Source organism: Gymnoscopelus braueri, assembly GCF_963280865.1.
Source record: "Gymnoscopelus braueri genome assembly, chromosome: 12".
Classification (NCBI taxonomy): Eukaryota; Metazoa; Chordata; class Actinopteri; order Myctophiformes; family Myctophidae; genus Gymnoscopelus; species Gymnoscopelus braueri.
In genome coordinates, this window is record NC_137614.1 from 19,087,009 (window position 1) to 19,375,366 (window position 288,358).

The 288,358-nt window shown below is 41.1% G+C and overlaps 14 protein-coding genes and 1 pseudogene across 32 annotated transcripts in view; 8 read left to right on the forward strand and 7 right to left on the reverse strand.

The window, feature by feature from the left end:
• acot7 (acyl-CoA thioesterase 7) overlaps positions 1-788 on the reverse strand; it is a 44,678-nt gene extending 43,890 nt beyond the window's left edge. The window contains exon 1 of the mRNA XM_080443832.1: positions 636-788. Within this exon, the coding sequence (XP_080299958.1) occupies positions 636-727 (92 nt within the window). The 5' untranslated portion in view covers positions 728-788. The remainder of the gene's footprint in view (positions 1-635) is intronic.
• A 5,208-nt stretch (positions 789-5,996) lies between these two features.
• Positions 5,997-6,937, reverse strand: LOC308096806 (transcription factor HES-2-like; the record flags this gene model as incomplete). Its single annotated transcript, XM_080444273.1, has 4 exons — positions 5,997-6,328; positions 6,422-6,509; positions 6,632-6,727; positions 6,848-6,937. The coding sequence occupies 4 exons, from the start codon at positions 6,935-6,937 to the stop codon at positions 5,997-5,999; spliced, it is 606 nt and encodes a 201-aa protein (XP_080300399.1).
• Positions 6,938-12,445: 5,508 nt separating this feature from the next.
• LOC308096936 (transcription factor HES-2-like) lies at positions 12,446-13,286 on the reverse strand (the record flags this gene model as incomplete). Its single annotated transcript, XM_080444461.1, has 3 exons — positions 12,446-12,777; positions 12,905-13,088; positions 13,197-13,286. 3 exons carry the CDS (start codon positions 13,284-13,286, stop codon positions 12,446-12,448), a joined length of 606 nt encoding a protein of 201 aa, XP_080300587.1.
• A 16,610-nt stretch (positions 13,287-29,896) lies between these two features.
• espn (espin) lies at positions 29,897-98,602 on the forward strand (the record flags this gene model as incomplete). Its single annotated transcript, XM_080443833.1, has 26 exons — positions 29,897-30,190; positions 33,588-33,781; positions 44,325-44,511; positions 45,086-45,268; positions 46,743-46,874; positions 49,371-49,623; positions 51,049-51,326; positions 56,143-56,160; positions 59,843-59,974; positions 62,200-62,428; positions 63,242-63,298; positions 71,087-71,223; positions 72,489-72,917; positions 74,651-76,077; positions 76,176-76,270; positions 76,464-76,592; positions 78,973-79,037; positions 85,541-85,732; positions 87,194-87,219; positions 87,632-87,733; positions 89,221-89,331; positions 90,435-90,529; positions 92,969-93,186; positions 94,991-95,070; positions 95,204-95,215; positions 95,956-98,602. The coding sequence occupies 26 exons, from the start codon at positions 29,897-29,899 to the stop codon at positions 96,101-96,103; spliced, it is 5,223 nt and encodes a 1,740-aa protein (XP_080299959.1). The 3' UTR covers positions 96,104-98,602.
• A 1,211-nt stretch (positions 98,603-99,813) lies between these two features.
• Positions 99,814-116,912, forward strand: arhgef16 (Rho guanine nucleotide exchange factor (GEF) 16). 2 transcript variants are annotated; one of them, XM_080444590.1, is made up of 15 exons: positions 99,814-99,953; positions 101,437-102,088; positions 103,531-103,582; positions 104,724-104,887; positions 106,488-106,538; positions 107,423-107,583; positions 108,671-108,823; positions 108,934-109,063; positions 109,807-109,881; positions 110,859-110,951; positions 111,689-111,844; positions 113,055-113,245; positions 114,675-114,742; positions 115,543-115,644; positions 116,078-116,909. In XM_080444590.1, exons 2-15 carry the CDS (start codon positions 101,489-101,491, stop codon positions 116,215-116,217), a joined length of 2,136 nt encoding a protein of 711 aa, XP_080300716.1. In that variant the 5' UTR covers positions 99,814-99,953; positions 101,437-101,488; the 3' UTR covers positions 116,218-116,909. The 2 variants fall into 2 exon arrangements, with proteins under 2 accessions (XP_080300716.1, XP_080300717.1); XM_080444591.1 differs by lacking the exon at positions 99,814-99,953 and adding an exon at positions 99,991-100,142 and having other exon boundaries at positions 116,078-116,912.
• Positions 116,913-116,998: 86 nt separating this feature from the next.
• Positions 116,999-125,298, reverse strand: ybx1 (Y box binding protein 1). Of its 6 annotated transcripts, none has more exons than XM_080444595.1 (9): positions 125,043-125,298; positions 123,003-123,066; positions 122,703-122,736; positions 122,513-122,602; positions 121,576-121,747; positions 121,331-121,530; positions 120,810-120,895; positions 118,263-118,558; positions 116,999-117,339 (listed from the first exon to the last, which is right to left on the reverse strand). In XM_080444595.1, the coding sequence occupies exons 1-8, from the start codon at positions 125,149-125,151 to the stop codon at positions 118,309-118,311; spliced, it is 1,005 nt and encodes a 334-aa protein (XP_080300721.1). In that variant the 5' UTR covers positions 125,152-125,298; the 3' UTR covers positions 116,999-117,339; positions 118,263-118,308. The 6 variants fall into 6 exon arrangements, with proteins under 6 accessions (XP_080300721.1, XP_080300720.1, XP_080300723.1 ...); XM_080444594.1 differs by having other exon boundaries at positions 121,567-121,747; XM_080444597.1 differs by having other exon boundaries at positions 118,263-118,555; positions 121,394-121,747.
• A 2,496-nt stretch (positions 125,299-127,794) lies between these two features.
• ppih (peptidylprolyl isomerase H (cyclophilin H)) lies at positions 127,795-153,705 on the reverse strand. The gene is made up of 9 exons (XM_080444637.1): positions 153,540-153,705; positions 139,107-139,171; positions 137,930-137,953; positions 135,546-135,590; positions 135,010-135,052; positions 130,186-130,278; positions 129,880-129,967; positions 129,746-129,786; positions 127,795-128,463 (listed from the first exon to the last, which is right to left on the reverse strand). Exons 1-9 carry the CDS (start codon positions 153,609-153,611, stop codon positions 128,395-128,397), a joined length of 540 nt encoding a protein of 179 aa, XP_080300763.1. The 5' UTR covers positions 153,612-153,705; the 3' UTR covers positions 127,795-128,394.
• On the forward strand, positions 140,376-146,622 carry LOC308097099 (uncharacterized protein). The gene is made up of 3 exons (XM_080444695.1): positions 140,376-140,663; positions 142,732-142,903; positions 144,606-146,622. The coding sequence occupies exon 3, from the start codon at positions 144,658-144,660 to the stop codon at positions 145,729-145,731; it is 1,074 nt and encodes a 357-aa protein (XP_080300821.1). The 5' UTR covers positions 140,376-140,663; positions 142,732-142,903; positions 144,606-144,657; the 3' UTR covers positions 145,732-146,622.
• A 388-nt stretch (positions 153,706-154,093) lies between the features above and the next one.
• Positions 154,094-157,843, reverse strand: taf10 (TAF10 RNA polymerase II, TATA box binding protein (TBP)-associated factor). The gene is made up of 5 exons (XM_080443523.1): positions 157,443-157,843; positions 156,810-156,967; positions 155,404-155,468; positions 154,827-154,941; positions 154,094-154,415 (listed from the first exon to the last, which is right to left on the reverse strand). The coding sequence occupies exons 1-5, from the start codon at positions 157,570-157,572 to the stop codon at positions 154,326-154,328; spliced, it is 558 nt and encodes a 185-aa protein (XP_080299649.1). The 5' UTR covers positions 157,573-157,843; the 3' UTR covers positions 154,094-154,325.
• Positions 157,844-158,701: 858 nt separating this feature from the next.
• On the forward strand, positions 158,702-169,391 carry LOC308096178 (putative oxidoreductase YteT). Of its 3 annotated transcripts, none has more exons than XM_080443506.1 (14): positions 158,702-158,809; positions 159,285-159,399; positions 159,855-159,939; positions 160,200-160,273; positions 160,398-160,457; positions 161,798-161,905; positions 162,319-162,375; positions 163,319-163,449; positions 164,159-164,213; positions 165,275-165,367; positions 165,626-165,760; positions 165,960-166,061; positions 167,704-167,865; positions 168,358-169,391. In XM_080443506.1, exons 2-14 carry the CDS (start codon positions 159,307-159,309, stop codon positions 168,484-168,486), a joined length of 1,284 nt encoding a protein of 427 aa, XP_080299632.1. In that variant the 5' UTR covers positions 158,702-158,809; positions 159,285-159,306; the 3' UTR covers positions 168,487-169,391. The 3 variants fall into 3 exon arrangements, with proteins under 3 accessions (XP_080299632.1, XP_080299630.1, XP_080299631.1); XM_080443504.1 differs by having other exon boundaries at positions 158,776-158,874; positions 159,283-159,399; XM_080443505.1 differs by having other exon boundaries at positions 158,804-158,880.
• Positions 169,392-185,437: 16,046 nt separating this feature from the next.
• On the forward strand, positions 185,438-189,010 carry errfi1b (ERBB receptor feedback inhibitor 1b). The gene is made up of 2 exons (XM_080443510.1): positions 185,438-185,514; positions 186,400-189,010. Exons 1-2 carry the CDS (start codon positions 185,460-185,462, stop codon positions 187,524-187,526), a joined length of 1,182 nt encoding a protein of 393 aa, XP_080299636.1. The 5' UTR covers positions 185,438-185,459; the 3' UTR covers positions 187,527-189,010.
• Positions 189,011-189,339: 329 nt separating this feature from the next.
• emc1 (ER membrane protein complex subunit 1) lies at positions 189,340-204,484 on the reverse strand. The gene is made up of 22 exons (XM_080443494.1): positions 204,359-204,484; positions 203,693-203,820; positions 203,476-203,541; positions 203,294-203,387; positions 203,078-203,206; positions 202,069-202,195; positions 201,454-201,603; positions 200,741-200,908; positions 200,348-200,419; positions 200,106-200,204; positions 199,877-199,973; positions 199,350-199,466; positions 197,808-198,007; positions 197,143-197,292; positions 196,712-196,873; positions 195,205-195,324; positions 194,410-194,547; positions 193,981-194,154; positions 192,670-192,880; positions 192,237-192,321; positions 191,389-191,518; positions 189,340-191,113 (listed from the first exon to the last, which is right to left on the reverse strand). The coding sequence occupies exons 1-22, from the start codon at positions 204,448-204,450 to the stop codon at positions 190,934-190,936; spliced, it is 2,889 nt and encodes a 962-aa protein (XP_080299620.1). The 5' UTR covers positions 204,451-204,484; the 3' UTR covers positions 189,340-190,933.
• Positions 204,485-205,926: 1,442 nt separating this feature from the next.
• ubr4 (ubiquitin protein ligase E3 component n-recognin 4) lies at positions 205,927-268,874 on the forward strand. 10 transcript variants are annotated; one of them, XM_080443472.1, is made up of 106 exons: positions 205,927-206,057; positions 208,813-208,910; positions 209,576-209,679; positions 210,339-210,468; positions 210,940-211,085; positions 211,262-211,364; positions 211,669-211,810; positions 212,291-212,415; positions 213,429-213,553; positions 213,725-213,784; positions 214,446-214,636; positions 215,161-215,275; positions 215,970-216,107; positions 216,871-216,988; positions 218,491-218,532; positions 220,289-220,476; positions 220,795-220,951; positions 221,058-221,143; positions 221,382-221,551; positions 222,642-222,921; positions 223,669-223,801; positions 224,043-224,122; positions 224,349-224,477; positions 224,811-224,993; positions 225,306-225,428; positions 225,767-225,996; positions 226,186-226,304; positions 226,623-226,720; positions 226,875-227,032; positions 227,310-227,516; positions 227,869-227,970; positions 228,160-228,260; positions 228,526-228,913; positions 229,240-229,303; positions 229,446-229,637; positions 229,880-229,950; positions 230,328-230,520; positions 231,262-231,495; positions 231,829-231,999; positions 232,941-233,123; positions 233,902-234,060; positions 234,171-234,323; positions 234,477-234,704; positions 235,270-235,427; positions 235,769-235,943; positions 236,249-236,450; positions 236,810-236,973; positions 237,270-237,486; positions 241,066-241,282; positions 241,716-241,748; positions 242,266-242,329; positions 242,511-242,645; positions 243,162-243,336; positions 243,450-243,578; positions 244,010-244,131; positions 244,407-244,518; positions 244,727-244,857; positions 245,158-245,335; positions 245,475-245,579; positions 245,979-246,116; positions 246,244-246,412; positions 246,702-246,906; positions 247,212-247,325; positions 247,674-247,883; positions 248,292-248,441; positions 248,833-249,060; positions 249,545-249,623; positions 250,166-250,399; positions 251,087-251,255; positions 251,679-251,823; positions 252,065-252,150; positions 252,238-252,325; positions 252,702-252,895; positions 253,139-253,378; positions 253,599-253,737; positions 254,077-254,202; positions 254,540-254,668; positions 254,761-255,110; positions 255,314-255,404; positions 255,531-255,615; positions 255,766-255,893; positions 256,043-256,172; positions 256,289-256,446; positions 256,553-256,662; positions 257,034-257,175; positions 257,361-257,442; positions 257,689-257,862; positions 258,291-258,412; positions 258,681-258,878; positions 259,630-259,710; positions 259,940-260,027; positions 260,785-260,912; positions 261,463-261,570; positions 261,851-261,970; positions 262,218-262,408; positions 262,565-262,738; positions 262,890-262,989; positions 263,217-263,435; positions 263,987-264,100; positions 264,666-264,808; positions 265,108-265,233; positions 265,415-265,609; positions 265,944-266,168; positions 266,610-266,700; positions 267,059-267,221; positions 267,471-268,874. In XM_080443472.1, exons 1-106 carry the CDS (start codon positions 205,933-205,935, stop codon positions 267,533-267,535), a joined length of 15,603 nt encoding a protein of 5,200 aa, XP_080299598.1. In that variant the 5' UTR covers positions 205,927-205,932; the 3' UTR covers positions 267,536-268,874. The 10 variants fall into 10 exon arrangements, with proteins under 10 accessions (XP_080299598.1, XP_080299605.1, XP_080299600.1 ...); XM_080443479.1 differs by having other exon boundaries at positions 230,328-230,475; XM_080443474.1 differs by having other exon boundaries at positions 218,494-218,532.
• A 5,898-nt stretch (positions 268,875-274,772) lies between these two features.
• On the forward strand, positions 274,773-275,791 carry LOC308096188 (transcription factor HES-5-like; annotated as a pseudogene). Its single transcript, XR_013935128.1, has 2 exons — positions 274,773-275,032; positions 275,156-275,791. The product of XR_013935128.1 is annotated as a transcription factor HES-5-like (transcript).
• Positions 275,792-284,993: 9,202 nt separating this feature from the next.
• her12 (hairy-related 12) lies at positions 284,994-287,015 on the forward strand. The gene is made up of 2 exons (XM_080443526.1): positions 284,994-285,233; positions 285,755-287,015. Exons 1-2 carry the CDS (start codon positions 285,168-285,170, stop codon positions 286,136-286,138), a joined length of 450 nt encoding a protein of 149 aa, XP_080299652.1. The 5' UTR covers positions 284,994-285,167; the 3' UTR covers positions 286,139-287,015.
• The last annotated feature ends 1,343 nt before the right edge of the window (positions 287,016-288,358 follow it).

Genomic DNA, 288,358 nt, shown 5'->3' on the forward strand with positions numbered 1-288,358 from the left:
TGTGTGTGTGTGTGTGATTGAGAGAAGCAAACTTATAGATACTGTATCTGTGGATATTCAGCATCATTTGAATCTAATATAGTAGACTGCACACACACACAAACATGTCACAAACACATGAACACTCTTTCCTGTTTAGTTCTGTAAACACATAACATTATTGGTCAACACATTTACTAATTCTTAACCTACATTAGGCCTATATTCATATACTATGGTTCCATCACACAATTATGTGTATTACCACAATAACCACAACAATCCTGTACATCAATCCGGATATTACATCAACAGAATGTAGTAATAATAACTAACTTCTCAATGATGCCACATGAAACAAACACCTACAAAATAAATATTTCCCCATTTACAGATGAGGGAGGGTTACCAGAAGTCCACAGTAGGATAGTCAAATAAAATGAAAAGGTTTGTTTCTATAGTTCAAAAGTATTTTCTGAGTTTGGGATACAATTATGAAAAGATTCAGGTTGAAGTTAGGTTAGGATTAGGCATTTAGGGGTTAGGTTTAGGATTAGGATTAAATTAGGGTGAGGGCTTGAGGTTAAGGTTAGTTTTAGTTTGTGTGTGTGTGTGTGTGTGTGTGTGTACGCGTGTATGTCAGAGAATATAAATACCTGCAGAGTTGGAGCCTCTCTTGGAGTCTCTCCACAACTGCCTTGTCCACCTCATCTACTTTCCTACTAACCCAAGGCTTAAAACAGTGCATTCTTTCACGCTCTGGTTGACTGATTCTCTCGTGGTCTTCCCCACCTCTCTTCTCTGTATAATGACAGCATCCTCACACTGAGATTTTATACCTAGACACTTCCAGGGTAAAATGACATCACACACTGACCCCGCCTCTGCCATCATCACTGGCCTAACTAGTTTTTGACACACCCACTGAAGCATAACTCCAAATGGACCGCTCAACCAATGAGCACACTGGCGTGTGCCAAACAGGGCAGCCAGGGGAGTCAGTTGGGATGATCATAAGGAAGTTTTTGTTACAGGTTTGTCTAGAATACAATTAAAACAGGATCGCTTAGTTTCAAACATGGAATTCCAGTGGCTATTTGGAGTTAGTGTCCAAGACTGACAGAGATACACAAAGGTCAGGATGGATCAAAAAATATCTGTCAGTCTTGGTCCAAGGCTAACTCTCCTACTTCCATGCTGTAATTGTTGTGTGTGCATGCGTAAACTTAAACCTTGGCAGAACCAAATGTTTACTTGAATTATCAGTTGAAATTGACACATTTTTGTTCATGGGGAAGAGGCCTTGGTTAAATTGACCTCTTTCTCTCTATCTCTCGCAAATTGGCTGAGGCAGATAGTAAGGAGAAGATATAAGAGGATTTATACATAGTGGCATTTCATCTGCATTTCATTGTGATACATATTATCAATATTTATAGACTTATTTCTGAACTGTAACGTCCTGCCTTTCAGCTTATTCATTAGCCTACATTTTGTCATGTAGCATTATGCGTTACAAATTGTTAAATAGACTCTCATTACTCGCAGAGACAGTAATAGAAATCTCAATATGAGTAATATTACTATCTACTAGAACTACAATAAAGCCAATGGTTCTCAAACATTTTCATGTCAAGAACACAAATTGATACGTATTAAGCCACGGACCCCCATCTAAGAGAAGATGTTATTTGCAATATTATATTAGATCAAGTACAGAATTCTACTGTCTATACTGTAGGTGAGGAGAAAGAAGCCTATCATCTGAATAGTCAGTCTTATACAGTATATTCTCTCATTGAATTATTCTCTAGCTGGTGAAATTATATAGTGAAATTAAACACTTTCCACCTGGCACCAACATTTTCAAAAATTGCAGCAGATCTACAAGATCACAACGGGTCACAAGCTTGGAGATTGGCTGTATTCGCTCATTTTGATTGTTTAAGTTGTCAAATTCTTCCTAATTTTGCCCCCCTGGAATCCTGGTGGGCCCCAAGCTTTGTCTGAACAGAGGCCCACTGGCTCAGAGTCGAAACTCTTTGGGTAGACTATAACTCCTATACAAGACACCAGCTGCAACATATCAATAAGATTATAACAGATGAATAATGATATCTCATCCCAGCCAGCCATTTCCGTCAGCTCATACTACCAGGCATGAAAGGTTACTACAAGGCAATGCAAGACCTCAAGTCATCTGCCTCATTGAGCTGATTTGTTTCTTTAGGACTGACTGCCCACACTGCTATTTGCAAGTGATCAGATTGGATTTGTGTATTCAGACATCGTCGACCTATCGACCCAGGGGTAGGCCGAGCGGTGGACATTGCTCTTGTCTTCATGTTTTTTATGTATGTAATTTATTTTGTTTTGTTTCTGTGTTATGTCAAATGTGTGTATTACAGTATGGGCCCTAATCTTGTGCGCCGCCATACCCCTTATCCCTAAACTTTTTTGCCATTTTTGCCAGACCCAAGGGGTCGGGCTTACATGAGGCTTTGTATCTGTTTCGTCCATACATGGGCAGGGGTCATTTGTCCTCCGGCCCCAGCCAAAAAAGTCTGTCCCCCTTTCGTCCATACATGGGTATACACAGGCTGACGCGTCATGTGAAGTCCGGCTTAGCCGCATGTTTTGTACCTGTTTCCTCCATGTATGGAGGCTTTGTACCATGAGGCTTTGTACCTGTTTCGTCCATACTTGGGCAGGGGCCATTTGTCCTCCGGCCCCAGCCAAACAAAAGTCTGTTTCGTCACGAACTATTCATGACATCATTATTATTTCAGTTATAAAGTGGTTTGTAGGTGTGTTACATACTAGGACTTCATTCTGGGTCTGGCAGAACCAGGTCTCCTGGTCTTGTTTACTTTGAATAACATTTTAAAGTATTTCAAATAGCCGATCTACAAGCTCACAACATGTCGATGTAGAACTATTTTAAAATGTTTTTCAAAATAGTCAAATATGGCTATAAGTTCAGGCATAAGGGGTAAGGCGGCGCGCAAGATAGGGCCCTATGTGTTGCATACATGGCTGCTGGGTCGGAAGACAAATTTCAGTGTGAGCTGATAATAAAGTAATAACGTATCGTATCTGCATTGGTTACAGTGATAATGACGTAATGACATAGGCGTGAGAAGGCCTAATGCTTAACTTATAATACTCTGTCATGTGGAGATAGACAAAAATAGCAGATCTGCAAGCTAGGCTATTTTCGACAAGCAACACCATCATACCTTAAAATCAGGCTTCAGTGTCCAAGAGTCCAGACTGAGACATCTTTAGAAATCAGATTTCAATCGCAAAAAAAACGCTTCCAGGTGTTTTTTTTTTCCTGTTCAGACTTGATTGTACATAGTCTACATGACCCTGATGAAGATAGATGCCCCAGGCATCGAAAAGTTAGTAATGATATTGCACCTGACCTTACAAATAAAAAAGGCATGTAACAGTCCTCAGCGCCTTGTTTCCTTTTGTGGACAGCTGTCATATCAGCCCTATGGCACATATGGCAGCTGACAAATCATCAGACAATCACCCTCTTGGTCCTTTTATTACTGGAGTTAAATGCTGTTATTCTTATTTACCCAGGGTAGTGGCTGGGCACAAGTTCTCATTTCAGCAACTCCCTGCACCTGCTGGGCATGCAGGAAGGCCTGGCTAAGATCCTTAACAAACCCATAAGCTTGATTATATTAATGCATATTATTACTCATTACCCAAACCAGGTAGAAGTGCTTAACGCAACTCTTTTCAGCAAAATAAAAATATTAATCATAATAAGAAAATGGAATGCTTTCTGGCAAGGGACATTTTCCCAGAAAGTACTCACTGACACAGTGCGTACACCAGACTGACACAGTTTTAACAGCTTCGTGTGTGACACTGAATGGCAATGGCTCCACCTACAGGCTGTGGGTTGAAGACGCTTGGGGTAGTCAGTGTGTCTACTTGTAGTAAATAAATAGGTTTAGCATTTACAGATATATATATCATTAGGCAAATTAACAACACACTTGCGTTGCGCCCTACAGTTGTCTGCTGTCCCTTTCTCGTTATGTCGCTAGTCCACATAATGTATATATAGCCTAATTAATGCATAATGACGTATAATGATGACGCATAATTAATGATGGCAGCCAGGTAGACTAAGTAAGGCTAATCTAGCTCATTAGGCATATAATATGTTGTTTTTGTGCAATAAGATGTATTACATTTCTCAGGATTGCGACCTTAAGTTATAGTAGGCTATATAGACTATACATGTCCTTGATGTCGTTGCGTGTTTAACTAGAGATGCATCACTGTTGATGTCATCAAATACGAGTGTCGTATGATACGACACGCAATGCCCTACTACAACACACTTCTGACCGCCAAAAAGGAAACAACGTTAAAAAAAACTATTTTATATTCCTGTCAGCCTAGGTAGCGTAATAATGTGTCGACAGATATATAGCCTACCGACAGAAAGTGGTATTATTTTGTAGCGATACACGGGGCAAAGGGCGCTAGCTGTTGGGGACGTAGATTACAGCTTTTGAGAAATGTTTACGTAGGCGAGCTTGTTTGAATGTCCCTGCTGAGAAAACGTGCGCATTTGAAATGTCGGTGTGTTGAGCAGCTGCTTCTTACCTGCATAAATGGACGGAGTTTTCAGCCCTTCTTGGCGATTCTAATACTGACATGAGGACAAGCTGTTACGGCTTTGCTGCTCTCGGCTCGGCTCAGCTCGGCTCACATGAAGGAAGACTGTCAGACGGGCTTCTGCGGTGAAATTGCTCGTGCTCTTGAGAAATAGGCTACAATGAGTCAGATGTAGGACAGCGTTCATTTAAGACCACACATGTCCAAGGGAACATTATGTGTAGGCTACTGTGTGTGCACGTAGCAGGCTTCTGAATTAGCTAATGTTATGTGTCGTTTTTATTTGACATCCTGGTCTTCGGTAATTAGTCTGCCTGCCCTGCCTGCCATCAAAATCGGCTAAAACTGGAAAGAAATATAGGATAATATAAGATATGATAATGTCCTTTTGTTTTATAACCAATGAAAGACATATTTTGTATAAAAATCAAGTTATCAAAGCGAAAATTACATAAATTCATTGATGATTTTATGACTACAACGATGGCCGCTAGAGGGCAGCATAGACCACGTGTTCTTAACAATGTTTTTTGGCGCCTGCAGAGGCGCACTTGACAACAATCGGGCAGTCCACTGGGTCTCCAAAATGATACGAGTAACCTATGAACCTATTGTTTTCTTTTTACAGTCTATGACCCTGCGGTCTGACAGCTGGCTCAACCAGACGTTTGTCCTTTGTTGTCTGCTCTAACCGAAAGATGCGTCCCTCTAGCCTAGGGTAGGCTATATTTGCGTACATGTCTGTGTGGTCTTTATGCGTAATTACGCACGTGCTTAAAAACCCCATACTGACTCATGTATTTTTGACAAAAATACATTACAAGAATTTCCTACGAATTCGTAGTTTTTATTTTTTATGTATATACACACACATGCACACAATGTTTGCAGTGAATAGCAAAGATGTTGAAAACACATCCCAACAGAGATACTTAATAACATAATATTATGTTTACAATGACCATCTACACAGACTCAGAATACTGAAGCCATATCGTGCAAATGCATATAAAATGACCCTTTGGGTCTTACTGGGCGTTTTCAATAGCCCTTCATCATTTAATCCTCAAAGAGGACTAAATTTAAGATACAATACATACATGCAGATTTCGGAAAACAACGCGACTGCCTAAACGTGTCAACTTATAGCCTACCATAAGGTCATACGGGACAACAGACTCGTGCGCTAAAATGGAGTATATGATACTCAACTTGGATAATTTAACCCAAAGCTCCCTTTTCATTACAGAAAAGACAATGAACCCATGGCTTAAGTTGATATGTAGGCCTACAAATGAAGCCATCTACATGTCAACTTCATTCACCGGATTTTGACTGAATCAGCCTCTTGAAAGTTCTACAGAAATCTACCAAGGTCTCCACATGCTGGCATTGACTGCTTGTGGCAGCGGTTGGGCTCTGCTAGGAGCGACACCGCTGCTGCCGCTGTGAGACTGCTTCTCAGTCTTGGAGCTGAGGCTGGATTTGAGGCTCAGGAGTCTTTGTTGGAGCTGAGGCAAGGCTCTGGAGCTCTGGGCGCAACAGTTCTGACAGGTCGGGGTGATGGTCGCAGACATGGACTGCTGGATGAAGTCGTTCACCCGCTGGCAAGCGTTTTGGTCCAGGTTCGTTTTGGGAAGCAGAGCGGAGACGCGCTGGAGGCACGCTTTGTAGCCGTCTTTGTAGCTGTCTGCAGAAACTGAAGGGGGGAAATAGTTGTTAGTTTTGTAATTCAAGAAGCAACACGATTAGGATTAAACTAAGTATAATTCGCAAAAAAATATATACATACCTTTGTTGTTAACAGGGGGTATGTCGCCGAGGAATGTCACTGTCATCTCCAGGATATCGGCTTTCTCGAGCTTGGAGTAGCGAGTCTTCTGGAGAAAATATTAAAGAAACGTTAAACAACAATGCCTTCTCATTAATTTTACTGCATTTATTCTTCTTTAATTGCGATACATAGGCTATTATTACACAAGTTCTTTTGTTTGGAACTTACATCTCTGCCAGTGAGAGGGAGTATGAGATTTTTCAGATGGTCGAGACTGTCGTTGATGCGGGCACGCCTTCTCTTTTCCATCAACGGTTTCATAGTCTGAAAAGAACACAGTTTAAAGAGTTAATCCACTGAATGAACACCTTTAGATACTCACAATTAATTCAAATGGGAAACGCACTGAAGGACTACTATGATGACACAAAAACTTTTCCTTACCTTTCTGATTTCAAGTGCCTCTTTTCTCCTCGCTACAGTTAGCCTCGGAGAAACAGACTGGGTGATTTCGCAGCTCATGTTAGGAGACATTTCAATCTATTTTTTGTATGTGTGTGTCTTGAACAGTGTTCTGTGGAAGTGTGTCTCCAATGGCCATGGACTGCGGTATTTATCTAGGTCCTTGGCGTCGGTTTACGCGCGTCACGGGTACGCCCCCAAGCCGCCACAATGTGACTCAGGACCTGATCCTCAGTCTGAAACACCACTAAAGAAGCATCACTTTTAGTATGATAACCATCTGTCTTCTCTAACCTCATCCAAGCCTAACAACTGAAGTGCGTGTTGAAAATAGGATCTATAGAAGCGTGCAAACAAAATATGCGTCAAGAAGCTTGACATGAGTGCGTAAAGACGCTTCTCAATTGATATTCGCATATTGTAAACGTAAAACCATATGATGCAGTCCATAAACTCTTCCAGAAGGTCATATAAATTGCTATATATTAGTTTGCACCATATCACGTAATTCAGAGTAACATGTTTTTAATTAAAAAGCGGTTGGTTAGCTGTGCGTAAATGCGCAGTATCCTACCCAAATGTTGCTCTGGACAATATCTTAAGTATATATATTGTAACAACAAAATGTGTATTGAAAACATGTGTTACTTTGAAGATATGATTCAATTGTCTTACAATTGATACATTTCTCGATTTCCATAATGGTCCAAGCATCAGGTCAGGTGGCCAGCTATATTGTTTAATTGTATCTAATTGGTTTAATTAACGCATTATTATTTACTGACCACGTGTAATGGCTATTCTAAAATAGACTGTGGTAGGCTACGTTTATAGTTATAAACTAAATTAGGCTATATAGTGTAATACGTCTAATAGTGAGTAGGGGTCATGCTTGGGTATTATGGTTAAAACTACTACGATCACAGATACCCAAGCCACGCTACTTTCAAATAACATCTGCTCGAAGACAACAAAGGTTGTGCATATGACGTTTTTATTCAATTTCAGATGGGGGGGTATAGCTTACCTACAGGCTAAGCCTTCCCCACTGCTGCTGATGTTTAGGGAGGGGTTTTGCATGAGCGAGGATTTGCGTGGCAACGAAGGGACATGTGTTGTTGTGTACTCAGAGGGCTGAACGAATGGCTTTCGAATCAAATGTATGATTACGCATAGAAGTTTAGTGTAGGCTACAAGTTAAGTTGGCATATCAACGTTATGTGCTTTACACGAACGGGAAATACATTATTTTCTGGAACCTTTTATTATATAAACCTTATTTTATCAAACATATTCAAGATTTCAAAAATCTGTGGAAAACCTCCAGAAAGCCTAACGACCTGTCAAATAGCATGTCACAGGGGAACCACGCGCAAAGCACGTGCCATGGAAACCAGATGGCAGTCTGTTACTGAGCCCTTACACCCCCACCACCCACCCAACCCCACCCCATTCTCTTTCTCAAACCTCAACATCACCCTTAACAGCCAATCACCTGTCCAACCCTCGCTACCATGTCCCAACAGCAACATATTGCAGCCCCCTCCACGCCACAAGCACATTTACGCACAACATTTACGCACGACTCATAGATGCCGCGCGCACACACACACACACACACACACACACACACACACACACACACACACACACACACACACACACACACACACACACACACACACACACACACACACACACACACACACTTTAGCTTTAAATGCACGTGCATTTTGGCGTGGGTGCCCATCTGCAATGTGCATGTTTCATGTCTGTCGACGGGGTCTGTCCAATAGAAACATACTATTCTCACCCCCCGGTTTACAACATTACCATATAGCCTATCAAGCTTGGCTTCTAGATATTATAGCGTCCCCGCTATCATGCAATGAATGCTTGTTTGTCTATATTAGACGATGACGAAATGCAATCCCCATGCAAGCTTCGATGGGGGTGCAAAGATATGGTTTTTGCTTTCCATTGGTTAATGTTGTTTCTTGTTTGGGTGCTTCTTTTTTGCTCTTCTAGAATAGCCAACAAGCTGTCTGGGGGTCCTTCACTTTGAAAATGCTGGCAAAGGATGAAGTATGACAATCAACAATCACACATGGCGCCAACTGTCTTCTTTTTTAAAGAACTAAAAAAAGAAAACATTATCAACAACAATTAAGGACAGTGTATGGACCGGTAACCTATTATTCGGAATATGTCAGTTCAGTAAGGTCCAGAGAAGCATTATAATATATTTGTAGCGGTTTGGCTGTTGCTCCAGTCCTGCCTGTCTACTGAGCCGGGGAACAAAGCGAAGCTCTGAAATTGATACGCACACTTGCTGCACGCGCCCGCCGCGCCCCCGCGGGGGCCTTCAATGAAACGGCGAGCAGGGAATCCAGAAGTATTCCATTCTGCGCTTACGGTTAGAGTCTCCCTTTGTCTCTTGGGCAAATTCGGCGTGGGTAACCCATCTGCGCTTGCTGGATGGACAGAGACCCATTGTCTGAGAATGTTCCGATACGTGGGAATTAAAAGTCAAAGCTGGAGGATGGTGGATCTATTGAAATAGGATGGGTAGATGTAAAGTGTGTGTGGCATGCAGACAGACTACATTTTCCCATGTGAGTTGGTGAAGATACCGAGTAGAGTATCCATGTTTTGTTTTCTTTTATCCCATGCAGCACTGGTTCTTCAGTCACTGCTCTTCAAATTCTAAGAAATAAACACAATCCATAGGCTATATTCTGACAGTAATCATGACATGAGTTGTGTGTTTTGACACGTGTTTGTTGTTCAGTAAGAGGGATCTCCCGGTCTCTCCAGCTCTTTAAGTACAGGGATGAGAACCCAATTATCAGATTACATTTGTGCATTTACAGTTCCAATTTTGTCTGTTCGTGTCTTCTTCTTTTTCCCCGTTTTTTTATCACTGTTTTTCCCTTCTGAAGTAAAGCATAACATGCCAAAAATGTATATTTAAACATGTACAATTCAATGTATTTTTCTGAATGAAATACACAATATTCACTCAATCCTAGAATGATAAAGATACGCAAAAAGAGGAGAGGAAATAATAACCTAGGCAGAAGGAAGCAGAAGTGCGGATTATTTGAAACTGCCTAAGTGGCACTTTATTATCAAGTTATTTTTTACAGTGGTGTAGACTAGAGGCACATTCAACTTGTGTATTATAAAACTATAATAACAAAGGGAACTATTGATTGAGCTTGTTTTTAACATGATTCTCCCGTATTACACTTATTTCAATGTTAATCTACTCACCCTTAATGCTGCTTTGACGCATGGCCATTTTGCCCTCCAATTTGTGTAACAAACACACAAGGTAACAAAACAAAACGTTATTCATCGCTGATGCCTGAAATGGACAATTAAAGCAACTAATAGCCTAATAATAATAATAATAATATAATAATGTAATTTTTTCCTCTCTCCTTGGGGTGTTTTTGTCACTGTATTGCACATACGTGAAATGTGTCCTCTTACCAATCCTTTACCAAAACTATTAGGAGCAGCAGTGAACAGAATGCCATTACTTTAACGTTAAAGAAGTTAATTATTAGGCTATATAGCATACTGTCAACCTTTTTCCAAAGCATAGTTTGTTTGATTTCTGAGGAAGCCATTGGATTCCATTAATTTAAATATGAAAATGTATGCAGAGAGGCAATCCAACATATTGATATTTATGGCGCCTATATGCTTGTTTTCAAAGTTATGTTAACAATACATAAATATTTTACGGCTGGTTTGAAAAGAATAGTCAGAAACATAGTCCCTGGAGCATTTATTTATTCACCAAATAAATTCAAACGTCCACCACGTGACCACGCAATGATGCTTTACCAACAGTGACCAACAAAACATTGAAAATAGGACACATAGCCATAGGAAAATGCATGTATGGTCTATAAGGTCGAAGCTGTGAATGACATGTAGGCTTGATGGTGGAATCTTGCTTATGGTGAATAGAGCTCTACATAGTCAAGAATCGATGATATCTTGAGGTACTTTGACTTTGTACACACATTCTAATGGCCATGTCAGAAATTCGCCCTGGACTCTTTCCAGCCCTCCATCACACGTCCAAGCAGAAATGAGACGGGAAACTAGACCTGGGATACACGTTTGAAGATTTGATAAGAGAGTGCACCCAGGAATGAAATTACAACTGTCAATTATAACGTCTAACATTTTACTGTTGGTTGGCTTTTTGTTGTGTTGTAGCCTATAGGGCCTACTGTATTCAGTGCTTTACAGCTATATCGGATAATCTAACGAAAGAATATTCACTGTAGGCTACTTTAAGCAATTTGAGAAGACATTGTTAAAACATGTTCTTTATTTTATCTCAGCCTTTAATATAATAATTTATATTTCTAATAAGGCCTAAGCTAATAGGAATGCCAATTAATGAATATTCGTTTATTTAAAAAATGCAATGTGGATACTGTTCTTGTGTCTCAATTGCATATGCCATTGCCTATATATGTTTTTAATCGTGTCTAGGCTTCTCTTCCATTCTATTATGTTGTTATATTTACAAATCAAGAGCCAAAGAATGATTTAGTAGCTATAGCTAATTAGGCTTCAAACGCGAACGGTGACATAGGCTATAGCTAAAGAATCCAACTTTTGGGGTGCTCTGCCTGTGGTTCTGCTTAATAGAACACTGACTTAAGGCCTGCGTGCTCCTCTACAGAGAGTGCGGATTGTATCTTCCCTTTTCTGCTTAATATATCTCATTAATAAATTGTTTACGATAGGCTACACGTATAACCAACGTGTCTTATTTTAAAGGCACCGTGGTGGACCCCATATCCCAAACGGTCCAATTCCCACGAATTTGGCGGCAAGGAGCTACAGAGAGGCGCCGTCATATAGCCAACAATGGGCCACCTGCGCTCTAACCAGCAACAGTCAGACGCGCGCCTTTATTTCATCAGGGACAGACAGGCCCCGCTCTATCATTGTGCATTTTGTTTACCAAGTCAGTTTCATATTCATCAGAAGTTAGCAGATACAAAAACATGCAATAAAGGTCAAAACAACAATGTACAAATTAATGATATTTTTATTTAAGATCGGAAGCGCCACAACCAGACTTTTTGTTTTTGTTCTCACAAATCGTCCACAAATACAAGTGTTGATATTTTTTTCCCATAAATAATACAAAACCCTACATAACACATAGTGTTTACAGACTATACTTTTGCACAGACCAAAATACTTTAAGTCCATCGTGCAAACCTCAAACAAAATAACCCTTGGGGTTTTACAAAAGTGTTGCTTTCAACCCATATCTTTGAAACCCCAAAGAGGATTGCATTTAACAAAGTTCATAGACTTTACGGTTTCTCTGAGATCTGTGCTCATCTGGACTGGCCAGTAAAACGCATTATGAGCCAAATCCTTAATTCATAACTTTTCATATACAGTATAACTCCAACATTTCTTCTTCTTTTTCATCTCTATGGCTAATACACGACTTATGAAAATAGAAAACAAATAAATATCTTATATAGCATAAATAAAAAAGACATAACACAGAGAAGACGCCCATCTGATCTACCAAGGTCTCCACATGCTGGCATTGACTGCTTGTGGCAGCGGTTGGGCTCTGCTAGGAGCGACACCGCTGCTGCCGCTGTGAGACTGCTTCTCAGTCTTGGAGCTGAGGCTGGATTTGAGGCTCAGGAGTCTTTGTTGGAGCTGAGGCAAGGCTCTGGAGCTCTGGGCGCAACAGTTCTGACAGGTCGGGGTGATGGTCGCAGACATGGACTGCTGGATGAAGTCGTTCACCCGCTGGCAAGCGTTTTGGTCCAGGTTCGTTTTGGGAAGCAGAGCGGAGACGCGCTGGAGGCACGCTTTGTAGCCGTCTTTGTAGCTGTCTGCAGAGCCTGGAGTTGGGGAAAGATGGATTTGGTTAATGTCTGTTCACAAGTGAATATCCCTCACTTTTTTACGTGTGAAATGCTGACATTATAAAGAGAGACGTTATCGTATATGAGAAATTAGGCTGCTCACTTTTGACTGGTGTTGAGGGGAGGTCTCTGAGGTATCGGACTGTCATCTCGAGAATGTCAGCTTTTTCCAGCTTCGAGTATCGTGCGTTGTCTTTGCCAACGAGAGGCAGAATCAGGGTCTTTAAGTGAGCCAGGCTGTCGTTGATGCGAGCGCGCCTTTTCTTTTCCAACAAGGGCTTGAGAGTCTGGAAACATATTTAAAAAAATCATTAGTCAGCTGTTGCAAGAATCAAATAAGAGTAAATGTAATACATGCCACAAGTTAAATTAACAAAGTTTGCCACTTTTCTTACCTTTCTCATCTCGTTAGCTTGCTTTCTCTGGGCCACAGTGGACCTTGCAGGGAAAGGCTGGTTTGCCTCTGGTGTGATGCTAGGAGTCATTTCGTTTGCTATTGTGCTTTTTAAGTTTAGTGTGTGTAGCTTAAGAGAGACTTGCTCTTGGAGAGATTGAGCTCAAGTGTGCCGTCGACCCGGCGAGCCTGCTATTTATGTGGGCACGGCGCGTCAGAGGGGAGGGACCACAAGCTATTGTGTTGTCGCCTTGACACGGGGGCCAATGCCTCTGGGACAGCTAACTGGCGCTCCACTCAAGACCATCTGGTCTTTGCTGTGTGCCCCTGCGTATAGCTCTGGTATGCACGGCCTCAGAGCCATGGGTTGATAGGCCTATTCTATTGCGTTTAATTTTAGAAACCTTCAGTGTTCCAAGACAGACTTAAAGACAATTTGTACATACACATATGACGTATAGGATATACTCCCGTTTGACACAACATTTAGCCTAATAGGCGACCACATTCTTTTGTATTAATGATTAAAGGGGGGGGGGGGGGGGCATTCATTTCACTTGCTTTTCGTTCATTTAATGATAAAAAATCATTTGTCTACAATATAGAATGTCATCTCTGAGTAAATGCATGGTAACCTCTATTGTGAATATCTTAATCATACAAAGAACAGATGATAATATGATCAGTAAATACATCTTATATAAATTATGCTTATTATGGCAAACGTGTTTTCCATAAAAACCGAACCGAATTGACACAGATGCCAAACACAGAACCACCAGCTGAATGTTACTGATAGCAGGCCTAATCTATTCAGAAATAATAAACCAGAAACCCAAGCCACGCCATGTATGGATGTATGGATTAACATCTGCTTGATGAGCCCCCATCAACATGTTTTCAATGTCTGGTATCTAAGGTTCACCTGCAGCAGCAGCCTGGAGGGCAGTGATAACCTGCACCGACAATAGGATGCTGTGTGTGTGACTGTCGTTAAAATGGACAAACTTCATTCAAATGAATTAGAAGGTTCAAATGGGATGCAAACAGCTAAATACACGGTGAATTTTCTAAATGTGTTAACATTTCTTATCCGCAAAATGAAATCCATTTTATATAAAAGTATTTTCCGTATGTGACCTTCGTTAATCTTTAAACAAAGACACCATATACTGTAGGCCTATATTATGTTCATTTATATGAATATAGCTATGTATATGGAATGAATATAGGTAACAATTCTGTCTTCGGTGAGCTGCAGTTGGATGGATTCACGCGTTCGGCACGCGCCACCATTGCGCAACAGATGGGCATCTGGCGCCCTTCCCCCCACTCACAAGTTCCCCTACAACTGCAGTACTACACTACACTGACTGGGTCCCACCGGCGGCAACCCAGCCCCTGCTCTTGTTTCGTGCCCCATGCATCACCAATGTGTTCTATAAACCACGCGGTTTTTTTCTTTTCTTCCCCCAAATAACCATAAGGCATTGTTTGGGCATTCAATCTGCATGGAGTTTGGAGAGAGAGGGGGAGGAGTGTGGCGTGGGTCAAGGCACATCTACACAATGCCGCTATTTTATAGATTGCTTTAAAGTCGTTTTGATGCAACCCTGAGGCTATAGAGTTGAAAAAATATGTTGAATTTTTAATTGACAGTGGAGATATAGACAAACATGTAACATTTAACAGTATACTTTCTCGAATTACGCGCGCTTTACGCGCAAGTTTTACGCACAGCATTGTCGAGGTTTACTGAACTTGCATCATTTGTTATTTGTTATAAAACTCATGCTATGCTTAAATGAAATGTATATTTGAACACATTATCATTTGAGAACAGATGAACATAGGCTACAGGTTGACACCAAGTTAAGACAAGGGGACGCTGTCCGGATTATAGCTGCCCTGTCTACAGCTTGAGTTATAACATTTTTAACTGGGATCTACCCCCATCCCCCGATATGGATACGCGGTTTTGCACGCGTCCGTTCCTGCCCCATGGGGCCCCAAATAACTGCCACGAAACCCAGTCTGGGAATGGGGCCCTTCAAAAATAAAGAAATCCAAGAGGCTTCTGTTGGGAGCCTATATTTGTCCACGTTGCAGCGTTACTTTCCATCTGTGCAGTGTGGCATGAGGACAATGATCCCTTGTTGCAGAAATGTGGAATACAAAGACTTGTGTCGGTAGTATGCATACAATATGTCGGGTAGTAAGGTACACTGAAATGTATTCAATAGTATACTATGCCTAATAGGTTTCACTTTTAGAATGTTCTCAATTATAGGAGCATTATTGGCTATAGGCCTTGAATGTAAGTGATGAAAAGTATAATGACACAAAATAGCCGCTAATGAGATATAGACTATACATGTGCCAGATTATCCGTTATAATGAACACTCCTAATATCCTATATGTAATTCTCATACAAATCCTGGGCTTTTCCGGTGAATATTCTTGCAGGAGACGTGTGTTCCATTGAACGTATATATGTATGGCAAGTGGCAACGCTTAATTGAATTCAGCTTGCCTTGATCGAAGCAACGATCAACGCATACGCATAAAGTTCTGGCATGAGACCGACACGAGCCAAAATGTTCAGCCAGATGGGGAATGCAAATGCAGTGAGGCGTGAAACCAAGCGTCCATCGAGTCGCATTTGTCTTGTTGGGGAGAGCACTCCTCTCTGTCATGAACGACATACCGGCCAATTTTCGCTCCAGACTCCGTGATGGTAGGTTCATGACGACATTGCACGTTTGGCATCCCAAGCCAAAATCTACGCCAAAATTGTCACCATAATAGCGTCTGTTACTGTTTGAGTCTTCTGAGGATTGGGTCTGATTTCTGAATCCAATAAACAAGTTGTGATGATTCCGAAGCCAAACATGCCAGTTTTGGCTTGCAAGGTGCAAGGTGTCCAGAAATATAGTTTAAAAATATTACCGAGGCAATAAGGCCATCAACATAGGCCAAACACACATACAAAGCATTATCCAGCTATTAACAACACAAAATGGTGTGCCCCCCCCCCCACACACACACACACACACACACACACACACACACACACACACACACACACACACACACACACACACACACACACTCACACACACATATAGTAATATAAGTGGTCTTGAGTTTTGGTGGAATGGAGCAGGTGTGGGCAGCTAAACCTTCAGCACCCTGGACAGTGAATCTTTTTTTTGTCTTTAAAAATATTCACTGTCCAGGGTGCTGAAGGCTGCCCACACCTGCTCCAGCAACTGAATATCAAAACATCTAGACCACTTATATTATGATCTCAACCAAGCCAAAGGCCCAGGGCTGGAGATTATATTTTCACCCCTGTGTGTGTGTGTGTGTGTGTGTGTGTGTGTGTGTGTGTGTGTGTGTGTGTGTGTGTGTGTGTGTGTGTGTGTGTGTGTGTGTGTGTGTGTGTGTGCTTGCTTGCCTGCGTGCGTGCGTGCGTGTGTGGAAGTGCACGTGCAAGTCCGCAGCTAATTCAATCAATAAATACCAAACCTTTTGTGCACCCTGCCACCTGTTTTAGGGACATGTCTTGACATGTCTTCCTGCAACCCTATCGCCAGAGGAAACGTTGTCATTGAACGTTTCTCCAATGTTTCTGGACCACAAAAATATTACATTTTACAAAATCTAAATCTAGTATTCCTTGGATCAAGAAGGCCACGCCCACTACTATAACTAGACTTTCAGCCATTTTGAACACACTTTTTGCTATACTCCTATAAAGTTTGTCCAAAACTCACACACATTTTCTGTTCTCTGGACTCATATCAGTCAGTAATATCAGTTGGTATGTAATATCACAAATTTGTATACATGCTTATCATATGATAATACAAATTTGTGATATTACATACCAACTGGCTACAACTGTCTCCCAAAGTGTATGGGAGAGGCATTTGACTACTGCAATGGTGTCTTCACAGGTCTCCTTAAAAAAATCAGATATCAGATGACTGCAGTTGATTCAGAACGCTGCTGCCCGAGTCCTTACTAATAAGAAAGTGGAGCCTATCACTCCAGTTCTGAAACTGGCTGTCAAAGACTCAATTTCAAAACACTACTATTGGTTTTTAAAGCATTGAAGATTTAAGGCCAAAATACATTTTTGATATACGATATTTTGAACCATCCAGACCTCTCAGGTCAAATAGGAAAGGTCTGCTTTCTGTCCCTGGCTGAATCAAAACTAAACGTAGAAGCAGCATTCAGTTACTTATAGACCAATGAGCTACTAGAAAACTGCCGAGTATGGTTTGCTCCACTGTCTGTGTGGAAATGTGTGTGGGAATGGGTGAATGTAATGCGCTTTGGATAAAGGCGCTATAAATGCACCTTTTACCATTTTACATTGGAAGGTGTTATTCATAATTTAGTTTGTCTATGCTACCTCCACCAAGGAGATGCTACCTCCCCAATCTGTTGCCTGTCTGTCTGAATTTGGACAAAACTTAAAAGGTTTTGGGCCAAGGACTGACTGGTCCAAAGGGGGCATGCATGGCCTATATAACTTCTGAATGGATATGTGTAATACCACAACATTTTGAACAAAGTGTTGTCATGGGCAAGGTTAAACTATTGCGCCATGCCACTTTTAACACAGATTGGCCAAAAAGTGCCATGGTGTTGTCACTTCCGAATGGATTCATGTAACACAATAAAACTTTCATGGAGGGTTTGCTGTGGGGCAAGAAATAGCTGATTAACTTTTCATACCAGTTGGACTACCCCAGGTCATTGCCATTTCCGTTTTTCAAATGTCTCCAAAGGCATTGCCTTATCTCATCTCATCAGACTCAGCTTGGAACCACCAACCGCCATCCCCCAAGGCCATGCCACTTCTTTAGTTCTTTAGTTTCTAATGATAATTATGCTAGTTTATGCCTTTAATATATAGTAAATTAATAGTACAACTTAGTATAAATAATGATGAAATCTTGTTTAATTGCAAAAACATGACATTTTTCATTTTCTCAAAATGAGACCAGGCAATGTGCATGGCAGTGGCACCACAGCTGTTTATGGAATTGGCTCTGTTGCAAATGTCTGGGCTCTACTGTGCTAACTTTTTAGTTTTGTCTTATACTAGAGAGATTTTCTCCTTGTCTCCGCCAGACCGAAGGCATGGCAGAGACTATGTTTTGCACCCTGTCCGTCCGTGTGTGTGTGTGTGTGTGTGTGTGTGTGTGTCCTTCTGTCTGCGAACAGCTAGTCTCCGGCACCGTTGGCCCGATCACAGCTAATCTGTGCACACACACTCCCTGGATGTCAGAGCAGAACCTCTGCCCCAGCATTTTCAGATCGGCCTGTTATAGCGCCACCAGGAGGCCGATTTCTGCACCAAAAATATATATATTATTCCTACAGATTTTGTCCAAACATCACGCAACACAGTACACAGTATCTCTATAGTCATTAAACCAATAACCAATAACCATAATCTTTCAGATTATTCATATACCATCCTGATTGGCTAAGATTGGCTTCCAAAGTTTACAGGAGTGGTTCGTTCTGAACAAAATGCCTCAAATCATGAACACAGCGTGCGATTTCCGTGAAACCTTGCAAGCACATTGCCACCAGGCCAAGGAAGAGATGCAACTCTACATTTTTCTAATTGGCCTTATGGTGGCGTTATAACAGGCCGATTCGCGTTTTTACCTATAACTGGACTGATCTGTGTGAAACTTTGCACGCACACTCCCTAGAGGCCAAGAAAAAAACTCTACCCTGCATTTTTCACATCTGCCTTTTATAGCGCCACCAGGAGGCCAATTTTTGCAAAACACATTTATTGATATTACTCCTACAGATTTTATCCAAACATCACGCAAATCGGTACACATTATCTTTATAGTCATGTGATTAACACAGATCTGTCCGATTTTTCATAATCCATCCTGATTAGCTATAGATTGGCATCTGAAGTTTGCAGGAGTGCCTTGTTTTGAACAAAATGCCTTATAAACGCAGGGTCCGATTGCCGTGAAACTTTGCACTCACATTCCACCCTTTTCACATTGTCCTGTTATAGCCCCACCAGGATATATACTCCTATACATTTTGTCCAAACATCACGCAAATCGGTGCACATTATCTCTATAGTCAAGACAGATCTGTCCATGTATCATATTCCATCCAGATTGGCAAATTTCAAACATTACTGCCCCACAATAACCTATACTCCGAGGAGCACTTTTTCTGGTTGTATAATGAATTGCTTTCTAGTGGTATTATAGTGTTGTTGTAGAATTCAGTTAGACTGAGTCATTTGATATTTGAGTTGACTATATCTTGGCAGCATTAATAACATGCAGCATTAATAATGTTCATCCGTCTTCACACAAACACACACTCACTCAAAACAAATATACTAGGACCTATACAAAGCTAACATGACTGGTCAAGCTAGCATTACAAACATGACAAGCTCTGACAGTGCTGTGCCTTGCTCAAAAACAAAACCAGGCTGGACTGGGGGATATGCACAACTTCTTAGATTTTTGTTTCAATACTTGGAAAGTATACTAATACTCTCCAGAAGGAGCACTCAATTTGTCTGGCAATCTGCTCCATGCATGTTCACAAAAAGTTGCACCATCATATAAATACTATTTCCCCCCTTCCCAGCTTATTCAACCCTGGCTAGGCATCCTGGCGGAGATATGAGCTCAGCAGAGCCCCCTTTCTAGTGAATCTGTATCACTTTGTTCCACCATTAAACTGAGCACAATTAATTGCCCCTGACTGACAATGAGGAGATTTTAATGCTTTATATGCATTGCTTGCAATAATATAAATGAAATTCAGAGATTCAGAGGTGCTAACATTTGTGCTAACATGAAAGATAACCCAAAAATGGTTCAGCATCGGGTGTTACTGAAATCAAGCTTCTATAGCCTATTCCTTCAACATAGCACCCATACAACCACTTTGTTATGTTTGTGGTATGGGTGTGTCTGGCATGACAATCTGGGTTGTGCCACTGCAGTGGGTATGTGGCGCTTGAGGCAAAAGTAGACCTATCAAAATTGGCTAAGAAGCTATCCCACGCCTAAAACAACGCTATTTTCAGAAGGCATCTGCTACACGATTGACAGAAATAACAAGGAGTCAATATTACTTAATGATATAAGAATAAGGATGCCAAGACAAATTTCAGTGTTTTAAACCTGAATGTATAGGCTACGGATAATTTAGGTGTAATTCTTTATTTCATTTTTCTTATTTGCCTTTCTAAAAAGAACAATAACTCCAGAATCTGCGTAAAAGTGTCTAGTTTGTAGGATGTCACGATGTATTTTATGTTAATAAGAAATACATTGGTTATTTTATTAATCTTAACTGATGATACTACTACTGATACATATACAGCACAAAGGCTACTATAATGGTAAAACATGGTAAATTGCTTGCAAATGTGAAAGAGAATGTGTATTGTATAAGTATAAGTATTGTATAAGTATAAGCAATAGCCTAATAGACTGTCTGCCTAGCCTATAATATAAACTAAAACATATCAAATTAAGTGTCCCTCTAGCTGTATTTTTAAGGAGAGAAGAAGTCTGTCACGTTTGATAGCGTTTGTCTTAGCAGGCATAGGGGCATAGAGGTGGAAACATGTTTGGCGAAAAAAATCAGAATGAAATTATACTCCTCCAGACAGGATTTTAATATCTAAAGAGCCTACCCAAGCCAAAACCCAAGCTAAAGGTATATAGCGTTCACATCTGGTGGCATACGCCTATATATTTCTTTGTGTTCAAAGTTGGCGACGGTAAAGCGTCACACAAGCAATCGTCCAATTGCCTATCTGTCGTTTACAGCTCAGATAAAGCACACTCAGCAGCACACACGCACATCAACTTATTCCACTTTTGACAAAAGCTATTTAATTTTCATAAACGATTTTTGGAGAAGACGTTGATTGGTCAGTTGATATGTTTTTTTGCAAAATATACATATATTGTAGTTTTTGCCTTCTCCCGTTTTTTTGCCACCCTGTTTTTTCTAATAAATAGGCTGGAAGGTCCCTAGCCGAGGTATTGGACATACGGCTTATTGGCGCGGTTTTTGAACATTGGTTTTCTCTTGGGCATTGGGGGGCGGAGGGGGCTCCAATGTGCAGCTCTATCAGGGGCACGAGAACAGCACGAGCCAGGGGAACAAAGGCACCAGATGGCTATGCTGTTCCGATGAATTATCTTGAAGTTGAGGAGAAATTGGGACCATTAAGTGGTTCTTGACAGGTGAGAGGAGCTATCTATCTATCACAGACATTTTAAGTATAGCCTGTTTCCTTAAGTTATGATAACTCAAATGATAAAAGTGTCTTGATGGTATAGTTATATGATTATGATCCTGATTGCTCATCTAAGATATGTTTCAAGGAGCTGAAATGGCAATGCTTTTTTTGCATGGAAAATTACAACAAACAATTGGGCAACACGATCTATTAAAAAAAACATTAGGATATGCTTGCATTAATTTTCAGGCCTTGGGAAATCAGATACTACAGGCTTATACTGTAGCCTAAATACAAATATCGTTCGTGTATTTTTGTGTATTCAATGTTAGGTTATAATAATAACTAAAACGCCCATATTCTGTATTTGCAATTAAACAAACCCATGCTGCTGACTGAGCCAGGCCATATGTGGGCGTGGACAATGACACTGTGTCCGCCCACATAGGGAACGCCGTGTGCTCATTTGAGCACGAGCCTCGTGTTCTAAAAGGGCGCTCAGTATGATTCCAGCCCTCATGCACCCACAGCCGTCCACGCGCTGCAACACGCTCCTGAGTCCTGCTGCTCCCATACCACGCTCACAGCCACAGGACAGGAGGACCGAAGCAACACATAGGTAGGCCTGTTATTTTATCACCTTTAAATGTTAAACAAAGCTATATCTATAGCCTATATTTGAAGTGTTTTATTTGGAGTGGACACACTAAATTGAATAATAGCCTGATGTCTGCTTTGACAGGCTATCCGTTGACACAATTAGACCACAGTCTGTTACTTCAATGTGTAGGCTACAATAAAACAAACATTATATGCAATAACGAAAACCCTCCTAAAGCGTATAATAATGTCAGCCTTTTTGTGGCTACTGCTGCTAGTGCTATGTCAATACAATGGAAATATGTTCTCCAACATGATAAGCTATTAAGCCTATAGGCTACTATTATACTGTACTATAGCCTATTTTGTACCTATAGGCTACTGAATTATTTCTTCAAACTCCAAGACACGCATGTCAAGATCGCAAAATATAGACTATGTTACATTTACATTTATGCCTGTTGGATTGTCATAGGCCTACTCTAAATCAAAGCTATAAGTTTTGTCACACACACTGAATTGCTTTATAAATAGGTTACCATAATAAACAGACTTTATCGGCATAACATTTTTAAAGGTGTAAATGTCAAGTTGATTGTGCACAAGGTCTCAACCGCAAACGATATGCCTTTTGACTCTTTAGTCTTTACTGAAAACGACGCTCATCTGTAGGCGTGTTCCCTCAGTGTCGTGCATGTCTGTCACTAATGAGATCGAGTGTGAGAAAGTTTGACCGTGTACATTCTCACTGCAGCTCACGGATGACTGCGTCGCCCTGGGAGGACGTCATGTCAGCATGGTGAGTTGGAAATGACAGTGAGGTGGTCACTCTGAAAAGAAGACTGTCTTTCAATATTGCCTGAATGGATTGGCCAGACTTGAAAGTTGAAAGCTCACAGTTTGCTTAACTAACTTAATTGCTCGAAGCCTCAGTCTTGTTACCTGATATTGGATTTCTTAAGTCAGGGGTGTGATTGATATTTGACAATAATTTGGCAATAATTTGGTAAATGATTCCAGGGATGTGTTATTTAAAAAATGTTTAAACTTAAAGTAGTATAAGAACCATTATAAAATAGAGGTATGAGGTTTTAGGTCAGCAATATATGGTTTGGCTAGAGTAAAATACATTTTACAAAGACAAAACATTTTAAAAGTCAAGTAAATGTATAAAACATACAAATTCTTATACACCCAAAAATAATAATATCACATTTTATAGTTTACTGTGGACCTTATAAGTCAAGTGACCTGAATGAAGAAAATGGTGCATAGTTATAGGAAATGCCAAGGTACTGTAAGTGACATTTCTTCCCATAATCATTGCTATAGAGCAGGGGTCAACATTTTTCAGGCCAAGGGCCCTTGCAGAGAGAGAGAGAGAGAGAGAGAGAGAGAGAGAGAGAGAGAGAGAGAGAGAGAGAGAGAGAGAGAGATGAAGCAGGGACACTATGTCAATTGTGTTGCATATTGAACTTTTTCATAGATTTCATAGACTTGTTTAACAGTAGCCTACTATTATCAGCATTGTGCAAATTAATGTTTATTTACACATGATCTTTTATATTAATGTGTCGGAAATGTATTTGGTCTGCTCTTTTTCCCCCTCAACACCAAACAACCTCTTTGCCAAAAGAACTTGTAAATCTGCTATTTTCGGCGAATTCTCCTATAGAATACACAATACAGATGCTTTGGTCACCCCCCTGTTAACTCTGAGGACCCCTAGGGGTACCGGACCCCCTGTTGAAGACCCATGCTAGTGTTTGTTTATTAACAAGGGTCTCCCCATCAGCTCTTAAGTAAACATCTAAAATGCATTTTCAGGTCGAGATATGCCACAACTGAAATTGGAATTAATTGAAGCTGATAAATGGGTTCTCTCTCCTGATTGGGTGAAATTGGTGACCCACCTGAAATGTGTATTTTGTGATTACTAAAGAGCTGGAGAGACAGGAAGACCCACAAACACCACATATAGCTCTGATTAGTATCAAAATAAAGAGATTTAACTTTTATTTGAAAAAAATCTAAATGTGTTCAAGCCCAAAATGACTTTTTGAACATGTACATTTTATGTATTCACATTTGAACAGTCTGGCTTGTTATGATGTAAGCTCACCTTTGAGGAATGTCTTAACCCTTGGGCTTTTTTAACAATTACAGTATAATTCTTCATTAATTATATCGTTTTGTATTTTACAGGTTTGATAGAAATCACATGTACAGCTGTTGTCTGCACTTCACATCTATATCCCAAGCTCTGGAAAATCCTTTTTGTAAACATCGCTGATGCCTTTTGATTGTTTTCTGTGGTCACATTTTATTATATAGAAAGAAAGAAAGATAGATAGCTAGATAGATAGATAGATAGATAGATAGATAGATAGATAGATAGATAGATAGATAGATAGATAGATAGATAGATAGATAGATAGATAGATAGATAGATAGATAGATAGATAGATAGATAGATAGATAGATGATAGAGCAGCTTATAACAGATTTTCATGAGGGGTGGCTGACGTGGGACATAAAATAAAACAATTTTCTCTCTTGTGTGGTGGTGTTCTTTTCAGTCCACAGCCAAATATTCTGGTAAATAAAAAATATTTTTATCTCGTTGGTGTCATTACTCATGAATAAAGCATTATTGCATTGTTATTAATTGTCAAAATATGGGTTTTGTTGAGAATGTATAATGCATACAATGAACAATTAAATTGTTTAACCTATATGGCTGAGCCTGAAAATCATCACTTTAATAGCATTATTGTCAAAAAAACAAAAACAATGTGTCCAGATCATAGCCTCACATTAGGCCATACATTATACACAGAGATACACAGGTCTACTAACATGGCTTGTAGACAAACATTGTTCAAAAAAAGATTCATTGTCTCCTCATTGCACGCGTCTTGGTTCCCTGCGAGGCAATTATGGCACGAGCCAACCAGCAAGCCGCTGGACAGACAGATGGGCGCGAGCTATGGCTAGGCCACTGCAAAGCAGCATGAATTTTAACATTTGCCTATGGATAGACTTTTAAACATAAATAAAAAGGTTATGTTAAACGTTAAAGAATATACATTTTAAATGGAAAACACATTTAAACAATGTTTTTTTATTTTTATAAAATATATAGCCTATATATATATGGGTTTGTTAAATACAGGCGAATATTACTAATATTTTATATTGCTTTTATATTGCTTATTTAATTTCTTGTTTCACTTTTTAATGCGGCTATAGGCCTAGGCCTGCTATTATTTGCTTGTATTAAATAAAAGGGGCCTGTTTGAACATTGTCAGGCTGCGGCAACTAAACTTAAGCCGCCGCGTCTGCATCAGGCACTTGTCCTATTTTGAATGTTCCCGCTTGGTGACAGATGCGATCACAATAGGTCCATGCCTCTGAATAATTGCAACGAATTTGAATAACTGCCGCACGTCTGACGCGTGCAAGGAATATCCCAGGCTTTCGCCCAGGCTTTGTCTTCAACGTTTAAGGAAAAACCGTTGGCATGGGCCGCCTGCCCGCCTCCTATTCAAAGGGGATTTTCACATTACTTGAAGTTATGGGAGCGTCCATAATTGACCCTGGGAAAAGACTCCAGATAGCCTGCCCTGTGCCCAACACATGATTAGGCTGCATTAGGCTGCATCCTACATGGGGTAAACATTCATATTCGCTGCATGCAGTGCAATGGCTGTGGCTAACTTGATAATTGTGGTGCCAAATAGTGAAAAGTAAAGCAGGGGCTCTAAAAGACATGTATGTGAATTATTTTATTTATTAAATCTGAAATCAGCTCCAAGCAGCACCCTTAAATAACAATGTAATGATAATAGCTAATCATAATAATAATAATAATAATAATAATAGGCCTACTTTATTTATTTGGTGATGTACTGGTTGGTAGCCATTGGACAGATCATATATTATTTGATGACTTTTAATTTGTTTTATTTTAAAAGATAGGGGAGGTATAAAAGGATTTAGCTTCTTCCTGCTCCTTTTCATTTGTGGAATATGTCAAAGAAAAGAGAAAATAAAGTAAATTAATGTAATCATGTAAAACCATAAATGGAATAAATAAAGATGAAATGAAATGTAGGCCTATAAGAATGCAGTGAAAAATGTCACCTTTGCGTATAGCGTAGCCTAATGGGAGTAGACAGGTCTGTAAAGCTTAAATCTATTACATTAAAATGAATCAATTATGGGCTAGGGTACTCGTGGGAATCCCCCGCCCCTTCCTCAAATTTAACCTTGCGCGCGGTGTCCAATGACTGACAGTTGGACCGTGCAACAGATGGGCCAGGCAGGCACGCGTCAGGCACGAGACTCACTCGACCCCCCTGGGAGCTGCTCACCGGAACAGAAGGCGCTCATGTGGATAGTGATGAACTGCAAAATCATATAGTGTCATGCATGCGCCGGGATCCGATGTCATATACATTTTGGTTGCTGTCCTGCTACAGGCTAAACGTTGTTGATGATGCCGAATGGTAGCAATGCATGAGTGGACTTTTCGGTAACACTTGCTATGCATACCATTATAATTTATAATGGTATGCATTTATAATTGATAAACATACTTATAATGCATTATAATCTGTTATAACATAACACTCTATAATAAGAAGTCATACATATTCATAATGATTTATAACAATACCCATAATAGTGAAACACACTATAAAGCATTCTATAATTACTTCTATAATCAACTATTATAATTGTCTCATAATCTTTTAAAGCAACACATGACCATATAGTGACTATAATGACAGTATAATGCATTATAATCTGTTATAACATAACACAATTATAGTTATAAGAGGTCAAAAATATTCATAATGATTTATAACAATAATCATAACACATTATAAAGCATTCTATAATGACATATAAGGTCAAGTATAAATGCATTTGGATATGCATATAACACTATAATTACAGTTAAGCACTCTTAAGTACTCATAATGCAATCATAATACATTATAAACCATTTTATAATGACAATTCCCATGTTAATTTAGTTGTATATAATCATGTTATAATGCTTTATAATCACCCATATAACGTATTTAATCACTGTTAAAATGCATTATACCGTCATTATAAGTCACTATAAGTGGTCATTTGTTGCTTTAAAATATTATAGAGACAATTACAATAGTTGACCTTATAAGTAATTATAGAATGCTTTATAATGTGTTATGATTATTGTTAGAAATCATTATGAGCATTAATGAGTTCTTATAACTATTATACAGTGTTATAAGCAGATTATAATACATTATAAGTTTATAATGCATCATAGACATGGGATGCATAGCTTGTTGTTGATCATTGTTACCCAATTGTCTATCAATGATCAAATTTAAACTATGGCCTATATGGTTTTTCAAATGCTGATTATAATTATGCAGATTTAAAAGGGCAATTGCCTTCAAAGTGATGAAACTAGCCCATCCCATCCAAAACTAAAATTGTCTTAAGGGAGGACCAGCTGGCAGGCCATGATTCATAACAGCCATAACCATATAAGGAGTTCCCAATGCAGCTACGCCCAAATATGGAATGTGTTGTCTAACCTGAATGTTTTGTCATGGCATCAGCAAACAAATCAGTCAGCTCCATATATGGGCACAAAATGGGGCATGCCCATATGTGGGAATATACTGATTACTCTTATACAAGTCCGACTCTGGAACAATTCATATTTCTTTCAAACGGGGGATATTCACTTTCTGTTGAATGTTGGCTGCCAACATTGGACTGTCAGAATCCAGGAGAACTTTTATTTCTTCTTTTTTTGCCAGACCCAGGGGGTCGGCCTACAGGAGGCTTTGTCAGTCGGTCTGTCGGTCGGTCGGTCGGTCTGTCCCTCTTTTCCTACCCAGCCATTCAGATTTCAACCACTAGGGTTCTGGCAGAACCAGGTCTCCTGGTCTTGTTGTTGTTATTTTTTTTGGGGGGGGGGGGGGGCACTAGGCACACCCCCAGCACCCTCACACAAATATATATGTAACATTGCGTTGTCAGCATTGCAAAATAAACATTATATACACTTTCACTGGAAAGGGGTTACAACAAAGCTTATACAGTGTTTGTTATTAATTGTTCCGCAGAAGTAACAAACTCTGACTGCATTACAATGATCAAAAACAACAGTAACAAAATAAACATTACAATATTTGTAATGTGAGAATCAAGGAATGATGGTACAATTTCATCCATTAAAACTCTAATAGTAGGTCTACAGAAATTGTTTTGATGACTGTAGCAATGTAAGACCCATCTAATAACCATTCATTACTTAAAGGTATCTAATTGCATGCACTGACCACACCATCCAAGTGGGGGGTCTGGGGGTCAAACATAGTAGATGTAATTTCCTGTGTTCTGGTGAATTTTGGGAGTTTCTCCAGAGAAATGACAATCCAGGAGATTGTCAGGAGACACGGTTGAAATCCAGGAGACTCCTGCAGGATCCAGGAGTGTTGCCAGCCCTGCCTAACTCTATATTAATATATTAATAAATAAATAGATAAATAAACTAACAAACAAACAAACAAACACATAAATGAATGAATGAATGAATGAATGAATGAATGAATGAATGAATGAATGAATGAATGAATAAATAAATAAATAAATAAATAAATAAATAAATAAATAAATAAATAAATAAATAAATAAATAAATAAATAAACAAACAAACAAACAATACATATTATGAACGAGGGAACCAGGTGCTATTCTATAAACATTGTGGCATTGAGGCATACTGAAAAAAAAAGATCCAAAGAGGGGGGCTCATTAAGCTAATAGCCGTTTATCAAATCAGTGTTTGTGCATAAGCCCCACTTTTTCCCAAAGCCACCAGATGGACCCATAGAAGCTGTGCATTCAACTCTAATGTCCTCGCGATATCTAAACCTGATGCCAGTGAACCTGCATGCATGCAAATAAGACTGGGCGTTCGTCCAAGAGGTCCATCTATGGATCACTATTTGTCCCATAAATTAGGCTACTTCACTCCATCCACTTATACGCACCCCTTATCTACGGCTCTCTCCTTACCCAGAGACTTTAGAGTAGCAAGCCTACTGTCTCTTTAACTTCTGAGCCGCTTTCTAGAGACCAACAACATGTAACAAGCTAGAGTGATCCTCCCCCTGATGGATTATTTAACAAGTGGTGAGTCCCATGTCGCCATCTGTGATAGGATGGAAGAAAAAAAACACCACGGAATAATTCTCTGCAAACGCACGATAATGTAGCCTATAGATGCTCGGTTAGTTGGGATAAACGTAAGCTAGTAGGCTATCAGATAAACACAATGTCGGGGTTTTTGCTATAAAGTGAAAACTTGGAACACTTTAGCAACAGGTGTTCAGCATCCATACGCGTATCGGCGAGAGGAAAGTAGCGTTCAGGTGAGCTGAGCTCCATAGTCTACGTACAAAACGGTAGGTTGGCGTTTGCTTTCGGGGGTAGAAAAAACAAATTTGTCGAGTAAGCTATGCCTGTGTTACAATATGAAGAAAATTATATATTTTGTACGAATCACTTAAAACGACGGTCTAGTACGTAGTAGATCGCCTAAGCGTAGTAGCCATACAGCGGATCAGCTTATTATAGGACCCCCCCTCCCGGTAATTAATAAGCTGTTTTAGCTGCGGTTCTCCCCCAGTTGAGATGCGGGCTCCACAACGTCACTGCACTGCCTAACGGTTAACCCGGTCTACATGGTGAACTCAGTTTAACACAGGCTTCTCATCAAGGAGTTGTCAAAGCGCAGCTATGGTGGTGGAAAGGACGCTTCTGGCGGCAAGGCAAGGCGACGTGCAGGCTCTGAAGGTGCAGCTAGAAGCAAAGGTACTAAACGACGATGTGAAAGATGCTCTCGGGGCTTCACCTGTCCACCATGCCGCTCGGGCTGGGAGGCTGACCTGCCTTCGTTTCCTGGTGGAAGAGGCAGGTTTGCCGGGGAACAGCCTGGCAAACAATGGCGCAAGCCCCGCGCACGACGCAGCAGCTACGGGCAACCTGGCATGTTTACAGTGGCTGCTGACCCAAGGAGGATGTCGTACAGCGGTAAGTGAAGTTGTGTTACATCTGTTAATAATTGAAAATGCACAGCAGTTTTCAGTAATTATATTAGTCGACAAGCAGTGAAGCCCATGATGTGCCATGGCTGCATTTCCTACCTGGTCTATAATAATAACGGCCAATTTCTTAAACTGTAACAGGCGCACACCAGTGTGATGATCAGCAAAGCTCCAAAAGTTGCAGCCAGTCTAATAGGCATAGTATAATCTCACACACAGTCACAGACATTATGATGAGGGCAGCAACCTGTCTGCACAACAATCCAGCCTACAAGAGGATGTGCTTATCAGACCTCTGTTAGGACTTGGCAATAACCATGTAAATATGCCTCTATTGACACAATCTATAGCCTGTCTAGGAGCAGGTAGAGGTCTCATTCAGTCATTATGTCTATTTGACATTTTATCTATAGAACTTGAAAGTAAACAAACTGACTGATTAGTCACATTTTACACCTGGGCTGTTTTCAAGACATGGTAACTATGTACAGTACAAAGCATCAGATGCTGAGTTACCATGTCTTGTAACAAGCTAGTTACCAACCATGTCATCACTACACCATCTACTTTGTAGATGGTGTAGTGATTAAAACCCACTTCTTGAGGCGCACATTCCCCTGCTAGGACTGAATTGTGCCAGAGCCCTTCTCCTATGTCTCCACTATACAGTGGATGAATGCATGCATGCTTGCATTCATTCATTCATATGACGATCCTCTTCCCAAGGAAATGATACATGCATAGGCACAAAGTGTAATGTGTATACTGGTAAAATACAATAATATGCACTGTTGAGCTATTTTTCATTGTGGTTAAACTGTCTGTTAGACAAACAACAATAATAAGTAGAAAAAGTGCTCCTTGGAGCACCAGTCTGCGCCAGGTCAGGTAGGTTATTGTGGCCTCCCTGTGGCGCTATAATAGGCTAATGTGAAAAGGATGCCATTTCTTCCTCTGCCTTTCATGGCAATTTGAGGCCTTTTGTTCAAAATAATGTTTAGCTAAATTAGCCTGCTGGTGGCACTATAACAGGACAATGTGAAAAGGGTGTCATTTTTTCCTCTGCCTAGTGGCAATGTGCGTGCAAAGTTTCACGGCAATCACACACTACGTTCATGATTTGAGGAATTTTGTTCAAAACGGACCACTCCTGCAAACTTTGGAAGCCAATGTTAGCCAATCAGGATGGAATATGAAAATTCCGACAGATCAGTTCGGTTTAATGACTATAGCGATACTGTGTACCGATTTGCGTGATGTTTGGACAAAATCTGTAGGAGTAATGTAAAAAAACACACAATATGTTTTGCACAAATCGGCCTCCTGGTGGCGCTAAAACAGTCCGATCTGAAAAATGTGCGATCGGCCAATGGTGCCGGAGATTACCTGTTCGGACATACACAAACGGACGGACAGACAGGGTGCAAAACATAGTCTCGGCCATGCCTTCGGCCTGGCTGAGACAATATTTAATAATAATAATAATAATACCTCAGATGTTAGGCTTTATAGCGCTTTTCTAAGTACTCAAAGTCGCTTAACATAGGGGGAAGAAAACATTATTAGAAAAAACTAAAACTCTAAAATTGTGGCTCAGGAAAGTAGCTGTACTATGAGATGTTTTTATCTGCAGTTTGAATCCTGAAATGTGTCACTGCCTGATAGTATTCACTGAAATACACAGTAACATCCAGTGTTAATTTATACATTTGTAACTGAGAGTGTACAAATGAGAGTGTACAAATGTAATGGACCTGTAAGGGTATACTCTATGATTTAACACTGACAAGTTTACTGTGCACAAAGGAATTTGTAAAGACCAAAACGTTATGGGTCATTTAAATAGGATTAGAAATACACTATAGAAGTTAAGTTCAACCTTATGTTGGGAAAACAGTCTTTCGTCATGAGAACTGAAAGAATGCAGTCAAGCACTGTGAGAAAGCGCTAAAAGCGTTACAAAGCAAAAGTGCATCACAGTTTCCTTAGACAGACACCAAATTACTATTAGGCCTACTGCCTGGCACAAATACATTACATGCCTCACTATTATCATATCACAGAGAACCACAAAATTGGCCAAAAAGCACCACAATTGACCCTCAGAATGCAGGGCTTCTTTTAATTACTAGCATGTGAGAATTGTATGACCAGGTGTAGCTGACAGACAGACAGACAGACAGACAGACAGACAGACAGACAGACAGACAGACAGACAGACAGACAGACAGACAGACAGACAGACAGACAGACAGACAGACAGACAGACAGACAGACAGACAGACAGACAGACAGACAGACAGACAGGTATGTAGGTAGGTATGTAGGTAGGTAGGTAGGTAGGTAGGTAGGTAGGTAGGTAGGTAGGTACAGTAGGTAGGTAGGTAGGTAGGTAGGTAGGTAGGTAGGTAGGTAGGTAGGTAGGTAGGTAGGTAGGTAGGTTGGTAGGTAGAAGGAAATTCGAGTGTTCAGGTAACTCACAGCATGCATGGTTACAGTGAGTTCTGTAGGTGCAACAATGCTAAATAGCATGTTAGCAATAGCAATACACATGTTAGCAGAAAAAAGTAAAGACACATTCACATAGATGTATATCAGACACACAATGCAGGCACACACAGATACATGTATTGTTATGCTTAAAACATGGCTATGAGCAAATCCCGTACCAGCCTAGGATCATGCATGCACTGTATCTGGCTTCTTGCTCTCTGGAATTACAAATTAGAAACAATGAGTAATAAGAGCTCTTTCAACTACTTGCTGTCCCCGATCACAGGCAAGGTTTGAATGCTTGATAGACCAAAGAAGAACAACAAAGCGAACCTTGTGCCATCAGTTAACTGATAAGTACTTGGCTGACATTTAGCAAAACATCTCAATTACCTGTAGCAATGCATTTTAGATGGCCTATGAGAAGTATGTTTTAGTTTCCCATCTAATTGACTCTTTTATAGTGTATTAGCCTGTGTGTTAATTAAATGGAAAGTCTTGACACATGAACAATGCGCCTGAGAATTCATCTTTGCAGCCCTAATTCACTGACCAAACTATTGTAATAAAGGAATTTAGGAGCTGTAACTTGTCTATCTTGCGGGAAAAACAACAAGAAATGTACAATAAAACGTGTCTCTGTTCTTCTTCTGATCAAATAATTTGTATGTTTATATTTAATAACTCATATATTTTTTAAAAGGAGTCAGGCTTTACCCTCCAGAAGTGCATTCCATGTGAACTCAATCACCATGGATGTCTATTATAAAAGATATATAGTACACAGTAATAGTAGCTTACTTGGTCTTGTGTGTTTGTGGACCCTTTCTTACACATCCTGTACTCTAAGTAACAAGTGTTTTTCCACTCATCCTCTCTCTGATTTGCAGGACCGGGACAGTTCCGGTGCTACTGTTCTCCACCTAGCATCCCGCTTCAGTCACCACGAGATCACATCTTGGCTCCTGAAGGGTGGGGAGGCAGAGACCAACGCTAGCACAGACACCGGGGCCCTTCCTGTTCACTATGCTGCTGCCAAGGGAGACCTACCCTCTCTCCGACTGCTGTTGGGACACAGTCCAAAGTAAGAGCGCACCATAATCGATGTTTTTTTCTTACTCTCACTTTAACCACTGTCAACCTGGCGTCGCTATTTTGGGCATGTCATTACAGGTTAAAACCTTTTCGAAAATAGTCGATTTACAAGTTCACAATGTGATGCACCGCAACGTGTTGTGAACTTGTAGATTGGCTATTTTTCGGCATGCAACACCATCATACGATGAAGTATAAAATAAGGCTTAAGTATAGGTTGCGAGCACCACTGGATTTTAGTGGAACTGTAGCAGTGGTGGTACACATGTACAAATTCTTATGGCTAAAATGTATAAGCAAGGGAATGTGATTGTTGGATTTGTCTGTACCATACAGCACTGTGAGTATAACAAACAACAATTAGGCAAGCTTGACTACTGCTTGGCTACTATCAAACAACCTTTCCTATTTTTCATCAGTGTATAATGTCTTCTTCTGTTGTGAGCTGAACATAAAACTCAAAAAATGTTTGCGAAATCTAAACACAAAAAAAATGCATTTGTTCCACTTTCTTGGAGCTGCTGCTGTTGGATAGTAATCCTCTAAGAAGTCTTGTGACGACACTTGGCTAACATTGATAACAAAACAAATTTAGGTCATGTCTGTGACTACTTTAGCTTAGCACCAGTTACAGCCATAGACTGTATAAATGAGAGGTTACAGCTCGTCACTTATTTACAACTGAAAACACTACACTGCATGGAGAAGTGGACATGGGAGGTTCATCTCAGATTGTTGCCACTTTAGAAGTCTGACTTTGTCCATCACATTTTAGAAGGTCAAGTCAGGCATCTGATTGACCATTTAAGATGTCTCACATTGAAAAAAAAAGAGGGAAAAGATCATGGCCATTACAGGAATACGACAGGCAGTGCTGTGCTCTAATACTTGGCTTATGTCTACTCAAATGTATTAGGTAGGATTTTCTACTTAGATTTGCTGATCTCATACCAAGGACCTTTTGTTTTTAGTTGCTGCAGAGAAACTTAGCTCAAACCCCATTTTGGAATAACCTCAGCCAGTTTCTTTTTCTCAAAATGACATTTAGGCAACGTTTTATCTGGTTGCAATACAACTTGCATAATTCCTCTTAGGACCTGGGATATAGTTATGTGTGAGTGCACCTTGTGTTTCCCCTCAGATAAACTGGTGTATGTAGTGTATTGGTGCATGGTGTATGTGTGTGTATGTGTGCATGCGTGTGTGTCTGTGTGCATGTGCACATGCAGGTGTCATTGTGTGTGAGAGTGATTACACTCGGATGAATGTCGCTGCTAATCAGTGCTGTGTCAGAACAGACCCGTGCCCACAGAGATAACATTGGGCCATATGGCCGTAGTGACCACCATTCACACTGTAGACCTCTGTCAGAGGCAGAATCTCTGTCAGTTTGCACTTTATACACAATGCAGAGAGAACACTGTAAGGGCAGGGGAAAGGACACAGATCCATTTGCAGGCATCGTGCAGGTAAATGTAAAACAGTGTTGGGGTCAGCTCACTTTAATCTCACTCAAACCAGGTTCAGGGTCAGTGTCTTGTTCAAGAATCCATAGGGCTGTTAATGGAGGCCTCTCCTTGGAAGTGAGAAACATGCTTGTTTCATTGTCATATTATTTCATTAATTAGCAACATTGACATGATCCTACTACTGAAACACAGTGGTCAACTTGGGTCCCACTGTGCCATGTGACAATTGAAAACCCACATATCGTTTTTGAGCTTTTTTTGTGTCCACCACCAACCAATCAGTGATGATCACTGATAACAGCCATAAAGTATTGGAAAATATATAATAAATCTATACTGTACTATTGTATATATTTTCAAGCAATTTGTAGTGAGTGAGTGGGCAGGTACTGTAGGGTGTTTAGTGTTTTAATACTTCTACAAGACACATACAAATAAAATACTCTGGTCTAGGGCTTAAACTGTCACCTATTGGTTATGAATCAACCTTGCAGGTTGTACAGTGGCGCCGGAAGGATTCTATTTCATAGTATGCATAAGAACCGCCATCATAACTCTGATTAGCCTACCGCATGCATTTCAGAGACAGGTCTGGAAAACAACAGCCAGCTACAACATAGTGCAGAGAAATGTGCAATTCAAGACAGCATTATTATAATGCTCATGTTGCTCATTTAGCAATTAGCAGCATGCTTCAGAGGCATCAGCCTCCAGTTCACTTCCACTCTATGGGAGCAAGGGGGGTGGAGCGCCAGTGCGTCTGAACAATGGTGAATTTTGACCCGGCGTCAACCAATAGGAAAGAAGCGCTGTGGTTGACCCCACTTGGCAGGCATTTTGCTTGTAGTTTTCTTTGAATGAGCCAGCCCCTCCAACATTAGTCAAATGAACTACATACCAGAAAACTGGCACTGCCCGCAAGACAAATGGGAAATTGACATGTCTGACACCTTGGCTATGTTGGCTACAACACTTCTGATGCAGATTTGTGAATCATGACCGTACTCTAAGATAGTACCAATCTGCCACAATAGCAACACCAAACCAAGCTGCTATAATAAACAATCCGGAAATCCAGAGGAGATTTTGCATCTCCTGTTAAGAAAAAACTCTTTCAAAATGGCCTGCTGGATGTTCATCAGTGTCATTTGTCATCATATTCCTGAGATACATTCCTTCAAGCACCGTAAACAGCTGAAAAGAGCACTCAGCACTGGCAGTGGATACAGGCATCGTGAGGAGAATCTTCATGACAGTGTTTATGTTCAGGTAGACCTCAGTTATCTCAAAACCTTGCACATGTCACTAATGGCAGGTATCCCTATTCTGCTGCCTCAATAGTGTTCAGGCTCCAGATCTGCATTGTCAACATTGGGCTTCAAAGCACCATACTCCTCCTTTATCTCCAGCCTGCCAAACATGTAGCTTGGCTGCTTGGTTTTGTCGTGATGGCAATGCTGTTCGCGCTGCTCTCGGCAGAATCACCACTGCTTCATATAGATCGCTTTCTATTTTCAAAAGCCAGACTGAGACAGAGAGAGGGATAGTCAGAGGGGGAGAGGGATAGAGAGAGTGAGGGGGAGGGAGAGAGGGAGAAAGGGAGAGGGCCTATTTCAACCATGTAATAACCCGGCCATTTGGGTACCGAAGCCTGAACACACTGATCGTCAGCGCTATGACACGGGCAATAACAGGCAAGCTGATAACGCAACGCTCCAAACCACTTCTGCTTGTATACTGTATGTATATACTCACTGTAAATTGTTTTTAAATCTTTTTTTTATGTACGCATGGTGGATTAGGATTTGCTGGTGCCAATTATCAGTGGCGGAAAGTAACGAAGTACATTTACTCAAGAACTGTACTTGAGTAAAATTTCTATATACTTTTACTTTACTTGAATTTTCTATCTATCTATATATTTTCGAAAGATTTTGACAAACTATGAGACATTTTGAAACGGGGCATTCTGCATAATGAGTTATTTTACTTTAGTTTTGTAAGTATATTTTGATGCCAATACATTTATTTACATAATTCTTTTCAAAATGTTTGTACTTTTACAAAAGTAAAAAATCTGAGTACTTCTTCCACCACTGCAAATGAGGCTATGGACAAGATGCTGAGTGGAATTCTAACCTTGAGTCCTGGAACTCCAGTATGGTCCAGATGCACCACAGACAGGTGCATGGCAGCTGAATATTTAATGAGCTCTACAGACACACCAGTTCCCTGATAGCTGGGCTCCATTCACCCTTCTCTGATGCCCCCCCATCCCTGCTGTTTACCATCGTCTCCACGGCGACACACAGTAGCGCCAACCCCGATAAGATAATGGAGGAAACAAATACGTTTGAATAGAGGGGGCTGCTTTCTAGTACTAGTAAGGCCTGGGCGATTGTTTAGAATGGAGCTTTGCAGTGGAGAGATAGCATTCTTGTGTCAGGGTTTATTACGTGGTGCAAATGACGCGGTATCAATTAGTTTTCAAAGATAATTGGATGGTTTGGTAATTGTTGTGCTTTAGAAATGACAAGACATGACCCAGTATCCTCTCTAGCATTACATTACATTACAGTCATTTAGCAGACGCTTTTATCCAAAGCGACTTACAATAAGTGCATTCAACATAGGTAGGGAACGAAACTACTAATCACCAGAAGTCTTAAGTGCATTTCCTGCAAAAACAAGCAACCAAGTGTATACCTAGCGCTAAGGTAAAAGTGCAATATATCAGCTACCTACTTTCTTAAACAGATGAGACAAAATAGCAAAATCAAATGAGCACGAGCTAAAACAAATAAGTGTATCGACTAAACAAGATCCAATAAAACAATACAAAAATAAAACAAGAGTTCATACAACTAGTTAACAACAAGTAGGCCAGGCAAAGAGGAAGGGTAGTGTTTCCTGAAGAGGTGGGTTTTCAGCCTGCGGCGAAAGATGGGCAGTGACTCTGCTGTCCTGACATCAGTGGGAAGTTCATTCCACCACTGTGGGGCCAGAACAGAAAAAAGTCGTGACCGTGTCGATCGACCAGAAGGACCCTTGAGTGACGAGGCAATCAGTCGCCCCGAGGTGGCAGACCGAAGTGGTCGGGCAGGGGTGTAGGCATCGACCATAGCCCGGAGGTAAGAAGGAGCTGTTCCTTTCACTGCCCTATAGGCTAGCACCAGGGTTTTAAACTGAATGCGAGCCGCTACAGGGAGCCAGTGCAGAGAACGGAGAAGGATAGTTGTGTGGGAGAACTTGGGGCGGTTGAACACCAGACGAGCTGCAGCTTTCTGAACAAGCTCCAGAGGTCTGATGGCTGATGCCAGAGCACCAGCAAGGAGGGAGTTGCAGTAGTCCAGGCGGGAGATGACAAGAGCCTGGATGAGCACCTGGGCTGCCTTCTCCGTGAGGAAGGGGCGAATCCTCCTGATGTTGTAGAGGAGGAATCTGCAGGACCGTGTCACTGATGCGATGTTAGCCGAGAACGACAGTTGATCGTCCAAGGTCACACCCAGATTCTTCGCAGTCCGAGTTGACGTCACCACAGCATTATCAATGGTGATGGCCATGTCTCAGTGCGGGCAGCCCTTCCCCGGGAGGAACATCAGCTCGGTCTTGTCCAGGTTGAGCTTCAGGTGGTACGTCGACATCCACTCCGAGATGTCAGCCAGACAAGCAGCAATGCGTGCCTCCACTTGTGTGTCAGAGGGGGGGAATGAGAGGATCAGCTGGGTGTCATCGGCATAGCAGTGGTAGGAAAAGCCATGGGAATGGATGACAGCACCAAGAGATGTAGTGTAGAGAGAGAAAAGAAGAGGACCCAGAACCGAGCCTTGGGGAACCCCAGTAGTGAGCCTGTGTGGTTCTGACACAGACCCTCTCAGCATCACCTGGTAGGAGCGACCTGTCAGGTAGGATGCAAACAGGGAGAGTGCAGAGCCTGAGACACCCATCCCCTCGAGGGTGGAGAGGAGGATCTGATGGTTCACCGTGTCGAACGCTGCAGACAGGTCCAGGAGTATCAGGACGGAGGAGAGAGAGTTCGCTCTAGCGGCATGGAGCGACTCCATCACTGCCAGGAGGGCAGTCTCTGTCGAGTGACCCACTTTGAACCCAGACTGGTTGGAGTCCAGGAGGTTGTTCTGGTGGAGGTAGGAGGACAGTTGTTTAAAGACAGCACGTTCGAGAGTTTTAGATAGGAAGGATAGAAGGGAAACCGGTCTGTAGTTCTTGATCTCAGAGGGGTCAAGTGTCGGTTTCTTCAGGAGGGGGGTGACTCTGGCAGTCTTGAAAGCAGAGGGAAAGTAGCCAGACGTCAGAGAGGTGTTAAGAAGGTGGGTTAAGAAGGGAAGAAGTTCAGGTGCAATAGACTGCAGCAGAGTGGATGGGACCGGGTCCAGAGAGCATGAGGTGGGGCGACTAGAGGTAACAAGGAGAAGGACCTCGTTAGGGGAGAGGGGAGAAAAGTGGGATAGAGAGGGGGAGGGGGGGGGGAAGAGGAGTAGATGAAGGTAGAGAGGAGGGAGTGGCAGGCAGACGGGTGTGGGTAGTGCGCAGGGCACCAGCCAGGGGAGGAGGGAAGGAGGATCGGATATCGTTCACCTTCTTGTCAAAGAAGTTGGCGAAATTGTCAGGGAGGAGGGACGAGGAGGGAGGAGGGGGTGGTAGCATGACGTTGATGAGTGATGGCTTAATAATAGCACATTAGGCCTTATCTCCACCAGGAGATCATGTTTTACAGGCCCAGAACACTCATACAGGTGTTTTCAGTTACTCCGGCTGATTACACCTCTTCTCAGGGTTATGTGGACTAGGTTTGATTGACAGCTCCCTCCGACTTGTTAGTTTTGTTGCACCTATAACAGCAGCCAACATTATCAATCGTATTGGCCACAGGTTTTTGTGACATCATAAAATTCTTGAATATTAGATTATATATTATATAATGAGAATGTGTGTATGCTATCGGTATGTCACTCTGTCTGCAATAGCTAATACACTGCATCATCATCTAATCCCAACACAAGGCGATGAAACTTCATATGAGTTCTCTGACTCAATATCTGACATATTGGTGCAATTTAGTGTTCAAAGATCAAGGTCGACTATGCACTAACTATGCACACCTCTAGGTTACCCTTGCTTGAAAATCTTTTTACTTTTTCTTGCGAATGACACATGCAGAGATGTCTCTCCTGGTGTAATGGTCTTTGAAATGAAGCCATGGGAACTGAGGAGCATGCCACTATAAACATGCCAGAGTAGGCATTCATCTGTCTGCAGTGCAGTGTGCTCCTCATTTGGCAATCCCTTGTCTTTTGTGGTCCAACTGGCACACGGCGCAGATGGAGGATTCACTTCTAGATAGTGTCTGTCAGATTTATGGACCACTTCAGAATTGGGAGGTTTGTTCTCTCCTTTCATCCTAGTGACCCAGAATGACCACAGGCTTATGTCTGCTGTTTCCATCGATAGCCTTGGTTGGTACACACAAAGGACGGAATGAATGAATGAGGGAGAGAGAGGGGGGAGGGAGAAAGGGAGGCACAAGCTGAGAAACAGACAGTCTATGTAATTAATTAGTGTAGATTAAGATCTTTGGCTTCGTCTTAATACCAGTGAGGTTGAGAGTCGTTATGTGGGTAGACTGGTGGTGATGGTGGGGAGTATTCTAGAGAGTGCTACAAAATCTTAACTGTGTTGTTGTTGGACACAGTTTAGGGTTTGGATTAGCCTGACTTTCCCTGATTCCCTTTGCTGTGTTCATGTTCACAAACAGTTGCTGAGACTGTGTACAGTATGTAGAGCAGCAAATGATGGCTACGGTCACCATGTAGACAAATTATAGACAGGAGGCACTCAAAGACACTCAATCTGATATCAAAGCACTCTCCATTGAGAGTGTCACTTTGCATTTCACTGCCTGTACCTGTTTGACTAGTGACAAATAAACCCTCTTCTTGATCCTTGATTAGTAAATTAGTAAATTACATAGATAGATAATAAATGATTAGTAAATTACGTAGATAGATAATAAATTGGACAATAGCAACACTCAGGTTAATGAATAAAGTATAATACTAAACACTGTGACTACTGGAACCCTCAGGGGGATTTAGTGGACAAGATTTTGTTATTTATTTCTTTGCTCCATATGTTTTTTTTTTTTAGGTATCTTTGCTTTATTTTAGATACGATAAAGAGACAGGAAACCAAGGACAGAGATGGGATGATGACATCATCATACACATAGGTCCCCAGCCAGATTCAAAGCGAGGACAATGGTGACCATGGTTAACCCAGCCAGCTACCGTACCAATATGCCACTATGAATGATTGAATGAGGGATGTTATGCTATGTCACCAAAATATCAAGTCTTGTTTGTCAGATTTTCAGCATTGTTCAAGTTTACAAATGTTGACTCTGCCATCCAAAGCAGTGTGAAGTATAAGTTAAGTGGCGTATTTCATACCGCTGTTGGTATGAAATACGCCACTTATAATCTTCTTAATAGCTTTGTGGTACAAGTTGAACAAATCCTGCTCTCCTTCACACCCAGAATTCTAAACTCACCAAAACTAAGCAAATGCTGTTTGCAGGATGTTTTTATCCAAAGCATCTTACAGCCCCTGAGTACATTTTTTGAAAGGGTGACCTCAATTGAAAACAAACCCCTAATGCCAGCAGTGTTTAGTATACTTTATCCATTAACCTACAGTACACAGTGAATGGGAGTCTAATCGATTGCAATGTTGCTTGTATGCTTTAATTACCTGCCTAGCAATGCAGGGCCACATGATGACACGCTATACACTATAATTTACGTCAGCATGTCTACGTTTATTGTTAGTTTGCAAGTCCAATCAAGTAAGATACGGTATAATAATGTAGCTTAGTTGTAAAATGTGAACCAGTAAAAGTACGGGGAAAAGTATGATTTGGATCTGTGAAGTCACACACACAAATAACACATTATGATCAAACTTTTACAGACTGAGGTTAAAGCATATAATTTATTCTGCTGCATTCTTAATTATTTAGACCGGAACAGCCTTGTCAATGAGACTTTATTATGCAAGGAGCCCATTAGTGTGACATCAATTACCTTGCTAGTGATAATAACATTACATAACAAAATGACACGCTATTACCGAGCCAAATTACTAATTTCAGTTGAAGTGGAAATGTATCTATTACTTATGAGTGCATACTTTGTATTTTCTTCTTGGAGTAACAAAGTGATTGACATGGTATCATCCGCTGTTGTACTTTGTAGTCGTGCCAACACACAAGGCTAACAGCTTTGTTAAACCCTACACCTGCACTCCAAAAGCACTTCTTTGGTGAAGAGTGGCATTTCATCTGGGCATAATTTTGACTATATTAAGTAATCACTTTGGTCCTTGTTTTATAAGATGCAACACTCTACCTATGAAAACATAATATTATTTCACTTTGTGTTCATCTTTCTAAGAGTATGTTCCTCACTTGCATCACAAATAATCAAACCCTAGTGTACAGGTGAACTCTGGCCCACTTTGGTTACACTCATGAATACTTCATCTCGTCTGCCCACGTCCTGATGACAGAATCGTACATTACTTCTCCTTCTTATTTTGAAATATTTAAGATGCACTTGTTTCTACCAGGAACCCTTGCCTCAATCAGACAATCATGACTCCATATTTTACCAGTGCCCATCCCCCCATCTCCAATAGGGCTGTCCATGCCCTAACTGAACATTTTATTCAGCTTAGTTTGTATGCCAAAGAATTGCCAAAGTTACTGTACTCCCGTCTAAATGATGTCCAGCCCATTGCAACCAGTAATTGTCCAAGACAAACGCTGCATTACCTTAAATAACCTGAGTCAGCTTAAAGGGCTGTATTTGGACCAGCACATAAGTAACCCTAACCACATTTAGTGTTAATATGATGCCTTTAGTCTGTGTCGTTTCCTGCGCTGAGCCATACATAACCTTTACAGGAGAAAGGCTGAGAGGTTCATGTTTGTGTCTACACTCACTCACACACACACAACACACACACACGCACGCACGCACGCACGCACGCACTCACACACGCATGCACGCGCACGCACGCACGCACGCACGCACGCACGCACGCACGCACGCACGCACGCACGCACGCACGCACGCACGCACGCACGCACGCACACACACACACACACACACGCACGCACGCACACACGCACGCACGCACACACACCTACTCAGTGTGTCTGGGTCACCAGTGTCACCTCGTTAAGCACAGAACACGACGGACAGAAGAGCCACACTGGGACGCTAATCTGCTTTTCACTACTCACTTGTCAGTGTCCAAATAAAGCAAAGCCTTATGGGATTTAGAGAGGGAAATGCTTGTTTGCTCCCTGACCTCCCACTGTGACCGGGAGGATCTGGGACAAGGGGAGAATTGTCATTGGACAAGGAGACCAAGCAAGGTGGGGCTAAGCGGCCTATTGGAGGTGAAGTGGAACTGGGTTAGGCTTGTTGTCTGCTGCCTCTCGAAATAGCTCCCCTTTGGATAGTTGTTTTATTGTCATTTTGTTGTCTTAAAGGACCGCTCCACCCATCTTCAGCCTATCTTCATATAATGGGTCACTAATGCTCATTATAAAATGGCACCATTTCTGTCTACTCACTCTGTGTCTCAGAGGAGGGCTGTGGATAGGTCAGAAACATGCCTACAAGTGACATCATCAATGGGGATTCCAAGCTAATAAAAAGTACAGCATTTATCTTCCTGGAAAGGTAGCATGCTGAAATAGCAGCCATGCATTGTTCTTGCAATTGCTGCTGCAAAACATGCTTCAATGAGTTTTGCGTTGGCTTTTCTCATGTCCTCTTCACACTAGAATGATCAGATTCACGTTAAATATTGACAGAGTTGACCTTTAATAACTGTAGACATAGTGGTTGGAAGATCAATGCTTGTTCCATACATAGGGTGTGTTTACCAACATAAATATTGGACAATAAAAGAGACCAACCACCTGTTGCTAAGCCTCCAATCTTATTAGAAAAAATCTTTCTGCCTTTCCTACAGTGTTGTCAATTGTCAAACAAAGAATGGTGCCACACCCCTCTACCTGGCCTGCCAGGAGGGTCATCTGGAGGTCGTCCAGTACCTGGTCAAAGATTGTGGGTCGGAGCCATGCATCAGAGCCAATGATGGGATGACACCTCTGCATGCTGCTGCCCAGATGGGCCACAACACTGTAATCGTCTGGCTGGTATGTTGGAATAAATGGGAACTATTGTTAATTTCAACAACTGAAATAGTCTAATAAACTACTTAAATTACTCTACCCGGTCCATTGGTAGTCATGTGTTAGTGTCTGTCTGCAGTAACCTTGTTCCCATCTCCCATCTCACGAGGAGATAAAGCCTGGAAAAGAACTACTGCCAAAAGTGCCTAACCGGATGTTGTCCAACGCGCCAACCCACCAGACCTTCCTTTACTTTCGGTTAGACACTTTCAGCAGTAGCCCTTGTCCAGTAGTTGTTTGACAACAAGTTAGCCAATTACAACATGGCCATCCCTCCGGGTTATGGGATCAATATAGCCGGTGTGACCATAACTCTGGGTTATGGGAACCAGTCGAGAGAAGGAGACGCTTGTAAACACAATTCTCAGCAATGCCTAGTAATAGCCTGGTACTAATCTCTCAGATTCTGCAAACAGCAGAATCTTTTAGCACCATTGCCTTTAACATGTAATGTTGTTGTTAGTAGAGTATCTGGTCAAGCATGGTTTTTAAGACGAGTGGTTATTTTGTTCTCATTTTGTTGTCCTGTCTTTTACAGATGAGTTACACAGAAGTCAGTCTGGCTGACAGGGATGGTGATGGGGCCACACCCATGCACTTTGCAGCCAGTCGAGGCCATGCCAAGGTGCTGAGCTGGCTTTTGCTGCATGGTGGGGACATTGTCACAGACAACTGGGGTGGGACCCCGTTACATGATGCTGCAGAGAATGGCGAATTGGAGGTATTTGTGTGTTTGGTGTCATATTTAAGTGATATTAACCACTTGAACCCTAGCCTCCCTATTCTGGGGGGAACATTTAAGCTTTTAGATTTACAATTTTTGGCGAAGATATTTAATATAGAGCCAAAACAGGAGGGTCCCTAGTATAGAGCCCTGAGGGAATCCCGGTCAACTAAATATAGGGTTTAAGTGGTTAACTTTGGTAGGACCTTGAGTTGTGTATGGTGTATCTGGCCATCATTTAAGTCCAAAAACATCTTTATCTGTTTCTCTTTGTGCATCAGGAACAGCAATTATGCATTTTTGGAACACAGAAAACAGGAGCACCATAGCAATAGGATTTTGTAGGACTGGACATTCAATAATGATGAATGAAAATGTTTAGGATCTTTTAAATTTTTTTGACTGCAGACAGCATTATCACACTCTGTGCGATGCAAAATATACTTTTTCTTGCCACAGTACAGTTAGCCTAATGATTGCGGGTATCCAGTTATATTCAGTTTTGCATGACCGTCGTCTATTTTGAATAAATAGCCACCAGTGGTTTGTATTGCCCCTGTTAAAACCCACCGCTTTTACTTTTTGTCTCCGCCCGGCCGAATGTCTGAGACTATGTTTTCGCCTACATCCGTCCGTCCGTCTGTCCGTGTCACGTGTGTCAGTCCGTGAGCAGCTAATCTCCGGCACCGTTTGACTGATAGGCTTGAAACTTTGCACACACACTCCCAGTAGGCCACATTTTTTGCATGGGCCTAATGGGGGCGCTATAATCGGCCACTTCACGTTGTGGCCTATAACTCTTGAACCGTAGGTTGTACAGTAAAAAAAATGCAGATTGAGTTATGTCTGTTCAGAGAGCATTTCCAATTGATTGCTATAGCGCCCCACTTTAGCTAATTGGAGTAAAATATTTTTTTTGCCTCTTTGGCATAACCCTCTAACATTCTGTAAAGCGACTGGTTGGTTATGCCAGAATTGCGAAAAGTGGCGGAAGGAAGAATAAAATGACCAGATACAATATGGTACCTACACACTTTGTGCTTGGCCCCATAACAATAAGCTTAGTCGAGCTACCTCCTGACACTCCATAGATGCTGCCAAAACAAATTTAAAGTTCAAGATAATTTTCTTTGCCACACTAGAGAAATAGTTTTTAGTATATTGACAGGATTTCTCTATCATTTACATGCTTTCAAGTACACTTAAATTACAGTAAAATGAACACTCCAGATTTTACTGTGCAGTATCAAGCAGAAATAGCAATCTGGCTGACCTGTTCTCTCCATGTAGGCCTACTGTACTCTATTTTCAAACGTATGAAGCTGATTCCAAAATCCAGAAGGTGAAATCGATTCTCACAGTCATCCACACGTTTTTCCTTTATATCTTTTTCCCTACTCTTTCCCCCCCTATTTTCCACCTCTCCTCTCTCTCCCATATGCCTGTCACCTTCTTTCTCTCATCTCTCCAGTGTTGTCAGATTCTCGTGGTCAACGGCGTGGACCTGGCCATCAAAGACCAGGATGGCTTCTCTGCAGCGGACTTGGCAGTGTATAACGGCCATTCCCAGTGTGCCAAGTACCTGCACACGGTGGAGAATATGGTGAGATATAACGCCATGCCCAACACAGTAAAGTGTTAATTTAACTCAGAGAGCGTACAAATGTAACCAAATGGACCCATGATTCCATTTGGTTGTTAGTGGAGCCCACCGTCAAGCCCGCCGTCAAGTCGTTAGGATATGCGGTTGTCCAGAACCGCCGATCCGACCAATATGCCCGTGTATGGGCTTGCCAATATACATGGTATGGCCATACACTAATGACATCAGAGATCTCCATATATGGGCACAAAAGGGACATAGACAGACGGGTACAACGGGTACTCTGACAAAGCCCCCGACACTATGACTAAGACATGATATCGGTCTGATCGGTGGTGCGACGTAGGTGTGAGGGCCGCACAACGGCCTTGAAAATTTGCTTTACCATCTAGATGAAGCAGAAATTATCATGGTACTCTCCATATTAACTTTTTCAGAGTGTGGAAACAATTGTGGAAACAATTTCTTAAATGTTTCATGTATAAACACAATGGCTCAATTCACCAGTGGATTGACAATAGCGAATGCAATGATTAATTACTCTAATGCCAAAGACTTGGGGCGAGATGAGGAGAATTGGTCCTGCTGTTAGGGATTGGTTGGTTGGTTACATTTATATATGACTTTCACAGCAAGTGAAAGGCATATATTTCACTTGCTGTGGATTTCATCTTTGAAAGTAGACAAATGTTGTTGTTACAAATGCTTTATCACACCTGGAAAAAGCCAACCCCAACATCCCCCTTTTCTACAAAAATTACAAATAAAATGTGTATATACTGTATATATAAAAGGCAGGATAAAGATCTGTGGCTTTTTATTCTGCTTTTGAATTGCATCCAAAATCCTGAGCAAAGTGATCAAGATCATGTCAGCCTTTTTGACATGTGGGTCCTTTGTCACTTTTACTGTGATAGGATTTAATTCCTCAAGGCCTCAAACCTTAAAACTGCTTTGTGATATATTTTTCTGATGAGTGACAAAGGACCCACATGTCAGAAAGACTGTTATTGTCCTTTAACTGTATTTGAGTATATTAGCTATATACACCAAACTGAACAACTATTCACCCTTGGCCCTAGTCTCACAGCTCAAATGAAACTTTCTCTCTTTAATTATATGAACAGTGCAGCAAACAATACACCAATGACTGAACCAACACGTCTCCCAGTTGACACCAGTTTCTGCCTGCTAATGACAAGTGCTGTTGACACTCGCCATACTGTGACTCTCACGGCTCCAGTCCACCACAGGGGCCATGGTGCACTAGACAATGTACTGACAAATAACACGTATGCACTTCACTCCCTTGGGTGTGTGGGAAACATGTTTCCCCCATTTGCCTTAGCTCCACTGGGGCAAGTCGGCAGGTTGGGTTGCGTGCTGTGGAGGAAAAGCAAGAGGGCCCTAGAGCCTCATGTCATTAAAGCATATGGTAATTAAAACCCACAACGCAACTGTTCTCTTTGGGTGTATCATGTGGGATGGAGACAGAACAGAATGTCCATGCTCATGCTCTTGACACCTCTTCTGACACCTTTGTTAATGTACTAATATGGCAAATTGTGTACAAATTGACCTATAATGATACAGTTTACACTGTTTGTTAGCCACTTAAGTCCTATTCAAAAATAGCTTGTATCTGCTATAAATGAAGAAAAATAACTAAACGTTTGGAGAATGACAGTATGCCATGCCCAAAATAGGGACGTAAGTGGTTAATATGCATGGGATAATGAATGGTGAGCAGGTCATTGTTGAGAAATAAACCCTTTCAGGTTGATAAAGACTTTGTGTCAGGATCTAAACACAGGGTTTATATCTCAAGAATGACCTGTGCACCATTCATTATCCCGCTTATTACACAGAAATGTAAAGAAGCAATTCATAAATTGACACAAAATGTAACAACAAAATTATTTAATTGATTTGATTGATTGATTGATTGATTGATTGATTGATTGATTGATTGATTGATTGATTGATTAATTAATTAATTAATTGATTAATTGATTGGTAGGTTGATTCAGGTGCGTTGTCTCCGTCGGTATGTTAGCGTTCTCGGTCCAGGCACCCTAGGCTGCAATGCCAGCCTGACAGTGCGCCGCGGGTTCGACTCCCGTTCCCGACGACCTTTGCTGCGTGTCACCCCCCCATCTCTCTCCCCATTTCATGTCAGCCTACTTTCCCTATCCCTCTCTAAACAAAGGCATAAAAAGCCTCCAAAAAAATTATCTTTCATTAGTAGCGTTCTGTATTGAGGAAATAACAGACCACTCAATATTGTGATTGACCAATCAGTATTGAGCATTCAACCAAGCCGTGTAATAAAATGAAAGAACTGCAACACTCAAAGAGTTAAACTAATACTGATGGCTTTGTTATGCAACTGTTCATCACAAACAACCAATATTAAGGCTATTGCTTATATTCTGCATCTGTTCTAATCTGTACTCTTACTGTACATCTTTAATCATAATATCCATTTTCCGGCAGAGTGTGGAGCACCGCTTACTGTCCAGGGACGTTTCCACTGACCTGGAGTACAAGCAGCCCGACTCGGGGCTCTCGTCCCCGAACACCACCATGCCCCCAGCGAACCAGCCAGCCACTTTCATGCCCATTTGTTCGCCATCTGGCAACCTATCCGACTACGACTCAGCCAACTCCAGCCAGACCAGCACCGGAGAGAAGAAGTGCATCGCTCCAACCTCCCAGGCCCCTCCTACTCATACAGTCGCACATTCAGGTCAGGGTTTCACTAGTATAAGCCTGAATGAACAGCATGATTAGTGTATGTATGTATATATATATATTTGGGCATGTCATTATAGGCGAAAAGGTATAAAAAAGGCAATTCAACGTGCTGTGTGTGTGTGTGTGTGTGTGTGTGTGTGTGTGTGTGTGTGTGTGTGTGTGTGTGTGTGTGTGTGTGTGTGTGTGTGTGTGTGTGTGTGTGTGTGTGTGTGTGTGTGTGTGTGTGTGTGCGCGCGCGTGTGTGCGTGCGTGCGCGCGCGTGTGTGTGTGTACTATGTGCCCATGAGGATAGTAAAAGTGGGGGAAAAAATTAGTATGCAATAAGAAAAAGGGTACATTTCATGGTTAAAAAAGTGTGTCAGAGTTGGGGGTAAAGATTCAGCTTTGGGGTCTGTTTGTCCTTCTGTCCGTCTGTCAGTCCATCTATGAGCAACTACGGTAATCTCCGGCACCCATGGACTGAACGGCATGAAACTTTGCACCCAGTAGGCCGTGGAAGGACCTCTGTCCCAAAAAAATTTAAATCGCCCCCATGGTGACGCTATAACAGCCCGATTAATTTTCATTCCTATTTGCTATCATTGACTTCTAAAGTTTGTAGGCCCTGGGTAGCCAACCCAACCTGGCAGGGATATGCACTCTGAGGAGCGCACTTTTTAGCTAAAAATGTTTTTGTGTTGTTCTGTTTTTTATGAAAAATTGGATGTCCCCAGTCCCACATAGTAAGACAAATGTGTGTGTATGCGTGCACATCTATGTGTGCTGTATGTCTCTGTGTGCCATACTAATAACACCCTCTGTCATAAGAAGTCCTGTAATGCTGTCATTTGCATGGCACTGTTGGGGTATGTAGATAGATTAACCCACAATGGTGGGAACCTCTACTATTTATTGAAGTGGAGCAAATACCATGGGTGTAGTCGGCATTCTTTTCTACTGTGTGTACAGTTGCGTGCCTTTCTAGTGCTGCTCCCTAGTGGTCCATAGGCAGATGGTCTCCGTTTTGATGCAGAATAGGAACTTCATTGCAATTAACTGGCACATAACCTCACTAATACTTGAATAGTGAATTGTGTTAACTGAAATGAAGGTTAACTTTTCAATTATTTGGCTTACAGATTTAAGCTGAAATCCCCATGCTTTTGTCTAATACTATAGTATTAGTTTTGCACCTTTTTTTTATTGAATGACATACAGTTAAGTGTGTACAGTAGACTAAATTACATTGTAAATAGTTTCTGTTGTTGTTAAATTTCTGTTGTGTCCAACCAGCTATTTCCCAGATTACATCTTACCAACTAATGGTTTGAATTAAAAAAATCAACAATAACAATGGTCAAAATTAATTAATTAACATGCAACTACAAACATTATTTATCTACTATGCTGAGTGATGTCTACCTGGATGCTTTTCCAGGTGCATCGGATTCGGCCATTACAGACATGCAGGCCTACATGGACATGCTCAACCCAGACATCAATCCCAAGAAGGAGGAGTCTCCCTCAGCTGGTGACTCCAAGCTGCCCCCGCCACCGCCATTCCCACCCCCGCCTCCCCCAGAATCAATCCAGCCGCTCCCTCCACCTCCCTGCTACCCAGCACCACAGCCACCTCCTCCGGAGCAGGTTACAGATGAGTACCTGAAGGTCAAGAACAGCTTGCGACATGTGGACAACACCGGCAACAAGAAGGAGGTAAGAATAAGCAACACATAGAAGCAACACATCTGCATTGCAATGCCGTTTTCCTCATATAGAAGGAGATCTAGAAGAGGCAAAGAACATAATTACTGGATAGTTTTGTTCTTGTGTCATTTTACGGTATAAACACAATATGAAGACTTTTTGCTATAGTGAGTTTAGTCTCAAACAAAAGGCTGGTTCATGGCCCAGACCGCTGGCCTGGTGGTCCGGGCACCTAGGCTCCATTGCAGCCTGACAGCGTGTCACGGGTTTGAGTCCCTATCCCGACGACCTTTGCTGCGTGTCACTCCCTGTATCTCTCTCCCCATTTCCTGTCTATGTACTGTATAATAAAGTATAATCTTGAAAAAAGTCTGGTTCATTTGCATACTAAGTACAGATTAAGTTAAGAACATTTTGCCTAAAAATATTCATGCAACATTTTTCTGCTCACAACAATGCGCGAAGTCAAGGCATGTAAATGTTGATTCTCTTGCTGTCCACATTTTTTAATTGTCTCAAAGTGCCAAATTTTCACTGCAAATTATGTAATATAGTCCACTCCTAAAAACTCCTACGAACAAGGCTGTTTGGGTCCAGAGGGATTACAATTACAATTTAGGCATTTAGGAAATGCTCTTATGCAGAACAACTTACAAAGTCCAAGTAAACATCATGAACTCTAATAGTCAGCCAACAACAGGTAAATATTGTGCCAAGAAAACAAAAGCTACAAAGTAACTAGGATAGCAGGTAGACATCAAAACTAATATCTTGGCCTGGACCGCTGGCGTAGCGGTCCAGGCACCCAGGCTTCTATGTACAGTAGCCTGACAGCGTGTCGCGGGTTCGAGTCCCGATCTCGACGGCCTTTGCTGCGTGTCACTCCCCATCTCTCTCCCCATTTCCTGTCAGCCTACTGTTCTATCCAGAAGAAAGGTATAAAAAGCCCAAAATGTATTAACAATAACTAGCATCTGTCTAAATGAAGTACTGTGGGTGGTTCATAGCTGAATGGGTAGAGAGGCTGTCTGGGAAACAGAAGGTCTCTGGTTTGCTGCCGGTCCTGGCCGTGTGTTGAAGTGTCCCGAGCAAGACAGTTAACCCCTAACTGCTCCCCCCGAGCGCTCATCATAACCATCTGAGCAGCCATCAGCTGGGTGAAGCTGAAATTTAATTTCCCCCGCAGGACTAACAAAGGTCTCCCTCCCACTCTATTTAAATAACATAATATATTTGGACAAGCAAAAAGGATACAGTAAATCTATCTAAATAATGTACCTATAGCATTAGCCCTGGTTCAGAGCGTTAGTGACTTCGCTCTAACGCCCTGGAAGACCCCTCGCTCTGCGCATGTACAAGGAATTCCACTGCCCTGCCAGCGCTCAAGAGTAGTGAAAATAAACAAAACCATTTCGCTACTCACCGAAGCAAAGGCTGTTTTGTGTTGTTGAAAGTCTATTCTCCGCACTGGGGAGCCTCTCAGCACCCCACCTACTCTGTAAAATACACTTTTTGGGCAGAAGATAAAATATGTCAGCGAGATTTTTTTGGTTAATGGTAAGTTCAAATCCTCCAGATCTGTAGAGGGCACTGTGGAGTAAATACAATTTATTTCCATCTCGCTGACATATTTTATTTTTTGCCCAAAAAGTGTATTTTACAGAGTAGGTGGGGTGCTGAGAGGCTCCCCAGTGCGGAGAATAGACTTTCAACAACACAAAACAACCTTTGCTTCGGTGAGTAGCGAAATGGTTTTGTTTATTTTCACTACTCTTGAGCGCTGGTAGGGCAGTGGAATTCCTTGTACATGCGCAGAGCGAGGGGTCTTCCAGGGCGTTAGAGCGAAGTCACTAACGCTCTGAACCAGGGCTACTATAGCATACACTATGTGACCAAGACTGATACAAAGAATTTTCCTGACACAGCACTAACCCGTTTGGTTGATGTTGCCATCTACCAATGACCCTTGCCTCTCAGCATGGTGGTGGATGAGAAGAAAACTGCTCACAATGGAGTTATTGTCCTAGCACGTTTAATGAGGACAGCGGAGACACTCATTACAAAGACAGGCCTCTGAGTTGGCCTAAACAATGAGTGTTGTGATGGGCCTGTTGCTAATTTCACTAATTACTGAGGGCTCAGATTAGTTTTGAAGTATGTTTCGGGATCCCACTGGAACTCTCAATTTAACAAGAGCCCTAGCATTGAGCCCTAGCATCCCTATTATGGGGGAACATTTGTTTAAAATAGCAGATCTACAAGCTCGCAATGTGACACGTTGTGAGCTTGTATATCGATTGGTTATTTTCAGTGAAGAGATTTGGTGTAGAAGGAAACAAGAGCAGACCAAGTACAGAGCTAACTCAGTTCCGTTTTTACTAAGTATAGAGAAGTATTAAGTGGTTATCCATCCCAGGTGAGAAGCTGCACAGAGAGCTGCTTTGTTCAGGATCAAAACAATCATAAGAGGATAGCTTTGCTTGCTCCCTGCTTTACATTGATACTGTTCAATGTAAGTAACTGCTGCAACTGTGCAGTGCCCCTCTGTTGCCATGGTGTGTCTCCAAGCTGAGGTTGAGTTGTAACGTTGTGTTGCAACGTTGTGTGTGTGTGTGTGTGTGTGTGTGTGTGTGTGTGTGTGTGTGTGTGTGTGTGTGTGTGTGTGTGTGTGTGTGTGTGTGTGTGTGTGTGTGTGTGTGTGTGTGTGTGTGAGACTTGTGCGTGCGTGCGTGCATGCGCTCGTGTGTGGGGTAGGGGTTTTAATAAGAGACCCTCGGCCCACACACATACTGCTTTTCCAATGCATTGAACTGTCCTGAACCACCTTGATTAGCTTCATTTTCCACTGTAGATAGAAACTATCTCTATTTTACCAATATATTCTAACAACTACAAAAGTGTGCTCTTCAGAGCACTGATCTCCGTCAGGCCATGTTGCCAAGGCTGTGTGACTCCCCCACCCTGTCTTTTTTTCTGCACCCAGGTTACTAGCTCAGGGCGCGCCCTCATTAACAATTTAACAAATTGCTGCCTCCCCTTGGGACACACACACACACACAGACACACACACACACACACACACACACACACACACACACACACACACACACACACACACACACACACACACACACACACACACACACACACACACACACACACACACACACGCAATCACACAGAATAAAGATCTGCTGTGCACTATATACGTAGGGAAAAGCAATCTGCCTTGGTTGCCATAGTAACAGTGGCAACGTAACCCCATCCTGAGATCCAACTGATCAGATCTAACCAGACCAATCTCACCTCCTGCTTAATAGAGCCTGGTGTGAAATGGTTATTTAAAAAAAAACAACTTATTTTTCATCATAAGGGTGTTTTGGTTCAAATAAGTGTTAAATTGCTCTACTACATTACGATAGCAATAATTGCTATTGAGTGTTTGTGCAATAACAGGGGTCTCCATGTCTCTTCAGCTGTTTACATTTTCAGGTTGGGATACCAAATTTATCCAATCATGAGCGAGAACTCATAAAGAAGACAGGATAAACATGTGAAATTGGAAGTGATGACCCAAAATAAATGAACAGACTAAATATGAACTGGAACACTAGATGATAAATGATTTTTGTGGGGTTCTCTCTCCTGATTGAATGACATTTGTTGTAACCCACCTGCATTTATTTTCTGTTTACTAAAGAGCTGGAGAGACAGGGAGAACCCTGTTACTGAACAAACACGCTATAGCAATGATTACTATCTGAATGTAGAGCTTTAACTTTTTAACAAAACCCTTTTTCAATGTATACAGTGATATATAGTACTAAACTCTGATGAATGAGGGTGTGATTGGGTAAAAAGCTGGGAGGCTTGGTCATGTTTTGTAGTGGCTCTGTATACTTGTACCTGTCACCATCACCATGTGCGCGTGCTTGCACACACACACACACATACACATACACATACACATACACATACACATACACATACACATACACATACACATGCACATGCACGCACACGCACGCCTTGGGAACACACATACAGAGTAAATGTACACATACATGCACTCATTTGTCTTTTTGCCTTGTGGCTGGTCAACCAGCGTGTGTGTGGGCAGACCATGCAAAGAACTGCACAGTAAAAGTCTATTTGGTTACAGTTGTACATCATGCCCAATTTATGTAATTTATAGAAATCACAATGCCTTGCTTCCGCAACATGAGCTTCCAGACCTGCTATTTTCGGTACATGACACCATCGTACGATGAAGTATAAATCGGGCTTCAGAGTTACAAAAGAATAAATTAACACTGAGGATTTAACTGTGTAGACTCTGAACTTTTAAACCCCAAAAACGTAAATACTTATACCACTATATGCCGTGTATGATGTAACAGCCAAATGCCCTGTGAATATGGTCAATTCACAGGTTCACAAGTTCACGATGCTGTATTCGCAAATGGGAATCTTTACACAAGTAATCCACTGAGTTTGGGTCAGCTGTTGGGTGATGGCATACTTTGCATAAGAAGCCACTGGGCGGGGTTTGCCAGTAGTTGGTTGGTTGGTCAGCCAGCGGGGCCGACCATGATGTCATCATCACCGCGGCGACTGGCCAATAGGTTATTGATGAGGTCCTGTGGGTAAAGTGAGAGGACAGGTATAGAATGACAGGTGTAGTGCTGCTGAGCCAGAGAGGGGGAGGTGACTGTTTTAGGATCTGGTGACAGACAGACCGCCCTCTCTCTCTCTTTCTGTGCGTGTGCAACCTCTGAGCTTTTCGCTGAAGATCTGTGAAGGCCAGAGGAGTGCAGCGTAAGAGGGATGTGTTAACATTAAGGTAAGGTGCTAACGGGAGCGTGAGGACTTTTCTGTTGGGAGATCTGTAGTTATGGCTGGGATGTAACATAGCACTTTGGGCTGTACGAGCCGGTCCAAGGCGGTTTGGAGGCTTTGAGTTGCGTTTTCTGCAGCTTAACTTTAATGGTAGCTCTACGCACTGTACTCACTGACAACAACATGTTAGCAACATTGTAAGAAATTACCATAAATGTACGTACTCTTTACGTAATCTTTATGGTTGTATCATTTCTTGCAATGTTGTTAACTTTTTGGGTAGGAGGCTAGGTAGTTGTGCCGTAGATATTATTCAGTGGACACCTTCTCTTTTACAACAGATCTTTTGACAGGTAAACACAGCTGAAGGTAATAACATTAGCTGTATGTGTTCATGCTGGCACATAGAAACAAAATGAAAACACACTTACAACTAGAAAATGTGCTCCTCGGAGCACAGGTCTCCGCCAGGTCAGGAAGTTGTAATAGAGGTTGTGTTGTCACAGTACGTCCTGCGAAGCTTAGCCAATGGTGCCGGAGATTAGGTGTTCACAGACGGACGGACGGACACACACACGGACAGACGGAGGGTAAAACATACTCTCCACCATGCCTTCGGCCTGGCGGAGACAATTAACATTATTACAGTACCTTCGGCTGCTTTTCGCCATCAAAATGTCTTCTATGAGAAGGGATGTTGCCGTTGCAACGGAATTTGCAACTTAGAATGTTAATGTGTTGTCGGGAGTTGTGTTTTCCTTAGTATATATATATTATATATGCTTTTAGATGTATGTAAAGTTTCATTTTGTACAAACTAACGTGCTGTATATGCCTTATGTTACTTTTGAGGCGTACGCTGCAAGTCACATGCAAATGCACAGAATTTGAATCATTGATATACTCCAGTGAAGCAGCCGCACCCTAGCTAGACAGAATTTGTTCCTCTTGTAAAAGCCCCATTCTGCAAGAAACTAACAATCACATTATGCTGACTATATATGCTGCTATAATGTGTGTGTGTGTGTGTGTGTGTGTGTGTGTGTGTGAGTGTGAGTGTGAGTGTGAGTGTGAGTGTGAGTGTGAGTGTGTGTGTGTGTGTGTGTGTGTGTGTGTGTGTGTGTGTGTGTGTGTGTGTGTGTGTGTGTGTGTGTGTGTGTGTGTGTGTGTGTGTGTGTGTGTGTGTGTGTGTGTGTGTGTGCATGAATGTGTCTGTCTGTCTGTCTGTCTGTGTGTTTGTGAGCTAAAAGTGCTTTCATACACTAGCTATTGTTGGCCCACCTCCCTTGAGGATGACAATCCAACCATCTGTAGCGCTTGCCTACTCGCATTACCTTTTAGTCTCCTGCACACTCATGAGGGACTATTCTCTTTGACAGCTGACATGAGTCAACAAAACAGATAAAGGTTCATAAGAGAGCTAAGAACATGATGCTACAAAAGGAAGGGAGGGGTCAGGGGTGAGCTGTCAATTATTTCCGCTCATGGTGACATTATATCTCAGACCTCTGACAACTGCTCTGATGTCTGAAGCGCTTGTCTGCCTCTCAACAGAAGCCATGCACAGGGCTTAACAAATTTAAATTACTGCATTTGCCAAGGACGATGCTAATCTGTGCCTTTGAAAGGCAAAGTAATTATTATTATTATTAAGATAACCTAGGCTGCTGGGCAATATACGGTATTTCGCTCTGCTTAAAAATAACAAAATAAAAAATATTTAATATGCATACTTCATGTTTACATTTAAGATATTTTGGTGACGGGCATCTGTGAAAACAATACCTGTGAAGAAAAGTGGGCGCAAGCCAACCATCCTTGAGCCGAGTCCATGCAAATGTCTTTTTGCTTAGGAAAATGTATCCACAGATTGTGTGCTCACAAGTTCAACAGAGCACACACAATTCTTACCCTTATTTTACATTTTTGGTCAAATCTCTTCCACATCTAGCATTTTTTTGCAATATGTATACTTTTGGCTGCCCTGCTGCAGCATTAGTGTATATTTTGTATATTCCGGTTGCTAATATATTCATATATTTTGTATATCCTTGTATATTTTTGGTATACTATTATATATACAGTACATATATTTCTGGTTTCAACATATAATTTTAATATGTATAGTTATATACACTGTTTTGCACCCATAGTTATTTTTGAATTCTTCTACACTTACTGTACAGTACACACTGTACACAATTTAGGTAGGGACAAGTAGGACGGTATTAATCCTCGAGGAGAAATGAAGATGTTATATTAGCTCACATTAACAAAACAAGAAGGAAATAGATGTTTAAAAACACAAAATAATACAGTACAAAAAACAGTCCGAACAGTACTAAAACAGTCCCCAGCTTGATCGAGCCAGCCGGAGGAGAATTTGTACACTCTTAGATCTTTTTTAGCAGTAACTTTATTACTATTGCTGCAAACGTTTTATACTTATTATAATTATTATAATTTGTTTTACTATATCTTGTTTTGTTTTATATACATTGTTAGGTTGGCACAGTCTGCTACAGAGAATGTCACACCAACATTTCACTTCACATACTTGTATGAATGAGTGACAAATAAACGTTCTTGAATCATGAGATGGGAGAAAGTCGTGTGATGCTGGTTTGATGTAAATATATATGAAACATTTCAATGAATCTCAGCCATTGTGTCCTTAAGGGTATATCACGTGTCCTTGTAGACCTTGTAAGGCAAGGTCTCTCGACTGAATCTGCAACACAACCCGAACTTTGCATTGAACAAGAAGTTTGGTTCTCAGCCACCGCTCTAAAAGAACTACGGTCAAGACAAGACCAATCTCAGGTCTCTTGTTCTTTTAAACAACAGAGGATCAAGATACAGTAGTGCTCAGAGCAGGAAAGTGAGAGCGCTCAATGTGAGAGGGCAAGTTACTGATCTCCGACTCCTAGTGTGAGGTTATAAGGGTCTCTCTTACACTGGATTAAAAGCCACATGTGGATTCTTACTTTCTGCTTAACCATGCAATATTAATTCCAATGTGTTCATACAGCTGAATAAAAGGTTATCCTCAGGTCAGTCTAATAAAGCTGATTTGTGGTCACATGAGATGGCTGATCTTAGCTACATAAGCTACTAAGTATAAACCCTTATACAATGTTTCCAACAGTAAACTATGAATGCTACAGTATATCTCTGAGCAACAACGTAATAGATAGTTGGAATTGTGAATGGTGACACTTTTTGTTTCGCCTTGGGGGGTATGGTGTGTGTGGGGGTGGGTATGGGACCCCCATCTTCCATACCAGTGGTTCCCAAAACTTTTAGCACAGGACTCAAATTTGATGTCTCCCAAAGTAGTGAAAATAGCAGTGAAAATAGTGAATATAGATAGGAATCTGTCTGAAATTCAGCCATAACCTTATATTTAGGACCACATATTGAAGTGGCCCAATTTGGAATTTAAAATATCAGATTCCAGTGTCGTTTCTGCTTTTCACACAGACCTGAATCTATAAAAGGGATTTTGGCCACCTTCCATGACAACAGTGTAAACATAACCTAACTTATATTGCCTTCCTCTGTCTTTCTTCGTAGTTCGTACGCTCTCTTTTTTGTCTCTCTCCAGTGAACTGGAGAATTTTTTATCAAATAAAGCAAAATTGTAAAGAATCTTTCTTGTTTTAATTTTTTCATCTCTTGTGCAGCTGCGTCGTGTGGACTCCAACAGGAAGTCAAGAAGCTTCAGTAAGCAGCCCAGCACTGGGGATTACTACAAGACACTGGGCAGTGACACGGCTGAACCGGGCGGGTGCAAGAGCATGGCGCCCAACGAGGAGGTAGATCATGACCCTATTGTTTTATCACACACAAGAGGACACTATCGGCCTGGACCGCTGGCGTAGCGGTCCAGGCACCTAGGCTCTTTGTAGCCTGACAGCATGTCGCGGGTTTGACTCCCGATCCCGACGGCCTTTGCTGCATGTCACTCCCCTTCTCTCTCCCCCATTTCCTGTCAGCCTACTGTCCTGTCATATAAAGGCATAAAAGCCCCAAAAACAAATCTTTAAAACAAAGAGGACACTATCACTGAAAGAAAAAAGCCAAATTCCCTATTTTCTTACTTTTGATACATTTTGGACATTTTAGAGGTGTGTGTGTGTGTGTGTGTGTGTGTGTGTGTGTGTGTGTGTGTGTGTGTGTGTGTGTGTGTGTGTGTGTGTGTGTGTGTGTGTGTGTGTGTGCGCGCGCGTGTGTGTGTGTGTGTCACAGAGAGCCACAAAAAATAGCACTGCTTTACTGCATTACTTATTCAACTTTTTAAGCTGTGTGTTTTAGTATGATACGCTAGCTTGCTTGTACTACACATAAAGCCTCAGGGAGTTACATCACCTTGCATCCTCTTGTGCTTTTTGTGTACCGCACCTGATGCAAACTGCAGCCTCATTTCCATGGACTCCATGGAGACTTGAGTCTCCAAACCATTGTACAAACACATGCTACTTAGGACAAAAGGAAAGGAAATGGACAATGACAAGTCCTAAAATGACAACTGACACGGAATCTGAACATTAGATATATGCACTATACTGGAAGACTTAAGTCTGTTAACAGTGAGTTAAAGCACTGTGATAGGTTTGGCATATTGGTTGTAGTTACCATGCCATGATATATTTCTCCTCATTAACTTATATTGCGCAACAAAACAGGCCTTGTGCAAAAACTTAAATACATTTTCAAATGTAACATAAATAGATGATAAACTAACAATATTGGTGCATTACAGAAGTCAAAATTGTCACCAAATTAAAATAATATATATCCTTTTGCTATTTTCCCCCCTGGAACCTTTTGGAATTCCACCTGTTTGCTGGTACATACCAGTACACAGTGTTGCACAAATCAAAAACACCCCAGTGCTCCAGAGTCCCTCGGGGGGTGTTCTTATAATCTCATGGGTATCAGTGGCAGGGGTTAGGGGCTTGTTCTATGGCCACGCTGGGGTGTAATCTATATTGATCCAATTAAAGGCGGTGGCAGGGGCCCCTCCCGGTCTCAGAGGAACACTACCAGATGGTCCCAGCTAATCAAACGGCAGCACGGGCCGGCACGTGCCCCGCCCCGCCCCACCCCACCCCTACAACTCACTGGGGGATTGAGCAAGGGAAGTGAGATCCACAATGACGAGCACGCGTCTGAAGAATAAAAGGAGAGGGCGGAGCGGGATGGGGAGGGACTGGGGGGAAGGGGGTTAAATGTCACGGCCCATTAATTCACTACCAGCTGTGTTACAGCACACTTGGAAAGTGTGTCAGACGCGTGTGTATGTGTGGGGCACTATCAATTGCAGGGCAGATGGCTGCGGTTCCATTATTTCCCCCTAGAGATCCAGATTATGCCGTATTAGCTCCATTATTAAGGATGGGGCTGTTATGTCTTTGTGGGTTGATAAAGGACAGCAGGGAACAGAGGGAGGACCGCTCTAATAGGCCTATCGTTATAGTGTCACAATACATCTGTCACCCACACTACCAGCTTCAGTACAACAATGTTAGACCATTAACAGCTCAGCTTGACTATGACTTTTGACTGGACGATGCAGGCAGGCATGCTCAAATCAAATCTGTCAAGGAATGTGAACAAAAGAGATGTCTTGACACTTGGCATAAGGGCGGTTTATCTTTGAATGTTTAACATAAGAAATACAGTGGAGGTTTTCCTGTTGTGAGTTGTACATTTCAAATGAATTTAAACTGTTATTTGATTTATTAATTTGAAAGTCGTCAACTCCAGCTCCCTCTAGTTTATGTGAAAAAGATGATTTTGTCAAATGATGTAAGGTAATATATTTGAATAGTATGAGTGCATCTGATTCTGAGCCAAATAAATGTACATGATTTTACATCCATCTCATCGTAAGCAATACAAACACCTACTTGTCATAATAAACACACCAGGCAAGTCAGACAGTTGTCCGGTTTGGTTCGCCTGTGTTTTGGCTCTTGGTTTATTTTGTGAAGGATGTCATATTAACTGTAAGGTTTTTCCACTCTTGCTCGACCAGGGCTCTGTCCTAGCGGAGGAACCTAATGGCAGTGCCGCTCCCAGCGCTGAGAACGGCACCATGGATGAACTGGCCCCGCCGCCACCACCACCTCCTCCTCCCCCGCTCCCTCCCAGCAATCCTACGCCAACTCCGCCCCCTCCCCCTCCGTTGCCCCCGGAGACACCCGCTACAACCTCTCAACAGCCCGCTTTCAGCAACGAACGACGCCTGTCTGCCTCTTCAGGAAGTGAGTGTGTCCTTGGTAGCTGTAACTGCTTTCCAGTCCTTACGATTCTCAGTCCTCTCTCTTTTTTCATCCTTTCCACTTTTTCCATTTTCGTCTAAGAGTCTACTTTCATTCCAGTGTGTGAAAGAAAACGCTGGACTGTTTTGAACCACAAAGTACACTCATGATTTTACTCTAAGAGTACACTCTGCCCCACACAATTAATAGTGCAATATGCTATGTGACACATATTTCTATGCAATAATTCCTGGAAAGCCAAGTTCCTGCTATGAATCGGAAACTGTGTTATCTCACTGAGAACAGAGGAGATGAGTCTAGGCCTAGCGTCCCAAATAAGTGATTATAAATTAATGCCATGAAGGCTACCGTTACCCTGAGAACTGGTTTAGTGTTCATCCATTTCCTTAAGTGCCCCTCTGACCCAGCCGACACTACACGTGGTTTATACAGTAGACTGTCCCAGTTTACAAAAGAAAGTACTTTTTTAGGTGGAAAACATTCAGTATGAAGATATACAGTACCATATTTCATATGGCTGTGAGAATAGACTTTATCTAAGTGCTTTTGAATTGCCAATGGAAGAAAAACAGACACATTCTCCTATACAGGTATGTCCTGTTGCTTACATCATTGGCAATATGACACTCACCTGCATGACTTGTACGTACAGTACTAGCACACATTAATCTTGCTTGTCTTTCACACTTCACTGGTGCTAATCTTCTATTCCCTGCTCCGTCTCTACACCTCCACCTCCATCTCTCTGTGTCTTTTTTACCACCGTCTGTCTCTCCCTGCTGCGGCTCTGTGAAGGCGGAGGTCTTCTCTCCGCCTCTCAGGCAGAGGGAGGTTCACAAAGACAGACGAATAGTAAGTACTTATCTACTCTAAAAGTATTCCGTCCAGTCAGCTTAACAAACCTAATATAACGAGGGAAGGATTCCTTTATCCTGCCCTGTAGTTCCGTGAGCTGATCCTATCATATATTAAAATTGCCTAATGGGCCGGCGGGCCCGCAATGTGTCCAAGAAATGTGGTGCTGATAGGTCCCGCAGTTTGCAAGATTACCTCCACACCGAAAGACACACCGACTGACTGCTTGGAGACAGCTAGACCCCAACAAATCCATGGTGTATAATGTATATTACGTCAGATATTATATACATACTGTATACATTTCAAGATCATTTGTAAGATATATCAGCAATTTAGTAGTTCTATCAGAAGTTTATTTTTCAAAGTGCTTCTCACTCTTCATCCATTTGACTGTGTTTTGGACGCACCTGTTGCCTTATGATAGAGAAGTGATAAAACACTAAACAACAACAACAAAACAGGGGTATACGCAGCTAATTTCCTGGTTGATGTAACAGTAGTAACCCGGCAATAAACGGTCAGTACTCATAAAATAGCTGATGGTTGATAATGATTTACAACTCAAATAGCTATTGAGGATCGCCAGACACACCAGGTGCTTCATTGAAAGCAGTGCAGTAATAATTTAGCTAACAGCAATTCAACAACAAAGAAGTGCATGATTACACTTCCTCATTAAGCATCTCTATCCTAAAGGAAGAATACTGTATTGGATTTGTATATCCTTTCAGTGCAGTTCCTAACAGATGCAGGGTTTTAACTGCTTCAAGCTTTGGATCCTAAAGGTTTTGTGGTGCGAATGTGGCCTCATCACGAAGGGCTATTTGTCAAATGTTCTCCACCTGTCACAGCTCAGCCACCACCCTACTATGTACAGTAACTGCTCTTCTGGCAGCTTGCTCAGTCCACACCCTTATCCCAAACAGAATGAGGTTCATACACACTTACTTTGCATGCACTCTCATTATACACACACACACATCAACCTTGTATATGCAGACAAACGTATTATTAAAATGTATACGCACAAAGGGTGTACAAATGTCAAAATTATACTTTCTCCGTATTCCAAACACATCTAGAGATTGATTTGGGAAGTCAAGCGGTGCTGTTACTCTGAAAAGAAGATTTGCCAGGGAAAAACGGGTAGGCTATAACATTGTAATAATACTGTAGATTTATATTTTAGTAATGTGTGTAATATTGTGCATCTGTATGTGATCCCTTTATTATTGTGATGGGCAAATGGGCAATATTGGCATCTATTGGAAATATTTTAGACAAAGACAATTTAGACAAAAAACTACAAATGTACTGTATATTGACCATGGAAATACAAACAAATACAAAAAACATTGTGTAGTTTAAAATATAAACAGTGAGCAAAGTGCATGTTCTACTACTTTAAGTAAAACATGTGTAAAGTTAAGTAGCTGTGATAAGCTGTGGATATAACTGAGGATATTTATAGCACTGTCACTGTTCAGTGTCTGGTACAACCGGCAGAGTGTGTGTGTGTGTGTGTGTGTGTGTGTGTGTGTGTGTGTGTGTGTGTGTGTGTGTGTGTGTGTGTGTGTGTGTGTGTGTGTGTGTGTGTGTGTGTGTGTGTGTGTGTGTGTGTGTGTGTGTGTGTGTGTGTTTCTGGTGGGGGGTCGTCGATCATTAGGCTATTAGCCTCCCTCGCTGACTGAGGACTCTCTTGTGTTAATCTGCTGATTGTGGGGCAAGAGGTTGAGAGGAGGAGGCGGGGTGAGATGAGGTGCAAAAGGAGGGGATGAGCCGTGTGTGTGTGTGTGTGTGTGTGTGTGTGTGTGTGTGTGTGTGTGTGTGTGTGTGTGTGTGTGTGTGTGTGTGTGTGTGTGTGTGTGTGTGTGTGTGTGTGTGTGTGTGTGTGAGTGTGTGTGCACTTGCATGAGTGTCAGATTAATGAGCGTTGCATAGGCGACAAAAGCAGGGAAGTGTGTGTGTAAGGTTACAGAAAAGACAGGGATTGGAGGATGAACGTTTGTGTCTTAACGGGTCTACACCATGCATTTAAAAAATATATTTCATATTTCATATCATATTGTTTATGTCCTTCAAACGTTTTTCAAAAGGTTTGAGCCTAAATCAAGCCTCAGATATACTCATTCCAACCAACTTCTCTCTGGCTTATAAAGCACTTTCCCCTGCAATACCACATTGTCCTTATTTGCCACGTGGCGCTATTGAGCCAGTTTGTATGCATGTTATCTCCTGGTTCTGTGTGGAAAAAGTAAAAAAAAAAAAACGCATGTCGCATGTGACATCACAGGCGGGGGCAAATCAGTTGGCCTGTTTTGAGACCAATTTATATAGATATGCTGTGAAAGCCTGAGTGCTCAAACTTGGGTATTTTTGGGGATAGAAGAGAGGTAGGGGAGATCAAAAACACAAAAAAGAAGGAAAAGTTAAAATTCATGGTGTAGCTCCTTTAATACATCCATGCTTGCGTGTGTGTCTCAGGTATGTATACTGCATGGCTTGCAACTATGAGCGTGTGTGTGTGTGTGTGTGTGTGTGTGTGTGTGTGTGTGTGTGTGTGTGTGTGTGTGTGTGTGTGTGTGTGTGTGTGTGTGTGTGTGTGTGTGTGTGTGTGTGTGTGTGTGTGTGTGTGTGTGTGTGTGTGTGTGTGTGTGTGTGCGCGTGCGCGCAGGCGTGCACAGTGCGTGTTTGAATGAGTTAATTCCACCCGGCTAGCCAATTGTCCACTGTCACTACCACTTACCAGTGATTCCTTTAGACTTCCCCCAACTGTGCTAATGGAAAGCTGTTCTCTATGTCTTCACTAGAGTCCCAGCCGGGTAGAACCAGGCAGGACACGCACAGCTAGAAAGACACACAGAGGGGGGAATAGAGAGAGAGAAAAAGAGAGAGAGTGTGTGTGTGTGTGTGTGTGTGTGTGTGTGTGTGTGTGTGAGAGAGAGTGTGAGTGTGTGTGGTGGGGGGGGGGCTGGCGGGCAGTGAGGCTTTGTCCAACTACTGCACACCACTGTGGTCCCCTGATGGTGAACGTTTGTTCGGGAGCCTCTTTTGTCCTTCTGAATTCACCACGTAGAAAATGAGCCACCGATAGCAGGAGACTGAGGCAGTTTTGTCCACCGGAGTTTTACAGCGTATTAAAGCAGGTGAGGTAGCCTCTGGCACATTGGTTTGTTGGGAATACACCGGTGCGAAGCTTTGTTGAGAAATTGAGCTCTACTTCGTGCAGTAGTACTTTACATAGTTGCCGTTTGGAATTCCTTTCAAATGTCAGTATTTGAAATTATGATATTATTGGATACCGTTTTGTATTTTGGTGTTAAATATTGATAGAGAAATGCCGTCCTGTGTAAGATTCTTTCTGAGTGTATTCATATTTAAAGAATCCAATGCTAATTTCATTGAAGAGTGTAATATGATCAATGGGTACCTCTGTTGTTTTGAAACATGTTACCTTTGTAATAGAACACATTTGGTGCATACTGATACACCAGTGAGCAATGTGTCCCAGGCGGTTCAAGTGTGGAGGGCCAAGCAAGGACCCTACCTGTTGGTTTTTGGTACCCAATTGCTACTCCCTGTACGTTACTATTTCTTATTCTTAGTTGTATCTCTTTTTGTCCAATATTTTATACTGTGGTAATACCATGACAACTGAATTTACCTCATTCGATTAATGTGTCTGTCTGTCTGTCTGTCTGTCTGTCTGTCTGTCTGTCTGTCTGTCTGTCTGTCTGTCTACTGTAATGCATGCAAACCCATGAGATCTCATGAATGTTGGTGCCATGTGTTTGATGCATCCCTAAATGGAGGCTCCTGTATGATTTTGGCAACCCTATACACAAAGTGCCTTTTGTTATGGCATTAACAAAAGAGCCACAGTGGAAATCAGCCTGATTCTAAAGATTTATTCTGTAAGCAGATTAGGAACGGTGGTTGATATTAAATATCAGATTTTACATCAGGTTTTGTGCTAAAAGCTGGGCAAGGTTTGGTTACATGTATCTATTGTGAGTTTTGGAAGAATTGTGCCCTTTGTTTGGGGTCACTGTTGTGTATTAATTTAGATTTGGCACCTCGACCATTTTGTTTATCCAATACATTGCAACTGTTGTTTCAATAGTTAATTTATGATACAGTCACTGGTCAGTTTAACCACACTGTTTGGTACAGGGCTGAGCAGGGACAATTAGAGGGGCAGGTGCTCAAAGTTCAAAGGGGGCACATGGAGCAATATTTTAAAATATCATACACCAACATAATCTACATCGTAACTTGTGTAATTATACTTACTTTGGCTACAGATGCTGAAGTTTCCAGGTCTGGTTTTGTGCCAGGTGATTCAGTTTAAATAGGTTTGAATCATAATTTGATATTCCATGTTTTTAGATACTTCTAGGCCTAATATTTCTGTCCAATATAAATAAGGCTGTCTATAGTATTAAGACTAGTGCGATGGCCCGGGACTGTGGAGGACACACCGAAACTCCATGTGTTTGGGGGGAGTGTATGCATCGACCCGTCGGCTTCACGGATTTGTGAAGCTTCAAGTCACGTTTGTGCCGCTTAGCCAATATAAGTCCTGATTGGCCAACCCGAACCGTATGCTTAACTGATTGGCCGAACTTCGCATCACATCTGGGCCTCGCTGCCAATGTCAGCGTGTGCAATGGAACAGAAAGTACGGAAGCTCCGGTCATGGCAATAGGAAGCGAACAAAAGCTGCGGCGCAAAGCAAAATGCAATGTGCATGGAGCTAACAACGGGTATAACGAATATTTCAGATAACAGGGGTATTGCACAATGCGTGGGGCGTGTATTCCCGACTTGCATCGTTCCCGACTTGCATGGCCCCGATTAGGGTCCCTAAGGGTCTAATATTCATAATAAAGAAACAGAAAGATTATATATTATACATTCAAATTTAAAAAAGAAATACATAACAATACATAACATAATTTATCTTAGATATCAGTATGTAGCTACAGCTAGGAGTCATCTCGTCGATTTGAAATAGGGGGAAACATTTAGTCTCTGTACAAAGCTAATTGTACAAATTCAGAGGTATAGTTTGTTTTGTTAGTAAATGTAAAAGCTATAAGCTATGGAATTGGGAGGGAGTATCAATCACCCAAATTAAACTCAGAACCCACCATCTAAAAGCTGAGTGCCTGTCTCCCCGGTGATTGCAGCTGCAAAGTATAATGGAGGTTGAGGGCAAGTGATATCACTGCATCAAGTGAAACTACCTTAAGTAAGTGAAACTGCTGATGGCATCCAGCTCATTTAATTTATAGCAATATTATCATTTCCCTAATACTCTTCTTTATAAGGCTTACTGGTGTTGGGCAGGCCTGCAGATTTGTTTTTAAATATTTTTGGACAAAGGGCACTTTGGAAATCAAGGGCAAAAGGGTAGATGCTCCAGCCCCCTCATGCCCCCTGCATGTGACTGGTTTAATACAACCTGCAGCAGTCCAGTTTGTTCTGTAATTTTGATCACTTTATTTGTTAACCATATAATCCCTAAATACTTCGTTGACTGGGGTACCCCAGGGGTATGTGCTTGCCCCGTCCCTCTACCAAATCTCTGTTGAAAACTGCCGTTCTACAAGCTCACAACAGGGTGAACACAAGTGTGAGCTTGTAGATGTACTATTTTCACTGAATGTTAACCTATTTTCGTAGAATGTTCGCCTACTATGACATGACCAGAACCGTGCTTATAGGGGTTCATGATGTGGTTAAAGTGGCATACAATGTCAGGTTGCTATGTCTTACAGGTCAATTCAGAACTCCAGCTTGTTTGTTGGCTGTCGCTGTCTAGGGCTTCTGGTGAATTCTGACTTGACTGTAATCTTGCCTGTGCTACCACCCAGTGCATCTGGTTCCTGATTCTACCATTGTACGCAAACGTCATTCACTTGGTATGGCTTAACTTGGCATTTTGGCTTCTCAAAATACAGGTGTAATGCCGGTAACTGTGGCTGATCTGGTTCTCAGGACGATGCATGCATTGACATCTCAATGACATGTCAGTGTCAAAAGATTATAACACCAGCAGCCCAAGCTGGTTTGACATACTACCCTAAACAGGATTTTCCTAATTAAGCTGCAACCTAAATATATCAAATATAATTAAGTACAGTTATGTGGAGGATCTATGGATCAGCACATAACACTATGCCTTTTGTCAGGTTTTACAATAGTTGTCTTTTTTAAATTGTCTACTAAAAAATGTCTCTCCTATGTCTTATTTTTATTAGCTGTAGTGGGTAAATGCAGACACACTCTATGTATACATTTCAGCGTAGCTCCACATCTTGTTGGCAGCTTCAATAAAATAAATACAGAATTCATGGGAAACAATCCTTCCTTCTTAAATGGATTGTTTTGCATTCGTAGGGCTCTCTGCAAAAATTATACATCCGTTACAGAAAAAGGTATGGCCAATGTAGAATTCTGTGACAGCCAAGAAAGGCCCATATTTGATTGTTTTAATGGAGGCAGCAGGATAGATTGTGGGTTGAGAGACTTTCCCCTAACCGTAAGGTCACAGCATTGATCTCATTAGCCAACCCGTGCCTCGTTGATCAAGACATTGAACTCTTACCTGCTCCATCAGACACCAATCACACTCATCCAATGTCACTTTGACTATGCATGCACCTCATGGTACCATAGCACCACTAAGGCATTAAAAACAAGGCTTCAGACATCCCAAAACAAACTGGTCAGGTTACTACTTGGCCTCACACCTAGAACTCACCTAACCCCTGCTCATTATGCTAGGGTGGGATGGCTCAGGGTAGAGCACAGAGTACAGCAACTTGCAATGGGCCTGGTCTTCAAGATACGCAATACTACAGAGACACGACATGTACCTGTCAAACTACTTCAATAACATTAAAGACACACACAAGCACAACACCAGAGGGAGCTCCACTGATCTTGTTCAATCCAGATTCGGGACAAACCAGGGGTTACATTTGTTCTACTGCTATGCCACCAAAATGTGGAATGCCCGGTCATCAAAAAGTCTGACTCCTTATACCCTCCCTCAAAACCGCTATAAAAGAGCACTTATCTGCAACGTGTAACTGGTCCCTGTAAAAAGTCTAAGCTGAACACTAGAAATGAACCCCCCCCACCCCCCAACTGTTTACTGTGCATATTGTTCTCATTTTTGTATTACTACAAGTATAGATGATGTTTTCCATATTATTGAATATTATTGTTTGTCTTTAAATGTCTCAATGAATTGAATGCACAGGATCACAATGGAAAAAAGCCCTCAGGGCTTGTTGTGTTATCCTTTTAGCACCATCAATCAATCAATCATCAATGGCTTCCTGGGTGCCTTGGCCCGATGACATGTGTATGGTGTCCTACAGGGCTGGGCGAAGAAATAAATATGCATGGCAATTGAAGTGCCATGCATATTTGATTAATAAAAATAATAGCAATTTAATCCTTTACAGATTTCTCTCCTCACTGACCCCCCCAGCCCCCACTGTCCATGAACCTTCCCAGCATTGTTGCCTGCCGCACGAGATGAAATATTTAACACTGAAACACCACCCCTCTCTCTCTCTCTCTCTCTCTCTCTCTCTCTCTCTCTCTCTCTCTCTCTCTCTCTCTCTCTCTCTCACTCTCACACTCTCACACTCTCACACTCTCTCTCTCTCTCTCTCTCTCTCTCTCTCTCTCTCTCTCTCTCTCTCTCTCTCTCTCTCTCTACCCTGATCTCACTTTTCCTCTCTATCCTTTTTTTGTCTGCAGGCACAAAATCTTTCAATATGATGTCCCCCACTGGCGACAACTCGGAGCTGCTGGCAGAGATCAAAGCCGGGAAGAGCCTGAAGCCTACGCCTCACACTAAAGGCTACACCACTGTTTACTCCAACAGCGGGCCCAATGTATGTATACCACCCACTGCCACTGCTTGCCATACTTATAACTATAGACATACACATACACAGTACAGCCATCATATGTACGCAAGTGTCTTTACGTAGTATTTTATGGAATGGACTGTGTTATTCAGTGGTAATTTGAGAAAGTCCAGTTTGACATTCGCATTGGGTCATGGTCATGGATGGAGTGTCACTCTAGCCCCTTTCCCATTGGCACGTAAAGCTGTTAATCCCTTGGTAATGTTCCATGTTGGCGTTGTGTGGGAACAGGAGCTGGTGTCGATTGCCGTTTTATTTTGCTCTGTCTATTCACTCTCGACCATATACCATTTACATAACAATTCCTTCGCAGCTGGAGTGGGAATGAAAGGGTCAGATTTCTGTAGCGTATGATTTTTTAACGTTGGTGTAACTATATAAATAAATATTATACATAGATGATCAATTACAAAGCATTTAGAGTAGGGAGGATTTCCCAAATACATATTTTATTATTCCCATATGGCTTTTAGACACCTCTTGCACAGTCATATACAGTGTGTATATATATATATAAAAAATATGCCATTGTGGCTTTGAGGCCAACAAGCAACGTTCCATGACCTCAGTCAATTAAAAACATGTCACCATTTTAGAGCAAATGAGTCAGATGAATCAAGATGCCACTTGATTGTCAACTATACTATATATGCTACTGAATGCACTGTCTGTCAGAGGTTAAGGCTAATTGACAGCTGGGCCGACTGTTGGAAAATAACTAACATGAGTCATTGCCCTCCATAGTCAGTCATAGATGTTGCTGGCCTCCACAGAGTCTTTCGTAACCCTGACTCAGCACCAAATGACAAAATGCTGGATTTACATGAGCTGTAATGAAATGTTTCGGTGGCGGTGCTGCCTGCCCTTCTAGTGGTGGAAAAATACACTGACCGCAGTGACAGAAAATCCAGTATTGAAGCATTTTCCTTCATGACATACAGAGGCATGAGGGAGAATGCACATTTAAAGCACCGAATAACAATCACTCTGACAAAACACTGACTGACTCTTAGAAAAACAACACACATCTGCAGATATAGAAACAAATGAAAGAACAGGGAGACAGCTTAAAAAGCACAGATTTGGGAGATATTTAACCAGCTTTGTATTTATTCATAAGGAAAGACAGTAAAGATGAGACTAACGAACCTGACACTACAGTATGTAGCATATCGGTTTTGACCACAACCTCTCCTCTCCCACCCCTTCACATCTTTGTTCCTCTCCAGGGAAGCACCACATCTCCACCTCAGACCCGCCCAGCTACCCCACCGGCCAAGCCCTCATCTACACCATCCTCCAACATCGCTGTCACCTCACCGCCCGCCACACGAAGTCCCGCCCCCAGCCCCAGCCCTGCACCAAGTCCTGCTCCCAGCCCTGTCCTCAATGCCCCCAGTCCTGTGGGCTCCAGCGGCTCGGGCAAGACTATGTCGAACTCCACGAGCTGTGACAAGCTGGCCTCCAGCACCGTGGTCAATGGAAATAGCACCAGTGTCAGCACATCAGGGCCAGGACGAAAGACGAGCCTCACCGCTGTGGAAGCTCTTGTGCCCACTCATGACGAACAGGGCAAAGCCATCCCTGAGTGGAAGAGGCAAGTGATGGTGCGTAAGCTTCAGGCGAGGATGCAAGAGGAAGAAGACCACAAGCGCAAGGTCAGTGTGATGGTTGTGGGGTGCAATGTGTGCACTTCTAAGTCCTGAGTGTTATATTAACACTCAGGATTTAACAATGTGTGAGGTGTTTTGCAGTGTTTCAGTTATCCCTCCTGTGCCTCTGTAAATTGGACTTACCCTAAAATGGGACACATTTTTATTTAAAAGCATTGACATCACAGAGGATGCAGGAGTTGCAGTGTGGAGTTAGTGGTTCACTTTGAGTATTAATGCATGTCTAAATAATGCATGTCCAAATATTTCTTTTTTGATTGAGCTTTTGCTGTCATCAGCTATTGAAATTATATTATATGTGGTGACAGGGTGGCCTAGGGGTTAGAAAGACCGTCCCATAATCAAAAGGATGTGGGTTTGATCATGTGAAGGGCATTATGTCCATCAATAGCCATGTGTCCTGTCAAATTGAACCTCTGGTGATACAGGGTGAGAGTGTCAGCTAAATGCCTAACTGTTAGTTGCACATAGAACACAAGGTCACTAACATCCGCAAGCACTAAGTAGACATTAGTGTCAAATATTCTGCCTTAGTATTTTGCTTTCATTCATTTAAATATCTAAGCCTGCCTGGTGCTAATAGAACAGTAGATAATGAACTTCATGAGTTTGTTTTAGAACAGAGCTACAGTATTTCTACTTATCAGTTTATTTTACAAAGTGTAGCCATGATATGTATAATTGTGCATTTAGTCAATTTGACTTGTCTTGATCATTTGAGGCAATTAACAGTAAATCTCCTGAAATTATTATTATTAATTATAGGTATAATATAAGCCGCACACACAGTTTCCCATACATTCACTACAGTTACTTACACAGATTAGTTTATTTTCCCACAAATAATCCAAATAGTGATTCTCTTAAAAATTATGATTGATCTCATAAAGTAGCATCCATTTGCGCCGCAAGAATTCTCTTCTATGCATGTTTTCTTTTCTTTCATATTTTCATAGCCTGTGCCTGGCTAGAGACCCTGTGAAGTGCAGTGAATTGGACACTTGGCTACAATGCCCATCACAGCATTGGCACACTTGGCTAACAGCCTCACAGTGTTGACCAGTGTTTGGTGATGGACTATGCAGCTCTAAGTTGTTACATGCTGGTTCAGTGGTGTGATGCCGGGCCTATTCACACTACAGGTCAATCACTATTTGATACTACCCTGTATTTGAGTAGCACTTTATTTAGAAAACTCACAAAGTCTTGCAAGATGAAATGTCCATGTGGCGTCCTTGAAGTTCCAATGCTATCTCTTTCAAAGAGAATTTCCTTGCAAGCTTTTTACCACTCATGGAAAGTAACCTAGAAATGTAACCTGCCTCTACCTTTTTGTCAAAATGTTAGAGGCAAATCAGAGTAGGATTAAAGAGCTAGGACAGCAGATGTACTGTGTCTGCAATGTAAAAATGTAGACATACTGTAAATCAGTAATACTATGATTCAGAGGCTGCTTGATCATTTAAAATATTATGATATGATTTCCACCTAACGTTTGAGAAGGACAAAGCCCTCTTTACCTTTGATTCTGAACTCATGTATGGGGCATTATGTGTATAATCAGGCAGTGCCATTGCACCACTAAATCCATGTAAATCCTGTGTGCTGAGGAAGATTTGCACTGAAGCGTGTGTGTTCACACCAGGAACCCCCGGCTGAAGGAACCCCCCCCCTTCCTTCCCTTCTTGTTTTTTGGTCTCCCTTGACCTCTGATTTAGTTTGCGGCCAGTGGGCACTACGAGCCATATGAATGGCACTACTCCCACGCCCACAATGCCATCTTGGGCCCATTTGGGGAGCTGATGACAGAAGCCGATCTCATCCGCATCGAGAAGCAAATCGAGAACATTCAGGTTATGCACAAGGTCACTGCGGTGGAGAAGGAGCTGGCGGAACTAGAGCGAGAGCTTCATCAACTCTTACCTGCTCTCAACCATGAGAACTTCTCAGTCCATCCAAAGCAAGTACATGGCCAGGCTGAAGACCTGCCAGCCTGGTGCAGCAGGATTTCCACCTTGCTCAAGAACATGGCCATTCTCCTCGCCACCCTCGGAGGCAAGCCAAAAGACATCTTGGATCTGATAAACAATGGATTCTCTCAGGGAGAAGCAAAGAACCATCCAGGACAATCAAGCCCAGCAGGATCAGGTGCCACTGGCTTTAAAGGACGATCGCAGTCCTTCTCCAGGGAAGAGGTGGAGATGGAGATAAAGCAGTGTGGAGTTTCTGTGAAGAACCTCAAGGCCAACTATGAAATCCAGAATCAGTCACAGGCTCCAAATGACCAAGCAAACAGGGTGTACAAACGCAAAAGGTCACTGCCTGTGGTCAGTGAGTCAACCAACCATCATCCTGATCCGATTCTCAAGAACGAGAATACTAATGGACATTTGCCTCCAGTGGAGGAATCAGTCTTGCCTCTTGTCGAGGAACCTATAATCACTGCATCCCATGCTCCTAAGACATATGTGTCCTCTAAGGTAATAGCTCCGACTAACATGGAACAGTTCAACCAGGTTCTGTCATCAGACCCCGTTCTAAGTGAGAATCAGCTGACTAGAACATTGGAGGTACAAACAGATCTAAGCTATGTCCAAGAATGCATTGAAATGAGGAAGGAGAGGATTGTTTTCCTGTTTCTTGAACACTGGCGGAAGTACACCCTCTCTGATTCTTACAGGCCCAAACATAGCGGCAGGAGAGGGAATTATCTAGATGTTAGGGAGGATGATTACAATCAATTCAGTGCACAGATAAGTGGGACGCAGAGTGAGGACCACAAGCTCCTCCTCTTCATGAAGTCAGAGCAGGTCGTGGGGAACCTTCTTGGCCACTGGAGGACAATCATGAGCCAAGTGCCCACACGCCAGATCCGCAGGCTCAGCCGTGCGCAGATGATCTACTGGCCCGAGCACTTCTTGCCACACATCAACGAAGTGCCTGTCAGCTACGAGAGCTTGACTCTTGACCTCTTCATGCTTGGTTACTTCCAGCTTCTGGAAATGAGCATGACCCGCAAAGAGCGCAAGTTCCGTCACCTCCTGTGTTATGAGATGTTTGACCGCCTCGGCAGCCAAACGTGGGAGGTCATTCGGCAGTTCTACAAAGAGGTCATGGAGGAGATTGAGAAAGGGAAGCGAGACTGGTCAGATGGCTTTGAAGACATAAAGCTTAAGTACTTTGGAAACTCCCCTGATGGGGGAGGTATGATGACTGCTTCTCTACATTCTGTTTCTCCTGAAGTGCCCATTATGCAAGAACCACCACCACCTCCACCACCAACACATCCCCCACCTCCTCCGCCATCTACAGCTCCACCTGCCCCACCTGCACCAGAGGTTTCCCAATCAGTGCAACCTATTGATGCACAGAGTAGCGTAAAACCCACAACTCATGACACTGCTAAGAAGGTGGAGAAGACTCAAAAAGATGTAAAATTCGCTGATCAAATGTCAGTAAAGGAACCTGTGCATTCTGATGTGACAAGTGAAGTGCAGAACAGTAATCTTGCTCATACGTCTACTGTGTCAGCTGTGCAAATGGAGAATTCAGAGCTGGCCCCAGTAAAGGATGTTCCTCCCGTTACTGATAAACCTCCACCCAGAGAGGAGCCGAATGAAGACTCAATCAAAGTCATCTATGAGCTGAAAGAGTTCAGTAGTGAGGAGATCATCAGATATATTGAGCGAAGCTTCACTTTCTGGAAAGAAAAAGAAAAGGAGCTTTTCGATATTTGACAATTGTGTGAACACGCCATGTGAAAAAACACCAAATGCCCAAATAGCTTGGAAAGAGCAGAGAGTGAAGCCATGAAAGGCAGGCTCATCGATGCCACAGGGGGATAGGCTGGAAGAGAAACCTAATCTGGCGTGTTAGCGTCAAGGCTTCATGTAACAGTAAGGGACTTAAAGTAAAGCAAATAGGATCCACTTAGGTGTGGGGTGACTGTTAATGCTTCCCATTCACATACTGTATACAGTACAGCATGTAATAATGGATGGAGAATGCAATCTAAAATGTCAGGTGACATGTTAAATTGCTGCAACCATCAATTGTTTGATTGTGTATGGAACAAAATATTTTTGATTTTTGCCACAACACTGCTTTTAATAGAATTATGTTTTTAGTAAACAATTTGCCATAACGTGCTGATCATGTTTGATATGTTCAGAATATGTTTCAATGAAATGGAGAGAGAACTTGGAAATATTTAAAACTACATTTAATGGTGAAATCTAAGACCATGGAAATGTTAGTTTTGGGTGACCTCAGTGACTCAGAATTTGACTCAGAAAGGCATGGCTTTCATCAAAATGTCATATTCCAGAGACAGAAAAGCTAATAAAATGAAATAATAAATAATATACCTGATGACTTAATACACTTGAATCTTTTCTTCTCAGTAGCCAGTCAGTTGAGAAAGAGTTAATGCTTCAAGTGCTGTTTGTTGCATGAAAGTAGGTCTTCAGTGTTGAGTTCGCTAGAGTCTAAGATTACTCAAAGGCTTATATGCTGTCCTTAGTCCCAGGTCTGTGACCTTAGATTCATGTAGATACAATGTGTGCCTTTCAGTATAGATTAACAAGATTATTGAATGTAAACATACTGTATGTTCCTTCGAAAAAGATAGGATTTTGTAGCAGCATTCTTTCATTAGAAATTGAGAACATGCTGTCTTGACATACAAAATATTGGATTATACCAAAATGAAGCATTTTATGAGTCCTCTTTTTATGAGACAAGGATTAAAGCTAATGTCTGTATTACAAACTACAGTGTATATATACATACAGTATAAATATACAGTATATACAGTATATATACTGTACATCACATTTTTTGTTACTTTGTATTATTATGTTATAATTTGATATAGATGTTAGTAAGAATGTATCAAAGTGTCCTTTTTTTGAATTTGTGTTGCTTATTTTCCTGGTTTTTAAATTGTTTGTTAGAAATAAAGCTTGTGAATGTTTTCATGATATGTTTTCACTTATTCTAACCTAAAATAACTAAAACAACGAGTCATGTTATGGCTGTTTGCTCTTTACGGACACCACCATGTTCAACACAACATCTTACAATAAGCTGAACAGCAATCAGACTTCATCACTAAACATTCTTCCATTTTGTTTAGATTGCGAAACCACAGTTACGCAGATACACTAGCAAGTCAGTGAGTGTGAAACATTACAACTCTTTGATGTGTAATCCTACACTGTGAAAGTCATACGTGTGCAGAGCCATCGTACTCTCATTGTGACTTCATTCCAACCTTAAGATTACAGTCAAATAACCCTCTTAAGTACTACCAACTGTCATGCTACACAGAGCTTACAGGAGCTATAAGCAGGTTCTGGTGACTCTTGATCTACTCTGTGGTCCAGAATTGGAGGCAATTACATGGTAACCATACATACAGACATACATTACAGTACACATAAATGAGAATGCTGGAGTTAGAGTCAAATTTGACTACATTAGCCACACAGTATAGAGGGTGCAGTCTTTTTACTAAGTACAAACAATGTCTTAATTAATCTTTCCACTCAATCAGAGAGCCGTCCCCTTTTGGAACCCAAACTTTTCTAATCAACAGGAGTGGCCCAATTCTCTCCCAACTTGATACAAAAATCGCTCATGCAAAACTATATAATCTCCTACATTTCATTTTCCACCTTCACATGTGTCTCCTTCTCTAATAATCATAAAGTGCTATATATTTCATCTCGCCATTTACTTCGGGATGGTTCGTTACACCAGCCAATCATCATCTGCGCCACACTGAGAACCTTTTGCCCCGTTGCCACATCCGTCAAACGGGAAAGAAACAAGCGCTGCCGTGGTCTATGCAAACGAGCCCAAATGTGCCAAAAGCCCAAAGCCCAAAATCGCTTATACAAAAGGCAGACCTGGCAACGCAGGCTACGCCAATCATGTGACAGAGATCCACAAGCTATGGGCCACAGCCGCTATGTGCCATACACCGTATCTTAGCAACAACGAAAGCGCTCACTCTCATTGGTCGTGTCATCCTGAGGCCAGTTTCCAGACAGCAGCATCGCAGAGAGCTCGCTGTCGCCATCAGAGCAACAACAGGGTTCCGTGAGAGTTGTGCGCGCTGAGCTGGACAGCACAATCACCCTCATTTCTCTAATAAATCGCCCTGTCATTCATATTGTCAACACTTTGACGTCACTGCAGCCTGCTACTAATGTAACCAATGTTTATGTCCACTACTGTGATAGCGTTCGTTGTATTTGAATGATTACTGCCCATGGGTGCTTAAGATGAGCCCTTAGCATGCGGCTAACGCTAACGCACTTTCAACGTTAGCATGTAGCTAACGCTAACGTGGTTGTCATGGCTGAAGCGGCTGTGCAATCACTTTGTCAACAATGAACGTTAGTGTGCTGAATGTTAATATTCCTGCTCAGTTAGTCCATTATAGATAGTGCGCCCACACAAGCCCTAAATCGCTCATACGACAAACACACCTGCCAACCCTCATCGTACACAGCATTAGCTGCTAAGGTGGCCTGCTACTTGGATTCTGTTTATGTCCATTACTGTGTTGCCGTTAGTTGGGTTAAATGCCTATTAGCCAAGAGCTGCCTATAATGAGCCGTTAGCGTGTAGCTAAGCTAACGAACGAGTAGCGTTACCGTGCGGCTAATGTTGTCGTGCCTCAAACGGCTATGTTACACATCTTACCAACAACCTGTATGAACGTTAGTCTGGTAAATCTCATCAATGCTACCTAATTAGCCCGTTGAAGAGTTTCATTTTAGTGTATTTTGTGGGTTTTTGTGACACAATGTAAGTAACGTATTGGCAGCGACGCGTTGCTGCACCATTCAGAGGGCATCATGGGAAATGTAGTCATTTCTGCTAATTTCGGTTCTACTGTGTTAAGCTTGTGTTACATTACTGCTGCTTAAGGCCCCTGCATGCTACCAAATGAGGTGGTCACCCTAGCACCGTTTGTGACCACCGAAACGGGTCTTAGGTGGGCCCCACCTAGGCAATTCTATGTGGGCCCGAGGTGGGTCTTAACTGCGATGCCCATGCGCAGGGGCGGACTTAAGGATCTGGAGCCCCCAGGCGAACGGTAGTATGAGACCCCCTCCACAGATTATTTTTTAACAGAATAGATGTAATTTCCAGTATTCTGGTGCATTTTGGGAGTTTGATACTTTTATCAGACTTTACTAACATGGGATCCATTAAAAAGCTAAAAGTAGGGCTACAGAAATGTATTATTTTTTTTTTCATGAGGCCCCCTAACTCTTGAGGCCCCAGGCGGTCGCCTAACCTTGCCTACAGTTAAGTCCGCCACATGCGGGCTATAAGTAGCTTCTACCTGGCCCTTAGGTGGGCCCCAACTAGCCACGTTTATGTGGGACCAAGGCGGGTCCTAACTGGGTTTGCCCATGCAGGCTTTAAGTGGGTTCTACCTGGGCCCTAGGCGTACCCTAACCAACCAGAGTGCAGTGGCCATCGCTCCAAATGTTGTGACGTCTGGGCTCTCAATACTGCACATTGGTGGAGGAGGAGGGGCCGCAGGGCGACCGCACACATCGCTGAACCAATTGTAGCCCACGGATGTTTCCTCTGGAGATTTAAAATCCGCCCCTCTATGCCACATATCAGACGTGCTACAGGGTCTTCACTGACCGAGCCACGGCCCCACTGGCCCTCATGACGCTACGCCACTTATATGCGCTGCCAAGTGGCCGCGGGCGCTACGTGGGCGCGGGCGCTAGACGCTCGAGTTTCTAGTTGATACAACTCTCAGCATTTTTCTTTTCACAGCACTTAGAGGTTCAGCCCACGCCCCATTGATAAAATAAAACATTAATATGAATAAAAACAGCCTACGTAACGGCGAAGCAAACGTACCGAGTGAGCAAATATCCAATGAGTTGTGCCAAATATTTATTTTTAACGCAGGAACAAGAAAACCACAGATTCAACTCCTAAAAATAGCGGCAAGATACCAATGCACAAAACTATGAAGAAATTGTCTTATATGATTGTTTTATATCACAAACAACTAATTTATATCTGTTAACATCTCAAATAAAGTTGTTTTGAGGTCATACTAAAGCCTATATTATTCTGTAGACCCAGGTAGCCCAGAGATCTAGGGCTTTTACTTGACAAGTAATTGTCATACAAGTAATTGTGATTAACGATTTAATTGTGTGGCTTTTAGGCCTTGTAAACAAAAGTTGCACGGGGCAGATACGACAAAAACTTAGATACACAAAGAAATGACTGACAATGACCCACACCAATAATCAAAATAAAAAAATTATTATGACCAAAATTCACAGAGAAGAAAATGTGTTACAGTGGAAATAGCCGATCTACAAGATCGCGTTAGTGAGCTTGTAGATCTGCTATTTCCACTATTTTTGAGAATGTTTCAAAATGTATGAACCTTTCTCAACATGGAAACGATTATGACGATTATACAAAATAACGGCAATTATGTCAAATAATTGCGATTCGGCGATTATGTAATAATTGTGACAGGCCTTCAGAGGTCCCCTATACACCAAAATCTCTCAGCTGAAAATAGCTGATCTACAAGATCACAGTGCGTCACAACCAGGCGGCAAGGATCCGGTTTTGAAGATGAAGCTAATAGGAATCGCTGCAGTTCTCATGAATGGCCCAGAGCATACATGGGCAAAAGGCGCCCCGGGGGGCACATGCGGCCCCCGCCTTCACTTAATGCGGCCCGCAGGTTAATATCAGAACACTGATATATTATTGTTTTCAGCTGTTACAATTCCAAACATGCAAACATGACCCGCTTTAATTACTTCAGTCTATATTAGTAGCTTAAAGTCTTTTTTATGTCCAATGTATTTGTATTTAAGTTCATAAAGTTAACATAAGTATAACTTAATGCATTTCAAATTAAATAAAACAGCTACTTTTCAGCATTCCAATTCAAAAATAGAAAAACAAATTTGGATTACGATTAAAAAATAGAAAAAATAGCAGATCTACAAGCTCAAAACGCTGAGCTTATAGATCGGCTATTTTTTTACACTTGATTTAATTAACTTAGTAAACATTGTCATAATGTCTACTTTGCTTTTTCAATCGCTAGTTTAAAGTCTTTTCAATTATCACGATATGCGTTTTGTTAATTATTGTCCCATTAATTTTAAAATTGGTGATAAAGGTATGCCTCTAATGAAGACCCACCCTCGCTGCCTGTCCACCCAATAGACCATATTCACACGGCGGCCATGTTGCTATTAAGTCAATGAAGTGCCACCCCGTTTCCACGGCAACGGGGTGGCACTTTCAATGTTAAATTACAATATGGCCGCCGTGTGAATATGGTCTATAGCATTCCTTTCCGGTTGCTTTTCGAGACATTAAAAAAAAAAAAATCCAAGATGGTGGATTTGAATTTGCTGAAATAGTTACTTCAAAACGGGTCTGTAGAAACCAATGGGTGACGTCCCCATTCCCTGTGTCGATATTTTTGTAGATAGAATGTTTGCCTATTTTCAACTAATATTAGCCGATTATGACATGCTCAGAATAGGGACAATAGGGTTAATTTGGTTAAAGGTCCTTACACACCGGGAGCGTTTATTTCATGTGATCAATTCACATAAACTGCTGTGTGTCTTGAGTACATCCACACAGAACGCAAATATGTTTATTTTATTGCTTATTTTTGTTTATTTAATTTTTTTATTTATATGTTGTTTCATTGGCAACAAAGCAACATATTTTCTTTCAAACCGAGGTTGATTATTAATAAAAGCCTCAACCTGTAGAAGTGAGGTATCAATAAATAGTTGTTAGATTTTTGGATCGTTTATTCGTCACGTCACGCTCCTGGTTTAAACATTTTAGCTAACTATATATATATATTGATTTTAATGAGAATTGCTAACAATGCTAACAAGCTACTTTGGGGGTAAATGACCAACATAAAACATACCAAGGAATGTCTTTAACAGTTAAAGGAAAATTTTGGACTAAAGTTTTCTTACCTTTTCTATGACGTTATGATATCTTAGGATGAATGGTACAGTAGAAACATTTCATAACTCCACCCCTGAGCCGCCACAGCTTAAAAGGTGCGCGGATAGGCCTTAGGTTAGATCACATATTTTAATAGCTTTTTTTTTTTTTTTTTTTTTGAGATCTGACGTTCATAGTGACAGAACACTATGCAACCAAAAAAAACAAAAAAACAGAAGTCTCGCTAGACGAGATTGAAATCTCGAGATTTCAATCTTGTCTAGCGAGACTTCTGTTTTTTTGTTTTTTTTGGTTGCATAGTGTTCTGTCACTATGAACGTCAGATCTCACCAATTTTTTTTTAAAAAGCTATTAAAATATGTGATCTAACCTAAGGCCTATCCGCGCACCTTTTAAGCTGTGGCGGCTCAGGGGTGGAGTTATGACATTTTTCTACTGTACCATTCAAGATATCATAACGTCATAGAAAAGGTAAGAAAACTTTAGTCCAAAATTCTCCTTTAAGCCTGATTTATACTTTGTCATACAACAGTGAATGATGCATGTCAAAAATAGCAGATCTACAAAGAGCTTAGTTTGCATACTATTATGGGGTATGAATTAAGCAATAGTTGCACACATTGTCACATTGCTGCCTATTTTCAATAAATGCTCTTAGACATTGTATGTGTGATGGGCCCTACACTACATCATACCCAAGCAGCCATGGGTACCTCAATTATGAGGGGAGGGACAGACGGAAATCCTTGGCTTGTTCCCAAATGTAATTTAACTGGTGTGTGAACAGGAATGGTGAGGCAACCCCATTGCTATGTCACACACATCTGACCAAAGCAACTGAAACAATTGACCATTTAAAGAAATCCATCCATCAGTGTTTTTCTTTTTCTTTTTTCCCCTTTTTTTTTTTACATTCTGTAATTCCCAAGGGAATCATTAAAAATGCAATGGGCAGCAGCTAGCTTACCTGGATACTGTTGGCAAAGTGAAATGCTTGGCGAAAAAGATGCAAAGTGGTAATGTATATCTAGTTAGTGGAAGATGAGAAATGCAAGATGGCTCCCTCACCCCCTCTCTCTCTCGTTCTCTCTCGTTCTCTCTCTCATTCCACCTATAATTACATCCTGAAAAAGAGAAAACGATCCAGTTACAGTGCAGTACAGTGTGTGTGTGTGTGTGTGTGTGTGTGTGTGTGTGTGTGTGTGTGTGTGTGTGTGTGTGTGTGTGTGTGTGTGTGTGTGTGTGTGTGTGTGTGGGATACGTCCTGTTAGAGTTAGACTGTCATGTGTGGCTAAATGGCATTATGTCATTTTGATGAATGGTAGAGAACTAGAGGTTACGTAGGTAACCCTGGTTCTTTTAGTTCTGGAGTGAGACACTCACTATGGGAAACAGCGCCATCTGGCGATGCGACAGAGCTACACAATACGCTCTTGGGGCCCAGTATTGGGCAAGAGGGTACGTCACGTGACCGGCCGTTCTTCCCCTTTCCGGAAGGCCATTTAAGGCCCGGTCATGACGTATTAACATTAACATTCCTCTTAACACAGTTCCTCTGTTTGCAGTGGCGAAACAAAAGGGGTGTTTGGTGAGTGTCTCACTCCAGAACTAAAAGAACCGGGGTTACCTACGTAACCTCTAGTTCTTTTTCGTTCTTCCGTGAGACACTCACTATGGGATCTATAAACCCCCTGGAAGCGTTAAAAACGTTCAATCCCTGAAAGAAAACCGCACATGCCCCCTCCGGCCCTGGGGCCCGCACACGGCGGGCCCTGACCTCTGGGGCGCCCAGACCCATCGGGCCCGGACGCGGCATAAGGGATAAAATAAAGGAGGCTCTGACAGACCGAAGTCTGCCCTATTCAGCCAATAGACAACAAGGTCCGTCACCTACCAACCCTTCAACAAGGGAACAGGGCCCCCTGCTCCCGAGACCGACAGATTGTCAGCCCCCAGGAGCACATCAGGAGGAGAAGGCACCTCAAGTAGATGAGGCTGCCACGCCCAGGACTGCGTGCGCCACTGAGGAGGCCGCCACGTCCAGGCTGTAAAAGGCCGCAAAGGTCGAAGGTGACGACCAGTTAGCGGCCGTGCAAATCTCCTGGACCGAAACCCCCCTAGAGAGGGCCTAGGATGCAGCCACCCCCCTAGTCGAGTGAGCCCTCAGTCCATCAGGTACTGGGGTCCCACCACTAGTATAGGCAAGCCCTATAGCCTCAACTATCCACCTGGAAAGCGTTGGCTTGGTCACCGCGGCCATAGGAGACAAACAGCTGCGTAGACGACCTGCTGGCCGCCGTCTCCCGACAGTAGAGCCTCAGGGCCCTTACTGGACAAAGACAAAGAAACCGCTCATCCTCCGCCGAAGCGAAAGGAGGTGGATGAAAAGCTACCAACTCGACCAGAGCCGGTGCTACCACCCCGGTCTTGGTAACAAATGCCAGGTCTGGTTTCAACAGAACCCTCCTGTCATCACCAGAGAACCTTAAGCACTCCGAACTTACCGAGAGTGCATGCAGGTCACTAACCCTCTCGGCCGTAGACAGGGCCAAGAGAAGGATCGTCTTAAGACTCACTATTTTCAGGCTCGCAGTCTCGAGAGGCTCAAAAGGAGAGAGGCAAAGTGCATTCAGCACCACCGCCAAATCCCAGGCCGGAAACAGAGGCCTGTTAGTCGGCCTGGCCCGTCTGGCGCCGCCCATGAAACGTCGCACCATGGGATGTTTGCCAACCGTCCCGACATCGAAACCTTCGTGGCAGGCGGAAATGGCCCCCAGGTACACCTTGACCGTCGAGAAAGCCAAACCCTGATTTAACCTGCTTTGCAGGAAAATAAGAATGCTGCGCACCGGAGCCCGAAAAGCCACCACCAACGGTGACTGTTCCCGGCACCATGACACAAAAATATTCCATTTAATGTCATAGGCAGCCCTCGTAGATCCGGCCCTGGCCCCCTGAATGGTAGCTACCAGGTCAGGGGGCAAGCCACACGAGTCTAAGTTGGCCCTCTCACGGGCCAGACCCACAGGTCCAGGTCCCGGGGGTGCTTGATCTCGTTCCCTGCTTGTCGCAGCAGGTCCTTGATCGGAGGGAGGCGCCACGGCTCTGCGTAAAGGAGAGGAGTTATCTCTGATCTCCAAACGCCCCATGCTGGAGCCACCAGCAGCACAGACAGACCCTGAAGTCTGACCCTCTCTAACGTTGGGCGGATCAGCTCCAGCGGCGGGAATGCATACAGCAGTCCCCTCGGCCAGCTGTGAGCCAACGCATCCAGCCCCAACGAGAGGTCCGTCGCCTTCACTGAGAAAAAGTGAGAGCACTTCGCGTTCTCTGCTGAGGCAAACAAATCGACCTGTGGCCGGCCGAACCTGGTCCAAAACATGCCCCCACTTTCGGATTGAGTGACCAATCCGTGTACCAATATCTGCCCCTGGACAGCAGATCTGCCCCGCTGTTCAGGAGGCCTGGGACATGGACCGCCCGGATCGACAGCAGGCGCGAGTCGCACCACATTGTCAGCTCGTGCGCCAAGTTGTCCAACACTCGGGAGCCTGAGCCTCCCTGCTTGTTGATGTAGCACATGGTCGTCGTGTTGTCCGTCCTGACCAGGACATGACAACCGTTGATGCGCGCCTCGAACCACTTGAGAGCGAGAAGCACCGCCATCAGCTCCAGGTAGTTGATGTGGGCCAGTTGTAGACTGGAGTCCCACACTCCCCTGGCTGCATGGCCCTCGTGAAACGGCGCCCCAGCCTGTTAGACTGGCGTCCGTCGTGACAACCTTCCGTGAAATCACCGCACCCACACTGACACCCTCTGACAGAAAAAGTGCGTGTGACCATGGTTCGAGTGCCTCCATGCAACGTGGAGACACCACGACCCCTCGAGACCCCATGGTGGGCGGGATGTTGAGATCCCGCACCCACCTCTGAAAAGGTCTCATAAGGAGCCTGCCTAGGCGGACCAGGTGTATGGCCGAAGCCATGAGACCCGCTGCCTGCATGCACAGCCTGTACGTGACTTTCTTTCCTACTCGAAAAGACCTCACACAGGCTAGGAAACTGTCTATCCTCTCCTTGGATAGGCGTGCCACCAGCGTAGTTGAATCCAGTGAAATCCCTATGAAAGAGGTTTGTTGACATGGAATCAGCACGCTCTTCTGAAAATTGACGGTGAAACCCAACGACGTCAGATGCGAGATAGCTATCTCCGTGTGTCTCGCCACCTCTTGACTGGAGACTCCTGCCAAGAGCCAGTCGTCGATGTAAGTCGACAGACGTATCCCCTGTCTCCTTAACGGAGCTATAGCCGCCTGTGTGCATTTCACGAACACACAGGGGCTCAGGGACATTCCAAACGGGAGGACCGTGTATTCGTACACTCGTCCCTCGAACCTGAAGAGCAGAAACTTTCTGTGCGGTGGGTAGATAGGAATGTGGAAATAAGCATCCTTCAGGTCTATACTGGTCCACCAGTCGCCCTGACGCACCGTGCGTAAAAACGTCGCGGTCGTCAGCATGCGAAACTTGAATTTCGTTAGAAATTTGTTGAGACCCCTCATATCCAGGATGGGTCGTACACCCCCCACCCCCCTTTTTCTTGACCAGAAAATATTTCGAGTAGAAACCCAGTCGTTTCTGATCTGGAGATAATTCTCTGATTGTTCCTTTTCTTAGGTGGGAGAGAACCTCCTCTCGTAAGGTTATCGCCGCTCCGCCCTTCGCCTGTGAAAACAACACCTTGTCTGACATAGGAGGTTTCGCGGAGAATTGTATCTTGTAACCCTTCTGTATGGTGCGAAGCACCCAAGGCGACGGGTGACAAGCTTTCCATTGCGCCAAGCAGCGAGCTAGAGGGTGGGGGAGGAGTGCTGCTGTCACTTCTCCCCCAGACCGGCCGGTCGTTGTTATGGAAACTAGCGACGTGGCCGATCGCTCCGGTGGGACCATACGTGAGGTGCCCACTAGAGACGGTATAGGCGTTAAATGACTGACTGGGAGATTCAAGGAAGTCACGTAACCCCGCACGCGATGCCTCCCTGACGTCAACATCCGGTCTGGACGGGTTGTAGTTATTGTTGTCATTCTGCCTACCTTCCGTGCGGCCATCTTGTGGAAACCTCTCACTAAAGTGGCCCTCTGGCGGACAGGGGTGATACTGAATTTATTACCTGCATTAGTGATTTTATTTTCTGCATTGGTGTAGATACATTCAGTAGGTTTGTCCCACAAGTGTTCGGAAAACTGATAAACGGGTTTACCGAGCACTGTGGGCTCATAGGGGGACCACCGAGAACGGGAGGCCGCCATGTAGGTGGCTCCCGTTCTCCCTGGTCTACATGCAGGGTTGGAATAAGACAAGGTTTGTCTGGACAGGTTGTAATCATCTTGCCTACCTGCCGTGCGGCCATCTTGTGGAAACCTCTCACTAAAGTGGCGTTTTGGCGCCCTCTCGGATGGGAGAATTGGGAGACAAAACCGGCGTGACCCTTGTGCCAAGGTGCAAAGGCGCCCTCTGGCGGACAGGGGTGATACTGATTGTATTACCTGCATTGGTGTTATTAAATTCAGTGCAGCAACCACATTGGCATAATGGCGAGCATTATGTAACAATCTATTGATACAAAGATAGGCATTAATTTGGTATCCCAGCAGCGTTTGGGAAGCCGAGAAACCGGCTCTTTACCAAGCACTGTGGGCTTATTTAGACAGGGTTTGAAAATTGCAAAGTGTGGTAAAAGTAATGACATAATGGCACAATGACAAGCACTATAACAATATATTGACATAGTGACAGGCATTATATGTTGTATACCAACAGTATATGGAAAGCCGAGAGCCGGTTTTCCAAATACTTTTGGGCTTATTTACGTGTAAAAGACATATTGGTACAATGACAAGCAGTATATAACAATATATTGACACAGTGATGGCATAAGTAGTATTCAGCAGTGTTTGGAAGGCCTAGCACCGGCCCTTTTCCTAGCATGTGGACTTATTTCGACAAGGTTTGAAAAATGCAAGGTTTGGTTCTTTGTAACAAATGTATTGGCACAAAAAACAGGCATTATATATTGTACCGACCACAAGAATGTGCAAAAATACCCTCATTTTCCTTGGTTGCAGAGGAGTGGTCCCTGACCCTATCCTCTGAGTCTAGTGAGGGTCCCTGCCTTTTCCCCAACGTCAACGGGGGGATCCGCTCCCACCCACTCTGACCTAGCAGACCTGGGTGGGACGGTTGGCAATGCTGTGTCTCCTTCTAGGCCTGGGACATGGACCGCCCGGATCGACAGCAGGCGCGAGTCGCACCACATTGTCAGCTCGCGCGCCAAGTTGTCCAACACTCGGGAGCCTGAGCCTCCCTGCTTGTTGATGTAGCACATGGTCGTCGTGTTGTCCGTCCTGACCAGGACATGACAACCGTTGATGCGCGCCTCGAACCACTTGAGAGCGAGAAGCACCGCCATCAGCTCCAGGTAGTTGATGTGGGCCAGTTGTAGACTGGAGTCCCACACTCCCCTGGCTGCATGGCCCTCGTGAAACGGCGCCCCAGCCTGTTAGACTGGCGTCCGTCGTGACAACCTTCCGTGAAATCACCGCACCCACACTGACACCCTCTGACAGAAAAAGTGCGTGTGACCATGGTTCGAGTGCCTCCATGCAACGTGGAGACACCACGACCCCTCGAGACCCCATGGTGGGCGGGATGTTGAGATCCCGCACCCACCTCTGAAAAGGTCTCATAAGGAGCCTGCCTAGGCGGACCAGGTGTATGGCCGAAGCCATGAGACCCGCTGCCTGCATGCACAGCCTGTACGTGACTTTCTTTCCTACTCGAAAAGACCTCACACAGGCTAGGAAACTGTCTATCCGCTCCTTGGATAGGCGTGCCACCAGCGTAGTTGAATCCAGTGAAATCCCTATGAAAGAGGTTTGTTGACATGGAATCAGCACGCTCTTCTGAAAATTGACGGTGAAACCCAACGACGTCAGATGCGAGATAGCTATCTCCGTGTGTCTCGCCACCTCTTGACTGGAGACTCCTGCCAAGAGCCAGTCGTCGATGTAAGTCGACAGACGTATCCCCTGTCTCCTTAACGGAGCTATAGCCGCCTGTGTGCATTTCACGAACACACAGGGGCTCAGGGACATTCCAAACGGGAGGACCGTGTATTCGTACACTCGTCCCTCGAACCTGAAGAGCAGAAACTTTCTGTGCGGTGGGTAGATAGGAATGTGGAAATAAGCATCCTTCAGGTCTATACTGGTCCACCAGTCGCCCTGACGCACCGTGCGTAAAAACGTCGCGGTCGTCAGCATGCGAAACTTGAATTTCGTTAGAAATTTGTTGAGACCCCTCATATCCAGGATGGGTCGTACACCCCCCACCCCCCTTTTTCTTGACCAGAAAATATTTCGAGTAGAAACCCAGTCGTTTCTGATCTGGAGATAATTCTCTGATTGTTCCTTTTCTTAGGAGGGAGAGAACCTCCTCTCGTAAGGTTATCGCCGCTCCGCCCTTCGCCTGTGAAAACAACACCTTGTCTGACATAGGAGGTTTCGCGGAGAATTGTATCTTGTAACCCTTCTGTATGGTGCGAAGCACCCAAGGCGACGGGTGACAAGCTTTCCATTGCGCCAAGCAGCGAGCTAGAGGGTGGGGGAGGAGTGCTGCTGTCACTTCTCCCCCAGACCGGCCGGTCGTTGTCATGGAAACTAGCGACGTGGCCGATCGCTCCGGTGGGACCATACGTGAGGTGCCCACTAGAGACGGTATAGGCGTTAAATGACTGACTGGGAGATTCAAGGAAGTCACGTAACCCCGCACGCGATGCCTCCCTGACGTCAACATCCGGTCTGGACGGGTTGTAGTTATTGTTGTCATTCTGCCTACCTTCCGTGCGGCCATCTTGTGGAAACCTCTCACTAAAGTGGCCCTCTGGCGGACAGGGGTGATACTGAATTTATTACCTGCATTAGTGATTTTATTTTCTGCATTGGTGTAGATACATTCAGTAGGTTTGTCCCACAAGTGTTCGGAAAACTGATAAACGGGTTTACCGAGCACTGTGGGCTCATAGGGGGACCACCGAGAACGGGAGGCCGCCATGTAGGTGGCTCCCGTTCTCCCTGGTCTACATGCAGGGTTGGAATAAGACAAGGTTTTGTAACTTGCGGTCTGGACAGGTTGTAATCATCTTGCCTACCTGCCGTGCGGCCATCTTGTGGAAACCTCTCACTAAAGTGGCGTTTTAGCGCCCTCTCGGATGGGAGAATTGGGAGACAAAACCGGCGTGACCCTTGTGCCAAGGTGCAAAGGCGCCCTCTGGCGGACAGGGGTGATACTGATTGTATTACCTGCATTGGTGTTATTAAATTCAGTGCAGCAACCACATTGGCATAATGGCGAGCATTATGTAACAAAGATAGGCATTAATTTGGTATCCCAGCAGCGTTTGGGAAGCCGAGAAACCGGCTCTTTACCAAGCACTGTGGGCTTATTTAGACAGGGTTTGAAAATTGCAAAGTGTGGTAAAAGTAATGACATAATGGCACAATGACAAGCACTATAACAATATATTGACATAGTGACAGGCATTATATGTTGTATACCAACAGTATATGGAAAGCCGAGAGCCGGTTTTCCAAATACTTTTGGGCTTATTTACGTGTAAAAGACATATTGGTACAATGACAAGCAGTATATAACAATATATTGACACAGTGATGGCATAAGTAGTATTCAGCAGTGTTTGGAAGGCCTAGCACCGGCCCTTTTCCTAGCATGTGGACTTATTTCGACAAGGTTTGAAAAATGCAAGGTTTGGTTCTTTGTAACAAATTTATTGGCACAAAAAACAGGCATTATATATTGTACCGACCACAAGAATGTGCAAAAATACCCTCATTTTCCTTGGTTGCAGAGGAGTGGTCCCTGACCCTATCCTCTGAGTCTAGTGAGGGTCCCTGCCTTTTCCCCAACGTCAACGGGGGGATCCGCTCCCACCCACTCTGACCTAGCAGACCTGGGTGGGACGGTTGGCAATGCTGTGTCTCCTTCTAGGTCTGTAGACACTTGGAGGAACAGGGTGGTCAATGTCACCCACGAGGGGGTCGGGTGGCGTCACGACCCTTTTGAATAATGCAAGGTGTGGCAGGTGTAACAAACATGTTGGCACAATGACAAGCATTATATAACAACATATCAACACGGTGATAGGCGTTATATGTTGTATTCCAACAGTATTTGGAAAACCGAGTACCGGTCCTTCTCCAAGTACCTTTGGGCTTACCTTAACAGGGCTTGAATAATGCAAGGTGTGACAAGTGTAACAACCATATTGGCACAATGACCAGCATTATATAGCAACATATCAACACGGTGAAAGGCGTTATATGTTGTATTCCAACAGTATTTGGAAAACCGAGTACCGGTCCTTCTCCAAGTACCTTTGGGCTTACCTTAACAGGGCTTGAATAATGCAAGGTGTGACAAGTGTAACAACCATATTGGCACAATGACCAGCATTATATAACAATATATTGACACAGTGTTGTGCCGGTGGAAGCAGCCCATCCCGGGCTAAGCATGGCGACGTCCGAGGAGTCCTGAGCAGATGGGAGCTCCTCATCGTCGTATTCCTCCTCGTAGTAATCGCCCTCCTCGTTGTAGTCCCCCTCCATGGAGTAGTGGTCGTCCTCCAGCTGGAGGTTGCCGCTGGAGAGGAACGGTTGGGGTGGGGGGGAGAGGGGGAGAGAGCCTGGTGCTGTGGGGGCTGAGGTCCAGTCCCCATGGCGGCAATGGCTGCTTGTTGTTTTCCGCGGCCCTGTGAGAAGCTAGCTCCGCTCTCCGCAGGGCCCGAGGCGGTAGGAGGTGGCATGCTAGTATCAGCGGAGCGCCGTGAGCGTTGAGGTCCACCGCTCGCGGCAGCTGAGGTTGGGGTGGGGGTGTGTGAGGGTTGCTGCGGGGCTAACAGAACAACGCTAGTCCCGCCAGCATTCCCTGTACAGGCCCTGGCCTGGCCGTATCGAGCTCTCAGGAATCTCTCCGAGTAGCGAGAGCAGGCTCCGCAGAAAGAAGCCGGGTCGGAGAGCGCGTTAAACGCGTGAGCTATACCGAGACAGCCGAAGCATATACGGTGTGGGTCATCCCCGGCAATGGTGGCGGAGCAGTCGGGGAGTCCGCACTGTCTCGCTGGCAGAGGGCCCTCGTAGTGAGAGACGCCCTTGTAAGAGGCCATTGTGTGGTGGTGGAGGCTAAGCTAACAGCTCTATTCGGGGAGTTAGCTTAGGGAGGGGTGCTAGTAGCTGTGGCTGTAGCCGAACAGCTAAGCTAGTAGCAGCTAGCGGCTAGAAAGGGGCTAAGTAGCAGCTAATGCCGGTTAAGCTAACAGCTCTATTCGGGGAGTTAGCTTAGGGAGGGGTGCTAGTGGCTGTAGCCGAACAGCTAAGCTAGTAGCAGCTAGCGGCAAGAAGGGGCTAAGTAGCAGCTTATGCCGGCTAGCAGGCCAACTCACCACGAGGCAAGAAGAAGTTGATTAAAGTTGTTTTTCCGACGCGAGAGAAAACCTGTGGGTGATTAATCCGAATCGCCGCTTTGAGGGTTATAGCTGGTTTCTCTCGTGGTCCAAAGAAATCGAAGATGAGTTCAATAATTGTTCTTTTCAGTTTTTATAAGCGTGTAGCCTTGTGCATCTGTCAAACAGAGGAACTGAAGAGGAAGTATTACGTCACGACCGGGCCTTATATGGCCTTCCGGAAAGGGGAAGGACCGCCGGTCACGTGACATACCCTCTTGCCCAATACTGGGCCCCGGGAGCGTATTGTGTAGCTCTGTCGCATCGCCAGATGGCGCTGTTTCCCATAGTGAGTGTCTCACGGAAGAACGAAAAAGAACAGTATACTACTGTGACCTGTGTTTGCTGTAAATGTAGAGTAAATGCATATTTTGAATGCCCTGTAGCTCATATGTAGAGTTTGTCTTTTACGTTTTCCATTAGGTCTATAGTCATTTGTAAAAATGGGCCAATGCAGGGGTCCTGAATGCAACTTATGTTAACTTAAAGGACAGCACCAGCATCATCGGCTTCGGACATATATTGTTTATTAACATAGACCGTTTTCCCATTAATTCCTTTCTTTCACAGTTTGCTAAAAACCTGCACACACAGTAAAATCCTCATTATCAGTTTAACTTTGAGTATAGAAATTGACCCTTAAGGCCTTAATGGTCAATTTTTACACTCTCAGAATTAAACTAACTGTGAGGATTTAGCTAGTTTGATTGATTGATTGATTGATTGAATACTTTATTAACAGTTTGCAAAGACAAGCACGGGGAAGTACAGTTCAATACAAGGTCTAATGGGTTTCCAATGGGTTGTAGTGAATGAGCAGGCAGAGGTTCAATGACTCAAGTACACTTGAAGACACATGGCTGTTGATGGTCACACATTGGATGTTGCGAGGATTGAACCATTGTGCAATGAATGCAGCCTCGTGGAACATAGACATTGTGAGCTGGTTGTGGTAGGGGGGACAGTCAATCAATCAAGCCAACAAATTTAAACAATTTGTTGGCTTTCCACTCTTTTTTGTGACTGTTTCAATTATAAATGAAATCACTGATTTAAGAATTGCACTTTATATATACTTTGTTGGCAGGGGTCCCCCATGGGTCTATGATGAGCCCCCTCCTTTTTTCTTTCTTCGCCAAATCTCTTCGCCAAAAACAGCCGATCTATAAGCTCACAACATGTCGTATTAGTACACGTAGTGAGCTTGTAGATCTGCTATTTTCAGAGAACGTTTGCCTATTTTTGCTTAAACCTTCGCCTATGACACATCCAGAGTAGGGACACTACTGTAGAGTTCATGTGGTTATTTGAAATAATATGCAGATTTAAGGATGGTCTTTAAGTGACTATCAACAAGTGAGACAGAGGGGTTGGCATTGTGACAGTGATTCTTTACTGACTGCTATGGGCTCCTGTCTGTCACATACATCTGCACCTGCTCTGCCCACTCTTCTAGGTTGAAGAGGAGGCAGCACGCCTGGCGTCGATGCCAGCCTGGAGGAGGGACATTATGAAGAAGAAGATAGATGAGGAGAGGTTTGTGACTAACTAAAGATAATTTGGTAGATAGATTGTTTATTGTTCTCAGAGAGGAAATTATTTATATTATTTATATTATTTTGGTGACAGAAATAATATTTTTTGTTTTCTTTTTTTCTTGGTTGGACAGGGAACAGAAAAGGTAAGAATTTTTTTTTTTATTACTGTTTATTTTATGTTAAAAACTATAATGTTTACATTTTATTCTGTTAGGGCACAGTTAAAGGAGTAGTTCAACCAAAAAAATACTTATTTTCTATCAATTCTACATACCCCATGAAGTCTTGAATAGGAATGCGACAAAAATAAATACATCTCTATGAATTCAAGGCTTCATGGGGTGTGTAATTGATAGAAAATAAGTAATTTTTTGGATGAACTACTCCTTTAACCCATTTAGACCTTCTAATTCCTGAACTAAGTTTTCTGAAAAACTTTCAAATATTTATTCAAAAATTACAAAAGAAATGTTGCTATATACTGTACTACATAGCAACAACAACACCAAAAAGTGTTCCCGTCTTGAAAGGTATAGTTACAAATAGGGGTTCCCGCCCTAATGTAAACCAATATAAATCACAAAATGACAAAAATATCTCAGTCGGTAGAGAATGGCATCTGAACTAGAGACTAAGGGTTCCATCTGCTGGCCAGTATTTGTCATTTGCATTCCATGCACATGAATCAGTGCAATCAGATAACAACCATTAATGAAAGTATCTAGAACAGTAAGTGGATTTCAGAATAAATTATCCATTGTATTCACATTAAAGATTCTACACTCAAGAGTAAGCTATAGGGTAAATTAACTATGTAAAAAATACGTGTGCACCATTGTAGGACTACTAACTCAATGACACGTCCTCTCATGGTTGTATTCAGAAAAGACGAGGAGCAGACCAAACTGGCCAAGGAGACGGAGGAGAAGACCGAACTGGATCGACTACGGACCCTGGGCTATGATGAGACCAAGCTAGCACCCTGGCAGCGGCAGATGATCCTGAAGAAAGGAGACATAGCCAAACCGTGAGGTCAACCTTCTCCCTCCAAACCACACCCACACCCTCCCTGTTCGACAGCCCTACACCTCCCATACCTCTTTCCCGTCACTGAACACCATCCACCTCTGTCCTTTGAACCAACCACCCTGTAACACATACTGGACCAGAGGGGAAGTGTTTCTCCTTTCTGAACCAGGTCTCTAGGGTCGCCACAAGAACATACTGGCTTTGGCTTTGACAGTTCAACTAGCCTGAAAAATAAACTGGTGCAACCAACAAGCTTCTCCTTCGAAGTCTCATCATCGATGGACGCAAGCAGAATCCCCCCCCCCCCCCCCATTAACATTAGCGGTATCGCATTCAATGGACTATGTTAGCGAATTGAATAGATGTGTTCCATCCTTTTCTGTCCAAGACATTGGCTGAACCTGGATGTATCTGAATTATATGAAGGTGATCGTTAGTATCAGATATGGTAATGACACTGTTTGATTTATTGTAATTTTTAGAAGCTAATCAATTGGAAGCTTGTAGCATATGTACTGTTCTCGCATGCTTCTGGTATTATCAAAGTTGTCACTTTTGCCATTGGGAAAATGTAATTGCATTTGCATTTGCATTATTTTCCATCACCAGCCACAGTTACCCATATACAGAGAATGGAAGTCTAAATCTACAGCAATTATAGATACTGTAGCTTTTTATTCAAAGGTGGCATACTGGTTGACATATTAAGCATCAGCTTACCACTTGAATCAACTAAAGCATACGGTATATAGACAACATCCCAATGTCCAGTGATAGAATTTACTTAGTAATGAGATTTTTGTACTAAGCTTATAGCAGAAAATTCTAAATTGTTTCATGTTACTGCCAGAAATGTAAACCTTGTAAGAAAATAGATCCTGATACTGAATTATGAATTAATTTGTATATTTCTGGCCCATCTATTATCATTCTTTCAAGGTGCTGAACATATCAATATCTTATTTGAAATCCTGCACAGATCATGTAGTAATGCAACTTTAAATTGAGTCATTGTTTAATTACCAGTGGGCAAAACATTTCCACTGTTATAATTGCATATTTTTCTATGTATGTCCTAAATGTCCCAAATTATATTATATCATATTATTATGTCATTGCCATCGTGATTATTGTGAATGTTGTGAGCTTGCGTAACGGGTCTCATGGGTGTTGAGATCTATTCACTTGGGGCCCTGAGAATGAGAGAGGAATTACATAATACTATATGAACTCAATATGAACATGCAAGGTTTCTATTTTTAACATATAGTTGATTTTATTTAATAAAGCAAGTGTACAGAAAAACACCATCTAGTAGAGACTTCTCATCTGCACACTGAATACTGTAAAGGTATAGAAACGACATCCGTTTGGACTGTGTCCTACTTCGGGTCTTGTCCTACTAACCTAGGGGCTAAATGTTTGATGAGCAGATTTCCTTACGGACTGAAGAGAGTGAGTGAGTCTCTCACATATAAATGATGTCTGTGTGTATTTACAGTGGAGAGAATTCCAGAATGAGACATTCACAATGACACAGACCACTGTACTTTTACAATGTGTTGCCGTCCTGAAAACCATACACATTATGGGTTGTTGTTTAAGAAGTGCTTTATCGAAGACTTTTGCTTTACAAAATACCCAAAATCATCTTTGTCTTTGGGATATTGACCGAAAATAAGTTCAGGTGGAAACGTATATCACAGATTGGATAAAACAGCATTTTAGAATGAAACCTGAGTATCAAACGGTCATTTTTGGAATTCATGAATTCAACGGCTATATAAACTTAAACCACGATGAAAGAAAGTGTGTGCTGTATACCTAACTGTCCTTCAGTGGTAGAACATGTGTTTGTGACAAAACCCACATATGCACTAAGATAAAAACAGCTACTTTTATTAACTGTTTTGCTGTGTGATTTCCCTCCAAATGCAGATTTTCAACAATGCCTTGGTTTCCAATACATTTTTTTCATTTTCATCTATCTGCATGTAATTGCTGGGGATGTGTATGGACATTATTTTTCAGATGTTGCATAGAAATAAGGTGACACACATTAGGGTCTTTGTAGAGCAATGTCTATTATCCCTAGACTTATTGGACCTCAGGATTGTGCCGGATGTGTCTTTCTGAATGTGTATATAAATGCATGTTGGAAGATAATTGTCAAAATGTACAATTATTTGTTTACTTCATTTATGTTGGATGTATGTATGTATATGTACAGTAGCCGTGGTGTACACATCCTACTGTCATCTTGAAAACGGCATGGCCCTTGTTGAGCAATCATTTGGAAATATTCTGATTCACTTTCATTGGATGCCATATTGATGCTTGAAATTGAGAACAATGTAAACATAATTTGCCATTTGATTTTCTATAAACTCTGTATATAGTAACCCTCAATACTTGACATTGTTTCAAAACATGTAACTGATTTCACCCTTGCTTAAATAGAATAAGAATGTTGGTTTATTAGCCTAATGTATAAAGCTATATTTTCAGGATGTCAAAGGTTAAATAAATAAATAAATCTTTAATCATAAAACATGTTTGAACTGCTTTTAATTCGTACCCTCTACCACTAATCTACTAATACTGCTGCATAATGTAAATGTACGGGGTATGATTATGAACCAAATTGCAGTGTGTCATTCTGGACACCAGAGGGCGTCATTGGGTTGTCAGGTAATTAAATGACAACGTCTGAAGGTCAGTCAGAAAATTAATGTGATGTAAGAAACTCAGTCCATGTTCATGCATTACTAGAAGTTGACGATATAACGATTTTAGGCCAAAGATACAGCTTGGATATAATCCTACGTGTTTACGACACCTGAGAGAAAACAATATAGGCCATAGTAAGTAGTACGTGTGTTGTCCTACGGCCGGTGTACCAGACATTTGAGACAAAACATAACAAAGAAAGAAAGACAAAGAAAGAGAGATATACTAGTCTAATATGCAAACAACTTCTCCACAGTGGTGGAAGAAGTACTCACATTTATAACTTAAGTACAAGTATCAATACTGCAATGTAGAAATACTCTGTTACAAGTAAAAAGACTGGTATTACAATTGTACTTGAGTAAAGTATAAAAGTATTGGCATCAAAATAGTACCAAATAGTAAAAAGTACCAAAAGTAAAAGTACTCATTATGCAGAATGTCACATTTCACACGTTTTAAAATATATAAAAATCTTTTGAAAATAGCAGATCTACAAGCTCACAATGCCATTGCTTTGAGGGGTGTTGTGAGCTTGTAGATTGGCTATTTTAAAACAGCCAAAGTATAGGGCTGAAGTGGTTAATGTAGGCTATGTTTTGTAATAATAATCAAAATCTACAAAGTAACTAAAGTTTTCAAATAATTGTAGTTGAGTAAAAGTATATTTACCTTTGAGATGTAGGCTATATATAGGCCTATAGCCTGGAGTATTTCCATTTTTAGTACTTTAGTATTTTTACTCCACTATGAGTAAAAATACTAAAGTACTAAAAATGGAAAAAAGTGGAAAAAAATACCTCAACATTGTACTTAAGCACAGTACTCGAGTAAATGTACTTAGTTACTTTCCACCACTGCACTGCTACTGAGGTGGGCTGCATCTACATTTGACTTGTAGACTTGTTGATGGTCTCTCCTCACCTGTAGTGACGTAGCACAGAGATTAGGGGGCCCTGCCTGCAGAGTGAGGAGGAAGTGAATGAGTTAGAGAATAATATGACACAGCGGAGTGAACGAGTCCCTCTAAGAATATAACAACAACCATTTATCAGGACAATAACCTCACTGACCTGGCGTTTCAACAAGCGTTCTTCCTGGAACAGCGTCGTGGACAGACAGGTAGGACAGTCCACTGTTACTATGAACATGTAAAAAAAGAAAGAAAAAAGGGTGTCACTTCGTTGTTGTGAACCATGGGAATGCAAGGCAGACATTTTTCCTTTCCTTTCCTAATCCGTCTTCAATCTGAGACACATTGTTGAAAGACTTTTAGGAGCGCTGCTGCTGCTGTGGCAGAAATCTGACCAGGTATGAAGGAACTTGAATAACTATTTACTTGAAATGAATACTATGTCAGTATTAGTTAAAGGTGCGCTGTACTAGTACTGTATGTCACATGTATATGGGAGGGAGCTTGTAAATTGTAAAGCATAGTTGTCATTTATATGACAATAACAAGGTTACTTGTCCGTCTTGTCGTTGTCGCCCACTTTCGATGCCATGCATAATAGTTTAAAGTTAGACATGTAGGTGTAGGATGGAATGTAAATGAGTTTGGATTGATTGTGTACAGAGCACAGGTTAGGGCTGGAACAGCAGGTCTCTCTCTCTGGTGTGTGTGTGTGTGTGTGGGTACAAGTACTGTGTAGGAGTGAGTGGTGAGTCACGGGTTGATTGCCATGTTAAGTATGGAGGGCTATAAGCGTTTGGGAACGAACACGACTGACTGGTTGGACTCACTGCGTTGGAAACAGGATCACTAGATATCCCAAATAATAAAAAGGTATACAGGGTTCCGAAAGGGGCTTTGATATCATACAGCCATAGGATGAGAAGATACATGGGCCACATATCATGCTGAGCCTGAGCCCACCCGTTCCCCTCTGCCGTTTGCTCCTTTATGTCATTCGAGATTGAGGACAGCCTTTGGAAACATGATGAGGTTTAGATTATGACATGTTTCCTCTAAATTCCAGACACCTATGAGTGTGTGTCCATGTACACTGTTGAATGCCAGACTCTTCTCTTCTGTCATGTATTTTTGCTCATTTGTAGAAACTGCTATTAAATGTACAGAGATAACAAGCGTACTTTATGTACAAATGAATATACCCTCTGTCATTTCTCTATACCGTATATAAATAAGTGCACTGACATATTAAGAGATTACTTACTAAATACAAATCTGATACTAATCCTCCCCCTTGCACATCCCTCATTGCTGCTAAGGTTTTTCCTTACAGAAGGGTAGAATGTTTGTCTTGCCTAAATTATTATAACTTTTAAAAAATCTATCCGTGTCATGTATTTCTTGTTCTGTATATTTTTACTGCAGTCCAGTATTAGCTCTATTGTTGTCTTGCGTGTGTTCAGTGTATTGATATTATTGTTGGCACAGTTTTACGGAACATGTCACCCTAACATTCACTGCTTGTCCTTGTACAAATAAACCCTCTTGATTCTTGATTCTCAAAGTCAATCAATGCACACAGATGCGATGCTATAGTCGTCATAGGGTACTAAGAGTGATCAGAAGATGCTTACAAAGAGAAAGCAATAAATGTGTACTGTACTAATTTTAACCCCTACCCCCATTCTACAGATGCTAAGGAGCTGAGTGGATCAGGCAGAGGAGACAGGTGGGCGGCAGCACCATGTCCCACGCACAGTCAGACGGTTCCCCGGGCGACCAGGAGCCTCTCATCCTGGAGCGCCGCTTCCACTCTGAAGTCCAGATAACCGTAACGGACAATCACTGCAGCCCGCCAGAAGATTCCCCCGTGTCCCAAACGGATACCTCACTGGCCCAGCAGGACGTGGAGGGCGAGGTGTTGGCAGCGCCCACACAGGTGGTCCTGAGCACCAAGAGCCCTGCGGCGCTGAAGCTGGGCACGCAGCAGCTCATCCCCAAGAGCCTGGCGGCGGCGAGCAGACCCAGGAACAACAGGCACCACACCACGGTGGTGACCTTCCCCGTGGGACTGGAGGACTCTGGCGGCGGCTCCGCTAGCAGACCCAGGAACCGTCACTCGACCCAGGGGCCCGACGTGTCCTGGGAGGATTATGACAGCGATGGGGACGGCTTTGCCTTGAGGAGGAACCGCAGGAACAAGTCCTACAGGAACGCTGTGACCAGCCTCAACATAGAGGCTATGGTGGCGAGGGGGCAAGGGGGGGGCGAGAAAGCTCAGCTCAAGCCTGTCAGAGAGGGCAGGGCGGTAAGCCCTGGACCAGCACGCAGCCCCGGACGTAAGGTAGGAAGGAGGGAAGGAAGTGCTGGGAAGTCACTATAAAAATGTAATATGTTGCATTATATTACTTGCTACTTTCAAATAAAAGTAGTGTTACATTACAATATTACTTTTATGTGCCAAGTAATGCGTTATATTACTTATGATGGTAGCCTGAAAAACTATGAATAAAAGAAATATGCAATATTTTATTTATGCTTTACCTGCAACATTGCTCACTATGTATATAAACTCCAACACTGCCCACCCAGCCCTTGAGTACTTTCAGATTAAGAGTCTAAATCAGTTAATTCCCCAAGTAGAATACATTCACAGGAATTTTCCTCCTGATGCAAGATCCACTATGGAAACAGGAAAGGAGTTAATTTAAACACAAGAGCAAGGTCAACACGAGGTAATACAGCAAATGCATAGAAATAGTAATCTAGGATCATAGGTAAACCAAGAACCAAGTACGGAAAAATAATTGAAAAGGGAGTCCATCAGACACTGGAGATTTACCTATTTAGTACTTTAAGGGAAATAATACGTTTTTTTGTTGAACGTGGTGAAGGGAACGCTCAAATAGAGTCATGAGTGAGAGTACATATACTATGACAGAGGACAACAGGACCTCGCATTCATCCCGCAAATGGACAATGCAGCACATAGACTCTAGATTTCTGCATTCCTTCAGAATCACAATGTGCAACCAGGCAGTGTGGCATTCAGACATACTATTGTTTTGAGGTTCAACTTAACGGTGGATGGACGCTACTATATCATATAATGGATGTATAACTTTTATCCCAAAAAGCTGTATTCAAGCAATGGATTTTTATGTATCTCTTAACGTTGTATCTATGGTAAGTCGTATTGATTTGCATTTTTTGTATCTATGGTAAGTCCTATCGATTTGCATTATTTGTTTCCACAAGAGAATGTTGGCAACTGTGCTTGTTTTCAGACATGTATATGTTAAGCGGGTATATGTATGTTATGGGGAGTTATGGACAGATACTAGTTATGCTCTTCAAATGAAAACCCACATCACACAGTTGTCTCTCACATAGCTTCATAGCACTGAGTCATGGTGCTGACCATAGCCAAATTATTCTTTGGTAACAGTGACAATGGTATATTTCCAAGATGGATTCCTATCTCACACGCCGATGCCAGAACTGTTAAATGTGAAAATGATTTGAGAGAGAGTTTATCGAGTCAGACACTTATACAGTATATCTATCTTGTACAGTAAAACATGCAATGACCACTTTAAGCAAAACCAATTGACTAAGTGCACAAAAAGACCGAAACGTGGGACAGAGATACACAGAGATTCTGGTGGAGAGAAGTTGACTGAGGGAGAGATAGGGATCATATAATGACAGAGTATCTGTCTTGTCATAGAGGCCTGATACATTCCAAACAGTTCCCCTCATGCTGTGCTCCTGTCTTCTTTCCAGCGTACCCTAGGCAGAAAGAGGAACCAAAAACATGGGGGATCCTTCAAAGACGGTAGGCTATATATTCTCTATGAGTCATTACTTCCACTTCCCCATTTAACATTAATTCCACAATTTAGATGTCTAGTAACACAAAACATTATTCCTATAAAAAAAGAAAACAAATTATGCTGTTTTTTTAAAGGATGGTGTGAGAGGAGACCACCTCCACTTCCTGAACTGTATCAATGGCACTATGTTCAATTATCTCCATTTCGTCAGTCAGTGATGAAAACTCTCAGATGGTCCCTGTTGCGAGTCTTAAAAAATATGCCTTGAGGGAAGCATCAGAGGACATAGCAGGAAATCATTCACTGAATTCCATCAGCAGGTTTAATGTCCCATTACTGCACCCTGCATTCTGATGTATTGTCGTCTTGTATATTTACAAGTCAACTTTATGTCTAGTGTGACACACGCTCGTTTAACGGCTTGTCAGAGTCACTGCTGATTTACAATCACATGATGATTAGTTTTCAGAGCAACATTAAACAGGTCACTACTTCAGAAGCATGGATGTTATGGACACATGTACACATTATCGGCTCACACTTGTTGACTTTTCAGTTATAGTGCACAGCATCTTTCACTACTAGACCACATGGATAATGATAATGCTTCAATGAGAGCCATACTTTTAAACCCAAATGAATCTCAGCAGCTGACTCTGTTTCAAATAATCTGATCTCCCACGCTTTAATTTCCAACACATGTGACCCATGTAAGGATCCTGACAAAATTCACAATGCTTCTGTCCTGACATTGGTTATGCTAGCAACATGCCCATATGTGACCTCTCTCTCACCTTTTTAAGAAACTAGCTTTGAAAGAGCCTCACATTGTAAGAATAACAGAATCACTCATATGCCCTGTAGCAAAACAAATGGCTCTGGTATGAGTCCTGTATCATTCTGTACCCTGTGTGAATCCAAAAACTAAACAGAAACAGATTTTAAGGGGGAAAACTCCCAGTGACACACATGCTTTTGTGTGTCAAATTGCAACACATTTTCACAAAACTCGTGTTTGTATCCAAGGTCAGCTGAAGATGTAAATGTGTATAGATGTATAGATCAACGATGAGGGTTGTAATGTATCTACCGTATGTATAAATCAATCACATTTTGATGTTTGTCTATGTCAATGTGTCTCAGCTACACCACTTCTCTACCAGGAGATCCGTGAGCGAGGGCTGCAAAACCAAGACGAGCTGCTAGAAGACTTTGTAGTGATAGATCAACAACCTCCTGAGGAGGACCAGGGCATTGTGGTAAAGAGCTACAGGCCAGCCCAGCTGACCTGGAGCCAGCTTCCACAGGTACAAGTGGAGTGACAGCGTTGTTATTCTTATACATCATGTCGTGTTTTAAGAATGTGAGACATGGAAGTTAAAGGATGACTTCAGCCATTTTCAACCTATCTTGATATAATTGGTCCTCACTAATGCTCATGATAATATGGTACCATTTTTGTCTACTAACTCTGTGTCTCAGAGGAGGGCTCTGGACAGTTCAGAAACCCGCCTACCAGTGACATCATCGATGGGGAATACAAGCGAATAGAAACTGCAGGCTTTCTATTCCTGGAAAGTTAGCTTTCTATAATGGAAGCCATTGTTCTCGCGTTCGAAAAAAACAAAATAAAAAAAGATAGATAGATAGATAGATACTTTTTTGTCCTCGTGGAAATTCATTTTGTGCCAAGCAGCCATCAGGATACAAAACATCACAAAACACAACATAAATACACAATACATAGACAGATCACACAATACATTGACAGTGCTACACAGCTCCTCTCTTACAGTTACAGAGTGAGAACTAGAAAAGGCTACCAGTCATGATTCAAGAGGCATCACATTACATTTTATGCACAGAACTGAGAAGGGGCCTGTTTGTTCAGGAGTCCTATACTTGTAGGGACAAATGATCTTGAAGCGCTAGCCTGCAACATTGGCACTGTGTACCGTCGCCCTGATGGTAAAAGGTGGTATTGACTGTATAACGGGTGCGTTCTATCCCTAGCAATAGCTTTCCCCTTCCTAAGCACCCGGGTCTCATACATTGCTGCCATACTCTCAAGTCATACCCCAGCTATCTTGCTGTATACATTTATGATTTTATGGAGTTTGTTCTTATTAACCAATGATAATGAGTCATACCAGGAAACAAAACAGAAAGTCAATGCACTCTCCACGAAAGATCGATGGAAGAGTACCATTAAACTTTTTTCCACGTTATACTGTCTCAGTCTGCGCATAAAATGCAGCCTCTGCTGACCTTTTAATGAGTTACAGGCACCCGTCGCCACAGTGCAAAAGGGAAATCTTGTTTGAAAAAAAAACCAAACTAACGATGATGTCACTGGTAGGCGGGTTACTGAAGTGTCCACACAGGCCTCCTATGAGACACAGACCGAGTAGACAAAGATGGTACCATATTATCATTAGCATTAGTGAGGACCAATTATATGAAGATGTTGAAAATGGGTGAAGTCATCCTTTAAGTAACTCTACCAAGATGATTGTATAGTCATACTCTGGATAAGAGCATCCATGACTCTTTCTAAATATGAAATGGTGAAATGAATTTGGTGATGAACTGAACAAAAGGAGATATTCACTTAAACTTGGACGAGTAACGGAGAAAACATCAATTGTAAAATAAACCATGCATAGTTTTTGTAACATTTTTGTCTTTACTGGCATATTACTGTAGCTGTAGCAGAATTTCCTTCATTTTGATATCATGTGAATTAAGAAAGACCATTGTCACAAGTGCTTTGACATGTTCAGATAGTGCACATCTGGTAGCAATCAATTTACCTTATTTGTATTGGATGATGACCAAACAATGACCAGAATGTGATAGGTGGACCTTTGGTTTGTAATTTGGTTTGTAATCTTATGTTTTGCATAGGTAAAGGACATAGCACAACTGATCACACCAGAGGAAAGGAAGAGACAAGAGGTAAGTGTGTGTGTGTGTGTGTGTGTGTGTGTGTGTGTGTGTGTGTGTGTGTGTGTGTGTGTGTGTGTGTGTGTGTGTGTGTGTGTGTGTGTGTGTGTGTGTGTGTGTGTGTGTGTGTGTGTGTGTGTGTGTGTGTGTGTGTGTGTGTGTGTGTGTGTGCTGGGAAAGACAATCTGAAATGTCTTTACAAGCAGTCTGACAGGAGTTCCTGTGTAAATATCAAAGGTCCACTTTGTATGCTCTCTACAAGCCTGAATACAACCGCACCCTGCCAGTGTAATCAACCTCAGTCCCTCTCCTAAAGTTTGTGCTTGTCTAACTATTTGTGTCAAAAGCTGGATCATAGGTCTAATGCTCTAGTGTTTATTAACCAATGCTGTCTTTCAAGAATCAATGATTTTAAAAGGGGGGAGTTCAGATTTGGTGCAACAGCAGTCCATAGGAGTTAAAGGGACAGTACACTCTATTTATGTTATCTCTATATATTTGTTGTAGGGCTACTGTAAAATCAGTTAATGTGAAATATACAACCCTTACATGGTTTTAGCTGCTACCCTTGGTTGCTATGACATTGTCCTTGTTCGCTGTGTTTATGAGAAGAAAATAGTGATCATCGTGACTTATCAGGTTGATGTAATAATGGCCACAGATCTTATGGGCGTGCCGGGCCGATGCTTGCCCGCATGCATTATGGGAATTGTAGGAACAAAATAAACGTAAAGTGGGACTTTCTGTCAGTAAAGGTTATATCAGAAATACTGTTGTTTCTGTACACTATAATAACCATCACAAATGTAATGTAATACACAAACAGCATGATAGTGTCGCTTTAAACTGAAACATACTGATCCTGTCATGTAAGTTGGGTTTTTTATGTTCATCAGTCCATCTTTGAGATCATCACATCAGAACATTCGTACCTGCACAGTCTGCGCATCCTGGTGAATCACTTCAAGAGCAGTGACGCTCTGAAGAGAACCATGACGGCCACAGAACACCACCATCTCTTCTCCAACATTGCTGTCATCCACGATGTTAGTAAAAGGTAGTTCACACTGATACCGCACTTGACACTCCTTTAGTATGAATGAGCAATAGAGATACCGAGAGAGACGTCAAAATAAAGTAAAAAAAAAAGTAGTACAAAGGATTATTTCATTTTGTACTCGTCAACTTCAACTTTATCAACTAGGAATCAATGTTGGAAGTGAAATTGGACGGCAATACTCATGCCAGCGTGGGGCAGAATTAATCTTATTTTGGCTAAATACAAATATTTTTCATTCCTTTAGTGGCTGTGGGAGAAGGGAGTGGCCTGAAGTGGGAATGGGTTTCTAGGTTTCAGAGACCATACCGTATGGGGTGTCTTGTGGGCTCCCTGAACGTGTTAAAACATGCTAGCCAAACTGGTTCTACTGCCTTGTTGCTGTTAATGGAATCCACTACCTTTGAAATGGTAATACTCCTGAGAACATGACTACATTACTAGCTGTTGTGCTGTTTTGAATGGCATGGGCCAGCAATTGCAGAGGTGTCCATACATCTGGTGTCTACATTAATTTATTGGTAAAGGTGTGTGTGTGTGTGTGTGTGTGTGTGTGTGTGTGTGTGTGTGTGTGTGTGTGTGTGTGTGTGTGTGTGTGTGTGTGTGTGTGTGTGTGTGTGTGTGTGTGTGTGTGTGTGTGTGTGTGTGTGTGTGTGTGTGTGTGTGTGTGTGTGTGTGTGTGTGTGTGTGTGTGTGTGAGCCATCATCACGCCCTGAGTTGTATTGTCAGCTGGGTGTCCTTTTACTGTTTGGTTGTTTGGGGAGTTGTTAAACTTGTTTATATTGACAATTACACTGTAAATTGCCCCGGTTTAAAAAAAATGCTTGAGAGAAGTGACTGGTCGAGTAAAAATATACTATATGTAGTATATATTTATGTGCGATGCATAGATCAGTTTATTGTGGTTTTAGTGGCATGGTCCTCTTTGTTCTAACAAACTTCAAAAGGTTGAGTGGCTCATCCCACGCATAAAATCTGCCGCAGTGTGCCTTTTGTATCAACTGTGTTCTCCAATCTAGCTCAGGTAGCTTCTCTGTGGGAAGTAAGAGAATCAGCTCTCTCTCTCCCTGCCTACTGTACCTCCAGGTTTTTCGAAGACCTTGAGCGGCGTCACCAAGAGAACCCGTTGATCCGGGACATCAGTGACATTGTGCAGAACCATTCTGCCCACCACTTTGAACCCTACATCGTCTACTGCTCCAACGAGACTTTCCAGCAGAGGACACTACAGAAGCTGTTGTACGTTCCCTCTCGTTTGTGTTATTGTTTATTAATAATTGCAGTTTTTAATGCAACAATCTATGTTATACTTAGTATTTGTTTGTTTCCTTCTTCTTTCCTTGCTTCAGGATCAGTAACACTGCCTTCAAGGAGGCTCTGAAGCAGATTGAAGGGAGCAGTGAATGTGGAGGCCTCCCCATGATATCATTCCTCATTCTTCCCATGCAGAGAGTCACCAGACTACCGCTGCTACTGGATGTCAGTATCAACTTTATTCCACCCATTTCGGATGCTGTCAATGCACTGAATGGGACATTATCATGCTTAATCAGACTATTGATTGGTCTAAGTAGGTGAAATACTGACCTACCCACGTTTAATCAGACAATTGATTGGTCTAAGTAGGTGAAATACTGACCTACCCACGTTTAATCAGACTATTGATTGGTGAGATACTGACCTACAGACGGGGCTCTGTAGGTGTTTTGTATAAAGTATAATTTTGGACCGCGTCGGAGGCGCGCCGTCTCAAGTGAACTTGAGCCACGAGAGGCACCATCAAGTGTGCTAAAGCGAGCGAGTTGCTGTGTGGAACGTTGCGAAGATCGCTTGAAATATAATCCCCAAATTTTAAGCATATATATAGCTTGCTGCTTATTAGAAATGGAAATTCTAAAATAAAATGTAAAGATATTTTCAAAGATATTTTCGTTAACGGATTTCGGGAGGTGTAGTTCCAGACTATATAGTATTCGGAGATTGTGGAATAGTTTTCTGGTTACGCAAGACTAATTGCATTGGATCTCCAGAATGTCTCAATGCCACCAACTTAGTTCAGACCAATCATTAATGAACAGTAGACACTACAGTCCAGTTTGTTTGGTCAATTCAGATGGAAGTTCTTTAAAGTTGACACCTGGGCAGGGAAAGGATTTCTCTTCAAGTGAATAAAAAGTTGAAATAAATTGAAAGCCTCATCCCTTTTTATTTGCTCCTCACAGACTATCAGCCAGAAAACACCAGATAAGACCGCTGAATACTTTGCTGCAGTCTGGGCGCTACATGCCATTAGCAAGGTAGGCATACATACACAAGCAACACAACCCTCTGCTATTAATTGGATCAAACACGCTCAATGACTCAATGAAGGCCAAAATGAAAAGTCTGTTCTGATCTATGTGATATTGGTGCACCAACATTGATACTGTTTGATTGATCCCAAGCCATTACCAGCCTAAAACAGATTTTATTATAATTAATCAGATTGATTTTTATTATATCAATCCAAAGTGGAGAGTCATGTGTGATAGATTGAAAGTCATGGAAAAGCATAGTCCAGTGAATTTGTGTTGGCAGTGTCACAGCCAAATCAACCTAGTGCATGCTGCAGTGTTATCTATTTAATCAGTACTCGTTGTGCAGGCCCTCAGCTAATGCACTTGGTTGTAACACTTCAAAACTCCCTTAGCTTATCATGGTCAGTATAGTGTGTGTGTGTGGGCCTCGCCTGTTTCATAGCGTCTCTAGCACATACAGTATGCTCTGACGTTTGTCTCCTTTGGCAGCGTCTCTGCTCCTTCTTGGCCACTGGCCAGCCCAGTCCTCTGGCTATGACGCTCTGCTATCTTTGCTTTCAGTAGCAGTTCAGTTTATTGGTTAACAGTGAAAATGCAGTACAAACTCAAACATGAATCCATGGAACAAGAGGAAAGAGGTCATAAAAGCCTTTGTTTTGTCATGGACGCATCCCAAACGTCCTCCCTTCTCATCCTCCTCTAAGCTTTTTCAATTGTCATTTAATCCATCATTCTCATCTCGCCACTCAGGTAGTCCACTTTACCCGGTCTGGTACACAAATCTATCCTGCCAATGGAGAATTCGAGTAATAGCTTTTTTCCCTGCAGCCATGAATATTTTCATAAGTTATCTGTCACTTCCTGTAATTTCATCTGATAAATCTCCCAGATACAGCAATAAACAGGACGTTGATATTTGTATACCTAGAATCCCCTGTGTTTTCTCCAAGCGAACCTCTTTGTTATTACTTCAATAGTTGGTGAATAGCTGCAACGATGGAGCGAGGCGAATGGAGAGGACAGAGCAGATGTACACCATTCAAAAGCAGATGGACTTTGGTAAAATCAAGGTAAGAGATGGTCACATGTGGCTTAAACTGGCTATACACAAAAGCATTTTTACATCATGAAATGAAACTCACCGCTCCACGTTTGGTGGCCAAGCCTAGCCTTTTCAGGTGCACAGGAAACTCAAAAACGAACTCCCTATAGTTCTAGAAGAAAAGAAAACCGTATCACTGCTTGACAGATGTTTCCTCAAGGATCACAACTGATGCGCTGCATGTTTTATTCTGTGTTGTAACATACTCACATATTTTGACAACATTGTGTACTATTTACTATTTTGTGTTATTTTCCAGGCATTGATATTTATTCAATACTACTAATTGATTCATGTGAACAAAGTTTAGTTTGAACTGAGATTAAATTAAATGTTACAATAATGGAAGGGTCCCAGGTACATCTTTGGACAGGAAGATTTGCTGTATTTTGGAGTTAGTTGATCTTGTATCTTATATCCTTAAATAGCTGACAGTGTGGAGGTTATAGCTGACAGTGTGGAGGTTTCCCAGCATCTGCTATACATTATATACTTTCCACATTATTATAACCCAGGTCATGGAGTGGGGTAAGTAAGCCTTGCCGAGGCATGAGGTCCATACTTAGGGCCTATCTGTTTCTGTAGCATGAGGCAGCTTGTTGTACAAGAACCCCCTGGACATGACGTTGGTATGCCCCATGGAGTGGGGCACTGTATTGTATGTAATATTAGTTTGACTTCATTGCAAACACTCATATCCCTTAGCCATTCCCTTTGGTGTCCTCATCGCGGTGGCTGAGGAAGCGTGGAGAGCTGGCTGTATCCACTGAAGAGCTCAGTATCTGGAGGGCTTTCAGCACCAGGAGCTACTACCTGTTCCTCTTCAACGACGTCCTCATTGTCACCAAGAAAAAGAGGCAAGTGGCACTCTACTCTGTACTGATACATGGAACAGGAATGCACAAAGCTGCTGCTTGAATTCTGTATCCAATCTTAAACACTTAAACCCGATATACTTTGTTGTGTATTGTTATGGCAATATTGGACTGTCAAATACTGATTTATCTGTAACCCTTTAGAAGGAGTTCCTTTTGTTAAAGGGCTCATAAACGCCTTGCCCTGAAGGCCTGCCTTTGATTGAATCAACCCTTTTGTTCAAGCTATATGTAAAAGGCCATGCCACACCTATTGTTTCTTGGTCATGGGACCCCTGGGCCTGGCTTGGGAGAGGTATAAAGATACTTATTTTAAGAGAGCTTGGAGGGGACACCACAATGAGAGAGGAGCATTAGAATGAGCTCAGGATACAGGCCCTCTTGGGCTTTTGGGGACTGGACATTCAAGAGAAACAAGCTTGTTTTTGATGCTGTTGGATTCCACAAATAAACATAGTTCTTATCAGCTTCACCTCGACTGGATATACGCATATAATCTTTCCATAACAGCATCACATAGTGAAAATACACAATCTACAAACTCACAATGCACTAAGTCCCTATGTGTGGGGACTTGAGCAGGGCCAGGTGGTGACTGTCAGGGAACATGTGAACCGGAGGTTGGGAGGAAAGAGGGAGGTGGGAGAGGGGGAGTTGTATGGAGCATACTTGAGATTCTTCAATCTCTCATTCAACATGTCAACTCAGCAGAGTGGAGCTTGTGTGTGTGTTTGTGCATGTGGGTGTGGGTGCATGTTTGGTTTGAATTAGAGCGAAAGTAAGCTTTCATATTGTCCTGATGACCAACCTCTCTTTGTGCAGTAACTGGTGGTAGGTTTAGACTGTTATCAGATGCTCAATTAATGTGAATCGATTATAGTCAGTATACGGTATATGAAAACTTTCTGACTGAACTGCAGTTGTACCCTGTGTTGCTACATTTTAACAAGAATGTGTCACTCATTTTCCGCATCATGATTTCGGCTGTTTTGTTGTAAACAGAGACAATTCGTTAGTGTGACTTTTGGTGTTCTTGGATTACTAGTTAACTATTTAATTTTCACTTAGACCTGGGGACCCCAATCAGCATTAGGGCTAAGTTATAATTTGTGTCATGTGAGGAAAATGGCTTTAGAAACTCCTTTAATGTGTCTGTCTGCCTGTCTTTCTGTCTGCCTGTCTGTCTGTCCAGTGAGGAGAGCTTTGTGGTGATGGATTACGCCACTCTGGAGAACATGGAGGTTGAGTTTGCAGAGGATGCAGAGGGAGGGGCGGGAGGGGCGTCTCCACCCAAGGGCAACTCTAGCAATCCCCTCTCTCTTAGACTGCTAATGAGCAAGAACAGTGATGGGAGAGCGGAACAGATCTCCCTGGTGGCTGAGTCCAGGTACTGCAGTGGTACACGCACACGCACACGCACACACGCACACACGCACACGCACACGCACACGCACACGCACACACACTCTCACTGTGGGCTGACATTGTGAAGAGCTAGGTGTTATGAATTTTGTGTCAGATTGCAGAAAAGCAATTGGAGCGTTTGAATGTATTACTTAAAGGAATACTTTACTACCCAATTCATGGACGTTTTGTCCTAAAACTAAGAAAATGAATGATGAATTGAAGAAAATAGTACTCACAGTATAATCCACGAGTCCTAGTATTAAGTCATATCCTCCCATACATCCAGAACAACACATGTTCACTCAAACTTGACTATTTCAAGAGAATTGAGAGGATCAAGAGGGGTTTATTTTACTCTTACAGCTACAGCAACCAGAAGTTGATGTGACATGGGCCACAAGACTGAGCAACAAAAGCAATACAATATGCACAAGATAATATTAAGAAGTACTGGACTGTGGATAAGATAATAAAACAAGATACATTCAAAATATGGATAAAAAATAGGTTAAGACACACTAACCCTCTATAAAACACTGTTCAACACTATTTAAAATGCTTTTGGAAATGGTCTCATGCACGAATGTGGGGCGTGCCTGGGCATGCACATGGAGTTCAACATGAACTGAGGTAACATGCGTGTACTTGTTCAGCACACTCATCGTTCGTGCGTGACACTGTTTATCCAGGAAGTGTTTTAAATAGTAAAGTTTGAGCAGAAATGTGGTGTTTTGTAAGTACTGAGGATATGCCTGAATACAGGACTCTTGCATTGCAGGCTACTGTAAGAGTTGTGTCGGAGTTTATAATTCATCAAGTATTTTTGGGGATTCTTCATTCATTCATCATTTGGTTTGAACTATGTCACAGATATACTGTATTATATTCATGCATAGTAATTGTAGTGAGGATCTTAGACTTAGTGCCATTGGGCATACATAGATCGTCTGAATGTTATCTTTTTAAAACAATAATAAAATTATACACAACCCACTATAACAAATTTTATGTTGTCTAGTGCCCCCTACTGACAGAATTGAAACGCTTCATGTATCATGTAGTCGGTCAATCTGAGCTAAAGAAATGGTCCAACCCAGGAGAAACCCTCCTACATCATATATTAAACGTTTACCTTCATGGATTTAGTGGAACCTACTTTTTTCTGTGGTGCAGTCTGGGTAGAGCACTTCTGTGTTATGCTTTATTATTTATAATAAACTTTTAATATGTTAAAGGGATCACATAAAATCTTGAATTATTGCTATTGCAATTTTCCCTGGGTCAAACCATACATTGACTGGACTAATGTTGCATAGCATTGTTTGGGATATAAGTTGTGTTATCCAATGTCATGTAGAGATGATCCTGGGGTTATGCTCACATCTAAGTGTTTTCTGCTAATTATCCAGGGTTGACCGTGCCCGTTGGGTAAGTGCTCTTAGAGAGCACAAGCGGACCGGCAACGCTAGTAAAGAAGGTAAGGAAACCTACTAAAACACATTCATTCTCCCTTCATGCAAATTTAAAGAATGTCAAAGTCCAAATATCAATATTTACTCAGGCCTAATATTGTAAATCGCTACTGAGCATTGCATTTTGTGTGATTCTTTTGGATTGTGTTAAAGGAGAATTCCGGACAAATTAAGTGTTATCTTTGATGTCTCGTTACTCACCTACCGATGTGAAAAGTAGCGTTCTTTTTTTTCATATATTCCCCTGTCGTCATTTTTTAAACACCCTCCGTTGTTATAATGGGAGCGTGAGGGTTAGTGAAGTTCGTCTATTATAACCGACGCAATGTTATTTTTTTCTCTACTACGATTCATTGTAGAGTCTCATGATAGTCAAACATGCGCTGAAAATTCCTGCGAGCCTGCCGTTAATGGCGAACGATTTAACACTGGTTGCTTGTTTCCAGAATCTGGCAACACGAGTTGCCAGGTTCTGGAAGAAACAAGCAACCAGTGTTAAATCGTTCGCCATTGACGGCAGCCTCGCAGATAGTTTCAACGCATGTTTGACTATCATGAGACTCTACTATGAATACTAGTAGTGAAAAAAACAACTTTGCGTCGGTTATAATAGACGAATTTCACTAACCCTCACGCTCCCATTATAACAACGGAGGGTGTTTAAAAAATGACGACAGGGGAATATATGAAAAAAAAGAACGCTACTTTTCACATCGGTAGGTGAGTAACGAGACATCAAAGATAACACTTAATTTGTCCGGAATTCTCCTTTAACACCATCGGGTATTGTGCAAATGTGTTTAAGGTCTACCACAATATGAGGCTACCAAGGCTTACATGCCCAAGGAGACTGATGATTTGGGGCTGCAAATGGCTGAGGTTGTCATTGTCCTACAAAAAGAAGATGGTAAGCCTCCTTATAGACCAATTATTTGTTTACCAACATTGAGACTGGATGCACAGGTGATTGTTTCATGCAATCAATTCTCAACCTGTTTTGGGGTGCGCTGGTTTCAGCACACCCCAAACCCCTCTTGTGTTGGCTAGTGAGGCGCGTCCTAGCGAGATCTGACAGAATGGGTTTAATTGCGCGCATACTGGTTCTTATCAGTGTGACGTCACGTAGTCTGTTAAGGGGTCTATGCATGATTTTAATAATATATACATTTGAGTGGCTGGCTGGGCCATAAAACTGTCAACTACTAGGCCATATCGGTGCGTACACACACTTTATATCAAAACCTGGAATTGACCACACCCAGTTTACACACTTTGCAGGAATGCTGTATATTCCTCTGAAATTATGCAAAGCTTTTTAAAATGAATCTGCTCTCCCCAAGACTGGTGCCATGGAGAAAGAATGCGTGATGGAGAGAGGGGTTGGTTCCCTGCCAGCTGTGCCACAGAGATCACCAACCCTACCACCATGGAAAACAATGTGCAACGCATGAAGCGTCTACGCAAAGAAACCAATGTTTGAGTAATATGGCTGACATACATTGGTTGATGCATGTGCAATCAAAAGTCAATCCCATGGATGTTGGTTGATACATGTGCAACCAAAAGTCAAAAAGGATTGTACTGTTGAAATGTCTGATAATGGTGATGTTGGAATTTCCCACTTGCACAGCTTTGTTCTATAGTTTGTTTGATAAATTGGTATTAGCTATAATGACAATGGAGGGTTTACCCGCCAAGTGATATTTAATGTCCCCATATGGAGTATATGACTAGTTATGCCATTATGTTTTCTATATCCAGTGGTCTACGCTCTCTTGAACTCCTTACACTGAGGTACTTGATTAGGGAAACATAGCCAACTGTTTACATCCAATTGCGAGGACTTGCAAGTAAGCTCGCCAGTAGTCATATTTTAACTCAATTGATTGAGGCAGTAGTCTCATTTAAAGTTGAATGTCTGCAAGATGGTTAAAATAATGTACTAGTCTGGTGCCAAAATAATTTGAACATGTATTTTAAAAAAAAAGTATCTAATTTCAATAATGGACAAATTGCCTACCTTGTGAGTTTTGTTTCTCAAGATTGCAAGATGGACAACCTCCATGGGCTCATTTTAAATTACTACTATAGCAAGGGTCACATTTTAGTGATCTACTGGAAATAAAAAGTATTAAAGACTCAGAATATATTTTCCCCCTTACAATGTTGATAGTTGTAATGGACACCCTCTTTGGGACAACAAATCAACATTTCTATAAATATGTACATTTTATTACAGCAAAATAAAAGCAAACACTCGGGACAGTTCTCCTTTGACTTTTATTTGAGCTTGCATTTTGTTAAAATGTTTGAATACATAAAAAGTTATTTAAAAATGTCAAACTGACCAGATATCAAATTTCATTTCTTCTTTAAAAACCATTTGGTGTAAAAACTTAGGACCGATTTAGAAAAACATCTGCTGTTTCCCCAAAACTTTTTGTAAGCTGTCACATAAAAATAATGGAAAAAAACAGGTCTGCATAGATTCTGCAGGCAATCGGTGGTAATCTGGTCAAATGCATGGTGCAAGCTTGTGACGATCGTCAAGTCAATTCTGTTTCTTATTGCTCAGATCTTTGATGTTTCTTGTTGACAAAAACTGGAAGACAAGAAAAAATGAAAATTATGAATAAAATGTAGCACAATCAGCTCGTTTCATGACATGAGTGCATCTTAAAGAGTGTCATATGCGATAGCTGAGAGTAAGCCTAACACCAACAGCCACAGCACGTATGGTGGTGAAACAATGGCTGGATGGCTGCAGGCTGCCAGACAGTTTGCTTTATCAAATCCATTAGCTCATGCTTTGGATTATCCATCATGGCCAATAGGGGAAAAGCAAATTGCAGCCTAAGCAGACACTTTGCCCAAAGAATCTCCATTATAAAAGCCATGGTTGTTCCAATCAAATTACTTCTCGGTCAGCATCCAATGGCAGCCATTAGCTATGAATTTACAGTGGATGTCAAGTCCAACTAAAGTGCTACATAATGATCATAATTGACCCCACTCCTTTGGGGGTATTCTTTTTGACACTGTACATTTGCACATACGTAAAATCTGTCCTCTGCATTTAACCCATCCTAGCCATTTAGGAGCAGCGAACACTACGGGGGCGGCACCCGGGGAGCAGTTAGGGCTTAAATGTCTTGCTCAGCAACACGTCGACACAGACCGCAGTTGGGGAGTGTACCGGGAACCTTAGGTTTCCCCGATACTGACAGTCTACCCGTTGAGCTATGGCCGCCCATGTTACGAGTTAAGCCAATGGTAACGTCTATACTGCTGACAAGGTTCACAGCCCAAGGCCCAATTTAATTGGGTGATATCAGAGAGCAACAATACTGAAAAGAAAGCTGAAACATTATTTCAACTAATGACCCAATATATAAACTATACTCTGGTAACATCAAGATATTTAGAGGGCAAAAATACAGACAGTTTTTTTGACACATGAGCCACCTATAAAATAAAGAAGCTGCGATTACTTGGACCCAACAGGCCACATATCTGAGCACTCACCCGGACGATGGTAAGAGATGGTGGGTGCCGGTGGGCGGGTTCTTTCCTACTCAGCCCCGCCCTGCTGGGCCTCGGGAGCGGACGTTTTCTCAACGGATGGGTCGCCTCCTTTCTTGGCCTCCTTTCCCTCCTCGCCAGGCTTTCCGCCAGCCTGTGGGCGTCTGCGGCGGTAGTTGAAGTTGCGGCGGTAGCGGCGCTGGGGGCGCTCTTGGTTCGGGCCACCCTCGCCGCCCTGGTTCTGGTTCTCTTTGTCCTCCTCTCCGTCCCGCACCGGTCTGGGACGGGGTGGACCTCTGGATCGACACAAAAGGAATGGGGTTGTGACGAGTCATTCAAAAACTTTTTGTTAGCGCTTTAAAAAAGGTTGGGTCTATACTGCATTATAATCGCATTTATAATACTCATTATAAATGTTTATAGCCATGTATGTCAAATTATGTATTATAAGTTTTGGTCATAGCACATTATAACTACCTTAACTTAGTTATAAAGTGACGTTGTTATAATGCACAAGAAATGTGATTATAATGCATTATAGACCCGACCTTTAAGTAAAGTGTTAGTTATGCTGTTCCACTGAGCTTATGCATTATGACCAGCACTTATAAATGATGTACTTCATAAACCTTGTTATAAGTTGTTATGCATAATTATAAACATTTATAACAAGCATCATGCCTTATAAATGTGGTTATAAACACATTATAGACACTATCTTAATATACCTCAATATAAAGTCTTACTGCCTTTTTTTGTCACAAGACAAAAACATTCCAGTGAGCACACCTTGGGCCTACTTTCTCCCCATATATACATAAAACACAACCAACGACAATGAGGCAAACTGGCAATTACCACAAAGTTGTTTTAAAATGCCAACCCACACATTGAAAATGAATCTACAAGGACAGCCTGGAGTGCATAGTTGAGCCGTGTGACTCACTGCCAGAGGTACATGACAATCAAAAGCTTGCACAAGTTGCTCTGGATAAGAGCTTATACTAAATACCTAAAGTTAAGACTCCCAATATTTTTTGTTTCATGGCCTTCCTGTTGCATTTGATTAGGATACAGTGTATATATGCATAGAGTACCAAAGTCCTGATGTCAAAAATGCCACTTTAAAACCATGCAAGAAAGGTTCTTTTTTGTTATGCTTATTAAGTAATTTAGACCTGGAACACCTAAATGTAACGATACCTTTCAATCTGGGAACCCCTTTTGGTGTAGTTGGTTGCTGTATACAGTATATAGCAACATACATTTGTTATTTATTTGAATACATTTTTTTTTTATTCTGAAAACTTAGGTCAGGATTTAGATGTTTTTAGAATCGGCCTCAGGTTTAAATGGGTTAAGCATCAACTGACACTGGAAAAGTACCAATTTATCCAAAGAAAATAAAGTCTGCCTACAATAGGAACTGCAGTTCCAGTTTTTCAGAAAGTGGCATACCATTTCCTGTTCCAGTTAATTTTCCCAGAGATTTGTTCGATTGGCTCAACAGCCGATTTGAGCTGGAAACACTTATAGGTGTCATCCATGTTTCCGGTTCAAACCTATGGGAAAATGACCTGAACAGGAAATGGGTATGCCATCTTGCCCTGCCACTACAGTTATTTATGTACTTATTCTCAGGATTAGGAATGACCTAACAACTGCATATACCACTATACATGTAGCAGTCGCCCTGCGCACACACACAGCGTCATGTCACTTTGCATTGACTTTCTTCTTTTTGTAGGAGTCGATCAGTTCCTTCATCAAACAAACTAGACTAAAACTGTACAAACTTTATGGAATCTCAGTTATGTTTTATAGAACATGACATGCTTCAGTGGAGACAGCGATTTCCTGCCGGGTGGCATAGTTTTCCAACACTACTTCCAGGTACCACCGCAGAATTAATTATATTTTTTTCCAAATAAACTATCAAATATAACCAAATATCATCAGAGCGACCTCCCTGAAAGGCGTTATATTTGGAACAGTTTTTAAATTACATTTAAAAAAATATATTTTTTATGGGAAAAATATCTTCATTACCCAGGGGGCGTGGTTTTAACATCAGACTTTGGTACTCTATTGAGCAACTGCCGCCAAAGCGACATGCATATAAACAGACAGGCTCTTTACAAATTTTGCAATCGCTTCACGGCTCAACTTATTATCTCATAACTTTTTTTCATAGGACCCAATATAAGACCCAGTATTTACTCAGTAACTGATTTATAATTATACACGGGTCATCCACTGGAACAAATTACAATTTCAAAGACTGAAGATTATTGACAGAGTGCCCACAGAAGAACCACATACAACACAAAAACAGTTTTACAAGTAGCTGCCATTTCAGTTTAGGCTGCAATAAAAGGAGACTACAGCGTCCCTGGACGAATTGAGCAATTTAAAATCAGTTTCAATATCACTGACTATCCGGCAAATGTCCAATTAATGTATAGATAAGAATTCAGATTGCTTTCATACTGTTCTCCGATTGTTGCAGCCTTACGTCAATGAAGCCAACATGCAAACCTTGGTATGAACCTTGGTCGGAAGCCTCTGTAGTAGTTCTGCCTCATTGGTTTGTTGCCCTGGTCTGGACCTCCCTGATTCTCATCACCTTCACCTCCCTGAAAGCAAACAGATGAGTCAAAGAACAACTGGCACGAGAGCTCCCTAAGTTATGTTCAGTAGGCAGAGAGTCTTTCCAATCAGCTTCTAAAGGAATCAAAACTCTTATGATTTGAATGGACATAGGTTTGTCCATCATAACTAGATTTGTCTTGCTGTGCCATATGAACATAACCTTTCATTGTAGGGTTTTGGTGTGAGCCTACAAATGCCAGCACACCATGATGCTCCCAAAAAAATGGGGCAAAAAAGCTGGGGTCAATTTGCAGTATATCGGCCGGACCCCCGATACACCAAGATTTGCCCAAACCACGTGATTGTTGTCAGAGGAGAGGGTTGAGAGTTGCGTATGACTTCACTGGAACGGGGGAGCCCAACTTTGATGTGGGCAGCCCCCAGGTGCCTGCTTCAGGAGAGTTAGCCCTGTGGCGTACCTCAGTCATCTCTCCCCGTGGTGCGTTGGTGTACGGGGGCCGGCGGCCATAGCGTCTACGTACAAAGTATGGCGGGTAGCGTCGTCTGCCGGGGTAGGTGGGCCTGCGCTGTTGTTGCTGCATCTCTCCCTCAGGGGCACTCTCTGCACCCTCACGGCTGCTCTTGTCACGACCTTCACGACCTTCACGGGGTTCACGACCTTCGCGGGGTTGACGTCTTTCACGTCCTTCACGACCTTCTGGACCGCCACTGCCGGATTCGCCCTCACCGTCGCTCTGGTAGTTATCGGGATATTCTCCGTCGCGAGGTGGGCCCCTCCTGCGGGGGTAGCGTCTGTAGCGATTCCTATCAGCGGCATACTTACTGCCTTGGACTGGAACTCCTCCTGGGCCGGTGACATTGGCTGCCTCTGCTCCCTGTGCAATTAACATTTTTAGGATTTGAACAACATTATTAGCCTATTTGTCCGAATTCACTAGACACCCATTGTGATATTTGAATAACCGCAAACCTTCCTATTGATGGGTACATGATTAAATCACAACTCAACTTTTCTCAAGTTGAGCATCACAGTCTCAAGTTGGGGTGTCGTGAGGTCTATCAAAATCGGGGTGAAACTTGAAACACGATGATCAGTAATCAAATTGGGATCTTAATTTGAAGTCAAATTGCTTTCATGGCACTTGCTGTTTGACGTGAAGCATGCACACTGCATATGGCTGAAGTGTACTACAACAGCTTGAGTCTCACCTGCAAAAATTCTGAATTGTCTTTATTTTTTTGACAATTTAAGTGCAACCTTAAAGGAGAATTTTGGACTAAGGTTTTCTTACCTTTTCTATGATGTTATGATATCTTAGGATGAAGGTACAGTAGAAAACTTTCATAACTCCATCCCGAGTCCGCCACAGTTTAAGTTTTTTTTTGTTGTTGTGAGATCAGACGTTCATAGTGACTATGCAACCAAAAAAAAAAAACTAAGTCTCGCTAGACGAGATTGTCGTCTAGCGAGCCTTTTTTTTCTTTGACAGTGTTCTGTCAGATCTCACAAAAAAGTATTAAAATACTCGATCTAACGCAAGGCCTATCCGCGCACGTTTTAAGCTGTGGCGGACCCGGGATGGAGTTATGAATTTTTTCTACTGTGACACCCCTATTCTTAAGGCCCTTCTGTGACTTACCTTCTCCCCTTCAACCACATCAAATTCCACAGTTTCTCCATCTCCAACACTGCGAAGGTATTTCCTTGGGTTGTTCTTTTTTATGGCGGTCTAAAACAAAATTTAAATAATAAAAATTACATTTCATAACCTAGTTTTCACACAACTGTCAATGTTTAAAGTACAAACTTCCTATGGACATGTTGTTTACCTGGTGTACAAAAACATCCTCTTTTGTATCGTTCCTAGCAAAGGGGGGGAAACAAAAGGTGTCAGTCACAGTAATAGAGTAGTATGGAGTACTATCAGATCCCAACACTGTATTTACAGATAGATTGGGACCAGCAAGTGTATGGATTAATGAAGCACTGGCAGCAGGCCGATAAATCGTCTGGCCAGCTTTGTAAGCAAATCAAAGCCATAATAGGATTGGGAATGTTCTCCCTCACTCACACACTCAAAGGATCATATTAGTGTCTTTAAGAGACAGATGGGGGTGGGGTTTACTCACCTGTTGATGAAACCGTATCCATTCCTGACATTAAACCATTTCACTGTACCCAAGACTTTTGTTGCTGTAATGACAAAAAAAACTTCAGTTATAGCTTCACACATAAAAAAAAACAACACTTACAACACCCCCTTTAATGAAACATAGAAAATGTAATCTTAATGGTAGGACAGATGGTAAAAAACAACTAGTCATGGCCAGAGATTATTTTTGAAGTTATATTTAAGCTCCAACTGTCACGTCTTTTAATAGATACTGATGCTCATGAGATTTCTCCACCAGCTGCACTAAGCGCCAAAGCATGATCCAAATGAATTATTATTAGCTACTCATTACTACACTGTGTCCTGTATGGTGTGTAAACAAATATTAAGCTGGTCAGCTCCAATTCAGTTGGGTCAGATATAGAGGCAGCAATAATGTGGGGCTATTTCGGGCAACAACAGCTACATAAATGTATGTCAACAACGTAACGTTATACATTTGTAGATGGATACAAGTCCCGGAGACCTACTGGCCCATTTTACGCCGCACTACTTAAGTACACGAGCGTTTACACGTGGTGCTGTCGCGCCCTAAGATGCTAGCGAGGCGGAAGCCTTAGCCAACCTATTAGCATAGCCAAGTGGCTAACTGGGTCTCTACCATGTGGTTGGATTAGAGCCAAGGCGAGGAAACATGAATACGTGAAACACCAACACTTGAACCCAACAACATTCCAACGTCAGATACTGCGGGGTAGACCAGTAACCACCACGGTGCTCGATTTCAATACAGCGAAGGGACAAAAGAAACCCTTAAGAATACCCCGGCGGACATTTTGGGTGCCCCGTTAGCCACAGAAACGGCAAGCTAGCTAGGCTAGTGCGGTAAGCTAGCCAACGGGCTAACATTGCTGTCTAGTCAGCCATGATAGCTGACGCTAGTTGGCTTTTTCAACTTAAACAAAAAATCGATTTGTTGACAGTCGCGTGTTTGCCATTCTGATGACATAACGTGAACGTTTTAGCAAAGGGCTCTGGCTCTATTGCGGTTTTTTATTTGTTTATCCAAAATCGTTGGAACTCTAAACCAAACACAATCCCGTGAACAAAGAGATGTCTGGAGGCTAACGGCTACGTTGTAATGCGTTTAGTCGCACGAGTCATTCGCTCGACAAGAATGCGATTTTTTTTTTAACCGAGAAGGTGCCTGTGCTACTTTCAGTTTAAATCAAGACATACAAATAATATATATATATACACGTCATCTTTGTCGAAAGAAAGGCTCGCCCGAAAAAAATAAATAAATGTGCTTTTAATGATAGCTGGCTACCGACGCGGGTCGAGTATACCCATTTAAAATGAAAGTTACATTAAATTGTTTTAATTACGATGTAACCGATAGTAATCAACATTGACACTGATAAGCCGGCCGGTTGGCATCATGTGTCTCAGTGGTTGTCTGAAGGAAGGAAGGCCCGCAATGAACCGGCTAAATAAAACAATAGATATTGAGCAGTCACTAGTATCTTCAGAAATTAATCCCAATACACATTGTATTCATTAGGCTAGCTATATCATGGTCACTGCACTCAACCGCTAAAACTAGAAGTGTATGCGGTGCTAACGTCTGCAGTCTTATTTCCTACGGGCAAATAAGAAATATGCATGTGGCAAACCGGCTCGACGTAAAATCAAGTTCAACGGCATTTGTACGGAAGACATTAATTTAACGTTGCCGTGGACTGCCGCCATTGCGAAAAATTTGGTCCGAAAAAATCATCAAGGCGTATATATCCTTTATATAGCTTAATAGCTACGTTATAACATCAGGTTTGCCAACGATATAGAGGCAGTCCGTTTTGTATTCCGCCTCGCATGCGAGTTACCAAGGTTACCAGGGAAGATGTTAACGTTAGTTAGCATAACCGTCCCGACGATTAACGCCAGGCTAGTTCATGTTAGCCAACGAGCTAACAGCCGCATCGCTTCGACCGGCGCTGTCTGGAGCCCACATTAGCATGAACGCTAGCCATCTAGCTAGTTGCAGCAATCTTACCGATGACCTTCTTATCCGCCGCAGCTGCGGCTGCCGGGCTGGATGGGCGCTCCGCATCGGCAGCGGGCGGCGGTGATGGTGGTGGTTGCGTGTCGGCCTCGCTGCTCATGCTTACTGGTTGGTAATGGCTTGCCTTGTGCCGGCGGTGGCTCTCTAGTATGTTTCCCGGTGCTAGATGGTAACCTGGGCCGGCGGTGGTGGGGGCTGCTGCCTTCGGGCTCTCTGCTTTCCTCTATCCGCTCCCGTTGCCGATCGAACTGGGCAGAATTAGAAATTGTGCCAGAGACTATTCCCGAGCACGCGCCCGCCCAGCCTGGTTCTGATTGGCTCGAATCGCCAGCGCAACCAATAACGGGTTGCTATTGGTCAAAGACGCGGCCATTTTTTGTGTGAGGGGAATTAGCTAAAGGTGATTGGCTGAAACCGATAATGTACCTGCACACAGTCCACGCCCATAGCGATGCGAAAGCCAGACGAGACAGATCCACAACCGCGACACTTTTAATGGGACACATACCGACACATACCTACAGATTTATGGGACAGATACGAGATACCGATGCTATGCTTGCATGCATGTTCTTTCATGGGTCTCATGTGGCAATATTGTCTGAGATCAAGTAAAGTGAAGAAAGCCTACAAGAAGCAGCATAGCGATCCTCAACATAGACTTTAGTGTGTTTTCAATGGTATTATTTTATGGTATATGAAATGATTTAAAAAAGTAGCCTAAACAGAAGATAATTAAACTAGTTTTACCTTTAACTTCACAGTGGACAGTAAGCAATTTTAGAAATTTCGGTGACAAATCAGATGTGATTATAATTTGTTTTATTTTTTACTGCAGAGCTCCAGACACAGGAGCTCTACAGTATGTCATTCAAAGTGCTGGGCTGAATTTATCAGATACAGATTAGCCCTGCCCATCTGTTAAGTGTGAAACCATGCATGTGGAAATCTACAACGGGATAAATGACCTATATTGGGGGGTGGTTACAGCCTCTGTCTTTCGTTTACACTAGTGACGCTACGTAGACCATGATAGTTATTACTGTTGTAATGCCTCCAAAGATCGATTTGGAGTGTAGGCTAGTTGCTGCAGTTCACCCGCAGCCGGTGGAAGAAAGCAAATATAGTCTGGTGTGGCGCTTTGCTCACGAGACGTGTGTAGGCTATAGCCTGTACGTATATATATAATATATATATATGCTATATATGTTATTATTATTATTTTTGTCGATCTTCCTTATCATAGAAAGACACTATATTTTGGATGCATTTGATGCAGTCCTATATGCGCCAGGGAAATTGGTTTTCATGAAGACTGCAACCCAATCACTGGAACTCTAGCCTATATTGACAGTATATTTTATATGTCTCAGTTTGTTCCTTCCTCACATGATGATGATGATCCATACATTATAGGCGAATTGGAGTACAAGACATACTTGCTGTCATTATCATTTGGCTTTTATTTAAACGGGTGAATTTTGAGTTTGCCCCTCTCCCGAGCCAGACAGAGGGTAGACCACCCCCACCCCCACCCATTGTCATGTTAATGCCCAGATTGCCCACTAGCAGTGGCACTGTTTATGAGCGCTGGTTGATGTGTGAAGAGCTCGTTGTTTACGGACGAGCCCCGCTCTCTCGCACAAAGATGGACTTTAGCATTGACCCCAGAAAGCCTTCACCACGAAGTAAAACACCCCCCCCCCCCGACAACCCTTCCTAAAAGAACTCTTCCTGCTTCCATAAGAGAGCCTCCATCTGAAAGGATTCTTTTGTGTCGGGGGAACGGGGTCCAAGCAGACTAGAGAGGGAGAGCGCAGGCTGGGGGAGGGGGTTTTGGTAGGTTGGATCTGTATGTGGGGCTGGGATAAGAGGTAGCCCATAAGTTCAACAGAGGACTTCTTTGGCAAACCTGTGCCTCGGAGGACTCTTGTGCCTTTCAACTCCTCTCACAGACATTGTGAGACTTTATTATGCTCTGTTAATGACGTCTAGGCCAAGTCACTGTAGTCACTTACTAAATGCAATCTTGCAGTTTGAAATTGGAAGACCTTTTTTCTGGATATTGAAACCTCAGAAAATAGAGATTAAGTAGGCTATTATACACACGGTTGTAATAATATATACAGTTGACATTCTTTTAAAACCAGTTTACACTCATGTCACAGCATCATGAATGTAATCTTCACATGGAGATTGTGGAGCAGGAGAGGAAATGATAGATTCACCTACCCCAAGGGGATAAGATACTTATAGACTGTCATTCATAATGAGGGACACAATGGTCGATTGGCTTGTTCCAATTACCTCTGAAGTAACAACAGCTTATTACAGTAAGAATCTGACATAGTTATCGTTGTGTACGATATTGTATATTTGGTCATTATTGATGGTGCCTCTTTTTGTGCGATGTTTTTACACTGCTGTATGTACAGTAGGCCTACTTTGTCTTGCCCTTTAACTGTATGCTGTACTGCCTTTGGTAACTGAATTTCCCTCGCATGATCAATAATGGTCTTATCTTATATACTTTAAAAAAATGAAATGTAAGCATTTATTAAATTTAACTTGATATAAATGTTGCTACCGTTCTAATTACTTTACATATAATCTCGCAATATATTTTTAAGTTTCACCTCTTTGATGACACTCAAATACCATCCATATCCACCCTAATCACAGGCGAACAATTGTTATTGAACAATTCATTTTCATAAACAAGTGAGAATTCATGCAGTTTTATAAAAAAAATGTAAAAGAATTTATTAGTCACACAGTTGGTTCAAAGAGTGTTTGAATTACAAATGTTTACAAACCAACTATCCTTCCAGCTGTAATTTCTTTTTTTTTCTCGCAATTGCATTTTTGTGAGAGAACAAACAGGCTTAAATCTGGACATCGCTCATAGATTTGAACAGCTTCCATTACCTCGTTTACAACCCAGTAATAACTCGCCCCAACTGTTAATAGGCCAGACATAAGGCACAAAAATAGGCCTGTGAATCATGTACTGTACATTAGGTTTTAGGTGCATCAAATCAGATTTGGCTTATCTATCAATGCATGAAGCCTTTCAGTTCAAGGTGTTCTTTATCTAACCAACATGTCCTACTGGGTATGTATTGTTACTTTAAGTCAATTCTGATTGTACATTAATGCCAGCAAAAAAGATAAACTTAATCCCTATAGCCTTAATTTACACAAGAGCTGGTTGAGTTTTGCTGAGAGAAAGAGTACAAATTGGCTCATGTATTAAAACAAAGAGGTTGTATGGTTGGTTCATTGGTTCCCTGCAGAAAACGAATGGTCATGTCGTTCTGCGGTTCTTGCGAGTAGAGCCACATCACATCTCTCCACATTGGGCAATGACGATAGGGAGCTTGGGTTTGTTGTTGGGACCAGTAGGAACATTCTGTTGGGATTTGGGAGAACATTTATGTTAGAAACTTCTCAAATGTCATTGCAAATTATCTAAAGCTTGGTTTCCTTCATTGGTCTGTTGCTGCCCATCAATTGTGAAAGCACTTAGTAATTAGCTTCCTTTCAAATTAGCCAAATTAAAGCACAATGGTTTAGTAGTTACATTTAGGTTTCGATTATGTATAACTAGCTGTGATGTAACTCCAAATATTGGCGAGATATCTTGCTCAGTTGCTCTATTGATTAGAAATGTATAATCCAAAATAGTCTCCTTACATTGCACGGTGAAACAGGTGACCTAACCCACTATGGCGTTAAATAAAAGTAAACTCCATGTTGATTTTGCCATTTGTATTAGGAAGAAGATCCGGACTGGACCCACAGATACAGATCTTCAAAGCGTAAAATCAACAGCAAGTTGAAACATTTCTTTGAAAGAAATCTGTACTGGGTTTTGTCATGTTATATATTGAAATAATCTGTTTTGTTTGTGTTTCTTTATGTGCTAAGAGAGCACTTTGAGAGCCATTTAACTGTGCAATGTAAGTCAATGAGGACACAATTTTTTTTTTGGAATATCAATTTCTAAGGATCAGAGCAAGATATCGTCAATATTTGGAGTTTCATCATCACGGCAAGTTAACTACACAACCGAATCCTCTACAAAAGTATTATTGCGCATTAACATGATCCCTGAAAGTAATACAAAATGACAATCCCTGCTTTCAATCCGAAGTTAAATGTGTTCCATGATCGTTAATAGTTGTGGGAGCACATGCTGGAAAAAGGTAGATAAATAGCTTTTCTTGGCCAGCAGAGGGGAGAAACAGGCAATGGAAAGCGGGTCATGTAGGGATACTGTCGCAGTGGTGACCACATTTCTTTTTACAGTAATAAGTGTACACAATACTACCATATAAGTTACTCATGTTTTTTTCCTTACATCAGAAACAGTAGCTGCTTTTACATGAAAAATATTCCTTCTATCAAATTGAAATCATTCTTATCAGAGATTCCAACGTGTTTACATGGATGCTAAATAAAGTGATCAGCTTTACACGCCCCAAAGCATTTAATAGTAGTTAAATGAAATATTAGGAATATTAGTGGAATATTAAGGTCCATGTTGAATTAGGTGTGAGCTCAAAAAGGGTAAAACAAAGAGAGGGGGGGCTAGCTACTAGAACGCTGGAACATTTTGTACTCATCAAATATTCAGGTAATTGAATACATTAAAACTTCAAAATCAATATGACATTAGACTTTTTCATTACCTCAATTTTCCTCATGACCAGCAAGCCATCAACAATTTTTCCTAAAATCACACGTTATGAAAAAAGACAAAATCAGTCAATCAAAATTGAACTCAGACCTGAATAAATTCCAATTGATTGATAAAACACCATACCAAAAACGACATGCTTCCCATCTAACCAGTCACACTTGGTACATGTGATGAAAAACTGACATCCATTTGTTCCAGGACCACTATTTGCCTGAGGAATAATATGGAGAATATTAATTAGTGTGCAGAAGATCTACAGTATATTATTGTAAAGGACTATATATATATAGTAGGAGATATATGGGATATATTTGCTTACCACGGTTGGGATTATTTACCTTTTGATTTAATCCATGCAATATTTAAAATGTAACTACTATTGTTTTTTTAAAAATATATAGTGGATGGGGAGAGTAATCTTTTACACACCATGGACAGAAGACCAGGGGCAGAATGCTTCATTCGGAAGTTTTCATCCGAAAATGGACCTCTGTAGATGCTGCAAATGCCAGTTCCATCGCCCTGCACAAAAGTACAAAAGGCACATCAGGATAGCATAGGACGTCTAGGACACAAGCTCAAGTGTAATGCAAAACATGTCCACTAGAGGGTGAGAGATGGCTAACCCTTTCCACCTCTAACTATTATTCATTTTATATTTTATATTGATCTATATTCATGACCAATGTTGGAAAGTAACTAAAGTAATATGTAACTTAAAGTAATATTATTACTTTTTTCCAGTAACTAGTAAAGTAACTAATTACTTTCACGTTTTGAGTAATAATATTACTTTTACTTTTTACCAAAAGTAAGTTATTACTTTTTTTCACGAGTCTTGGTGGTACTCTGGGCTTGAGTGTTTATTTGATCCTGTGTTATTTTTGGTCCATTGCAGGGCCGTGCAGAGAGTGCTGAAGGGGCAGGTGCTCAAAATGTCCACGAAAGGGCACATATGCGCACGCCGATTTTTGTGGTGGTCTTTTTGTGGGTGTCCCTCATGCTATTTCACACCAGAAATGTAGTATGTTGGATGTCTTATGCTAATGGAGCAAGATGTTCCACAATAACATGGCCCATGTCATTACTGCCATTACCCTCTCCTCAGCCTCCTGCATTGGATGCAGGATAGGTGGGCACTAGGGACATACTGTATGGGCACCTCCATGTAAAATTGGCTATTTTGTCCAAAATTAAAAATATATACATATTTGAAAAATGGTCTTAAGTAATGTACAGTATACATGATGTGAACATGCATGGTACATCATAATCAGACTTAAGTTGTCTGGATACAGGTTTTGTAGCAATTGTAGAAATATTAGACCTTAATTGCCGAATGTTTAAGCATATTCTAATCATGTACACTTTACTTTAAACATTTTCCAAATATTTTATTTTTTATGTTGGACAAAATAACCAATTATACATCAAGGTGCCCAGATGTCCCTAGTGCCCAGCTATCCTGTTAACCTTGCATCATACCACAAACAGCCTAACACGTTCACTTTAAGATGAGGGCAAAGTAACTCATTTCATTTGACAGTCCATGTGGGACTCTCATTACCATGTACACATTTAAATAATTAACATTTCTCTATGTAGCGGCAGCCTATTCGCCATCATTCCCATTTTCATTCTTCAATACTAATGATCAAATAAAACAGATAAGGCGGGTGAAGATCAAAATGTACTAAAATATGTACCTGAAAACATTTGAGGTGAGAAATAGCTAATGCAGTAACATGCATGCTTCAGCAGTAGCAGACCAGGGAGAAATAGGGGGTGGGGTGCGTATTATACATCATATAGCTAATATAGAGATTGCTGGCTTTTCAAAAGACAGTGTTACTTGAGGACAGAAGGAAATCAAGTTCTACCAGCTTTGGTTTGGCAAGGTATGTGGTAGCTAGTGGATTCCATTAAGGTGATCAGGTATTCTCTGTTGAAAGGAATGTCCAAGTCATGCACATGTACAATGGAAAAAGACACACCCTACAAGCTACACTTGATTGGTTTTTGATTTACTAGACATAATAATTACATGTTAAATGCTTCTCACGGAAACATCAAGGATAAAATGCCAACAAGGAAACTTGAGACAAAAAAGATATGTAGGCCTACATGATGAGTGATTAATGAAGGGCATGCCAGGATTGTAATTGAATGCAGTGTCACAATAGTTTAATGCGAAGGCACCTAACTTTGATCAGACGTGAGCTAACTTTTAGGTTGGAGGAGATCCTAGGCTGTGGATGGAGGGTTACCATAGACTATGATTGTGGAGTGTTATCGTCTCCGCCAGGCCGAAAAGCATGGCGAGAGAGTATGTTTTACCCCCTGTCCGTCCTTCCGTCCGTGTGTGTGTCCTGTCCGTGTGACCGTTGGCCCGCTCGCTGCAAAACTGTGCACACACAGTCCCTCGATGCCAATTCAGAACCTCTGCCCCAAATTTTTCACATGGGCCTGTTATAGCGCCACCAGGAAGCCGATTTGTGCAAAACCCACATTACTCCTACAGATTTAATCCAAACGTCATGCAAATCTGTACACAGTATCTCTATAGTCATGTGATCAACACTGATCTGTCCGATTTCCCATATTCCACCCTGATTGGCTAAGGTTGGCTTCCAAAGTTTGCAGGATCATCAACATATCCGTACATAGACAAACATGTGCGTGGCAAGACTTGTCTATGTCCGTGGCACTCTTTTTCTCCTTTTGTTTTTAAAGAAAAATATATATAGCCTACATATGTTTCATTATAATGTAAAAACGTATTCTAAAATACACAAATTAATCTTTAAAAAAAAGTTTGAATAATGTTGGTGACTCATAAAGTGTCGGGATGACATTCTCATTAATATGTTGCAGGAGACTTGTGGTATTGTATGTTGTACCCGTACATGATTGCATCATATGAGGACAACAAGATTCGCTGAAAATGTCAAAACATCCGTTCAATCCTTGTGGGATACTAGTATTTATATTTTTTAAGACAATGGATTAATAGAGTATGTGAGGAGTGCCAGACAATGAAACAATAAAAGTCAACGGTAATGTGAGGGACCACATGTGAAAAACTGTGCAGGAAAAGAGCAAAAACAGAAGGCATGTCATTTGTTGAGAAGGAGCACAGAGGCAAAGGAGGGCAGAACTGGACAAGTAAAGTTAATTTATGTCAGTTGAGAGAAAGCGTTTCAAAGTGTCCAATAATGCTAATAATAACCGTAGTAACGCTCCACAATCATAATCCATGGAAACCCTTGATCCAGAGCCTCACCATCAGACCTCCTCACCTCTGATCAAAGTTAGGCACCTTTGCATCAAACTATTATGACACTGCATTCCTTTCAATCCTGCCATGCCCTTCATGACTTTGTCATCAAGATAGCTAGTACAGTACCTGTTCAACCTAAATGGAAACCACAACTCTTAAAGTTGACACACCAAAAACTAGTTTAGCTGGAAGAACTTGATCTCTTCCTTTCCTCAAGTATGGCCCTTTTGCTCCTGCGATGTAAGATGAAAGCACTGTACTGTGCTAAAGCTCTGTACAGATAAGACCCAATTATTGAAATGGAATATACTTGGACCATGCCACATTTAATGCCTGTCTCAGGAATGCCACCTGCCAGTATACAGTGGATAACTTCCCAGTCTCCAGGTTTTTGAAAGTATAGCTACCACTTTAACCCTGACATCCCAATTTCGGGCATGTCATTATAGGCTAAAAAGATAAGAAAATTACTGATCTACAAGCTCACAACATGCTGTGAGCGGTTGTGCAATAGGCCTACTAAAAATCTCCTGCAACTCATGTCAGTGGCGTCCCCAGGATTTACATTTAGGGCAGGCGAGATCTTTCGCCCCCACCCCCCCTCTATTACCCCCAGAAAAGAAATTTCAACTCAATCGATCGAAAACCGGCGAAAGTGGACGCTTTCAAGATGTTTTGGCCATTATCTCTGGAACGGAAGGTCTAATCTGCTCAGTTCAAAGCTTGTTGGATGCGTGACTTTGAGGACATTAAGCAAGCAATAACACTCTTTCGGATTATTTGGGTTTTTAGGGACTCTTTGAGTTTTTAGCCACTGACTCATGTAATGAGCATGTTACTTTACAAGTCACCAAAGTTATTCAAACGCATTTTTATGTTTCTAAATTATAATGAAAAAAATATATAGGCTATATCTAGAAATTTATTTTCAAAATAAAAAATGTGCCTCGGACATAGACATGTCTGGCCACGGACATGTTTGTCCGTGTACGGACATGTTGATGACCCCTGGGAGGGCACTTGACATCACTGCATCAGGTGAAAAGTGAGACTAAAACTGACTGATGGCAGCTAGCTCATTTAAATTATAATTATAAATAATAATTATGATAGTGAAATTATAATTATTTGTCAAATGTTCGTCTTGATAAGGGCCACGGATGTTGGGTAGGCCATAAAAAAATTACGAAATATATATATATTTTTTTTAAATGTGTCTTTTGGGAAAAGGGCAATTTGAGGCAAAAGGGCAGGCGCTCAAGCACCAAAAGCCCCCCCCCCCCCTCTGCACGTGCCTGGTCTATTGATATAGTTAGTTTGGTTTTTACAATGATTTTAGATTTTACAATGTACGCTGCAGAAAAGAGAAAAAAACAACTGTTAATGTTGAAAATGCAAAGTCAGACTTTTAGGGAGAAAGGATGCAATTACTGGGGGCGAGAAAAAAAAAGTAAAGTAATAAGTAACTAGTTACTTTTGGCAGGGAGTATTACTTTTGGCAGGGAGTAATATGTAAAGTAAAGACATTACTTTTTAAACAAGTAATATGTAGTAAGTAATATATTACTGGTTTTGAGTAACTTTTCCAACACTGTTCATGACATTCAATGCTCAAATCAAGTGCACGGACAAAGTAAAAACAAAATCATTATAAGAATTAAATCACAACAAAAGGTTACACAGTACACATTTTTCCTAACATCCAACCTTCTTCTGTGCTTTGATGCACTAGTGCAAACAAAGTATTCTCAGTGAATGTCTCAGCGAAATATATATCAATCATGTGCAATATGAATATCACATTTAAGAACTCTGAAACTGGTAAAAAAAAAGAAAAAGAGGTTTAAACTACTAGAGCATTACTCTGAAACAGAGTAATGTAGTGGAAAAACATCCCATATACTGACTGCGCTTGCAATGTGTCATCAGAGAACAATCATTAACTAAAATGCAGTTGAAGTGTGTGTACTCACATTTACAAAGTCCCCACCCTGGATCATGAAGTCTTTGATTACCCTACCAATGAGCAAATAAAAAATATTAGGGCAGTCAACCTTGTTAAAGTGGCATGTATGTCACTGGTTTCATTAGGAAAAACAAGTATTGTATGACTTTGTAAAAAAATTGGCATTTTTCCACACTACTGTAATTTCCCTAATTGTATTTTGTTTTTTATCATTTGTATTATATAATTCTGTTTCTAAAGGCTTCACATTTAAACCTGCTTTATTACTGTACAAATAAATGAACGAAGAAGCAAATCTACGGGTTGTTTTATTTTATTCTGCCTTCGAAAATATGCTTTTCGGTAATGTGAATGCCACAGCACATACTAACAGAGTATTAGGGAAATCTCTAATATCAGTGGTGATAATGGTTTATCTAAGTGAATGACAACTTCAAGCAGACAAGATTGGTTAGTTTGGAATCAAAGTTTTTCCTTTTTTAGGGGGGGGGGGGACCAATTCACTTCATCAATCCCGTTTCCTTCCAGTGCAAGTGCGCCTACCTGTGGAATGTGCAGCCTTTAAACCCAATAGGGACTCCATCTTTTCTGAGGGTGAGAAGTTTCAAACAGGAGATGAAGACAAACACATGACTTGTCTGCAAATTGTGCAATACATCACTGCATATACAGTATATGCCAGAATATTACATATATTGTGAATATTACACATATTACAACTGTCTGCGATAGCTGTCCGTAACTGGTACGTTTGACTACCTTTCGGACTACTTTGGCAGGTAAACAACTATTTAGAGGTTGTTCCGTTCCGGTGAATTAGTTAACACAGTAGGATTTACCAGTCATTGTGACCTAATCTTCCTACTTTATACTGTATACTCTTACCAAATCTGTATAAATATGACACAAATGTGAGTACAATTACCACCCCCATGACAAATATTACAATAGCAGTTAGGCTACTATTCAGTTATGTGGTATGGGCCAAAAAATAAACCTGAGAAAGATAAATTGGATCCGTCTCTGAACCAACCCTTCATCACATGGAAACAGTCTGCACTATTTTGCATCCTGCTATCTACATTAGACAGACAGATAGATAGCTGGATGGATAGATTTATGAACACTTTTGGACTGGCTCATGTTTGTTATGCTTTGCATTTGTTTCATAAATGGACAACAAAAGGAAGAACGTGTCCAACTATATAAACAGAGATAAAACAAGGCATTGCTGCAAAGAACATCAGTGTACATAACATTTCCCCGGAAAATGATTACAAAACATATGTCGACAGATGATGTGCAAATACGAACACATCCAGCGGGGGACTTGGAACAAAAAATAGCCCTGTAATTGTCCAAAATAATACAGTATATTTATGACTCCATAAAGTAGTGTATTGCGCAGGCTTATAAAACAATCTCATATTTTCAATGTCAAGGTTGTATTTAATTGTTACACCTTGTGCACAAGGTACATAAGAGTAAAACTTATTTTAGTTTGGCTTCATTCAGACAATGCAGCAGCATAGGTAATAATAATAGTCATAATAATAATTAAAAGAGAAAAACAAGAGCATAAAAGAGTCAGTAGTTTTATACTAATAGGATAATAAATAAATATATAAAGTATTTAAATATACAATGTGCATATAACCTTCCCTCATTACATATATCAACAGCAATTATCAGTTACTGCCACAGTACCTTACATAAACAACTTTTTATCAACCATATCTTCTACAGTTTAGGTAGGAACCAGCATATTAAAGAGCAAGAAATTTGACAGTACTTGTGGTTTTACACTATGGGAGGAGGGAAACCGTTTACAACTGCCGCCACTAAGGCATATCACTTAGTACACATTACTATGTCTGCACTCTGTTGCGGCAAAAACACTATCAGCGGCAAAAACACTATCAGTTATGTATATTGATATCAGTCACCAGATGGTGACTCAATACTCGCTGCTATGGTAACCATGTCACTTTAACCAATGAAATCATGATTTCATACCCGCTTCTATTTGATGTGTTTTACCTTATGCTCTATTTTTAACATGTCACTTTAACCATGCACATGACACTGATTTGATATACCTGCTGCTTTTTATATGGTGGACATGTTTTCCACCTGCACAAGAAGCATTTCTGCCTACCATGGTGCCATTTATCCATTGCTAAATGTAATCAAGCACCTTATGTACACTGGACTTTGTATATTTAATTTGCCTTGCTGCCTTCCTGTTATTTCTGTTCCGTGTTCTGTTCTCCTTTTTCTTGTTGATCTTTTATTATGTAAAGCACTTTGGGCTGCATTTGATGTCATGAAAGGTGCTATGCAAATACAGTTTGATATTATTAATATTATTATTATTATTATCATCTCTTCCCTATTGTAACTCTTCCCGTAACTGCAATGTTGAGAACTTGCACAAAAATAATTTCAACCACACTTTTAGGATAGAATTTATATTTAAAACAATATTACCATTACACCTGTAATAATTGTGTGACGTGATAATAAACTTGATTCTGATTGTGAGTGTGATCATGTTGACACACTGGTCCAGCAGTCCATATCAAAAAGGATAGAAAAGTGGCAAAATAATCATCCAGAGTAATTGTGCAAAGGAATACATCTATGTCACTAAAGGGGACCATGCAAAGACCAATTTAGTGTGTAATAGAAGTGTATTAATCCATGAAGTGCCACTTGGGCAAATTATTGGCAATGTCTAATGCATGTTTTAGAACAGGGGTCGGCACGTCAGTTTGTTACCTAAGCCATTATTGATGGGCCAGAACACAATCAATGCCTAATTTAGGACCTGGACCTTATAACACATTCACACACATGATTGAGGAAGAATGTATACCATGTTGCATGTTTCTACCAGCATCACATTCAGCACTTCACTTGCTTACCTGAACTCTCCAGTGCAAAACTGCCTGCAAGAGAGGAACAAGACAGTTAACATCCTTCACATTCAGAAATTATCCACAGTAAAAATAGTCAATGGGTAAGTAAAATGTATTTGTAGAGCACCTTTCACAGACATAGAACAATCGCCACACAATAAATCAACAAATAAAATAGAACATGGCACACATCAATCCCATTGTGGTGTGCGTAGTGTGGAGTCAAACTAATTAGACTCTGGGCTAGGTGTGAGTACACACCTGTTGTGCAACTTGGCCTGAGTCAAACTAATTAGACACGGCTGGGTGTGACTATTTAAGACCATACCAGCCTTTTCGATACGTGGGTCCTTTGTCACTCTTACTTTGATTGGATTTCATTCCTGAGGCCTGATGCCTCTCAAAACATATCTTAAAAACCTCGAAATCACATGATACTTGACACACTTAGCAAGTTGGTGCACTCACTTAGATTTCATCATTTAGGTACATTGTGCCAGAATCCATATTTAAGTCCCATATGCATATACAGTACGTGCATGGCGGGGGTTAGCCTATGTTTGTTTTTCAAATATGAATACGACTGTCCCTACTGTTATTTGCAAATGATCAAGTTGGATTTGTGTATTCAGACATGGTCAACCTATTTGCATTGGTGTGTCCTACAGTATGTGTGTAAACATGGCGAGCGCAACAGCTGTCACTTTGTGAGGGGAGTTAAATATACAGTCCACTGCCCTACCCCCCCCCCCCCCAAAAAAAAAGAACAGCTTGTATGTCTGTTTTTTTGGGTAAGCGTCGCACGTTAAGTACCAATAGCAGCAATATCAGCAGCATTAGAGGCTGATATATACAACGTTCCATGCTGCAGTCAAGATAGGCATTTATCCCATTTCTTCCATAATGCTAACATTAACGCTTGCATCTTAACTGCTTACACTTAGATAAAAATCCTTCTCGTTCCCACACTCTGGGTTTGACATCATCACTATGTGGCACACTGCGAATGATGTAAAAGGAAAGCGATACATGGATGGAGTGATGTGATATAATAATGCTTTATGTTATGTGTGTGCTTGGGGGATGGTATCCTGTACTTAGTAACATATCTGTATGAAATGCGCTACAGCACACATTCACCTTACGGTGACAGTGTGGCGTATTCTGCAGGCCCGTTCCCTACCTGAAATTCTCTGCCGTCTTCGGAACCACATCAGCAAACAGTTCAACCTTCATACGTCCAACTTCCTGAAAAACAGTTGAGCACGTTTTGTCACAGCAGCGGCTGACCACAAACAACCAGAGAATAACAAATTTTTAGGAATATAGGTCAACCTGCTCCGCCTTGGGCAAACGGGTTATGTCACTTGAATATATTAACATACACCATTGTGTTCCTAAGGCAGTGATATACAAGATTTGACAGCGTTATCTTGACAGACCAGTTCCTATACCTGAATTTAGCTTAAGGACATTCTTTGGTGGAGTATCACGTGTAACACTAAACATGAAGTACTGTATACCATTACTTTGTCCCAAGGCGTGTGATTTTTTTCTCCCTCTCCCGGTGACAGTATGTAACTAATGACAAATCATACACAGATAGATCAGATGCCTCTAATCATTAATTATGCCTTTTAGTTCACAATTGAGGAGGAGGCCAAGTAAGCAAGTAAACTACTTTGCATCTACCAGCTTTAACAAGTACCCTGGACGGTCATGTTGGGGAACGTCATTTCACTCCATTTCTTGTGACAGCAATCGTCACTGCCGGCTAGCATATTGGGTTGTAAAATTTACCCATTCAATCCGGGAAGGCATACTACTGTATGTCATTTTACATTTTAGCTATAACCATTATTTTATACTTTGGCTATTCAAAAATAGCAGATATACAAGCTCATAGCGCGGCACTTTCTGATCTGCAGATGTACAGATCTTGTAGATCTGTATGAGCTTGTAGATCTGCTATTTTTGAATAGCCAAAGTATAAAATAATGGTTATAGCTAAAAATAAAAATAAAATCTTTGAATATACATTTTTAAAGCGAACATTTGTAACTCAAATCTTTGCTTCTGAGGGTCCCTGGAACTAAATATTGTGAGATGGGGGTTCAGCGGCCAAATACAAATCATTTTGGGAGTCCTTGACATGAAAAGGTTTGAGCACCACTGATATACCACTGATAACATACGTTTTTCAGAAACCAGTTAGGATTTAAAAGACATTTGTAGAGGCGTTCCCAGATTGAACGGGTTAAGAGTTTTCCAATAAATGTATGCAACACATGAATGTTTCCAAGCATCCTCTGTGTGTAGGCTACTCTGTGTTGAGCCCTGCTCATCTACGCATTATTCCATGGATTGTGAGTGAGTGTGGGGGGGACGCCGGAGCATCAGCCAACACAGGCCTCCCACAAACTACTGGGGGAACTGGAGGACAGTAGAGGAGATTGAAGCACACACACTGTGTGGTGTGTGTGCGCGTGTGCGCATATGTGAAAGGAAACAATTTATGAAAAGAGTGGTTTGTCCCCGCCATACAACCACACAGCTTTCCCCACACTCCTCGGCGACAGCTCACAGTGAAAACAGACCGTCAGTGGAATTCTGTTATGTTCTGCTGTGTAGATTACATTCTCTAGGGTAGTAACAAATGTAACTTGGTGGTAAAATGTCATGTCATCATAGGAAAAGGAAACTGTGGTCATAAGAGCGTAAGTCCATCTATGCTTGATAGGTAAGCTAAAGCTACATTATTAATCATGCTTCAACAGTTTGTGTGTCTTAAAAGCATATTAATATCCAGATAATATTTTTGTTCACCATGTCTGCCCACAATTTTATGTCATTTTGAACTCGTTTCGTTTTTATAACTAACTGCACTTTGTAACTAACTTGCCTGTTATACTCCGGTTTTGAACCTGGGTCTCCAGCACAAGTGCTGACATTTTTACCACTGAGATAATAGATTCTGCCGGCTTGCTCTGGGAAGAATTTGAATTTTGAATTTGAAAAGGTCGTCTATCTAAATGTCTCAATACTAATAGAAGAGCAGATACCGAATACAATCACCCCAATTGTATATGTTATATTGTATTAATATACTTTACCATACAGATTGAACAAAATAACATTTTATTCAGTAAAATAAAAAATACATAATAGAACTTTAACCAATTAACATTTTGTAGCCTTATGTTAAAAGCATATTTAAAAGGATCAGCTTCAAGTGACTTGAGACCAACACAAAAACTAGAGTACCTGAAAAGTATTGATTAGGCCTACAGTGTTTAACTTTTGAATACAGGGGCATGACATCACACTTTCAACAGCAGGTTTTCAAAAACCTTTAAGGCTGTAGTCCGGTCCGGTCTCAAGACCACAATATGATGGTCCCACTCTCGTCTCTGTCTCACTTGAAATCTAACTCGGACCAGAGAACTCTGGTCACGGCTCGTGGTCACCAAACACCACCTACTAAGACACTGTTGATTTATCCTTTAATTTGACACCAGTCTGTATGTAGTAGTAAACCTCATTTTCTCATTAGTACGAGCAGTGGTGTTTGATACAGTTCCGTCTTATTATATCCATTCCTGATCTTTTCCAAAGTCAGTCAAATACAATTGCATTTTGCGATCAAAAGATTGCCTTCTGTAGAATAGAATTACGTGGGTCATTTGGTCTCAATTAGGATAAAACATGTTCTGGTCTTGATTGATTGATTGATTGATTGAATACTTTATTAGTCAGACTCAGACATGTACAGTATGTAAGACATTAAGGCTAAATAAGGCTCTGTCTAAGGCCAGACCGCACCAATGCAACTCCTAACAACATGCAACTACGTGCAACCATTATCCCCAATGGCAGTTGCAAGGAGTTGCATTGGTGTGGACTGGCCTTCAGTCTTGACTCTCAAGCCCTCTTTGGTCTCTGTACTGACATCGCTGTAGTTTAGGTGGTCTTGAATACAGCGCTACAAACCATCAGTCAAATCTTCAGTAGAATGAGGGGAACTAACAACTGAAACATGGCTGCATTCGCCACACCTGGCCTTTGTGTCCCTTTTCAGACCACTACCTGAGGCCAAACTGCTCCGGTCATAGAAACCGTAACATTTACACTGATAACAAAGCAAACACATGAAACTCCACCCACAGCCATAATTGAGGTTATGAATCAGTGTGATTTTGCGTACAGAGAGACAGACAAACATATTTCTGCAAATTCGCCAAACAGAAAAAACAAGCACTACATCTGTTGTAGGCATATCATCTAACAATATAGGGTATATTGTGTTATGTAAGAGTAAACAGGTGTACAAATAGTAAGAAGTAGATTATAACAAGTGCTTTCACAACTTTTTGCCATTTGGCAGTAAGATGGCTATACTGTTATAAAAATGATGAATAATTTGGTCATGATGTCAAAAGGCATTTTTATCAAAAAACAAGTTTCATTTTTACAAACCTAAACTACGTTTACTATTGGCTGTCCCTGACTCCCTGCCAGTTCAAATCGATCTCAATTTGAGGTGTCAATGCCTAAGGGCAATCTGTGCCAACATCCTTGACACCTACCATTTTAAGACAGGTTTCACTGGGTTTCTAGTACAGTGAAACATCATAAGGACAAAGAGCTTAGCTAGACAGATACATCTATTGTAAAAGGGTGGGTCCATCATCCAGCCAGTTTAACCAACATGCAAATCAGCATGAGAGTCACCTGTCACCTGTGGGGGAGGTACCCAGGGGAGGGGCAAAACAGACCGGTCTATCTAAAGACAGAGTGTTTGCTACAAGATGTTCACAGCAGTCAGCAGGGAGACGGAGTAGGAAGAAGCTGGATGTAGATGTACTATCTCATGTGACCCTTGACTGGAGAGTGAGCAGCTTCTGCTTCTTCCACTGGAAAGAGGACTTGATGCAGGCAGCAGCTGGCTCTTGACAGAAACACATGCGACTAGGACAACAGGTAAAGGCACACTTGTCATTCTCTGTGGAATCAACTAAATCTACTTTTCTTTCTCTACTCTTGCAAAAGATAACATTTTAGTGTTTGACCACATACACACTAACAATTTTGTGTTGAAAGAATTTACAGTTACATTTTCCAGAATGCACTGCACTTAATGATCATGCCTTCTCAAAGCTAAAAGACATGGTATTTAAATATAATAATACTAGTGTTACCAATATTTAATACTTTAATGAAAATGTATTTTATTTTATATTTTAAAAAGTTAAATGGACAGTTTGGTTAGTTGCACTTGTCTTTTGGTTCGTTGCACTTAGTTGTAAGGCCAAACTACACCAATGCAACTCCTTGCAACTACTTGCAACCATTATACCCAATGGCAGTTGCAAGGAGTTGGGAAACATCAATTGGCTTAACGACTCAATTAACAACAGGGTAAGCGGTTAAAGTTTAACCGCTTACCCTGTTGTTAATTGAGTAAATTGAAAAAAAAAGTCTTTTTGGGGGTGAACTATCCCTTTAAAAGGAGAATTTTGGACTAAAGTTTTCTTACCTTTTCTATGACGTTATGATATCTTAGGATGAATGGTACAGTAGAAAATCTTCATAACTCCACCCCTGAGCCGCCACAGCTTAAAAGGTGCGCGGATAGGCCTTAGGTTAGATCACATATTTTAATAGCTTTAAAAAAAAAAAATGGTGAGATCTGACGTTCATAGTGACAGAACACTATGCAACCAAAAAAAATAAAAAATAAAAAAAACAGAAGTCTCGCTAGACGAGATTGAAATCTCGAGATTTCAATCTCGTCTAGCGAGACTTCTGTTTTTTTTTTGGTTGCATAGTGTTCTGTCACTATGAACGTCAGATCTCACCAAAGAAATAATAAAAAAAAGCTATTAAAATATGTGATCTAACCTAAGGCCTATCCGCGCACCTTTTAAGCTGTGGCGGCTCAGGGGTGGAGTTATGAACATTTTCTACTGTACCATTCATCCTAAGATATCATAACGTCATAGAAAAGGTAAGAAAACTTTTGTCCAAAATTCTCCTTTAACCGTTAAAGGGATAGTTCACCCCCAAAATGACTTTTTTTCAATCAATTACGCACCCCATGGAGTTTTTTGTTTTTGTCACATTCCTAAGCCAATAATTTGATGACCGGCGGCAGAGCGGTAGGAGACTCAAAGTGTAAACTTTGAGTCTCCTACCGGAGGCATAAGCATCTTTCTGCCGGTCATCAAATTATTGGCTTAGAAATGCGACAAAAACTAAAAATCTCCATGAATTCAAGGTTTCATGGGGTGTATAATTGATAGCTACTTTTAAAATGCCCACATTTCCCCTAACACAAAATTACTTCCTGTGTCACACACTCAATCACATGTCTGTCTGCCTAGCTGCAGTGCATTGTGACTTACGGCTCAGCCGGGCACAGGCAGTAATCATTGCTGGCTGAATGCAGGAGCAACATAGCATGTGTTTGTTTGATGAGACAAACGTAAATGTTTTCAAATATAATATATATGAAGTGAATAATAACATTCACTTCAAAGTACAAGGAAGACAAGACAAGGTTCTAATAACAGTGAGGCTTCCATGTGGATCTCGAATGTTGTGTGGGCAGGATATGGGCAGATAACCGTACAGGTACAGGAAGTACACCTGTTCTAACCACTATTATTCTTGTCTTCAACAGCTTTTTCTGAAGCACCCAGGCTGGAGTGAGCTGTGCTAATGCATTAGCCAAAATGTCACCCAACATGCCGACATTTCTGGTTAACAGCACGGTCAAAATGCTCGCAATTATAGAGTACTGGGAGCAGAATGATGGTTGTCCTATAAACAACACTGGACTGTACACGTTCCTCTTCTTGTGCAAGTTGGGCCTGGGCATGGTTGTCTTGCACCTATGCCAGCAGAAATGGCGTAGCTCCTTTCTAAGCATATGTGCACTGTCCTTCATTGTGGCTGATGCCGTCCTGGCATGCACCATGGTGACTGTGTGGTTTCTTGGGCCTATAAGATCTCCTGTGTCTGTTTGCTTCATCTTAGCACATGCCTCTGCAGTATATGCAGCATTACCAGTTCCTACAATAGGCCTGGGCCTGCTGGACTATGCATCAGGGGATATGCTCACAAGCAGGTTGAGCCCCCTCTACAAATCCCTATGTAACGTAGTCTTAGTCTTACTGATGTGGACAATGGCTGTTGTCCACAACATCGGATCAGTGACAACAGACATGATGGAAATCGAGGACTTGGGAGGAGCTATGGCACTGGTGTGTGAAGTACATGAGTCAAGAATGGTCAGCTACTTTGTTTTCGGGCTTTTCATCTACGTCCTTTTAACTTTGCTGCCCCACTACCCAAGGCTATACAAGTGGTTTGAAGAAGCCGAAAAGTTGAATCAACAGAGGAATGAACCTCGCCCGAAGCTGAGGAGTGATTTACAGTTCAGATCTGTGGCGAATCTGGCGATGAAAGACACCAAGAGTGGTGAGAATAATATCCTGACAGAACCTCAAGTCATGCATCGTCCATCTCTGTGCGTCAGTTTAACTCTGGGCTTCGCTTCAGTATGGATGCCTTATCTGATGATAACTGTGATGTGTCTGTGGATGGGCATTGGATTACCTTCTTATGTTATTGTCAACCATCTTTGGCTGGAATGCATGAACAGTGTATTGACAGGTGTGGTGTTCTGGTTAAAGAGCGACAATGTAGGGCCATACAATAAACTGCCGGATGACATGTGTTTATGCCGTGGGTACTGGCAGCTGAGCAAAGGAACCCATCAGCACACACTTCCTACAACTGTCTGAACAGAATGGATGGCGTTTTCTATTACTGCATTCCATGTGAAAGCAAATCAAGAAGTTGCTCGATAGATACAGTACAGTATGCACTGTAGGAAATCTTATCAGTAGCTGGAGAGCTACACTGACAATATACAAATTGCATCATCATTTTTCTTCTAGACTGATGATTAGCACCTTTTTCGGGATCAAAAACAGCAGTCAGCTCTGCAAAACTCTGCAAAGTTTTCCCAAAGTAATGTAAAGTGGGGAAGATATCCTATCATAGATAGCATTAGAAAGGTGCATAGTGCACCAGTTAAAAAACAAAATCTGGACTGGGAAATTATAGAGTGACCCTTGAGCAATGATTTATGCAAAAATTACTCTGGTGGTGTTGATTAGAGTTCAAACATCTGCTGTGCTAATTCCCAGGATGTATGTTATATATATAGTTCATAAAACATCATTAATAATCTATGGTCAAATGCAAGTACAATGATTCACATCCTGCAACTCTGTTTTTCTGTCTCTGAAGTTCTTTACTTTGAGAATGGTATGTCATGTAATTACTGTAAATGGTCTGCATTTCTATAGCTGGTCTTAGGAAGAGCCTGTGTTGCTCCAATGTCACTTCATTTAATAAAATCCTCTTAATGGGAATTATGTGTGCAGTTCTTTCTGCTCTATTATACATGGTATTTTTTTATCCAGCACCCATTGTATTGGACATTGGGATGCGTCATGTGTCTTTTTATATATTTTTGCATTTCTATAGCGCCTTTATCCAAAGCGCTTTAAAGTTGGTGCACTACACACAAACAATAAAAACAATAGACTTGTTGCTCGTCAGAAACAGTAAGGGGATCAGTGTCTTGTTCAAGGACACTCCAGCACGATGCCAGGGATCAAACCAGTGAACCATAGGGGTGTGCCGATATATCGTCCCACGATATATTTCTTGTGACGATATGTATCGTTTTGGGGGGGGGGAAATATCGTTTAGATTTTTTTTTTACAATAATAATAATCAGGCATGCAAACAGCCCCGAGGTGAAAAGGGTGACAACATGTTTTTTTTCCGGTCAGGTGTCACACTATTGCCCTATTTGGATTCAAAACGGCTATTGTAGCTGAAAAGCTACAAGTTTGCATGTCTGAACAATGCAAAACAGAAATATGTTTGCTTTTGCTTCCCCCCCCCCATATATTTTCATAATGAGAAAGTGCCATATATCGTATCGTATCGATATCGTATCGATGTCGTGAGCCCAATATCATATCGTATTGTTTCATGAAATTAGTGTATCGGCACACCCCTAGTGAAGCAGGAACCTTCAGTTTCCCAGATGACCTCTACCTCCCGAGACAGTACTGCTGCAGTGCCCAGAGAATACTGTGTATGATGCATTTTGTTTATTTTAACGTTGAAAAAATATAACTGAATGAACCTTGTCTGTGTGTTTCAGCCATTAGACAACCTGATGAAGGTCTCAACTGAAACGTTGCATTCGAATTAAAAATAAATAAATTGCATTCGAAGACAATGTGCAGGAGTGTTTTCTGTTACTTCCCAAGCATTTTAACAATAGTATGGTAAGTGGCAACTCCATCTAGTGGTCAAATTAAACTCTAAATTCTCATGATTCCCAAGTTGTAAATTGTTATAGCTTCATAACAGATCTGGTCTGGTCTAAAACTGTACACCACTTACTTCTGTGTATTAATTGCCTGTCTACTTCAGGTCCAATTTAGCAGAACTTTTCTCCCACCACCCAACAATTATAAAGTGAAACCACATTAATTTATCAAACTTTCAATAAAACATAACATTACATTAGCCCGATTTAAGACTGAATTCCAAAATCTGATCAAATTCTTCCTCTAGTAATTGTGACAAAAGTCACAGTATTTTACATGTAACTAAAGACAACTGAATTCTGTCCAATGCACAACCAAACAGCCATCCACCAAAAATACTTATTATACCAGACAGAGAGAGAGAGAGAGAGAGACCTACAAGCTTACAGCGCGTCTTCATCGGTCTAACAAGTCGCTTATAATAAGCAGACATGGCAACACTGTTTGATCCGGTTTAAGGCCCGCCCTTCCGCAGCCGATAATTCACACAGACAAGTGCAACTTAGACCGGATCAGCAGCCTGCAAAGCAACTTGATCCCATTCCCAACCAGTCTACCATTATATCAATGGACCAGGCACGTGCAGAGGGGGGGCTTTTGGTGCTTGAGCGCCTGCCCTTTTGCCTCAAATTGCCCTTTTCCCAAAAGACACATTTAAAATATATATATATATATATTTTGTAATTTTTTTATGGCCTGCCCAACATCCGTGGCCCTTATCAAGACGAACATTTGACAAATAATTATAATTTCACTATCATAATTATTATTTATAATTATAATTTAAATGAGCTAGCTGCCATCAGTCAGTTTTAGTCTCACTTTTCACCCGATACAGTGATGTCAAGTGCCCTCCCAGGGGCCAGACATGTCTATGTCCGAGGCACATTTTTTATTTTGAAAATAAATTTCTAGATATAGCCTATATATTTTTTTCATTATAATGTAGAAACATAAAAATGAGTTTGAATAACTTTGGTGACTTGTAAAGTAGTGCTGCACGATTCTTGCTCAAATGTGAATCACGATTTTCCTTCATAAGAATTGAGATCACGATTCTCACACGATTCTCACACAATTCTCTTGTAAATATAAAAATAAAAAGCAAAAAAAAAAAATTTGAAAAAAAAATCGTCATAATTTAAAATCGAGATTGCATAGGTGTCTGAATCGAGATCACAATCTTTTTTTTCGATTAATTGTGCAGCACTATTGTAAAGTAACATGCTCATTACATGAGTCAGTGGCTAAAAACTCAAAGAGTCCCTAAAACCCCAAATAACCCGAAAAGGTGTTTGCTTAGTGTCCTCAAAGTCACGCATCCAACAAGCTTTGAACTGAGCAGATTGGACCTTCCGTTCCAGAGATAATGGCCAAAACGTCTTGAAAACGGCCACTTTCGCCGGTTTTCGATCGCCGATTGAGTTGAAATTTCTTTTTTGGGGGTAATAGAGGGGGGTGGGGGGCGAAAAATCTCGCCTGCCCTAATTGTAAATCCTGGGGACGCCACTGTTGCAGGAGATTTTTAGTAGGCCTATTGCACAACCGCTCACAGCATGTTGTGAGCTTGTAGATCAGTAATTTTCTTATCTTTTTAGCCTACCTTAAAGTGGTAGCTATACTTTCAAAAACCTGGAGACTGGGAATTTATCCACTGTATACTGGCAGGTGGCATTCCTGAGACAGGCATTAAATGTGGCATGGTCCAAGTATATTCCATGTTTGGGATTTCAATAATTGGGTCTTATCAGTACAGAGCTTTAGCACAGTACAGTGCTTTCATCTTACATCGCAGGAGCAAAAGGGCCATACTTGAGGACAGGAAGAGATTAAGTTCTTCCAGCTAAACTATTTTTTTGTGTGTCAACTTTAAGAGTTGTGGTTTCCATTTATGTGAACAGGTACTGTACTAGCTATCTTGATGACAAAGTCATGAAGGGCATGGCAGGATTGAAAGGAATACAGTGTCATAATAGTTTGATGCAAAGGTGCCTAACTTTGATCAGAGGTGAGGAGGTCTGATGGTGAGGCTCTGGATCAAGGGTTTCCATGGATTATGACTGTGGAGCGTTACTACGGTTATTATTAGCATTATTGGACACTTTGAAACGCTTTCTCTCAACTGACATAAATTAACTTTACTTGTCCAGTTCTGCCCTCCTTTGCCTCGGTGCTCCTTCTCAACAGATGACATGCCTTCTGTTTTTGCTCTTTTCCGGCACAGTTTTTCACATGTGGTCACTCACATTACCGTTGACTTTTATTGTTTCATTGTCTGGCACACCTCACACACTATTAATCCATTGTCTTAAGAAATATAAATACTAGTATCCCACAAGGATTGAACGGATGTTTTGACATTTTCAGGGAATCTTGTTGTCTTGTGTCCTCAATCATGTACGGGTACAACATACAATACCACAAGTCTCCTGCAACATATTAATGAGAATGTCATCCCGACACTTTATGAGTCACCAACATTATTCAAACTTTTTTTTAAAGATTCATTTGTGTATTTTAGAATATGTTTTTACATTATAATGAAACATATGTAGGCTATATATATTTTTCTTTAAAAACAAAAAGGAAAAAAAAGAGTGCCACGGACATAGACAAGTCTTGCCACGCACATGTTTGTCTATGTACGGATATGTTGACGATCAAGCAAACTTTGGATGCCAACCTTAGCCTATCAGGATGGAATATGGGAAATCGGACAGATCCGTGTTGATCACATGACTATAGAGATACTGTGTACAGATTTGCATGACGTTTGGATTAAATCTGTAGGAGTAATGTGGGTTTTGCACAAATAGGCTTCCTGGTGGCGCTATAACAGGCCCATGTGAAAATTTTGGGGCAGAGGTTCTGAATTGGCATCGAGGGACTGTGTGTGCACAGTTTTGCAGCGAGCGGGCCAACGGTCACACGGACAGGACACTCACATGGACGGACACACGGACGGAAGGACGGACAGGGGGTAAAAGATACTCTCTCGCCATGCCTTTCGGCCTGGCGGAGACGATAACACTCCACAATCATAATCCATGGTAACCCTCCATCCACAGCCTAGGATCTCCTCCAACCTAAAAGTTAGCTCACGTCTGATCAAAGTTAGGTGCCTTCGCATTAAACTATTGTGACACTGCATTCAATTACAATCCTGGCATGCCCTTCATTAATCAATCATGTAGGCCTACATATCTTTTTTGTCTCTCAAGTTTCCTTGTTCCTTGTTGGCATTTTATCCTTGATGTTTCCGTGAGAAGCATTTAACATGTAATTATTATGTCTAATAAATCAAAAACCAATCAAGTGTAGCTTGTAGGGTGTCTTTTTCCATTGTACATGTGCATGCCTTGGACATTCTCTTCAACAGAGAATACCTGATCACCTTAATGGAATCCACTAGCTACCATACCTTGCCAAACCAAAGCTGGTAGAACTTGATCTCCTTCTGTCTTCAAGTAACACTGTCTTTTGAAAAGCCAGCAATCTCTATATTAGCTATATGATGTATAATACGCACCCCACCCCCTATTTCTCCCTGGTCTGCTACTGCTGAAGCATGCATGTTACTGCATTAGCTGTTTCTCACCTCAAATGTTTTCAGGTACATATTTTAGTACATTTTGATCTTCACCTGCCTTATGTTTTATTTGATCATTAGTATTGAAGAATGAAAATGGGAATGATGGCGAATAGGCTACATAGAGAAATGTTAATTATTTAAATTTGTACATGGTAATGAGAATGAGAATGTATTGCTTATTTTATTGCAATTTGCACTGATGAAAGTCCCACATGGACTGTCAAATGAAATTAGTTACTTTGCCCTCATCTTAAAGTTAACGTGTTAGGCTGTTTGTGGTATGATGCAAGGTTAACAGGATAGCTGGGCACTAGGGACATCTGGGCACCTTGATGTATAATTGGTTATTTTGTCCAACATGTTAAAAAATAAAATATTTGGGAAATGTTTTAAAGTAAAGTGTACATGATTAGAATATGCTTAAATATTCTGCAAATAAGGTCTAATATTTCTACAATTGCTATAAATTGCTACAAAACCTGTATCCATTCATTTTGGGGCATAAACAAGAAGTTAAAATTAAAATTAAGTCTGATAATGATGTACCATGCATGTTCACATCATGTATACTGTACATTACTTAAGACCATTTTTCAAATATGTATATATTTTGAATTGGACAAAATAGCCAATTTTACATCGAGGTGCCCATACAGTATGTCCCTAGTGCCCACCTATCCTGCATCCAATGCAGGAGGCAGAGGAGAGGGTAATGGCAGTAATGACATGGGCCATGTTATTGTGGAACATCTTGCCCTATTAGCATAAGACATCCAACATACTACATTTCTGGTGTGAAATAGCATGTGGGACACCCACAAAAAGACCACCCCAAAAATCGGCGTGCATATGTGCCCTTTCGTGGACATTTTGAGCACCTGCCCCTTCAGCACTCTCTGCACGGCCCTGCAATGGACCAAAAATAACACAGGATCAAATAAACACTCAAGCCCAGAGTACCACCAAGGCTCGTGAAAAAAAGTAATAACTTACTTTTGGAAAAAAGTAAAAGTAATATTATTACTCAAAACGTGAAAGTAATTAGTTACTTTACTAGTTACTGGAAAAAATTACTTTAAGTTACATATTACTTTAGTTAATTTCCAACACTGAAAACAAGATATCTACATACATATGCATTGCATAATCCACTTTAGGTTAGACTTAAAGTGCATGAACATAGCAGCAGGTATGTGTACATACATATTAGACATTAAGGTGTGACAGAGTATCAGCGCATTGTAAATGAAATTATTTAATTTAACCTCACAAAGCTAAATCTCAATTCAAGCTGACTCGTTCAAGTTGGCTTCCTTGACTTGACACCCTAACAAACATATTATATCTATGCTTACGTGAAATATTTTTTAATTTGACAATATCAATGTATTAATGTTGAATTGTATTCCAATTTCCTACTGTTCGATAATACCTCTATGTAAGGATGATAAAAGAAGCGGTTTACTGTAATGTGTTTTACAAACAGACACATTAACAGAAAGTTCAACAATGAGCTAAACTGATTAGGCTAGACTACATATATCAATGCCAGTCAATTTTACTTTTAAATAAATATTCTAAAAAATACATTTTTGTCAGACAACGGTCGCCAGACAGGACGGCCCAACGCATCGTCTCGCCACCTAAAATAGCAGATCTGCAAGCTCACAAAGCTTAGCAGTGCGAGTATGCCGCTTATAGATCGTCTATTTTCGGTGCGAGACAGTTTATCCTGGAGAAACGAACGGCTTAACATGTTTGTTTAATCTGTAAAATGCAGCAGAATGCAGATGACCAGAAATGAAAAGAGACTGTCATAGATGTATTTTATCGAGTCTGATTTTTGTATAGATTAGATACGAAAGCCAAAGTCAGACTCGATTAAATATTAGCAATAAGGATACAGGATAGGTAGGCACTGGGCACTATGGACATATCTGTGCACCTCGATGTAAAATTGACTATTTTGTCCAAAATGTAAATATATATATATATATATATATATATATATATATATATATATATATATATTTGAAAAATGGTCTTAAGTAATGTACAGTATACATGATGTGAACATGTATGGTAAATCATTATCTGACTTAATTTGATCCTTCAACTTCTTGTTTATGCCCTGAAATGACTAGATATACAGGTTTTGTAGCAATTGTAGAAATATTAGACCTTCATTGTCGAATGTTTAACTATGTTGTAATCATGTATACTTTACTTAAACATTTTATTACATTACATTTTGGGGGAAATAGACAATTTCACACGGAGGTGCCCACTCTTCCTTGGTCCCCAGTCTGCCCAACTATCCTGTTACCATAGGATAGTTTTGATCCAAGGCTAGCCGAATTATAATGAAACCACAATAGCCACTATCTAATGCAGTTTAAATGAATAAAAACGCTATGCAGGTACTAAATCAATTAGAATTATAAACCAAATCAACTTTAAGAGTGATATTATGATACAACAACTCACGCAATCCCTAGTGTTTGAGTAAATGCTAAAGTATGCTAGTTAGGTTAGCTGGGAGCTGCATGCGACTCTCGGGCTTTCACACCAGTCAGTGTTGTTTAGTTCTTTCTTTACTCACCTGTCCTCCGATGGTGACATCGAAGAAAACAATCGGATTGTTGAGATTTGATGGCTGCACCTGTACATTCATTTTTTTCCTTCCTGACCAATTATTAGAGACTAATATTGACGTTGCTCAAACAACTAAACATGCGACCGGTTTGAAAACCTGTGTATTTCGCATACGGTGGCCCTCATTGGACATTCTACGGCTCAGGCTGACGGACATTATACCAATAGCACCAAAACGCGAAACTGTGTAGCGCATATCCAGCAACGTCTTGTCAAGGACCCCCAAATGACATATTGCCACGGACCCCCATCTGAAAAGATTTGGTGCCAGGGACCCCATACAAGATTTCTGTTGCTAAAATGTGGCAAACATATTCAAAGATTTTTGGAAAATAGCAGATCTACAAGCTCATTGGCTATATTTTCAGAGAGCCAAAGTATATAGTGGTTAAACTGATGTTGATGTTATTAATAACTTAATGTAGACTTTGAGAATCACTGCTTTAATGGACCATGCATAAAACCACTATATCGAATGAAAATGGACAAACATATTCAGCCTTTACTTTAAGGATTTATTCTTCACAATAAACAATGTAATTACACAAACCACACAATGCAAATTAAGTTCTACAAAAAAAAAAAAAGGCAAAATGACTGAGCACTTCAAAGGCTGTACTAAAGCACCATGCTGAAAAATGTTCTTGCAAAAGGTGTCAACAAGCTCTACTGGGTCACAAAGGACATAGAAATAAGAGAAGCTGAAAAAACCTCTTGGACAGAAAAGACATGACTATGTGAAGTAATAAGGTTTCTTCACATTGACACCATATTCTGCGAGGGCGGGTTGTAGATCCTCCATGGTCAAGGTGTACTTCTTATCCTGTAGTTTAGAGACAACAGAAAACAGAACTATAACCAACACACCACACTATCAAACGCGACCTGCCTTTCTACCCCGGCTCTCAGTAGCGGGGGGGGCGGGGTGCGGGGAGAGCCTGGTGAGTTGAGGCAAACGAGTTGGGGCAAACGCGCTCCCCACAACATGATTTACGATTCTGTGCCTATCGGTACATAACTCGGACGGGGCTGAGTAGGCACAAGCAAACTTCGCAACATTCGGCACGGCGGTTGTGCCTTACGTGGCTCAAGTTCGTTTGAGACTACGCCCCTCCGTCGCGGTCCAAAACTATACTTTATCGGGCGAGGCTACTGAGAGCCGGGGTAGAAAGGCTGCACGCCTAGCAAACAACTTCAACATCAGCTCATGCAGTACATACGTATAAATACATACCTTTGTCTTGCCCCTAGAGCTACCCGAGGCAGTGCCCTTCATTTTACAATACTGCAGTGCGTCGTTGGCAATATCTGAAATGAACTTCTGAGAGGCGAGGGAGATCAGACGGATTCTACAAAAATATAAAGAGCATGTAATTAGTTTTGTTGCTTTGCATGGCTGCCCTCTGCTGGAAAGAAATCACCTGGCTGCCGTTAAACAATAGAAATAATTGGATGCAGTAGGCCACTGCAGTGGTTCTCAAACAAGTTTGAGAACCACGGCAAAATATAGTTACACATAGATCAATGCTATTTCTTAAAAGTTTGTTGTTTTGTGTGTACATACACACACACACACGCACACACACGTGTGCTAGCATAATACAACTATAATGTTCCTCTACTCGTCTACTGACTCTAATGCCTCTAAATCACACTACTAGGAGTGAGACAACATTGATTTTCTATAGTATTCATGTGGGCGATTTGTATGACAATATTATGTTATCTCTCAAATTGGTCTCAGGCATGCACACTCTGGAATAGCTGACCTTACTATTGCACGGAATGAAGCTGCTTTTATTTACACTTACATTCTTGGGTCAGCCGCCTCAAAGCCAGCCCGGTTGAGGTAGTAGCCTGTCACTGCATCAGGGATCTGAAGAACAAACAAAGCAATCAAAAAAATGTATTTGCTTTCCAGACCGGCGGGCGGAAGTATCGCGAGACGAGATTTCAAATGTGATTTCAGTAAAAACAGATTTGTAAACCGTAATGGCGGCGCCCGTGTAGCAATAACACTGCACCGACATCAGACGGTCCACACACCACAGATATATACAAGGAAAAAATATTTTTGAGCGACAGAAATAAGCGGATTTAGCCAAGCACCAATGACTCACGTTCTGAGCTGCGGTGGGGGGGCCCCCGAATGGAGCTTGTTATGAACTGGGGGTCCTGGACCACTCTTATGATGAGTTAAAAACCTCAAGAAAACGCCTAGGGCGAAATTCTCCTTTAAGTCAAATTAGTCCTAGTTTAACTGCTATTGTGGCTTGTTATTGGTGAAGTGGCCTGTAAATCAAGTGTTAGGTAGGTAAATCACAAAACTCACAAACCACCTTCAACAATTAACACGCTAACTAGATGTGTTTCCTAAAGTGTCAGGCGCAAAGGTACACAAAGGCGCAGGCGAGGTGAGCTGAGGTGATATACTGTATATATATAAATCCTGTCAAAGAGTTTAGGAACCACTGATATTAGATATTAATATCATATTAGATATTAAGAACAGATTGTGTAAACATCTTGCGTTGCTCAGTGTGACAGGGACTGCCGTCTATGAGCAGATCCACAGCATCGTAGGCTCCCATGGAGGTCTGCCAGTGTCGGAAAGTTTGGGCCATGTTCATTTAGTACAACTGGTGTTATGATAATAATAAATGCAAGACCATAACCATTACACGACCATTATATCATTCATTCATTCATTCATATAACAGCTTCCACGTTAAAAGAAGGTCAAGTGTTTGAGTTAACAGAAACTGTGACCTTTACTGGATTTAAAAAAAAAAGTTTTATATGTTAAAGTTCTGGGAATCAGTTACTATTTGCTAGTCTCGCATTAAGTTTGGTGAAAAACGGCTGGAAATATTACCAACTCCCTATGGAGAATCGCTAACCTATGTTGTCCTCTTTTGCCGGGTCAAACTGGGTCCAAATTCTCCACATTTCCTTTTCTTGAGTAGTTTTATTTTTGGAGGCAAAACACTGACCTGGCATATATCTGCTAATCATAGTCATAGTCTTGTTGCACAAGGTAGATTCAAATCGCAGTGTGACAAGGGTGGATAATCATGAATGTATCTTTCCACCCTTCTCAGTGACATGTATAATGTATGATGGCAAATAGTGTGCAGTCTGCAAGAACATTTCATGGTGATTATTAATCTACATGACAGTTAATTTTGAATAAGATGACAGATATAACAACACTTACTGTGGGAGTGTAATCTTCCAGCTGCATGAGAAAATCTGCCAGGGGTGTTGTGTTGACAACTGGCTTCATATCTCCATTGGCGATGCCACCAGGTACATACACGCCATTGGATACAGATGTGTCTGTTGAAGGGGTCACTGTGGCAGCGGAGGTTGAGGCTGTAAAAGTAGTTTATTTTTTACAATAATTTGAAGAAGATAATACTGGCTGCAATACCTAAACTACAAAATAAGGCTTTAAAAGATGTGTATAACCATAAGCTATGCGTTTCAGAACGTTTGACTATCAAAATAAGCCATTGGCTTCAGCCTACACCTTTTTGGTCTAAACCATATGATATGACATGATATGTCCTGTTAAGACCAAAATAAATGACTACTACGAGTAACATGCTTTGGTGTGCTGGTGGCTGAGCCTTGTAAACAACATACAATGCATTAAAAAAGCTACCTTACAGTTAAGGATGACCATCCTGCTAACTGAGTATAAGTTAGCAGGATGCACTATACACATTGCTGGCCCACCTATGCTCGCCCTATGATCCAGTAAAAAATAACTTATTTGCCAAATAGTTTCCATGTACGGCTAACGGCTAACTTACGTAGTTATTCATGTTACAAGTTACATACATACCATTTGTCGTGACCGCAGGGATACTGCTGACATTGGCCGCCGTGCTATTGTTTGCGATACAGTTGCTGGACGTTAAAGAGGTGGTCGAGGTGACTCCTGTGGTTACAGACTGATTATTATCCATGTTCATGTTTCTCTTCCTTGAGCTTTAGCTATGCGTTAGCTAGCGCGCCAATGAACAAGCTAGCACAGAGAAGTATTAACAGGCTAGTTGACTTTACACGTTACTTGTTTTAAGTGAAAACGATAAACAACAATGTGTTGTGCCGATCTTCTGAAACAAATGTGTTGTTGGCGTAACTTTAGATTCAGTATAATTGTACAATCAGTAGCGTGTTTAGCTAGTGTTTGCAGTGTTTAAGGGTCCACTCTGCTGCTAGCTACTGCTGCTCATGGTGTCATGTGACCCAACCACTGTTGCCAGATTGTGCGAGAGAAATAAGCAAGCAGGTCTAGGAAAAGAAGCCCACATGGCAGGCGTTGTGACGCGTTGTGAGCTTGTAGGTCTGCTATTTTAACAACATAAATCTTATACGGGGGTCCCTCTTCGCAGACCTTGTATTGAACTGTACTTTTTTTTTGCAAACTGCTAATAAAGTATTCAATCAATCAATCAAAGATGGGGGTCCACCGTCCACGGACATTGATACATATTAATTTGGGGGTCATTGACATGAAAATGTTTGAAAACCACTGGTTTCAATTAGAAGCCCAAACAAGCAAATATACGCTGTTTAGAAACATGCCCAAAAACCCGCAACCCTCAACTACCAATATTTATAAGCAATTTTACAGAAAAACAAGCCAAAAGTTGCTATAATAAGCAGACATGGCAACACTGGACCCAACCAACGGAACCGAAAACTACGAATGTAGCCGAAGTCATGCCTAAGGGGGGGGGGGGTATGGTAATTAATCTAATTATACCCAGAGTATCGCTACATTCGTCGGCATCCATTTTTATATATTTTATACATCTGAAAACTTTGTGAAATGGGACATTCTGCATAATGAGCACTTTTACTTTTGTTTTACCTGAAGTATATTTTGATGCCAATACTTTTGTACTTTTACTCAAGTACATTTTGAATACCGGACTTTTACTTGTAACAGAGTATTTCTACATTGCAGTATCGATACTTTTACTTAAGTAAAGATTGTGTGAGTACTTTTTCAATGACTGAAGGTAAATTGATTGGTTTGATTGAATACTTTATTTAGAAAGACATGGTAACAGCACATGGAAGTACAATACTAATAATAAACAGTAGATGGCGATGTGCTGCTTGATGTTGGTTTGCCATCGACCATTATGCTCGACTCCAACTGCAGAGGAAGTCTTCTGCTGCTGTGCTTTGTGCAGTCAGGTGAGCTGTGTGTGCCGACTGACAACATCCGAGTGGGATCAGGGATACTTTTTATGGGGCAAAACAAACAGGTACTCATTTGAACATAAGCCAACTTATTTGACTTTATATTATCATTTAAAAGAACAAAATAAACGAGTCGTTGGTGGCTTTATTCGTCTGGCGGCTTTATTCTCTCTCTTCTGTTTATAGAACGTTATTACAACATTTGTATTCTAAGTTCAAGCTCCTTCTCTCTTGAGTCTTGAGAGAAAGGTGATTGACATCTATTGGTCAGTGGCCAGTATGAAAAAAACAACAACATTAAAATGGAGGATAAGATATTCAAATGGTTTATAAACACAGCACGTTTTGCTATTTTGTTTGTTTGAATTTGGACAGGTAGAAACACGTTACTTTGGAGGACTTGGAATGATTGTATACCAAATTTAAACTCAACCCATGTTTTATTAAGCCTGGTTTTGTGTGATCATAGTTCTCGGGGTACAACGTTAACCATGCCGTCCCCTGTCCATGTCATTGTGGTGGGAGCTGGCAGTCGTGGAGAGATCTACTCACATTTTGCATCCATCCATCCTCAACGAGTAAAGGTCGGAATTCAACCTCACAGATGTATATATGGTCACCATGTTGCATAAGAATTGGAAAACAGATTTGTCTGCAATCCTTCTCATGACTTGATTTCGTAAAAAAAAAAAAAAAAAAGTCTGAGATGATCAGAGAAAACTTGCAATGGCAGTCCAGCATAAAAAAACACTTAAAGGAGAACTTCACCCATTTTCATTATCTTTGTATAATTGGTCCTCACACAAATGCTGGGGGATTCCAAGCTAATAGAAACATGATGGATATTTGACAAACTGTATTTCTATTATATTTCTCCAGTTAGAAGTTGAATGATATGGTTACTAATTATAGCTTACGCTGAGAGTGAAACATTGTCCAACAGACACACACTCTTTGCCCTAACCTAAAACTGAAACCATAATTTTTCTTGGATGCGTTTTTTAGATGTATTGTCAAATTATTTTCGTGCTCATTTCAGGTTGTTGGGGTTGCTGACCCCAGGGAGTTTGCTCGTAATCAACTTAAGCAGCTGCACAAAATACCAGATGACAATATATTCGAAGGTGGGCTTTTTAAGATAAATGGTTTGTCATTCTCAATGTATAAGTATTGTTTTTAGGGAAAAACAAAACACTGCCTCAAGGTCAGTGTTAAATATTTATCAATATTTACTATTGTCAGTCTTTTATGAGACAGGATTTGTTTTACATAATATTGTACAAGAGTAGGAGACACTTTTGTTTCAATGGTGGATATCCGCCAAAAGATATGCTTCAAATCTTTTCTATTCCCTGTTGAATTCCCAATATTTTTTCTTAATTAGATTGGCACTGTTTAGTAGAGAGGGAAAAGTTTGCAGATGCTGTGTTGATTTGCACTCCTGACCGTCTCCACAAGGTATTTAATATTTTTTCTTTCTCAATTAATTTCAAGTAGTTCTACTCTCTTTAGAATTCTGAGCAATTGTCATTGTTGTATAGTTTATCTACAGTCCAATATTAATCTAAATATTCTTACCCAGGAGCCTGCAGTGGCATTTGCAAAGAAGGGGTACAATGTTCTACTGGAAAAACCTATGGCAGTGAGTATTTTGCAAGCATGAATTATTCTGAAAGTCAGCATTTCACCCATAACGTATATCTGAACTAGTTTTTACCTCTACCGTGGGTGTAATTTCGCCACATTAATTTCACAATTGTATTGAGATAGATATTCGGTTGTAGTGCTTTTATTGTACTTCATATAAACTAGAAAGGTTCATGCTCTCATACTTCCTGGTGGAGATACTGTATCTCAGTGGAGCGCATATCTCCATCAGGAACTGTGGCCAGTCATCTGACATCATATGCTGTTATCTATGACCTCATAGGCAGGTAATACTGCCCCCCACGACGTGGGGGGATATTAACGGTGGGCGCGGCCAGACGATGACGTCGCGAAGTTCATCGTCAAGTCCATTTGGTTACATTTGTACACTTTTTTTCACATGGGCCTGTTATAGCGCCACCAGGAGGCCGATTTGTGCAAAACCCATTTACTCCTACAGATTGTATCCAAACGTCATGCAAATCGGTACACAGTATCTCTATAGTCATGTGATCAACACGGATCTGTTCGATTTTCCATATTCCATCCTCATTGGCTAAAGTTGGCTTCCAAAATGTGCAGGATTGGTCCGTTTTGAACAAAATGCCTCAAATCATGAACGCAGCTTGCGCTTACCGTGAAATTTCACACGCACATTCCCACTAGGACGAGGAAGAAACGCCACACTTTTCACATTGGCCTGTTATAGCGCCACCAGCAGGTATAATTTAACAAAACACATTTTTGGAACAAAATTTCTCAAATCATGAATGCAAGGCACGATTGCCATGAAAGGCCCAAGAAGAAATGGCACCCTTTTCACATTGGCCTATTATAGCGCCACCAGGAGGCCACAATAACCTACCTAACCTGGCGGAGACCTGTGCTCCGAGGAGCACTTTTTCTAGTTAGTTGTAAGTTGCTCTGATGAAGACCAAGAATGGCTAGATTGTAAATGTAATTTATGTCTATTTAAGAACTTCCTCCATGAAACATTGCATTTGTTTATAAAACAGAGCTTGAGAGATAAGCTACTTCAGGAGTGCGGAGTTAAAAAGAGATGGAGATTTTGCTAGTGTGGAGTTATAAACATAGATATACATGATGTATTTGCTGTTGAAGAGCTAGGAAGCACTCCTTTCTAGTCTAAACAACAACACTGTCGCGGAAAAAGTAATGTCGTCACTTTGCAATGGTGCGGGTAAAATATACATGGGCGCCTATGCATGACATACATATGTGAATAAAATACTTAATATCTGAAACACCAATGTTTTCAACTGTGGGATGTGAGTTGTCAGGAAAACCATGCACATATATTTAACATAATTTCAGACAACTGCCAAGGATTGTACTGAGATTGTGGAGGCTTGCACTCAGAGTGGTGTGATGCTAACCGTATGTCATGTGCTCCGATATGACCCGGTCATTCACAAGATAAAAGTAAGTGTCAATATGTGCCTTGCATCACTTAAAGGAGTAGTTCACCCAAAAAAGGTCTTATTTTCTATCAATTACACACCCCACGAAGCGTTGAATTCATGGAGATTTTTATTTATTTTCCTGAGACAATAATTTGATGACCGTGTCATCGGTCAATAGGAGACTCAGTAGAAGACTCCTCCGGTCATCAAATTATTGGCTTAGGAATGCGATAAAAACCAAATATTTACTTCATGGGGTGTGTAATTGATAGAAAATAAGCATTCTTTTGGGTGAACTACTCCTTTAATTTATTATTTACAGCTTTTATGCATCTTTCATTAATAAGTTAAATTATGTTTTTCTTCACCATCATTACATAAAATAAAAACATTGTAAAAATTGAATTAAAGTGAACTTACAGTATCTCTTAGGTGTTGATAGATGCTGGAGCCATAGGAGATGTGATCCATATTCAGCACCTAGAGCCGGTAAGAAGGCACTTATTGGAAATTAAGGAAATCATAATATTGTACATTTCAAGTTCTCTTTATTTCAAATATATAAATATGTCATATGTGTCTGTGTATATAGGCATGCATTCATGTATAGCCTAACTGATAATATGTGGTTACAGCATTGATAATAGCAATAATTGGCAAGGACACTTAACAATATCCATTATCTCCAAATTAAGATTCTATCCTATTGAGGGATCACTTGATAAACAGACTTCTCCTACTCAAATGTGCTTTGTGCATAAAACAATAGAAAATTGAAATACTGTATACACACTGCCATACAAATTATGTAGTCATATTAATTTCAAGCACACACACTGACACATACTTTATACTGTGGACCCGCCAATGCGTTGATACTTTTTGTTTTGCACCTTATGTCTAATTTCACGTACCTGCTGCTATGTGGACCTACCATTGTGTTACCACTTTTAACCTCATGTACATACTGTACCTGCTGGTTTTATGCCATGTACTTGTAGATATATTAGATTGTTTTTTTCTCTTTGACATGTTTCTCTAATGTTAGATTTTTCTCCTTGCCCTCCTTCTCCCTGCACCCCCCTTTCTCTTCTTCTCCATTTCTAAAAACAACGAAAATTATGTAGTTTAGTGTGGTGCACTCACACACACATATTGGAATTTAACTAATTTGATTGTGAATCTCACTCAAAGTTATTGTGCCAAAGTACAAAAATGTCTTCAAATATCTATTAATGCCATCTTGACTAATTACATGCCAATACTGACGCTATACTGCATAAGCCACCATAACCTGATAATGTACAGTAAGTACAGCAACAATATTTTGGTTGGATCTGCACTAATGTATTACTTACACCTTCTACCGTGTTGTTGAAGTTTCTATAATATTTCACTTTTCAACTGATCAGTTAAATAATTCTCCCTCCAGGTTGGATTCTACCATTTTGCCCACTCCTTTGTTCGTGGGAATTGGAGGAACGAAGCAGAGAGCTCTTTTGCTCTCTTGGCCAAATCCTGCCATGACATTGACCTGATACACCACTGGGCTGGCGGACGCAGGTAAACAACATAGTCAATGATCGACTCATAGCTCATCTGATGTGCTTAGATAGGACATGGTTAATGGTAGAATAAGGTGTCCAAACACTTGTTATGTGACCGTGGCTGGTCAGCACTGTTTGTTCCTTTGTTCAAATCAATTACAAGAACTGTGAATACAAGGGTTAGAAGTCTGACCTTTGTGTAGCCTGAACAAGACTACAAGAAACATTACATACACTAGAAACAACAAAGAAAACAAAAGATAACAGTAGTCCCAGTCCTATTATGTACCTGTAATGCAATTAGTGCCAGGTAATACATTTACTTTTCCAATACGATAAATGCATAACAAATATTAGGTTCATTGTATCTTTCAGAAATGTATGTAGTAATATAATCAGTGTTAATTGAACTCGGGGTGTACAAATGTAACCAAATGGACCTGTATTAACACTGAGGATTTTACAGTGTAAGGAAAAATTATTTACTAAAAAGAATCTTGATCATCTCCATCTCACTGTTACCAACCAGAGGTACACTAGTGTATGTGGGGGCATTTAGAGGAATATTTACATTTGTTCCACAAATACTATATACTATACAGTTATTAGTTTATACAGTTAATAGTTTCAAGACATATTGCCCAGTACTAAAGCAATTTTGAAGGCATAAGGCTGTTGTTGCATTCGTGTTCTTAATTAATGATTAACCGTGTGTGTGTGTGCAGGTGTGTCAAAGTATCATCATTTGGAGCTCTTAGTCACTTCCAAAAAGAAAACAAGGTGAGTAGGCCATCCATGCTAGCCTGGTAAACCCCCCTCCCTCCGGAAATCAAAATGTGTGTCGCAAGCTTCTTCCATTTGACGGAGTCAGGTTACATCCATGCTGTCCCCATAGAAAGAAATTATCTCCCCATTACAAAGTAGATGTATGATTACATCTAGTTTAATAAATTATGACCTTTTGCAAACTCAGCTGTGGCTTGCTTTTGTTTAACTGACTGGCAGGTCTCACTTCACACCACCTGATGCCATCCTTACTCTCCTGTGGAGGAAGTGGTTATTATTATTTTTTAAATCTAATGCACAGATCACAGTCACAAAGACAGTTTTATGGAAACCAGTGAGTCTTCTTCAAGAGATGACCTAAAAATGTGCTAGCTAGCTCCTTGTCCTTGTACTTTCCTTCCGTTTTGAAATTATGGTTAACCCAGTTAATCACTACTACTGTATGTTCCTGTTCATAAAATACAGTGTTGTTGCTCCTCTGGTTCCATCTAGTGGACATTGTGTAAACAATATATAATACTTTGAAGCTTGAATGAATAATACATTTGAAAACAAATGCGCCAAAAGTCAGACATTGATCTAAAAATGAATGGATCATGATTAGGGTAGCATTTAGACAGAAGACACAAAACAGGAGATGAGACAACAGAGACAACCGTTACCATAGTAAGAGAGCCAATACGTATGCTATTACCTTGTGTGTAATAATACAACTAGTGGAATAATTCGTATTTAAATTAATTCACCCATATTATACATATTAGCTTCTATATTGTAAAGTCTTTATTGTATATATAATCTATAATTATATTTTGAGAACATAGCCTATACATAAATATATTTTAATATTGGTGTTATTCAGTATAGTGTACTAACTGAAACAAATTCCTCATCTGTACAAACATACCTGGGAATTTTTTTTATTAGTTTTCTGTAAAAGTTGATGAATGGATTGGACAGTGGCTCAAAGTGCATGGTTTAAATCCTGACTTTGTCCCCATTGAAATTCCGCTATGGGCCAAACAACAGATATAACATCACTCATCTTATGTCAGCCAACAGGTGCAGGAGACCGCTGTTTGGAGTGTGCCGTAGAAAGAGACTGTCCATACTCTGCCCGCAAAATCTACTTAGACAGAGTGAAAAAGGTTATTATCACTTGCTTTCTATTGTCAACAATTACGTTTAGTTTAAATCATCATTTTGGTGGCAAAAAATGTACTTGGCTAAAGTGTGTGTGTGTGTGTGTGTGTGTGTGTGTGTGTGCGTGTGCGTGTGCGCGTGCGCGTGTGCGTGCGTGCGTGCGTGCGTGCGTGCGTGCGTGCGTGCGTGCGTGCGTGCGTGCGTGCGTGTGTGTGTGCGTGTATGAATGATGATGTGTGTTTGGGTCTGTCTGTCTGTATAAGGGTCATGCTGGTTGGCCAGTGTCAGTTATATGTCCCAGCTCAGTCCCAGACATCGAGTCGGTTACAGAGGCACTGAAAACTGGACCCTACGGCCGCTGTGTGTACGAGTGTGACAACGATGTTTGCACTAACCAGGTCTGACAATATCAAGTGGAAATCAGTCAAGTGTCAGTTGATGCATAAAGTATATGCTGTGTGTATATACAGAACTTAATAACTCAGTGGGTTACTGTTTTACACTGTGTAGCATTAGAGCCTGTTTCATAGTAATGTATTGCACTCATCCATCAGTATGGACACCAGGCATGTTTTCGTTTATGTTCTACTTGTCCAGGTTGTTAACATGGAGTTTGAAGGAGGCCTCACAGCTGCCTTTTCCATGGTGGCATTTACTGAGCAGATGTGCAAGCGAAGGACAGTCATCAGTGGCAGCAAGGTAAGGCTTTTGCTGGCTGCAACGGAACAAAAAGGTGACAAGCCCAAAACACGATGACGAGGGTACGGGTAGGCGATGCAAAGAGCAGAAGAAGTGAAAAGTGAGGCTTTTCCGGTTCCGGTGTCATGGAATGAATGAGATTGCGGAATGAATCTGAATGAAGCCAAATGAAGCCAAACTCCGTCCTCCAGCGTGACCCGGAAATCATTCGCATCCCAAATGTTAATTTGCTTGTGGAGGAGCTGAGAGTGAGTCGAAAGGAGGCTCCCCATGCCGCTTGGAGCGAGGATCAGCGAGTGTACATCATGTGTAGAAGGGGCGGCCATAGCTGAGTGGTTAGAGCCCGCCTGCGGAGCTGGAGGCCCCGGTTGTCCCAGGTTCAATTTCAGGCCAGGCCAGCAATGTGTCGATGTGTCCCTGAGCAAGACACTTAACCCCTAATTGCTCCCTGTTACTAATTGCCCACTACTCCTGTTACTTAGGATGGGTTAAATGCAGATACCGATACCTCATTTCACTGGTATGCAAATATACAGTGACAAATACCACAAAGGAGTGTGGACTATATTATTATTATTATTAGTGCAGTCTCCTCTGGCGAGGGGATGGAAACTACGCTGTCTGAGAGATGGAGTCCAAAGAGATGATTTAGAGCTGACAAAATGTTTGGTCTGCTCATATCCTAATAATGTAAACATAACGCAGTGTGTGCGACTAGCGTGCGTGGTGTGTGTACGGTCTGAGAGTGAAAGTGTCCCACTAGATTAAATTGGAAGAGATACTTAAGTGTATTTATATATATTTGAATAACAGTGATCAAAGCTACTGAAGCAACAAATTAAATAATGGTTTGATCTTTATTTACACAAGCATGCTGTTTGTTGTGCATGGGTTTGGGAGAATGCATGTCAAACAGCTCAATTGCTAAGTGTATTAGAGAGAAATACAACAATACAACATGTGTGTCCAATACAACATGACATCTGGAGGACAGAGGAGATGAGCAGGCAGAAATCTTAGTATTGGAATTAGGCAATTCATCCCAGCCTGCTCGATTCCTCCGGACTCGCATCCAATCCTCGCCTCCTCGCTCGGAGGCGGGACTAAGGTGGGAGTGGAGGGCGCGAGTATGGAAATTAGAGTATTGGAATTTGGCTTATGTATGAGCTACAGTAATTGCAAGTAAAGTCAAAAGTGTCAGTCATTCATGATGTCAGTACTGTGAAGTCGGTCATCTCCATATTTGAGTAAGGCTCCAGCCCGATCCGACCACCATTGACTTCCATTATATAAAATTACATATTTCCAAAAATATAAAGCGTGGCAGATAATGCGTGGTAGCATGCACAAGATATTTGGTGCTGATCTGTGCATTGGCTTGCACAATTAGCCACAGACTCACAGACCTAGATGGCTCATAATTGTGCACAAAAAAGACGTGAGATCTGCTGATCATATTCACACAGTAACCATTTTGCTGTTACGTCATAGTCATGGGGTCCCCACCACCGAGTATGACGTAACAGCAACATGGCCAACGTGTGAATATGCTCAATTGTTTCAGATGCTCAGTATTTAACAGACAAATGGCTGCTTGCAAAACCTTCTGATGACATAACAAACTAATACTGGGTTGTCTTAGGGGGAGCTGTCATATGATGGCGATGAGATTCGCGTGTTTGACTTCCTGACCCAAAAAAACACCAAGCACACAGCGCCAAGCAATTCCCCTGCACACTTCAGCATGGGCGGGCATGGTGGTGCTGACTACCACCTTATGGATGCCTTCATTTCTGCAGTGGCGGTGAGATCTTGTATTTTACTTACCAAAATCTTTACACATTTAAGTATGTAATCTGATCTTTATATTGGGATTGGTGGTATTTCTTCATTAAACTTAATCGTAAATGTGATTCTGGATTTATGGGGTCCAGGGGTGTAGTGGGCGTTGCACCCACAGTTTTGTCGTTAAACTGCTGCCAACTGCCCTACATGTGTGAGTGGGAGTGTGTGCGTCCCCCATAAAATTGTATTCAAGGTCCACATTTCTCTCATTCACTTCACATGTTAAATGTTGTTGTGTAGGGTACTTAAGAGAGAGCAGCCTAGACTAGAACCATTGGCCACTGTACAGTAGATTGTTGTTGTGGGTTTGTGTGTAGGGTTGGGTGAATTAGTTGTTGTTAAATCAAGCAATGCTGTACACATTAATGTTGATAATATCGTTTTTTACACTGTACCCAAAGTAAACACAAGCTATCTGGTAATTATTTTACATCTACTTGTGTGTGTGCAGAATAATGATCCATCCTTGATCCGTTCGGGCCCTGAAGAGACTCTGCTGAGCCACAAACTGGTGTTTGAAGCAGAGCAATCACGACTGGAGGGCAGGGTGGTGTACTGTGGTGCCACTGACCAGAGCTAGATGACAGACAACACTCTGACAATTTAAAAGAAAGAATGCAGACAATAACTGGATAACTGCAGGTGTAACAAATAATAATAATAACTCAGAAATAACTGTAAGCAAGTTGTTGATTTAGCTCATTTTGCTCAGGGATGTTAATGTTCTGTATGAGAGAGCATTCATTACATTTTAATGAGATTGTAAATGTTATTTAAAATTTAAACTTTTTAAAATGTAAAACAAAATGAAAATAGTAAGTGGTTAAAATGGAGATTGACGTTGAATGGGCGTATGTTTGAGCTACTGAAAGTAATCTAAATTCTAAACTGTTTACACCACATAACCTTATTTCCACAGTAATATTGCACTTCTGTCAGTTCCACCAACAGCATCACAGTGCAGTCCATGTGGTCTTATGAACTCCTGGTCCTGAGATGTTTGTATGTTTTAAATTTGTGATCCACCTAGTTTTTGTAATTACAGATATTGACCACAAGGTGGCAGACATACAAAAAAGAAAACGATGTGAAAATAATTTTTTTATTTTATTTTGAAGAGTGACTGAGTATTGAATACAAATAAAAATGGCCTAAATTGAAGCAATGGATATTTATAATCGATAGGAGAGGTGCCTGGGGCAAAAAAATATTAATAATTATCTATTCAGCCAAAACAGTAAAGGAGTTTTCTTATTTTTTTATGAACAGTGTGAATGACCCAAAGACTACAATAGAAACATCTGAAATAACTTGAAGAACTATTATTATGTTCTGAAATAATTATATGACGTTGAGTTGATCCAAAATCCAATTAGGTTTTCTTTTAGATTTCTCTTGTCAATATTTATATTTTTGTTGGTTATTTTTATTCCAAAATGTTACGTGCCATCTTGTCTCTCTCTCACTGTGACTATCAGAAATAAAGCCAAAATTCAAAAACAAAAACAAGGGGTCATATTATCTCTGTAAGAGAAGGTAGAGAAAGTGATGTCTCTTAAGAGACATTGAGTTACCTATAATCAAACTTGAGACTTTCATCTGGCCTCAGCGATCATCACTGAAAAGAAAAACCTTGGAATTGCATTAAGTGTTTTGTGGACATGTATCTTGAAAATAGTGATTGCACACTTAAGATAATTTAAGATGTTATGTTAAAAATGTTAAAAATTGTTTAATCTAAGCCAACTAAAATGAACAACGTGTGTGTGTGTGTGTGTGTGTGTGTGTGTGTGTGTGTGTGTGTGTGTGTGTGTGTGTGTGTGTGTGTGTGTGTGTGTGTGTGTGTGTGTGTGTGTGTGTGTGTGTGTGTGTGTTCTGTGTGACATGGACATGGCCTTGAAATCTGCCCACGCCATTCCCAGCCCCTGCGTAATGTCATTATCTGTGTGTGTTTAGTTTGTACAGGGCACAAGTGATCCCCTCTGTGCCAACAGTAAATTTTTGGAGAGCTTGTTCCACTAAATACACCATACAGTCTAGACTAATCTTACATCTCATGTCATGAATTATTGCATAAGCAGACCAATACACACTTTCAGTTATAAATCCTCTGTGTGTGTGTGTATGGTGGGGGGTGGGAGGGGGTTCTCATCCCTATCAGTGTCACTCTAAGTATGTAAGTAGAACTGATAAACTTAGTGCCACAGGAGATTACGTTAAATAAATGTTACATAAATATTAGCTAAATATGGAAATAACCAAAGCCAAAAGAAGGAACATGGAGTGTGACCCCAACTAGCCAATGGAAAACGGTGACCTGTAAAATGTTTTACTTGTTATGATTATTCTATGATGCTTCCCAAGTGAATTTGAGCTGGTATGGCTTACAACTCCAATGTAATTTTGACATAGCGTTACTTTAGAGGCTTATTAATGTATTTATACTACAATTTTTTCTTATAAATGATTAGAAACGATTGGGATATACATATAACAAAATCATAAAGGCTCAATTTAAAGCATATTGTAAGTAATGAACCATCCCAGCCCTCTATATACCTCATCATCATTAGGATCATTAGTCACAGTTTCATACTCAACCAGATAAGAGGGCACAGTTACTGTATACCCAAGAGTCGATATTCACATCCTACTCGTCGGTGAACTGCTCTTGCCCAATATTCACTATTATTATCAGTAGTGGCTCACCAGTCAAGGCACTTGCAACACATTCAACATGACTAACCCTGGAGTATGTCCCAGAGTCCATCACACCACATGGACCGCATTATGATGATCTTGGAACTGACATAATTACAATATAACTGTGGAAATAAGGGTGCGTAGTGTAAATAGATTACATTACTTTGAGGTGATGGAATCGAAAGTGCAATGTTGACCTGGCATCACTTACCGTTACCGGGATTACATCAGTTGTATGATTTGGCACGCCTTTTTGGCAAAGCTGCTTTTTCCCATAGTTTATTTGGTACTAGTCTAGGGAATTCTTGAATTTAAAAATTTCAGTTCAAACCGGGACCAATCACTAGCCTTTTAGGCCTAATAAAAATGGAATTCTAAACTTAAACACAATAGGTGTCCCCTTTTGAAAATGAGATCGCAACAAATCATTTGAGTAGATTTTCCTTCATTGCTCTATTCTTTAAGTTTGGTACACTTAAGAATAAAATCACAGGGACAAGCACATACACATACACACACACACACACACACACACACACACACACACACACACACACACACACACACACACACACACACACACACACACACACACACACACACACACACACACACACACACACACACACACATATATATAGGCTGGGCAACTGCTGGAAGGCGAGCTTGTTAACTGAGTCAGCTGAGCTCTAAAATGAGTCAACCAATCTGCTACCGGGCTCCTTTCCTTTCTCAAAGCCCTGCCTCATTTCTCCCTCCCTCCCTCCCTCACATACAGGCACGTATCTTTTCATTGACATGGTGCCTCACCTCATCATAGCGTCACTTCCTCTCTCTGCCAGTTTAATCAGCAACTATCATTATGTCAACATTTTCCCAACAGCAATACATTTGTGTGAGAGAAAATCTATTATTAAATCATTATTATTGTTCATGTGATATCAGATCAGGAAACATGCCTTCAGCTACAATGAGGTTTGGTGAGGTGTTTTGGGGTCAAATGTGTTTTCGTTTATCTGCAAGGCTTGCATTTGTGTTTACTGTCTCCCATTTCAGTTATTGAAACCTCAAACAAAACCTTTTTTTTGTTCTGAAAATGTTGCTTTTATTACACAGTGAAGCACCTTAAGCTACCTCACAAGGTGCTCTATCAATTTTTTCAAGATTATTATTGTTAGGTTTATCATTGATGTACGGTGATGACAGGTTATGGATAGCAACATGCTTTATAATCTTCTGCAAAGCTAATAATAATACAGTGATCACACAAGTCTTGTATAAATGATGATTCCACATTGCTTGGGAGAGATGCCATAGTGCTTTCTCACATCTGCTTTGAGTTTCCAGGACTCTATACCTGATTTCATGTAGTCCCCTGGAGTCCCCTGGAAGACGGCGGTAATGTCACACATAATGATTCTCTCCCGTATGAGACTAGGGCGTACGTGCATGAGGACGTAGAAGTAGAGAGAGGGGTACAAAGAGGGAAGCAGTAGAACTGTAAAACACGGCCCTCTCCCAGTCCGTCACCGTGACTCAACAGGAAATGATGGAGCACGAGTTGGGTGAGGGAAAGAGAGTAGTGATGGAAAGGAGGGAGGACTGTGGGAGCGGGGGGGGGGGGGGAGGACGAAGAAATGAAGGCTTTGACTTTGTCATGCCTCAGGATTCCAAAACATGTCCCTAGCCCAGAGAGGGAGAGGGAGAGGGAGGGGGGGGGGGTGTCCAGACAGCAGTAGTTTTCTGGGGAAAACTGTGGGCCGTGAAACACACACATATGGCCTAGTCATTTTTTCCTCCTTCAACTTTGCAAGCTGGAATCATCACACGCACACGCACACGCACACGCACACACACACATGGTGAAAAGTATGTAAAGTACATTTACTCAAGTACTGTACTTAAGTACAATTTTGAGGTACTTTTACTTTACTTGAGTATTTCCATTTTTCAATACTTTATACTTCTCGACGTCAATACTTCTCGCGGCAAATGTACTTTTTACTCTTACTTTGCAGATTCATGTTATTATTGCAAGACCTACATTAACCAATTAAGCCCTATACTTGGCTATTCAGAAATAGCTGTAATAAGCTCACATTGTAGATCTGTTGTAGATTTTCAAAACATTTTGAGAAATGGGACATTCTGGATAAGTATATTTGGATGTGAATACTTTTGTACTTTTACTCAAATAACATTTTACCATCACATACTACCAAATTCCTAAGTTTTTGCTCAGGCTTGACTGATTTCCTATTATTGAATCAACCGTCATTACGCATAATAATACATATGGAATCAATAAAGCATGTGACCCTATGAATGCGCGTGCGGTGACTCAAATGTCTTTGAACCCGACAAAGCCGAATAGGCACATGCAGAAAAAAGCAAATATTTGTGTCTGTCCTGTCGATTTCCCAAAAATGATGTATTATTCTTTTCAGCATGTCTGTGGCAGGATGTGTGGAGGTTGCCCGTAGTTCTGTTGCAAACAAGCCTTATGAATTAGAGGAAGTCTTATTATTGAAATAAATATGAAATATTATTTCATTATGAAGTTATGGTGCTTTTTGAAGTGACATCATTCAAACTACCAAATTAAATACATTTGGAAAAAAGAAATCTGAAAATTAATCAAAATCCTCCAATACTGTTAACATAGACTGTAATGCTGCAGACTATAAACTCACTGTTAAATGAACTGCAGCATGCCCCACAATCCCCCCCTTCCTATTTCAACTGCAACTAACTTTAATGAATTGGCTCTCATCTTGATGTGGCTGCGGAAGGCCTCCTGCTGGGCCCCTCAAGCCTTGCTGCTCTAGCTGAGGACAGGAGCACGGGTAGGGAAGCTGGCCATTCCTCCGATGCTGCATCCTGGGCAAATAAAGAATCACTCCTTTCATGATGGAACCCATGTCATTGTTTCTGTCACCATGAAATCAGTTATCACACTGGCTTTAAATCACTTTAATCCCTGCCATTTCCTCACTCCCTGGCTCTTTAACCCACTTGGCATCCTGGGGTAAAAAAACATTTGGCTCTGTTTTCTGTAAGGGCCTCAGTAGACTACTGCACATAATTAGCTCTGTGTGTGCAGATGCTCGTGTACATCTCTATGCATTTTGCCTGAAACTTTGTTCACTACATCTGCAATTTGATTTACAAAACCAAGCCAACATGCCAATGTCAGTGCAAGTTTCACAAAACTACTACCTATAACGGCCTACTAACTTTCTAATCTATGTCTATGTTTATTTAATTATTTTTTGTTCTTAATAAGAGTTCCATGTGCGGGCTAACAAGCAAGGGCAAAATAAATCTCTTCCTCCCATCCTCCTCTTCCTCCCAGTGGATTATGGGTCTTTGATAACAGAGCTATTTTTTTCTCCCTGGACGAGGTCAAAGGCTGTGGTGGGTAGCCCACTCAGATATTTGAGGAGTCCACTTCCTTCCTTACGCCTCCATCTTGTCAGGCTCAACCAGAGACCCACAGTTAATAAATTGAAAGACTGATTCTTCAGGTGGTGTGTTTTTCAAATCACACTTCTATCTTGTGCGGACTGTATTTCAAAGTAGAACCAAAATAACGGTATTTTCTCAGATAACAATGTTACATTACATAATGATTTGTATTATGTATTTTTGCTTAATTAAAGACCACATATAAGCCAGAACATGTATGTACAGTACATTTGGCAGCCTTCAGAGGATGAATCTGTTGGAAACATAAATGTTTCATGTCAAGTATACTGTCAAACCTAAACAAGGAAATGGTGGGTGGAAAAGCTGAGGTGAATTGAGCTAGATATGTATTCCTAAACCTACATGGTTAACTCTATATTGTATTGACTTGGCACAATAAAAAACACGGAAGCAGTGTGCATTCTACCTACATTTAGTGTTTACTGTTTAGTGACAGGTTATTCTGGAAAGAGCTTTTGAATAGGCAACCATGAGCATCAAAGCAAATTCATTGAAAAAGTAATTGAAATATAATATAAACAGATTCTCAAGTCATTTAGTTCACTCTATAATCATCTGTTGACAAATTGCATAATACATGAAACTCATTTTCCTTAAACACATCTTTGCATTCATTTTTTTATTTGAAAGCAGAAAATAGTAGGCAAACAGGATGGCCAGCATTTTGAATATGACAGCTGGCCTGAATTTAATATGCATGGATCTAATTGCTATTTCATATACACAGCTGGTTACTCTATAAGGGTATTCCCCCTGACACAATGTCATCAGCTGAAGCCTACACAAATGTATTTACCATACAACTTGTATGTTATCACCTACTGACTGGGGCTACTTCATCCCTATGGCAATAGAGGCAGGTGATCTATGAGTGATTGCTTTTCAACAAGGAATTAATATAATTCACAGATCTCGACAAATGTGAAGAATCCATAAGATTCCTGACATGGGTTTTATAAAACAAAAACAAAACACTGAATCCCCCAAATGCTAAGGATAATCATTCCCCATGAACATAATCCAAGAACTTGTCTGAATCTTTCATGTTGTACTAAGAGTGAGAAATGTAATTATCTATATCAATTGCATTTTCTGTCCCAAGCTAAATTGAAGAATTACTATAATTAAACAATTTATTAGTTCCACAATCTCAATTTACAAAAGGCAAAATAAAATCTCAATCTTGTTTTTTTTGTGAAATTAAAAGAAATCAAGTGTTGATTTTTAAAATGCAATGCTAATTAACATGGATGGTCCTAGTTTGATTCTCAAACAACATGAAAGATTCAGCTCCACCACAATACAAAGAGTGTGACCGAGCCTTTGCCATCAAGGCCCCCTACACTCTGGAGTTAGTTGAGAAACCACTTTTAAATCTATTTAGAAAAAGTCTGTTTAATCCCCTAAGCCTAAGCCTTAAGGCAGCAGCTAGAACATTTGTATGTGCTTGTTTTATTTGCTTTGTTGTTGTTTTAATTTAACTTTTTATTGGTTGCATAATTAATTGTATTTATTTAATTGTATTGAAAAGCACTTTCTAACATTGTTAATAAAGGTGCTATAGCCTATACATAATGTGTATTATTACTATTACATCTCTTCTTGAGAAAGAAAGAAAGAAAGAAAGGGGTACAGATGTGGGAGGGAAGGTTTCTGACTGCCATGACAGCTGTGAGGGACAGAGGTCTCAAAGCAGGAAATGACTCGACCTCCCCTGTGGGAGACTGGCCCACCCCGGCAACAACCCCCATAGCTCCTAGCACCATGGGTCACTGTTTAGCGCCTACAGAGGCCCACAGAGCAACAACAGCAGAGCAGAAAACCTGCCAGCACAGGTGGTAAAAAGACTTGATCTATCTATTGGGTTCTAACTGAAAAACTGAAGACCCTGAAACTAGTAATAATTTTATTGGGGCACTAGGAATTCATTAATACACACTTAGAACACGTAGAACACAGATGATTTTATGTTCAGAATATGCTTATACTATATTATGGTTGCACTTGTGCATAATAACATTCAATACCTAGGCTAGCTACTATTTCTCAAGTGAGACTGGACATATAGGGGAAACTGCAACCAATATTTTCATTGTACAATGGTAGGATGACAAGACAGAAACAGAATACGCCTAAAACTGTGCATGGGTTTCTTTTGAGCAATTACTTGACTCAATGGAAAAAGGTTATTATCTAGGATGGTTGATGTGATGTGCTAGAACATGTCTTGTCGTTCTATGACAAAGTTGTCAAAATGTACACAGATAGATTGATTGAATACTTTATTAGTCAGAAATTTAAACAGCACGGAGGTACAGTAAGACATTTAGGCAAAAAGGATAACACAAAAAGGTCCTGGGGACTTGTTTCCATTGTGGTCCTATGTATTCAATTCATCTACATAGAGTATTAACACATTAATATTTCATTAAAAAATACAAGACCATACCAGTGTTTTGCAAATTTAGCCCATTGATGGGCTAAACAAAGTATATGCTACTTTACATTACTGCTGACAAATTTCCAAAGCATATATATATATATATATATATATATATATATATATATATATATATATATATATATATATATATTTTTTTTTTTTTTTTTTTTTTTTTTTTTATTATAATTTTACGATTTCCCTTTTTCTTTTTTATATATATACATTTTCTCCTCAATACAGTCTTTACCTATTCCCACAAAACTACAAACCCTGTCACCCCTGGGGAGGGTGTAGACAACCACTTGTCCCCTTTGATACACATGGAGTCACCAGCTGCTTCTTTTCACCTGACAATGAGCAGTTTCACCGGGAGGGTGTAGCACATGAGAAGGAACACGCTATCCCTCCCAGTTCCGTTCCCTGTTGAACACACACCTCAACTTAACTGTTAAAAGGATCCCTGGCTAATAAGCCAAATATCATATGCCTTAATTCATTATAATTGCCCTCTGTAACTAAAATAAAAGATGTAAAACACCTTAAATATTGTTAAATATGAACTGTTTATTTCAGAAACAGTTCATATTTTACTCAAGAGGGGCAATGCCCGTCGCAAGTTGATGATGTCATTTGTCCATGTGTGGTGTGGTCTAGCCCTATGGAATTTATGGAATGCATGTGCAAAAAAAACATATTTAAAATATTGATTTGATGCTCATATTAACCTTAGGAAGTATTAAGTTGTTTTTTATTTTCACATGTATCCCATAAATTCCATAGGGCTAGACCACACATGGACAAATGACATCATCAACTTGCGACGGGCATTGCCCCTATGGATTGAAAGATGGACTATTTCTAAAATAAATTAAATATTTAAGCGTTTTTCAATTTTACATTTTAGTTATAGAGGACAATTATAATCTATAATTAAGCCATATATGGCTTATTAGCCAGTGATCCTTTTAAGAGCCACTATGCACCGAGAGAGAACACCCTCCTCTGCTGGCTTCACAACCACATACAGGGCCAATTGCGTTCATTTGAGCACCCAGCCAAGCTGGAGGCACCATGGAGGAATCAAACCACATTCAAGCTTTAACCACCCAAACCAAAATGTGTTGAATGGGGTCCCCCAGGGGTCTATCCTCAGCCCACTCCTTTTTTCCTTCTACATCTCATCTAAATCTCTTCGCCGGAAATAGATCTACAACTAGAAAAAGTGCTCCACAGGTCTCCGCCAGGTCAGGTACGTTATTCTGGCCTCCTGGTGGCGCTATAATAGGCCAATGTGAAAACGGTGCCAACCGTGCCATTTATTCTTAGGCCTTTCACGGCAATCAGACACTGCATTCATGATTTGAGGCATTTTGTTCCAAAAACAGGCCAATGTGAAAAGGGTGGCATTTCTTCCTCGGCCTAGTGGGAATGTGCGTGTGAAATTTCATGGATATCGCAAGCTGCATGCATAGTTTGAGGCTTTTTGTTCAAAACGGACCAATCCTGCAAACTTTGGAAGCCAACCTGGATGGAATGGAATGGAAATGGAATATGGGAAATCGGACAGATCCGTGTTGATCACATGACTGTAGAGATACTGTGTACCGATTTGCATGACGTTTGGATAAAATCTGTAGGAGTAATATAAAAAAATGGGTTTCGCACAAATCGGCCTCCTGGTGGCGCTATAACAGGCCCATGTGAGGCAGAGGTTCTGAATTGGCATCCAGGGAGTGTGTGCACAGTTTCGGAGCAACCGGGCCAACGGTGGCGGATATGAGCTGCTAACACACGGACAGAACGGACGGACGGACGGACAGGGGGTAAAACATATTCTCTCGCCAGGCCTTTCGGCCTGGCGGAGACAACAAGCTCACATCATGTTGTGTTGCAACGCATTGTGAGCTTGTAGATCTGATATTTCCCCAAAAGTTTGCCTATTATGACATGCCCAGAATAGGTACGCCAAAGTCACTGTAAGTAGAAGCAGTTTAAAAAAAAATACTTTTCAAATCTCAAACCTCACTTTCAACTGTATTAGGCTATCATGCAAAAAATAATGTAACTGACAAAAAATAAAGGCATCACAGAGTTCACTGTGTTGGATTTCTAAAGCAATAAGTTTCAAGTTTCTGCAAGTTGATTTTCAGACAATACTGAAATGAATCATGCAGTGGCTTCCTGGAAGGTACCAAAACAAAAAAGATGGTATGCTTAATGCTTTAAAAAATTGTTCGCAGCAATGTAAAGTTTTGGGCTAAATCACTAAAACATGCAAAAACACTGGTATGATCTTTGACACATATATTATTTGTGCCATTTTGGAAGATTCAATATAGGCTATTTCGGGGAGGGGTACACAATCATATTGTTGTTTTTCAGAAAGGGAGAAGATGAAAAAGGAGTGTGTGTGTGTGTGGGGGGGGGGGGGTCAAATTAAAGAAGCATGTCATAGAGAACATAAACAAATGGAACAAGGAACAGAAAATTTTCTTTTCTGTCCACAACCATTTGTGAATTTGCTTTTGGCTCCACTGTGGCGGGAATTTAAGTGGCAAAACCCAAAGATATATTTAACTGGACTCTAAACCTCATAATGACGAGTGATGACATTAGGTCGGGGCCCTTGGGTCGCGGAGCCATTTGTATGGGTCGCCCTTTTTTCGTTTCCTACTTTTTGTCTCTGCCATGTCGAAAGCATGGCCGAAACTATGCTTTGCACCCTGTCCTCCTTCCGTCCGTCTGTCTAATGGACAGCTAATCTCCGGCACCGTTGGCCCGATCGACGTGAAACTGTGCACGCATGCACACTCCCTGGATGCCAGAGCAGAACGTCTGCCCCAAAAATGTTCACATATTTATAATGCCACCAGGAGGCCGATTTTTGCAAAACAATCACGCAAATCGGTACACAGTATCTCTATAGTCATTAAACTAGTTATTAAATTAGTTATTAGTTATTAAGTATAACTGTCGAATAACAATCTTAACTAATGATATATTACTTTACTTTAACATTAATTGATGATGAAGACAAGGAATTCATGATAAATGTATGATTAATGAATGCTTAAATAATATATTAGTTCATCATACTTTAAGCATTAATTAGCGTTAATTACATGTATGAATTTGCTCCCTATTGAGTTAGGTAGGGGTGGTGATGACAAACATGGATAGTAAGGTCACAGCTTTCAAAACAACCTCATCCACCATGCCTGGAGCTGCCAATCTTGAACTTGTTGTGCTCAATATATTGTACTCATGCCAAAACCCACCCACGTACTTTTACTCCCACACATTCCCTTGAGTTTACACACGTCCTCTTCCAATATTGTTTACAGCTCTACTGAGAACAAATTCCTTTAGGCCTACATTGATTGATGCAGGCCTACTTGGAAAATACTATTTACTTCAATTGTGATTCTTTGAAAACAGACCAATGTGATCTACAGTGGTGTAAAGTACATTTACTCAAGTACTGTACTTAAGTACAATTTTGAGGTATTTTTACAGTAAAGTATTTCACATTTTCAGTACTTTTACTTCTACTCCACTACATCTCAAAAGGCAAAGATTATACTATTACTCCACTGCAATTATTTGATATCTTTAGTTACTTTATAGATTTTGATTAATGATTATTATTACAAAACACAGATTAACCACTTCAGGTATACATTTTGGTCATTTGAAAATAGCCGATCTACAAGCTCAAAAGATTTTTATACATTTGAAAACTTGTGAAATGGGACATTCTGCCTAATGAGTACTTTCTACTTTTGGTGCTTTAAGTACTTTTGATACCAATAATTTTGTGCTTTTACTCACGTAAATTTTCATTTCCAGACTTTTACTTGTAACAGAGTATTTTACTTAAATGAGAGATGTGAGCACTTTTCCCCCCCATGGCCATAAAACAAGGCTCGATTGTATTCATAATTGATAGGTCGAAGTCTATCCATCTAGGCCTATCTATCTATCAATCTATCTGGATTCATACTGGATTATATTGCAAAAACACATTTGCGATCTCTGATTTAGGCCCATTATATGATTTTTCCATTCCATTGCATTGCATTGCATTGTGAGAAATGTTGTGGACAGTAGCACTCCAAGTACATTTCTGTGTGCATGCATAGCGTACAGAAATTAGGGTAATTTGAGTGCAAAATGATTTCCAACATGCTGATGTGCTTGCTCTGCAGCCATGGTTCTCTGAGAAAGGATAAACACCTAAATTGTTTCTTCCAGAGGCACGATCTGGGTGTCTCATTCTCTTGTAACTTGGCCAGAGGCTTCATGTCGGGAATTGGTGTGTAAAGGTAATTCTGTCAATGATTGAACGGCCCAAGAGGAATGAATAACGTACATTCTGTTTTTATGGTGGATTTTCCTTTTAAGGAAAAAAAAACTTGGGCGGAGTTCTATTCGAGTGCTGGATACATTAGAGGGGACATGGAAACCGGTGTTGCCATGTCGGCTTATTATAAGTGACTTTGGGCTACTTTTTCTGTAAAGTTGCAGAATATTGGTAGTTGCGGATTGCGTTTTGTTGGGGCTTGTTTCTAAAGTGTACTTGCTTATTTAAGCTTGCCTCCAAATGTTTTAATAATTGTTTAAACCAGTAGTTGTCATTGTCAAATATTTCCATGAAAATATGTTGTGCCACAGGGAGCATTTGTGTCGTTATGAGCTTCGGCTTCGAAGCTTCGGATATTTTCAAATTTGCTACCGCCTATCTTCAAATGCTATTTGTATTTTCAAATAGCCAATGGTTTAAAGTGCTCATGTGGCCCCAATGTAAACAAGCCATAGTGCTTTCTTGGGTTTATCCTTTTAGCATAATTTTGTATGGAACTTTACCTCTGTGCTTTTTTGTTACTAAAAGTATTCAATAAATCAATCAATCAATCAATCAATCAATCAATCAATCAATCAATCAATCAATCAACCAATGGCATAGTTGTTTCTTTTGGGCTTGTTTTCTAGACCTGTTGCTTGTTTCTCTCGCAAAACCTGGCAACACTGGACATGGAAACGTCACTGGGAGAATTTCACGAGCCAGTGTTGACAGAGGAGAACATTACACGTGGTTCAGTATCGACAGTTGAAGCAGCATCGCTCTGCGCGCACCAGCAAGGATATTTAATCGGTCAACCAATCCATACTGTAGTCTGCTGTATCAGATGGGAAGAAGATAGATCTTTACTGTCTGTATTTGGTAAGTTGCTCAATTTGTTGGTCTATAGCAAGAAAGTTGCCATTAAAATCCGACTATGCAGATTCTTAAACCACTTACGATAAAGTAACCTAAGTAGCCTACGAGAAGGATCAAATCCCAAGTGGAATGTCAAAGCTAGACTTAATGTATTATTAAGGGTTTTAAATGCTTGACTCGAGTCGATTACAGCCAGGACCAATGTATGTCACATTTGCGTAGACGTAATTTGTTGTTTTGAGTAGCCTAGGCTAGTAGTAGGACTGGACAGTGGACACCCAACTTTTAGTCAATCGCGATCGTGTCTGTGGAGCTACCAACCACCCAACCAAATGACCAAACATTTCTCATATTGGAAAAGTGGTGGTCACTGACACTGCGAGAATACGCGCTCCCGTTGCCTACCCTGCAGGATCTCCCGTCTGCGTCTGCCGATGGCGTCCCGTCTCTCCCAATGGTCTCATCATAGTTGCATGTGGGCAAGTTCTGTTAAATCCTAACTGAAATTTGAATTTTGCAAGGCAAACCTCTATGAAATATATAAATGACTATTCATAATCCACCTATAGTATATACACAATACACATACATCCCTTGGCATATTGAAGAGCTAGGCATAGGCCAATCTGGGAACCCATTCGGTAAAAAAAGGAAATAAATATTTTCTTTGTTTTTGCATCTGGGGGCACCAACTCCTTTTTGGTGTAGAAACAGTCCACTCCCCTTTCTTAGCCCACTTCCTCCCGGCTGCTTCTGTGTTTATTTCTACTAAACAACATTACATGTTTAGGGCAGTGGTGCTGAGAGATTAGACCACCTAGGCTAATTGTTTGAAACGCTTTGAAACGATAAAACAAATGCAACACTAGCTATTGAAGTGGCTTATGTTATAGGCCTACTTTACAAATGGAAAGATGCGTTACCGAGGTATCTTTACGATAGGTTTCAGGTTGCACAGCTGATGTGATGTGATTTGACAGTGGACGCGCTTACTTTCAATCTGTGTCAAGAAATTGAATACTCTAATATAGAATATATTGAAGCCTAATTACTTTTAACCCTTTGACTGGCCTATTGCCTGAAATCCAAGGGAGCTGGTACGTGGTTAGAAGTTAGAACATCAACCCAAAGTAAACTGGACTAGTCTGCAGCACAATACACAGCTCATACCTTGGCCATCTCTGGATGTCTCCATGGCATGTCTTCAGCTCTGACCTCATGGGAGAGTGCTCGAGGATTTTCAGGCTCGCTCTCCGCGCGGAGCGAACACACACGTTACAAAGGCCCATTCAGGCCAGAGTGGCCCCATTCATGCAGAGGCTGTGAGTAATTGCCGGTAGAATTCACAATTGTTCAGCTTCTTCCATCGCCGACGTTCACTGGCGGAAGTGACGCCAGAAACAGTTGTTTTAAGAAGAATGACATAAATATTCAAACAGGTGCATAGGTCAGTTTCTCGTGTGCAGTGGTTTGCGGTTGGGATTATGCATGCTCTGCGTATTTGCGGCCCACATTGAGTGTACAGCTAAGCCCCATGTATGTATTAGTTAGTGAAACAATACAAGATCAGATTGTGACTGCAAAGGAGTGGATGGGTTGAATGATTGCACTTATAATTGAGTCCCCCAGCCCAGCGTCCCTCGCAATGGGGGTGGAGTTTCCAGAAATGAAATCTGCAGCGCTTCATTCATTGTTCCGTGCATTTTTAAAGCTATTACTGGCCTTTTAACGAAGCAGTCATTACAGGGGAAGCGCCACCCTTAATTAGGCTACCTTTATTAATAGACTGTGTAGGCCTTAGTTTCCAGGCAAGTTTGGCCAATCCAATGCAAAGTATCCAAATTAAAATAGGATTTTCCTTACGCCTAGTGTGAGACATCGATATCCCTATAATTGTCATATGACATGACATCTATGTTTTCTATTATTTAATTTTTTGTCTTCATTACTGATGAAATATTCAGATGAAAGGAGGGCGACCCAGTAATTACAACAGCAGCCAGTAACCAAAAAGTCACAGATTGAAGCCCATGTGAAAGCTATATGTGTTCATCCATGTATTATGTGTTCTTCCATTTAGCTAGGTTATTCTGTGCAATTGATTTGGTACAACTGATCTATAATCAATTGAATTTTGAAGACATAATCAGAAGCAAAAACAATTTCATTTGTGACATATCACATATGGATATACAGTATGCGAGTGGAGTCCGTCATTGTACCATCAGAGAAACATTGCACAATTACCCTGTTCAAATGGCAGATAGTGCTTCCACACTGTGGGCGCATATAGCATTAATTACTACAGAGGATGCCTGGCACAGCTACAAAAAGGAGGGAGGGATGAAAGGAGTGCTCTGGCCTTCCCACTTCTGACCCTGAGGTTGCTTAATACCCCATTCATCAGACAAATGGCTTTAAGTTGGAACTACAAAAGAGAGCACACACACGGCTTTTAGTTAGCCAAGCTACAGTATGCTGCCCTCTAAAACCATAGAGCAAGAATCATTTTAGTAGTGAAACTTGACTTTTACTTCAAAATGTATCTCTTGTCTCGCCAAAGTGTTATCAGTAAAGAAATGGTTAGTGTATTGTTTATCAGCATGTATGAAAATAATACTTGAAGAATATGTTGGATACACAGTAAAATCCTATACGCATCCACTTGTTACTCTGCGTGTATACAAATAGAAACTTTCAGAGATAAACTACAACAGGACTTTACTGTGGAGCAAGTCCAAGTCTTAGTTGTGGTATTTAACTTTTTTTAATTACACATAAAATAATTCTTGATGTTGGCCTTTGTAAGCCTACTATGGAGGCTGGAATGTTACATTGGGGTTTTGTGTTGTATACAGTGTCTCATTTCTGTGGTATGTATGTAGTAGTTTCAACGCAATTTAACATGCCTGGCATTTTATCAATAAATATTGTATATTGTTCATATTTATTATTTATACTTTGATTTTTTTCTTATCCTCTGTTCTCCCTGCAGCTTGCAAGTCATCACAATGAAGGTATAACTTTAACTGAGCCGACTGTAATGGGATATTTGACCAGCACGTCACAGATCCTCATGACTTTTAACAATAAAAGCTCCAGATCTGTTACAACATGGATGGGAGCCTCTCTAACTACTGGGGACAGCATGACATGAGCAGGTAAGCAAACGCCATACTAAAATAAAAATGTACAAGAAATGTACATCACTTTAGCAGACATGATAGTACAGCTGTGACTCTAGCAACAACAGCAAAAGTTTCATGATAAGAAACATGTAATTATTGTACTTTTCTGGTTTTGGGACCAGGATACCTATACTTCTCTGAGTTTCATATGCATAGGCACAAAAAGTGAGTGAGTGGGAGTTGTGACGAATCAAAGGGTCCAAAGCTGCTGAGAGCTTGGATGATCAATGTTTTTTTTTTTGCTTATGTAGCTGAATTGTCATCTTGTTACATGGTTTGGAGTTTTTAGCATTTCTGATAACAAAGGTGCCCAAGGGAAGAATAAACTAAATATTAATTCTCAGTAGCCCAAAGCACCATGGCCATTTAATGCATTATGTCATGCTTGTTATTTCACTTATAACTTACTTGTGACAGATTATGTATAGGAATCATTTACATACAGCCCTGTATGGATTTCTCAATCTTTCTTGTTGTTTTTCAGCTTGTGCTTTGGCCTGGGTAATGATATGGAACACAATCGGACAAGGTTTCAGCAACAGCAAGTGTCCAAGGAATTTGAAAGTGAGTAAACTAAACATACTTGTCTTTTAAGGCCATTAGATGTAGAATTGAAATTTGAAAACTTCTTACTCTTATAATAGACCTTGCTTGTAGATAGATGTAATTTGAAGACGGTAGTGACCAAATGTAATGGATGGCTTCAACAACCTGTTACTGATAATTGTTGACATCAGAGTTTTGATAACTTTAAATACAGTATACCAGGTGATTAAAACAAAGTACAGTACAGTGTTGTCAAAGAAATAAAAAGTAGTGTTTGCAACAACAGTGTGATAATTTAAAAACGCAAGTAACATATGAATTAAATAATGAAAAACCAGATGAACAAAAGAAAAAAAGTTTTTCCGTCAATGGAAAATGTGTCTTTATGCAAGTGTAGTAAGTTTGCCCTATAGCGGAGGTTGGTAAAAGACAACTCAGAAGCACAGGAAGGAAGGCAGGAAGAGAGACTATCACTGTCTGGTCACCAGCTGTTCTTGAGGTTGGATGTTTTTCCGGAACCTAAGCAGAAGGTTACAGGAAGCTTTTATTGAGATTGGCGTTTGTCTTTCTGATAAAAAAATGATTATTCTCACTGCAATCAGAGTGTTGTGACTGATGTTTGACAAAGGGGGTGATAGGTTAAGCGGCTGTTTTAACTGTAAGTGGCTATATGCCCTCATTTCCTGCATGTTGAGTAAAACAGAAGGGGTTTCTTCTTACTTCAAGTTTGTTTCTGAGTGTTGCTTCTACTGAAGAAAAAAACTAAACTAAACAAAAAATCCCAGTTAACTCTTTGTGATAGCAGAGCTTTCCAATACAAAACACTTTAAGCTTTACAAGTAAAGCTGCAATTCAGGATTTGTGTCTTTGATGCATAATAATATTAGTTATTCCCTTCTCCAGTCAAGTTCCCCTTCACAGAGTCTTCAATCTACGTGGAACATTCAACGCCACATCATAACGTGCCACGGCCCCACGAGGAAGACCAAGTAGTTCCTTCATTCCAGAGACTGACGGTGCTCGAGGGCCAACACCGAGATCCCAAGCCCCTTCCGCCTCTTCCTGACCCTGAGGAGCTAATGTCAGACGAGGCAGCTGATAGCGAGGTGGAGTTTTTCACCAGTGACCGCCGCCGCCTTCTGCCTAAAGGCTACTCCAAGGCCCCTTGCTATGGAGCCCCCACTCGGAGCAGCTTTAGGGATTTCGGCCAGGTTAACTATGGTCAGATTAACTATGCCTACCAGGAAAGCTCCTCAGCGAGTAGTGGGGCTGACTGTAAAGCTCATTTCTGGGCTAGCACAGATGATTCGTCAGCAGCCAGGGGCAGTGTGGCTGACTCCGGGACAAGTGTAGGAGTTAATAGCTGGACAATAGGTGGGGTTAATTACAGAAGCCAAGGGCAGCAATGCCAGAAAGAACATGACAATGAGGAAATGATGACAGCAGTCAGAGAAATCACCTGCGGCAAACTGCCTGACTGTCTGCAGCCTTCCAGACGACGTTTCTCCTATTCAGGCCCTACACCCCACCATCACCCTCAGAGCCTCTCCACACCTTGTGCCACTGATAAGCCTGAAGTCCCCCCTCGTATCCCCATTCGCCCAAAGCCTTCCACTTTATCAAAGACTATCGCGGATGAATGGTCTCTTAGCAACGAGGAAGACAAGCCTCCAAAAATTCCTCCAAGGGTTCCATTGGTTCCAGTCTGCCCTCCACGCTCCCCAAGTCCCAAGAGTCTTCCCCTTTATGTGAATGGTGTGATGCCTGCTACACAAAGTTTTGCCCCTAACCCAAAATACGTTAGCAAAGCCCAGCAGAGACAGCAAAGTGAAAGGGCGCCCCCTGCAGACCAGTGCTCTCCCTGCATCATTCCCATCATGAAGGATGGTAGGCAAGCCAGCACCACACACTATTTCCTCCTCCCAGGCCGACCAGCCTACATGGGCAGATTAGAAAGGCTCCTCAGTGAACCAGACAGGAAGGACAACACCGGTATGTGCAGCACAGAGTGGAGTTCCCAGAACAGATAGAAGCCTCTCGTGTCCTCCTCACTGTGTCTGAAAACTATAAAGCCTGATACTTTATATGCTTCAGCGATAGTGTTTTGCAGAGCAACATATGACACAGCACTTTGTTGTTGAAACATATATCTTTAAGCATCTATATAATCCTAAACGTAAATAATATCCCTTCTAACAATGCTGTGCAGTGGAGCCTACACTGTGAAAACAAATCCAACATGCTACCTGATAATTACAATGTACTACATTAAAAACTATAAATATTGACAATATTTTTTGACATTTGTCAAACGGCATTGTGGTTAGTTTTTTTGTTTTGTTTTTTTACTCCTGTGAGTATTAGTATTTTAGCGATGTCAACTGTCGCAACCTGAGTAACAGGCTAACATCCTCGTTGATACAGTACACTGGTGTTGGCATGTTCCTTCTTGTACACTGAAACCTACTGATCAACAGCTTGGCCGATCAGTTTTGAAACAGTGACCATTGCCGTCCATGCAGCTCTGTCTCAACACACACCTTTTATGAATGGTTAAGTCTGTTTCACTAAAACGAAAGAAAAAAGTTAAAGTGATCACAATTGTTATATGACTGATGAGTTGTTTAACAGAATAGTATTTTTATGGTATTAGTTTTACAAACATGACAAATAGTTGGCTGTAGGTACAAGCTGGGCTTGTACACAACTAATCTTCTCACATATATTTTTCTGTTGAACATATGCCTGACTGACTTTTTTTTACCTTATTGAATTAGGAATAATGATCTTAAAAATATATGTCACTTCAATTGATTTGAAAGAAATCTGTATTTTTTAACTATTAAGAATCTGGTTTATATATATATATATATATAAACACACACTTCTTATGTATTGCGATACCCAGTAGACATACCTTTTCATTTACATAGACTGAAACAGTTCTAATAGTTTGATTAGTCACTCAATTTGGCTTGTGAATATTGTGGGACTTAATGACTGACATGATTTCATTTGATTAATCTCACTTTGTATTTTCTTATCTTTCTCTGAACAAGCCTTTTTGGTGGTTCCATGTTTGAGTGTGTTGAAAAACATTTCCACGAAAGGAAAATTAAGAATCAAGTATTGAGAAGTACGTGCCATAATATATTTTAAGTATCCAAACATATGGGTTATTTACTATCTGTGATGAAGAATCGACTCATGTATATAAAAGTATTTAAGTTCATGTAAAGGCCGCATTACATTTATACTGATGTGCAGACCCGAGTTTACAAAGTTCGTTACATTGACGGGTTTTCATTCTCTTGAAGGATTATTGACTTGGTAAAAACGAACTATAATTCATAATGTCAAGTGTTCATTGTGTCAGAAAGGCTTGTGAAATTGTGTATTTTTAATCTATTTATAGAAATAAATAACTTATTCATGTTTTCAAAAACAGTTTACTGTCTTTAATTTATCTTTCTATACAACTGCCTGCATTACGACCTACAACCTACCCCTCTAAAAAAAGATTAATGCTATAAAAAGTGTCTCTTAACTCATTCAGTGCCACATGACGTCTAAGACGTCACGAGGCCTGACGCCCTGAGCGCCAAGACGTCATGAAAAGACGTCATAAAAAATTAAAAAAAACATGTTCAGAACCCAAGATACGATGATTTGAAGATTTGCTGCTCCATTCACTCTTTGTTTAACTTCTTACTGAAAAAGGCTGTATCTCGGCTCCTAAGCACTTTTTTTTTTACAATTAATTTTGGTTGTGGCACTCAGAGCCAAAATTCCATAAATAAGCATGGCACTGGAAGAGTTAAAAGGATAGAAAAATACAAAAGCTGGAGTTCTGAAGCCACAGATTTTAATGGGGGTACCAGAGCAGCAGACACAAATGACTTAAAAACTAGAGCGTTTTTTTTCCCACGAGGGTTTAATTCCAAAATCATCTGTTTTAGAAAGATGCTAGCTGCCTAAAATGTAAAGGTAACTTGGCGTAATTTCAAAACCATAGCTTCATATGACTACACAGTAAAATCATCAGTTTTTAATTTAACCCTGAAATTTAACTCTCAAATGGACCCACAGGTTTTTGTACACTCCGTTACAAATGGATAAACTTAACACTGAGGATTTTACTGTGAACTGATTGTATGGATAATATACTTCAATTACAGACAGACTATGATTGACAAATGTTGCTCTGATGTTTACCTTTCTTCAAATGGGTCATTACATTTTAGAATGCAATTCTTCACATACACACATCACAGGTTTTTTTCCATGGTCTTTTTCCATGGTCAACAGCTAATGTCATTAATAACAGCATGCCTGAAACTTTGGTGGGACAGTCGTCAGCTATGCTCATTTATCAAATATTCGGACAATAAAAAAGCTTATATGCGTTTCTTAATCATCAAACCTAGTGGCATTGTGGCTTCCTAGAGGCTCAATAGGTTAAGGTGCACACCATCCAACATTATAAGTTTAAATGCAGCTTACAACCTTAGTTGCATGCCACCTCCGTTCTCTTCCCCTCCTTGTTTCCTGTCAAACTCCAGTGTTACCGTTTAATAAATCAGAAATTCTCTATATCTCAGTGTAATTGCATCAGGGTGTCTTGTAATTTAATTAAATTATCTAATTTTACTATGTACAAAAATCTATGAATTAAAACACAAAATGTCACACCCCAAAAATATTATTCTAACTATAACTTGTCCTTGAAAAATAAGTTATAAACAAATACACATACAAAAAAAACAACCCTCCCACCCCCGAAGGTTCCAAAAAGTTCTCATCGTACTTAAGATTTGTTCTACAGCAGTGATCCTCAACTCCATTCTTTAGGCCCCCAGGTACTGCTGCTTTTCCATCCTACCAGGTCTAACTAGTACTTGAATAGGGTACGGTCACACTTGTGAGTCCCTTTAACTTCCATTCTACACAAGCGAAGGGGTCCCTATTCAGGACATGTCATTATAGGCAAACATTAAGAGAAAATAGTCCATCTACAAGCTCACAACGCATTGCAACGCATCGCAACGGGTTGTGAGCTTGTAAAGTAGATTGTTTGGCAAAGAGATTTGGTGTAAAGGGAAAAGGGGACCAAATGTATAACCCTGGGGTACCCCGGTCAACAAAGTACATAGGGTTTAAGTGGTTAATACTTAGTTGCACGCAGGTGTAAATATAACTCAGGCTTTAGAAAGCTATTATTACAAGAACACCGGGGTGAATAAAATGAATGTCCTGGTAGGATAGAAATTAAGCAACTGTACATGGGGTGGGGGTTGGGAACCACTGGTCTACAGCAACAATGATGAGTTCAGCCTCTTGTTTGCTTCATCTTCACAGAGTGAGGCCATTCATGCGTTCACATTAGCAGAATCATCAAGATGTTGGGATTTCTCCAGCTACTGTACTTTACTCTATTTTACCGCCAGGCCCGGTTGAGCAGTTTAACTTCCGCTAGGCGTTTGCTGATCATGGTGGCAAAGAAAAGGGCAAAGAGGACGCTGCTGATCAGCATGTAGTCATAGTCGTCCTTCAGCACGTCAAACTGTTTGGACGGGTAGACGCGGGTTTGATAGATGTCCAGACCATACGCCACAACCTGGAGGGGGGGATGGGGCAAGAGTTGGATTTTAGCTTTGATCAAGAGAAGTACGATACTAGTAAATGGAATTTACAGGGTAAAAAGTCATTGTGTAGACTAGATGAATAAATAAATACATGGTTTGTGTGGGACTCCGTTATAAATACATAATTTAGGCCTTCACTCTGTACATGAGTCAAAAGAAAAAGAGGACATCACAGCTGGGCCTTCCAACCACTTTGGTTGACAAAACTAAGAAATAAGGAACTTGTTGAACAGCCAGCATATCTCACCAGACAAGTGGACTCCAGGCCAGAGGGGGCAGTGTAAATTCCACTTATTCTTGACACAGTCTGATTGTAATTTATAAACCACTCGGTGCGGATTGGCATCTCTGGAGCATATGGTATCAGATTCTCTTCCCTGCAGATTGAACAAATGGGTATGTTGGATATTAGACAAATTAACTCTTTGACTGCGGACGACGCGATAACGCGTCAAGTGCTACTTTGTCCAGTTGGCCGTCGACGCGCTCGACGCGCTGGACGCGCGTTCATTGTTTAATCTCTGATTGCGCTATGCTGCTTAATATTCAATGTTATTCTCGAGTTCCACTTACTTCACGGACATCTGCATCCGGTTTCATGACCTGGATTCCGTTTCCGGTTTTTGATTCTTTTCCCCAGTCATTTTCGTCCAAAATAGGTAAATAAACGGTCTTTCACACGGTATGACGGACAAACGGACAGTTTCTCTTCTATAATCTATGGTCTGGGTGACGATCAGTCATCGCCGTCGTATATCACAACGTAATTTTCGCCGATCAAAACAATGGGGGGGACGTCACATCCGTTTTCATGTTTTTCCTTGTCTAATCTATGAAGAAGGGTGAGAGAGACCCAACGACATGATCAAAGCTGTCATGTGCTGCGCTCTAGTGGCGGATTTGTGCTGGGTCTTTACATTATGTGTCCTTAAATTATTTTCATGAGAAAAATTCAAAATATAAAAATAAAAAAACACGAAAATTGCTGGCACTGGGGGAGTACTTTATGAAAATACTCTGGCAGTCAAAGAGTTAAGAGTGGGGAAAAAAAATGTGAAATGAATGGTTTACATTGAAGTTAACTGAAATACTAACCGGCTTTGCTCAGAGATGATCTCTGGCCTCCGTGGGTCAAGGAACATCTTGGGTAAGGACAAAATTGCCCCTGAAGGTAGGCCAACTATGAGAGAAACAAAGTTGTGAGGATTGCCGAAAATACATTTATGGTTTATGAAACAGGGCAGACTGCTGTTCTCACACGCATTTCATGCATTTAATCTACAAGAGAAAAAATGAAAAAACAACAAAAAGGCAATATCCAAGACAGTATGGGTCACGTACTGCATCTAGTCATAGAGTAAAACACCCGATTTATACTTGATTACATGCCGGTGTCACTCAATGAGAATAGCAGATCTACAAGTGCTGCAACGTCGTGCGAGTTCATAGATCGTCTATCTTCGTGGCATGACACCTGCGTGCAACTAAGCATAACTCAGGCTTGAGGTTTGATCGACCTGATACTTACTGAGCAAGTGGCGACTGGTAATGCCTTTCTCAGTGAGGGTGGCCTCCAAAGTAGAAATAGAGGACGGGAAGATGTAAGACTGCTGGAGAACCTGAGGGAGGTGGGGTCGGTCGAGCGAGCTGAACACAGTGCTGTTGTAGAGCTCCATTCCTTCGTAGAGTTCGATTACAGAGAACTCGTTCCTCCGTGACTTGGTGCTCCAGTATTCATACTGTCACATCAAACAGAGAAAAAATGGTTGGGAGCCACAAATACATTAGTTATGGGGATATTATATTTTGTTTTTGCATTTATTGCTGCACATTACCAGGATGTGCAAAATTACTTTTTAACTCATCATCTAAAAGGTAATCCGAGAAATATGGGTATTGCCCGGAACACACGATATTACGGGCAATGACTTTGTCCCTTTCCGAAGTTAGTCTATTCTATTCTCATTTACTGGCAGACTTGTTAATAGCTGACATGTTAAATGCCCAGTTATGGGTGATTTTCACACACAAGTTATTTTTGTCATGTTTGCAATAATTTAATAATTTAATAATCTTATTTTAAATGAGACATTAATATTTTTTGATAAAACTGCTTATTGGTTGCTTAATACAATTCGATTCATATTCCCATTCACTTGCTACAGAACATAGCCGGAACAACTGAAGACGCCCACTCCACAGCAACAGCAGCTATTTTTAACATCTTCCAGTGATTGTTAACTTGTTCAGGCAAACACATACAACCTTCTTCCTTCATTCAGCCAGCAACAGTTAGCGTTTCAGCCTCACCCCTATGACCCCATACATGATGTGATGACATATTTATTTCTGGTATCTGTCATTTTTTCTCTCGTCAAGCAGTTGGAATTTTGGATTATTGTCCTTAATCTAGGGCGGCTGTAGTTTTTATCGGGCAGAACGGGTGTCTGGTAATTAGACAGTCACCAGTTCACCTCCCTGTCCCGGTCTATGTGTCGAAGTGTCCCTGAGCAAGACACTTAACTCCCCCTCGCGCTCATCATTACCATCTGAGTAGCCATCAATTGTGTGAAGCTGAATTTCCCTGACGAGATTATAAAATGTTAATTTTGTGAGTGTCTTGTAAACCCGTGCGGGCTGGGCATCTTGTGGTGCAGGACACTATAATTAATAATGAATAATTCTATCCATCCATCCATCATAAGCTACCAGTATCCAAAATCCAGAAATAAAAATAATCCAAATCTCTTTCTCAGAGATTTTTTATGAGTTTTATGAGCCCTAATCCATACCGTAACCCCACCTCACGGTACAGGGAGACGTTGTGAATACTACTCACCACCACCCAGTTTTCAGAGTGCACCAAATGCACCGGTCCTTTGGTCTTTCTCTGAACAGCCTCATGGATAATCCGTCCAGTCACACCATCAATCAGGAGGATTCCCACAAAACTACGCTCCGGGTGCATGTCTGTGCTTTCCGTCACCACAGCCAGTAGGTTGGGGTTCAAGTACTACGAGAATGCAAAGTTACATAACGGTTATAAGTTCCATCATCAGCATTATTTCTTAAAGGAAGTTCTGTTCAGTACAAATCCAATCATAAAATCATACAATCAAGCAGCATATATTTTGTTGCTTATTCTCACACAGTTTGGCTGGGTTGATTTCCCTCTGGGTTCAAATAAATACCTCAAAAAAGTTATGTCATAAAGAAATGTATCTAGCATGTTATTATTATTTAAACTATATTATATTAGTAGAAATACCTTATAGAGGACACTGCGGTCTCCCATCACTCTGCCCTGAGAATGCACATGCTCATTGGGTCTCTTCCCCTTGACAGTAACGATCTTCTGCACCTCAATTGGGATGAACACCTCCCAGATGAGCTCAGTAGACAGGTCCTGAAGACACAGTTGTTAACAAACAGTTAGTTAATCAATTCAATCCGGGAACGCATCTGTGTCATGTTAGATTTTAGCTGTAACCATTATTTCATACTTTTGGCTATTCAAAAATAGCAGATATACAAGCTATATACAAGTTCCCGGATTTGTGGGATTGGTTAATCAACATTATATGTTGTCAACAAACAGGTACTATTCTAGGGGAAAGAAAGCACACCTCATACAAAAACAAAAATATGATTCTCTGCAGATTCTAGGGGTCATTGTGGATGGGCATCTGCTTTTTATTAAGATGTGTAAGGAATTTCTTATTTATTGGGATAGGACAGGTAAGAGTGGCAGGAATATGAGAATCAAACGCAGGACATTGTGGTAATGTGGTCGATGACAACAGGGGACCTCTGCATTTCCCCCACTAGAATGAAATGATGCGTTATTGACTTCCTCTTAAGATCAAATACTGTAAGCATTTTTTTTAGGGCGTTTGTTTTTTTAAGCCAGTAATTCCATATTCTATCAAATAAAGTATTCAAAGCAATCAATGAACAGAAACAATCCACAATTTTGTTACATACTCTGCATATGAGCATTTGGCAGACAGTGAGTTAGTCATATCAACCTTGAAACAAAACGGAACAATAAAATTGTACTTGCCGTGCGTAGCCTGTAGCCTGAAAGCCTTCCCTGACTATCGTCAACAAGGTAAAAGAATATGGAGGTGGACATTTCTTGGAGCTGTTGTAGTACATTCTTCGTAGAGGGAAAAGCAGACACCTAGGGCAAGAGAGAGGAAAAATATTAATAATGAAATATGTACTTCTCAGAAGACAACCAGTGAAAGCATATCCCTGGGTGGTCAACTGAAGACAGAAGAAGGTATAGTACACTTTATGGGGTACAAAAGAAATCTCTCTTGTAACTAAGATAGGAGCAATACTTTATTATAACACAGCTGTATGTGCAGAAATGCACTGTCATGCATTGTCCTACAGTTCAGACACTATATACAGTATCTGAACTGCTGAGCAGGCTAACCCAACCCACAAAGGTTCTCCCTCGGTGGCCGCCCCCTCCCTCTGGAACTCAGTCCCAGCTAACATCAAAGATGCCCCCACCCTCGCCACGTTTAAAACCACACCCAAAACCCACCTTTTCAGACTTGCATTCCCTACCTAATCTCTTATTTTTTACCTTTACTTCTAATTAATAATAAAATTATATATATACTGTACATAGGTATATATATTTTTTTATTAACGCGTAGACCAACGCTAATACAGTTTTGATAACCCACATACCCAACACAAAATGAAAAAATGTGTGTACTCAGAATTAACTTTTATCAGAATAGTCATTCATTCATAGTCATTCATTTAGGCTCCTTAATAATAATTGTGTCGTAATCCACACTGATCGAATGAGGTAGGCAACCTACATAGCTTGACACAACCCAGGCTACCTGCTGTAGGTTAGTCTACATATTTTAAAGGAAGATTTTTGGTATCAATCTTCATTGCCAAGAACACCCGCTCCGATGGCACGCCACGGACATCCCCGGTACTCCTAGATAACATAAGGCTAAAGGTAGCCAGTCTGGGGAAATGGACAATTAAATCACAGAAGCTGTAAACATTCCATTAATTAATTAATTTCCAGGGGTGGGGAAACATCTCTGAAGTAGTTCTCCACTTTGTTTACTTGCGCCGTTTCCTCAGAGTAACTTTATGTCTGAGGAGTAGTAGCATCACGTTCTTCATCGTGTCCCCATCCATGTGTAATGGATCGCTTGGACACACGGGTGCTTTAAGTGATGAGCATGCTGCTTGTGCTGCGGTTGTATTTGAGAACCATTTCGCAAAGTTTACATGCAACTTTGTCATCGTCTTTCTTTGTGAAATGGTCCCTACCGGAGCTACAGTACATATTGTGCATTTCATTTTCACTCTAGCTCCTGATCTCTCTCTGAACTAAGAACCTCCCGGTGGCGCAAATGCATAGTATAATGCAAATTAACTAATAAGCATGGCTAACAGAATAACCATTGACATCCCTAGCTGCTACTGTGTGGTTTCTGACCTGCTGGCATCTGTCATTTGTGGACCTCTGATAGACATGAACCTTGATTAACACGAAATATGACTGTTGGTAGTTTGCAACTAACCTTGTACTGGTCATCAACCAGAAGCAACACTTTAGCATAGTCCTGATCAATGAGCGGCAGCAGGAGTGACTGAAGAATAGGTTGAGCCAGAGTGGGTGGGGTGATGTGACTCTTCTTTCCAAAGATGGGATTAAACACATGCAGGGTAGCTAGGCCTGTGTCCTGCACCAAGACAAGGGCAAAAGTAATGAGTAACATGTCAGAATAATTATATAGGATGTCAGGAATGCAATTAACTCCACTTCCTAGGCCATAAGTGGTACACTGTGTCCACAAAGTAGCACTTATCTTAACAAAGTTACAATGGGTAAGGGTACTTGTGCTATGCCAATGCATTCTCTCTCAACTGCTGTTAACTGAAAAGAGAGCAAGTGTTCCGTTGATATAAAAAAAAAAGTAATAAGACACACATCCCTACTTTAATGTCTCACCTTGTCTTTGATGAGCAGTGTACACTGAGGTGGATGAGGGAAGTGGGCTGTCGTTCGCTGCACCATCAGCTTGAAGGCTGCATTCGACGGGATGCTTTCTAGATAGTGCTTCCATACAATCGTGCCGGTCTTGCTGTCAATCCCAAAGAGCTTAACACACAAAATTCTAAATAATTAATATTATGGAACAGACTTGGAAAAATGTATATTATATTTTAACAGAGACATAGCTTTAATGAAGTCTATTGGAAACCACTTATCCTCCCAGGCATCCAGAGTGCACCGAGTGCATTTTCGATGAATTGAGTATAAAGGACCCCAATGGAAACAAGCCATAGTGCTTTCTTGGGTTTAAAATCCTCTTAACTGACCTTGTATTGGACTGTACTTCCCTGTGCACCAGTGCACTTTAAAATTTGTAGGCCAAGTGTGTCTATGTATGGGGTGCACCTAAATAATATGCTGGTGCACCTCTATGAAAAGGTTAGGAGCACCAGTGCAACATACTAGTACTTTCTTTAGCCTGCTTATGGTAATATGAATAGTACTGCACTTTGGTACTAATACTATTAATTAGTAGCTGTACCAAGTACAATTAGAAAACCCCTACACGGCTTTCAGATGACTGAAACATCTTTAGGGTCAGGTGTTTGTTTGCATCATACCTTGCCAGAAGCGGTAACCATAACCATCATCTTCTGCAAGTTGAACTCATCTCTGGAAAGGGTCTCGATGGACACTTCATTTTTGACCTGGCTGCGGGGTTTCCGTGCATCATAGAACAGTTTCCATAGCTGGCCGATCCATGACTGGAGCAGAATGAGCTGCGAGGAAAGCCTCTTCAGCACCATGGACATCAAACCATCTATTATACATAATTAAAGAAAGGGGGTAATATTTGATGTGAACATCAGTGGATATCTTTCATTTAAAAGAAGGAGAGATGGCAGTCTATTCTCCTTTTTTCTTTTATAAAAGGCAGACACAGAATGAAAACGAGGAAGGATAGACAGTGGAGAGGAGGCACATGTGGGTTTCAATCCTATGTCAGCTTAGGGTGTGTGTGAGAGACTGAAGCTGGATGTCTTTTATGCACTTAACCAGCAACAATTACAATACATCACAGGATTTTCATTCCTATTTTAGAATTTTGCACAGTTGACAATTCTCACAGTAATGTAACATTTACAGTGCACTCTGGAAATACTGGAATTCCAGTCCTCAGTGCAGATAAAATGATCCATACTCACAACCTACCAAAACAACAAAGTCTACTGAGCTTCTTTATCCATGGGTCAACATTTAACAAGGATGCCAATCGTGCTATTGGTGTAAACGGTGAGAATAAAAGATGATAAAAGCTTGCAAATTGGCCAGTTTATCACTGATAAAATTGATAGAGCAGTGCCAGAATCAACTAAACAGAACTAAGAATACAGAAGAGAATAAAGATAGAGTTTTAAAATGATCTGAAAAGCTAAATCAAGACAGAGAAGCTGCGATTGACAGAAACTATGATAGTGATTGGATGAAATGTTATGAATAGATCAGTTCATTGTGGTCTGATTTTATGAAATGAGCAACAGTGGAGTGTTTCAGCAAGAGGCTGAAGCATGGCCTGCTGGTAGGGAGGTGTGGTTTTTTGTACCCTTGTACGACAGCGATCAGGGAGCACAGCAGAGGTATTAATGAACAGAGAGAATATGGAGAGAGTGAATCAGTGGGACTTTGAAGATCTATAATATCAGACGCATGCCAACATGAAGAGCAGAAAAGCTTGTTACCTTGAATAGCTGAATCCGAGAGCAGCAGTTAAATAAAAAAAAAGAAGAGGAAAGTGAAGCTAGCATTATATGAACAATTCATGAACCAAATTAACATTGCCGAGGCACACTTTGCCAGCTGACCTTTTGGAATTTACCAATAAAAATGCTTTAAAATAATTTGAGTCAATAAAGTGCATTGTACTGCTATGTGAAAATAACAGTAAAAGCTATGATTAAGATTTGGAATTGGAGAGAAGATTAAATTCCCTATAATTAAGCTTGCAAAGACCCACAATTTACCACATTTTTATAAAATGTTCAAATACTGATCGGAGCAATAAAGATTTTTGCAGCTGTACTTCCAGGCTTGTGTGTATTTTAAAAGCAAGAGTATTCATGCAATATATAAAATAAATAATTATCAAACAATAGTAGTTTTACCAGCTTTTTTGCCAAACTCTCCCTCTAGCTCTGCCTGGGCCCCTGTGAGAGGCAGATCCACCATTTCCATTGTTACCACATCTGATAGGGCCTCTTCTCTTGTCCACATTACACGACCTAGGAAAAAACAACACTCATTAAAGCTGCACTATGTAACTTTCCTCTTCTAGCCCGGATTTGAACCCTGTGCAAGTCCTGACATTTTTACCATTGAGCTAATAGAGCCTGCCTGCTTGCTTAGGGGATACATTGAATCTTGAACATCAGGTCAAAATTCATGTCAGGTCCTGTGTCTAAGTGAGACATGATCTTTAACACGATCTAAACGTCTTAATAGAAGAGCAGGGAGACCAAATACAACCACCCCGATTGTATAAGTTATATTGTATTAACATACCCTACCATACAGATTGGATTAAATTAAATTAAAAAGTAACATAGTGCCGCTTTAATATTGTAATACTTTTATATAGGCTTTTCTTCAGTTTTTAACCCATCTTCATTGTGGCATGAAACTGTAACCATACCTGGCTGTTGTATGAAAGTAAGTGTGTGGTCCTCAGTCTGCACCATAACCCTGTAGCCGACAGAGTCATCTTTCTTCAGAAACGCCTGTACGTACAGCTGAAAGACGGAGAGCAAAAGCATTGAAATGCGCTGTATCTTTTCAATTTTGTACATGTACAACAACATCAAGATTGGATCATTAATTGTCAAATATGCATCATCCTATTTGAGAAAAACATTTATCCTCACCTTCTCTGGTTTGCCACCATTGGGGTCCATGTTAAAGATGAGTGTTGTGTCAAGCAGTCTGCGACCAGAGTCTGAACTAAAGAGGTTCAGACTACAAGCCTAGGGAAACAAAACAATTGAACAAATTAATAAAACAGAAATAATTCATGTACCATTGAAAGGACTTCGTAAAAATCCATGAATAAACAATTTAGCATTGGACGACCAAACAAATCTGAGTGTATGAATTTGAAGTAACTCACAGTTTGATTCTTGGGTGTCATGACAGCAGCAACGGTCTTCTCTCCAGCGGCCGCAAATGAAACCAGCAAAGCCTATGAATTGAAATAACCTTTTAATGATTATCAATAATAATTGCTCCATAAACATCTGTCTGAAAGATAGTATGACCTATTAACATTTACCCCGGAATAAGTCAGAGTAATAAATTCAATTACAGAAATTATTCTCAGTTAGTATTAACTACACACCATAACACACTCTAGAGTCTAGTTTGATTTCCAGTTGAACACCCCAAGTTAATTTCTCTGAGAATCATCATGAAACGTTTCAATTTACATCTACAGTGCTTCAATCTGTACAGTATGTTTGCCTCAAGAATTAATTGTTGTGGCGAAGAAAAATGAGTTACTTACAGGCTTGAAATCCCTCAGTGTAACTATTTGACCGTAGTTAAGCTTCAGCAGCAGATGATGGTCTGGCCCGAGTTGGAGGAAGAACTCGGAAAGGGGGGGTTGTGCTGGGTTGGGCTGAGTTGACACCAGCACTGGCTGGAAGCCTGGGGCAATGTCAAGCCCAAGTGACTAGCAAAAGAGATAAAGAGACTACTTTGTAAGTTAAATGCATCACTCTGGTGCACTTTGAGAGCAAAATGACTAAGATAGACCTATGTATAACTTGATGGCTGATCTCAGGACATCATTTAACATCTTGAAATGTTCATATTTCATGCTAACTATTTATGCTACCAGCTCATATCAGTATCCTTGTGGTAAGAGTGTCCGCCCTGAGATTGGGAGGTCGGGATTTAATCCCCGGCAGAGTTATACCAAAGACTACGAAATGAAAAATGAACATTTTTATCGATTCATTATGAGACTATGGCGGGACAAATTAGACTATGGCGGACCACCACTGCAATTGTATTAACATTGTCTTATAATATCACCCTTGTGAGTGCATTATGCAAGTGTATTATCTATTAAGGACATTTTCATTACACTGCATTGGGAAAATAAGGTCATACAGAAGTAAAGTGTTACCAACAAATAACCCCAAAGAAATAAATGCAAGCCTTCAAGTACAGTAATTGTTGAATTGTTGCAAAGTGTTTGGTGTTGATGGGTACCTGTAAAGGGGTCTGGGTCATCTGTGACTGTGTTCTCACATCAAGCATGTACAAGGATGAAGTTGTAGTATCTACACACATCAGCACTCCCTGATCAACCATTGCACAACTGGCTTGTATGTTGGACAGCCATGGAGCTTCAACGGACACCTGAGGAGAACAGAAACACAAGTGATGTCAGATGTGGTAGTTTGAATGATCATCATCTTTTTAAGATGTGGTAGTTTGAATGACCATCTTCTTTTTAACCCATTAAGACCTGAGGCAGATTCTGCAAATGCCTTCTAAACCAGTAGTTCTCACACTGTCAAGATTTTTCAAAAATATAAAAAAATAGCAGATGTACAAGCTCGCAGCGCGGCATGAAGTGACACGCTGTGAGCTTGTATATCTCATTGTTTAATAGCCAACACAAAACATTTGTATTTTCTTCATCAGACAGTTGTCAGTCACATAATCATATCACTTGATTTGTCTAGAAAATATATCCTTTTTAGGGGGTTTAAGTAAGCAATATTGGGTATATTTTAATTTAACTGGCGAGAACAGCTGCAGAAACTGATGTGCTGAAAGAATTGCTAAAATAACCCATTTCGTCACTCTAATGTTTGTTACCTGCTTTGTAATCTCCCCATCGTCCACACTATAAGCCACGATAGCAAGGTGGGAATGGGGAACCACTCCCAGAGCATACACTTCCCCATCTCCACCCGAGTACACAGACTGGTACTGCACTGTATCACTGTAGGCAAAAAGACAAAGTGGAAGAGAGTGGTAAAACACAGAGAGGGTGATAATTGTTATCAGCACCAGGGCTGATAACTGCTGCTATCAGCTTGATTGGTTGATTGAATACTTTATTAGCACGTTTTGGAAACAGCACAGCAGTAGAGTTACAAAAGCTATGCTAAAAGGATAACACAAAAAGCCCTGGTGGGCTTGTTTCCATTGTGGTCCTTGGTACTCAATTCATCAAGAAATATAATACATACAATACATATCAGCAACAACACTAAAAGCAATACTAGATATACAGTATTTACAGAAAGGGGGAGGGGGGAGAGAAGATGACACTCCTATGGAGCTCGCTGAGGGAGTGCGTTGTCTGATAAGATTATCAAAATCCAATTATAATTTGAGGACAGACATTTTTTAACCCTAACCCTTTTAAATGTGGTAGAATGCATTTTCCGCATGCTTGAGCCGAATCTAGGGGGAACTAGGTCAGAGGAGCTCCCTCTAGTGTTGTGCCCATGGGTCTCTCACTCTAGAGATGTAGTTTGACAGGAACATGGACACTGATCCTCAGAGTATTTTTAAGTCAAAAACCAGGCCCATTGCAAGCTGCTGTACTTTGTCTTCCAGCTCTAGGGCTAATACGGCACTAGCTGACCAGTCAGCATAAGATGAAATGTTACTGCACACACTGAATCGATAATCTCTGGCTATGACAAATGCCAGGGTGATAATCTACAACATTTAACAAACTATTTTAAAGATTGCATTTCATACACATTACTAATGTTTTCTTCACAATCTAGATTAATTTATTTAACCAGGAATGTAAATTATAAACAAATTATTTACAATGATTGCCTAGTCAATAAAACAACTGGCCACTTACCTTTCTGGAAGATTCTCCATCCATTTCTGGTGACCATTGGAAAGGTAATGCACAGAAATGGCTGCTGTCTTTAGAACAGCAACATATTTCACAGTGTCGTGCTGTCCGACAAAACAAGCCGACTGGAAACTGAGGAGTACAACAGAAATTAATGAGGTTATTATGTTAGGACACATTTAGTCCATTCTTGTGTAGACCAGTCAGTGCACTAATCACCTGCCAGAGTCGAGAACAATCTCCCAGTTCAAACCACCAATATTTACATCCCAGGAACGAAGCAGACGGCCATCACCCGCAACAAGTACAGCATCTAAAGGACAAAATGAGGTCATTAGGTTATCTCCTATTAATTAACAAACCTAACCTTCCATGAATGTTACTGTCACTTCAAAACACACCTTGTCCATGCAGCAGAAGAGAGTCAATGTTTCCCTCTGGCCCTACCATGTCCACATGTCTCCAGTCTGTAACAAACACAGTCAGTATACATTGTCAATACAATAGGCCAGGAATGGAATGTGGGCAAGGAGAAGTACAATTCTGCCCCCCCCCCCCAATCTTTATACAACTGGTCCTGTAGGAATACCATCCCTGGTAACTTGACAATATACTCACTGAGTTCTCCAGTCCTGGTATTAATTGAGGCAAAGACATTGTTCTCTGTGGCCAGAAGCACCTTTTTGGATGCTTGCATGTGCATATCAAAATGGGCAAAGCGAACCTTGCCTACATATTGTTGCCTCCTGCAAAGAACAAGATACAGATGTTTGTAATAGATGTTTATAACCTATGATTAAGAACCTTGCGCACAACACCTTCAAGCCCCAAGACAATGGTCAAACTGTTCTCTTGCTTAATTATATAATCCCCCCTTGTTTATATCAAAAATAAATATTACTCTTATGTACCTACACAAGACGTAAGAATTGAGAACGCCTTGAATAGGATGGCCCCCATCTGTGACCTCCCCCATCGCTGTATCTTGATGGGGGAGGTCACAGATTTGAATTGAAATAGTGTGAAACTACTGGTCATTATTAAGTAAGGCTTAACCAAAGACCCTCGGGAAGGTTGGGGTCCATGGGAGGTTTTCATTCAGCATTTCACAACAAAACTGCAGAGATTTCACTCCAAAGCCGTGGATAGATGTACCAAAAATAGTGTGTAGATGAGGAAGCCCTGCACTATAGTGGACAAGGCATTAGCGTTAGCATCTCAAAATAAAAAAAAACGCAGCTAAAAGAACGTGGCATTTTTGAAAATTCGAAAGGTTTATCTTACCAGTCAAATTTCCCAACCTGATCTTCAAAGACAGCTGCGACGTAGCTGCACAATAAAAGGAAAGTTAAACATATTATTAGCTTATTGGCCATTCTAGAAGCCGCTATCTGGGTGCTGAGCTCCGGCGGAAGGGGAAACGGGGGGAAGTGGTCAGTGTTGCCAGGTTTTGTGAGAGAAATAAGCAACCAGGTCTATTAAACATATACATTAGCTATTTGCTCACAACGCGTCCCTGACTCCCTGGCATAAAATATTTTCAGATGGGGGTCCGCAGACAAATACATATTAATTTGGGGGTCCTTGACTTGGAAATGTTCGTGAAACAGTGGTTTAAACAACATTTAGGAAGCAAGCCCAACTACTCTTTAGAAACGAGCCCAAAAAACAGCAACCCACAACAACTACCAATATTTGTTTACAAGAAACTTTGCGGAAAAACAAGCCCAAAGTCGCTTATAAGAAGCGGACATGGCAACGCTGGAAGTGGTGTGGTTCATTTCCTTTCTTTCCACTGGTGCTGCCACCCACAGGCCAGGATGTCGTGTGCACAGGCCAAGCAAGTGAAGCAGCAGTTCAACCATGAAAATAATACCGTACATGGACCACCATATCCTGAAAATCAGACCATTTAACCAATGTGTTATTGTTTTTAAGCATCTTCTCCAATAAACCTCAAAAACGAGTCACACGTTCCGATGTCTTCTTATTCAAGGTCAAGTTTCTTTATTTTGTTATGTCTTGAGTAAACTAAAATGTACTAGGGTAAATTAGTTATTATAATGCAAATATCTGTAGGGTCAACACCATAGACCAGTGATTCCCAAACTTCTTAGCTCAAGACCCCAAATTTTACCCAAACTAGTGAAAATAGCAGATCTACAAGCTCACAACAGGTCGCTTCGTGCCGTGAGCTTGAAGATCTGCTGTTTTTTATTATCTTTATTTGTTTATGGAAATTTTAAAATACTTGTTCAAATCTTTTGAAATATATATATATATATATATATATATATATATATATATTAAATATATCAATGTAGGAAACAAAAAAAGGGGATATTTACTCGCAACCCATAAAAATTGGTCCACGACCCAAACATGGGTCCCGACCCACTGTTTGGAAAACAGTGCCATAGACTGTAATAATAATGTGGATACAAACGCCAGCTGATCAAGGGGGCATGGCATATTTCCATGCCAACCACAAAGGTGATGCTGCCACAAATCAGGTATACCGTTAGATATTGCAATGGGAATATACAGTTCTCTTCTGTTTGGATTATATCCACCTACAGAAAATAGTCAACAACTCTGTGTATTTTTTTAAAATAAATAGATTTGTGCAATGTTGATTGATTTAATATCGTTTGTTAACAGTACACGTAGTACAGTTAAGTCAAAAGTTATAACACAAAAAGCCCTGAGGGGCTACTGAGGTCTTGTTATGTACCCAAAGGATACATAACAAGCTTTTGGCCTGTGAGCGCCCCCTATGGTTCACTTTCGGTTGCAGTGTTTTTTCTTCCTGTAGCTCTAGGTTTTTTTGTGTTTTTTTTTTCCTACAGAGTTTCAAGATGGCGTCGAGCGGAGGAGACGGAGAACACGAATGGACAGCGGCTGTCCGACCGCTTCTATCTGCTTCGTACACGGCTTTTGAAACGAAAGAGCTACCTCAGCTTATTGGATCTATAATAAACAGGTAATGTATTACATGTCAGTGAATTACGGCCCGCTGTTTACTTGGATATCAGCTGTACCCACCTGCAGCAGCTGGCTATCTACCTTGCTAGCTTAAGTCAACTTAGCTAGCTGCTGTTTGACTGGTATTGGCTCCCACTGACGTTAGCTAACGTGCTAGCTAACTAACTTATAAGGCTATTAAGCCTTATACTCTCTGGTAACTCGCAAGCCATTGCGAACAAGACACGGTCTACATTTGGCCGAGATTGTAGTTGCATTTGAATGCCGTGGCATGCAAATGTTACCCTACGTTGTAACAAACGAAAAATTGCTTTATCATTAGCAAGCTAACACAAACAAGCAGCTAGCTTATGGGCCTTGGACCCAGCTGCCCAACGCTAGGTAAGTTCCCAAGGCCCAGGAACAGTACATTAGCAACGTCACTTAGCGTATTTAACCCGGTTAGCATATTGAGACAGCCACATGGATTGTTGTTGACGCTTAATTTTGTTATATTAGCATTGCCAATTCAATCATAAGGGTGTTCGCCAGTCAGTTGAACGGTCATATAGGTATGTGGGTGGTTGGACGGAAAATGTAGGCGTAGACCAGGGTTCTCCTCGGATTGTAATAAGACGATGCTGCTGAGTCAGAGGTGATTGTTTAAAAATGATAAACTTAACATTGGTGTTGTTAAGAGATTGGATCATTATGATTCATATTTTGAGTGGATGTTTGCAAGTCATGCATGCTGATATACTGCTTACTGGGAAAAGGGTTGGTGCAGCACGAGTGTCAAACTCGTGAGAACATGGTTGATTGTCATGGCCAGTTGTCATTGTCACCAGCAGGGATTAGGTTCAGTGATCTAGCCCTGAATTTTGTCTGAGAACTCATTATACAAGAATAGTATGTACTGTAAGCTGTAGTGCTGTCTGCTTAGCAAACGCATGCACTGTGTTTCAAGTCAATAAGACAGGTCACTTAGGTACGGTACTGTGTGGTGGGGGTTGTCATTTGACACCCCGACTCAGATAGTTAATCATGAACTGGGTGCACTGAGGGGGTTCAATTGGCCTAGGTGCTATGATGCTATTGCTTGTTCTGTTTTGATACAACAGACAAACTGCAAAGAAAATGTGCAACTCTATACCTGTAGCCTGGTTGCAATGCATTATAGATTGTGAGGAATAATTTAGTTCCTGAATTGTAACCTTTTCAAGTGAAACTAGAGTTGGAGGAATAGACTAAAACGTTTTAAAAATTAGTGTTATTTGTCATTAGTTATTTATAACCATATAACGCTCCATGTAGGTTGGATGTTTGGACATTGCAGGCCTGAAAGCTCCTCTACACACATGAGAAAGCAAATAAATATAAATTCCTGTTTATTACTAGACCTGAAATCAGTAGCATAAGTATGTTACCCTTCATGTGCCAGGCACACAAGCACAGACAAAAAAAAGGGAAACATTCTTTGAATGTGCAAGTGCTGTGTGACTGTGTTTCATCATGGCATGATTGTCAAATGGCTGTCACATTTGATCTGATATACGTTTTCAGGCTTGGAGTATGGACCGAGATTACTCCTGACATGGTGTTAAAACTAACATGTAGATGGAGATAGTTATTTAATCTTAAAACTATTTTCAATGAAAATATCCTAGTGTAGTGTAGCTTTAAAGGTAGGGTAAGTGATTTTCTTTGGTTAAAATAAGTGTTAAATAGCTCTATATTCTGATAGTACTCATTGCTATAGAGTGTTTGTTCAGTAAAAGAAGTCTACTTGTCTCTCCAGCTCTTTATAAAACAGAAAATGCATTTTCGTTTCAGTTTCATTTCCAATTTTATCCAATCAGGATATAGATTAAACAAGTGAAATTGGAAGTGATGACACTAAGAAATGAGCAGACAAAATTGGAACTGGAACACTATAAAAATGAAGCTTAAAAATGGGTACTTTCTCCTGATTGGCTGAGATTTTGACACCTACCGGAAAATTTATTTTCTGTTTATTAAAGAGCTGGAGAGACGGGGAGACTCCTGTTACTGAACAAACACTCTATAGCAATGATTACTATCAGAATATAGTGCTTTAACCTTTTAACAAAATACTTTTTGTTTTAACCAAAAAATATCACTTACCCTACCTTTAATCTACTGAACAGTGTGGTCTCCCAAAAAGGATAACTGTTGGTCATGAGATTCCACCATAGTAGCGCTTTCCATAAACATAGGCAGTTTAACAGTTGAGAAGGTCAGACAGGTAGCCGCTAAGCAGCTCCACATGTCCTCCATCTGCCTGTTATCAAAACACAAATTGGGGGGCCGGGGACTTCTCGTGAGGAAGTTTGTTGTGGAGAAGTTTTTGTTAAGAAGCAGGTCTGTGAGTGACACAGTTGAAATGGGATAGAACCAGATGCTCAAAGCCAAGATCTTAACTATATTTGAAGTCAGTGGCAGCAATGCCAATGGAATCTCACACTGTTCCAGTAGCCATCTACTCTGCAGTGGAGTAGATGGACACGTTATGAGCCTTTTTAACTTTCTGAATATATATTTGGTCACTAGAACTCTCCCCAGCCCTCAGCCTTCTCCTTTTTAAATTGTTCTGTCACAGGCTTTCTCATCACTTTCCAATGTGGAGAACAGAAATGCCATAAAAGTTTGATAATACCCACAAACTACCAAAACCTACAGTATATGGTAATTATTATATATCCTTAAGGACATTTGTCAGTACAAACAAAATGTGTTCTAATTGTCATTTGCAGCGAATCTGAGATTCTTCACCATGACAAACAATATGAGCCTTTCTACTCATCGTTCGTGGCACTCTCTGCACATTACATCACCACAGTATGTGGACAAAGTAAGTATCTTTCATTTCCTCATTGCCATTCTGTTTTCTCACTTTTAATTTTAAAACGTGAGGGGGCCTTCACAGGATCCTCCCAACAAACAGAAGTGGCTGTAGTGTGTTCATGGGTGGGAACCCAGGTGGGCTGGGGAGGGCAATCTGTCGTTGCATTAGCTACTCCAGGTTGGTCGGGGTGCTTTTTCAGCATGGAATGGAACTGGGATGCGTTATGCACTCACAGTGAAATTGTCACTGTCTGGTGAAAAGAAGCGGATGGCAGAAGTGTCACGTGTACTGGGGGAGACGTGGTTATCTGCACCCTCCCCAAGACCAAACAGTAGGGGTTAGCAGTGACAGGTACTACATGGTGCGATTTGGGATTGGTATCTATCGTGTCTAAATTGGGAGAAAAATGGGGAAAAGATGAATACAAATTTTACCATTTGTATGCAAGAAGTATTAATTTGTGCTCACATAAATACACATTTGTAAAACAGAACATTAACGATTTGTGCAAGTTGTGAGTGATTCATGAATAAGTTAGATCCCCCCAGAATACATAATGGCCTATACATTTTTGTTGTTCCTTTAAACAAACAAATTAACTAAATTATGCCAAATTGACTAAATTAGGCCAATCTATCTATTCTGTGTACTTGATATTCTGCTTATTTTAGTTCCCAGGAATCAGTTGCTGTCAGTAGCTGCAGCATGCAAAGTACTGATAGAATTCTCCCTGCTGAGGCTGGAGAACCCAGACGAAGCATGTGCTGTGTCACAGGTAAGCCAAATGAACTCCTTGATGTGACCAAATCTGGCTAATGGAGGATAGTGCTGTAGCTGTATTGATGCTAGAAGAGTACCTAACGGCACTTAACCACATGAACCCTAGCATCCATATTCTGACCATGTCATAATAGGTGAACATTCGGAACAAATGGGTGAACATTTGACAATAATAGAAGGTATTTGTTTATTTTGGTATTTGTTTATTTACACAATTACAAACGACAACAAAGTAAGCAAGAACAACATAATAGTGGATTGTGCAGGTGAGATTTAAAAAAAAACTGTGGGCTTTATAAAGTCAATCTCACCCCAATCTGAAGTCTACAAGCTCACAACGTGCCGTGACCTGTTTTGAGCTTGTAGATGTGCGTTTTTTGCAATTTGACATACAATGATGTATGTAGAGTTTAACAACTGTTTAACTTTACAGAGGATAATTATAACAGGATTACTCTGCACGCTTTTATACGCAATCTTATTTCCCAAATATCCATACATTTTTATGTTAACAATGAATACAAATAAATGCAGTCTTGTTCTGAGTTAAATGGTAAACTGTCTATAATGGGAATGCATCCATTTTCACATTAGTCTGTTTTATTTATTTCAAGTTTGATTAATTTAAACTATGTTGTTTCTTCTTCCCTTAAGAAACACCTGATCCTTTTGATAAAAGGACTTTGCACTGGCTGCAGCAGACTAGACCGTACAGAGATCATTACCTTCACTGCTATGATGAAGTCCGCCAAGTTGCCTCAAACTGTCAAGACGCTTTCAGATGGTAAGTCTGCTTTAAAAGGATTTACAAAGGTTAAAAAGAAACACTGGCCTACAGATGCAAAGAGCGAAAACAATGTCGGAGGTCATAGCAAATTGTGGTCACAACAATATTAAAGTATAGCCGCACACTCGTAGCTGCCGATGCCAATAATTTATTGTGGAAACACACCAGTCACAACAATACAAACAATACTACAAATATACTTTTCTCAGTTTAGGTGCTCAGGTACTTATTTGGCTTTATAGGGCAGAATACTGGGTATGTCACAACATTACTGGATGGAATGTAGTCATTTGTTAGTTCATTATTATGGTAGAGCAAACAAGCGAATTATTCAGAAGTGGAAAAGATAACCCACACTGATAAAATGTTTTAGTTTTCTACAGTAGTATGCATAAAGCTGGGGACAACAGGCTTTGATGTTGCTAAAGTCATGCCATTAAGGTGGATGTCTTCTTTTTAATATAACAGTGGAAGACCAGAAGGAGCTGCCCAGTGCTGTGAACCCAGAGGCCCGACAGAAGGAAGTGCAAATGAACTTCTTCAATCAGCTGACTTCAGTTTTTAACCCTGACCTTACCACCATCTTGGCCTCTCCGTCAGCACCGCACATGCAGGTTTGTATAATCAATCCATGAATCAGCTCCTCATTGTGGTAATTAATTGAGCTGCCCTTGAACCATAGTTCACCGCTAGTCTTGTCATAGTGTTAACTCAGCACTGAAATGGCAGTAATCCATTTTAATGGCCGTTATCCTTTTTTTTCCTTTTGTGCTTACCTCACTACATGTAGGCTGAGAGTGATTGTGATGACCAAACAACAACAGATCAGGCCATTCAGGCCAAGATGAAAAATGCCTTCGTCTCTCAGAATGTGTCAAGCTTACAAGAACTAGGTGAGTAGATGTTGGAGTTTTTTTGGGGGGTAGAATTTCATTTACTAATCCGTTGTTTAACTTTATGTTTACTAATAACCTTGAGGACAACTTGGATGTGCAATAATTGTTATTCTTGAATTTGCAGGTAGTGCAGTATTGCATTCAGTATTAGATAAAATGTTATATACAATTTTAAATGTATAAAACGGGGGAAAAAAAATCATGTTAACTGTGTACACGCCCCTGCTAGCACCTAGTGAAAGTTCTCCCATTTTTGTGCATTTGTAAAATTCTGTTCATTCCTTATGATTTATGTGTTCAGGTGGGTCTGAGAAGTTGCTACGAGTGTGCCTCAACCTGCCCTACTTTCTTCGCTATATCAACCGCTTCCAGGATGCTGTATCAGCCAACTCATTCTTCATCATGCCTGCAACTGTGGCTGATGCCACTGCAGTCCGCAATGGGTATGTCAAGTAAATGCATCTAAAGCCATGTCTTTGTTGGCTGTTCGCTCTGTCCTGTTTGTTTCATTAAGTTCTTAGTTGGAAAAAATGTATAAAAAAATTACACAAGCAGCTAAAATAGAGATACCAAAGGGAAGGAGACAAGGCCATAAGGTGCACAAGGACTTACAGAGGTCTATTTTGTGTGGTTTAACATGCAGTTCTCCAGAATATAAACGGAGAGACAGAAGGCTCTTAGATCGCATTTTCCATAATGTGATCTGTACCTCTTTAGTATCAATGTACTTGTCCGTGTTATTATTTTTGTCTTTGTATGTAACAGCAGAGCAGAAGTTGTGTATTATTTTATTCATTAGAAAATTGGTATCGTTACATACATGTTTTGTACGTCCTCTGTCTTCTTGTGAAGTCCATTATGTGTCATATGCATACACAGAAGTTTGACTTAATAGTACTTGACTTGTCTGAATCCATGTTCAGGTTCCATTCACTGGTGATTGATGTGACTATGGCTTTGGACACACTGTCCCTACCTGTCCTGGAGCCCCTGACACCAGGCAGACTACTAGATATGACCGTATTGGCTCTGAGTTGTCTCTATGCTGGTACGTACTAGTGTATTTACTGTATTTAAGCATAACAATCACTGTCTTTTAATAGAAACTACTGTATGCTATTGATCAAATAATTCAGCTAATGGACGACAGACCTGCCATGTGCCAACCTGTACGCATCTTTCGTACCAGGTGCACATTTTGACATGAAAGTACGCTGATACGATTTCTTTGTCCCTCCAAAGTACGAAAATAGTGGTGGCGCCTTGCGAGTTTGATTGTGCAGAATGTGCACCACTTTATGCCCTGAGCAGAGCGCAGATTTCTTTCTGCCAGTTTGCATTCTCATATAACATCAGACAACCTCTCTCTATAGATCAGTCTCTCTCTCTTTCGCACACACACCCTCTCTCCCTCTCTCTCTATCCCCCTTTCTCTCTCTCTCTGACACTCGTCTCCTCAGTATGGCTCTGTGGAACAGATGCTGCGTGTTGTTGCGATAGTAAATCTCCCCAAAGACAACAGAACTATGTTGACAAGTCAATGTTGGTGTAAGAGATTCGCTTGGAAATCAATGTTTTAGCTATGTGTTTAATTGGTGTTCTAGTGTTAATGAGCTGTAGGCAGCATACATGTGCATTAAGTTTGCATGACACTTATGAAAACAATTATATTGTGATTAATCAATATAACTTATCAACATACATTTTTGATTGATAATGGTATCCCAATATTTGTGTTACTCAGAATAAAAAGCAGATTATTGTTGAATAACTTATTGACTTATATATGGAGGCTAGTGGGAAATGACTGCGTTCAAGCGAAGCGGCGTGCGCAAAAGTGGTGCAAAAGCACACAAGTGTGCTACTCAAAACATTTTCCCAAGATTGGCAGGTCTGTAGCGACCAGAATTATTTTTTTATTATTAATTACAGCATTTTAACATTATAGAACATGAGTTCTGCAATATTGATGCAATATTAATTCAGCAGTTAATTTGACCTTGTTTTTTGAGAGTTTCTGTTGTATAGCAGCAGAGTTTAACCAGGCCTTGTTTTCTTCAGGTGTAAGCGTGGCTACTTGCATGGCCATTTTGCAGGTAGGCAGTGGCTTGCAGCTTCGCTCTGCCTCCACAGGGACAAAGGAGGAAGATTATGAAAATGATGCAGCCACCATCGTCCAGAAATGTGTGAGTATTACAGATGTCTACAATAGATTTGTGACATTGTTTACTGGTTCAACCAAAAGAAAACAGATTAGCGTGCTAATACAGATTGCATTGGTCATATTGGATTGTGTTTTTTTTACATGGTAGAAGATATGAAAAAATAATAAGTTCAATATTTGTGTTTTTAAACAGCTGGAAATCTATGAGATGATTGGACAAGCCATCAGTAACTCTCGTAGAGCGGGCGGTGAGGTGAGTACTGTACCTGAGTACCACATCTACTGAATTTTGTCACAAGCGCAGTTCATGCAGCTGATCAGAAAATGATAATATACCATATTTTATCAACAATTGATTCCAGTTATCTGTCAAAACATGATTTCAGATTTTCTTTTTAACTCTTTGACTCGTGTTTTAGTAGTTTTAAAGTTGTCATAAAAGTTTAGATCCATATTTATCGATCGATTCACTGTGTGTTTCCGGAGCAGGAGTCTCTGACTATTGCTCCGGAAGCAAAACATTGCATCCGGAGCTAGTGTCCCCTTCACTACAGGCCGTTGAAAACACGTGTCTCCTTGGAAAAATGGACAAAAAAAAAAGAACAGAGATACAGGCGAAAGAAAAAAAAATACAAACATGGAGTCGACGGGAACAGAATGACGTTAAATCCATTATTTCCGTATCCGTTTGTGCTACAGTTTTACTGCTCCCTTCGGATTCAAGATCAGACCGTGACGGTCTATAAAACAACATTAAGTAAAAACTCGGGATTTCTCGTTCTGGCACTGAGGGCATTCAGAAAAAACTTGGGATAACTCGGGGCTTGGCACTGAGAGAGTTAAGCACTGAACTATTCTAGTAATGATGGTAGTTTAGTTACAAGCTATTTTCCTTTTTTGTATTTATTCAACAGCACTATCAGAACTTCCAGTTGCTGGGAGCCTGGTGCCTGTTAAACAGCCTGTACCTGATCCTCAACCTAAGCCCCACTGCCCTGGCCGATAAAGGTAAAGAGAAGGATCCTCTGGCTGCACTGCGTGTTCGGGACATCGCTGCACGCACCAAAGATGGAGCTGGGTCCCCTAAACTTGGCCCTGGGAAAGGGTGAGAGTTGATATATACTCCCATGAATGAAATTATATGATTACATTATTCACTGCTTAGTCAGACAAGATCACAACTATCATGTCACAGTTGTGGGGAGTCATTATGCTAGGTCTCTTATTAGTATCCCTTGCTCTGCTTAAATAAACTACATAGACATACTACCGCCATCTGAGAAGCACAGTGCTGGAGGGCGCCAGTGCTACAACAGCTCAACTATGCAGAAATGGCCTGAAATTGCATTGTAATGTGTGTTTTTGTCAGTTTTTTCACTGTGTTGAGCCCAAATATATTGTTTTTTGTGAGTACATCTCCCGGCCATGATGTACAAGTACACCAAATGGACATGATGCTAGTATGTTGCAGGGAGGCATTGGGTATCATTTTTATAGTCTGGTATGACCCGGCCTGGGCTTGAAACCCAACCTCCCAATCTCAGGGCGGACACTCTAACCACAAGGCTACCGAGTTGGTGATATGTGTTGTAGGATCCCTTAATTGATGAGTGTTTCTTTTTTCCAAAGACACCAAGGGTTTGGAGTTCTGTCTGTAATCCTGGCTAACCACTCCATCAAACTCCTGACATCGCTTTTCCAGGACCTTCAAGTAGAGGCCCTGCACCGGGTAAGCAACAATAAAGTGAGTTGAAGTGTAGTCTCGCAGCCAGATAATTAGATGGATATCTAACGTCTGTTACACAATTGGTGGGCCTAACCACCTGTGACTTAAATGAGAATTTTGGACTAAGTTTTTCTTACCTTTTCTATGATGTTATGATATCTTAGGATGAATGGTACAGTAGAAAATTTTCATAACTCCATCCTGGGTCCGCCACAGCTTAAAACGTGCGCAGATAGGCCTTGCGTTAGATCACATATTTTAATAGCTTTATTTATTTTTTATTTTTTGAGATCTGACGTTCATAGTGACAGAACACTGTTTTGGTTGCATAGTGTTCTGTCACTATGAACGTCAAATCAAAAAAAAAAAAAAATGTGATCTACTGTTTTCTACTGTACCATTCATCCTAAGATATCATAACCTCATAGAAAAGGTAAGAAAAACTTAGTCCAAAATTCTCCTTTAACTGAAATGAAGTGTGAAATGATAAATTAAAGTTGTTGCGGTGGTGTCGCTTACCAAAAATAGCAATCAGCTTGTAGATTGGCTATTTTTGGTGTGCATAATCATCATTCAACAGAGTATAATTTAAGCATAGATGTTAAGCCCACCCATTTTAAAAAAATCAACATTTTTACCTGGTATCGAAAATGTTACAGTGAAAGTCACATGTAACCATCTCGGCTTCCTTTTTCTCCTACCTTCCCAACAGGGCTGGGCCAGTGATGGACCCCCAGCTGAGCTCAACATCATGGCTCAGAGCACCTCCATCCAGAGAGTCCAAAGGCTCATAGACTCTGTACCGCTGACCAACCTGCTCTTCACCCTGCTGTCTACTTCATACAAGAAGGTAGTAATTGACAAAGACCGGAAAATATAATTATCTGTGTTTGTTGTTGAAAAATTAACGTACATCTTACTATTAGCCGACTGTCCGGTATCCTGTATGGAGACAGTTGCAGCTGTAACTTTTTCACACCTTTCAACCGACTGATCTCCCGACTTCATTCAACTTAATTCTGTAGTAATCTGGACAACAAAGTTTGTAGACCACTTTAACATGAGCATATTTGGAGCTACTCCAAACATAACCAAATGGAGCAAGCTCTGTTCTAAATCCAAACCTTAACTGGCTTGCTGTAATCTATTACGTTCTTGTAAAGTTCCATTGCTGTTGTACTGTATATCGTCACTCATTGAATGCCTCAAATTATTCAACTGTAACTAAATGTTGTATAATTTGATATACAGTAAAACATTTAGTGCTGTGCCCGACTCAGTTTTTTCTTTGTTGAATCAGATTCGGCAGTTCAATATGGCGATTCTATGATTAGTTTTATGTCTAAAGTTCTAGACTAGAGTGACATACAAGGCACTACACACACACCGCTGCCCCCAGCTTTAAAGCAGGCCCGGATCTAGGCCAATTTGCGCCAGCCTTTAAAGAAGATATTCCAGAAAGCTAAGAGCTGTCAGGCCTGAGAAAGAAAAGACTGCTTGACTCAAAGAATCTCAGTGATCTCTGAGGAACCTCTGGCAGATACTTAAAATAGCCGACTTCCAAAGGGAAGCCCTACAGTCATCATGCTGTCCTCATGTCCTTCGTCCATCAGGCATGTGTGCTCCAGCGCCAGAGGAAGGGTTCAGTCAGCAGTGATGCCAGCGCCTCCACTGACTCAAACACCTACTATGAAGACGACTTCAGCAGTACAGAGGAGGATAGCAGTCAAGGTAATGGGCATTATTCTGTATTATAATCTGATGCATGAACACTGTAGCATCCATACTGTAGTAGGATGTGAGGTTCATGCCCGAGTTCATGCTACCAGTCTCTGCACTTGGCTAATTGTGAACGACTTTGGATAAAAGCATTCATCAAATGTTAAACATGTTAAACAAAGACAATGGACATCATACATTTCCCCCCATTGTTGTTCATCACCATACTGATAATTTCTTCAATGCAATTGCAAACAATCAAAATCTGATTTGCTGCAAATATCTGTTCTACTGGGGATTAATATGGTGTGAAAATATCAAGGATGCTCTTATCCAGGGTAACTTGCAGTCAGTGAGCAGTTATGGCCTCAGTGACTCAAGGACACGCTGTTCATCACTGATATGTTCATTTATTCTCTCCATTCAAAATAGTCAGTCTGAGCCAAAATAATAAGAGTAGATGTTTTAAGCTACAAAAGTGCGCTCCTCTGAGTCTGAGCACAGATCTCGGCCAGGCGTGGTTGCCTACCCAGAGTTTGTACGACAGTGTTAGTGTTTGTGACGGCACCTATGGGCAGAAGTGAAAGTGGTTTTGGAGGACCGTTCTATAGAGGCCCCTCAACATGCAATTATACTTTGGGTATGAGTATGATTGGATGCTGCGTGCATGATATATGGCATTGTTTGTAAGAAATAGTTCCCGCTCACAAATTTGTGAAAGCAATTACAAGCAAACGGTATTAGGGCTGAGATGCATCAAGGATGATTTGAATAGCTTAGGCTGTGTAGGACAGGCTATGAAGGCTGTGGAAAATTGAGTAATTGACTGAGTCTGGCCACCTGGCAGGCTATAGAAAGGTCAGTACATTCATGTCAGTCTGAAGGTTATGTGAAGACTTTTATTCCAAAGTTTTTGAGTTGACTAAAATTCACTCACACACAAAAGAAAAGAAAGAAAAGTCATCTCTAAAATCGTTTTTTTGTCGACAAAAGGCATTTCAGACTTAACTAGCGGTCATAATGGCAGATTTCAGTCTTTGAGTTGGCAGAAAGAACGTTTGATTTTGTCACCGATGGGGGTCGGCAAAATTGAGGGTCTTGATCACTTTCATAACAAAGAATAATTGGCACAGTTCTGTGGCCTCAACTGGCTCCATTTGCCAATCTGCAATTCTCACTAAGTGAGAAACGAGCTTAAATGGCACTTTCAATGCAGACCAGATCTAAAAAAAATTACTTCAACTTTTTCTTTACAATAATACAATAATGATGTTATAAATTTCACCTGATGTTATAAATTTCCCCTCCCGCAATTGGTTGTATAGCATTTTGGAATAAAAATCTTCATGTGTCAAACGAAATGCATACAGACACACACACACACACACACACACACACACACGCATACAGTGGAACATCACACAAGCAGTCATACATACAACAACAACACTGACCCATATTGTTGTCACTCCATTGCACAATGCCAGTGTAGTTGACAGTGTCTACTATCTCAGCAGAAAGAAGAGAGGAGAAGACAAGTGCAGCTTGTGTCTCAGGTCAGCAGTTTTCTGTCCTCAGGTCAAAGACTTGGTGTTCACCTCACTGTCCTAGATTGATCTGTTTTTCTTTTTTTCTTTTGGTGTATGTCACACAATTTAGGCTTTAAGCTGTGGCCCTGTTTAGTTTAGGAAAAGAACAGAGCTACAGATGAGCAGGCTTTAGCAAGATCTCTCTCTATCTCTCTGTCTGTCTGTCTGTCTGTCTGTCTGTCTGTCTATCACATACACACACACACACACACACACACACACACACACACTTGGTTTTAATTGGCTAAGTTACATTGTTGTCTTGTGTACCTCTCTTGGCTCGGAGTAGTGTGAATACCAGTAGGTTGATGTGTGGGTACTCATTCTTGGCTTGATAGGAATACTTCAGACAAAGAGCAGTGCTATGATCAAATTAATATCAGCCAATATTGATTATTATTATAATTATTTTATCAAAGGCTATGGTCCCAAATGAATGTTGAAGAAATCAGAATGTTGAAACGGAAAATGTAAAAACATTGTCTGTTGTCAGACAATGACAAACAAAGCCATGATATGTGTCTTGTGCAGTCCATTGTGCCATGGCACTGGCCATAGCCGGACTCGAGTCCTTGGCACCCATAGCACTGCTGGTTTTCACTCTAGCAATAAAACATTTCGATTTGCAGGTGGGACTAATGCTTAATTCAGTTAACCACCTGGTACAAAACGGCATGCTCTAGTGTGTATCCGCCTGGAGAGAACCACTGTGCTATGGCATCTGTGGCATATTGGAGTATATTTTTGTGGCACAATTCTGGAAGATACTGCTAGAGCGTTTAATCACTTTCAGCCTGGCGAAAATGTAAAAAAAACCTCCATGAATTCAAGGCTTCATGGGGTGTAATTGATAGAAAATAAGTAATTTGTTTGGGTGAACTACTCTTAAATATGTTTGTGGTATAACCAGATTTTATTGGCACATATCTTGGCGAAGTTTGCAATGCTGCAGGATTTGTTTGAATTAAATCAACCTAATTTCGTATTTCCGTTATTCCGACCCTTTATGTCAATAATGTAGCCCTCCTTAAAGCTATGTTATACTGTTGGGTTATCTTTCTTTAAATGGAACTTTCTGTGGCTCATCTGTGTATTGCATTGTGTAGCTGTCGCCGATGCACCATGGGAACTGTCATTTCTTATTTAATCACATTTGACATGTAAAATGACCCAACATTATCAACTAATTGGGCTGAATGAAATGTAATAATGCCATTGAAATCTTAATACAATTTCATTTATGTATTTCGACCGCATCAAATACAGGTCACAGAACATGTCAGAGCTAGATTGTCAATCATTAGTGATTGATTGTTTCTGTGTTGAATTTTGGGATGTTATAATTGAAAATGCTAGATCATTTTTACACTAATTTTAAAGTACAGTAGGAGAAGAGCCAAATGATTGTTTTCAGTGCAATATGAGCATGTCTGCTGTAACAGCTAGCTACGTTTCCAAACATCTAATGTTCTGAAAGGCACTCAGTGCTCACTGCTTTTGCCCTTTTAAGTGGATATATTCACCAATTAAACTTCAGTCACAGCACTTTTTAAGCTAATGGCAGACTTTGGCACTTTGGTCTACCAGCCGCACGGCATTGTTGGTGTCAAGTATTGTGAAGCTTTTGCTACTTCTAGCAATCAACATTGTGTCATTAATGTTTGGAGCATATACTGCATTACCTTTGTCAGGGAATGCATGTTAATGATTTTCGTCTTTTCAGATGATGACAGTGAGCCTATCTTGGGCCTTTGGTTTGAAGAGACAATCTCTCCAACCAAAGACAAAGTGGCTCCACCACCTCCTCCACCACCTCCACCCCTGGAGACATCCCCTAGACTGAAGAGCCCCAGCAAGCAGAATACAAGTGAGAACGGCAACATCTTGGCTGGCCGTAAAGACCCAGAGCTGGTGAGGCATTGAACACTGGCAAAACAATAAAATACAAACCTCCTTTACATTTTACTATATGAAATATAGATACAAATTTTGTTTCCTCAAATGCTGAATAGTCTGCTATTGATAGATAATGGCAAAGGTAAATATTTGTGTGTATGGTCTTTCTTCAGTCCCCTTTTGAATGAAATTTATATTCTTTTATAGTAAAATACAAATTAAAAAGCTTTTCATAATGTTCCTTTCTGTTTCCGAGGCACGTAGACTTTTGCCCGTTTCCTGTTCTAAACTCTGAATAACTCTACAATTCATCCCTGTTTATTTTCCCGTTAGTTCCTAAGTCTGGCATCCAGCATTCTGAACTTCATCACTACTTCAATGCTGAAGTCTCGGAACAATTTCATCCGAAACTACCTGAGCGTGTCTCTTACCGAACAGCACATGGCTACATTGGCCAGCATCATTAAAGACGTGGACAAAGATGTCAAAGGTTGGTCAGAAAAAAACAATGTTTATAGTTAAATTAGATTGACACTCAACCTCCATATCAATAATGGATTTCTTTAAACATGGCTGCTGCATGCTGTGTTTTACAGGGTCCTCAGATGAAGTGTTTTCCCTGGCGCTTTATCACTTCAACCACACCCTGGTGACATCAGACCTCCCATCCCCAGCCTTGCAGGTAAGAAATTAAATGATGTACAGCAGGTCAGTTTTACGCCAAAAAGAATGGTAGTAGCTTAACCTTTGTCTACACCCAGGGTTTGTCTTTAGTTGACAACAGTGCTTTAACAATACAGCACTTTTTATATTTACTGGATCTCTAACGTTTTATCACACTGTACATACAATAAAACATCAAGTAATAATAATATGATGTTCTGGTTGGCTTACAACTGTATTGTTCTTGTCCTTCTCAGAGCACCCTTCTTCAGCAGCTTGGCGTTGCCCCCTTTTCAGAGGGTCCATGGCCTCTCTACATCCACCCTCAGTCCCTCTCAGTGCTCTCGAGACTTCTCCTTATATGGCAGCATAAAGCCAGCCTGCAAGGAGAACCTGATGTGCCTGATTGCATGAAGGTTTGGGAAAGGTACGCTATGGCAACCTCGTATTATAAGTCACCCAAGTCAATGATGTACCACAATTTTGCCCTTAACTGACCTGTATTTCCTAAATATGCAGCACTACTACTAAGTACTTTTCTTTCGTTTCAGTTTGAAGTTTGATTTTCTCTTCACTTGGTTTGGTTTTCATGTAGTAGTAGTAGTAGTATTTTATTTTGGTCTTAGCAGGATAAATTCAATATATTCAACATATCATCATATCATATCATATATGGTTTAGACCAAAAAGGTGTAGGCTGAAGCCAATGGCTTATTTTACCTATCCTTTTTCACACAAAACAAATTGACGTAAAGGAAAAAAGAAAAACTACGAAAACAAGAAAAAACAAACGAGAAAACAGACAAAAGAGAATATGTCACTTCTGTCATAAAGTATTTTATGTACATACTCTGACTATGAGACACTTAGAACCTAAAGTCTTCCTAGGTCATAAAACGGCATTGCTCACCGAAAATAATAGATGGGAGGGAGGGAAAATAACGTGCCATCATGACAATGTATGTTGTATGACAAAGAGGTTCTGTTTGTCTGTGTGTGTCCAGGGCTAATCTTGCCCTGCACTGATCAGTGCCAACTTTCTTGTGCACGATGCCAGTAAACCAAGGAAGTAAATCCCTGAATATGCCAATGTTTTATACTATTTGAAGTCAATATGACACCACAGTGTCAATAAGTCCAAGAGCCACATGAAAGCCATGCCGTTATTAGACACTTATTTTATCTCCGCCAAGGCAAGGGGGAGACTATGTTTTTGCCCTGTCTGTCTCTCTCTCTTGCAAACCACTACACTGATCAACATTTTTTGATGCATATTTTATTTTGTACAAATATTTGTTACATTTTGTAAATTCATAATCACAGACCCGCCGTCCTGCCGGTCCTACTGAACCACCTTTCAGTCTTGCCCAAATATGGAGCTGTGTGGAACTCAATACGAGGATTTCAATATCATGTCATATTGTTGATGTCATCTTCTGGCGGAGATATGTGTTCCACTGAGCGCACCTTTCTAGTTTACCCTTCCTTTCACACCGCCCACTTCTGCTATCTCACAGGTTTCTGGGAACACTGAAGCAGCATACCATCCAAGGCTCCGTTCACGCTGATGAGGACCTCAACGTAGAACACCTCCAGCTCTTGTTGCTGCTCTTTCACAACCTGTCCGAGAAGGGCCGGCGCTCTGTTCTCACATTAGTCACCCAGGCCGTCGCAGAGGTGGCCCAGAACAAAGACACCCAGTTGAAGGCTGTACCCCTCAACCTGGCGCGCCTGCTATTGGTGTTGGATTACCTGCTGCATCACTACTCCAAGGCACCCATGTACCTCTATGAACAGGTTTTACGTCCTATTATTTATTTTATTCATTTATTATCTCCACCAGGCCGAAGGCAGGGGGATATTATGTTTTCCCCCCCTGTGTCTATCTGTCTATGGCCAATCTTACAAACCATTGAATTCATAACCTCAGATCTACCATTAAGCTAATCCACCGAATCAGTCTTGTCCAAATATGGAACCGTGTATTTGGACATCATATTGATGACTCAAGATTCTCTGGTAGAGATTTGTGTTCCGAGCGCCCCTTTCTATTTTTGTTTTTCTATGAATCAAGAAGGTTTATTTGTCATTACTCATACCGGCACAAGTTGTGAAATGTAATTGTTTCCGCGCCTCCCCCCAAGTGGAGCTTACTATGCAACCGTGCTCGGGTTGTGTGTGTGTCTCTCTGTGGCTCTGTGGCTCTGTGTGTGTGCACTGCCTGCACTGCCTGTGTGCAGCCGCCAGAGTGCGCCAGAAGTGGCGCTTACTCTTGACACATCTCAGAGTGCCGCCGCGCCCCCATGTGACGAGTCCGTAAATACACAACATAACAATTTTAAAAAGACAACAAAAAAAATAGGGCTGCGTTCGCTTCCCGCGTTCGCGCGTCTTACTTGTTGTGGTAAGGTCTGCAACGTTAACTTCCCTTTTCTTGTATTCACCCGTTTGTTGGCTTGGTTCTTTTATTATATAACCAGTTCCAGCACTGCAATTCACAGAAATTGTGCTTGTAATTGAGCTAATCCAAGTTGTGATTTGCAGGTACAGTACAATCTTCTCACCCCACCATCCTCTGGGCCAAGTTCTGTTCAGGATGGAGGCAAGCGGAACAGCCTCCCACTCTACTATGGTTTTAAGGAGGTTGAGGACAACTGGGCCAAGCACTGCTCAGCAGGTAGGACCAGTGTAGGACAATAATGTTTGAAAGTTAGTTGTTTGTAGTTCTGTTAGGGTTCAGGTTTAACCCAACCAAAACTAAGCCTAATTGACCAGTATTAAAGTCTTCCATATTCACACTCCAACCATTTTGCACTTACATCATGTGTATTTTCATCGAGCCTCATTGTTGGTGAATGTCTAGGAGCCGCTAGTAGTGAAACTGATCAGTAATAATTGCATACATTTTCCCCTTGTAGATTCCACCGTACAGCCTAAATTCTACTGCGTACTGTCCCCTGAGGTATCTGAAGACGACATTAGCAGACTAGACAGCAAGGTGAGACTCCATCACTCCGTCATTTTATCTAGCATAAAACTGTTTTTATGCATATGTTGAATAAAAGAGGAAAATATTTAAGCTATGATGTCAATTTAACCTATAGTTACATTTACATCGGTGCATGAAATATTTAAATAAGTAGTTCAATATATCCATATCCTTTAATTTTTGTGTGCAGGCATTTGAACACTGTCCTTCAATAAAGAATTTTCTTTTCTTCCAGGTATTTCCCAAGCTGTTTGGTGGTGCAGTGAAGTATGATGAACTTTACTCGTGGCTCATTTCACTCCTGGCAGCGGGGTCTCAGTTTGACACAGCAAGGAGACAAGAAAACAAACCAATCACTCCTATGGTGAGACCACAATATGGATACAATTATTAACTATCACTATTACCTTAATTTGTTGATGTGTGTATAATATTTATTTCTTTTAACATAATTCACTACATAATTTCAGTACTACTTCCACTTGTTTCTTCCATGTAAAAAATATTGTATTGCCTGAACCTGAATTACCTGAATACATTTAATGGATAAACATGGGCAATCTTAATAAAAAAACATTTAATGTACTATGGTTCCGTTTAGGCTAAGAGATGTCAAAACAGCATTATTTGCGTAACAAATGACATCTATAATCTACTGCACATCTGCTTGATAAGTTGGGGTATTTCTATACTGCAGGAGGCCTGCTCCCTTCAGTACTATTTCCTGGTGCTGTGGAGAATTCTGGGAGTCCTGCCGCCCTCCAAAGCCTACATGGAGCAGCTGAAGACAGGCTGCAGTGACCCAAGTGAGAGCGACATCCTTCACACCTTACGGTGGTCCTCTCGTCTGCGTGTTCCCACCTATGTGAACTGGATCAAGGTTTGGACATTTAGCTTCTTGATAGCTTTGTTGCAAATGGCTCGAAGATCAATTTAACAGTAAATCCTTTGTGTAAATTGAATTCAGAACAAGTACCGGTACACTCTTCAGAGTTGAATTAACAATGGGATTTTATTGTGGATATGATGCTAGTTTTGACTTTATTGCATGGGTGCATATTACTGGTTTGGGACCAAGATTTAGATTTTAAAATGTATTTATCACTTGACCAGCAGAGATTTCTGTGCTATTGTAAATCACCATTTTGTGATGGTGCTTTTATGTTTTACTAATGCTGTTATCAACTTACAGGAAAACTTGGTCAAGCAGGGGATGAAAGCAGACCAGGCTGCCTCTCTGGTTGATACAACAGCGGCCAAATGCAGCACTGTGAAGTACGATGTGGAACTAGCAGAGGAATATATCGCCAGGCAGGTAAGGACTATCACAATGTCAGTGACAAACCAGGTATTCACTGTACAGTGTACCCAGTACACAAATGTCTTCCTGTGACTTCCTAACAGTGTTCATTTTGACAGCAAATTTGTCATCTGAAATGGTTTAGTTTTAGTCTAGTTTTCTACAGTTGATTTTGTCGACACAATTTTTTTTGGGCGGGCCTTGATGGCGTCTTAATGACTTGCATACTGAAAATAGCCGATCTATAAGCTCACAATGTTGACACTTTAGTTTTTGTCAGTGAAAAAAGGTAGTCGGCAAACATTTTTCTTCATGTTTTAGTCGACCAAATTAACACCTTCCTAATGTTGCAGATTTCTGCCTTTTCCGCCGTGGACCCAAGTGCGATCCTGCCACTTCATCAGGTGCCCTCTCTACAAGCCATCTATACACTGGATGCGGTCATTTCGAAGGTGCAAGTGTCTCTAGATGAGCATCTGTCCAAGGTGGCCATAGAGGCAGACACCCTGAAAGCCTCTGAGATCACCAAAAACCTGCTGCCTGCTACGCTGCAGCTGATTGACGTTTACACGGCCTTCACAAGGTGAGATAGCAAATTCTACTTCCTTTTGGGGTGACGATTTCTTCCACCATCACCAACTGGGTGAATTTTGTCAGATTTGATATGATAAAATCCTGAATTTTAAGTTGCATGACCACCTGTTAACATACGGAAAATGTAGAGGATATTTGTAATACACACTACAAATCTGCCTTGACTTGTCCAAACCAGGTCTTACCTGCTAATGAGTCTTCCAGAGGAAGGAGAGAACAAGCTGACAGATGCTAAACTCCAAGGCTATGCAGCAGTTCTCTCCATCGGTTCCACACGCTGCAAGGCTAACATGCTTGGTACGTACAGCAATAGTATTATGCAATGGCTGGGTCCTACTGGGTAAAACAGCCTGATTCACACTGTTAAAATTTACTTTTGGTGATCAGTAGATCACAGTAGCGGCACATCTACAGCTAAAGTTATTTCAGTTTGAGTTATTTGACCAGATATGATGATGATAATAATTAGGCATTTCCTCCCAAAACCAATTGCAGCACATGTTAATTGTGAATATTAGAATTATCACTAAACCCCATTTTTTTTGGTGCCTTTTTATTTGAGCTCCTGAAACACACCGTTTTAACATGAGCTTCGTTTCTGATACATTGTCACAGGTCATAGTGTGATGCAGAACTTGCCTTCAGCTGTGCAGACTTTGTGTGAGACTTGGAATAACATCCACACCAATGAGTTCCCCAACATTGGATCATGGGTATGTACGGCAATAGTTTCTGCTTTAACTGGGCTGTCATCCCTGAAAGGGGGAGCAGTTGACCCTGCTGGTTTGTTAGCCCACTCAGCAGTTCTGAAACTGGTATCAGTAATCAAGACATTATTAAGAGGCTTGTATCCTCTTTCCTCCTCAGCGTAATGCATTTGCCAATGACACCATTCCATCAGAGAGCTACATCAGTGCCATTCAGGCTGCTCACCTGGGCACATTAAGCTGCCAGTCCCTGGCCCTGGCCTCCTCTCTCAAACACATCCTCCTCTCGCTGGTTCGTCTCACTGGAGACCTTATTGTGTAAGTGTCTGTTCAGCACCTTGTCCAAACCTATTCTAAACCTATACTGTATGTTGGTAAACATTTGTGTGACACAAATATTTGGTACCGTTTCCCTGCTCTTTATCCATTTTTATACACTGTTACAAAATCTACAAAGCCTTGGACTACTGTCCAGATGTTATATACTGTACGTTATTGAAAATGTATTGAACAATAACCAAGTTATTATCATTGGCTACAAGGTTGTCATGGTGACATTTTTTATCTTGGATAATATTTATCTCCATCACCTCAGCACTGAGGAGCTGACCCCCTCACAGGTGGTACGCACACTGCTGCCTCTTCTCCTGGAGAGCAGCACGGAGAGTGTAGCTGAGATCAGCAGCACGTCACTGGAGCGCATCCTGGGTCCTGCAGAATCAGACGCCTTCCTGGCCCGCATCTACGAACGCCTGGTCACCGGCTGTTACAACGTCATCGCCAACCACTCGGACCCCAGCAGGTATGACCTGGATTTTTTCAAGTGTTCACAATCTAATATTGGTATTGTCAAGTTATAACTAGTAAAAAGAAGAGTAAGAGTGATATGGTCCTCTCTGGCTTGAGAACATCCTATCATCCACAGGTTTATATGGGTACATTTTCTGTCAAATTGGTTGTATATTCAAAATCCAGTCCATTTTATAGAATATACTTAGGCAAATCTATAAATTTTAGGAAGGTATAGACAATTTCTCTGTGGTGAATTATGTCAATAGTGTCTGCTAAACAATATTTTTATCTGACCAGTACATGGGTCATTTAATCCAAATCTTTGTATGATGGCCATTTAATTCAAATCTTTCTTATTTCAGTGGTTTGGATGAATCTGTGCTGGAGGAATGCCTACAATACCTTGAAAAGCAGCTTGAAAGCAGTCTAGCCCGCAAGGCTATGGAGGAATTCTTTTCATTCAGGTAACTATTTTGACCACACAGCACTGTGCATTTAACATGTAATTGATCCTTATCAATCAAAATTGTGAGAAATATTCCTCACATGCTTAACACTCATTATCATGTCATTATAAAAGACGTTGTTCACATGTTACAATATAGCAAGTTTAATTCCACTGCTTCATATTTTCATTTGTTGTTTCTTTCCAGTGGTGAGCTGGTCCAAATTATGATGGCAACAGCCAATGAGAACCTATCTGCAAAGTTCTGCAATAGGGTGCTGAAATTCTTCACCAAACTTTTCCAACTCAGTAAGTTCACTCTTATTGAAATTCTGTACATTTATGGGAAATTCGAATCCTAGAATGTAATGAGTAATGGCTAATTTATACTGTGATGTGGTGCTCAACAAAAACAAAATGTATTTTCAACTGAAAAGTGTTGATTCTACACTTTCAATAGAAAAGTTCATCAAACATTGTCGAGTGATGCTTTTCAGTTACTAAAAATGAAGTATAGTTTGGTGCCGCTCAAGTAAGTAACCTCTCACTGTGATGTATTTGCTGTCATCCCCAGCGGAGAAGAGTCCAAACCCCAGCCTGCTCTGCCTATGCGGATCCCTGGCTCAGCTGGCGTGCGTGGAGCCGGCACGCCTCCAGGCTTGGCTCACACGCATGACAGCCACCCCGCCCAAAGACTCAGAGCAGCTGGAGATCGTTCAGGAAAACCGACAGCTCCTGCAGGTGCTCACCACCCATATTGTACGTGACAACAGCCAGGTGGGAGAGGGAGTGTGCACGGTCCTCCTCAGCACACTCATACCCATGGCAACAGACATGCTTGCCAACGGTGACGGAACAGGCTTTCCTGAGCTCATGGTCATCATGGCCACTCTGGCCAGTGCTGGCCAAGGGGCCGGTCACCTGCAGCTGCACAGGGCTGCCATTGATTGGCTGACTAGATGGTAAGGAGTCAGAAATGGCGAAAATTTTAGAGGGACAGATTGTAAGAATATTGTAGGTACGGATGAAAATCCGTACCTACACTACATAAAACTACTTAAAAATAACTAGATTCATCGTGCAGGTGTACAAAAGTGCAACATTGGGTATTCTATAAATATACATCCAGTTTCTATACACATTCCTTCCATTAATTCAGCAGAATAGTTTTGTCAGCAACATTTTCACGACAATGTTTTCACCAACTAACTTATAATTGAAACATCAAATATTTAGACTGGGTGATGTATCTCTATTAATGTGTATAACCAAGTTCTAACTTTTGCAGCAAGAAGTATTTGACCCAGAAGAATGTTGTGGAGAAAGTGAGTTTGAATTTGACTCAGGGCAAGGTAGGTTATTTAGTCCAGCACTACACTGTAATATTTTGCAATACCTCTATGGTTCAATCAATTACTCTTGTATTCCCATATATTGTAGTTTTAGTTGAATCCTCCAAATATCAAGTTTCTTTTATTTCTGCGTTATTTTCAGCATGCCAGCATGCTGGAGTGCTCGTGCCACATCATCTCCTACCTGGCTGATGTGATGAACGCCCTGAGGCAGAGCAGTGGCCAGGGCTCCTCTGCTCTCCTGGTGGAGGGAGAGGAGAAAGCCATGGAGGTTGACTCAGACTGGGTAGAGGAGCTTGCTGTGGAGGAGGACGATTCTCAGGCTGAAGACTCTGTAAGAATCACTAAACTCATGTCTGTGTATGTCTGCCTGCAACGGCAGAGTCATGTGTTATGATTATGAAATATGATTGCTACATATGATATAACATAAATAAAATGGAGTAAAACTACATTCATACATTAGGGTACGATGTGGTGGAATTGAGAATTTGAATAAATTGATGCTGAAATTGTGTACGAAAAACACTTCTAATGTCTAAATGAATCTGGAACATGTTTGTGTTGCTTTGATAGGATGAAGACTCCTTGTGTAATAAACTCTGCACCTTCACCATCACTCAGAAGGAGTTCATGAACCAGCATTGGTAAAACACATGTCCCTTCTCTGTGATCTCTTCTTTATCACATTGGATTTGACAGATCTGATTTTTGTTTTCTAAATGTGTTTATATCTTAAGTATCTTTCTGAGCATAGGTCAAAGTTCTGCCATACTTGAAGCCTGTTCTGAACAAATTTTCCAACACAAATTGTTGTAGATATCCTCATGATAACTCCTCTCTTTTTTTCTCCTGTCCATTTATTTACATACACGGCTGTGTAAGGAAACAAATCAATGAAGATTTTCTGTCTTGGCTTTATCATGCAGACCCTTCACCCGGTGAATGAATTAGCATAGTTTGGAGTCCTAGCCAACTACGGGCGCCTAGCTCAGTCTTCTGCCTTGCTCCTCTTGTTCCACAGGTACCACTGTCACACCTGTAAGATGGTGGATGGGGTAGGTGTGTGCACAGTGTGCGCCAAGGTCTGTCACAAAGACCATGAGATCTCCTATGCCAAATACGGCTCTTTCTTCTGCGACTGCGGTGCCAAGGAGGATGGCAGCTGCCAGGTGAGACCGAATACCTCAGGTCACCATGGGAAGAGAACGACAGCGGTAACTTTGGCTTGCAAATCATTCCCCCATTCATTGATTTCCATCACAGTCCCATTTCATTTGATCAGGGTCCTAGCTAGTGTCACGCATTAAGGCCAGAACTCATGTGAAAAATGCATTCTATCTTTGTTCTGTTGTGTTTGTACTGACACATTTAGTTAGTTTTGGTGAAATTGCTAACCTTGTCAACGTGAGCATGTAACACTAAGCAAACTAACATAAGCCATATCTTGTAACTTACTAGAGTGCTAGTCTAAGGTCTACATCCTCTTTCTGTGTTTGATACTTTGACTGTGTTTGCTCTGCGTAGTGTACAAAGTTGTAAATGACATAAAATAGCCACTACATTGTTTAGATTCATGGCCGTGGCATTCTGGAGTCTCCTTGTGCCTTTTTAAAATAAATGACATGTGTTTTGATTTGATGGTTGCCTTAATTCCGAATAATAGCTGTGATTCTTATTGTGTTAAAGGTACAGCCTGAAAATTCATGATCTTATTTATCCTTAGAGTTAGTTTGAATTGCCATCCAGCACATCCTCTCACACACCATCCAGTTGACCTGCCTTTATACCTGTTTAATCAGAAAATGTAAAATGTTGTCAAAAGACAGCAAAAGAGAGATGCTTAGAAGTGTATCCGTGTATGAGAAGCTTGTGTTTGACACAGCAAACTGTGTGTACATGCATTTCTACCATGTTCCTCTCCTGACCTTGCCTTCTTGGTCCCGTCATCACTACAGGCCTTGGTCAAACGCAGCCCAAGCAGTGGAATGGGATCCACCCTCAAAGAGTCGTCAGCGTTCCAGAGCGAGCTGCGAATGCCCGAGAGCGCCATTCGCCACCAGAATGCGTCGCCCTCCGACAAGGGCAAGGTCACCATCTGTGACGGCAAAGCTGGTGATGAGGACAGGCCGAAGAAAAGCAGTGTGTGCAAGAGCATCGAGGGCTGCCAGGAAGAGCTTCTGACACAAGTGGTGAGGGGCAGTGTCCTTGTAAATAAGTCTGAAGTATACAAGATTTCTGTGCATGTGTGTCAATTGTTTCTCTCACTGTCACTCTTTGCCTCTCTGTCTGTGCAGCTCTATCTTTCCTTGTCCCTGTCTATCGCTCTCTTTTATTCTCTCTTGCCCTGTTAGTTATTAATCGCCGTCTCTCTGCTTTTCTTTGGAAATATTGTCCAGGCTATTAGATACTGTGCAATATATTGCTAAGATCAATAATTGGTCCACAACCATGTTGTCTTCCTGGTTTGCATGATTCCAGTCTTTTGACTCTCTTTGACTCCTCTTCTTCCTCATACATTCCAGCTGGGGTCGTCCACTGCAGCAGTCGTTCTGGAAATGATCATCTTCTTGATGGACGCCATCCAGACAAACTTCCAGCAGGCGTCTGCTGTGGGAAGCAGCAGTCGTGCCCAGCAGGCCCTCAATGAACTGCACACCCAGGACAAGACTGTGGAGATGACCGATCAGTTAATGGTATGATGACATAATGGTATCGTTTGTGCTTTTTTGATTCCTTGTCATTTGTCAATATCATGGTAATTCTTGTAGTATATGAAGTTTGTAAAATATTTGTATTTCAATGAATTGGTATTATTTAAAGGGATATTTCACTTTCAAACATGCTTGGGGTCATTTTAACATCTAATGAGGCTTTTGTGAGCACCCCGGACAGTTTTTAAGTTGCTTGATTCAGTATTTAGATATTTGATATTATTTTTATCAGACACACCCCCTTCCTATTAGATTTAGCTGCTTTAGAGACAGTACTAGGGTGTTGGCAATCCTCTTCATTGTCTGAATACAGTGCAGAATGACAATTTATAATCAAATTCCAAATGTCAGTTCAAAACTTCAAGAAATATTACTGCTGTTGTCACGTACCATGGATAGGGATGGGACTATTAACCGGTTTTAGCATTAAACGTCACAATTATTTAATCGTAAGCTCAGTGATATAAAAATTCAAAATAATAATTCTCTACTCGGGTCCAAAATAAATGTAGAACTGAAAATGTTATTTTGTAATACAGTAGAAGAGGCATGTAGCTTTTGTAGGTATTGATGCTTTTTATTTACTTCAAAGAGATCAACCTTTGTTAATTTGTATTCATTATTTTGTATGTATTTGGCTACTGCATGATTTGGCCACTGTATTATTTGTGTTTTGAAAGGCAGCAACTGTTAAAAAAGCCAACAAAGAAATTGTGTCAAAGTGATTTTATACATCCAGAACTTTGTGGAATAAATTTACGTGTAATAATTGTGAAACCGTGATTATTTCTCTCACTGTAATCGTACCATCAAAATCAATAATCGTCCCACCCCTAACCATGGATGATGTTGAAGACTAGATTAGAAAGGGACCACATTAAACTAATTGGTCTCCTTAATGAAATGTTCTGTTGTTCCCTAAGGTGCCCACACTCGGCTCCCAGGAAGGAGCGTTTGAGAACGTGCGGATGAACTACAGCGGTGACCAGGGCCAGACCATCCGGCAGCTTATCAGTGCCCATGTCCTGCGGCGTGTGGCAATGTGTGTCCTCTCATCCCCCCACGGCCGCCGCCAGCACCTCGCTGTCAGTCATGAGAAGGGCAAGGTGTGTGACTGAATTCAGTTGTAAAACATTGTTAAAAATAACAAAGAATTAATCACTCTCTGTAATCTAAATCAGTGGTCTTCATGGATCTCAACGAAGGACATATTGAAAAATGTAACTGCTGTTCAGTTACACTGAGAATATGATATGGATTCATCCACCTTGATTGTGTTTCATAAAAGACCATATAGCGAGCTCCTTAACCTAGTGTTCAGTTTCCAAATGTCTGATTAACACATTCCATGCCAGAGTTTAATCTCATAATGTACTCACCAGTGCCAGCGTTTTATTGTTGTTTTTTAGTTTTTTTCATGTCGCCACAGACCTCGCTAAATAAGTTAAAAGTGCGCGTTCATTTGGTTCTAAACACACCGCGGATCCGTGAGAAACGGCCAGCGAAAACAGTTTCCAAATCCGTGCCGCCATCTTGAAGCTACAGCAGATCAACGGTAAACAGTGATCAGCGAGGAGAAAAACAACAACCGAGAAAATCGAGTTTTAAACAGGATCCCAGACAGGAAGCGGATACGATCGAAAAAACCGGAACCCGAATAATTCCGTTTCCGACCGGAAACCGGAAACGGAAATGGATCAAAAAAATTCGGAAAGTGCACCTGGGGCGATTACAATGGGAATCGGCGGTTCGCGTAGATCTACGCGACTGGCACGCTGCGGCTTTAAATAGGTTCGCGTAGATCTACGCGACTGGCATGCAATGTGTTAAAGACATCCCCTTAAAGCCTTTTTTGCCTCCTCCTGTTTTTCCCTTTCTTGACAGATAACGGTCCTGCAGCTGTCCGCCCTCCTGAAGCAGGCTGACTCCAGCAAGAGGAAGCTGACACTGACCCGCCTGGCCTCGGCTCCCGTCCCCTTCACTGTCCTAAGCCTGACAGGAAACCCCTGTAATGAAGACTACCTGGCCGTGTGTGGTCTCAAGGTCAGAAGCGTTTTTAAACAATAACTCCCACGCATCGATTCATTTAGCAAAGATTTAGATGTTGTTCTCCGACCTAACTGTCTCTGCATCAATCTCCTCTCCACTCACAGGACTGTCATGTTCTGACGTTCAGCAGTACAGGCTCTGTGTCAGACCACCTGGTGTTGCATCCACAGCTAGCCACTGGCAACTTTATCATCAAAGCTATCTGGCTGCCTGGCTCTCAGACTGAACTCGCCATCATCACAGCTGACTTTGTTAAGGTATGTAGGATTTTGTGTTAGCCTTACCAGCAGCAGAGTTCCAAGTACGGCTACACTATATTGGTCTTCTACTGGCTGGATTTCCATTGCCCATGGAATTCAACATTTCTAATACTCTATTTTTAACATTATCTTTGTTTCCTTTCTGATCAGATCTATGACCTGTCTGTGGACGCCCTCAGTCCCATGTACTACTTTCTGCTCCCGAGCTCCAAGATCCGGGACGCTACGTTCCTCTTCAATGAAGAGGGGAAGAACATCATCGTCATCATGTCCTCGGCAGGCTACATGTACACCCAGGTCATGGACGAGTCTAGCAGTGCCCAACACGGCCCATTCTACGTCACCAATGTGTTGGAGATCACACATGAAGACCTGAAGGTTATTTAACACTAGTTTCACACCAACACTGCTGAAATATTGGCTCTCATCTGACGTTTTAGAGAAGCAGAAACTGCTCCTTGGATACACTCGTAATGAGTTTTTGTTAGAGGCATTGGTAGTAGAATGCAAAAATAGAGATCAAAGCAATTGAACTTAAATTTCTGGTATGTTGATTATGCCCAAAATTTCTCAAAAGAAAGGGAAAAAAGGAATGGATTAGTTATTTTCATGCATCCTGTATTTTGGTTTTCACTGGAAAATATTATTTAAAAAATAAAAACAGTCAGTCAGTAGCGCTGTCGCCTCACAGCTAGAAGGTCCTGGGTTCAATTCCCGCCGGGGACGCTGTGTCTTCTCCTCCACGTCATCAGTGCCCATACCCTAGGTGGGGTTGGTGAAAGGGCCTCTCTGTGTGGAGTTTGCATGTTTTTATAAAAATAATACCTATTTGGCAATTTAAACAAGACATGCATGGCGGAAAGACAAGAAACACACATTGTCATTTTAAAATGCTGATTGCCACAAAACATTATTCCTCTATTTTCTATGCTCATGACTGCAGGATAGCAACGGTCAGGTAGCCGGAGGTGGCGTGTCGGTCTACTACTCCCATGTGCTCCAGATGCTGTTCTTCAGCTACAGCCAGGGCAAGTCATTTGCTGCCACCATCAGCCGTAGCACCACCGATGTCCAGAGACTCTTTACCATCAACATCAAAGGGTAACTGGAACTGAAACCTCACTCTTCAACCAGGGCAGGAAGCTGTTTAACAGGCGTTGTTGAATTTCTAATTATTAACAGTAAAATATCAGATAATGATTTCATTTATAATAGATTTAAATACTAGAATGGGATCTGGTATAAACCACTGGCCCCCCTCATTTTCTCAGATAGTTTTGTAGAATGATGGCCTATTTCCACAGAATGTTCACCTATTGTGACATGCCCAAAATACGGACGCTAGGGTTCAAGTGGTTTATGGTTGGTGACCAGACGAGTACAATAGACATACTGGCCACAACCACTCATTCCGTTTCTCTCCACTCCGTCCCTCTTCACAGCTCAAATGGTGGCAGCAGTAAGATGTCTCCTGCTCTGTGTCAGTGGTCCGAGGTAATGAACCACCCAGGGCTGGTGTGCTGTGTGCAGCAGACAACAGGCATTCCTCTGGTCATCATGGTCAAACCAGACACCTTCCTGATCCAGGAGATCAAAACATTGCCTGCCAAGGCTAAGGTGAGGGTCAGATCAGTGCCTGATATGGAAGAATCACTGAGCATTTTTGGAGCATGATTGTGAAATAACATGTTTAATTTGAACATTAGTGGAGATAGTTGTAGATACATTGTACACATTTATTTTAGGGATTATCAAGAGCCACTAAAGATTTGGTTTTCACTGAACTGACTGATAAAACACAATATGACAACACTAATCATGGAAACCATGTAGGAATTTGCCTGTCGATTTTAATTATGGATTGAACTCATTTCAGTTTCATTTCTTAGAAATAATGTACCACTTTTCTTTCTTATCCTCAGATACAAGACATGGTGGCTATCCGCCATACTGCCAGCAATGAGCAACAGCGAACCACCATGATTCTGCTGTGCGAGGATGGTAGTCTGCGTATTTACATGGCCAATGTAGACAACACATCTTACTGGCTCCAGCCCTCACTGCAGCCCAGCTGTGGTATCAGCATCATGAAGCCAGTACGCAAGCGCAAGGCAGCTGCTACCAGTGAGTAAACAGGGAAGGGTGATGGTTTCTTAGGTTCCAATATACTGTACATCCACTACTTTGGCTGTTAACCAGGCAAATACATTTTTAGAACAGACCCCAGACAGTGAGTGATTGGCTGCCAATGCTCAATCCCATTCGGTAAAAAGAAAAGAAAAGAGCAGAATAGCCGAAGCTAAATGACTGGTAGATGCAGTCAGTCAGTGACCGGTAACCCAGTGCTAAATCTTGGTAGAGTAGAACATCCTAATCCTAAATGATAAATCCTGTTATAAAACTTACATCCTCCACTTAATTCACTTGTACGGTACATTCATTAAATCTTCCAGTTCGTTTAACTATGTTGACTTTGACTGCAGCCACACGGACCTCCAATCTGGTGACCTTCCCTGTGGATTTCTTTGAGCACAATCAACAACTGACAGAGGTGGAGTTTGGAGGCAATGACCTACTGCAGGTCTACAACGGACAGCAGATCAAACACAGACTCAATTCCACTGGGATGTATGTCGCCAACACTAAGGTATGAGCACTGACACCATGGTTGGTACATGTTTTGTTGTGCATGCATTCATGCACAAAGTCTTTGAATCATGCTCAGCTATTTTTTAACCATTAACTACCGTAACTACATCGAGCAATGGAAAGCCAATTGAAGAATTTACTCGCCTAACATTTTATGCGTTCCATGTTGCTAGATTGCTAATGAATGGCTTGCCATTGCAAGGGGACCCATTTACAGTAGATAACTCTTCACATCTACCCTAGTCAGATAAATAAAATTAATTCTGTCATCATCATAACTGTTTTGCTGTCCAGCCCGGCGGGTTCACCATAGAAGCAGTCAACAACAACAGCTCCATGGTGATGACAGGGATGCGGGTGCAGGTGGGCACTCAGGCCATCGAGAGGGCTCCGTCCTACCTGGAGCTCTTTGGTCGCACCATGCAGATAAACCTGACACGTGCCCGCTGGTTCGACTTGCCCTTCACTAGAGAGGAGGCCCTGCAGGCTGACAAGAAGCTCTCCATCTTCGGTAAGAAAGGAAGAGAAGGTGGATAGAAAAATGGATGGCAAGGAGGAAGGCAAATGAGAAATACAGGGGAGTCCATCCACAGTACTGTCCAGACCAAAATTATTAAACGTTAAAGTTTTATGTCTCTAATTCACACAACAGGTTAATTCTGCATCAAACTCACAACCTTAGACATCAATGGCAAGTCAAGAACTTCAGAGCTATACCATGGGCAAGTCAAGAACTTCAGAGCTACTTGCCAAGGGAGAAACTATAGATGGCTTCCAACTGTTACTTAAGGCAACTCCGCACCAAACAGACTCGTCCAGACTATTGCAGACTACTCCAGACTGCAACAGACTGGTATTCGGTTGGCAAAAGTTGCCATTTAAGTCTGTCAGCCGACTGGCCATTCATGTGCTAATTTGACTTTTAGCGTGCCAGCGTTGCCAGGTCTGCTTATTATAAGCGACTTTGGGCTTGTTTCCCTGCAAAGCCACTTAGGGATGTTCCCAGCGTTTTTTCTTCACTGACGTGCAGTGGTGTAAAGTAACTAGTACATTTACTCAAGTACTGTACTTAAGTACAATTTTGAGGTACTTTTACTTTACTGGAGTATTTCCAATTGTCTATACTTGTACTCCACAACAATTATTTGAAATGTTTAGTTACTAGTTACTTTGCAGATATAAATCATTATGAAACATACATTAACCACTTTAGCCCTATTTTATACCTATAAGCTATTTGAAAATAGCAGATCTACAAGCTCACAACGTGTTGCGATGCACGCGTTCTGAGCTTGTAGATCTGCTATTTTCAATTTTTTTGTACTTTTACTTTTGGTACTTTAAGTACATTTTTATACCAATACTTTAGTACTTTTACTCAAGTAAATGTTGAATTCCGGACTTTTACTTGTAACAGACTCAGAGTACATCTATTGCATTCAAGCCTGGAATTTCGTCATTTTAGGGGCAAGGCCACTTGGCCTTTGGTGTTGTAATTTTTTGGAGGGCACAAAGGCCCTGCCCGGCCTTCCTGCCAGGGCAGGAAAAATAATAAAGATTTTTAAGTCCAAAAATGATTTTTAAGTCCACGGAAATAATGCATTTAGCTTGAAGGTTAAGGATGATTGTATTTTAATATATTATAAGAATAGCATAACTATCTGTGAAATATTACCCATTTATTTTACAAAATAATGTGTTGGCAAATGACAAATATTTAGTTATATAGGTCTCAATATGTCACATTCAGCCCTGGACTTCACTGACTGAAGTAGCGGTCACATTAATCACATTAGATTCACAGAATGTATTTTACCCACAAGTTATTTTCATTCAAATGAAATGTGAATGAACTTGCACTAATAATGACTTTAGTTGATTTTTCACTCTTTAAAATATAGTATTTCTTAATTATTAATAATTACAGCTTGTAGATTGGCTATTTTCACGATTTTAAATTGTTTTTAAATAATAATAAAAAAAGGAACATACAAGATTTCCACCCGACAGCCATAATATATAGCCAATATATGGTTCTGTATCAGTATATGAGTCCGTTTTTGAAGATTTCATTCTAATTGGCTACTAGCCTGAATATGAATTTCATGAGCCTGGGTAGGTCACCCTGGCTTGGCGGAGATATGCCCTGTAGCACACTCCGCACAGCAGCAGCAGCAGGTGAAAGCAATTCACTTAATTGCTCGTTCTCTCTCCCTCTTTCCGTCTCCTCAATCTCTCGCTCGCTCTTTCTCTCTCAATCTTTCACTCTCCCTCTTTCTTTCTTTCCTTCTCTCTCTGCCGCTTTTTACCTCCCTCTTTCTCCCTCCCTCCGTTTCTCTCTCCGTCTCTCTCCCTTTCTTTCTCCCTCCCGCTTTCTCCGTTCCTCTCTCTCACCCACTTTCTCTCTGTCTTCCTCCCCTCTCTCTTTCTCTTTCCCTCTCTCTCTCTCTCTTTCTCCCCCCTCTTTCTCTCCCCCTCTACCACTCTTCCTCTGTCACTATCTCCCTGCTTTACGAGCCTATTCATGCAATGCTTGAACTCTCACTCAGAAGGACATGTTTACATACTTGCGCATTACATATTTATACATAAACACGGATGCATGTGACTCCGTCACTGGACAAATTTACACACCTGCTCCCAATCACCACAGCGCAAAAGTAGGGCAAATCAATCAATCTCTCTCTCTCTGGGAGCAACAACAAGAAACAGTGAATGTAGGTTTTCATAGACATGGTCGCTTGTTTCTCTCACATAATCTGGCAACACCGACAGCCCTCTGTTGTCACTGCCACTGCGCTACCAGTCGGCTAAAAAGCTGAACATGTTCGGTCGGCCGAAAAGGTCCCGACGGACCCCCCGACGGACCCCTAACCGACTGGCCGACGCTTCCCGAAGCCAATTCGGCCCAAAATCGGGCCGACTCAGATTGGTCTGGAGAGGGCTTAAGGCAATCACCAGGGTTACATGTAAAGTCAGATTTTAAACCCATGCCAGAAATTCAGTCATCAACTCAAAATTCTGAGAATTCTTATACTCATTCTAGACGACAGAAATGTATGCAATATTATTTTTTACAAAGATTGTGATGATGCGATGCGAGAGTGCGCACTAGCCAACACCAACTCGGGACTCCTGAATCCACACCCTCCTGTCTAGCATCAGTGACTTGAGCTCTGCAGTGTTGTTAGCTCCGCTGTCGTGCCGCAGTGTTTCTATCTAGATGGTGCGGTGCGCCTCTTTCCCTTCCTAGCTGTGCCAAAAAAATATATATCTCAAATGTTTTTGCCAGACCCAAGGGGGTCGGGCTTACATGAGGCTTTGTACCTGTTTCGTCCATACATGGGCATGGTCACTTTGTCCTCCGGCCCCAGCCAAAAAGAAGTCTGTCACTTTGTCCTCCGGCCCCAGCCAAAAAAAAACGAACTATTCATGACATCATTATTATGTCACAAGTATGTAATTAAGTAAAGCTCATTCTGGGTCTGTCAGAACCAGGTCTCCTGGTCTTGTTGAGATACATTTACCACATTCAATTGTCCATGACATAAGAATTTATTTTCAAGAATATTGGAACTTTATTTGGTGAGAAGAATTTGAAATAGCTGTTTACAGTACTGTTTAAAGTTTTGGTAGTTTCCTTTTTTATATATATTTTGATTCACTTTGGCCAAAATCTTGTGGAGGACTGTCTGAAGATGCAGTTTAGTGAGTTTGCTGTCAGTTGAGCAAAAGATGTGGGGGTAGGTAGTTTTCATTCATTCTACAGTTTTTGAGAATAAAAGCATCTGATCATTTCTGCTCACTTGGGCCTACATTTTGGTGAAAGGTGCAAAGTTTTAGCCCACAGTAAACAGTTGAGGAAGTTGACCTACTGGTAATTTTATTTTCATGCATGGGAATTCAAATTTCCTCATGATTGGCAAATTAAAGTGAGACCGGCTGCAGAGTAGTACCGCCCCTAAAGATTACAATACAATCTAATTTTCCGGATATGCCTCATATACCTTCTTATAAGAAATTGAAACGTGTCTTGAGATTTGAAAAGTAAGTAATTGAGCTTCTATTTCTTTTCATTCTTCTCTCAAAGTTGGAGCGTCCGTTGACCCGGCTGGAGTGACCATGCTGGACTCTATCAAAATATACGGTAAGACCAAGGAACAGTTTGGATGGCCTGAGGAACCACCTGAGGACTTCTCCTCCGCCTCTGTCAACAATGTCTGCAGCCCCAATCTCAACCAGGGCAATGGCTCATCAGATGGTGACATAGCCACGCCCACCACCACCAGTGGCAGCGTACTAGAGAGGTAAGGGGATGTTCATCTTGAGGGCGGGGGTCATGTTTTAAGACACAAACGGTTGGCATCCAGGAATCCCTTCCGACTCAGTTTAGTATGCTGATAATCATATTAAAAACTATTTTCATTTGTTGTATATATTTATAGTGTAAACATATTTATTTATACACATTTATTTATACACCTATCTAAATACAGAATTTACAAAGCTTTTTAAAAAGACACATTGTAGCTTGCCGCAGAGAGTCTGTTTATGTTACATTATTACGAGTGAACATGTCCAATGCATGGCTACTGACCACGATGTCATCTTTTCTCGCATGCCTCTCTTCTGTTAAACAGTCATTTATTCTTTCACATGTGTTTTCTTTCTGTGATCCTCACACTTTTTTTGTTCTTTTGTGTTTTTTTTTCTTTTGCCCTCCAATTTACAATAAAAAAGTTGTGAAACTGAGTCCTTATCAACCCTGGACCGGTTAGTAACTTGCCCTTTCTCTGCTTGTGTGTCTGGTTTGTGCATGTTTGCCAGTTTTGTGTGTCCATGCTTGTTAATGTGAACATGCCATTATGTCATCAAAAAGTTTGCTGTTAAAATTAAGAGGGTGACATTTTATTTTTTACAACGAGCTTAGTGTATTAACTTGTTAACATTATTCAAATAATTTGGCTTAAGCACTTCTCCTTTACTTCTCCTTTTGTATTTGTTGTCTTAATACCAATTATTGTGCACTTCTATATTTATGTATATTAATTAATACACATTTTAAGAAGGATATTTTGAAATAAAATGTCTCCCATAAGTTTGAGATTTTTCTGGTGATGCAAACATTGTTGACTGAAATTTGTTAGTCTAAATTACAATTATTGTTTTTAATTTTACAGTACTTGCACAGGCTGCATCAGGCTGTGATTTTATTTGTTAAACCTTTTGGCTGAGTAATTTTAAATCCAGTCTACAGTAGAAGCAGCTTTTGACCATTTGTCTATTACAGATTGGTGGTCAGCTCCCTTGAAGCTCTGGAAAGCTGCTTCGCAGTGTGTTCCTCCAGTGAGAAGGTAAACAGAGATTTTGGCTGAATTTTTTCATTTTACTTTAGATTAGCTTCTTAAATGAAATGATGAGTGTGAGTGAATATTGCCACTCAATCTGTTGTGAGAGTTATCTGTGTGACTGTGTCTCTGTTACCACCTTTCTGTCTTTGTATCTCTCTCCATCTCTTTTTTTTTTCTTTTTCAGGAAAAAAACAAGGCTGCAGCACTAGAGCTGGCTACCCTGCTCCTCTCCATGCCGACCCCAGCTGGTGTACAGCAGCAGACCAAAGGACTTCTGGCCAGCTTGCATACCAGCCGCACAGCCTACCACAACCACAAGGTACAAACTGCAACAATAAAACAACTTTGCTCAGAGGTTTTTACTCCAGAAGTGATCAGTGATGTTGTTAACATAAAAATAAATAAATATATAATTAAAATAATTTATTTAAGTCTAGGTAAAATGGCATGCGTCCACTGGATAGAAACTGTAGTAACCTACAGTTTTAATGTTGACTTTAAAGATGAGTAGAATTAGGTTAGGTATGATGTCTACTGTATGCATTTCTGTCCCTACAGTACACATCTCCTACTGTACATCGTATTCACTACTCAGAATACATAAGTGACAAAGATACAGAAGAAGTTCATAATAATAATAGGAAAAAGATCATTTACACTTTCAGAAATAGATAGGAACTGAGAAGATTTCCACAACCTATGAAGACCTTAACATCCTAAACCAAATTCAACTGAATAATGAATAAAACTGGTATGAGTAACGGGGCTAATGCTACTAGCATAGCTCACAGACCCCATATCAAAAGCACTAAACATGGCTGTTTCCCTTCCTTAGGACCAGTCCTTGCTGGGTAATGCAGTGCAGTGTCTGAACAGTTGCAGCCGTGAGGGCAGAGAGCTGGACCCTGATGTCTTCCAGAGGCTGGTGATTACAGCTCGTTCCATCGCCATCATGAGACCCAACAACCTGGTCCACTTCACAGAGAACAAGTCACCGCTCCATGACTCTGGTAGGAGACTATTTGAATCATCTCAAAGAGTGCTTTATTAATGTAAAATGTATGTGAAAAAAACAATGATCGCCCCTGAACATTTCCTTTTTAACTTTGTCATTTTTAACCAGAAATGGAGGATTGTCAAAAGCCAGGGGAGATCGAGAGCTCTAACTTTATCATGCAGCTGATGAATAACTTCTGGAAACTCCACGCCCTCAAACCAAAGAACGCCTTCCTGGCTCCTGCCTGTCTGCCAGGTAAATGAAAACTCTGCTTGATAGATGACTTGTCTGCTCACGTCCTGCGAGAGCAGCAGATGTCTGAAGGACTTAACTAATGTGGCTCAAATGAAAATCATAGTTGCTTTGCAAGGTATGGCATTATGAATATTGATAATGATTTGTATAACTTTTTTCCTTTTTACTACAGTGAACATTCTAAATGAACAGAGATTATCTACCTTTATAGCCAAGATATAGAATTATTCATTGTTTAAAACCAAAATTCTAACATGTATACATGTTAGGATTTTAACTCTTAACTGATTATATGTTGGACACTTATCGTTATCGATACCATAATCAAGTGGTTGTTCACTCTCTCTGAAATTGTCACAGTCTATAAATATAAACGTGAGATATTATGCTTTGGGCTGTCAAACTGTCAATCATGTTGTTTGCTCTTCCAGGTCTGACCCATGTAGAAGCAACAGTAAATGCTCTGGTGGACATTATCCATGGATACTGCACCTGTGAACTGGACTACATCAATGTAGCCTCGAAGATATACATGCAAATGTTGCTGTGCCCAGTAAGTATTTGTAATGGTCACGTCCCTTGGAATTAAAGGATGTGAGTTATTAAAATGTGTATCTAAAGATATGATCTTTTGTATAGACAAAGTGAAGGAAACGCATTTATTGTCAGCTAGTAATTTAACGAATAACATTTTTAGAATAGGATATCCAAATGATAGCTGGTTGTCTGCCATAGTGGCTGGTACACAAATAAACGGAATATATGCATGTTTCTGAGAAACGGTTACTTTGGTTGTAAACACATTTCTTTCTTTCTTTTTTAACCTAGGATACATCTGTGAGCTTTGCCTGCAAGCAGGCGCTGATCAGAGTGCTTCGACCAAGAAACAAACGGCGCCATGTGACCCTTCCCTCTCCGCCACGCTCTAACACGCCCATGGGTAAGCATTATACTCTCTGCTTCATATGACATCCTGTAAAAAGCTATAGCCTGATTTATTCTTTGTTGCTGCAATGCATTGTGAGCTTTTGGATCTGCTATTCTCAACGCATGACACCAGCATAAAATGTATTTGCAAAGTATAATTCAAGCCTAAACCAGTACATGGTGATGCATTGAGTTTTATTCATGACTCATTATCTTTTCAGGTGACAAAGATGACGATGATGATGATGATGCTGATGACAAGATGCAGTCTTCAGTGCTGACCGTAGGAGATGAGGGCAGACGGGAGAGTCAGGAGCATAATGAAGTGGACCATGGAGACTTTGAGATGGTGGTGAGTAAATCTTCAACTGAGATTGGATGCTTCAGTGCATCTGTGGAAACAAATACATTTTAGAGACATTGCTTATGTGGCACCATGAGGTGGTGTTTCAATTTTTTTTTATAGGACAGGCATAATTTGAAGTAACTTTATTTCTTTGAGGTATGATCCTTTTAAGACTGAAAGTGAATTTGCCGTAGATATTAGATTGATATTTCTTTCCTTCTTAAACTCAAGCTCAGTGACTAGCTGCCTCCCATCTACCGTAATGAAAGCATGAAAACATTTGTGGTTTTTGCTTGTTTGTTTCAGTCTGAGTCCATGGTGCTGGAAACGGCAGAGAATGTGAACAACGGTAACCCATCACCCCTAGAGGCTCTGCTGGCAGGGGCAGAGGGCTTCCCACCCATGCTGGACATCCCTCCCGATGCAGACGATGAAACCATGGTGGAGCTGGCCATCGCTCTCAGCCTGCAGCAGGACCAACAAGGTCGGCACTGTTCCTCACTGTGCTTTTTAAACATGTCTTGTTTATGTACCCAGTCGCCTAAATTGTATGAGTTAGGGAATGTGGATTGTGTGAATCAATTTCATGCAAAGAGTAACTTGGCGTATATTCACATTTTCAGGCAGTAGCAGCAGCGCCCTTGGGCTCCAGAGTCTTGGTCTGTCGGGTCAGGCCCCCAGCTCCTCCTCCCTGGATGCTGGAACACTCTCTGACACCACAGCTTCAGGTAGTGAGACATTTCATCACACACTACTGCCACACCACTGCACTGCGGCATGGCCTTGTGCTCTCCCCTTCCATTGATCAAGGTTTTGCTAATCATTCCATCCATCTTTTTGAGTCTGGATTGAATGCCTTGAGGAATGGCCTTTTTCTTTCCTTTTCTTTTTACAATCTTCCTCCTTTCACATGTCTGTATCGGCTGAGGGTGTGTTGTTTTTTTATTAAAACTTCAATGCAAAAGTTTTAAGTTAATTTTACTTTTCATGAGCAAATTTTCATCTCAACTGCACCAATAAAAAATGTCTCTTGCATTGTGTCATCATACACAAAGTAATCTATAATATCGTGACCAGATGAAGAGGCTAAGGTGTATTTACTGTTACAGCTGTTGCTATCATTTCAGCCCCGGCATCAGATGACGAAGGTAGTACTGCAGCCACAGACGGCTCCACGCTGCGGACATCTCCAGCAGAACACGGTGGCAGTGTGGGCTCAGAGAGTGGAGGATCTGCCATCGACTCTGTAGCAGGGGAACACAGCGGTGTGTGGTCGCTTACAGTGGTTTTGAATGAGAATTCTTCATTTCAGATCTTGTTTCATATTTTGTGATTCTAATACATTTTGCTTGTGTTTTTATGTACGTGTACCTGTTTTCATGCATATTGCAGTGTCAGGACGTAGCAGTGCATACGGGGACACGACAGTGGAGGGCCACCCTGCGGGTCCAGGCAGCGTGAGCTCCAGTACCGGGGCCATCAGCACCACCACAGCCCAGCAAGAGGGAGACGGCTCAGAGGGAGAGGGAGAGAATGAGGGAGATATCCACACCAGCAACAGGTCAGCAGTACTTCCACAAACACTAAGGTTTCATTTCAATGTTGTCTCATTTCGGAACCTGTAGACTTTTTCATTAGGTACGTTTTAGTTGCAGATAATTTAAGCGCAACATAGTAAAGCCGTAGCATACCAATACAACTGGACAAAAGAGCCCAAAATAGGAAAAATAATCAACGCTGTGCACAAGTTTTCGTTCTGTTTACAGGGTGATAAAAATCTAAACAATAATTGCTAAAGATTTAGTGTTAAATTATCTGTCCATGTTTTTATTGTATGCGACTTCGTACAGGCTGCACATGGTGCGTCTGATGCTCTTGGAGCGCCTGCTGCAACATTTGCCACAGCTGCACAACGTGGGTGGAGTCCACGCCATCCCTTACATGCAGGTCATCCTCATGTTGACCTCTGACCTGGATGGAGAGGACGACAAGGACAAGGGTGCCCTAGATGACCTCCTGGCACAACTAATTGCTGAGCTTGGCATGCACAAAAAGGTGTGGACTGGAATGTGTCTGTCTTGTGTTTGATTGTGTGAATTGAAAGGTCCATGTTAAAAGTAGATGAGGTGATTCTTTTGTTTATCTTATGCTCCAAAACTTATCAACTGAACAGATGGCTATCCATCCCTTGTTCTCGTGTCATTTAGCTATGATTAATTGTGAGCATAATATGCTCACAATATATTAGATTGTAATTGTAATTGTTAGATGATTTCTTTTGGGATAGTCAGGTCTGGAACTGGAACTTGTGTATGTTTCATTAACTTGATGTCTGATCATTGCATTGTCTCTTTTGGCAGGATGTGTCCAAAAAGAACGAGCGTAGCTCCATCAATGAAGTCCACTTGGTCATCATGAGACTGCTCAGCGTCTTCATGTCTAGAACAAAGTCTGGCTCCAAATCCTCCTCTGAGGTATGTCCTCTCCTCCCCCTGCAGTGTGTATCTCGGAGAGATATCATGCTCTCAAAGACTTGCTGACTTCAAAGTTTCTATTAATGTATAATGGATAGCATTACCTGGACGGCTGAAGTACTCTAGCTGTGTATTGCTGAAATACAAAATTCCATTATAGCACAGTAGTATTTGGTGATCTGTGATACTTATTGGTCATTTCCTCCATAAAAACTGATGACAAAATTACCATAGGGGTGGTGTGGAGAAAATTAGACTGGCCAGTAAAGCCATCCACTGCAACACTAATAAGGTTACACAATTGGAGAGTCTTTCCTATGTCAAATCTATGTCTCTTTTCCTTTTTAGTCGTCCTCTTTGATTTCCAACGCCACAGCAACAGCCCTGCTCGGCTTGGGTGCCATCGACTACTGTCTCCATGTGCTGAAGTCCCTGTTGGAGTACTGGAAGAGCCAGCAGGGTGAGGAGGAGCCGGTGGCCACCAGCCAGCTCCTCCGCCCACACACCGCCTCCTCTCCACCTGACATGAGCCCCTTCTTCCTGCGCCAATACGTCAAGGTAGAGGATTAGACGGTTAACATCTGTCCCTCTGCTCCCAGCATTTCTTGGTTTAGTTTGATCATATTCCATTTTGATCTTCTTTTTCTTTTATTTACCTGAGTTGTGAGGTGTGGTAAAATATATCACTTAACCATCTGTCAGTAAAAGTCGGTCATCTTCATCATATCACCACACTAAAATATAAAAATAGAATACATTCAAAGAAAGGCTATTTAATTTGTCAGGTTTCAATTCAATTTAATTTTCAATATTTCTTTAACTTGATTTCTTTTTTTTTTAATGAAATATCTAAAGCCAATTTCTAATTGTCCAGTTTATTTCTTACTTTTCCTACCATTCATATATAGAGCAATATGAATACTGAGTTGCAGTGTTGACTGAATATCGTGTTTGTCTCTCTCTTAGGGTCATGCTGCTGATGTTTTTGAGGCCTACTCCCAGCTTCTGACTGAGATGGTGCTCCGGCTTCCCTACCAAATCAAGAAGATCGCAGACACTAACCCACGCATCCCACCTCCTGTGTTTGACCACTCCTGGTTCTATTTCCTGTCTGAGGTAAGAACATCACTCAGTCACATTTAGTGCTACACTCACTTAAGACTTCTCTTTGTAGCATTCATTTTGATCATGGGATCATCTCACCATGGGATAAGTCATTATCTCCTCCAGGCATGAGACTGTGTTTCTCATGCCCTTACCCGTGTGTGTGTCAGACTGTGAACAGCTCATCTCCGGCACAGTTGGACTGAGCGGCCTGAAACTTTGCATGCACACTCCCGGCTTGTTATTAGCGCCACCAGGAGGCAGATTTGACTCCTACTCCTATATTACTTGTTCAAACCTCACGCAAATCAGTACACATTATCTCTATAGTCATATGATCAATTAATCTGTATTTACTTTCGCTGAAAAAAACCGCTGCAACTCTGTCTCCTTTTCCCCTCAGTATCTGATGATCCAGCAGACACCGTTTGTGAGGAGGCAGGTCCGCAAGCTGCTGCTATTTATCTGCGGTTCCAAGGAGAAGTACCGGCAGCTGCGAGATCTGCACACTTTGGATTCTCACATGCGCGGCATCAAGAAGCTCCTGGAGGAGCAGGGCATCTTCCTGCGGGCCGGCGTGGTCACTGCCACATCTGGCTCTGCCCTGCAGTACGACACACTCATCAGTCTGGTGAGCATTCAACCGTACACATTTACATCTGTTGTGTAACTTTATTCCTCAAATAAGTGGGGACCGTTTCCACTTTTTTGTTTGAATGTCCATGTTATGCTTTTCTTTACAGTGTGCCTGTGGGTCCTGGAAAAAAGTCTTAAAATGTCTAAATTCCAGGCCTTAAGTACTGAAGCTTTATTTTGTACTTTGTCGTATTATGGTGACGTGTGGCAAAAGTACAACACGTCGCGATACGACACAATCTGCTATTTTTGACATGCGCAAAATAGGGACGTCAGGTTGAATTTTTGCATAGATTTAATAGAAATAAGTTTGGCAAAGAAAAACTACCACATGTATCAGAAAAAGATAAATTATAAATAAGTGTATGATGGTACAGTAAATAAAATAGATAAATAAATCGTATATGTCTTTCCAACCACCAGCTTGCTGAAACATGCAGTCACCTTGCCTTTAACTAATTTATCTTCCTTTGTTGTAGATGGAACATCTAAAGGCTTGTGCTGAAATCGCCACCCAGAGGACCATCAACTGGCAGAAATTCTGTATGAAGGATGACTGTAAGTTATTTCTCATGATTTGTGTACATTTCTTTAATTCTGGCTTTTTGAACTTTGAAACCCTGTAGTGTTAATGGTTTATGGGGTGGCTCTTAGGAGCTTAGTAGCTTAGTGGGTAGATCGGCCATCTGGTAAGGTCACCGGTTTGCCCCCCCCCCCCCCCCCCCCATATGTTTTTTTTCATGTTTAGCTCACTTTCTTGAAGTCATATACTGTATACTTTACATTAATGCTGAGTTTTCTTGGCATTCTAAGAAGCCATTGATCGGTTTCCATTAATTTCAGTGTAGTACTGTATGCAAATAGTATTCAATGGGTGAATATTTTTCACATTTTATAAATTCATAATCTCAGACCCCCAATGCCGGCATCAATATGACATTATCAACATGTCAGAGATCCACTGAGAAGCGAGGCCATTGTTAGACCCGGTCTTGTTTCTCATCCTGTCCTTTCTTCCCCTCTCATCCTGCCTCCCTCCCATCCCATCATTTGATCTCTATCCTCCCGGTCCTCCTCCCTTCTGGTCTTCCCACCTCCAGCCGTGCTGTACTTCCTGCTCCAGGTCAGTTTCCTGGTGGATGAAGGTGTTTCTCCAGTCCTGCTCCAGCTCCTCTCCTGTGCCCTGTGCGGCAGCAAGGTTGTTGCCATCACCGCCTCTTCCTCCTCAGGAGGAGGCTCGGGCGGTAGTGGGCAGGCAGGAGCCTCCCAGTCTTCCCAGAGCAAGTCCTCCAGTAAGAAGAGCAAAAAAGAAGACAAGGAGAAAGACAAGGAGGGTGAGGCAGCAATAGAGATGTTCAAGTTCATTCATTTTCAACAGAGCCCGACCGATGCCCGATTTTTAGGTTCGATGCCAATTTTGGAAAGTCCTAGACCACGATAACTGATGTTTTTTTTTTAAAGGGGCAAAACCTCGAATTCAATTATTTTTGATTTGATTAGTTTCTATTTGAGTACATTTAACTTATAAATAAATGAAAATAATCCCAAATAACTTCACAACATTGTGAGCTTGTAGATCTGCTATTTTGGAAATAAATCTAAACTACACATTGGTTAAATAACATCCGATATATTGGTCGGGCTCTAATTCAAGTCATTTATTGAACCTACAAAGAACGTAGTATTTGAAGACGGGGGATTTTCCGTCAAATGAAATGGAAGCGATGAAACAACAAATGACCACATTCACTTTAAGTACTTAATAGATACCTCTGTCACATTTGTCCGCTCTTTGTCCATCACATAGTGTGCGATATCCTACTAGAAAAGTGCGCTTCTCTGAACCAGGCCGGGTTGTCTACCCAGGCGCGTGAAATGTAATGGAAGGCAGTCATAGCCAATTGGAATGGAATCTGTCAAATCTGACTGATACATTTTGATCACTGACCCCAGAGATAATATGTATTTGTGTGAGTTTAAGCCAGTTATCTGATCGAGATTGTTTTTCTGTTGGTGGAAAGGTGATGGGGTTGGCAGCCAAGAGGACCAGCTGTGCATGGCGCTGGTCAGCCAGCTCAACAAGTTCGCCGACAAGGAGACTCTCATTCAGTTCCTTCGCTGCTTTCTCCTCGAGTCCAACTCATCTGCCGTGCGCTGGCAGGCCCATTGCTTGGCACTGCATATCTATAGGTACAGTTTAAACAATGAACAAACACAGTTTAAAGGCTGTTTTATACTGCTAAGACACTTGTCTTAAGAGTATAAAGTAGCCTTAAAAAAAAGTACACATTTTCTATCAATTACACACCCAATGAAGCCTTGGAATTCATGAGATTTGTTTTGGTCACATTCCTAAGCCAATCATTTGATGACCAGCTCATCGGTCAGTAGTAGACCCAGTAAGAGACTTGAAGAGTCTCCTCGCCGGTCATCAAATTATTGCCTTAGGAAAATGAGTATTTTTTGGGGTGAACTACTCCTTTACGGCAGTGACTCTCTCACACACTGATTCACACTCAAAATCGTCCTACTTTATCTTTACTGTATAAGGCAGTGACACAATACGATTAGAATAAATGAATGGGTGTGTCTTATGTTGACCCCTCTCTGTAGGAACTCCAGTAAGACTCAGCAGGAGCTATTGTTGGAGCTCACCTGGGCTATCTGGCCTGAGCTGCCAGCTTACGGACGCAAAGCTGCCCAATTTGTCGACCTGCTTGGATACTTCTCCCTCAAGACCCCACAGACTGAGAAAAAGGTTGGTTAGAAACTGATGTGACACATTCCTTTGAGATCAGATTATGAAATTCTTATTTTAGTCAGTCTCTGTATAAGTCTTCTTACACGCACACACAGTTGCACTATTAGATTTTGAAATACTGCTTTGAACTGCAATGACATTTTCCTTGAAGTTGAAGTATTCTCATTAGTATACTGTTATTTTTGTTATAATGTAGAAAACAATTTTGGAAATAATGTGATAATTTCCCTTCCTCCAGCTGAAGGAATACTCTCATAAAGCTGTGGAGATTCTGAGGACACAGAACCACATCCTAACCAACCACCCCAACTCCAACATCTACAAGTAGGACTCCTCATATATGCAGTAGAAGAAAATGAAATGCAGATTACATCAGATACTAAATAATGTTTTTATGTGTTTCTGTCACAGCACTTTGTCAGGTTTGGTGGAGTTTGATGGCTTTTTCCTGGAGAGTGACCCCTGCTTGGTGTGCAACAACCCTGAAGTTCCCTTCTCGGTACGTGACCTTCAACAATAACAGTAACAACTCCTCATTTCCAAAGATGATTAAGATTCTGTACCGCACTCTATAACACCACTTCTAGATAAGTCAAAATTAGGTCGGTGATGGTTTGAGTAGCAGGACACTCCCTTGTACATTGTGTTATCAGCTGATTTAGGCTATGCAGGCTACAGAACTTACTGAAGGATTAAAAGATGGAGGCATCTTTCCTTAACGTGTTGGTGTGTAAGTCTCCAATCCAATCAAGATAGCAATCAGGATAACTTCTGAATTGCCAAGCGTCTAGATTTAGGGAACATAACCTCCAACCTCAGGTGGGTTTGTTTGTTGAGAAAATAATTCAAACTCATGTTACTCCTTTTATTCTCAGAACATCAAACTGTCATCGATCAAAGTGGACACGCGCTACACCACCACACAGCAGGTGGTCAAGCTCATCGGCAGCCACACCATCAGCAAGGTCACAGTGAAAATCGGTGACCTGAAACGCACCAAAATGGTCCGCACCATCAACCTGTACTACAACAACAGGACAGTACAGGCTATCGTGGAGCTGAAGAACAAGTACGTTTCATGTAATTTCTAACTAATATTTTGGGCACATTTTTGTATTTCAAACGGCGTCATGAAAACAAAGAAATCAAGTATTGATTCATATATATTATAGCCAAGAAAAACATTAATATTATTATTATATTAATAACCACTTAATTGTGTTAATAAATGTAAATTAATCTCTGTATCGATGTGTATCATTTGTTGATTGAATATTTGAAAATTAAAGCCATGTTCTGTGTGAAAACCCAGGCCTGCACGCTGGCACAAAGCTAAGAAGGTCCAGCTGACCCCAGGACAAACGGAGGTGAAGATTGACCTCCCCCTGCCCATTGTCGCATCCAACCTGATGATCGAGTTCTCAGATTTTTATGAAAACTACCAGGCCTCCACCGAGACACTCCAGTGCCCGCGCTGCAGTGCCTCTGTGCCCGCCAACCCAGGGGTGTGTGGGAACTGTGGCGAGAACGTCTACCAGTGCCACAAGTGCAGGTCAGGAAAGATCTGGAAGAATCTTGAAAATAAAAAAGGAAGTTTGCAGCTCTTGAAAAGGCTACAGAAAAGTATAGAATGCCAAGATGTTCTGGTCTAGGCCTAACCCGATGATATTTCAAAATGATAGGGCTGCAAATCTACAATTTTATTAGTTCGATTAACTGTTGCACTCCTACACATGGTATATCTTATGCTCATTGGCTGTCCACTCTCTTAGGTCCATCAATTATGATGAGAAGGACCCCTTCCTGTGCAATGCCTGTGGTTTCTGCAAATACGCCCGTTTTGATTTCATGTTGTATGCTCGACCGTGCTGTGCTGTGGATCCCATTGAGAACGAGGAGGACAGGAAAAAGGTAAGCACTTAATCTAATAGAAGAAGATAGTGAAGTTGAGACAAAGGGGAGGACTAATAAGTGTACATCAACTTAGATTTTACATCCTAGACACTGCCCATGACACTGATCATGGGCAGTTGCCAATAATAATACGTTTCAATTCCTCGTTCACCGCAGAAAAGCACTAGGAAAGAAGTGGGAGAAATAAGATTGAAGTAGAATTATAGAAGGGATATTGTTTCATGCTCAAATATAACACATTCTGATCTCCTTTTAGCTCAGTAAAGCCATGAATCGAATCTATATTTGACCACTACTGTCATGCACCTCTTTTATTTGCTGTGTGTGTTTGTGCAGGCGGTGACCAATATCAACACTCTTTTGGACAAAGCTGACCGGGTATACCACCAGCTCATGGGCCACCGGCCACAGCTGGAGAGCCTCCTGTCCAAAGTTAACGAGGCAGCGCCAGAGAAGCCACAGGTCAGTCACTCAAACTGATGCATACATGAACCTGGTTGGATAAGGAACCCATGCATAAACCTGATCACTTATGAAACAAACAAAGCTCAGAGTTTACCAATCACTCTGTGGTTCTGTTTTAAAAAAAAGCGCCCTTCCTACCTTAACCCATTAAATCTGGGTCATTTTAGATTTTTAGCTATATAGTTATTTATATTTAGCAACATAAGTTTTTTAGAAAACGGTTAGGATTTAGAAAGTATTTTTAGAATCGGCCTCAGGTCTAAATGGGTTAAATTTCCCCTTTAAAAAAAAGCATTACATCTCATCACATCTATTTATTTATTTATTCTTTCAGGATGACTCGGGTGCGGGGGCAGGGCTTGGCACGTCCTCGGCCAACGTCAACAGGTACATCCAGCAGCTGGCTCAGGAATACAGTGGAGACTGCAAGACCTCGTTTGATGAACTCTCCAAGATCATACAGGTTAGTGAGAAAAGGAATTTGTAGATTATGTGTGTTATGGTATTGTTTTCCTACCACCAAAACCATTCAACTTGTGTCTATTCTGTCTGCAGAAAGTGTTGGCGTCCCGTAAGGAGCTCTTGGAGTACGACCTCCAGCAGAGAGAAGCCGCCACCAAGTCTTCACGCAGCAGCAGCAGCCACCAGCCCACCATCACAGCCAGCCAGTACCGTGCCAATTCTGTGCTCGGTTGTGGCCACACCTCTTCCAATAAATGCTACGGCTGTGCCTCGGCCGTCACTGGCCACTGCATCACCCTGCTCCGTGCCCTGGCTACCAACCCTGCCCTGCGGCAGATCCTGGTCCTTCAGGGTCTCATCAGAGAGCTGTTTGAGTATAACTTGCGGCGAGGCACGGCCGCCATGAGGGAGGAGGTGCGTCAGCTGGTCTGCCTCCTAACCAGGTACACTCGCAGGCTCTGTTTTATCCATGTACCAAGCTATTGATTTACCTCAATGTCTGTCCTTGTCAATGAAATGAGCATAATGAAAGCACTACCAGGGCAGGAGGTTTGATTCCTATTGAGACTAGGTTGTGCTTATGTTTTATATTTAATCACTATATGCCATGGCCTAAGTCTTGTTCCCCCCCTGTTCTCTCCTTCAGAGATCACCCGGAGGCCACTCAGCAGATGAATGACCTCATCATCGTCAAGGTTTCGGCTGCCCTCAAAGGTCACTGGGCCAATCCTGACCTGGTACGTCCTCCCTAACTGAAAACATAACAATTGACAAAAAAAAATCACATACTTTGTTTAAAGATATTTTCATGACTAAGTATTGCCCAACTGAATTGTCTGTGTGTGTCTGTTTTACCCCATCAGGTCAGCAATTTGCAGTATGAGATGTTATTGCTTACAGACTCCATTTCCAAAGAGGGAGGATGCTGGGAGTTGAGGCTGCGTTGTGGTGAGACACTTTTCCATAATCTATTAAGATTATGCAATGCTGCTGCCATATTTTGTTTCTTGTGGCCTTTTTACTATTCTGAATCTTATTCTAACGTTTGATCGCTAGTGAGGCTTGGTTCTAAAAGCATTGTGTGGTTGTCTCCTCTAGCACTAAGTCTGTTCCTCATGTCGGTGAACATAAAGACTCCTGTTGTGGTGGAGAACATCACTCTGATGTGCCTGAGGATCCTACAGAAGCTGATCAAACCTCCTGCTCCCACCAGCAAAAAGAACAAGGTAAAGGTGTAATTTTAGATTGATTTAGGATTTTGTGTGTGTGTGTGTGTGTGGCTCTTATGATTAATTAGATTCATTGTTTCCTCTCATGCTTACTCACCCAATATTGTGTCTTTTTTTCTTTTCTTGCCCTGTATGTTTCTTTAAAGGATGCTGCTGTTGAGTCCCTGACTACAGTCAAGCCCTACAGCAATGAAATCCATGCCCAGGCCCAACTCTGGCTCAAGAAGGACCCCAAAGCATCTTATGAGGCCTGGAAAAAGTGTCTCCCCGCAAGATGTAAGTGAATCTTAGTGGAAAAAGTTGCCCTGCAAAAGTATTTATAATGTACCCCAAAGGTTTTAGTGTACCCTTGACATGTTAATGCAAAAATGCTAATGTTGTCTTGATAACAGGCCAGGAGACGGTGTCAAAGCCTCAGAACAAGGTTGAGTTGCGGAGACAGTATCTGCTGGAGAAGTACGTGTGGAAGTGGAAGCAGTTCATGAGAGCCAGGACAGAGGGACTTTTCCCTCGGCTGCTCAAGCTAAGCCATAACAACTGGCTGCGACAGGTAAGGTTTTATTTTAGGCATTCAACATTCATTCTAGAACAGTGATCATTACTGTGCATGATTTACAGAGGAGTTTGGTCGACTGAAGTTGTATTCCCCCCCCCAGGTTCTCTTCACTCCTGCCACTCAGGCAGCCAGACAGGCAGCTTGCACCATCGTGGAGGCCCTGACTACAATTCCTAGCCGCAAACAACAGGTCCTCGACCTGCTCACCAGGTATGAGGGGAAGACCGCCTAGTACAAAACGCCATGTAATGCTGCATCACAGATAGGCCTATGCTGTTATTATGTTCACATATATAACATATATCTGTCTGTGTATATCTGTCTGTCTCTTATATGTCATCATGATTTGTGTGCATGGGGTTCTCATCTTAAACAAGCTTAGTGCTTAATGAGTCTTCCAGTTTAGTAGACCTTGTATTGTGAATATGTACTTCCATGTACTGTTATTCTCATGTCTTACTAAATAAAAGTACATCAATCAATCACATCACATACTGACCACTTAAGTGGAGAAATAAGGCTATATATCCCTATAAATTGTAGATTTTATGTAATAATTATTTCTGTGTGTGGGGGGTCAGTTACCTGGATGAGTTGAGTGTGGCGGGGGAGTGTGCGGTGGAATACCTTGGTCTGTACCAGAAACTGATCAAACCAGCGCACTGGAAGGTGTACCTAGCAGCTCGTGGAGTCCTGCCCTACATTGGTAACCTGATCACCAAGGTAATTATCTGTTGATTAATTGATTATTAAACTACAACCATTTCTATGGTTATTTCATTGGTGCCTTTCTATGTTGAAATTAAACAAAATTAAAGATGTTTTGTTATTGGTCTTAAACATCATTGCCGTCACTGTGCTATGTGATTCCCAGACTAAAGTTTAACCATTTATTTCTCTCTACTTAGGAAATAGCCAATCTGTTGTCTCTGGAAGAGGCTACGCTTAGCACAGACTTGCAGCAAGGATATGCACTCAAGAGTTTGACTGGTACGTATCCGTTTACCTAAACTCTTTGTGTCGATTGTGCTATTCCATGTTGTATTGTAATGGTGAACGCTTATAGATTTGACATTATCAAACTATCCAAGAAATGCTACTGAACAGTGTGTGAACTATTCAGGGATGTGCCAACAATAAATTTCTTGGGACGGGTGATTAACTCCGAAGTTGTTTATTTGAACTGTTAGCATGCTTACTGCTTGTTGCATTTATATTTTTCTTTGGGCCCTGCAGGATTACTGTCGTCCTTTGTGGAGGTTGAGTCCATCAAACGGCACTTTAAGAGCAGGCTAGTGGGCACAGTGCTGAACGGCTACCTGTGCCTGAGGAAGCTGGTGGTTCAGCGCACAAAACTCATTGATGAGACCCAGGATATGCTGTTGGAGATGCTGGAGGACATGACGACAGGTCTGTAGGCAGATGCATGATACATCTTTTGTTTATTGTATTTCTTTCATATATTTTGACTATTGGTAACTGTTGAATCCTGGCATATTGGCAGCATTGGACCATTTCATTTAGAATGTCCACTGCAAAAATAAAAAATTCTCACCATGTTGAGGATGCAAAAAGTGCAGTTGCCACATTAACCCTGGCATCCCTATTTTGGGCATGTCATTATAGGCACAAAAAGAATATTAGCCATTATTTATAGTAACATTTTCTACATTAAAAGAATCTCAGATCTATAAGCTCACAACGTGTCACAATGCAACGTACAATATATAAGGCTTAAGTGGTTAAGAAGGATTCTGGTAGGAGTAGGTTTAGCTTTTATTGTCATATTTTATCATAATCAGTATTGTAAATTAAATCTCATCTGTGCTATTTTATAGGAACGGAGTCTGAAACCAAGGCCTTCATGGCGGTGTGCATAGAGACAGCCAAGCGTTACCACCTGGACGACTACAGGACACCTGTCTTCATCTTTGAAAGACTATGTAGTATCATCTATCCTGTGAGTTGCCTTCCTTTATCATATCCCAAAAGAAATAATAGGGGTTCTAGCCTTGTAATTGTTCTGTAATGTCCTGGAAAATTATGTTCTTAAAACATTCAGAGCCCTGTTTGTAGAACATGAATTTGTTCATGCCAAGGTTAGAGACCTCAGTCTAACATAGTTGTGCAAGTGGCAATGACTATTTTATTATTGCGAACAGGATTTAATGTAGCTCAGGGTTCATCAAACCTAAAGTCTGAACTGGCCCTGTTGTCTGTGTGTCTAGGAGGAGAATGAGGTGACAGAGTTCTTTGTGACTCTGGAGAAAGACCCCCAGCAGGAGGACTTCCTGCAGGGCCGCATGCCAGGGAATCCTTACAGCAGCAACGAGCCTGGCATCGGCCCCCTGATGAGGGACATCAAGAACAAGATCTGTCAGGACTGTGACCTGGTGGCGCTACTGGAGGATGACAGTGGCATGGAGGTAAAAAATAATTACATTAAATTATATTACACAATGCAACTGCATCTCTCTTGGAGACTTTTGTCTTGTATAAATCTATGTCTACTTCTATTTGCATCTAAGGTCCACACACAAACATAGGATTGAGTTATATCACATACCCAGCCTTTATTTGCCCGGGGCAGACAAAAGGACAAGAGAGGCTGATAACTTAGGTAGTTGACCAACCAGTTCAAGCTGAAGAAATACTATGTGCTGAGCTGCCACATTGAGCAAACTCGCTACAGAAGGAACTCAGCATGTCAAACATGGCTGCCACCATTGCAGAGTTGAACAAATTCAATTGTTTTCCCGGTTATGGATATGAGATAAATGTATTGCTTGAGAATTCGTCGTTGCCCTAAGCAACCAACCTCAGTAAATTACGAATACCTGGGCCCAAGAGTTCAAAACATTCTATCTGAGTCGATCAGATTTGGATTTTGGTGTTGAAGATATTATATGATTTATCAAACTTAGATTTGTTCTTGACATAATGTTTGCTGAGATAATTTGATCACAGATTGGATAGCAAATGACCCCAATCCTGTTTTTGGTTTTGAACTTCCCAAAATCTGAATCTAATCTTAGGGATTAAAGGTTTTGAACTCTTGGGCCCAGGTGATTATCTGTGCCATATACTGTATCTTCCCCCCCCCCCCCAAAGGATTAAGGACTAGAAGTTAATCTTATGGAACATAAGTAATTTCATACACTGTTCTTTTCTCCCTAGCTTCTGGTCAACAACAAGATCATCAGTTTGGATCTGTCTGTGGTTGAGGTATACAAGAAGGTCTGGTGCCCCACAAACGAGGTGAGAGTTGGAACAAAAGGGATACTTTTATGGCCAAGTTGACTTAAAATTGGTGTTAGTCCCGTATATTAATTTATTGATAAGTATCGCAAGTACAAAATAATAACAAACAAATGTACGGTGTATGCACTTCAATTACCAGTGAGACTTTCCTTAATTTCCAATACCAATCAAAATGCATCAGCCATTTGAAAAATGTCTACACCTTGTGGGACCTGTCTTTTCCCAGGGTGAGCCCATGAGAATTATTTACCGTATGAGGGGCCTGTTGGGAGACGCTACAGAGGAATTCATTGAGTCACTGGACTCAACTACAGGTGAGACATTGTCATTAAAGTAAAATACAAGATTGCACAAACAAAATGCAGTTGTAGATTCGCCACTTCATGCACCAGTGATTCACAAACTTTTTAGCTCGAAGACCCAAAAGAGAAATCTCATGTTTGCCTGGGACCCAAACTAGTGAAATTAGCAGATCTACAAGCTCACAACGTGTTGCGAGCTTGTAGATCTGCTATTTTCACTACTTCTTAAACATTTGTTTTCTAATTTAGGGAATTTCTTGGATTGCTTTTCTTTTATTCATGACATTCTTTTTGAAAAATGTTTGATTTTTGTTCAACTCATGCAAATTTGTGGAATTCTTTTGAAAATCTTTTAAAATAACAATAATGACCAAGTCTAGGAAACAAAAAATAAAGGGATATTCAACTCGCAACCCACTAAAATGGGTTTGGGAAACAATGGTATACACTATTAAAAAAAATAAGAAGCTGAGTGTCACTCACTCAATTTGGTTGGGTTTATTTCAAACTAATTTGTGTGTGCTGCTAAAGTAAATAGTAAAAAAAAAAGTAAAATTTTGGTATATACTAATGCTATTTGTGTGGATACATACTTTTAAATAATACTATATTTTTGTAATGTATACTGTATTGACTACACTTGTAGTCAATACACTCTATGAAGGAGTACCTTGACTCTCGTGAGGAACCGACTCAAAGAAACAAAATGGAAGAAAAACTATTTAAAAGATTAAGATAGTAAATAGATTGTCACCTCACCTCTCTCCAGATGAAGAGGAGGATGACGAGGAGGTGTACAAGATGGCAGGAGTGATGGCCCAGTGTGGAGGACTGGAGTGTATGCTCAACCGGCTATCTGGAATCAAAGACTTCAAACAAGGAAGACATCTACTTACTGTAAGGCCTCATCCGTCCTCATTCTCCACTTGAACCCTAGCGTCCCTATTCTTGGGCAAACATTCTGCAAAGATTATAGCCGATCTGGGCAAGAACTGGCTACTTAAAGTGTCTATGCAGACGTACAGGAAATACCGGCCCAGGAGGTTCTGTTGATGCTGTGCAGATCTCTTTGCATGAAAACTGTGTTGTGATTGGTCATGGTACATACAACGGAAGTCCCTCCCTATGGACACTTTGTGCCATAGCTCTTTACCAGGCTTTTCTCCTTGTGAGATGAGAAAAGATTGGGAACGAGGTCAGGGTTTAAAAGGTTAAAGACCTTTCTCAGTTCTGTACTCATAAATGTACTGATTATTAGGTTCATGAGGCAGAACGGATTTTAAGTATTGAATGTCAATTCAGTCCTTGACAGTGAAGCTCAGTGGTTCACATGGAAATAATAAAAACGTGTGCAAAAAGGCAAATACAAGGTTAAATACAAAATACAACATGTGAAGAAAATACAAAATATCTCCTTATTAATATGTGATTGTGTGTGACTCCCTAGGTTTTGCTGAAGCTTTTCAGCTACTGTGTTAAGGTGAAGGTGAACAGGCAGCAGCTGGTAAAACCAGAGATGAACACTCTCAACGTCATGCTGGGAACTCTCAACCTGGTCAGTAGTTAGTCACTCAACACCTGTTAACGCATCATTTTATGTTCCTCACTTCTGCAATGTGTGTGAGTGTGTGTGAGAGCAATGGATTGAGGTGGTCAACCTAGATGGTCTGTCATCTAGGTTTCTTTTTTTTTAAAGGTCTTTATTTACACAGGGCAGTAGAGATTGTAGGAAGTTGAAGGCAGAGTGAGAAGATGTCCTGTCAGAATTTAACCAAGAATGTTGACACTATCCGGTCAGCTACCATTGTCATTATCTAAATGTCTTCCTTCTGTAGGCTTTGGTGGCTGAGCAGGAGAGTAAGGACAGTGGTGGAGCCTCCATAGCTGAGCAGGTCCTGAGTATCATGGAGATCATTCTGGACGAAGCCAACGCAGAGATTTCACAGGAGGACAAGGTGATCCCTCTAAAGTCAGATTTACTATAAAATTGTTTGTAGTGGTGCCATTGGTTTAAAGAAAAGTCAATGAACAAAATACAAGAAATGTGTGTAAAAAAATATATATTTTAAAAGCCCCCCTGCTATATTCCAGTTTAATGTATGTTTATATTTTATTTTTTAAACATTGTTTTATGACATAGCAGTTATTTACATTTATTCCATCCAGTAGAACTTTGAAGTGAACCGTTTGACATTTTTCCAGGGTAACCTGCTGCTGACAGGAGACAAGGACCAGCTAGTGATGCTGTTGGACCAGATCAACACCCCCTTCGTCCGCTCCAACCCCAGTGTCCTGCAGGGCCTCCTGCGCATCATCCCCTACCTGTCATTTGGTGAACTGGAGAAGATGCGCATCCTGGTGGAACGTTTCAAGCCCTGCTGCAGCTTTGACAAGTAGGCATCTTCAAGTTAACCCCACCTCCAGAATAACGAGTTCCTACACAAATCTGGAAAATATCAAAGGTCTTGAAAAGTATGCAGGGGTAAAATACTGCATTTACATTACTTCTTGTGATTGAACTAAACCTGACCTCTCCGTTTGTTTCCAAGGTACGACGAGGAGCACAGTGCAGACGACAAGGTCTTCCTAGATTGCTTCTGTAAGATTGCTGCTGGAATCAAAAACAACAGCAATGGCCATCAGCTCAAAGACCTCATTCTCCAGAAGGCGATCACACAGAGTGCACTGGATTACATGAAGAAACATATCCCCAATGCCAAAAAGTAGGATTTTCTATTGCTTATTTGTCATAGTCATAATGCTCATGCAACATATTAGCATATCATATATTTTATTACAGTACATATACACACAAAGATCGGCATGCATGAACTTACCTATTACCTCTTAATTTACTGACTGTTTCAACTTCAGCCTGGATGCAGATGTCTGGAAAAAGTTCCTGTCTCGACCTGCGTTACCCTTCATTCTCAGACTGCTCCGTGGACTGGCCACCCAACATCCCCCCACACAGGTAATAATCAGCATACTCAGCGCTGTAGTGCAGAAAATCTAAGTTAAACCCTAAAAAGAAAACGTTAGAAATGTGGGCTGTTGCATATTTTAAGTGACCTTCCTAATGGCCAAGATATATAGTTAAATATAGCATATTAAAAAATTTGCTTAATGAACACTAACACTAGTTCAAAGAAAACATATTCAAACCTGTCTGAATGTCCCCTCCTCGTCTCACCCATCCAGGCACTGATAGGTACCGATTCCATCCCCAACCTACACAAGCTGGAGCAGGTATCCAGTGACGAGGGCATCGGTACGCTGGCAGAGAACCTGCTGGAGGCGCTGAGGGAGCATGCCGAAGTCAACCTGAAGATAGACGCCGCCCGCAGGGAGACCAGGGCCGAGAAGAAACGCATGGCCATGGCTATGAGACAGAAAGCCCTGGGCACCCTGGGAATGACGGTACTGGAAGGAATGATTATTCTACTCATCCTCTTCAACTCTGTTCCTGGCTTTCTGTTTTCCCTGCCTCTCTTCTGCTATCCTGTCCTTTCCTCTAATGTCCCCTACAATCCTGCACTCTCTTCACCTCTACCCTAACCGTAACAAATTATAGAAAATAAAAAACCTGCTTCTCGATTATTCTATTAATTGAAAAAGTAATCTATAGAATAATCGCTACGAAAATAATTGATAGTTGCAGCCCTACTTTACTCTTATCTTGTTCTCTCCTCATCCTCTCCTTTATTCTTAACCTGTCCTGTCCTCCCCGCTACTGTCTGCTCCTTTCCTTTCCTCTCCTACTATCATGTCCTCGACATTCTTTGACTCTTCTCTCCTTTCATCCTCTACTATCCTCTCTTCTCCTCCTCTCCTGTCATATGATAAAAAAAATATTTCTTTAATGTCTTTGTCTCTTCTGTGGTTGTCTCTCAACCACAGCTATACTTGTTATTCTCCTGCTGTGATTTTTGTCTCTTCTAAGAAGCCCTGTGTGTCTGCTTGTGTTTCAGACCAATGAGAAGGGTCAGGTGGTGACCAAGACCTCATTGCTGAAACAGATGGAGGAGTTGATAGAGGAGCCAGGCCTGACCTGCTGTATCTGCAGAGAGGGTTACAAGTTCCAGGTACACAAACACAAGCAGGCCAGGCCTGTAGGCTGTAATGTATTACGTAGTAGTAGGATTACAGCATGTATTATATACATAAACAGTTACTGGGTCAAGAGATATGTTACTTTAGAAACTGTATGTTTGTTTATTGATGTTATGGTCAAGTATCACATAAACGGATATGTTATTGGAGATAACATTTTGGAAAACAAATTCTCAAATAGAGCTCATGCTGCTGCCTATTATGAAAATACAAAAAAATCAACCCACTAACAACATCATTCACCACATATACCCACAAATACACTTAGTATAATTGGCTAATTACTAAGTGTAATTAGTAATTTCCGTCTGTTTTCTATTTAGCCAAGTCGAAGAAAATTTGCCTTTGCCTAGGGCCCATTCTGACATTAACACGGCCCTGGGCCTGCACACACCACACAGAGACGACACAACACTGCATCTTTTTTTCTCCTCTGTTGGTCTCTTTGCTTCTTTTTTGCTCCAACATTTCTACTATTTACTGTGTATACTATTGCCTTTACTCTATGCTGTTCTGTGTGTTTCTGTCTTGTTCCAGCCAACTAAAGTCCTAGGCATATACACCTTCACCAAGCGTGTGGCCTTGGAGGACTTTGAAAACAAGCCTCGCAAGCAGCAGGGCTACAGCACCGTCTCGCACTTTAACATAGTCCACTATGACTGCCATCTGGCAGCTGTCAGGTATGGGAACTGACACATGCAATGCAGTAGATGCACTCTGTCACACTTAAACACCTAAACATGCAAATCTGAAATATCATGCACCACAAGCTCACTTTTCATTGGATCTGACAATCATGTGTCCTGCTTAGGCAGCTCTCTAATTGTATGCTGAGTGTATATCTATGATTTCTATAACCTATATCTATTTTTGTGCACTTATCTCTCACACATGCATATCGATAGGTTCCTGAAACACTGCTTCTAAGATGTACATCTGTTGTACTTGACACTCTTCCCTTCTATTCTCTCACTGTCAGGCTGGCACGTGGACGAGAGGAGTGGGAGAGCGCTGCTCTCCAGAACGCCAACACCAAGTGCAATGGGCTGCTTCCCGTGTGGGGGCCGCATGTTCCAGAATCAGCCTTCGCCACCTGCTTAGCAAGGTAAAGACAACCGAAGGATGTTAAAATCTCACTAAATCCCCTCATGTGTACACTCTAGTTTCAAATGGAAGAATTAACGCAGGATTTTGCTGTGTACTTACATGCAAGGTAATTGATGTTATTGGATAGTGTATCTGTTGCTGAGATATTCATTTAAACCCAACAAATGCTTCACTTGTAGGCACAACACATATCTACAGGAGTGCACAGGCCAACGTGAGCCTACTTACCAGCTCAACATCCACGACACCAAGCTACTGTTCCTCCGCTTTGCCACTGAGCAGTCGTTCAGCGTGGACACAGGTGGAGGAGGGAGAGAGAGCAACATCCACCTCATCCCATACATCATCCACACTGTGCTCTATGTCCTCAACACGTATGTACAGGCTTATTGCACGCAAACGGTTTACAGTACTAGGAGTCAAGTCATTAATACAATAAAATTGTATTAACCACTTGAGCCCTATTACACATCATCGTACTATGAATAGCGAAAATAGCAGGGGTTTTTTTGTATTTAAGTGATGTATCATGTAGAAACATTTTATTAACGTGTTTTTGTTCCATATTATAAAATGAATAGTTATGTTTTTGACTGCAAATTTCAAGATGTCTTATGTTCAGATACGTCGTGAAAAACATTTGCCATAGTTCATAGTCTTCATTTATGCTCTACTTCACTCCATCTTTACCCACACCACCCACTGCAGTACGAGGGCCACGTCTCGGGAGGAGAAGAACTTACAAAGTTTCCAGGAGCAGCCGTGTGAGAAGTGGGTGGAGAACTCGTACGAGGTGGATGGGCCACACTACTTCACCACCTTGGCCATGCACATTCTGCCCCCTGAACGCTGGAGGAGCTCACGCATGTACTTCCTGAGAAGGCTCCTGGTCACCGCGCACACCCGCAAAGTCTCAGCAGTCTGCACTAACAAGTAAGACACATCTGTTGTCTTTAAGTGCTTCATTTATTTCTAAATTGGTCCTTAGTGTTGTGAAATTGATAAAGCAACTTCAAAGCAAATTCTTGGTGATTTATTTTGTCCCTATGGTTTCTTAACCGTCTGGCAATGTGAAAGTTACACATCAGCATTAGGACATTATTAGGCCTGTATATCATATCATATATGTAAAAGGGGCGGGAACGTGCTGCGTTAACATATTGTGCAATTTATAATGTGTTTAGATTATTACGCTGTTCACATAGAGTAATGAAATTATAAAGAAATGTATACAATTTGACAGATTTATCAGGTAGAAAAATTATGGTCAATGCAGCCCTAAAAGGACATTGAATGTTGTGTGTGTTCTTTGACTTTCTGCAGTTTATTTGTGGTATGCTTCTAACCCTGCTTCACCCTTTGCTCCTCAATCAGACTCACAGATAAAACACCAAAGGAGTATGCAGTTTATCGCTCCCCTCTTCTGTTTTGGGGCCTGGTGGATCTTGTCTATGACATGTTCAGGGTAGGTTTCAGATATCTGTAAATTGATAACAGATGACAACAATGCTAGTGCAAAATGCTACTGTTGATATTTGCATTGAATTATGCTATTGGTATTGATGTACAGTATGATGTGTCTTGTTTCAATTTCTTTTGAGCCTATGTTCTACATATAACCTCACTCAAAGGCAGGCAATAGGAATGTCAAATGTATAAGCTCTTCTGTTGTATAGATTATTTGGCATAGGAATTGTTATAGTATATTTAAAATTGTGTGTCGTAGACGAGACATAACACCACCATAATCATCTGATATTTGAGATATCTACACTAGACCTTAAAGCTAACATGATTCTGTGGTCCTGTTGTTTGGTTTGCAGAAAGTACCCACCAGCAACACAGAGGGGGGCTGGTCCTTCTCACTGGCTGAGTATGTGCGTCATAACGACATGCCCATATTCGAGGCCTCTGAACGTGTGCTGAGAGCTTTCCAGGATGAACTAATGCCTGCTGAATCCTTCTCAGAATTCCTGGATGTTGTAGGTATGTGTTCACACTTGCACACATGCATACCCATTTATACACGCTCGGAGTTCAATTAACACCAAGGATCTTACAGTATAGATTGCGGTCCCAGAGAATTCTTCGTATTAATCAAATGGGGGTTTGTCGTCAATCTGGGGGTCTTAAAATTTTAAAAGTTTGAGAATCATTAGTTGATGGTATGAACATTTAACAAAGCATACAGAAGCAGTTGATGGTAGAATAACAACCACTGTTCTTTTTCTCCAGGTCTTCTCTCTGAAATTCCAGACCCTGACATCTTCCTGCAGGATTTGTTGAACTCTGTGCCCTGATGGGAAGCCCCACCCACTAACGCATAAGCCCCGCCCACTCTCACATCAACCTTACAAATAGCCGCTGGGACGCCTCCCACCTGAAACCCCTCTGCCCCCAGGCTTTCACTATTTTTACCCATTTGTACACACAGTACATACAGTGCGTGCACACACACAAATTCATGCAAGTCAGTATACATGCCATGCTTCCTTCTCACTTTGTTTACCCCCACAGTACATGACATTTTCAAATTAACTTAAAAGCAGCAACTCTGTGTAGTCTGAGAAAATACATCCACGTAATGGCAACGTCTCTGTAACATTCAACACAATAAAGAATGCTGGTTAAAAATACAAATGAGGCGGGGGGGGAAACTCACTTTAGCAGGATTCATGTGTTCACTTACACTTCTCCTCGAGCCAGGCAACACAAAGAAGTGAGGCTTTGATTTTCAAGACGGCCCATGATGATGTCATCAAGAAACGCATTGTGGAATACTGAGTGGACAGTGAGTGGAGGTGTATACACTTAAGTGACAGTGCCCAGGATACAATTACTGGGAATCAAGGACACGTTTTTTTTTGTCAGCCGCCACAATGCCATGTCATTTATTTGGAGGTAAAAACTTAAATATTTCTGTGAGTAAAAAAAAAGGAAAGTGAATTAATTCCAACAAAGCAACTTCAAGTGTTTCTTTTGATGACACCAGCCTTGATGATCTTGTCTCTAACAATTTAATTGTCAAATACATCTGTTATTCAAATAGTTATTCAGTTACCCTGGTTAAAATCCTAGGATACAAGTGAGTTCTACTTCTGGGTGGGTTTTTTGCTTTAACTCCCCCAGTGTTTGGGGGTGTAATCTTAAGGTTATAGGAAAAGAAAAGGTTTGGGGATTTGACCCATCACATATTAAGAGTGGCATTTGTTTTTATCTTACCTTTTTGTTGTTGGTTCAAGGTTTTTGTTTTTCAGTCAGGTTTTTGTTTTTTAAATGGCAAAAGATTTCAGAGTCACACATGGGTTGTGAAGCCAACCTGTTGTGTTCTCCTGGGCTTTTGCTGTTTGGTCTTCATGTAAGTTCTAACTGGAATTAGAGTGCTGGGCAGAGAAGAAAAAAAGTGCGTTTTGATTTAGCGTGCATGTGTCGGTTTCTTTTATCAGTTACAGAAGCAAACGGGAAAATGAATAAACGAGAAGGGTTCTTTTTTACTTTTTTCTCCCCCTCTTTTTTGTTTTTTGGCCAAGACATCCCTTGGTGACGAAGTGAAATTTTGGACTTTGTGAATGATTCCGTCTGTTGCAAAGAAATATCAGACTTGTCTACATTAATAATAATAAATGGACCTGCATCATACCCCTCGAACACATCTATTTTTTTTTACTAATACATTTGAGTATGACTTGCTTTCATTATTATTTTTGGCTGCTTCCCAACAATCCACTGGCTCATCCTTTCTGTCTGTCTTTCTCTTCTTTCGTTCTCATTTTGTCTACTGGTCTTGCCCATGAGAATCAATCACACTCACAACAATCTGCCCTTAACCCCCCAGAACAGTTTTCTGGTAAGCAAGGTGCCGTCAAGTTTTATCCTTGGCGATTTAAAATCAACTCTTTAATAACATTTAATGCCGTTTAGGGCGGCATCTTCCTTGTACTTGAGAGATGAATGCATGGTGTGGAGTTTACCCGATTTATTGTTAATTCGCCTATTCCCGCTGCTACAATGTTCAACTGTTGCTGAATGTCTGCTTTTTGGAGTAGCCTATGATTAATAAAGCTGTAATAATTCAAAATCTGAAGCATGGTAAGTTAATCTGTTCAGTCTTTTAATTTTCAGTAATGGTTTAAAGCAGTAGTCACCTAGTCTGTTCCTTTGGGACCCTTGACAATGCTGCTTTTTCATCCTACTATGAAAATTTTATCCACTAAGTGCAATTTGTCAATCTGTCAAATTAATAACATAAAACCAAATTTATTCATCATACATTGGTATCCCCTGCCAAAAATCTAGTTTTCAAGTGATGCTTGCAACATAATATTTTTCACTTAAAAGAAAAAGGAAAGAAATCAAACTGATATAGCCTTATGTCGACAGGTGAATGCAAGTAAGGATAGAAAATCGGCTGCAGTATCAGAATCTCCTGTGTATCAGGATTGGTGGCCACTGTCCTAGATAGTAGTCAAGTGCTGGTTTTCTATCCTACCAAAAGGTTATTCGTATGCATTCCATTCTAACTAATCCCAGAGGGGCAATAATATAAACTACATGGTAAACAAAAAAAACGGTGGACTACCATTATCCCTAAACTTCTTTGCAGTTTTTTACTATTTTTAAAAAGATTTAAAAATAGTTCAAATAGCCAATCTACAAGCTCACAACGTGACGATGTAGATCGGCTAGGTGAACTATTTGAAAATGTTTTTAAAAATGGCAAAGATGTTTAGGGATAATGGGTAAGGCACCAGCGAAAATAGGGCCCTTGTGCCTTGCTCTAAGCTACGTTGATGGTAGCTGAGGGAGAAGAGGAGTGTCAATGCTAGCCCACGTTTGAACTGAGAACCTGACAAACTGATCATGTCATTCTTACAAGATTGTCCCTTATTGCCCCTTGTCAGTTCTGTTCAGGCTATTTTTGAGGTGAGAAACTGACTAAATAAAAATTTTGGCAGGATGTCAACCACTAGAGGGCGTTATTTACTTGTATGTAACCATGAAGCAGAAATGAGAAGAAGGTAGAGCTCATATTCAACCATTTATTTTTTAACTTCCATAAGAAACACCATGATGCAGGTTACACATTTCAATCAATTAATCTAAAACGTTTCATCCTCTGAAACTAGACATCAGCACATCACTCTTGATATCTGAGATAAGATTCACTCTGTACATATGCAGAAGCATAAACAATTAACCTTTATACAAAGGAATATCGCTTTTAACAAAACCTTAAACAGGTGGTCTATAAATGACCATCTTAAAGGTTGTACTAACTAGGGAAATGTATCACTACACTTAAGGCAAACAATGCACTTTTCTTTTTGGCCCATGAGGACCAATTTGGATCACAGTTTCGATGGTCATATGAAAAGCAAGTCCTGGGGTTGAGTATTTTGTAAATTGTCCACCACTGACAAAAAGGTTATCAAATTCTCCACCGCCACCATCTAAGACTTTGGATTAAAAATACAATATCATTTATAACTTCTATAATAGAACAAAACATTTAAAAAAGGTATTTTCAGTATTTTTCTTAAAAAAAAAAAAAAAAAGTAACAAGCAAATATACTTTGAAGTTGAAAGTACATTTGAAGTAGTGCCATATGGTTAGTGCATCAAAGCTTGTACACATGTAACAAACTCATTCTCAGTCTCTTCTCCTCTCCTCTCCCACCCTTACTGGCAACACAGTGGCACCGCATCCTCAGCAACTGATGGGAACAGACGCACTGCCTCTCTGGAGTGCTTGGTGTAGCCACTAGGGAAGAGTGGGACCTTCTTAATGGCAAAGAAGGAGACAGTCTTGTCCCACAAGTCACCGCTGGTGATCCCAGTGTGAAGCTGGCTCTCCAGTGCCGTACGAAGTCTCACTACACCATCTGAGCACATCCTCTCCAAGCTCATGATATTCGACAGGCTAAGGAAGCAGAAGGAGGAACAGAAAATGTGTTTACATGTTCCTGTAGTTGTGTTGCTGAGACAATTTTATGTAACAGTCCTATAAAAGAGAATGACTGCACCTCATTTTATGAGTAAATTGACTCTGATTCTGAAGACTGAATACTAGCTAAATATCGCATGAATCATAACTTCCTAAATCACCAGCATTCAAGCAAACAACAGCATGGACTGCAACGGTCAGAGTCATAATTCCCCAACAATAGATGTAACAAAATATTCCTGCGACCCTGAAATCACTTTGTGTGATTCATAAGTGTGAGGAAAGAAATAGGATCTGAGGAAACTTTTTGAACTGAGGACAATAAAATTGTACATAGTATAGAGTTTCTTTCATGGAGATGTTATCTTACCTTGTCTGCTGATTCCTCATGGTGAATGTGTTGTATGTAAACATGACGTCCAGTTATCCAAGCCTATGTAGCGATATAAGAGGTGTTTAGGGTTATGACTTTGCTCTCTCAATCCACCTACTTATAGTAGCTCTCCCATCGCTTTAATGGGATGCTGGTTCTCACCACACTTGGCCAATCACAGAGCGATATTATGACAATGGGACGTGCATGAATTAGTTGAATTTGTGACATACAATGGGCCCCAACATAAACAAACAGGTTGTAGGGGCCCTGCAATGCCCTCTGGTCACTCAGCCCATGTGCCATGACATGGCAACATGATTCCTTGTGCATTGTAGGTCCTGCGAGTGATATGTGGTGGGAACAGAGAGTAAAAACATCTGCCTCAATAGACATTGTAAGAGGCTGCAAAAGTTTACATAATGCTAGACAAGGATTGTGTTAAGAATCGGGTGCTGCAGACATTGTGGTTGAGCTTTCTCTTTTTTCACTTTTAACGCTAATATTGAACAAATCCTTTGACAAAACATAAAATCAATTATTGCTGTAAATATACTAATGTATATGTACATATATATGTGTATATATCTCAATATTCACAACGTTTCACTTCTCGCATAGATATGCCACCTCAACGCCTCTAAAAACACACACACACACACACACACACACACACACACACACACACACACACACACACACACACACACACACACACACACACACACACACACACACACACACACACACACACACACACACACACACACACACACCTTACTATTCCCACTTATTTTTCTTATTTCACTTTCCGGCTCTATTTCAGTCTCAGCCAATTCTCACGGTAAGTGTCTACCATGCTTGATTGGGCGACAATAGTGTACGATGTGTCCAGATGGCCTCCCTGCCTGGGAGCCCTGCATATTGACTACACACACACACACACACACACACACACACACACACACACACACACACACACACACACACACACACACACACACACACACACACACACACACACACACACACCCCACTGTGTTCCTGGGTGAGCTCAAGAAATATTCTTACATTCATCTAGTGTCTAACTCTACTGCCATATATCATTTTTTTCAAGCAACTTTTCTTTTGCTTGAAAATCCTTTATTTGTTGTCACTTGTGTAATGTTTACTCAAGTACTGTACTTACTACGATATTTTTTACTGGAGTATTAACAATTTTCAGTACTTATACTTCTACTCCACTACATCTCAGAGGCAAATATTGTACTTTTACTCCACTAAGATTATTTGAAAACTTTAGTTACTGGTTACTTTGTAGATTTTGATTATTATTACAAAGCATACATTAACCACTTCAGCCCTATATACATTTCGGCCATTTGAAAACAGCCGATCTACCAGCTGACAATGCGTTGCGGTGTCACACATTGTGAGCTTGTAGATCTGCTATTTTCAAAAGGTTTATACACATTTTATACATTTGAAAACTTGTAAATAGGGACATTCTGCATAATGAGTACTTTCTACTTTTCGTACTTTAAGTACATTTTTATGGCAATTCTTTTGTACTTTTACTCAAATAAATGTAGAATTCCTGGCTTTTACTTGTAAGTATTTCTACACAATTGCAGTATTGGTACTTTTACTTAAGTAAGAAATGTGAGTGAGTACTTTTCCCACCACTGTTAGCTGCTAGCAACACGGTCGTACGACGTCGTATAAATGAGGCTTTTGACAGGGCACACTTCCTTTGTGCAGCCGGCCTTAGTGTCATTAACACTGAAGTGTGGGAAGCCTGGGAGCGCTCAGGCTCCCACGTTCCACTGAGCCAGGAGAGGAGTGTGTGGCGGGGGGGGGGGGGGTGGTGGCCGGTGGCACGCAGGCCAGCCAGCTGTGGGCTGTGTGGCTGTGTGTGAAAGAGGGGTGTGTCGTGTGTGTGTGTGTGTGTGTGTGTGTGTGTGTGTGTGTGTGTGTGTGTGTGTGTGTGTGTGTGTGTGTGTGTGTGTGTGTGTGTGTGTGTGCGTGTGCGTGTGCGTGTGCGTGTGTGTGTGTGTGTGTGTGTGAGAGAGTGTGAGAGAGAGAGAGAGAGAGAGAGAGAGAGAGAGAGAGAGAGAAAGAAATATTGAGACAGACGGACCAAGAGAACACGTGTGAGAATGAGAGTGTGGCTGAGCAGCAGTGTGGCTGAACAGTGTGTGAGTGTGTCAGGTGTGCTTGTGTGCATAGGTAAGTATGTGTGTGGGCGTATCTGTGTATGTTTGTGTCTAGTCTTCTTCTGTGTGTGTGTGTGTGTGTGTGTGTGTGTGTGTGTGTGTCGGTGTGTGTGTGTGTGTGTGTGTGTGTGTGTGCGTGTGCGTGTGCGTGTGCGTGTGCGTGTGCGTGTGCGTGTGCGTGTGCGTGTGCGTGTGTGTGTGTGTGTGTGTGTGTGAATGAAAGAGCATTGAGTGGATGAGAAGAAGTGACATTTCAATCAGTCCCATCATCCCAACCTCAGCAGCTTTGTGAGGATGGAGTCCCTAATTCCTCTTTTATGAAAAGTAGAAAAATCTAAGTAACAGCTTTAATGTCATTGTCAAAGAGGCAGACGAATGGACGAGAGGTCAGACCAAAACACGTATGAACGTATTATTTTATGAATGTATTAAAAAATAGCACTCAAACGCACAAACTAATATAGGTATGTAGATTGTGCAATATATTTCAACATGAAACACTTTAGCACTCTGATGTGAAAGTGTTAAAAACACCAAAAAAAGTTCAATTCATCCTCTCTTTAAAAGAAAATACGTTATTTTCTTCCTAAAACGCATTAAGAGGCCATTTTCTTTATATCCGGGCCAAAAACACATGAATTGTTGCGTAACTCTGGGAGTGGGGACCACCACGTCAAGCCGGACGTGGATCTATTCTAATCGCTGCTCCCTCTGTCACACCCACGTGTGCCTGGGCGGCTGAAGCACTTTGTGTTCAATTACTTTCTGGCAGAGATGACAAGAGACAGCGGCATGCTTCCCTCCGGGGTCACCACTTTCCCATATCAACAGAAGCACTGAGTCAGTCTCCCAGAGCCCCCTCACACCCCTCACACCCCTCCACTACCCAAACCCCCCAACCCCCCCCCCCCCCCCTCTCTCACCCTTTCTCTCTCAGTCTATTCCTCCACCTGCTCCCTAGAGACTCGGTCATTGTCTCCACAGCGATAAACACTTCACTGAGCATGTGGCAGCCCTGCGTTCCTCAAAGCCCTTCCCAGCACTACCATTGGCTGGTGACTGTGAGAAACTGCAGCAAGCCCAAGACCCACACATTCATATGGAGATTTGGCGCTATAAATACTGGGGCCGGGCCAGAGCAGAGGCCAGAAGAGCTATCAGCCTGAGCAGGAGAAGCACTGACTTCCACAACTACAGTATAATGGCACCAACAGTTTTTGGACAATTGAACTACTCCAAGGAACACCTGACTCCAACTCATAAGGTAAGCAGAAACACTACCTCTGAAAAATCCCAGTTGATTTATCTATATGTATTCACAGATTACTTTTTCTTTTATACGTTCATAACATTCAAGTTGACTAATCTTTTGGTTTTCCCTCTCCAGTTGAGAAAGCCGTTGGTGGAGAAACTGCGTCGGGATCGCATCAACACAAGCATCGAGGCGCTCAAATCCCTGCTGGGTCCCGAGTTCCTCAAGCAGCAGCCAGACTCCAAGCAAGAGAAGGCAGACATCTTGGAGATGGCCGTCAACTACCTGAGATGTGGGCAGCAGCAGAAGCAGCATCAGCTTCAGCAGCCTGCAGCCACCTCTGCCCCAATGGCAGCCTGTGACGGCTACACTAGTTGCGTGCAGGAGGCCATCGGCTTCCTCTCCCAGTGCGAGGTCAGGAGTCAATCCCATGGACGTCTGTTGAACCACTTTCAGAACCTGCATGCATCTGGGAAGTCCCCCTCGAGTACCTACAAACTCTCCCCACCTGGCTCACCGGTCCACCAGGCCAGCGCTAGCAAGGGTGTCAGCCAAGCCCACTGCCTTCTCTGGAGACCCTGGTAAATGGAGGCGTTTCAGTACAGAATCCAGTCTATGAATGAACCCCATGGGTTGCAAGTTGAAGACTGACAGAACTGCTTCTGTGTTGTTGAGTAATCATCAATGTGAAGAAGGGGCATGATTTTTCATGCCATGGTATTCCTTTGGAAGGACTGATATGAAATATTTCAGGTTGTACTGAATATGTATCAACACATGTTATACACTTCTCAATTGAGAGATTATTTTCATTGCTCCTGTGGTTTGACCTGTTGTTTGACCCACGTGGGCTGAATTTATTGTGGTGTCTGTGACACTTATTTGAAATGATTTGATTTGTTCAAACTATATTTTTCTGATGAGGTATCACCGAATGATACAATGTATCAGCTTGGTGTTAAGAATTTAACGCATCCACATACATGGATCCCATGGATCGACTCTTACTGTAAATCTTGTTGTGATTATATCCTGTAATATGACTACTAGTAACCATTATTTGGCTTATGTGTCAATGTCTAGTATGGCATTGGTAACTGTTAATAACTACTATAGATATGTTTTGTGTCTTGAATTGAATACCTTTTGTAAAGGTACTTTGTTGTCACAATATGCAACTCTTTGTTAAAAGAACCTGTTTTACTTCAATGAGAAGTATGCCTTTGAACTTTTGAAAAATAAATTGAAGACTTCCCATGAAGTTTTTCAAATGATAAAAAGTTGTTTATTCCTTTATGAATAGATATCCTCAACAAGGATAATGAAACCATGCATTCTGTATTTGATATTTGTAGGTGTGTAAGTCTGTCTAAATCTAAAGCCTAGATTTATGCTCACATACTTATCCAGAACAACTTACAAGGAGTGAGCTTCAAGGTAACTGACAGGCGACAGGTGACTTTCATATTCACTGCTGCAAGAATCAAACCTATTAACCTATAAACCTCTTCTTCAGTTACAACCTATTTGTTTCTAACTACAAAGACTTCATACTAGGATAAGGATTTGACTAATAGGGTAGGTTTCCCTTTATGTAATTAATAATATAATATAATATAATATAATATAATATAATATAATATAATATAATATAATATAATATAATATAATATAATATAGCACATAACATAACATATATATTATATATAAAACTACATACCTATAACTACATGCCTATGTACACTGTAAATTAAAATTGATTATATGCCATTTACTGGTGATAGATTTCACATGATATTTATACCTATATTTATATCTGTAAATGATACCCTATGCTAACCTGGTCAGGGTAATCTTTAGGTCTTGAAGACTATTTATATATGATTTGTACTGGTGATTGAATGCACATGATACCTATGCCTCTAATTCTATTTACTGATGGCTTATACATTAGGCATAGTCACAGAAATCTGATGAAGTGCCAATAGGCTGGAAACGTCACATCCAATGGTGTAAAAGGGAACCAAAGCTTTTTTTTTTTTGCTTTGGAGCATGATCCAGTGTGCGGAGTCTATTTTTCTTTATACATTAGACATACCTGACCAGCTCTGGGTGGGTGCAGAGGGCCAGGTTGGATGTTAAATTGTCTTTTATACTGTCTTTTATATGAATAATGGTCCTATTTTAATTAGTGTTACCCAACTACTTATTCTGTACTTGTTGTGTAACCTTACCTGTATTTTTGTTTCATCCTTACTGCGGTGCTGCACTGGACTGTCACCAGGCCCCCATTTCTGTGGTGGCATTGATGAGAATGCTATGCTGTCAACTGCCTGTATTGTATCACAAGCCTGTCACAAAACCTCTTTCACAACTTTTTGTCTTTGCAAAAGTTGCTGGGACTCTGGTATGTCCTGGGAGTTTCTCAGGGTTTAGCAGGCTAGCTAGGCCAGATGGTCTGGCTAAGGGTGCCCCCTCCACCCCCCTATGACAAGAGATCAAACACCGTAGCTAATGTGCTGTGTAACAAGACACACTTCTATTGTTCCTGTGTTGGGGCCAGTGAATGGGTACAGAGTGTGGGAAACAGGAGATACCACACTCACAGAGAAGAGATGGCTGACGGGAACACTGCCACTGTGCTCTGCCACAGGTCTGGGATGATGGTAAAGACTTTATGGCAGGAATTCAGACTGCTCAGCCTGTTGGTGGGTGGGTAACACACACACACACACACACACACACACACACACACACACACACACACACACACACACACACAGACACACACACACACTTATCAAATCTTGGCCAGGCAAATCCTTAATTGTAATGTGCAATGGCAAAGTTGACACTAAAGTCTTTTAAGAGAAACCAAATTCCCAATTGGTTGGACAAATTAAACCTTGTATTCAAAATAGTTAACACTGTCCTGAAGCCAGACAGACAGTCCTGGCCCTTGTGCCAAAGAGCCAGGACCGTTGACTTGATTTTTCCCAGATGGTCTGAAACATAGAGTTCCTGTTTGTCCTGCAACAAAGGATCAATTAACATTCCCAGTGGAGCACTGAGGGAGCAGCCTGATTTTGTAGCTTATTTACCCTGATTTGTGGGGACTGGTGGGAAACTAGCAAGACAGAGCTACTCACATAGTGCCCATGGGGCTGGCTTCACATCTGGGATCTGCCAGTGATACAGACACACTGCCAGCCCCAGTCATAATGGTATTAACTTGACAGCATCAATGAGTAGTTCATTTACAAAAGGGACTTTGGAGACCTTCAAGAGTTTTTTTTTTTTTACAGGCACCAGGCAGTTGTTTTCTATAGTTACAGTGATACACAAGTGTGTGTGATAAAGAACTGTTATGGTGATTATAGGCTATAGTAAATATATTATATTTGACTGTCCACCCTATTCCCTGGATGGACACAATGATAACAGACTGAATCATTTATATTCACAAGACATCTTAAAAAATAATTTGTAATGACATAAAAAAGATATGATCAAAGTTTTAGAGTATGCATGCTAGGCCTAGCTAGGGATAATACATAGCCTAATAATTAGGCTGTGTGTGTAGCTTAGCTGCTGCAGACTGAAGCTATGTCACATGCTGTCAGAACCTTGGACAGATCCCGTAGCTGTGAGGTGGAGACAGAGCCACATATCGGTTTGAGGAACTCTCGTCAACAGCCCTAAATTCAGATGAATAGCCATGTGGTGCCAATGCTCTAACGACAAAAGGCCCTGAGCTTTCCCACAGTCAGCGTCCAGTCGGGGTGTGTGTGTGTGTGGGGGGGGGGGGCTGAATTATTGCCAGGGCAATAACACAATAGGTCTACATCCCGAGCAACGATCGGTCGCGCTGTGATTGGAAGTTGGATAGATCTAAACAGATCACAGATACAAATTCTGCATTTTATAAACAAGACGGCTATGTACATAACATCACGACCGTCCCTTCAGAGTTCAGACCATGGTGGTGTATTAGCCCTGATACATATTGACTGTCCGTCATGGATGAACTTCAACCTGGTGTTTGCACTTTTCCCCTTTTTGGTCTGTACATCTACATAAACGTTCAGATTTCAAATATAAAGAGCTTGCCCTATGGCCATGGATGTTACAATCGTGTACGGGCCCTAAGAAGTACCCATATCTTCCGTATTGTTCAATAAAAAGCATTTTAATCCAATCGGTGGACATTTTCTCCGTATTTTCACCAAATGCATTCAACCTCGTGACCCTATCGGTTGGGAGGTGTATTGCACCCTGATACCTTATGAGAAAATGGCCACCGATCGGATTAAAATACTTTTTATTCAACAATAATGAAGATACGGTTACTTCTGGGACCGTACATAATTGTAACATCCGTGGCCATGGGGTAAGCTCTTTATATTTGAAATGTGAACGTTTATTTAGATGTACAGACCAAAAAGGGGGAAAGTGCAAACACCAGGTTGAAGTTCATCCATGACCGTCGTGTGATCCATGGATAGGTGGTGTGTGTGTGTGTGTGTGTGTGTGTATGTGTGTGTGTGTGTGTGTGCGCGCCTGCGCGCGCGTGTGTGCGTGCGCAGGCGTAGGCTAATTGCCTGTGTGAGTGCGCTCGTTTGTTAGGTCGTGTGACTGGAATGTGGAGGACGCCTTTACACGAGCGTACCTCTTCAATCTCCTCCTCCCCCATCTCCTCCTCCTCCCCATGTGGACGGAACTCGTGCTTAACTGCCACACTTCCTCAATCTTCTGACAGCAGGCGGCCTCACGCCGAAACGCAACTGTCATATTCAACACAGCTATGTTTTTCTTTTCATTCAGTCTTATCTCACATTGTATGGAGTTACATTTGTGTCTTTATTAACCAAACAAAAGAAAAACATTTGAGAGAGAAAAAATATAAACAGAGCAAAGAATAGTTTTGAAAGAAAACGAATTAAAACAGCAAGCAAAAAATAATAATTTGTAAGCAAAGGAAATTATATAAACAGAACAAAAAATATTTTTAATTAAAACAAATTAAAAACGCAATCAAAAAAATATATTTGCAAGTAAAAAAATAAAAGTTTTGAAAGAAAATAAAAAATAATTGAGAACAAAACTTTAAAAATTCAAGAGTAAAAAAATAAGGAAAAACGGTTTAAACTACATAAAACAAAATACTTAGTAAAATGTTTGGGTAATAAAATGTGTTTAATGTTTTTTTTCCTCATTTGCGAATGAAAGTTGTTTTTTCTGATTGCAAAATGCAATCTCTCTCTCTCAAAACCTATGTCTTTGGTCTCGATTTTTTTTTCTCTCTCTTGGATTTGTTTGTGTGAGGGGTTAAAGTTCAGAAGGCGGGTCCTACGCTGATAGATGTAAGACACCTCTCCATTGGTCACTTAGAGTCTGAGTGACAGCTCCCCCTTCCTTATGTAGCTTGTTGAATGCAGGGATGGAGGTGTGTTACGGCCAGCATGGTTTTTTGATTATTATTATTATTAGCAGTTTGCAAAAAAAACAAAAAAACATGAAAGTATAATGCAAGGTCAGCTAAGAGTATTTAAAACCTAAGAAAGATGACTTGTTTCCATTGGGGTCCTTTGTACTCAATTCATAGAGACATTTAATGACAGACAGATATACACTACTATGCAAAACATCATAAAAACAAAAACAAAAAAAATATGTACAGTAAACAGTTTGAGTAAACAGATTGATGGAATACTTTATTAACAGTAGGATACAGAGGTACAATTGTACAATGATTGTTATAAGGATAACACAAAAAGGCTTGTTTCCATTGTGGTCCTCTGGGACTGAGGTCAGAGCTCCATTCCAACTCTGGACGCTACACTATTCGTTACAATATTGAGCATTTTAGGCTATTAGCAATTCAGATGATTCCCTAATGTTAGGTTTCTGTTCTACTACAGTTTGTGATCTGTATTTAAAATTGTTGTATTGTTGTTACTGTTATAGTAGGCCAGTGGTTCCCAAACTTGGGATCGGGACCCTCAGAGGGGGTCCCCAGATTAGCTTAATGGGCAACATTGTTTTCTCTCTCAACAGTAAACAAACCAACCTATACAGTATAAGTGTATACAGGGTAACACATTTCTAAAGTGACAATTTAATGACTTTTAAGACCTTTTTAAGGCATTGTGCGCTTGTAGTTCGGCTATTTTCACAATATTTATCTGTGGAACCTAGTCAAACTAAATCTGATTTCTACAATTTCAAGTGCTTGTCAGGGTGGGTGGTCCCCAGTTCAAGTATGATTATTTTGGGGGGTCCCCAGTTCAAATATGATTATTTTAGGGATTCACAGCCTGAAGCACACTATCAGACGAAACGTTTCCAAAGCAGTCTATCTGGAATGGGCCTGGCCAATAGGCCAGTCACTTCAGCCTTGCCTTAATTAGAATAACGAATATAACATAAAATAATGTAGCTTTATTTTATAATTTCAAAGGGTTCCGAGGCTGTGAATCCCTAAAATAATCATATTTGAACTGGGGACCCCCCAAAATAATCATACTTGAAGTGGGGACCACCCACCCTGACCCAGGCATTAGATTTAGTTTGACTCGGTTCCACAGATAAATATTGTGAAAATAGCCGAACTACAAGCGCACAATGCCTTAAAAAGGTCTTAAAAGTCATTAAATTGTCACTTTAGAAATGTGTTACCCTGTATACACTTATACTGTATAGGTTGGTTTGTTTACTGTTGAGAGAGAAAACAATGTTGCCCATTAAGCTAATCTGGGGACCCCCTCTGAGGGTCCCGATCCCAAGTTTGGGAACCACTGGCCTACTATAACAGTAACAACAATACAACAATTTTAAATACAGATCACAAACTGTAGTAGAACAGAAACCTAACATTAGGGAATCATCTGAATTGCTAATAGCCTAAAATGCTCAATATTGTAACGAATAGTGTAGCGTCCAGAGCTGGAATGGAGCTCTGACCTCAGTCCCAGAGGACCACAATGGAAACAAGCCTTTTTGTGTTATCCTTATAACAATCATTGTACAATTGTACCTCTGTATCCTACTGTTAATAAAGTATTCCATCAATCTGTTTACTCAAACTGTTTACTGTACATATTTTTTTTTGTTTTTGTTTTTATGATGTTTTGCATAGTAGTGTATATCTGTCTGTCATTAAATGTCTCTATGAATTGAGTACAAAGGACCCCAATGGAAACAAGTCATCTTTCTTAGGTTTTAAATACTCTTAGCTGACCTTGCATTATACTTTCATGTTTTTTTGTTTTTTTTGCAAACTGCTAATAATAATAATAATCAAAAAACCATGCTGGCCGTAACACACCTCCATCCCTGCATTCAACAAGCTACATAAGGAAGGGGGAGCTGTCACTCAGACTCCAAGTGACCAATGGAGAGGTGTCTTACATCTATCAGCGTAGGACCCGCCTTCTGAACTTTAACCCCTCACACAAACAAATCCAAGAGAGAGAAAAAAAAAATCGAGACCAAAGACATAGGTTTTGAGAGAGAAGGCATTTTGCAATCAGAAAAAACAACTTTCATTCGCAAATGAGGAAAAAAAACATTAAAAACATTTTATTTAGCACAACACATTTTATTACCCAAACATTTTACTAAGTATTTTGTTTTATGTAGTTTAAACCGTTTTTCCTTATTTTTTTACTCTTGAATTTTTAAAGTTTTGTTCTCAATTATTTTTTATTTTCTTTCAAATCTTATATTTTTTTGCTTGCAAATATATTTTTTTGATTGCGTTTTTAATTTGTTTTAATTAAAAATATTTTTTGTTCTGTTTATATCATTTCCTTTGCTTACAAATTATTATTTTTTGCTTGCTGTTTTAATTCGTTTTCTTTCAAAACTATTCTTTGCTCTGTTTATATTTTTTCTCTCTCAAATGTTTTTCTTTTGTTTGGTTAATAAAGACACAAATGTAACTCCATAACATTGGGCTGATTTTCTGTGAAGAACGTGTCTCAGTGAGTAGCGGCCCACACATGCACACGTGTATCCCCGGCTGCTAGACACTCACCCTGCTCACCCTTGATGTTAGGGTGGTCTGGACTCTGGAGGTCTGCAGATTGAGGCAGTAGAGAGAAATGAAAAGCTGTAAATTGTAGGTGAAAATAGATGGCTTCTGGTAAATGCTAAGACAGAAAAACAACAACTATCATTACTTGTGCAGTGTGCACACAGCGCATGTTTTCTTTTACTCATTTACACCTATTTCTTAGATACCACATATTTTTCACAATTTTAGAATAGAATATATTGTAAAATATGTACAATTAGTATTATAAAATGAGTACAACACACACACACACACACACACACACACGCGCGCGCGCGCACGCACACACACACACACACACACACACACACACACACACACACACACACACACACACACACACACACACACACACACACACACACACACACACACACACACACACACACACACACACACACACACCTAAGAAGAGATTGATGTAATAAAGTAGAAAAATAACTGAGAATGTCAGTTCAAAACAAATGTCAATCAATGCTCTACTACAAGAAAACCTTGTTACAGTTTAAGCATTCCAAGACAAACAATATATGCTACTCATATGTCTTCTGTATAACTCACAACTTTGACACAGTCAAGTTAAACTTTGATTTAGGCTACACAGATTTAGCACATTAATTGCTTTAAAATCCCAATAATGCCTTACCTTACCAAAATGTAAACAGACCACAAGGGATTTATGTGTCACGTTAAGTAATAGTGAATATAATGATTATATATTTAGAGTATATCAACAATGAATATATGAGTGAATATAAGTAAGTCTCACAATAGTTATCCTTAATCTGTCATGGTTCTGTAGCGTATATCCCAGTAATCCATGTTCAAGTGTGTGCCAGAGTCAAGCAGGAGTCAGTAATACAAGTGAACAGAACTGCACGTCTAATGGGACCAGGCTTGGTTGTGAAGCCTGATGATGTATTGGTACGAAGGACTGTCCAAGTCATATTATCCAGTTTAACTCCAACTACAGAGCCAGCCTCCTTAACCAGCTTGTTCAGTTTGTGATGCTGTTGTCCAGTTAAGGTCCAGTTCATAAAATGGACACTTGAAACCATTTGTTGCATTTTATGCCCTGGTTCTTTCATGTGCACTTACAAGTGCACCCATGCCAGGTTTCACACCTATGTCATGAGTCATTAATGGCCTTTGATTCTTCCTCCTTTGGAATTCCTATGAGCCACTCAGGAACTCAGCATTCAAGCCTACAGATTAGATTATTAACACTTAAGAGCCACAAATTAAAAGCATAACATGTTGGTAAAATTGAGCTAGAACATTATTTGATCTTTGTTTCGGATGGTTATTCTCTTACCACCTTGGCTCACATTTGGTTCTATTTGCTCTATATGCAACTTCTGTTTCTGTTTAATTTTATGAACTTTTAATAATAATAATACTAATAATATTTATATTGTGCATTATCTAGAATCTAGATACCCAAAGCACTTCACATTGAAGGGGAAATTCATGTGTGTTGCACTCAACTGGCTGATGGTATGTAACATTATGTATATAGTTTTCATAATGAAAGGTCCATGAGACCCCAGATATTTGAATGCATTAAAATGCTTTTAAGAAAAAAAGGTTTCTTTGAATAGGCAAGAACAGGATTCAGCTATATTGCTTTATTTGGGTAAAGCATTTGGCCTGATTGCTTACTTAGATGTTTCCTTAATAGCCACTGACTCCTGTTTGAAGATTTGAATCACCTAAGTGTGTCACATATGCTTCTTTTTTTAAATCAACAGCTAACTAATTACTATTTCAAATGTAATATAATGCTATATGATTCTAACCTGTGTTGACCAGATAACATTTTCATTACCTGTAGCTTATCTTGAGAAACATCCCTCCCATAGCCTACTGCCCTTTGAGTTATTGATGTGTTGTGTCTCCCATTGTTGTGGCGGACGGCCCACTGGTCTCAGAGTGTGGGAACCCCAGCCTAGACTGTGCCACATGGCTTTGTTATGCTAATCTGCCAGTATAAAATGGAGCAGAGCTCCTCCAGTGAGGCCAGATAAACATTGTATTCCAGAAGGAGCTGGTCACTATTTCCACACAGACATGGCTCCCTGTTCCACCACCTACTCCTCTATCCACCATATCAGACTCCCCGAAAGAGACATCAAAGTGAGTACTGACTATTCAAGGGGCTTATAAGTGACTTTTAAATGTTTTGCATCTACTGGTAGAAATGTCTGACTATTGTTTTGGTATTTTTGATTACAACCAAACTCAAACTCCACACCACAAGATTACACCAAGTAAGGAGTGGGTGAAATGATTTTGTGCAAGCTTCCTACAACTGCTGTGACATTCAGAAAAAAAACTAAATGCTATCTACATGTATACAATATACATGATCAATGTACATTATGGGGAAATAAGTGATGGGGACAGTAGGGAGCAGTGACAATAGAAATGAAAATAAACAGAGTTGAAATGTGCATAAAAGGTAAAGGTACAAGAATGATACAGAGGTATTTACTGTACATAGTCTATGCAAATATATTTACATAGAATATGAAATATATACAGTCATGTGTTTCAGGTATACATATGTGTGTATACAATCAGTGTGAGGGCGGAAAGGTCAAAGTACCATGGGCGTAATCACAAACTTAACCCAGTCACTCATCTCTCACCCTCAGTTAAGAAAACCCATTGTGGAGAAAATGCGACGGGATCGCATCAACATCTGCATTGAGCAGCTCAAGCTCATCCTGGAGAAAGAGTTCCACCAGCAGGACCCCAATGCCAAGCTGGAGAAAGCTGACATCCTGGAGATGACCGTGAGCTTCCTGAGGCAGCAGCTGCAGTCTGGCCGCTACAGCCAAGGATACTCTCATTGCTGGAGCGAGTCTCTGAGCTTTCTCTCTGTCAGCCCCAAGAGGGAGCCCTCCTCCGGCACTCCTCCTCTCCAGGGACTCCAGCAGGCCCAGAAAGCCAGCAGTTCCGCCCCAGTCTGCTCCAGCCTCAGAACTACCACCCTCCTGGAGAGCATCACCAAAGATCCAGTCTGGAGGCCTTGGTAGTGACACTGGTATAACCGAAACCTCCAGAACTTGAGGGGAAAACCTTTCTTTCTCATTGTGTAGGAAATTTGCGTTTCCCTAATCTGCTCATTTGTTGGTGGGTTTATCTTATTGTCTCATCACATTGATGGACAAATAGCAATATTAATATTATTATATATTATAAAGGCGTTCACTTTTTCTTTTTGAAGATTGTTTTGCCTTAATTTTAAATCAGACTGTGGTTTGCATTTAATTTAGCATTTAAAAACTGGAATTGTATTTTGAGTGATGTTGATTTTTATTTTTCCAAACCATTGTGAAATGATTGCATACTCCAGTTCTTACTCCAGAGTTAATCTTTGGTCTGCTTGATGTAACGGTATCTTCAAATACTGTGCTTTACTGACAGCTATTTTGAGAATATTTCTCTTCTGTTTTGAATTATCTAAAGCCACATGTTTATGTTTACAGATGTTTGCATCTTCTTTTAAAAGGACAAGTGGTATGTGTGTATGTATGAGAGTGAGAGAAAGTTCTTTTCACAGCATTTTTATGCTTTATTTCTTAGATAGGAGAGTGTAGCGAGACAGAAACAAGGATAGAGAAAGGAGAGACATGCAAGACAAGACCGGGAGCCGGATTCAAACTCGGGTCCTTGCAGCTCAAAAGGAGCACATGGTCTGTGCACTAATTGTGTGTGTGTGTGTGTGTGTGTGTGTGTGTGTGTGTGTGTGTGTGTGTGTGTGTGTGTGTGTGTGTGTGTGCGCGCGCGCGTGCGTGCGCCATATGGCGTTTGCATTTTTATTGAGTGCTCTTGTTACATTGCTATCACATTTTGGCTCTTAAAATGCATTTGTATGACAATTATCAATAAAAGATACAATCATTAAAAACATTTGTTGTTCTAGCATTTTTCCTTCATGAGAAAATAAGGGAGGGTGTCTCTGTTAGAGCACTCCAAAAGCACTTTCGCATTGTAATGTAAGCAAACATCAGCTAAGAGCTCTGGGGCCCGTTTCACGAAACCTAGTTAGCAGATAAACTCAGGATTTATCAGCTATCCTGGATGAATTTATCTTGGCTTAGCCATGAATCGGTTTCATGACCAGGCTAACAGTAACAGCCAGGTTTAACTCATCCTGTTGCATTTACTGTTCATTAAGCAGTCAATCTGATCCCAAACCAATGTGTTTTTCCACACTAATTAAATTCTTGTGTGTTTATGTTGCCTTATTTTTAATAGCCTGCATTAAAATAACACAGGTACACATTGCCATTAAATTACTACTTAAGCCCTATATACTTCCTTGTACATAAAATTACATAAATATGTATGCTACAAAATCTCTTCATGACAGCTTGTGAGCTTGTAGATCGGCTATTTTTGCTATAAAAAAAGAAAAAACATTAGAAAGATTCTACAAATGCTATTAAACATTGTGACCATCATCATTTTTTATACTAATTATTTGTGATGTCAGACTATTGTATGTGAAACCATATTTATGGGCGATCTATTTTGCTAGGCCTATAGGCCTATGTGTGGAATATATACTGTCAATCACTGGAGATAGGCTACGCACAGGAATATCTATCAATGTGTCATTAAACCAGTGACATTTTTATTTTCTGCTTATGTCAGATTATTGCCTGAACTATGGATTCTTTATAAAATTATCCTTACAAGTTATTTGATTACTTTTGTTCATTTGGATTGACTTATGAACGCGTGGAGACGCAAATGAATGCATGAGTGTGCGTCTACAGTAAGTAACCCTACAATTTTGAGCATCGCAGAGATGCTACTTGAATTTAATGAACATTTGGTATACTGTGCACGTTGGAGTGATCTATTCAATAGATTTATATAAAACTAGGCTTGATCTTCATAGCTTGATCAAAGCATGCAATTCAATATAATTTAGGAAACATACTAGTTTAATCTTAACCACTTAAACCCTATAATTAGTAAAACGCACCTTATGTACACCTATAGCCGATCTAGCCGATCTACAAGCTTACAACACATGCAACGTGATGGGTTCTGAGCCCCTACACACACACACACACACACACACACACACACACACACACACACACACACACACACACACACACACACACACACACACACACACACACACACACACACACACACACACACACACACACACACACAGACCTGTACCCCTGACACTGCCGGCTCTCCTCCCAGATGTCCCCATCACCTTCCCCATC

Bases quoted from the DNA above. Each gene is read 5' to 3' on its own strand.
- arhgef16 (XM_080444590.1), top strand. From the start codon at position 101,489: ATGTCCCACGCACAGTCAGACGGTTCCCCGGGCGACCAGGAGCCTCTC. The intron at 104,888-106,487 runs GTACAAGTGGAG...TGTTTTGCATAG, and splicing joins CCTGGAGCCAGCTTCCACAG to GTAAAGGACATAGCACAACT. The intron at 115,645-116,077 runs GTAAGCCTCCTT...GCTCTCCCCAAG, and splicing joins TGTCCTACAAAAAGAAGATG to ACTGGTGCCATGGAGAAAGA.
- ybx1 (XM_080444592.1), bottom strand. From the start codon at position 125,151: ATGAGCAGCGAGGCCGACACGCAACCACCACCATCACCGCCGCCCGCT. The intron at 123,067-125,042 runs GTAAGATTGCTG...TTGTCATTACAG, and splicing joins GGCGGATAAGAAGGTCATCG to CAACAAAAGTCTTGGGTACA. The intron at 122,737-123,002 runs GTGAGTAAACCC...CCCCTTTGCTAG, and splicing joins GGATACGGTTTCATCAACAG to GAACGATACAAAAGAGGATG.
- LOC308097099 (XM_080444695.1), top strand. From the start codon at position 144,658: ATGTCACCCAACATGCCGACATTTCTGGTTAACAGCACGGTCAAAATG.
- ppih (XM_080444637.1), bottom strand. From the start codon at position 153,611: ATGAATGTACAGGTGCAGCCATCAAATCTCAACAATCCGATTGTTTTC. The intron at 137,954-139,106 runs GTAGGGAACGGG...CCTCTCTTGCAG, and splicing joins AAGACGGCAGAGAATTTCAG to GCAGTTTTGCACTGGAGAGT. The intron at 128,464-129,745 runs GTAATGAAAAAG...AAATCCCAACAG, and splicing joins TGGTCATGAGGAAAATTGAG to AATGTTCCTACTGGTCCCAA.
- taf10 (XM_080443523.1), bottom strand. From the start codon at position 157,572: ATGAACATGGATAATAATCAGTCTGTAACCACAGGAGTCACCTCGACC. The intron at 156,968-157,442 runs GTATGTATGTAA...CTACTTTTACAG, and splicing joins CCCTGCGGTCACGACAAATG to CCTCAACCTCCGCTGCCACA. The intron at 154,416-154,826 runs GTATGTATTTAT...TCTAAACTACAG, and splicing joins GCTCTAGGGGCAAGACAAAG to GATAAGAAGTACACCTTGAC.
- LOC308096178 (XM_080443504.1), top strand. The intron at 162,376-163,318 runs GTAAGAAGGCAC...TTCTCCCTCCAG, and splicing joins ATATTCAGCACCTAGAGCCG to GTTGGATTCTACCATTTTGC. The intron at 166,062-167,703 runs GTAAGGCTTTTG...GGGTTGTCTTAG, and splicing joins CAGTCATCAGTGGCAGCAAG to GGGGAGCTGTCATATGATGG.
- errfi1b (XM_080443510.1), top strand. From the start codon at position 185,460: ATGGAACACAATCGGACAAGGTTTCAGCAACAGCAAGTGTCCAAGGAA. The intron at 185,515-186,399 runs GTGAGTAAACTA...TCCCTTCTCCAG, and splicing joins AGTGTCCAAGGAATTTGAAA to TCAAGTTCCCCTTCACAGAG.
- emc1 (XM_080443494.1), bottom strand. From the start codon at position 204,450: ATGGCCAATAAGCTAATAATATGTTTAACTTTCCTTTTATTGTGCAGC. The intron at 202,196-203,077 runs GTAAGTGGCCAG...TTTTGCCTACAG, and splicing joins ATGGAGAATCTTCCAGAAAG to TGATACAGTGCAGTACCAGT. The intron at 197,293-197,807 runs GTATGATGCAAA...TTGTGTGTTAAG, and splicing joins TGGTTACCGCTTCTGGCAAG to CTCTTTGGGATTGACAGCAA.
- ubr4 (XM_080443472.1), top strand. From the start codon at position 205,933: ATGGCGTCGAGCGGAGGAGACGGAGAACACGAATGGACAGCGGCTGTC. The intron at 234,324-234,476 runs GTATGTAGGATT...CTTTCTGATCAG, and splicing joins TCACAGCTGACTTTGTTAAG to ATCTATGACCTGTCTGTGGA. The intron at 253,738-254,076 runs GTAAGCACTTAA...GTGTTTGTGCAG, and splicing joins ACGAGGAGGACAGGAAAAAG to GCGGTGACCAATATCAACAC.
- her12 (XM_080443526.1), top strand. From the start codon at position 285,168: ATGGCTCCCTGTTCCACCACCTACTCCTCTATCCACCATATCAGACTC. The intron at 285,234-285,754 runs GTGAGTACTGAC...TCTCACCCTCAG, and splicing joins TCCCCGAAAGAGACATCAAA to TTAAGAAAACCCATTGTGGA.